Genomic DNA, 288,358 nt, shown 5'->3' with positions numbered 1-288,358 from the left:
TACTGTAACGTGTTGCAAGATCTGTCTGCCTGGCATGCAAAACAAAACTTTCACTGTATCTTGGTACGAAACGAGCTATAGATTACTTTTATTTGTCACATGTACATTGAAACATCGAAACGTACAGTGAAATATGTCGTTTGTGTCAGCAGCCAGCTCAGCCCGAGGATGAGCCGGGGCAAGTGTTGACGTGTTATTGGCACCACCCTAGTATGTCCATACTTACTGACCCTGACCCTAACTCACAGAACACAGAACATAGAACATAGACTGCTCACCCTCTGAATGGTCAGCCAACTGGCTAGGCTTATTACTCAGCACCAGGTCCAGTACAGCCTCTCCTCTCATTGGTCCGGTACAGCCTCTCCTCTCATTGGTCCAGTACAGCCTCTCCTCTCATTGGTCCAGTACAGCCTCTCCTCTCATTGGTCCAGTACAGCCTCTCCTCTCATTGGTCCAATACAGTCTCTACTCTCATTGGTCCGTTCACATATGGATTTAAGAAACCTTCCTAGATATACTTAACAAATTCAGCCCCATCTAAACCCCTTGCACTAAGAAGGTCCCAGTTTATATTAGGGAAGCTGAAATCTTTCATGACAACAACCCTATTATTTTTACACATTTCCTTAATCTGATTACATAACTGTTCCTCAATGTCGGGGTGGCTATTAGGAGGCCTGTAGTATAATCCCATCAGTGTGATTGCACCCTGAGTTCGACCAGATGAATTGTACGTGTTTGGAATACGGGAGGAAATGGGAGCACCCAGAGGAAACACACAGAGCCATGAGGAAAATCTACAAGCTCCTCACAGACAGCAGTGGGAATTGAACCCAAGTCTCTCAGGCTGTAAAGCATTGCGCTAACTGCTCTGCTACCGTTACGTCCTATTATCATTATTGATGATTTTCTCAAAGTAATCAGCCGATGGGGATCCTAATTCTGAGTAAATAGTGAAGGTGATACTATTCAGTTATTAATGAGTTTCATATCGAGAGCTGCATATCTTGTAGATTTAATTGTTACTGAGATTTCCTAACTTTGCACCTCAATATGTAAACCTGTTCTTGAGATATTGTGTATCAATTTATTAATCCTGTTATCGAGACTTAGGCTATAAGGTATATCCTAGAATACAGAGTAAAAGATCTCAGAATCAGGATCAGAATTAGGTTTGTTTTCAGTGACGTAAAGTTGTGAATTTGTGGCATCCGTACTGAATCAGAATCAGGTTTATCATTGCTGACATAGCGGTATGTCGTGAATACATTGTTTTGCAGAGGCAATACAAAAATGCTATAAACTACAACAAGAATAAATAAACAAACAAGAAAGATCAGAACACGGCGATAGTGACCATGGGTTCATGGAGGGTTCAGAAATCTGATGGCAAAGGTGAAGAAGCTCTTTGTAAAACCTCTTTGAGGGGATGATAGTATCGAATTTTGGTCAATGAGGAGCATTTTGATGAAGAGCCAATGAAATGGCATCTTCTATCATTATTTTCATTTTCATTTGAAATTAATATCTTCATTTGGTGAATGAAGTTATCCATACTGGTTCAGCAACCTGATGGCTGTAGGTTAAAAACTGTTTCTGTTACACTCCACTGTTTCAAACTGAATCTTCGTAAACTTCTAAGAAAGTAAAGGCATTATTGTTCCTTTTTTGTGATGACACTTACGTGCTGGTTCCAAGACAGATCCTCTAGACTCTTTCCACCTCCAGTCCCCAGATGAGGTCTAGCTTCTTCTTCCTATAATCAATAACCATTTTTTTTCCTGTTTATGTTGAGTTTACATACCTTTCAACTAGATTTTCAATCTCCTTCCTATATGCTGATTCATCACCTCCTTTGATTTGGTCAACAGCAGTGGTGTTATCAGTAAACTTAAATATGGCATTGGAGCATAAGATAAAGCGAGTAGAATGGGGGGGGCTAAGCACATAGCTTTGTGGTGCACCTGTGCTGACGGTGAGTGTGGAGGAGATATTGTTGACAATCTGTACTAATTGGGGTCTACCAGTGAGGAAATTGAGGATCCAGTTGCAGAGGGATGCATCAAGGCCTAGACCTTGGAGCTGAGTGATGAGTTTCGAGGATATGAGCTATAGTCAATGAAGAGCATCCTGTCTAGGTGTCCAGAGCTGAGTGAAGAGAAAATGAAATGATATATCGCATTGACCTTTTGTCCTAGTAATCAAATTGGAGCAGATCTAGGTTATTCCTCAGCCAGGAGTTGATATGCTCCATGAGTAACCTCTCAAATCACAGTGGATACAAGTGCTACTGGACAATAGTCATTGATGCAGGTTATCATGTTCCTCATGGGCACATTGATGCCAGTGGGCAAGTGGGCACCTCCAACGGCTGGAGCAAGAGGTTGAAGATGTCCATAAATTAGCGTGGAGGATTGTTCTAGGTTGCAGCAGGACAGTGACGGGATGCAGAGCTTGATGAGAAGCAGCACATGGAGTTCAATCTAGAAAAATGTTGAGTGATTCATTTTAAAAGGTCAATTTTAAAGGCAGAATACAGGGCTAATGGCAGGATTCTTGACAGTGCCAAGGAACAGAGGGATCTTGGGCTCCATGTCCATAGGTCCCCCAATGTTGCCACACGTTGAAAATGTTGTTAAGAAGGCATATGGTGTGTTAGCCTTCATTATGCAGGGAACTGAGTTCAAAAGCTGTGAGGTAATGTTTCCGCTCTGTAATGTTTAGACTACATTTGGAATACTGTGTGCAGTTCTGGCTGCCTCATTATAGGAAGGGAATGGAAGCTTTAGAGAGAGTGCAGAGGAGATTTACCAGGATGCTACTTGGACAAGAGAATATGTCTCATGAAGATAGTTTTACTGAGCTCAGGCTTTTCCCTTTGGAGTGAAGGAGGATGAGGGGTGACTTGATTGAAGTATTCATATAAAATGCTGGAGGAACTCAGTAGACCAGAGAGTATCTAAGGAAAGAAATAAACAGTTGATGTTACTAATGAAGGGTCTCGGTCTGAAACGTCGACAGTTTCCATTGACGCTGCCTGGACTGCTGAGTTCCTCCAGCAGTTTGTGTGTGTTGAGACAGTTGATGTTTCTGGCCAAGACCCTTCATCAGGACAGGTGCGTTTATGACTGATAGAGGTCTGTAAGATGATAAGTGGCGTACATCAAGTGGACAGCCAGACACTATTCCCCAATGTGGAAATAGCCAATACAAGGAGGTATAATTTTAATAATTTGAAGGTGATTGTAGGAAAATATATCAGAGGTAAGTTCCTTACACAGAGAGTGCTGCGTGTGTGCTATGCCCTGCCGGGGTGGTGACAGAGGCAGAAACTGAAGGGGCACTTAAGAAACATCATAGATCGGCACATGGATGACAGAAAAATGGAGGTCTGAGTAGGAAGGAAGGGTTAGGTTGATCTTAGGGTAGGTTTAAAGGGCAGTACAATATTAAGGGCCAAAGGCCCTGTACTCTGCTGTAATATTCCATATTTTTTGGTGACGTACCAAATCAGTGAGATCTAAGAGTGAAATGTCTTCACCAAGAGGGTGATGATCCTGTAGGAATCCCTCCCACAGAAGGAGGAGGACGGCAAGTCATTGAATATATTTGAGAAGGGAATAAACAGATTCCTAGTCATTTAGGGTAAAAAGGCATGGAAGAAAAGAGCAGCAATATTGAGATAATTCGCCCATAAACATATTAAATGGCAGAGCAGCCTCGAAGAGCAAAATAGCCTACTCCTGCTCCAATGTTTTGCTCTCTCTGTGTTGCTATCTCCACGCTCTGGTGTTTGGGGATTGTAAGCTCCATTTACGGAGATTTCCTTACTGCTTAGAGCCATAATTGGGCTCTCCCTTGTAGTATGTCCCAGATATTGGAGCTTCTCATAATGAAATCCAGCTGCTAAGATTTTCTCATTTGGCACTGCATTGATTGAGGGATTCCCTTACAGTGTCCCTCATTTATTAGGAAATCCCTTCTGATAGAGTCCAAGTGTTGGGAATTGTGTGCTACAGTTGTTTGAAAATCCTCCTTGTGCAGTGAATTTATTCGTACTGCACTTGAGCTACTGCAAATCACCTCACTGAATACTGAAGTCGTAGAGTTGTAGAGTTATTGATAACTCCCCCAGAGCAATTGATAGCATGGACCAGATGGCTGAAGAGCCTGTTTCTGTGCTGTCTGACTTTATGACTCTACCACCTGAAAGAGAAGTACTATAGCAAACACGAGGAAATCTGCAGATGCTGGAAATTCAAGCAACACACACAAAATGCTGGTGGAACGCAGCAGGCCAGGCAGCATCTATAAGGAGAAGCACTGTCGACATTTCGGGCCGAGTCCCTGCGTCAGGACTAACTGAAAGGAAAGATAGTAAGAGATTTGAAAGTAGAAGGGGGAGGACAAAACATCGACAGTGCTTCTCCTTATAGATGCTGCCTGGCCTGCTGTGTTCCACCAGCATTTTGTGTGTGTTGTCAGAGAAGTACAATAGTCAGGATTCCATTAACTGATTGGATTCTCTTTCACATTGTGCAAGAAGCTTTGTATAACTCCTTCATACAGTCATCGTGTATTCTTTTTAGAGAGTGCCAGTGTTAACTGGAGAGCGGTTAAAAATATAGTGCTGTACCATGGGTTTGTGTTATGGAGTTGTATATTTAAAGGAGAATCTGTAATTTAGATGGTATGAGATTGATTATTTAATTGTGTTGTTGCTCAATAAACTTTCAGAAGGCTCAAGACAGGATATTTATTGAGGAAGTCCAGTGACGACTTGATTTCCAGTAAGCTTGGATGAATGTATCTGGTTATAATGATGTACTGTAATATTTTGATAATTGATTGAGTCGTTTGAGAGCTGTGTGACACTGCATTATTACAGATTGTTTATTAATGATACATTCAGTCTGGGAAATTATGATTTTTGATCTTTGCCAGGGTTCTGTTCATCGTAGTTCATGACCTTGCATGGGTGATCTAAACAGAACCATTTATGGAATTTGCAGATGACGTGAGCATTTGTGTAAAACTGAGACGGCTGCAAGTTTGTTTTAGGAAATTGGCAGGCATTAGTTATTGCAAAGCATTGCATGGTGCTTATGAGTCCAGACAACACCAGAGATGCCCAGTCTATCTATAGACATCCAAATGGAAAGTGGCCGGTCACTAAATGTGGTCTGGGAAGCACAAAACACAAGTGTGACATAGGCAACAACACGTTAGATTAAGCAATACATTTTAATGGTTTGATATAGAAGCATTATACTACTAAAGCATACAGAAATGTTTGAAGGTGACAGGTCAAATTGATAAGCCACGAAAGTCATATATGATTCTTGGCTTTATAGCATAGAGATATGAGGACAGTTTTATGGCTCTAGGCCTGTACTCATTTGAGATTAGAGGAATGGGGCGGGGGATATCATTGGAACCTATTTAATATTGAAAGGCCTAAACTGAGTGCATGTGAAGAGGATTTTATTTATATTGTGGGGGAATCTAGGAAAGAAGGCACAGTCTCAAAATACCAGGACATCCCTTTAGAACAGAGGTGAACAGAGGGAACTTGATGACGGTGAGGACAATATGAGTGAGGTTATGTTCTGGAGCAAACAGACCTTCTAGGTGAAGTAAGGGTTCACCTGTGAGTCTGTCAGGGCCATCCACTCTATCTGGTGCTCCCGCTGGGGCCTACTCTACATCAGTAAGACTCGAAATAGATTGGAGGACTGCTTTGTCCAGCACCTTCGCTCCATCCACAACAAGCAGGATCTCCCTGTGGCCAACCATTTGAACTCTAATTCCCATTCCCAATCTGACATGGCCTCCTCTACTGCTAAGATGAAGCCACTCTCAAGTTGCAGGAGCAACAACTCATATTCCGTCTAGGTAGCCTCCAACCTGACCATCAATTTCTCTAACTTCTGGTAATTTCTCTCACCTTCTCTCTTCTTCCATTCCCCATTCTGACTCCTATTTTACCCCTTCTCCTTCCCTGCCTGTCACCTCCCTTCAGTTTTTCCCATGGTCTACTCTCCTCTCCTATCAGATTCCTTCTTCTTCAGCCCTTTACCTTTTCCACATACTGCATTCCACAGCTTCTCCCTTCATGCCCCATACCTCACCCATCCATCTTGTCCCTCACCTGGCTTCACCTATCACCTTCTAGCCTGTACTCCTTCTCCACACCCCTCCTTCGTGTTCTGTCTTCTTCCTCCTTTCTTCCCAGTCCTGATGATGGGTCTCGGCCCAAAGCTTCAACTCTTTATTCCTTTTTATAAATGCTGCCTTCCTTGTTGAGTTCTCCAGCATTTTTGTGTGTGTTACTCTGGACGATAAACAGCCTCCTAGGAATATAATAGAATTGAGGTCTGTTTTATCAGAGGAGATAATCAATGCTATTTTAAACAGGTTGGTTAAATTAGCAGACACAAAAGAATCCGTTAAGTGCTCTAAACCAATATAACCAGCTGTTATTCCACTTTGCTATCCCAAGTTATTCTTGAAACCCAGTAGCATCATATTGATTCTACAACATGTTTTTTTGCCCACTGGCGTTGGGAAAGAGGCCAGAGAGTCCCAGCAGTGGTGGCCCAGTGCCGCACTCTGAGCGAGGGGCATTGTCCATGATCTGCACATTCGGAGGGTGAGAGCAGAGGTCTCCCCGAGGCTTTCGGCATGCTGTTCCCCAGTATTCATACCCGACATATGCACTACAGCAAAATCAGGAGCACAGCAACTTCTGCTCACAGATTGGCCCGACTCAGCAAAAAAAAAAGACAAATTAGTTATGTATTTGTGAAAATGCAGCACTTTCATGTACGGTCGGAAAGAAAAGATCTCATCAATCCAATTCTGATTTTTGTCTGGTTTCAAATGTCATTGTGTTCTTTTCTTAGTTTCGCTTCATTGCACTCAAGGGGTATTAAAAGAGAGAGGCTGCCAACACATTTTAAAGGTTACCTTTCTAATGTCCAGCTGACTGGTGTGGTATACCTACCAATCAGGGGGGTTCCAAAAGGCAGGAACCTCACCACAAAGTTTCCTGGTGAAAACCCCTGATCCATTCACCACCTTCTTTACATCCTAGCACGAGCACTGCGAGCTTGCAGTTTAGACTCTGGGAACGGAATTACTTTGCAGGACATTGAAACACAGTTGTTTAAAGAAGTGGTTTTGAACTGAGGGTTGTGCTGTGCCAGCAGAAACGGTATTGCTTATGTAATGAGCTTGTTTACTACCTGGTGTTGAGTGGATTTTTGATTATTGTGTCAAATGGATAGAGCAAGCAGAAATCTCTGTCGCTGACTAGTAGCAAACACAAGCAATGCTAAAGAGCATACTTTTCACTCAGTACAGTAACAGTGGCTGCCCTTTAATACCACGTGCTGCCTCAGGGACTCAGGTACACCGAGGTCCCTCTGTTCCTCAGTACTGCCTAGAGCTCTCCTGTCCCACTCCAATATGACATCCCAACATGCACTGCTTCACAGATCCAGATCCAGATTTAGCAATTTTTTTATCTCATATACATTGAAGCAGACATCATTTGCGTTAACAATCAGCACGCCCAAGGATGGGCTGGGGGACCCCCACAAGAGTTATCACACATGACAGTACCAACATACAGGCCCAGAATTCTCACCACAAGCCCCATCACAACGCACAGCACAGAACAACGTCATCAGCAGCAGCAACAACAGAACAAATCAAGACAACAACAGCAAAATGAGCCCCTTTCCCACTCTCCAACCCCCTCACACACACAGGCCTCCAGTCCCAGGACCAGCCTCTTCTGAGCCTTCTGTCCTTGGCCCGAGGCTCTCAAACTCACAGATATTGGGCACCAGTCTCCTTATATCCCAATGGCATTCCATCTGCCATTCTTTTGCCCAGCTGAAAAGTATCTTTCTGAATCCACACAATATCCTTCTCACCATTAGCAACTCCTTCAACTTTTGTGTTGCAAGTGAACTTAGTAATCATACCTCCTAAATTATCCTCTAAATTGTTAACATACAGTGTCACACAAAATGCTGGAGGAACTCAGCAGGCCAGGCAGCACCCATGGAAAAGAGTAAACAGGCGATGTTTCAGGCCGAGACCCTTCATCAGGACTGGTTTATTCTTTTCCGTAGATGCTGCCTGGCCTGCTGAGTCCCTTCAGTATTTTGTGTGTGTTTCTTTGGATTTCCACCCTCTTCAGATTGTCTCTTGTTTGTGGTATAATGATCCCTGTGGTACAAAATTAGTCCTATACTTCCTATCTCAGATCCAGCAACTCAGGTTCAATCCTATCCATGGGCAGTTTATACATTTTCCCTGTAACTGTGTGGGTGTTCCTCTGGAGCTCCCAATTCTTCCCACATCCCAATAATGTGCAGGTTTATTGGGTAGAGGAATCTGTGGGGAGTTAAGGACAAGCTTTGTGCAAACAGACGTTTGATGGTCAGGACAGGACAAATAAGCCCAAAGGCCTACTTCCTTATTTAGATATATTTCACATTTCTTGTTATAATTTATTGCATATTTTATCTACTGCACTGTACTGCTACCACAAAACAAACATTTCATGACAGCAAACTTGATTCTCATTCAGATTCTGATTGGGATCCACGTTACCAGGTTTGATCGGTGTGGCCATGGACTTGTTTTGGGGTGACTTTGAGGTTTATGTTGCATGTGTTCCAGGATTCTGGTTACTTTGCAGATCTGCTGGTTTTGAGTGGTTTGATCGATGGGGACTGGGGTGTTTCAGCCAAGAATAGTCCTGTGGCCTGCACTAGCTAGCGGAGCAGTGGTAAACTGAACAAAGCTGAACGTTACTGGCTTGATGTCTGTGTCTTCTTCACTCACTTTTGCCATTTGCACAATTTTCTTTTGTTTGTGTGTTGGGTGGTCGATGTTTTCTTGAACGGATTCCCTGATGTTTCTCTGTTTCGTGGCTGCCTGTGGGAGGACAAACCTCAGTGTTGTATTCTGTACTCATACTTTGATAATAAATGTACTTTGAACTTTGATTTCCTGCCATATTTCTATGACATTAGTTCCCTCTGTCCATCTGATAATCTCTTCCCATGGCAAAGATCAAAGTTTGAGAGTCAGGTACCAGGCATGTGAACAACACGTCTGCTCATGTCAACATGGGCCTGTTTGAGGACTCGCAGCTGGAAATATAGACGGAGGAGAGATTGACACACTTATCCTGTCAAAGGATTTGGAGGATTTTGTGTAGCGGGACAATCATCCTTAAATGAGAATGACCTGTGAAGAAATAACACAGCTTCTGATAGTTGTAAATTTTATGATAGTTTCTGGCAAAACAGCTCCCAAGTTGTTATCATCTACTGGTGTTCCATTTGACAATAGTGCTTTGTAATATGACATCTTCAGCAGGATGAGAGCATGGGCCTTTGATCATTTCAAAGTCTTCCACGAAAACTGCTGATCTTAAATCCCTGCTTTTATCCTTGTAATTACTTTGAAGTGGAGATTGGTGGATAAACATTATGATATTCTGCTTTTATGTAAAGTACAAATGACAATATCACTTATAAACATGTATTACACCTGTGTGACATGAAACAGAGCTCACCCAATAGCCACTGAAAGCAGAGGACAGCCAAATCAAAAGAACGCGAGTGGTTCCAGGGAGGAGGTACATTACCATGTGTGCCAGATGTAGAAGGGTGTGAGGGAAGAGACGTGAGTGCAGTTACTGTTACAAGGAGAAGGTGCTCAAAAAGCTGAAAGACCTAAAGGTACATAAGCCACCTGGACCAGAGGAACTGCACCCTAAGGTTCTGAAAGAGGTAGCGGTAGAGATTCTGGAGGCATTAGAAATGATTGCTCAAAAATCATTGGACTCTGGCATGGTGCCAGAGGACTTGAAAACTGCAAACATCACTCCACTCTTTAAGAAAGAGGAAAAGCAGCAGGAAGGAAATTATAGACCGGTTATCCTGACCTCAGTGGTTGGAAAGATGTTGGAGTCAATTGTTAAGGATGAGGTTATGGTGTACTTGGTGACATGGGACAAGATAGGACAAAGCTAGGCATGATTTCCTTAAGGGAAAATGTTGCCTGATGAACCTGTTGGAATTCTTTGAGGAGGTTACATGTAGGATAAATAAACAAGTTGTTGTAGATGTTGTATATTTGGACTTTGAGAAGGCCTTTGATAATGTGCCACACATGAGGCTGCTAAACAAGTTAAGGCAGCAAGTGGGAATAAAAAGGATCCTTTTCTGGTTGGCTGTCAGTGACTAGTGGCTTTCCACAGGGGTCGGTGTTGGGATCACTTCTTTTTATGTTGTATATCAATGATTTAGACGATGGAATAGATGGCTTTGTTGCCAAGTTTGCAGGTGATATGAAGATTGGTGGAGAGGCAGATAGTGTTGAGGAAACAGATAGGCTGCAGAAGGACTTAAGACAGATTAGGAGAATGGCAAATTAGGAGAGTGGCAAATGAAATACAATGTTGGAAAATGTATGGTCATACACTTTGGTAGTAGAAATATATGTACAGACTTTTTGAAATGGGGAGAAAATCCAAAAACCTGCGATGCAAGGGGACTTGGGAGTTCTTGTGGTTGATGGTTGAGTGGTAATAACTGCTCTGACCCTGATGGTGTGAGTCCTGAGGCTCTTGTAGCACCTTCCTCACAGCAGTGAGAAGCTGGGAAACCAGGGTTGTTCCTGGTATAGAGGACGGAGACAATGTAAATCGGTAAATTGGTTTATTATTGTTACGCAAACTGAGATGCAGTGAAAAACTTGTTTTGCATCCTGTCCGCACACATCATTTCATTACAAAACCGCCTTGAGGTAGTACAGGACAAGAGAATGTGTGTGTGTGTGTGTGTGTGTGTGTGTGTGTGTGTGTGTGTGTGTGTGTGTGTGTGTGTGTGTGTGTGTGTGTGTGTGTGTGTGTGTGTGTGTGTGTGTGTGTGTGTGTGTGTGTGTGTGTGTGTGTGTGTGTGTGTAGGGCTCTAGGCACGGAGAGAACGTTGCATCATCTCTGGCTGTTGAGTACCTAAAGGAATAAGCCATCAACTCAAGGGTCTGGAGAGAGTTCTGGGCAGCCCTCCTGTAGTTACAGAGGGCCAAGGGAAGTAAGTTAATTATTCTGGAGGCGTCCAAAGTAACAGAAGGAGATGGATCACAGCAACTGAATTCTAGAGAATACTGGTCCCACCTTCCACCACCAAACCACCCCCCCCCCACATCTTTTTTATTCTGGGGTTTCCCCCTTCCCTTCCAGTTGTGAAGAAGGGCCTTGGCCCAAAATGCCGACTGTTTGCTCGTTTCCACAGATGCTGCCTAACCTGCTGAGTTCCTCCAGCATTTTGTGTGTACCACTCTGGGGATGGTTGGAGAGAGGGGAACTATGCAGAGGGTCACAGAGAGCACTGTTCAGGGGGGCTGTATGAGGAAACTGCACACAGGAATCGAGGAGTTACTCTATAATGGACACAGAGAGCACTGTGCAGAGGGGTCTGTACAGTAAAAAAGCAGATATCCTTCTCTTTACAATACAGGGGGGACTGTACTGGGGTATAGAAACATAGAAAGCCTACAGCACAATACAGGCCCTTCGGCCCACAAAGCTGTGCCGAACATGTACTTACTTTAGAAATTACCTAGGGGTACCCATAGCCCTCTATTTTTCTAAGCTCCATGTACCTATCCAGAAGTCTCTTAAAAGACCCTATCGTATCCTCCTCCACCATCGTCGCTGGCAGCCCATTCCACGCACTCACCACTCCCTGCGTAAAAAACTTACCCCTGACATCTCCTCTGTACCTGCTTCTAAGCACCTTAAAACTGTGCCTTCTCGTGCTAGCCATTTCAGCCCTGGGAAAAAGCCTCTGACTATCCACAAGGTCAATGCCTCTCATCATCTTATACACCTCTATCAGGTCACCTCTCATCCTCCGTCACTCGAAGGAGAAAAGGCCAAGTTCACTCATCCTGTTCTCATAAGGCATGCTCCCCAATCCAGGCAACATCCTTGTAAATCTCCTCTGCATCCTCTCTATAGTTTCCACATCCTTCCTGTAGTGAGGCGACCAGAACTGAGCACAGGATTCCAAGTCGGGTCTGACCAGGGTCCTATATAGCTGTAGCATGTTCTCTCAGTTCTTAAACTCAATCCATGGTTGATGAAGGCCAATGTATGCCTTCTTAACCAGAGTCAAGTTGTGCAGCCGCTTTGAGTGTCCTATGGACTCAGACCCCAAGATTCCTCTGATCCTCCACACTGCCAAGAGTCTTACCATTAATCCTATATTCTGCCATCATATTTGACCTACCAAAATGAACCACCTCACACTTATCTGGGTTGAACTCCATCTGCCACTTCTCAGCCCAGTTTTGCATCCTATCAATGTCCTGCTGTAACCTCTGACTCCACACTGTCCACAACACCCCCAACTTTTGTGTCATCAGCAAATTTACTAACCCATCCCTCCACTTCCTCATCCAGGTCATTTATAAAAATCACGAAGAGTTAAGCTCCCAGAACAGATCCCTGAGGCACAGCACCAGTGACCGACCTCCATGCAGAATATGACCCGAGTACAACCACTCTTTGCCGTCTGTGGGCAAGGCAATTCTGGATCCACAAAGCAATGTCCCCTTGGATCCCATGCCTCCTTACTTTCTCAGTAAGCCTTGCATGGGGTATACGGGGTCTGGATAGTGAGATACAGAAGGGACTGTACAGAGGGGTATGGAAGGGACCATGCAGAGGGGTCTGTAAAGGCGAGCAGAAAATACAAGCTTGTGCAAAATTCATAAAGTATATCAACTACACATATAAACCAGTCAGCAGTCACCTGCAGGAGCCCTCACTGACTGTGGATGTTCACAGATGTTGGGGCAATTGCTGGCTGCAGATGTTTACTGCTGGTGGGGCAATTGCTGGCTGCAGGTGTTTACAGCTGTTGGGGCACTTGCTGACCACAGATGTTCACAGATGTTGGGGCATTTGCTGACCACAGATATTCACAGAGGTCAGAGAAGCGGTTGCTCCACACTCTCTGTTCTTCTATTGCTTCCCAATCACTCATGGCTTTTTCCCTCTGCCAGTTCAAGCCTAGTCTCCACCTTTGAAGTACTCTGTGGATTCAATTTGTAATCACTTACGCTAAACTACTCCTTAAATCGAGCTGAAAAAAAATACTGGCTTCTGACAAGAAACAGATCACATCAAAATAATAACAGTCTAAGATTTAAACTCTGAGGCACACTGTCTGATCCTTTCATCTTTCAGCAAAATTGATATTGCTCTCCGTAGAATACTCAGCGTATGATGTCACCGGTTAAACTCGGCCATCTTACTCCATCTGTTTGGATACTGAGGCCTCTGCTGAGTGGCTCAATTTTAACAGCTGGGTTCATTCAATGGGTCTGAATAATGATCATTTAACTGTGGAGGATTTCACAACCCAATCCGTGCCTCACCTGTGGTTTCAACTTGTACATTTTCCAGCAGCCGTCACAACAGGGTCTCTTAGCATTGGGCAGCTGGGAACACAGGAACAAAGAATGTCAGGAGAACCAGGGCCTCAGGAGCTAAAGCTGACATTACGGGCAGCTTATCCATCTCTGTACGTTTCACGTCAATCCCTCAACCAACAAAATTTCGAACGATGCTGCAGACAGTCTGTGGATTAAAACAAAGCACAGAACACTAACAAAACACTCACAGGTCAAACAACATCTGTGGGAAGAGAAACTAAGTTTTAGTTTCCACTTTGCATTTCTCTTCCCACGGATGCAGTCCAACCTGCAGAGTACTTCCAGCATTTTCTATTTAAAAATCTATCCAACCTTGTTTTAAATATACTTATTGAGGGAACCTCCACTGCTTCATTGGGCAAAGAATTCCACAGATTCACCACCTTCTCGGAAAAGCAGTTCCTCCTCATTTCGATCCTAAATCTACTCCCCCGAATCTTAAGGCTATGTCCCTGAATTCTATTTCTTTGGCAGAATCTTTTCTGATGGAGGAGGCACTGGGAAGAGGCCTGTGATTTGGCTTCAAACACTGAAAAGCTGAGAAAGTGGGCAGACTTGTTCAGCACAGAGAGAACAGTTCTAGTCCAGGGAGACAAAATGACAAGCAACTAACTTCTTGTGCTCAATGCTCTACTTTTGCTGGGAGCTTGCAAGACAGCAGAATGAACTCTGCATGCTCTCCTGTTGACAGAGTTTGGATATCACGATGGCTGCGTGGTCTAAGGCGCCAGACTTAAGGAGTGAAATCTCTTTGCAGAACTGCAGAAGATTTCGTCTCCAGGCAGAGGCATGAGCTTGAGTCCAATGTCTGACATGTATTTGGGGCAGCACAATAGTGTAGTGGTTAATGTAAGACTATTACAATGCCAGTGACACAGGTTCACTTCCACTGGTGGCAGCAAGGAGCTTGTACATTCTCCCCTTGACTCCGTGAACTGCCTCCAGTTTCCTCCCGCATTCCCTAAATGTCATATGCAGACAGAATCCACACTGCAATTCCATTAAAAAAAAACAGTGCTTGTTGGAACACTGTTCCTGAACAAACCATCCTGACAGGTAATTCACCAGAGACATCTCAGGGTGATGTAAGTTCTGCTGCTTCCTACCTCTGTAGTTTCAGACTCTTATATGACGTGGAATTTGTTGATTTGCATGCAAAAATATTAAGAAGTTGCTATTACAGATAAATAATGCAGAGAAAGGAATAATGAGGCAGTGTTCATGGATTCAGATAACAGAGGGGAGGAGAAGACCCAGTATGAGAAACGAATTGTGCCTGTTACTGTCTCACATCCCACTGTCGTTTTACTGCGACGGCCGATTGTCAGTTATACCGGTGGTTTTGAGCAGGTTGGAAAATTTGTGGATATTGCTCAGAAATAACCCTCTCACTCAATTATTAGTTGAAGTCAAAACTTCAAGACACAACATTTTCATTTAGTGGATCAGAATACACATGAAAACAAAGCTTAAGGTGGCGAGTTTCCTTGGGTATTTCAGGAAATCAAGGCCATTGATGTGTTCTGGACAGGATCTAGAACAGTACTGATGTGAGCCCGTCTTCAAAAAGAAGATGTAATAAGTTGAAGAATACCATTTCTAGAACTGTTACTGTTTGGGATTTTGTGACAACTCAGTTCTTTCATGGTGATTATTACAGATTTTTTTTTCTGACCGTTGAGCTAAATTTAAATTCTCCAGCTGCCATGGTGGGATTTGGACTCCTGAGTCCAGCTTTCTGGAGTCCTGGTCACTACATCGTCCCCTGGCTCCAGGACCCTGTCCAAGGGGATTGATTCTGGCACTTGCCTCCTTGCTTTTAGCAATTAATAATTTGCAGAAGTATTGAAGATGGCACAAATTCTGCTCACTGAGGGTAATTTAACAATGCTAACTTGACTAGCTAATTAATGGAATGGTTCATGGGTGAGAGATTTCAGCTCTAAATTTAGAATGGAGAAGCTGGAGCTGATGTTTCTGAAGCAAAGGGATCGATGAAGATCCTGACTGGTTTCGGCAGTAGAAGGAGAAGGAATCTGTTCTCACTATGGGCATTTCCTCTGGATGCTCCAGTTTGGATGCAGCAGATACAGGGAATTTAAATACTAAGCTGTGATGCATGCTACCTTTATGTATAATGGCTCGGTACGGCAACTGCTCTGCCCATGACTGCAAGAAACTGCAGGGAGTTGCAGACACAGCTCAGCACATCGTGGAAACCAGCCACTCCTCCGTGGACTCTGCCTACACTTCTCGCTGCCTCAGAAGAGACCCCCCACCCATCACAGACATGCTATCCCCTCTCCTCTACCATTGGGTAGGAGATGCAAAAGCCCAAAAGCACGTCCCACCAGGCTGAAGGACAGCTTCTATCTCACTGTTACATTGAGTGGTTCCCTTGTGCAAGAAAATGGACTCAACCTCACAATCTACATGGTTATGATCTTCCACCTTTTTGCCCACGTATACTGCACTTCCTTTGTAGCTGTTGCAATATGTTCTGCATTAGACCATAAGATAAGAATCAGCCCATTGAGGCTGCTCCACCATTCGATCATGGTGATTTATCTTTCCACTCAATCCCAGTCTTCTGCATTACTAATTAAGAACCTAACAACCATCTCTTTAAAAGTACCCAAACTTGCTCTCCACAGCCGCCTGTGGCAGTGAATTCAGCAGACTCACCACCCTCTGGCGAAAGAAATTCCTCCTCATTTTGAAACATTTTCTGAGGCTGTGCGCTCTGAACCTAGACTGTCCCACTAATAGAAACACAAGGAATGTAAGAGTTATCATATGCGGAAAGTTTGGTGGGCCTGCATCTGTACCTGCTGGAGTTTAGAAGATAGATAAAGTGGACGTGGAGAGGATGCTCTTTTGCTATTTCTGCTCTTTTGTCTTTTGTTCTTATTATTGTCAGTAAGAGTCCATTTCCCAGGGCAGAAAGAGTCTCTTATGTTGTGGAAGCAGGGGAGGAGTTTAAAAGAAATGTGTGGAGTAGGATTTTTACACAGAGTGGCGAGGACATAGAATGGGTTGTCAGGGTAAATTGCTAAATTGGCAAGTTGGTTTATTATTGTCACATTTACTGAGAAACAGTGACAAACTTTGTTTTGCATTCTATCCATACAGATCATTTCATTACTATAAGACCACAAGACATAGGAGCAGAATAAGGCCTTTTGGCCCATCGAGTCTGCTTCACCATTCCATCATGGCAGACTTGTTATCCTTTCAATCTCATTCTGCTACCTTCCCTCCTTACTAATGCCCTTTGATGCACTTACTAATCAAGAACCTATCAAACTCCACTTTAAATATACTCAAAGACTTGTCCTACACAACCGTCGGTGGCAATGAATTCAACAGATTCACCACCCTCTGGCTAAAGAATTTCCTTCTCATCCCCATTCTAAATAGACATGACTCTATTCTGAGGCTGTGCCATCTTGTCCTAGACTCGCCCACTATAGGAAACCTCCTCTCTACATCCACTCTATCTAGGCCTTTCAATATTCAATAGGTTTCAATGAGTTCCCCCCCCCCCCCACCATTCTTACTAAACTCCAGTGAGTACAGTCCAAAAGCCATCAAATGATCCTATACATTAACACTTTCATTCCTGTAATCATTCTCCTCTGAACCCTCTCCAATGCAGCACATCTTTTCTTCGATAAGGGGCCCAAAACAGCTTACAATACTCCAAGTGTGGTCTGACCATTGCCTTATAAAGCCTCAGCATCACATCCTTGCTTTCGTATTCCAGTCCTCTCAAAGTTAATGCTAACATTGCATTTGCCTTCCTCACCTCCAACCTGCAAATTAACCCTTAGGGAATCCTGCACGAGGGCTCCCAAATCACTTTGTACATCTGAATTTTGAATTTTCTCCCAATTTAGAAAACAGTCTGTACTTTAATTGCTTTTACCAAAGTGCATAACCATACATTTCCCAGCACTATATTCCATCTGCTGTTTCTTCACCTATTCTCCCAATCTGTCTAAGTCCTTCTGCAGACCCCCTGTTTCCTCTGTGCTACCTGCCCTTCTACCTAACTCTGTATCATCTGCAGATGTGGCCACAAAGCCATCAGTTCTGTTATCCAAGTCATTGACATATACAGTAATGTGAAAATAAGCCAGATCTAATACTGACTGTCACGGAACAACACGGGTCACTGACAGCCAACCAGAAAAGGCCTCCTTTATTCCCACTCATTACCTACTGCCAATCAGCTAATCCTCTATCCACGCTAGTATCTTTCCTGTAATACCATGGGCTTTTAACATTTTAAGCAGCCTCATGTACAGCACCTTGTCAAAGGTATTCTGAAAATGTAAGGAAGCAACGTTCACCTGCTCTCCTTTGTCAATCCACCTGTTGTTTGCTCAAAGAATTCCAACAGATCTGTCAGGCAAGATTTCCCCTGAAGAAAACCATGCTGATTTTGGCCTGTTTTATCATACACCTCCAAGTATCCTGAAATCTCATCCTTACTAATGCACTCAAACATCTTCCCAACCACTGACAGCAGGCTAACTGGCCTATAATTTCTTATTACAGGTCACTGAGGTGTACAATGATGAACAATAACAGATTAATAGTGGTAAAAGCTGATACGATAGAGGCATTTAAGTAGCTGTGAGACAGACAGATAAATGTGCAGGGAGTGGAGGGATATGAATTATGTATCAGTAGAAGAGATTTAGTCTAATTCAGCAGTATGTTTGGTGCAGACATTATGGGCCGAAGGGCTTTTACCTGAGCTCTACTGTTTTATGGCCTATGATAAAGTACTTGAGTAAACTGGCAGGCATCACAGTTTAACAGTCTCCAGGTTTTGACTGAAGTCTTTATTCAGCACTAGGCCAATGATGGGGTCACCTTTCACTGCCATTGGGAACTTGCAGGATGCTGACACAGTAATAATTTGGGAAGAAGTGACATTCCCAGATTGGATGGTGTGGCTCCTGATGGGGGCAGCATCCCTGAGCACCTGTTACCCTTGACCTTCTGGGTCATGGGTCAGGAGTGATGGGAGCAGGCCAGTTGAGTAAGACCAGAGCTAGCCACCAACAGCACATACCGCATCCTCCGTGGGGAGACCTGTAACCCATAACAACCTTGGCCAAAACATTAACTGAAGAACTGAATTCCAGAGGTGAGATACAGCAACATGGACCTCTGGTGTCAATGGAGGTTTAGGAGAAGTTGCTGGGGGAGTGACCAACAAGAGAAGGTTGAACCACTTACCTTTGCATTGCCATCAATTAGCCTCCATTATCAACATCCTGGGGGTCACCACTAACTCGAAATGTAATGGGACTGGAAGATGTTGTTTACCTGATAGCGAATAGCTACCTTCCAACTCCCTGAGCCTTTTCATCATCTCCAGGGCAACTGAGGGGTGAGGGGGAACACTCTCCATTTCTTTAGATGAGTGCAGCCACATCAACTCAAAAACATGTTTGTCTCATTGCCCCCATCCACGGCTGACCTGCCCCTATCCAGGACTGATCTTTCTCTCGTAACCAGATCTCAGAATATAAATCATAGCACAGCACAGTACAGGCCCTTTGGTCCACAGTGCCGTGCCGAACTTATGACGTACCCTAAGATCAATCTAATCCTTCATTCCTATGTAGCCCTTAATTACTCTATCATCCACGTGCCTATCTAAAAGTGTCCCTAACGTATCTGCCTCTACCACAACCCCTGCCAATGTGTTCCGCACACCCTCCACTCTCTGTGTAAAAAACCTATCTTTGAAATCCCCCCTATAATTTCCTTCAATCACCTTAAAATTAAGCCTCCTCATTTTAGCCACTTCCACCCCAGCTGTCCACTTGATCTATGCCTCTTATCACCTTGTACAACTCTATAAAGTCTCCTCTCCTCCTCCTTTGCTCCAAAGGTTAAAGCCCTAGCTCACTCAACCTATCTATAAGACATCTTCTTTCCAACTCCTTTACCTTCTCCTTTGCTTCTTCAACCACTTCCATCCTCTCCCCATTCCCTCCCCCATCCCTGTTCTGTCCCCAGTGATCCTCTCCCCAGCTTCATGTCCCATACACAGTTTTAAGCAAGGGCAAGATCTTTGTATGCATCGGTGTGCGTGACGGCAGTCCAGGGTTCATCTCCAACTCTCGTAGTGTTGCCGCTGAGTTCTGAGGCCCCTACGCTGTGCATCCTGCCCACGTGGAAACGCTGGGGAAGTCACCCTGCAAAAGTGCTGGCTAAATTCAGCTCAGTTGTTGAAGGTGACCAGTGCCCATTAACTGACAGGCCACTGCCCGTCGCCTCATTGTCCGTGCAGCCAATGAGAATTTTCACTGTAGAGGGATACACAAACACAAACACAAGAAGGATATTTTAACTTGGCTGAGGAGAAATCGTTAAGTGCAGCACACATACATACTGCAACATCACCAAATCCATTAAGCCATCAGTGACCCTCGGGAGAATTGGCTGACGTCAGTATGTTCGCACTCCCTTCACCTAACGTCACAGAGGAGCCAATATAAGAACCTCAGACCAAGGCTTGCACAAAGTTTCTCAAAATCAGCCAGTAACCAGGTCACAGCACAGGCTGTTGGCACGGCTTGGGAAAATTCGGTTTGATAACCCTCTTGTGTAGTGTTAAAGTTGCTACTGCACTGAAAGCTGGCTCGTGCAATGTAGTACAGCATTACATTTCATAAACCCAGCGTGACCTTCTAATTGCCTGATTATCTGAAAGTGTGGGTCAGCAATAACATGTTTTCTCCAACCTCTTGCCAATTCCTGCTGACTCTGGTGTTACAGTCCCTCAGAACTCACTCTCAGAATCAGAATCAGGTTTATTATCACCGGCATGTGTCGTGAAATTTGACAACTTAGCAACAGCAGTTCAATGCAATACATAATCTAGAAAAAATAATAAGTAAATCAATTACAGTAAGTGTATATATACGAGGGGTGATTGATAAGTTTGTGGCCTAAGGTAGAAGGAGATGGGTTATTAACTTCAAACTTTCTGCATAATCACTCAGAGAGTTGACCTGCATGTGCATGTAACGAGAGCTGTAAAACTCACCTCCTGAATCATTGAGTGTGTGCCTTCAGGCTTCTTTACCTCCTTCCTGACAGTAACAGTGAGAAGAGGGCATGTCCGGGATGATGGGGGTCCTTAATAAAGGACGTTGTCTTTCTGAGGCACCGCTCCTTGAAGATGTCTTGGATACTATGGAGGCTAGTTCCCAAAATGGAGCTGACTAGTTTTACAACTTTCTGTAGCTTCTTTTGATCCTGTGCAGTAGCCCACCCTCCCACACCAAAGAGTGATGCAGCCCGTCAGAATGCTCACAACGGTAGATCTATAGAAGTTTTCGAGTGTTGTAGATGACAAACCAAATCTCTTCAAACTCCTAATGAAATATAGCTGCTGTCCTGCCTTCTTTATAGCTGCATCAATATGTTGGGACCAGGCTAGATCCTCAGAGATCTTGACATTCAGGAACTTGAAACTGCTCACTCTCTCCACTTCTGATCCCTCTATGAGGATTGGTATGTGTTCCCTCTTCTTACCCTTCTGGAAGTTCACAATCAGCTCTTTCTTCTTACTGATGGTGATTGCAAAGTTGTTGCCAAGACAACACTCAACTAGCTGGTATATCTCGCTCCTGTAGAACCTCTCATCTCCACCTGAAGTTCCACCAACTAGGGTACCACTCTCATATTCACCACCAATCTGGGCACCAGCACATTTTGGCCCAATTCTACCACCAGTATAACTGTCAGCATTCCCTGGCTACACAGAAAATATAAAATACTCCAAATATTGTTGTGTTACTAACTAATTTTACTGGATGTGTTCACCTAAAGAGTAAATAAACACTCCAGGCCAATGGGAGATTTGAAATGTTTGGGAAAGGATTTTCAGAGGGCAAGGCTGGACTCTGAGCGGGAAAAAACTGAAGTTCAGCACAGACACAAAACGCCCAGCACATGGTGGAGCAGAGACACACCCAGCGCCTACTGAGGTAGCGGTAACGTCAGTGTACGTACGCCTCTGTTTCATGATCAGCTTCGCTGCCAGAAGGTGATCTAATAGTCAAGCTGGAGTGTGCCCGCACGTGTGTGGCACCCTGGCAGCACTGGGCATAGCCGACCATCTGTAACCCTGTGGACTTCAGTGCCAGTGCGGACCGTGGCATGGAGGCTGTGCTGGGTGCAAGTCAGCCGGGTATTGCCAGCTTGCCTGTTAAAACCGTTTATTTATTTATTTGGAGATACAGTGCAGAATAGAACCCTCCATCCCCAAGAGTCACACCACCCAGCAGCCCCAGACAACCTCACATTAAGCCTGAGCTAATCATCGAACACTGACGAACCTACCCAGTACATCTGGACCCTGGGAGGAGATCATAGGATCTGAAAAGCCCCACGCATTCCAGGGGGAGGACGTGCAGAGCCTCATTGCAGAGGACGTGGGGATTGAACTCTGAACTCTGACAGCCTGAACTGCAATAGCATCACTCTAACCGCTAAGCTATCGTGGCGCCCGTTAGAGGCTATTGGGCTTCTTCCAGAATCAGAATCAAATTTATTGTCAGTGATAAATGGTCATTGAATTTGTTTTCAACAGCAGTACAGCGTAATAAATAAAATACCCTTATAAATTACAATATTTGATATATGTATACATACTGTATAGACTCAGGGGCCTCATTATTCTGTAGACCTTGGAACCCGGTCTGGTTCTCTGCTGCTGTACTCCATTCACTCCAAGGGTTCACCGTGTTGTGCGTTCAGAGATCAGTGCCCCACCACCTAGTGTTGGGGGGTGGGGCACTGCAAAGGGTCGAAAGAAAGTCAGCGTCCATAATTAAGGACCTCCATCATCCTGGACGTGCCCTCTTCTCACTGTTACCATCAGGGAGGAGGCACAGGAGCCTGAAGACACGCACTCAACTATTCAGGAACATCTCCTTCCCCTCTGCCATCCAGTTTCTGAATGGACATTGAACCCTTGAACTACTGAATTTTAACTATTTAACATCTATGTACTCACAGTAATTCTCATTCTTTCCCTCTTTATCGTGTATTGCATTGTGCTGCTGTTGTAAAGTCAACACATTTCACAGCACATGCCGGTGATATTAAACCTGATTCTGATTCGGCACGCTGGTGTTTTAACCAGTTACTGTCACCTCGTCTGCTCATTCTCCTCTGATCGCTCTCAGTAGCAAGATGTTTTCACCCACAGAAATGCTGCTCACTGGGTGTTCTGTTTTTGCTTATTACACCATTCTGTTGTCCGTGAAAATCCCAGGAGATCAGCAGCTTCTGAGATGCTAAAACCACCCCGTCTGGCACCAGCAATCATTCCACAATTACAATCACCTAGATCACATTTATTCCCCATTCTGATATTTGGTCTGAATAATAACTGAACCTCCTTTCCACACCTGCATGCTTTTATGCATTAAGCTGCTGCCACATGATTGGCTGGTTAGATATTTGCATTAATGAGCAGGTGTGCAGGTGTACCTAATAAAGTGGCCACTGAGTGTCTACTTACACTGCTTAATTAGATATATAGAATAAATAATTTATACCTACAAATGCATACATATATCATTAAATAAGTAGTGTTCATGGGTTTATGGAAAGTTCAGAAATCCGAAAGCGAGGGGAAAGAAGTTCCCCGACAGTGGTAATGGTAAGGGAGCGTTGCTGGACAGTGAGAGGCCTTTATAATGGATGCCCCTTTCTGAGGCATCACCTTTTGAAGATGGCCATGATGGTGCCCATGATGGAGCTGGCTGAGTTTACAACTTTCTGCAACTTTTTAAAATCCTGTGCCCTATGGCCTCTCCATACCCAGACGGTGACACAACCAGCTAGAATGTCTCCACAGTATATCGGTAGAAATCTGCTAGTTTTTGATGACATACAAAATGTCCTCTGCTTCCTTATGAAATGCAGTCACTAGCATGCCTTCGTAATTCCACACTGTGCACCCGATGCCACATTCACATGGTTTAGTATCCCCCCCACCGGGTCCTGGGTCGGCTGACCAGTTTCCTTCAGGGTCGGGAGGCTGCATCTGCCAAAGGAAGGCAGTGCTTCTTATCTTGGCTTCTACCCCTTCCTTTCCAGTCCTGTGAAGGGTCTTGGTTCAAAAAGTCAACTGTTTATTCCCCTCCATGGATGCTGCCTGACCTGCTGAGCTCCTCCAGTACTTTGTGTCTTGCTCAAGATCTTGATCATCTGCAGAAACACGTGTTCACGGTCAGCTGAGGGTCGGAGAGAGCAACTCATGCCCTCTCAGCAACCCCCCACAGAGAGATCCACTGGCGCTGAGTGAACTGAACGTTGAAACAAAGGGAATCCAAAAAGCAGCAAAAGGCAAAGGTGTTTTACAGAGGAAAAGAAAGATGCTCCAGCTTGTACCTGACAGAGAGAATGATCTCCAGCCCGACTTCTTACAAAAACTTAGTGCTTGCTTTCCCAGGTTGTCCACGTAGAGTGGCCCATGTAGGATCCCATGGGATGTCTCATGTGTGATTTCCCACATGTCCTCTCAGACTGGAGGGCAGGCTGCTCCCATCCCTGAGTTCTAATCAGACAACTCTAGGAAGCTACTGGAGCCCAATTTTACAGAGACAAGGCAAGGCTTTCTTCTCTCCACCTCACATAACAGACAAATCAGGTTCATGTATTGCCAGGATACAATATGTACATTTTATACAAGAGAAAAAGCAGTTCTGACACATGTAATCCAAACTTGCTACCTGTTCGTTAATATGTTGGAGGACCCAGCCCACACACGGACCCAGCTGCTCTGTGAACATGCTGAATTTAACTACATCACTCTCATCTGTGTGGTGGGCACACCTCCCCATGCAGTTCTGAGTCTGCACTAACTCCTGCAGTTACCTCTGGGCATTGAGTAGATATCCCCTCATCGGGAGCACGCAGGAGTCCACTGTAACGATGAGAAAAGTGCAAAACCTTCCCAAATACCCACGCACCTGCTCTGTCGATCCCCACCAGTCACACCTGATACAGACGTCGGGAGTCTCACATCAGTTCCCTGAGAACTCACAGAATCACAGCGTAAGGAAGTCAACCTCAATCCCTAAGATCTTCCTAAGAACGTGGAAGGGAATCGTTAGGTATTGGTGTCCAGATAGCCTGGAGTTTGACCGGGGCAGGGTATCGGGAAACTCCTGTTTGAAATTTATAATGTTACGAAGGACAATTATAGGGTAAACACTTGAATCTTTTTCCCAGTGTAGCATTATCAAATACCAGAGGCTATGCTTTTAAAGTGAGAGGGACTAAGATCAAAGGGGGTGTACAGAGAGTGGTGGGTGCCTGAACCTCACTACCAGGGGGGGTGATAGAAGCAAACTTGAGAAAGGTGTTTAATAAGCTGAATGTGCAGAGAACGAGGGGATGTGGATCATGTGACTAGTTTTTGGTGTGTGGGAGGGGTCAGTGGCCCTATAGGAGGAACAGGAGCTGTGCAGTTGTTGTGGGGTGAGGGGGGAGAGGGGTACGCTTGAGGCTGCAGCTGAGAAGCACGGTTGAAGGTCTGAGAGGAGAAGGAAGAGTGATTGGTAAATGGTGGGCGGTGATGAGGAAAGGTGAAGGTTTCATTGGCAATCTTAGGGGATTTCGGGGCTGGAGGGAGCAGAGTGGTCTCGGGGTTTAGGTTTATAGGTGGTTAAAGAGTTGATGCTTCAGAAGGGAACATGGGAATCAGGAATATTTGAGAGCTGTGTTGGGTCAGAGGGTCTGGGGTTGGAGGAATGATGCCATCATAGGAACAAGAAGGAAGAACACAGCTCTTCACTGATGAACTAGGAAGAGTTAGTTCTCTCAGGCTGGCTCGACTCAGAAAGTTTTAATCCACATCCCTGTGATGCCGATTGCATGAACGATTACATCATTGCACATGGGTACCAGGGACGTAAGGGTGAGGGACGCACAATAAGCGGAAGTGAACACAATCAGGAAGAGTTACTATTCATAAGATAAACTTACATGGTTGACTTCAGAGAATTTTTTATTTAATTGTGAAAAAATACAAAGAATGATGGCTTTTTCCCCAGAGTAAGTTGTAAATACAGGGATGTCCTTCAAGGTCCAATGTGATCACAGCCTTTTACCTATTACTGACCAAAGCCTTAAGAACAGTAGTTAATACTGTGGAGAATGACATCAGGAGAATGTATATTGGCTGGAGAAATGGATAGATTTTTTTTTATCTTTTAGAATTGTGAAGGGGTTTGTTATAATTGGCAACGGTCCAGAGGAGGTTCACGAGAATGATCCCTGAAATTGAAGGGTTCACATATGAAGAGTGTTTGATGGCTCTGGCCCTGTACTCGCTGGAGTTAGAAAAATGAGGGGGATCTCATTGAAAATTACTGAATATTGAAAGGCCTCATGGATGTGAAGAGGATGTTTCCAATAGTGGAGGAGTCTGGGTCCAGATGAACAGTCTCAGAATACAAGAACATCCCTTTAGAACAAAGATGAGGAGAAACTTCTTTGACCAGAAGGTGGTGAACCTGTGGAATTCATTGCCATATGGCTGTGAAGGCCAATTGTGTATATTTAAAGTGCAGGTTAACAGTTCTTGATTAGTAGAGGTGTCGAAGATTTCTGGGAGAAGGCAGGAGAATGGGGTTCAGAGGGATAATAAGTCAGACATGACTGAATTGCACAGTAGACTCAATGGGCCGAATGGCCTAATTCTGCTCCTATGTCTTATAATGCCATATAAACCAAACAAAAGAACTTTAAAAGGCCTGCAGAAACACAGAGCTGTGAGCCTTTCTAAAGATAAAGATTGCAGGACTAATTAAATAAATGCAGAGAGTTCTTCGTCTAAATCCTTTAGAAACAATTCACATTAAACCTTTATTGATCACTGGTTAGATAAAATAATTATTTCAGATGTGGGAACATACACTAGGAACAATCTCAAAGCCTCAGAAGGGTGCAAGGTGTGAGCTCATAGAAGGCCATCAGCTATCTGGAGAAGCTGGTATGGTCCATGGAGACAGAGAAGGTTGAGAAGTGGTTTTGACGCAGAAGCTAGGTTAATCAATTGTGGTCTTTAGAAAGGGGAAGTCAGGTGAAAGCTCACCAGTCCTCATCGAAGGGTCTGCAGTGGAAGGTCTGAGCAACCTCGGGTATTTTGCTGTCAACATCTCAGAGAACCTATCCTTGGCCCAGAACATAGAGGTAACCATGAAAAGGCACACTAGTGCCCCTATTTACTTATAAACTCAAGGATATTTGGCATGCCATGGAAGAAGATGATAAACCCCTACAAATGTATAGTGGAAAGTATTCTGACTGGTTGTGTCATCTCCTGGTATGGAAGCTCCAATGTGCAAGAAGCACAAGAGGCCACAGACAGTGGTGGACTTAGTCAGCCCCATCATGGGTACAACTCTCCCACCATCAAGGACATCTGCAAGAAGACAACATCCATTGTCAAGGCCCTTTTCTCATCAGACAGGAGGTACAGGAACCTGAAGACTAACAGCTCAAAGTTCAACAGCAGCTTCTTCCCCACTGCCATGGGGTTCCTGATCCAACCCAGCAATCTTACTTTCACTTCGGACTATAGTCCCGTCAGCTTGCTTTAATGTTGCTGTATTTGCTTTTTGTTTCTTTTATTGCATAAGTCATGCATAATTTATGTTCACTTAAGTTTATGTTAACTTCAATTTGTCACGTTTGCAAAGTGCAGTGTGCTGATGCAGCAAAAACCGAATTTTCATGGCATTTATACTCTGGGTATGTGTGCCCATGACAATAACCTTCAACTTGGATAACCAGGACCAGGTTTAAAGTGACTAGCAATAGAAGTGAGATGAGAGCTGGTTAAGTCATCGAGATTTGGGAATGCACTGTCTGAACGGGCTCTGCAGAATTCAATAACTTTCATAGGAATTGTAGAGAAATATCAACATTTCGGGCTGTTCGGAAAGGAATGATCACACTGTCTTTTCATAGAGCCCGCACAAACCTGATGGGCCAAATGGCCTCTTTCTGACCACTAGCAATATTGTGATATAATCGGAATTTTTCTTATTCCTTTCCTCGTGATTGTAGACACCAGTCTCGAGGCCGAGATTTATGAGCGTCCCTGATTGCTCCTAAGCTGAGGAGTGATTTAGAGCCAATACGATGTAACAGCGATTAATTCTTCAGTTTATCTTCACAGTTTGAGATGTTGTTTCCTCAACAGTGGAGAGGCCAAGTACAGATTGGAAGCACTCCTCACTCAGCACCCCAGTGCCTCCTGTTCTCCATCCCCTTTCCTGCTGCTCCCCCCCTCCGTGTCTCTGTACACCTTCCAACCTAACCAGCAAAACTGAACTGCTCTTCCTCCCTCCCCCAATCTGCTGAGTCTTTCCAACACTTCCTGTTTATGTTATAATTAATATTTGAGCATCTTGTTGCATAAGTTTAAATGGCAGATTGCTGATGGCAAAATTGCAACATTAGTAGTTTTACTGCCAACTGTGCTGCTCTGAGCTCAGCTGCTGCAGCTCCCTCCCCCTCTCCCCTTTGCATCGCTGTACCAGTTCTGTGTATTTTCCTTCTGCTTTTGAAGGTGAGAGGTTGTAGTGCTGAGGAATGGAAATGTTCCATTTTTGGACAGTGTCTGCATCAGCAACTCCTGCTCAGGTATTAGGCAGGCTAAGCTGCAGACTTAGTCAACATTAGTAATTAGCCCCTAACAGAGCACCTCAGTCCCAACCTCAAAACAGCATCGCAGGCTGCGTCCCTCCAACAATTCTCCCTTTCATGCAGCTCCCTTCTGATCGTCCTCCGAGCGAGATTTCCAGCTTGTAGATGAACTTCTGTGCATTTTCAAAAGAGGCCCTCACAGGCTCCAGAGGTTTTCGCTCATGTTTCTGAAGGAAAAGGCATAAAGGGAGCTGTACGGGTAGAATGTTTAAAATGAAGGAAGGCTTTTGTGGAGTAAAGACACCCCAGCAAAATCTGGAGCTTCTTTAAACTCAGTAGGTCAGGCAGCATCTATGGAGGGGAATAAACAGTTGATGGTTTGGGTCATTAAATTCCTTCTTCTTCAGCCCTTTACCTTTTCCACCCCCAAACCCCAGCTTCTCAGATCTTCTCCCCCCCCCCATCCACCCACCTACCCCTCACCTGGTTTTACCTCTCACCTGCTAGCCCATACTTCTTCTGCAAACCCTCCCCCCACCCCACCGCCACCACCTCGTTAGTCTAGCTTCTTCCCTCTTCCCAGTCTTGATGATGAAGGGTTTCAGTCCAAGGCGATCACTGTCCATGGTTACTGCCTGGCCTGCTGAGTTCCTCCAGCATTTTGTGTGTGTTGCTCTGGGTTTCCAGCATCTGCAGAATCTCTTGCGTTTCTGTCTCTGTTGCTCTCTGTTCTGCATTCACATTCACAAAGAACTTCCTGGAGAGCCCAGACAGCACAGACTTATCACAGTAAACAGACAAGGAAGTTCCATTTAAACCCAGAGTTCAGACCTTTTCAGTCTCTGCTCCATTCTTTGTACAATGACTGTCCTCAAACACCAGAGGAGGCCTTGCTTCAACGTTCGAAGTACGCTTATTATCGAAGTATGTGTACATTCTACAACCTTGAGATTCACCTCCTCACAGGCAGGCACGAAACAAAGAAACCCTAAAGAACCCATTAAAAAAAAACGTCAAACTCCCAAATCAAACAGGTCATGCAAACAATAAACATAAGCGAATAGTGTCCTGAACTGAATTACACAAAGAGAGTGCCAGAGTTCAGCATAATTCAGCATTGAGCCAAGTCGTGGAGCAGAGAGCTGAACCGGCCCATCCCTGACATCCTGACCTTATCAATCTGGCCCAGTGCCTAAACCGACGTCCAAATATTGGGTTCAACTCCCCGATACACTTTAGAGCCGGGACCCCACTGCCTGGAATCAGCCTGTACCCGGCCTTGCCGGTGTACAATGTTTTCACACGCAGCTTGATAAGTGGAGAGATATGTGGTGTGATATCTGGTATCTGTGGGGAACTGGTCACATGAAGCCAGGTTTGCACTGCCCTGTGAGAACCCAGAGCTTGCTGAGTCTGGTTCCAAGCCGGTGGCAGCCACGGGTCATCTCGGAATGGGCCCACTTCCAGTTGTGAAATGGATTAAAAGAAACCTGCTTTCATTTTGCGGAGTATCCTTACACAGAGCAGACACAGGAGACATTCATCTGAGTGGGCCAGGATCTGAGCCAACTGCGAAGGAGTACGGGTTCTGGGAAAACTTTAAAAAGCAACAAAGAGCCGCTAAGCCAGCGACAAGGAAAAGCAGGATAGTTTATGAAAGTAAACCAAGCATAAAATATAAAAACTGGTTTTTTTTAAATTATGTAAAGCAGAGAAGGGTGCCTACAGTGAAAATGAGAAGGCAGAATTAATGCTCAGTAATGTGGACATGGTCGAGACCTTGAACAACTATTTTGTGTTGGCCTTCACGGTGGAGGACATGTCTTAAAGCCAGAGAGAGATGTTACGGATGCGATGGGAGATGAGGAACTCAATACAATCACCATCTCTAAATAGGTGGTGATGTGCAAAGTACTGGGCTGAAGGGTGGCAGGTCCCCTGGTCCTGATTGGATGCTTCCCAGAGTGCTAAAAGAAATGGTGCAAGTTATAGTAGTAGACAGCTTATCAAAATTCTCTGGGCTCTGGGCAGATCGGAAGGCAGTATGGATTCACCCCGGTGTTTAAAAAATGATGTAGACAAAAAATGGGTAACGATAGGCAAATTAGCTTAACATCTGTAGCTGGGAAAATGCTCGAGGCTATCATTTCATTTATTTATTTAGGAATAGACGCTTCCTGCCATAGAACCATAGAACACTACAGCACAGTACAGGCCCTTCAGCCCTCCATGTTGTGCTGACCCATATAATCCTTAAAAAAGTACTAAACCCACACTACCCCATAACCCTCTATTTTTCTTTCATCCATGTGCCTGTCCAAGAGGCTCTTAAATACCCCTAATGTTCTAGCCTCCACCACCATTTCTGGCAAGTCACTCCAGGCACTCACAACCCTCTGTGTAAAAAAAAAACTTACCCCTGATGTCTCCCCTAAACTTCCCTCCCTTAATTTTGTACATATGTCCTCTGGTGTTTGCTATTGGTACCCTGGGAAACAGGCTATCCACCCTACCTATGCCTCTCAATCTTGTAGACCTCTATCACGTCCCCTCTCATTCTTCTACGCTCCAAAGAGAAAAGTCCCAGCTCAGCTAACCTTGCTTTATATGACTTGTTCTCCAAACCAGGCAACATCCTGATAAATCTCCTCTGCACCCTCTCCATAACTTCCACATCCTCCCTATAATGAGATGACCAGAATTGTACACAATACTCTAAGTGCGGCCTCACCAGAGATTTGTAGAGTTGCAACATGGCAACCCTAATGCCCTTCAAGCTGTACTGCCCCGCAACCCACAACAGCCCCGGTTTAAATAAACCTAATCTAATTGCAATGACCAATTAACCTACCTGCCATGTCTTTGGACCATGGGAGGAAACCCAGAGGATCCAGAGAACGCCCACGCATGCAAAGAGGTTCCTTAGAGACCATGCCAGGATTGAACTCTGAACTCCGATGTCCCAAGCTGTAATGGCATCGAACTAACAGCTTTGCTACTGTGGTGCCCATTAAGGAAAAATAGCAAGGCAGCTGGACAGAAGTGATTCCATCAGGCAGACAGAGCGTGGATTCTGATGGACATGTTTGTCCAACCTAGTAGAGTTCTTTGTGGATATAATGAGCATAGTGGATAGACAGAGAGGAACAGGTAAATGTTGTGTTCTTGGATTTCCAGAGCACGTTCAATGAGGTAGCATATAAAAGACTTAACGACAATGATAGATGAATTTGGGGGTAACATATTAACATGGATAGAGGATTGGTTTATCAATAGAAGACAGAGAGTTGGGATAATTGGGAATTTCTCAGGTTGGCAGTCAATGGTGTGCTGAGCCCATAAATATGATCACGGTGTACATTAACGATTTGGAAGAGGGGACTGAAATGTAGCTTATCTAAGTTTGCTGTTGACACAAAATTGAGTGGAAAATAAATTGTGCAGAGGATGGAGAGAGTCTGCAAGAAGACATAGATAGGTTAGATGAGTGGGCAAGGATCCAGCAATGTTGGTGAATTTGATTTCATCCACTCACTGGAGTTCAGGAGAATGGGAGGGCATCTTACAGAATTACGGTATATAAAATTATGTAAGGAATTGATAAGGTAGAGGTAAAATAAGTGCTTCCACCAAGTGAGAGAGCCAGAACTAGGCCACGTAGCCTCAAGATTCAGAGGAATAGATCTAGGATTGTGATGAGGAGAAAATGCTTTTCCCGGAGAGTAATGAATCTGTGGAATTCTTGCCTAGAAGCTATCTCATTAAATACATTCTTGTCTCAGAGGCCGGTGAGCAAGCTGCCTGTGGAAATGGTGAATGCAGGTTTTCGGTTTCAACACTTAAGAGAAGTTTGAGCAAGAACTCAGGTGGGATGGGAAGAGCTATGGTCCAGGTGCCAGTTGATAGTTCTGGGCAGAATATTAGTTTGGCGTGGACTAGATAGATTGGAGGGCCTGTTCCTGTGCTGCACTTCGCTGTGACTATGACACAGTTAGATAAGAATTTTTGCATTGAGGGATATGTGAAAAGGCAGGGACTCTAGGTGGAGCAAGACACACAAAATGCTGGAGGAACTCAGCAGGCCAGGCAGCATCAGTGGTATCTTGGGATACCTACTGTAGGTGGAGCTGGGTTCACAGCCAATCAGCCATGGTCTTATTGAAAGGTGGAGCAGGCTCAATGGGCCAGATGGCCGACTCTTGCTTCTATTTCTTATGTCTTATGAGTAATAGTTCACTGAAATATCTCTCTGTTGGAGTAGAAAGAGATGTAAAGGGAAAGATTAAAAAAAACAAAAGTACTCCAGGATCACAGCCTTCTTTCTAAAGTCCACGGCCAATGTCTTCAACTTAAATAGGGACACTTATTGTATAAAGGGGTGAAGGTGGAGTGGTCTAAGGTGGACCAGGAAAATAAGCTGAGAACAGTGATCGAGATTCAAACGATTGTCCATAATGGTCAGCAGGAATTTGTCCCAATTAGAAGGAGGGATTCCAAGAGAAAGAGACACAATATGGGATTAACAAAGGAGTTCAGAGGGAATGGTAAATTGTAGAGCAAAGTGGCAAGGGCTGGTGGTAGTCCAGAAGGGTGGCAAATGTTCAGAGAAAAAAAGGACCTAGCAGTGGAAGACTAAAAAGCTTGCAAGAAGGCAGAAAATGAACTTTGGGAGAAAACTTGTGAGTAATAGCAAAATGACAGTGTAAGTTTCCGTGGGTTACAGAAAGGAAGAAAAGGGAGTATGGAAGGCGAGAGGCAGGTGAATATCTAACAAGAAACTTAGTTAAACTTGGCCGGATAGTTAAATCAACTTTTTGCTTCAGTCTTCACTATGTTGGGCGCTACCAATACCCCTCGGATAACAGATGGACTAATTTCAAATAACATGGACGAACTTGTAACCGTCCCAACCACAAGGACAGAATATGAGAGAAACCAGGACCCAATGGCCTATGCGCAAGGGGTTTAAAGGATTTGGCTGCAGAGACGGTGGATCCACAGGTTGCCATTTTTGAAAACTCTCTAAATTGTGGTAGTCAACCTGACCCTCCTTGTACAAGATGGGAGGAGGACGAAGGCTGCTGTATTGGCCAGTTAGATGGCAAAATGCTAGCGTCAATAGTGAAAGAGGAAATAATTGATCAGTTGTTTAAACTGAATTTGTAAAACTCGATATGGTGTCATGACTGGTAAACTTTGTTTGCTCTAGGTATTCGAGGGGGTACGGGGGAGAGCTGATAAGAGTGCAGCGTATAGATGTAGTTATCGAGACAGTCGGCCTGCTTCCTGGTTAGATTTACAAAAGGCAATGGGATTGAAGTCAGATGTATGAAACTGGGAAGGGATTGTGGATCTGTAGACATATGCAAACCCCTGTTGTTCTAAATCATCTGTGTTTACAGATCGTGGATTAAGGGAGTTGTGGTGAAGTAACAGCAAAGGTGCCACTAAAGAGGCTTGTGCATAAATTAATGAGGACACTGTGATTCCACAGCAGAATGTAGACAGACTGAGTGGCTGAGTGAAATACGGGAGTTTAATGTGGGAGAGTGTGAGGTCATCTGCCTCAATAAGAGGAGTCAAAGGTCAGGCAATTATCCAAATGGAGAGGAGCTAGAGAAGAGTGAAGTTCTGAAGAGCTTCTGTGTTCTAATGCAGGAATCACAAAAACACATGAGGTAGTTACAATGAGAAGCTAAATGGCTGACATGTCTGTATTACAAAGGGGCTGTAGCTTGGTCACAGAATGGACAGGATGTCGGTGAGGCCGCAGTGGGAATGCTGTACACAGTTCTGGCCCCCTAGCTATAGTAAGATATTGTATTACATTGGAGACAATCCAAAGGTGATTCAGCAGGATAATTCCTGGGTTGAGAAGATTGCCTTGTCAAAAGAAGTTGAACAGTTTGGTTTGATATTCTCTACTCTTTAGAAGAATGAGAATGACCTGAGGGAGCTTGACAAGGTAGATGTTGGAATCTTTCCCTTGGTGGGAGTCTCCTGAACAAGGGGCCAGTCATTTAAAACTGTCCATTGCCTGGCCCGCTGAGTTCCTCCGGCGTTGTGTGTGTGTGTTCCAGAGACATACAGTGTGGGTTGGGGTTGGGAAGTTGTGGGAGTACCATGTTGGTGCTGGGTGTGTAGCAGCACTTACGGGCTGACCCCGCCATACCCTCACGCTGTACGGTTGTTGATGCAAGCAACGCATTTCACTGTATGTTTCGATGCTTCGATGTACATGTGATGAATAAAGCATATCTGATCTTTACGTATTTGAATTTTGTAACCAAATGTGATATATGGTGTTGCACCATCATGGAGGAGGTGACTGGTTGGTCTTAAACCGGGAGGGTCGGTGGTTCGCAGTCATCAGTTTCATATCAGAGTCCTGGCTCTGGGCTTCTTTGACACACACACAGAGTGCAGGACTTCTGTGCTGTTAAGGATTTTGAGATGAAACCGATGAGACATTTTATTGCTCAGCTGCTTGTCCACAGTGACTGTAGGGTGTACCACCTACAAGATGGGCAATTGGTACGACTCTCCTAAACCTTTGACCTTGAACAATGCTTCAGGTACAGAGGAACAGAGCTCAGGAACACACATCAGGATCAGAACCAGAATCAGGTTTATTATCACCGGCATGTGACGTGAAATTTGATAACTTAGCAGCAGCAGTTCAATGCAATACGTAATCTAGCAGAGAGAGAAAAAAAAATAATAAACAAAAACAAATAAATAAATCGGTTACAGTATACATCTATTGAATAGATTAAAAATCGTGCAAAAAACAGAAATACTATATATATATATATATATATATATAAATTGAGGTAGTGTCCAAGGGTTCAATGTCCATTTAGGAATCGATTGGCAGAGGGGAAGAAGCTGTTTCTGAATTGCTGAGTGTGTGCCTTCAGACTTCTGTACGTCGTACCTGATGGTAACAGTGAGACAAGGGCATACCCTGGGCGCTAGAGGTCCTTAATAATGAATGCAGCCTTTCTGAGACGCCGCTCCTTGAAGATGTCCTGGGTACTTTGTAAGTGAGTACCCAGGACGGAGGCAATTAAATTTACAACCTCTGCGGCTTCTTCCGGTCCTGTGCAGTAGCAACCCCCCCTCCCCCCCATACCAGATAGTGATGCAGCCTGTCAGAGTGATGCAGCCTGTCAGAGTGATCTCCGCGGTACATCAATAGAAGTTTTTAAGTGTATTTGTTGACATACTAAATCTCTTCAAATTCCTAATGAAGTATGTTCACTGTTTTGTCTTCTTTATAACTACATCGATATGTTGGGACCAGGTTAGATCCTCAGAGATCTTGACATCCAGGAACTTGAAACTGCTCACTCTCTCCACTTCTGATCCCTCTGTGAGCATTGGTATGTGTTCCTTCATCTTACCCTTCCGGAAGTCCACAATCAGCTCTTTCGTCTTACTGACGTTGAGTGCCAGATTATTGTTGTTTGGGAATGATGTTCCTAAATGCTGAGCTATAGTCAATGAACAGCATCCTGACGTAGGTGTTTGTGTTGTCCAGATGGTTTCAGGTTATGTGAAGAGCCATTGAGATTGTGTCTGCCGTTGACCTATTTTGGTGATAGGCAAATTGCAGTGGGTCCAGGTTCTTGTTGAGGCAGGAGTTCATTCTAGTCATGACTAACTTCGCAAAGCATTTCATCACAGTCAATGTGAGTGCTACCAAGCGATAGTTGTTAAGGCAGCTCACTTGAAAGGGAACCTTCAGCTTTTCCAGCAAGTCACCCCTCATCCTGATTTGGGAATATAACAATGGTTCTTCATCGTCACTGGCTCTAAATGCAGGAGCTACCTTCCCAACTGCACTGTGGGGGGTGGGGGGGGGGGTAGATTTCCTCAAGAAAGAATACAACAGTTGAAAAAAATGGTTCATCACCACTTCTTAAGAACAAGTAAGGATGGCCAATACCTGCTTGCTCTGCCATTGGCACTTACGTTGTGTTGATTTATAGTGCAGAGAAAATTTATAAGGGTGTTACTGAGACTTGAGAATTTGAGTTATGGGGAAATATTGAATAGGTTAGGACTTTATTCCCTAGAACATAGAAGATAGGGGGAGATTTGCTAGACATATACAAAATTATGAGGGCTATAGATGGGGTAAATGCAACCAGGGTTTGTCCACTGAGGTTGGATAAAACTACAACTAGAGATCACGGGTTAAGGATGAAAGGTGACATGTTTGAGGGGACCATGAAGTGAGCTTCTTCACTCAGAGGGTGATGAGAGTGTGCAATGAGCTGCCACCATAAGTGGTGGATGCCAGTGTGATTTCAACATTTAAGAGCAATTTGGTTAGGTACATGGATGGGAGGGATATGGAGGGTATAGGTCAATAGGACTAGGCAGATTAATGGTTCGGTACAGACTAGATGGGTCAAAGGGCCTGTTTCTGTATTGTAGTGTTCTCCGTCTATCACTCTATGATTATTATATGCTGGCATTGGAGAGGGTCCAGAGAAGGTTCACAAAGATGATTCCAGGTATGAAAGGGTTATCACATGAAGAACGTTTGATGGCTCTGGGTCTGTACTCCAGAAGGATGAGAGGGGATCTCATTGAAAGCTTTCGAATGCTGAAAGACTTCGACAGAGTAGATATGGAATGAATGTTTCCCATGGTGGGAAAGTCTAGGACAGGAGGGCACAGCCTCAAAATAGAGGGGCGTCCACTCAAAACAGAGATTCAGAGAAATTTCTTTAGCCAAAGGGTGGAGAATTTGTGGAATTTGCTGCCACATGCATCTCTGGAGGCCAGGTCATTGGGCGTATTTGAGGCAGAGATTGATAGACTCTTGGTTGGACATGGCATCAAAGGTTACGGGGGGAAGGCCGGGAACTGGGATTGAGGTGGAGAAAAAAAAGGATTAGCCATGATTGAATGGCAGAGCAGACTCGATGGGTCAAATGGCCTAAATCTGCTTCTATGTCTTATGGTCTTACGGTCTTATATTTTTAAAAGTTCCCCCTGAACTTTGGATCTGTGTGATAAATACTTTTTGGATGAGGACAATTGCTTTGCCCTAAATCTGAGGAGAAAATAGGCCCAGAGAACAGTCTTGAGCAAGCTGGGCTGTGTCTGGCCAGTCCTGACCCTGTCACGGAGTCAGCAATAGCATGGACTAGTGCTGTGAGTGTTCATATGGACAAAACAACAGGCACACACACTAGAAATTAAAGAGAAAATAGCCATACAGGCTTGAGTCGCTGGAAATGAGCAGCTAATGTCACCAGCTGATAAAACACAAAATGTGAAGCTATTGACTGAGGTCTTTGCTAATAGTAAAACTATTTCAGAAATTATAATGACTGATGTCTAAAAATGCCTTAACAAGTATCTCCACATTTCATACACCAGTCTTTTCCCTAACACTTCCCTCTTCTCCTCATTGACATAATCTCCTCTACTAACTCTCCAAAAGAACTTTTTTCCCTTAGCTGGAGAAATGGTCATTGTCCGAGTGTTAACTGTTTGTGGAGGGGTCAGTCCTGCAGCCAAAACCCACCACAGCTGAATGAGCCAGGTACAAGCTCACGGCTAGTTACCCAGGGGATGCTGAGTTCAGGAGCCTCCCTGGAGGTTGCCTCAGGCTATGTGTTGTGCCCTTGTGGGTCAACAGCATCAATTACTAAAGGTGATGCTCTGGGCAGAGAACAAGGGGCCCCCTGTGTGAAGGCTGAGCTCAGCGACCGATCCCAGGAGCTGACACGGCAGCAGCGTGGTGCGCACAACATGTCCCTCATCTCCCACGGGGATCCAGCTTTCTATTTTAAAACAAAAACTCAAACGTCATCAGTCATTAGCTGCTCTCGTGACGGCTTTTTCAGTCGCTCTGTTCCGGAAGATCTGACAAATGTACCGTGAGGCAGTGATGTCACCTCACCGCTCACGTTTTCCTCACGCCTGCCGCTGCATCCAGCTGTACAGTGAGATGGACCGAGGGGCCATTTTTTTCACCGGCCTCTCGAGACTCGTACGTCAGCAGGCCGAGAGCGTTCAGGTGCCACCGTTGTCACAAGACACGTTAGAGCAGATTGCTGGGCTGTGATCTGTGTCCTTCCCAGGATGTGGAAGCTGAAACCATTTCTAACAATCACCGGCTTCAGTACCGCACGCCTGTCCAGAGATTCCAATCTCCCATTAAGGTGCTGTGGGTTGGTGACCACAACCATCCCTTTAGAACAGAGAACATAGAAGATCACAGCACAGTACAGGCCCTTCAGCCCACAATGCTGTGCCACCATTTAAACCTACTCTAGAATCAATCTAACCCTTCCCTCTTACATAGCCCTTTATTTTTCTGTCATGTGTGAACCTATCAAAGAGTTTCTTAAATGTTCCTGATGTATCTGTCGGTACCACCACGCAGACAGAGAGTTCCATGAGCCACCACTCTCCCTGTGAAAAAAAACTTACCTCTGACATTCCCCCTATGCTTTATCTAAAATTTATTCCCCTTTCAAATTAAAAACCTGATTCTGATTCTGATGTGTTGGACGGGGATTATAAGGTGACCTGCCCAACTTTCTGAACCCAAAACAGTTGTTAACTCCAGAAAAGATTGACTTTTAGTTGTATAATGCTGAAAGTAAAACCATCATGTAGTTGAATTCCCAGGTAATATTTTCTGAGTTAAACAATTTCCTTCATCGTTTGGTAAATGAGTCCTGTGGCCCATGCGATGGTCCCTGCCGCTGTGCTATGGAGGCTCATTTGAACTGGCAGCACTGGAGGTGTGGAGATGCCAGAGTAGTTCCAGTCCTCATTGCTTTGCTTTCCGGGTCACTGACATGGCCATCCCAGGTCAGCCACGGTCAAAACTGGACAAAGTGACGAGGCAGGGATCTACAACAGTCAACACTCCTACTCCGACCGCATTTCCTCGCCTGACAACAGAACAGGTTTATGCCCCCCCCCCCAAAATTGTTCAATTGTATTTGTTTTTAAAATACATCGAAAATCCAGAACCGATAACTGACATATGCTAGTGATATTAAACCTGATTCTGTTGGAAAAATAACTCCCTGCAGTTTACTTAAAAAAAACAGGAATCTGATCTGAAATCTTAATTGTCTTTCTAACACAGATGTTAGACCATAAGACGTAGGAACAGAATTAGGCCATTGGGGTTTTCTGCTTTTGATGCTGTGCTTCGACAAGCCATCACTTGGATGGTTTAAGTAAATATTTCCCTCTGCTGCCGGTGGAAGGTACCGGAGTCTTGGGTCCCATGCTGCAAGGTTTGATCACCCAGAGGCTTGTGACTCGTGGCTATAGACTCACTTTTGGCTGCGGTTTGAAGTTTAATGTCCTCAGTGTTAAACGCACTTCGTTATGGAGGAAGTACTGACGCTTTTAAAGAATATAAAAGTGGATAAGTCTCCGGATCCTGACAGGATATTCCCTAGGACCTTGAGGGAACTTAGTGTAGAAATAGCAAGGACTATTCTTAGAGATGGTATATATAATTATCTGGATAGTCAGGATCTGATTAGGAACAGTCAACATGGATTTGTGCATGGAAGGTCATGTTTGACAAGTCTTATTGAATTTTTTGAAGAGGTTATGAGGAAAGTTGACGGGGGTAAAGCAGTGGATGTTGTCTATATGGACTTCAGTAAGGCCTTTAACAAGGTTCCACATGGAAGGTTAGTTAGGAAGGTTCAATCATTAGGTATTAATATTGAAGTAGTAAAATGGATTCAACAGTGACTAAATGGGAGATGCCAGAGAGTAGTGTTGGATAACTGTTTGTCAGGTTGGAGTCCAGTGACTAGTGGTGTGCCTCAGGGATCTGTACTAGGTCCAATGTTGTTTTTCATATACATTAATGATCTGGATGATGGGGTGGTAAATTGGATTAGTAAGTATGCAGATGATACTAAGATAGGTGGCGTTGTGGATAATGAAGTAGGTTTTCAAAGCTTGCAGAGAGATTCAGGCCAGTTAGAAGAGTGGGCTGAAAGATGGCAGATGGAGTTTAATGCTTATAAGTGTGAGGTGCTACATTTTGGTAGGAATAATCAAAATAGGATATACATGGTAAATGATAGGGCATTGAGGAATGCAGTAGAACAGAGCAATCTAGGAATAATGGTGCATAGTTCATGTGGATAGGGTGGTGAAGAAAGCTTTTGGTATGCTGGCCTTTATAAATCAGAGCATTGAGTATAGGAGTTGGGATGTAATGTTAAAATTGTACAAGGCATTGGTAAGGCCGAATTTGGAGCATTGTGTACAGTTCTGGTCACCGAATTATAGGAAAGATGTCAACAAAATGGAGAGAGTACAGAGAAGATATACTAGAATGTTACCTGGGTTTCAGCAACCAAGTTACAGGGAAAGGCTGAACAAGTTAGGTCTTTATTCTTTGGAGCGTAGAAGGTTGAGGGGGGAACTTGATAGAGATATTTAAAATTATGGAGGGGATAGATAGAGTTGATGTGGATAGGCTTTTTCCATTGAGAGTAGAGGAGATTCAAACAAGAGGACGTGAGTTGAGAGCTAGGGGGTAAAAGTTTAGGGGTAACACGAGGGGGAACTTCTTTATTCAGAGAGTGGTAGCTGTGTGGAACGAGCTTCCAGTAGAAGTGGTAGAGGTAGGTTCGGTATTGTCATTTAAAGTAAAATTGAATAGGTATATGGACAGGAAAGGAATGGAGGGTTATGGGCTGAGTGCAGGTCAGTGGGACTAGGTGAGAGTAAGCGTTCGGCATGGACTAGAAGGGCCGAGATGGCCTGTTTCCATGCTGTAATTGTTATATGGTTATTTACGCAATTTGATTGCGTTCTGCAGCCATCAACACAGCAGTGAACTGACTGACTCAGTGGCTGTGACCGTGGGCATCAGCTCCAGGCCGGGCTTTGTTCATGCCGGTAGCTCGTGGTTGTGGATTCACATTTGGCCACTCTACGGTTTGATGCTTAATATTTTGTGTGTTACTTGTTCGCTTTTTGCTGTTTGTGTGATCTGTTCTCTTTTTTTCTGCACGTCCGGTGGTCTGACGTGGGTGCTTTTTAAAGCAGATTCTATGGTGCAAGGTGGCGGATCTCAAGGATGTGTACGGTATACTGTACATACTTTGATAATAAATATACTTCCAACTCTGCACTTTGAACCTTTTGGACTTCCAAACCGTGTTTGGAGGAGGTTGTGCCAACAGGACAGGACCACCACTACTCTGGGAGGGCAGTGCATTCTCTGTTGAGGTGACAGAGGGGAGACTCGAGTGAGCAGAAACTCCTTTGAGATGACATGGGGCGAAGAGAGGCGAGGGGAATCATATAAATGCTGCAGGCGGTGGATACTGTAGATGTGAGGGTTTTGTTTAATCTAGTCTGTGAAGCTTGGCTACATCTGGCTACTGGCAAAATGGAGGGGAAGAGAAACAAATACAACTCATGCCTCTCAACTCTTCACTCCCCACCCACCCTCCATTTTTCACACTCCTCACATCCCTCTGTCCATCACACCTGCTGCACCCTTCCCCTCCACACACACCCTCTCCAGCCCTCACCTCCACCCCTCACACCCCTCCACCTCCCATTCCTCAGACCCCTCTATCTCTCAACCCATCCCTCCACCCCTCACACCCCTCCACCTCCCATTCCTCAGACCCCTCTATCTCTCAACCCATCCCTCCACCCCTCACACCCCTCCACCTCCCATTCCTCAGACCCCTCTATCTCTCAACCCATCCCTCCACCCCTCCATTTCTACATCCCTCACCCCCATCGCCCACACCCTCCACCTCTCCTTCCCTCAGATCCCTCTATCTCTCCAGCCCACCCCTCCACCCTCACACCTTACACCCCTCTATTTCTCCGCCCTTGTACCTCTCCATACCTCACACCCTCCACCACACTGGCCCTCACCTCCACCCTTTACACTCTTCTACCCCTCACCTTCCTCCACCTCTACTCTCCTCATACCCCTCCACTGTTGACTGTTGCCCTGGCATTAAGTGATCACAGGAGGCGTGAGAGTGGGGAAGAGGACGAGAGGTTGAAATGATGGGTGCACGATAACTACCTGTGAGCTGCTGACAGCAGCCATGGGAGGGAGGAACCCAGGGGAACAACTACTCCAGGGTTTAACAATGGACAGAAGAGGAAATCAGGAATACACTGTTATTTGTTAGTACACCAACTGCGCCATAAGCATTTTCTACATAGCATTTTACTGAACATTTTTGAAGCTTTCCTTAATGAACTACATGTTTGTGGTGCCCGTGTGTGTGTGTGTGTGTGTGTGTGTGTGTGTGTGTGTGTGTGTGTGTGTGTGTGTGTGTGTGTGTGTGTGTGTGTGTGTGTGTGTGTCTGTCTGTCTGGCTGTGTCCATAAACCTATGTGCATCTGCAAGATGACCTGTGTGTCTGAATGTGTTGGCATCAGAGTGGGCCCTCCCACCAGCTCCAACTCCAGCCCCCTATCTCCCCCAACCTGGAACTCCAGCCGTATAGGCTGTCCACGACCTGACAGCTCTGTGGTGGCCCACAGTACCCGCCGCAGATGCAAGGCCGACTCCACCCTCACAAAGCTTTGCACCCGGGCACACAGAAACTCGCCATGGGGTCCGATCAAAGGCTCCTGTGCAGAACTGCTTTGATCCACCCATTCGGGCAGCTGTAGCATTTCAAGGCCTTAGAGCTTCTCCTGGGCACCTTTACTAACCCTGTCAACCAGCCATTCAGAACTGGCTTTCCTTTACTGTCACAGATGTACCAAGATACAGCGGAACACTTTTGTTAGCATGCCATCCAGGTAGATCATGCCGTACCTAATTACACCAAGGTAGCAGAATGCAGAATAGAGTGTCGCAGGTACTGAGAAAGTGCAGTGCAGGCAGACTAAGGCCCACAACGAGGTAGATTGGGAGCTCAAGAGTTAAGATTATGTCTAGCAAGGATAGTGCACAGATAGTTTGCAGTTAGCCTGGCAAGAAAGGCTTTTGAAGAGAATTGCCCCCCTTTGCACAGCAGGAGACCGGAGACAACTGACATAACAAGACAAGGACAGAAGCAAAGGATTCTGGGGTGGCACTTTCTATTGGTCAGTTACTTTACTCATTCTGAACTGGTATTGGCCTTTAACTTGGATGTTCTATTGGCTATTAGTGTGTCTGTTAATTGTTCACGCAAGTAAGGAATTTGAACAACCACAGGATTGCTGCTTGGTTAACATCGGTATGCAAACGGTAAATTTCTGTATAAAAATGTTAAACATTTAGAACAGTTTGGTGACGGGGGCGGGCTGTCCTCCTGGAGCACAAGTAAATGGAGTGTATTTGAGGAGTGGGTGTGAGTTTTCAGAATCCGGTTAGTCAGTGACAGTATAGAATATGAGCGATCTGCTGAGGGATCTGGTAACAGTGGGGTAGAAGCTGGTGGGTTGTACTCTCGGGAGATGGAGAAGGGAGAGAATAACCGGCATGAGGGGGTCCTCGATTATGTTGCCCCTCCGGTGTTGGTGGTCTCAGGCAAACACTTCTACTGGTGTAGCGCAGTTGTCCTCAGCTGCCAGACGGACGATACACACAGCCTAACAGTGGGACCACAACCAGAATGCACCCTGGCTTACTTTTCTCAATAGACAAGGGGACCCAGGAGCTGACTGGTATGCTGCAGTCAGAACCGGCTTTGTCAGCAAGGATCAAGGAGTGCATCGGTTAAAGCCCATTATCTGTGACCTCTGCATGCACACATCGCTGTGGAAGATTGGTGAGAACTGAGAGCTCAGCATTGTGTTGACTGTTTTCACAGAAGGACCAGCATCCTGGTACAATGACAGATGTTCATACTTCACGGGTCTGTAGGCAACGCTGCCCAGTTGTGCGTCACTACAAATACGTCAGCAACCTTGTCAGGTGCCAAGGAATGCTCTAAGCAGGATGGTGTCCGCCCCCCCACTGCACGTCAGGAGCCTGGGGCAGAGCTGACCAGTATTATTCCTGCCCTCCACGGGGCTGCATCCACCCTCAGCACACTGCGTGCGGGTGTGGCTGTCAGCCGCACTTCGCCTGAAGTGCAATGCATTCCAATCGCTTGTTTCAAGTGAGACGCAGGGACTGAGATACCCCACTCCAGGGGAGCAGGCGATCTAAAGCGCTGACACAGAATTTTGACCTGAAATTTCAGATCTGAAAAATTCAGATTTAATCTGTAGCTTCCATTAACAACCAACTTGACCTAAGGGGGTAATTGTCACCACACATTCCAGTGGCAGCATGGCACATCCACAGAACAGCACAGAACTAAACAAGCCTGTTTCCTCTGATGCAGCCATACCCACACAGATTACCCCCGAACTCCAGGGCAGGCCTCCAGTATCCCATCTCCACTCTCTAGGCTACATCCATCGGGCTTCGACTTCCAGATTTCTGACCGAGCTTCAGGTGTCAGTCTTTGGTATCGACCCCCGGTGATAGGACCCCAAACTCGCCGGCTAACCGGCCCTCTTGTCTCCACATGTCACCCCACCCCCCCCCCCAGGATGACCTTTGCCTTCACGTACACATCGCTGGTCTTTGAACACAAATCAGAGGCCTGGACTCCGGATGTCCTTTGTGCTCATGTCCAAATCGCTGGCCTTCAAGCGAGGAACAGAGGCCTGACCTCTAACTATTCCACAACACTATCCATAAACCCTAACCTGACCCCTCTCTGTTTCCAAAACCATCCCTACAAACTTAAAAAAGCAACTAAATCTGAGCCACGATCCCAACAGAGATGGCAGCTCAGCGCCATCTTGACCACTGCCCATCTGTTCCTGTCACAGACCCAGTCAGAATATTGCCACACCACACAGTACTCTGGCCTGATGGGTCATGTTCAACATGTTCTTTCGGTGCCCAGATTGAAAGTCCATGATGAATCAATGGTACCACTGGACATTAATCAGCTTGAAGGTCTGATGGTCATTGTACAGAACAAGGCTGGGATTTGAACAGATCGGTGAAGCTGGTGTACAGGGGAAGGCAGAGTGAAAATGTAGCTGGGGATGGCCGAGATCTTGGCTGGGAGGTAGATGAAACTGAAGTAACGTGGATGGAGATCATTGGGAATGAGCAGCTTGACAAAGACCATTGATTTGCCCTCTCTGAGAGAGTGTGAGTGAGCAAACAAGAAATACTTCTAAGGAAGATTCCTTGCCAAGAGACCGTCAAGGTCCAAGATGCAAAGAACAGAGAACAGATACCTGAAAATTGAAATGGCTGAGACATTAACGGAATAGTTGCTCATAGTTTGCTGTCGAAATGTACCAGAAAATAAGAGCCTTAAGAATGAAGAAATTAAAATAATTAATATCAGTAAAGAGGATGCGCATGAAAATTAAATAGTTTAATATTTTATATATTTTGTTCAAGAAATACTGGAAATTTAAGAGTCCAGTGTGAGGAAGTAAAAGAGCTGATTATTAGTATGGAAGTGCGACTGCAGAAGTTAATGAGCTGGGAACTGACAGATCCCGAGGAACTGATGAGTCATTGAGTTTGAAGGCTGGGGAGGTTGTGGATATTACAATGCCTTTAAAAAGTATTCGCTCCCTTGAAAGTTTTCATGTTTTATCGTTTTACAACATTGAATCACAGTGGATTTAATTTGGCTGGTTTTGACACCGATCAACAGAAAAGGACTCTTTCGTGTCAAAGTGAAAACAAATCTGTACAAAGTGATCTAAATTCATTACAAATAGAAAATGCGAAGTATTCACCACCTTTAATCTGACACACCAAATCATCACTGATGCAGCCAAACAGTTTTAGAAGTCACATGTTTAGTTAAATGGAAATCTGTTTTTGGAGACCTGTGTGCAGTCAAGGTGTTTCAATTGATTGTAGCAAAATTACACCTGTGTCTGGAAGGTCCAACTGCTGGGGAGTCAGTATCCTGGCAAAAACTGCACCATGAAGACAAACGAACACTCCAAGCAACTCCACAAAAGGGTTATTGAAAAGCACAAGTCAGGAAATGGATACAAGACAACTTCCAAGTCACTGACTATCCCTTGGAATACAGTTAAGTCAATCATCAAGAAATGGAAAGAATATGGCACAGCAGTAAATCTACCTAGAGCAGGCCGTCCTCAAAAACTGAGTGACTGTGCAAGAAGGGGACTAGTGAGGGAGGCCAGCAAGAGACCTGTGACAACTCTGGAGGAGTTACAAGCTTCAAAGGCTGAGATGGGAGAGACTGTGCATACAACAACTGTTGCCCGGGTGCTTCACCTGTCACAGCTTTATGGGAGAGTGGCAAAGAGAAAGCCACTGTTGAAAAAGGTTCACATGAAGTCTTGGCTAGAGTTTGCCAGAAGGCACGTGGGAGACTCTGAAGTCAGCTGGAAGAAGGGTCTATGGTCTGATGAAACCAAAATTGAGCTTTTTGGCCATCAGTTTAAATGCTGTCTGGCGTAAGCCAAACATCACACATCATCAAAAACACACCATCCCTACCATGAAGCATGATGGTGGCTGCAGCATACTGTGGGGATATTTCGCTGCAGCAGGCCCTGGAAGGCTTGTGAAGGTAGAGGGTAAAATGAAAGCAGCAAAATACAGGGAAATCCTGGAGGAAAACCTGATGCAGTCTGCAAGAGAACTGTGACTTGGGAGAAGATTTGTTTTCCAGCAAAACAATGACCCCAAGAATAAAGTCAAAGCTACACAGGAATGGCTTAAAAACAACGAAGTTAATGTCCTGGAGTGGCCAAGTCAGAGCCCAGACCTCAATCTAATGTTATGGTCGGGTCCAAAGTCCGCATTCCGGTTCTTGATCCGGTCCGCAGACTCCGGAGTCCAGGTCCTTCGACCACCCCTTGTTTCGCCTTGTACTCAAATAGTCACACCTGAGGATCATCTTGGCTTGGTTGGGCTCAAGGAGGCACACCTGATGCCTATCGGTTGGCTGTGAATATAAGGGGCTCTGGGAGTGAGTATAGTTGGGGGGTTGTCCTGGTTTGGAGTACCACCATTAACCATGAGTGAGTTATGGACTGGGCTGCTCTGTAGCCCGCCTGAGTCTTCTGGCTGCAGTGAGTCTTGAAGTCACCCTGGACCCAGCTCCCTTCCTATCCCTTGCCTCCCTCGGGTAAGCCAGGCCGAACTGCCGTTGCCCGGCAGGGGACTCTGCCCCTTCCGATCCCTCGCCTCTGTCAGGTAAGCCAGGCCAGATTGCTGTTGTCCGGTGGAGGGCTCTGCCCCTTCCTATCCCTCGCCTCTGATGAGTTGTGCCTTGTGACCTGCCCAGGCCCCTGTGTCCTACCTGGGAGGTCTAGGTCCTGCCCAGGAGTTCTGTGTCCCACCCAGGGGGCCATCCTCCCAGCATTCCTAGTCTCGAGACCCCAGCCTCAAGACCACCTTGGACCCCAAGACCATCTCTGAACGCCATGATCTCCATGAATGCCACGGTCTCTACACCTTGTCCTATCCTTTAGCTTTCCAGTCCTGCCCCAAGTACTTCAGTGTCTGCGTCCTGCATTTGGGTCCAGTCTCATGTCCCCTTATGACATCTAATTGAGAATTTGTGGCTGGACTTGAAAAAGGCTGTTCATTCATGATCCCCATGCAATCCAACAGAACTTGAGCAGTTTCATAAAGAAGAATGGGGAACCATTGCAGTGTCCAGATGTGCAAAGCTGATAGAGACCTTTCCACACAGACTCAAGGCTGTAATTGCTACCAAAGGTGCATCTACTAAATACTGACTTGAAGAGGATCAGTAATTATGCAAACAATTATTTTTTGTTTAATATTTGTAATAAATTTAGACCAATTTGCAGAAATTTGTGTTCACTTTGACACAGACGTCTTTTCTGCTGATCAGTGTCAAAAGAGCCAAATTAAATTCACTGTGATTCAATGTTGTAAAACAATAAAACATGAAAGTTTTCAAGGGGGTGGAAATACTTTTTATAAGCACTGTATCTTCCAAAATTGCACAGATTCTGCAGTGGTGCCCACGTATTGCAGGTGGGGTGGGGAATGAACAAAATGGCCTCCACTCTTTGAGAAAGGAAGGAGAGGGGAAACGGGAAAGTAAACTCAACATCAGTGGCTGTTGAGAATCTGGAATCTGTTACAGAGGCACGCACAAGAGACTGGAGGATCTCAGTAGGTCAGGCAGGGACAGCAAAGGAAGTCATGGACTGACCTGTCGGAGTCGGAATGGGAATGGAGAGTGAGATTAAAGTAGGTGGCCACCAGGAAATCCTCCCTGTTGCAGTCGGAGCTAAGGTACTCAATAAAGCAGTCCCCAAATGATTGTTTGGTAAGATAATAGTAATATAGAATTATTAAGCCTACGAAATGACACTAATACAGCACTGAAAGAGGCCCTTCAGACCACTGAGTCTGTACTGAAAATAAACAAATATCGACATTAAACCTATACTAATCCACTTCCCACCAACATCCCACTTTACTAAAGGAATTGTGTATGGAAGTTGATGTCTAATCGAGCAACTGAGAGGGAACCAGTAAGCAAGGTGTATTTAGATTTTCACAAGGCTTTCCATACTGTGAACACACTTGTGAAGTTGGTGAACAAGATTTGGGCTCAGGGAGTTGGAGGGGTGGGGGTGGACAGCATGGACACAGTTAGAACATGGTTCTAACATTTCAAATTGGTTGGAATAGGGAAAGCAAAGACATACAGTACTGTACAAAAATGTTAATTACTGTAAAGCTTTCAAAAATAATGAAAAGTTCCTAAATATTAAAAAAATACTATAAAGAACAGTGCACAGTGGAAAAACTAAATCAAATCAATATTTGGTGTGATCACCCTTTGCCTTTAAAACTGCATCAATTCTCTTGTACGTTGTCAAACAGTTTTATCAGAAAATCGGCTGGTAGGTTGGGGAACTTGCCAAGGTTCTTGTGCAGACTTTGGCTGTCTCGCTTGCTTCTGTCTCTCTAGGTAATCCCAGACTGCCTCGGTGATGTTGAGATCGGGTCTAGGTCGTACCATCTGAAACCAGGGTGCACAGCACTGTAGGGGAGCACTCCTCAAGGGGAGTTGAATGGTGAAGGAGAGGAGAGGCCCCAGAGTGAGAGAACTGGGCCCAGAGGAATCAGGGTAAGGTACTGATACGGACTGAGAACTAGTTGTGGGGCAGAAAACATACAGTGGGAGTAAATGGGAGCCTCTCGGGCTGATCGGCTGTGATTAGTAGGAGGACCCAGGGATCAGTGCTCGAGTCTAGTTTGGGTTGGCTGAAGAGACTGATGTAACATCTCTCACTTTGCTGATGTTGTGGAATCTATATCATGATGAGAAGATACAGGGGCTTCAAGGGGCTATTGACTACATGGGCAAAAGGAATATAGTGTGGAAAATCTGAGGTTGGGAAAGAAAAACAATTTTTGAATGAGATAACATTGGGAAAAGTTCCAAGATACCTGGATGTCGTCGCATAAAAGATACTGAAAGTTAACAGGCCATTGTCTAGAGCGCATGAATCACAGACAGGCGGATGTGATGTTTCAGTTAGCACTATGGTTGGCATGGATATGATGAGCAAAGGACTTGCCCTTGTGCTGTACTGTTCGGTGTTCCACATTCTATATCTTCTTGCTGTGCCATAATTGTTCTTGTTATACCAAATCTTCATTTTTAGTTTCTATCTGTTTTAAAATTATACTTTATCTGCACATTATTTAAAGTATTTAGTAAGGGGCTTCCCCAGTAAATTTCCTGCTCCTTTGCTGAGAGACAGCTGACAGCTGCAAAAAGTGTCAGGTTGTGATGGGAAGGCAGGCAGGAAGGAAAGTTGCAAGTGTGGGTTTTATTGGAAGAGATTTAAATGTGAGTAAAGGTGTTACCACAATGATATTGAATGCTGATAGAACCACACTTGTTCACAATTCTGGACGTTAGCTAAAAATGTGTACAGTTGCTATGGAAACAGGTCCCAGGGACATCATATAAGACTGAGTAGATTAGACTATTAAGCGTGACATCTGGGAGATGGAGGGATCTCGGCTAAGTTTTGTCATCAGAGCCACTTATGACCTCCTACCAACATCTCAAAACCTGAAGCAGTGGTGGGGAGAAGACCCCACTTGCTCTCTTTGTCAAGCACCTGGATCACTAAGTCACATTTTAACAGGATGCACCATGAGCCTCAGCCAGGGGCGGTATACTTGGTGGCATAACCAAGTTCTCAGACAGCTGACATCAATCTTGGAACAGAGGCAAACCACCGTAAACGCTCTCCCACAAACATCAGCAGGAAATGTCCACATTACATGATTTGTACCAGCAGGCCAACCTCCAGAGCACCAAGTAACATCAAAGGATATAAGCATTCTGCATGTTGCTCAGGATTGGAAAATGGACGTGGACTTGGAGAAAAAGCTTGTGTTTCCCCCAGACATTGCGGCTACAACACTCTGGCCAGACATAGTCCTGTGGTCCACAACAGCTAGGCTGGCATATGTTGTGGAATTGACAGTACCATGGGAAGATGGTGTTGAACAAGCTTATGAGAGGAAAAAGACCAAGTACTCTGAACTGGCAACTGAAGCTGCTCAGAACGGCTGGAAGACCAAGATTTTCCCTGTAGAAGTGGGATGCAGGGGATTCGTTGCTACGTCTACGACCAGTCTATTGAAGAAGGTGAGGGTGAGGGGTGTCTCCCTCCAACAAGCAATCAAGTCCTTGTCAAATGCAGCAGAGGAAAGCAGCAATTGGATTTGGATTAAAAGGAAAGACAATAACTGGGCTGCAAGATGAAGACAGGAGGGTACGGAACTGAGGGAGGTATATCTGGGATGCCAGGTAGCACTGTTGAGCCCTCTGGAGACGTCGTGGGCTTATCAACGAAACGTCAAAGAAGGAGGGTGCTCACCTGATGACCCCAATGACGTAGCTACCCTCCTCGTCACCACTCCAACATCGAGAGTGCCGACTTTATCATTGGGATTGAAACATCAAGCCCTAGTAGCTCTACTTCAGAGTTCAGAAGAATGAATGGTGATCTTATTGAAACATACACAATTCTTCATGTACTAGATACCCATGGATACTTCCACTGATTGAGAAGTCAAGAATGATGGGATTACCATCACAAAATAATTGAACGTAGAACAGTGCAGCACAGTACAGGCCCTTCAGTCAACAATATTGTACTACATGTGGTCACTCTACAGGACTACGTGTGGTCACTCTACAGGACTACGTGCGGTCACTCTACAGACTACGTGCGGTCACTCTACAGACTACGTGCGGTCACACTACAGGACTACGTGCGGTCACACTACAGGACTACGTGTGGTCACTCTACAGGACTACGTGTGGTCACTCTACAGACTACGTGCGGTCACTCTACAGGACTACGTGCGGTCACTCTACAGACTACGTGCGGTCACACTACAGACTACGTGCGGTCACTCTACAGGACTACGTGCGGTCACTCTACAGACTACGTGCGGTCACACTACAGACTACGTGCGGTCACACTACAGGACTACGTGCGGTCACACTACAGGACTACGTGTGGTCACTCTACAGGACTACGTGCGGTCACACTACAGGACTACGTGCGGTCACACTACAGACTACGTGCGGTCACTCTACAGACTACGTGCGGTCACACTACAGGACTACGTGCGGTCACACTACAGACTACGTGCGGTCACACTACAGACTAAGTGCGGTCACACTACAGGACTACGTGCGGTCACACTACAGGACTACGTGCGGTCACACTACAGACTACGTGCGGTCACACTACAGGACTACGTGCGGTCACTCTACAGGACTACGTGCGGTCACACTACAGGACTACGTGCGGTCACTCTACAGACTACGTGCGGTCACACTACAGGACTACGTGCGGTCACACTACAGGACTACGTGCGGTCACGCTACAGGACTACGTGCGGTCACTCTACAGGACTACGTGCGGTCACGCTACAGGACTACGTGCGGTCACTCTACAGGACTACGTGCGGTCACACTACAGGACTACGTGCGGTCACTCTACAGGACTGCGTGCGGTCACACTACAGGACTGCGTGCGGTCACACTACAGGACTGCGTGCGGTCACTCTACAGGACTGCGTGCGGTCACACTACAGGACTACGTGCGGTCACTCTACAGGACTACGTGCGGTCACACTACAGGACTACGTGCGGTCACTCTACAGGACTACGTGCGGTCACTCTACAGGATTACGTGCGGTCACTCTACAGGACTACGTGCGGTCACACTACAGGACTACGTGCGGTCACTCTACAGGACTACGTGCGGTCACACTACAGGACTGCGTGCGGTCACACTACAGGACTACGTGCGGTCACTCTACAGGACTACGTGCGGTCACTCTACAGACTACGTGCGGTCACACTACAGGATTACGTGCGGTCACTCTACAGGACTACGTGCGGTCACACTACAGGACTGCGTGAGGTCACACTACGGACTACGTGCGGTCACACTACAGGACTACGTGCGGTCACTCTACAGGACTACGTGCGGTCACACTACAGGACTACGTGCGGTCACACTACAGGACTACGTGCGGTCACTCTACAGGACTACGTGCGGTCACACTACAGGACTACGTGCGGTCACACTACAGACTACGTGCAGTCACTCTACAGGACTACGTGCGGTCACACTACAGGACTACGTGTGGTCACTCTACAGACTACGTGCGGTCACTCTACAGGACTACGTGCGGTCACACTACAGGACTACGTGCGGTCACACTACAGGACTACGTGTGGTCACTCTACAGACTACGTGCAGTCACTCTACAGGACTACGTGCGGTCACACTACAGGACTACGTGCGGTCACTCTACAGGACTACGTGCGGTCACACTACAGGACTACGTGCGGTCACACTACAGGACTACGTGTGGTCACTCTACAGGACTACGTGCGGTCACACTACAGGACTACGTGCGGTCACTCTACAGACTACGTGCGGTCACACTACAGGACTACGTGCGGTCACACTACAGACTACGTGCGGTCACTCTACAGGACTACGTGCGGTCACTCTACAGGACTACGTGCGGTCACACTACAGACTACGTGCGGTCACACTACAGACTACGTGTGGTCACTCTACAGGACTACGTGTGGTCACTCTACAGACTACGTGCGGTCACACTACAGGACTACGTGCGGTCACACTACAGGACTACGTGTGGTCACTCTACAGGACTACGTGCGGTCACACTACAGGACTACGTGCGGTCACTCTACAGGACTACGTGCGGTCACACTACAGACTACGTGCGGTCACTCTACAGGACTACGTGCGGTCACTCTACAGGACTACGTGTGGTCACACTACAGGACTACGTGCGGTCACACTACAGGACTACGTGCGGTCACACTACAGACTACGTGTGGTCACTCTACAGGACTACGTGTGGTCACTCTATAGGACTACGTGCGGTCACACTACAGGACTTCGTGCGGTCACACTACAGGACTACATGCGGTCACACTACAGGACTACGTGCGGTCACTCTACAGGACTACGTGTGGTCACTCTACAGGACTACGTGTGGTCACTCTACAGACTACGTGCGGTCACACTACAGACTACGTGCGGTCACACTACAGGATTACGTGCGGTCACACTACAGGACTACGTGCGGTCACTCTACAGGACTACGTGCGGTCACACTACAGACTACGTGCGGTCACTCTACAGGACTACGTGTGGTCACACTACAGGACTACGTGCGGTCACTCTACAGACTACGTGCGGTCACACTACAGGACTACGTGTGGTCACTCTACAGGACTACGTGTGGTCACTCTACAGACTACGTGTGGTCACACTACAGGACTACGTGCGGTCACACTACAGGACTACGTGCGGTCACACTACAGACTACGTGTGGTCACTCTACAGACTACGTGCCGTCACTCTACAGGACTACGTGCGGTCACACTACAGGACTACGTGCGGTCACACTACAGGACTACGTGCGGTCACTCTACAGACTACGTGCGGTCACACTACAGGACTACGTGTGGTCACACTACAGGACTACGTGCGGTCACTCTACAGACTACGTGCGGTCACTCTACAGGACTACGTGCGGTCACTCTACAGACTACGTGCGGTCACTCTACAGGACTACGTGCGGTCACTCTACAGACTACGTGCGGTCACTCTACAGGACTACGTGCGGTCACTCTACAGGACTACGTGCGGTCACTCTACAGACAACGTGCGGTCACACTACAGACTACGTGCGGTCACACTACAGACTACGTGCGGTCACTCTACAGGACTACGTGCGGTCACTCTACAGGACTACGTGCGGTCACACTACAGACTACGTGTGGTCACTCTACAGGACTACGTGTGGTCACTCTACAGACTACGTGTGGTCACACTACAGGACTACGTGCGGTCACTCTACAGGACTACGTGCGGTCACACTACAGACTACGTGTGGTCACTCTACAGGACTACGTGTGGTCACTCTACAGACTACGTGTGGTCACACTACAGGACTACGTGTGGTCACTCTACAGACTACGTGTGGTCACTCTACAGGACTACGTGCGGTCACTCTACAGGATTACGTGCGGTCACACTACAGGACTACGTGCGGTCACTCTACAGGACTACGTGCGGTCACTCTACAGGATTACGTGCGGTCACACTACAGGACTACGTGTGGTCACTCTACAGGACTACGTGCGGTCACTCTACAGGATTACGTGCGGTCACACTACAGGACTACGTGCGGTCACTCTACAGGACTACGTGCGGTCACACTACAGGACTATGTGCGGTCACACTACAGGACTATGTGCGGTCACACTACAGACTACGTGCGGTCACACTACAGACTACGTGCGGTCACACTACAGACTACGTGTGGTCACTCTACAGGACTACGTGTGGTCACTCTACAGACTACGTGCGGTCACACTACAGGACTATGTGCGGTCACACTACAGGACTATGTGCGGTCACACTACAGACTACGTGCGGTCACACTACAGGACTACGTGCGGTCACACTACAGACTACGTGCGGTCACACTACAGACTACGTGCGGTCACACTACAGGACTACGTGCGGTCACACTACAGACTACGTGCGGTCACACTACAGACTACGTGCGGTCACACTACAGGACTACGTGCGGTCACACTACAGACTACGTGCGGTCACACTACAGGACTACGTGCGGTCACACTACAGACTACGTGCGGTCACTCTACAGACTACGTGCGGTCACACTACAGACTACGTGCGGTCACACTACAGGACTACGTGCGGTCACACTACAGGACTACGTGCGGTCACTCTACAGGACTACGTGCGGTCACTCTACAGGACTACGTGCGGTCACACTACAGGACTACGTGCGGTCACACTACAGACTACGTGCGGTCACTCTACAGACTACGTGCGGTCACACTACAGACTACGTGCGGTCACTCTACAGACTACGTGTGGTCACACTACAGGACTACGTGCGGTCACTCTACAGACTACGTGCGGTCACACTGCAGACTACGTGCGGTCACACTACAGACTACGTGCGGTCACACTACAGGACTACGTGCGGTCACTCTACAGGACTACGTGCGGTCACACTACAGACTACGTGCGGTCACTCTACAGGACTACGTGCGGTCACACTACAGACTACGTGCGGTCACTCTACAGACTACGTGCGGTCACTCTACAGACTACGTGCGGTCACTCTACAGGACTACGTGCGGTCACACTACAGACTACGTGCGGTCACTCTACAGGACTACGTGCGGTCACACTACAGACTACGTGCGGTCACACTACAGGACTACGTGCGGTCACTCTACAGGACTACGTGCGGTCACACTACAGGACTACGTGCGGTCACACTACAGACTACGTGCGGTCACACTACAGGACTACGTGCGGTCACTCTACAGACTACGTGCGGTCACACTACAGACTACGTGCGGTCACTCTACAGACTACGTGCGGTCACACTACAGGACTACGTGCGATCACTCTACAGACTACGTGCGGTCACACTACAGACTACGTGCGGTCACACTACAGACTACGTGCGGTCACACTACAGGACTACGTGCGGTCACTCTACAGGACTACGTGCGGTCACACTACAGACTACGTGCGGTCACTCTACAGGACTACGTGCGGTCACACTACAGACTACGTGCGGTCACTCTACAGACTACGTGCGGTCACTCTACAGACTACGTGCGGTCACTCTACAGGACTACGTGCGGTCACACTACAGACTACGTGCGGTCACTCTACAGGACTACGTGCGGTCACACTACAGACTACGTGCGGTCACACTACAGGACTACGTGCGGTCACTCTACAGGACTACGTGCGGTCACACTACAGACTACGTGCGGTCACTCTACAGACTACGTGCGGTCACTCTACAGACTACGTGCGGTCACTCTACAGGACTACGTGCGGTCACACTACAGACTACGTGCGGTCACTCTACAGGACTACGTGCGGTCACACTACAGACTACGTGCGGTCACACTACAGGACTACGTGCGGTCACTCTACAGGACTACGTGCGGTCACTCTACAGGACTACGTGCGGTCACTCTACAGACTACGTGCGGTCACACTACAGGACTACGTGCGGTCACTCTACAGGACTACGTGCGGTCACACTACAGGACTATGTGCGGTCACTCTACAGGATTACGTGCGGTCACTCTACAGACTACGTGCGGTCACACTACAGACTACGTGCGGTCACACTACAGACTACGTGCGGTCACACTACAGGACTACGTGCGGTCACACTACAGGACTACGTGCGGTCACTCTACAGGACTACGTGTGGTCACTCTACAGACTACGTGCGGTCACACTACAGACTACGTGCGGTCACACTACAGACTACGTGCGGTCACTCTACAGACTACGTGCGGTCACACTACAGACTACGTGCGGTCACACTACAGACTACGTGTGGTCACTCTACAGACTACGTGCGGTCACTCTACAGGACTATGTGCGGTCACTCTACAGGATTACGTGCGGTCACACTACAGACTACGTGCGGTCACACTACAGGACTACGTGCGGTCACACTACAGGACTACGTGCGGTCACTCTACAGACTACGTGTGGTCACACTACAGGACTACGTGCGGTCACTCTACAGACTACGTGCGGTCACACTACAGACTACGTGTGGTCACACTACAGGACTACGTGCGGTCACTCTACAGGACTACGTGCGGTCACTCTACAGACTACGTGTGGTCACACTACAGGACTACGTGCGGTCACTCTACAGACTACGTGCGGTCACACTACAGACTACGTGTGGTCACTCTACAGACTACGTGCGGTCACTCTACAGGACTACGTGCGGTCACACTACAGACTACGTGCGGTCACACTACAGGACTACGTGCGGTCACACTACAGGACTACGTGCGGTCACACTACAGGACTACGTGCGGTCACACTACAGACTACGTGCGGTCACACTACAGACTACGTGCGGTCACACTACAGACTACGTGCGGTCACACTACAGGACTACGTGCGGTCACACTACAGACTACGTGTGGTCACTCTACAGGACTACGTGCGGTCACACTACAGGACTACGTGCGGTCACACTACAGACTACGTGTGGTCACTCTACAGACTACGTGCGGTCACACTACAGACTACGTGCGGTCACACTACAGACTACGTGCGGTCACTCTACAGGACTACGTGCGGTCACACTACAGACTACGTGCGGTCACACTACAGGACTACGTGCGGTCACACTACAGGACTACGTGCGGTCACACTACAGACTACGTGTGGTCACACTACAGACTACGTGCGGTCACACTACAGACTACGTGCGGTCACACTACAGGACTACGTGCGGTCACACTACAGACTACGTGCGGTCACTCTACAGACTACGTGCGGTCACACTACAGACTACGTGCGGTCACACTACAGACTACGTGTGGTCACACTACAGGACTACGTGCGGTCACTCTACAGACTACGTGCGGTCACACTACAGGACTACGTGCGGTCACACTACAGGACTACGTGCGGTCACACTACAGGACTACGTGCGGTCACACTACAGGACTACGTGCGGTCACTCTACAGACTACGTGCGGTCACTCTACAGGACTACGTGCGGTCACACTACAGGACTACGTGCGGTCACACTACAGACTACGTGCGGTCACTCTACAGACTACGTGCGGTCACACTACAGACTACGTGCGGTCACACTACAGACTACGTGCGGTCACACTTCAGGACTGCGTGCGGTCACTCTACAGGACTACGTGCGGTCACACTACAGGACTACGTGTGGTCACACTACAGGACTACGTGCGGTCACTCTACAGACTACGTGCGGTCACTCTACAGACTACGTGCAGTCACGCTACAGGACTAAGTGCGGTCACACTACAGACTACGTGTGGTCACACTACAGGACTACGTGCAGTCACACTACAGACTACGTGTGGAGGTCACACTACAGGACTACCAGTCGGAGGTGATGAGGGGAAAGAAGGGGTAGGGAAGGAACCAGAATGGACAATGGCAAAAGAGAGGAGGAGACTTGATGTTCACGGCAACAGTTTTAGAGGCTACACAGAGGGAATATGACTTGTTGCTCCTCCAGCCAGAGAATGGCTTCATTGTAATAGTGGACAGCCTGAGGGAGACACCATCATGTGATAGTGGTCATAAGATTAGGGGATATGGCAGTAACCTGAAGAAAGCAGATGGCTAGTCTGGGACTTGATTTTGGACTGACATTATTTCTTAGCATCTCTGATAGATTTATGGAGGTCCTGTGATGATCAGGGTCGCCTCATTTGAATGCTACAGACCTAGACCAGTCCATCCATGGTACCGCTGGTGTGGGCTTCGAATGCATGTCTCCGGGCCACTGCAGCCTGCCTCTGGACTGGGTGACCAGCCTACCTGCTCGTTGTGGAATGCAGGTGTTATTTGGCCTTGTCAGTGTGAGACTGAGTTTGGGAGGAGGGATCCGGCTGCAGGAGGTGCAAGAAGCTGTGTGGCAAGGTTGTGGTGTCCCTGGGGGAGTGGTTCTCAGCCCTCGGAGCCAGCAGGAGCATCTAGTGTTGTTGTTGCCAGCAGTCAAAGGCCTGTGTCAGCTCTTTAATTTTATTTCTATATAATTAATGTGATTTCATTACATGGTGATTTCTGGGGAAAAAATTACCTTTATTAAAGTTTTGAACCAGTCAGATGCAATAAGGTAAATAAAGACATAGGAAACTAAGTGAGAAGATCTTTCCTTTTTTACTTTGCTTCCCTCTTTCATGGGTGTCTGTGGGAAGATGAATTTCAGGGGTGTATACTGCATACATACCTCAATAATAAATGTACTTCGAATCTTTGAACTTTGAACTTTGGGAGAAGAGGATGAAGCGACTGCACCTTCGCGGGGCCACGCTCCGATTCTGCGTCAAGGCATGCGAGGAGAGTGCGAGCTTTACAGAGGGCGCCATAAGTTCCATGTTTAGGGGGAGACGGTTACACATTTTATTCTGATATCGCCAGGGGGGACAGGATGCAGCATTCAACATACAGTACCTGTCCTGCAGAAATTCCACTGGATGTGCAGCAGATCAGAGCGTCACACCCTGGACTGCCCACTCTCCACCCTTCACTAACGCATTCCCCTCCCTCACTTCCTGCTGTGGAAGCCTTGACTCGAGTTTAGCTTTATACCCTCGGGGATTTCCAGCCTTCTGCTGAAGTTATGAGGGATGTGATGTTTGATGTGTGCAGGCAGTGGAAGCTGGGTGACTGTCAGATGGTGAGCAGATTCCAGTTAGACAACAACGTTCGAATCTCTTCAGGATGAGGCACAAAGGTTCAATTTATTGTCCAAGTGTGCATGTACAATACAACCCTGATATCCGTCTTCTCCAGACAGCAGAGAAATACAGAGCGACCATGGGAGTTGTGGAAATAAAAGATATCAGACCACCCCCCCCATGAAAAATAAAGTGAAACAAAACTCGCAAACCCCAAAATCCCCCACCCCCTCCCACGCAGAAAAAAAACAGCGACAATAACACCAGATACCCCCTCCCTGCAGAAAAAATAGCAACAATAACAATCTCCGACCCCCTCACTCACTGAAAAGAAGAGGGACAGTAGCATCAATACCTCCAGCCTCCCTCCCCCACACACAAAATTAACAGATCACCCACCTGCCAATCGGCCACAAGAATAAAAACACTGAGGGAGACCACTAGTAATCACATTAAACTCAGAGCATCGGAAACATCTTTCCATCAGCATTCAAGAAGAGCTGAAACAGTGTGGTTCTTTGCCATGAGCCGTGCTACAAATGAAACGATGTCATGAACCGTGCCAAAAATGAAACTATGCTGACCTATGTCGATGACCATGTTAAAAATAAAACCTTTGCCATGAACTGTGCCAAAAAAAATGGAATGTATTAGCAGGACATAGTGAGACACTTCAGCTATTCTGAAGTGGAGAGTCAGTTGTTGGGAGAGAGAGGAGCATAGTTATGGCGGATCACCCTCCAGGTTTCTCCACGAGTCAGCTTGTTCTCGGTCCTTTTCACTCCCCACACCCCCCTCCTCCCCCAGTCTCTGAGTTTCTGATCTTCTCCGTGAGGCAGCAGGGTTCTAGATCATTCCACCAAGTTCCACACTGCATGTCACCAGGCTCTAACAGTTTCTGTGACACAAATAAGACCAAAAAGAACAAGCAGAAGGCATAGAAAAAGGGAAATAATAGAAGAGATTGGCTATCTGGGAGATTTCATCCGAGGAATCATAGCTCGCTGGCGCCTTCTTCACAGGAAGTCCTTTGTATTTACTTCTGATATAGAAACATAGAAAACTACAGCACAGTACAGGCCCTTCGGCCCACAATGTTGTGCCGACCATGTAACCTACTCTAGAGACTGCCTAGAATTTCCCTAATGCATAGCTCTCTATTTTTCTAAGCTCCGTGTACCTATCTAAGACTCTCTTAAAAGACCCAATTGTATTCACCTCTACCACCTTCGCTGGCAGTGCATTCCATGCACCCACCACTCTCTGTGTGAAAAACTTACATCTGACATCTCCCTTGTACCTACTTCCAAGCACCTTACAACAATGCCCCCTCTTGCTAGCCATTTCAGCCCTGGGGAAAAGCCTCTGGCTATCTACACAATCACTGCCCCTCATCACCTTATACACCTCTATCAGGGCACCTCTCATCCTCCATCACTCCAAGGAGAAAAGGCCGAGTTCACTCAACCTATTCTCATAAGGCATATTCCCCAATCCAGGCAACATCCTTGTGAATCTTTTTGTAATTTTGTTCTGCCCCTATTTGGGAGGGGGAGTGCTGTCATTTTGGGTGGAAACACATCTGCTTTTGGTGATTTGCTTTCCCTCCCTCTCTACGTCATTGTTCCTGACAATAACCAGGCAATGACTTCCCTTAAATAAAACCTTTTATAACCGGCTCAAGGTTGCTGCTACGAGGTAATCAACAGAGTTGAAGATAAATGCACATCTAACAGAGAACGCATTTGTGCTTGGTACTGGTGATTATTTATACAGTGGCCTCACAAAATGTAATGATTCACTCATGAAGAATGGGAAATCGTACCAAAGCAACAAGTACTTTAGTTCACTTCACCTGTGTCAGTTCCACAAGTGATAGCTTCCCTCACTCCCACCACGCTCTTTAAAACTTTTGAAACACTCATCAGCTTCATTTTTTAAAAATTAATTGATTCTGTTCCCTCCACCTGCTATTGAAGGAGACTCCACTTCCTAATAGCTTCTCAGACACAGGTTGCTCTCAGCAGCTCCCTCTGTTCACTTGGTTGTGGATAAATTAGTGTTAACATCACTTGTTTTCACCCCGTCCTTTTCTGGCAGTAGATCTGTGTGGAGGGTGCACTGACGTAGGGGCTGGCTGATTTTGGCCCTCTGCCTATCTTTGACGTGCAAGATGAGTCAATGAGAAATAGAGGATTGTTGAGGACTACTAGCCTGACAGTTAACCTGCTCGTAACCTGGGGTGATACCCAATCACCCAACAATGATTATATCCGACTAAAAACCATTAAGCAAACTACGTGTGCTGGAAATCAAAAACAGAAACAGTAATACCATAAGGCCATAAGACATAGGAGCAGAATTAGGCCATTCAGCCCATCAAATCTGCACTGCCACTTCATCACGGTTGATCTATTATCTCTCTCAACCCCATTCTCCTGCCTTCTCCTCTTAACCTTTGACACCCTTACTAATCAAGAATCTATCAATCTCTGCTTGAAATATACCCAATGACTTGGCCTCCACAGCCGCCTGTGACATTGAATTCCACAGATTCGCCACCCTGGAAATGCTCAAAATACTCAGCAGGTCAGGCAGCAACTGTGGGAAGGGAAGCAAAGTTAATGCTTTCAACCCGAAACATTGATTCTGGTTCTTTTCCATCGGATTCCTGCAGGTTAAGTGTCACAACTCAGAGTATTGACTCCACTTTCTGACCACAGACACCTACAGACTGGGGGAGGGGGGGTCAACACGGAAATGTTTTGCTTTGGCATCATTTTGGATGAGATGCCTACTCAGTAACAGAAGGACTAGCTGGATGCAGTTGCTGTGACAGGTGTAAACAAGGAGAGGTGTGCAGGACTTGATCAGTTTCACCATCAGCCTCAAAATACTTGCCCACAATGGATGTAAGTGCTACTGGGCAATTGATATTGAGGCAGTTTACCATGGAAACTGGTAAACTGGTTAGGCATGAGTATAGCTGAAGCCTGCTCGGAACAGGTGGATATCTCAGACTGCCAAAGTGAGGTGTTAAAGATCTCAGTGAACACTGCAGCCAGTTGATTAACTCAGGGTTTTAATACTCGGCCAAGGGTTCACCCTCCGGAAGGGTACTCTCTCAGAGAATGAAATCACAGGGTCGTTGGGGACTGTGGGAGTTTGCAAACTTACCTTCCTGTTTTGATAATCAAAGCGAGCGTAAAAGACACTGAGCTCATCTGGGAGTGAAACATTGTTGTCATCTATGTATGTCCCTTGGTTCCAGTTTGTAGGAGGTGATAGCATTCAAGCCTCGCCACAGCTGTTGATCATCTTTCAGTGTTTCGAGTTTGATCTGGAATTACCAGTTAGCATGTGAGAAGGCTTCCGGAGGTTGTGCCTGGACCTTTTGTATTTTACTTGGTTGCCAGACCTGAACACCACTTATCTGACACTCAGTGGATTGCAGATCACTTGGTTCATCCAGGACTTCAGGTTTGGGAAGATTCTGAATGACTTTGTGGGGATACACTCATCTACGACCATGGATCCTCTTATGAGTTCTTGAACACACCCATTCCACCAATTTGAAGCAGTTCTATGTCTAAACATCACTTTATTCTGTATTCTGTTAGTAGTTTACCTTGACTACCTGAATGCACTGTTGCAATGATTTAATCTATATGAAATTCATTGAAGATGAGTGTTTACTCCATACTTTGGAACGTGTGACAATAATGAACCGATTTGCCAATGAATGCTCTCTGGAGAAGGCAGAGGTGACTGATTTTCAATGGGAAGAGTTAATGCCCTAACTGAAAAAAACCTTCAATAAAGGCCAGGGCCATGGAGTAAAAGCTTCTGGAGTGCAGACCAAGATGGTCTGTCATCACACGGAAAGCACGCTACAGACCCAAGTAAGTGCCGTGAGGTTTCAGTGACCATCTGAGCAGAAGGCCAAAGCATATGTGTTCTTTCACCTTTTCTCAGTAGACTAAAGGATGTGGTGGGCTCCCGGTCTGTAGGACGATGAGGTGGTGATGAGACAAGTCTGGGCACTGGTCATTACGCTCAGACGTTGTGAAGAAAATGCAGGCAAAGGCATTATGAAGATTGTTGCCACTGTCTAGATTGTGCCTATGGGATGTAATGTAGCAGCCCCACTCCACAGGTTGCTGAGAGATGATACAACACTGGAAAGTCTTGGGGGAATAAGCTGGTCATTTTTTTCTTTTCCAACTTCTTGGACAATAAGAATCAATCAGGCGAGTGTTGAACTGGGGCACCTTGAAGGCGCACCAGATTAAAATATGTGAAGAAGACAATCTATGCCTTGAACCATGCCAAGAATGAAATCATGCCAATCTATGTCATGAACCATGTCAAGACTGAAATTGTGCCCATCTCTGCCATGAACTGTGCCAAGAATGAAGGACGCAGTGAAACATGGATAGGCATTAGCAGAGGAAGCCAGCACACACTTGCACAGAGTTGTTGTCACAGCATTTCTTATATAACCAAATGACGTCACAGCTTTTTGTGTCTGAGAGGCAGAGAGAAAGCACTGAGGGTCAAAACCCTTCAATAGCAGAGCACAAACATCCTGCACTCTCTATGGAAAGCAATGTGCATCTGAAAGAGGAGGCTTGTGTTATACTGAAGCTGTATTAATCACGGCAGAGTTACTCTCAAACCCAGATACCGAGGGATTAGGCCGGATAAACAGCTGTAAAAGTTTCCAGAAGGAAATAACGTTCAAATAGCAAAAGACTGATTTTTTTTGTGCGTTTAAGTTCTGATGTGTGCAGCCTGGTGGTGCCAACTGATGAACAGATGCTGTAGTGTTACGTAGTCTCAACAATTAGGCTTTTCTTTACCTCCTAGGCCAACATTGGCATCTTCCTGGTAAGAAAAATTTCTCAAGGTGTTGGGCACAAATACAGTGAGAACTTCTGCTTGCCGCTGCCATCCCAGTTATTCTGAAGTGGGGAGTTGGTGGGAGGGAGAGGTCGTAAGATCAGGAGTTCAATTCCTGCCACTGTCTGTAAGGAGTTTGTACGTTCTCCTAGAGACTACAAGCGTATCCTCCAGGTGTAGTCCGGTTTCCTCCCACGTTTAAAACAAGAGGCTGTGCGGTTGGCATCAGTGAGTTTTGGGCATGTTATACTGGCATCATAAGCATGGCAACTATTGTGGCCCGTCTCCAGCACATCCTCGGAATGCAATCAATGCATTTCACCGTATGTTTCAGTGTTTCAATGTACTTGTGACATCTCTTTAAGGCTCCCTCTGTCCCTGCCTCATCTCGCACTCCAGTGACAGAGGCCGCACGGCTGAGTAAGGGAGTGACTGTGTCTCTACACTGCCTCCTTGTGAGACAAAGTGCTAGGTCATGGATCCGAAGGCAAAGTAAAGTCGTTGTTCTTCAGCTGCCATCGTGAAGGTTGTGAGGCAGTGAGGAAAGAAACGGAGATTTATTACTGAGTCAGAAAAGTCAGGCACATTTCAGAAGGTGCCAGTCTGATGTCTCAGCGGCCCATGGTCGTGTGTGGGAGAGGTCCACATTTGGAAGGAGCCTTTGAAGAAACCCTACAAGTTTCTAGGGGTACAACCCTACAGAGGAGCATGCCATCAGTACACACTGCAGCCAGGATGGTGGTGATTAGGGACATTGGATCAAATAGATTGCCTTGTCAAGGAAAACATTATGAAATGGTGGTCCATAGATCCAGATTTCAAAGACATGGGGTGATAGTGCAGCGATACAAAGACTTGTTTTGGATAACTACTCCTTTACTAGAGTACTGTGAGAGTTCTGAACAGCAGTCCTCAGGAAGGTGCGACTGGCCTTGAAGGCAGCGTAGGGATTTGTCAGAATGATACCTGGACTTCAGAGACAATCTGCAAACTAGTATGGTGCTTGCTCGGATTTAAAAGAGGGGAGTTGATAGATGTACAAGATGTTTGGAGCTCTGAAAGGGACAGTGGAGGGAAATTATATCTATAAGTTAGGGGTATCAGAGACTGGCCCCTTCCTAAGACCTCCAACTTTGGGCTGACCCGGGACCCTTTGGACCTACAGGCTACTAAGCCAAACTGCAAATGGGCAGCCCCTATATCACGTGCATCCATGTTCTTCAGAATTCCCCAGAGCTCCCCAATATCCACAAGTGTTCTCCCAATGTTCCACTAGTGTTTCCCCAGTCCTCCCCAGTGATCTCACAATGTCCCCCAGTGTTAGCACAATGTTGTCCAAAGCTCCCTCAATGTTCCCCAGTGTCCACCCAATGTTTCTCCGTGTTCTTCCAATCTTTCTCAGTGTTCCAGCAGTGTTTCCCAATGTTGTCCAATGTCCCCCAGTTACCCCAATATTACTGAGTGTTTCCCCAGTGTTCCCTAATGTTCCCCCAGTGTTCCCTCAATGTTCCCCCAATATTCCCCCAATGTACCTCCAGAGTTATTCAGTGTTACCCCAAAGTTCCTCTGCATTCCTCCAATGTTTCACCAATGCCCCTCCAATGTTCCTCAGTATTACCCCAATGTTCCTCAGTGTTACTCCAATGTTCCTCATTGTTACCCCAATGTTCCTCCAATGTCCCTCAGTGTTACTCCAATATTCCCCAGTGTTTCCCCAATGTTCCCAAGTTTTTCCCCAATGTTCCCCAAACGTTTCACCAGTATCCTGAGTTTCCTGACTATTCCCCAGTGTTCCCTATTATTCCCCCAATTTTGCCCGGTGCACTCACAGTGTTTCCTCCAAATGCTTCCCAGTGTTCCCACAATGTTCCCTCAATGTTCCTCCAGTATTCCTCAGTGTTGCAACCACACTCTCAGTGCTAGACTGGTACAACCGCACTGTCAGTGTAGGATGGGTACAGCCACACTCACGGTGTAGGATGGACTCAACAGCACTGTCACAGTAGGACTTGTACAACCACACTCTCAGTGCTAGACTGGTACAACCGCACTGTCAGTGTAGGATGGGTACAGCCACACTCACGGTGTAGGATGGACTCAACAACACTGTCACAGTAGGACTTGTACAACCACACTGCCAGTGTTGAACTGCTACCACCGCACCACCAGTGTTGGACTGGTACATCCACACTTTCACTGTAGGACTGGAACAACCATACCGTCAATTCAGGATGGGTAAAACCACATTGACAGTGTAGGACAGGGACAACCACACCTTCATGTTGGAGGGATACAACTGCACTGTCAGAATTGGTCTGGTACAATCATACTGTCAGTATTAGACTGTTTTACCCACCCTCTCAGTGTAGGACGGGTACAGCCACACTGACTGCTTTGAACTGTTACAACCGCGCTGTCAATGTTGGACTGCTACAACCGCATTGTCAGTGTAGGTCAGGTAAAATCGCTCTTTCAGTGTAGGGCAGGTACAACCACACTGCCGGTATACGATGCATACAACCGCAATGCCAGTGTATGATGGGTACAATTACACCATCAGTGTTGGACTGAAACAAGCACACCGTCAGTGTATGACCACAACTTCACTGTTTGTGTATGACTGCTACACCAACACCCTCAGTGTAGAACTGGTATAATGGTACCATCTGTGCTGGACTGGTACAACTGCACTATCTGTGGACGATCAGTACAGTGTATGACAGGTACAACCACACAGTCAGTGCAGGTCAGTTACAAGCACACAGTCATTTTAGAATGTTTACAATCACACAGTCAGTGTAGGACTGGCACAGCCACACCACCAGTATATGACGGGTTCAACCACACCATCAGTGTATGACGGGTACAACCACACCATCAGTGTATGATGGGCACAACCACACCATCAGTGTAGGACTGGCACAGCCACACCATCCTGTTGCAATCGCATTGCTTCCTCAGCACTACCTACCGCTCCACCTATTTTCGTATCATCCACAAACTTTGCCACAAATCCATCAATTCCGTTATCTGAAAACACGAGGAAATCTGCAGATGCTGGAAATTCAAGCATTCAATTCATTTGCTTGAAATTCCATTATCTGAATCACTGACAAACAATGTGAAAAGTAGCGGTCCCAATACTAACCCCTAGGAAACACCACTTGTCACTGACAGCCAACCAGAAAAGATCCTTTTTATTCCCACTTGCTGCCTCCTGCCTGCCAGCCATTCCATTATCCATGCCAGTATCTTTCCTGTAATGTCATAGGATTTTATCCTGTCCAGCAGCCTCATGTGTGGCACCTTATCAAACACCTGAAAATCCAAGTAAATGGCATCCACTGCCTCTCCTTTGTCCACCCTGCTTGAAGAAGTCTAACAGATTTACCGGGCAAGATTTCCTTTGAACATAAACCACGCTGACTTTGACTTATTTTATCATTAGTCTCAGAGTATCTCAAACCTCATCCGTAATAATAGACTCCAACACTTCCCCAACCACTGAGGTCAGGCTAACTGGCCTATCATTTCCTCTGAACCCTGAACTCAGAGCTGATGTTCGGGCACCAGGCAGAAGACTCTCTGTGCTGCCCTGAATGGGGCATCCACCATCGGACAAGCTCGAGCCGAAACAGGGACCTCTTTCAGGAGACAGTCCCACTGGGAATTCCAGTCCAAGCCTGCGTCACCCTCGGCCTCCTGGATAAAGGCGGCTTTGTACCATCAGTGAGCTGGGTGAGGGAGGGTGAAGCAGGACAAATTCAGCAAGTACAGCCTCCCAGCCACAAGCTCAAAAAGAACAAACATTTGGTCTCTGGCCAGAAATGTCACTTCAGTTTTGCAAATTTGCTAGTTGTATGAATCAAGTGTCAAAACATAGCAATCACTTTTGTCAACAGGGAGAAATTAAGCTACAAAATGCAAGCATCGCTGTTTTATTTCCTTGCTCTGATGAGTAGAGAAAGGGCATGTCTGGGTGTCCGTGCGGAAAGTTGTCAGATTCCTTTTCTCTTACCGGGGGGAGGCTCCCAGTGTCAGAGAAACTCGCCGCCCCCCAGCAGAGTTTCCAAGCCAAGCAACGACAGCCATCCATGTGTCCTCCCTCTTTGTCTTTCATCTCGGAGGACTGAACGGGTGTCGTGGGCAACGGGCAAAATGGTGGTGAAGGCGGGGATGTGGTAGAGGAAGGGATAGAGGAGAGTGAACGAAGGAATGGAGGAGGAGAATGGGGTGAAAGGGAGAATGGTGGAGGAGAGTGACACGGAGGAGAGTGGAGGAGAGTGACACGGAGGAGAGTGCTGCAGAAGGAGTGGAGGGGGATAAAAAAGGTTCAGTGTTTAAAGGGTATGGATTCATTGGGCTGAGTGGCGGGAGATGTAGTTGGGCACTGCATAACTCCATGGCCTTTTGATGGTATTTCACATTGCTAAGAACGGATTGAGAAAGTTTAGTTCCAAAGGACGATTAGCTAATCTGGGGATAGCTTCTTTGGACTTAGAGGCACTTAGCTGAAGTATATTGAACTGTGTGGGGACAAGTTAGTGTGAGGTAGGAAGGAGTTACTTCCCTGAGCAAAGAGGCCAAGAAGCAGGGGAGATGGGCTTAAAGTAATTGTTGGAAGGATTAGAGGAGAGGTGAGGGGAAAGGGCAGGGGACGCCTTGTGCTCACACTGATAACTGTCCATTTATTTTATTGTTGTGATATGTACTAAGATTGAATTGACTTACATCGTTAATATATATGAGGAGTACAATGAAAAGATTTGTTTTGTGTGTTATCAATACAGATCACGTTAAAAGATGATTAGATCGAGGTAGCACAAAGGAAAAAACTGTAACAGAATGCAGGATGAAATGCGACAGTTCAAACGCAGCTTGAGCAGACAGTCAGGTGCAAGGCCATAATGAGCTAGAATAAGAGATCGAGAGTTCACCATTAGCATGTACGAGGTCTGTTCAACAGTTCCAACAGCAGGACAGAAGCTGCCCTTGAACGCTTTAAACTTTTGTACCTTCTGCCTAATGGAACTCGAGAAGAGAGAATGACTGTGGTGGGAGCGGCCTCTGATTACACTGCCTGCTTTCCTGAGAGAGCGGGAAGTAGCTGGATGTGGTAATGAGCTGTTGGTGGAAGGAGGGACAGGGCTGGGCAGCTCTAGTGCCGGTGCAATGGACCGTCTCTGGTAAATTTTCTGTGGTGTGATGACGCTCAGTAAATGTGGCAAGAGAACTTCCCTGTAGGTTGAAATGCAGCTTATTCATTGCCCAGGGCTTCAGTGCATCGTCATTGCTTTTCCTGGTACAAATAAATGAGCCGTACTTGTACTGCAGAGAAATGCACTTACATTGGCAGATGAGGCTAACTATGCCAACTTAGTGACAGGAAAGTGTTGTGGCCAATGTTTATCCTCAGCTAATACTACCACAACAATGTAGTACATGCACATTCATACTAACACAGCAGGGGTGGGTTCTCCGTTTCTTCCTCTCCATCTCCCTCTCCCTCCCCCCTCCCCCTACCGCCCCACCTCACCCTCTCATCTTCACCCTCTCTCATCCTCTCTTCCCCTCACCCTCTCACCCTTTGTCTCTCCCACTCACCCTATCCCTCCACTTTCTCTCCCCTCTCTCTTTCTTCCCCCACCCCCCCCCCCCCCCCGCCACTTTCTCAAACAGCAGCAAAGAGTTTGTAATCTCCTACAGGGACAGTTAAACAATTTAAGCAGACCTGCAAACTCAAAGCCAATATATCCGGGACATCATCAGCTGCCTCTGAACACCTCGGACGTGGGCAGCAGATCACGGAAGGTGTTGACTTTAGTTCCCATTTGCTTCTCCAGAATGTTTTCTTTGACAACACTAACTGTGTAGCCTCAATTTCCAGATACAGATTTTGCAGAAAGTTTATCTTTGGGCAAACCATCTGCCAATAAGTTTGCAGATAACACCAAAATAGGTCGTGTCATAGACAGTGAAGTACATTACTAAAGATCACAGGCATCTTGATCAGCAGAGTAAGTAGGCCGAGGGCTGGCAAATGGCATTTGATTCAGTTAGTACGAGGTGTCGGATACTGCCTGCGTGGAACTTACGTGGTTTCCTCCCACATCCCAAAGGTGTGAACTTGGAGGGTTAACTGGCCATTGTAAATGTGAGTGGTTCGGTTCAAAGTAAGTTTGTTATCAAAGTTCACAAATATCATCATATACAACCCCGAGATTCACAGTAAGCACAAGAAACAGAATAAAATCAGTGAAAGACTGCACCCAACAGGATGAACAATGAACTGCGCAAATACAAAACAAAAGAGAAAATTAAGAAATAAATATCGAGACATGAGATGAAGAGTCTATTGATTGTTCAACAATGGGCAAGTGAAGTTACCCCCTCTGGTTCAAGAGTCTGATGACTGAGGAATAATAATTGTTCCTGAACCTGGTGGTACTGGTTCTGAGGCCCCTGTACCTTCTGAAGCCACAGCAGGAAAAGAGCATGGCTTGGATTGGGGGGGGGGGACAAATTCCAGTGGCCAATTAACCTACTAACTTAATACCCTCATGATTGGCAAGTAAACCGGCGTGGTGAAAGGGAGAATGTGCAATCTCCACATTGACAGCGTCCAAGGTCAGGATCGAACCTGGATCTCTGGCGCTATGAGGCAGTGGCTCTACTCGAAGGGAATATAGGATGGATGTTGAATTAATGTAAGTGCATGTTCCAGGAAAGAGCTTCTAGTGCTTTATCTGTCTGACTGGGACACTACTATAGAACTGAGCCTGACAGCCCATTTTGGATGAGTTCTATATTTCTATATCTGCAAAGCCCTGGAATGCAACACCTCCTTCCTCACAACCAGGCTTAAACTTTCAAAGGAGCACAAAAAAAATAAATGGACTCAGGTACTGAATTGTGAAGTATTTACAAGGAAACCAGGACCAGAGACAATCCAAGCAAATTCACACCTGCATAAATTGGATGAAGATTCTGTTTTACGGGTTTCCTCCTCAGCAAGGGATAGTGTTTATTCTAGAGGGGTGGGTGGTGCAAGTCAAGAGTTTTACTGCCGTCGTCATGCAGAAGTCGCTGCACATTGAGGAGGTGACTGGATTTGAAAGACGCTGATGTGTCAATTTCTGAAGGAGGAAGGAAGACTGAGGCTTCCAGTGGCTCGAAGTAAAACAACAGGATAGGTTGCTTGAGTAATCTTGAGCATCGTCTGTACAACTATATTCTCATTGACAGATCAGATTTGGAGTGTCCATGGCCAATTAATTCAAATGACTTCTGAAGTGGGGAATGATGAAGTATTGGGTCTTGACCTTCAAAAGACATTTGACAAGGCGGCACACAAACTTATTGGTAAAATTCAAAGCTGTAGTAAGTCAATTTAACTCCTGACAGTGTATACAAAGGTACAAAGGAGGTCAGGAAGCAATAGGGACAGTTTTTCAACTTTGCAGCATTGTGTTTGCTGGAAGCAACCTGCAGAGGTGAGTTAAAAAAGAGGGACAGGATGCCACTGCAGGTTCAGATTCAGTGATTCATGATTTGTACATCAAACCATAGAGTGAAATGCATCATTCATGTTAACAGCCAGCACAACCTAAAGACGTGGCACCAACACAGCATGCTCACAAAGTTCAGCAGAACAACACAGAAAAAATGACAAAACAAGAGTTAAACAAGCTGCTTTCCTCCCTCCCAACCCTTGACATCTTCTTTACCTTTGGTTCATGTGGTGGAGCAGGAACGTCCTGAGCAGGTCTCACGTTGGTCTTTGTGTGGTCTACCTCACACAAACTGACCGTGTTTGGAAATTTCGTACAAGTTTGACAGACTGACCAAGCCCAAGCCAAGCATAGCAAAGAATTAGGCAAGGCTGAGCGAAGAGTAGATTTAGTTCAAATTATCTAATTTGGCTGAGCAAGATGGCTTAAGCAAAAAAGTTGCTCAAGGTTCTCTTAAAATATTTTTAATTGAACTATTCACATTCTTTATTGCATAGCTGATGTTCAATTAAACTTTGTTTTTGCTTGGATTTTCTGTCAGTACAAAAATATCTTTTAGAGACGTCTTTCACAGTCATTCAGAACAGAAAGCACCAGTATTATCCCTAGCCAGTATTAATCCAGATATATAAGGAGGCCTAGGCTTGAACCAGGCACATCAGAAGCAGCTGCAACTTTGAGAAAATACTGGAGATGCTCAGCATCTATGGATGGCTGACATTTCAAGGCTGAGACCCTTCACCAGAAGCTGCCATTGGTTGAGGAGGGTGCAGCAGACCAGGCCTGGCAAGGAGGTAGTCAGACTGGAGCTCAAATCCATGCTTGAGCTGAGTTTGGTGACCACAGTCAGGGAAGCCATTGGTGCACAGAAGAGTGGATAAGTGGAATAAAAAATGTAACGGAAAACATTCCTGATCACAGCTCCTGCCTGGATGTAGGATTAGAGTACAGGAGAAAGGATATGTTGCCACAGCTGTATGGTTAAAATCAAAATAAATGTATTATCAATGTACATATACATCACCACATACTACCTGCAGATCCATTTCCTTGCAGGCACTTACAGGAAAATAAATTTATACAATAGAATTTATGAAAAACTATACAACCGATGTGCAAGAGAGGACAAATTGTGCAAATCAAAGATAAAAATGAACAAACAATCAAATAAAAAATAGTACTGAGAAGCTGAGTTGTCGAATCCTCGAAAATGAGTCGTTAGGTTGTGCAATTGTTTCAGAGTTGAGGTATGTGAAGTTATCCATAGCAGTTCAGGAGCCTAATGGTTGTATGGTAATAACTGTTCCTGAACCCGGTGGTGTGGGATCTAAGGCCCCTGTACCTCCTACCCAATGGTAGTAGCAAGAAGGCAGTATGGCCTGAGTGCTGGGGGTCCTTGATGATGGTTTCTAATGCTAGATGATAGATGATAATTGCCCTGATGATGGATACAGAGATCCCATCTGGAGGTCTGTGTGCAGATTTGATCTTCTATCTGAGAAAGGATGTTGCTGTGAGGAATAGAAGGAAAATCCACCAGATTGGCTCCTGGTACAGTAGATCTGACATTTGGAAGGGGGTGGTGTTGTGCTAGGTCTGTAATCACTGAGGTACCACAGTGAGAGGGGATCTCATAGAAAGCTGTAAAATTCTAAGGGGGCAAGACAGAGTGAGTATAGAGGGGTGTTCCCCGTGGCTAGGAAGTCCAGAACCATGAGTCAGGGTCTCAGGAAATGAGGCATGCCATTTAGAACTGAGATTAGGAGACATCTCACTTTATTCTACCTACTGTTATGTTTTATGTTGTTCTAACTCAATGTAGTGTGTAATGATTCAATCTTACCTACTTACTGCCCATTACGCCACTGGCATTTAGGGCAACACTGAAGGTCCCCCATCGTTGTCTGTCCTTGGCAATCTTTTCTATTGTGCCCCAGGTGCGGTTCAGGGTCCTCATTTCTGCCTCTACGGTACGGAGCAAGTTGACTTAGCTCCTCGTGTTTTCTCCACACTTCAGGAGTCCAGTGAAGTGCTGTCTTGATGATAGAGTTGGCCTCTCTTCTCATCACGTGCCCAATCCATTTCCTCATGGTGACTGCGGCCATGTCTTCTTGATGACATTGAAGGAGTATGGTGTCTGTCATAAGCCAGCATTCTGACCCATACAAGAGTGGGGACAGAACACAGCTCTGGTATAGCGTCACCTTGGTGTTGACGCTGTACTTGGTGGATTCCCATATGTTTCTCATTGTTCTGAAGATGTTTCTAGCTTTGTTGAGTCTGCACTGGGTGTCGTCCTTGGGCCCACCATCCTGCCAAATAATGCTGCCCAGGTCAGTGGATCTGCTGGTGCTGGGTAAGTTGACACTGTATGCCTTGAAGGAAGGAGGAGACTCTACTTTAAGGATCATGGTCTTGGTCTTTCTCTGGCTGACTCTGTCCAGCCTGTCCAATAAAGATTTACAGGCTCTGAGTTTCCTCTTGCTTGTGTTGGTAGGTGTGCGATAGTGTGGCAAGGCCATCCACAAAGTCAAGGTCTTCCAAGGTAGAAGACCTTGTGTTTTGTTCTTTCCCTCATACCCCAGTCAATCGTCAGGTTAAACAATATCACCAACATCACACACAGCCTGGTCTGACTCCTGCCTTGACTTCAAAGCTCAAGTTGCTGTCCCCAGTTGTGCAGGTGAAGTTGGCATAGAAACTCTAGATAAGCAGGACAGTTTTGAAAGGGATCCCATGTGATCTGAGAATTCACCAGGGGATCTCCCTATGAATGCTATCAAAAGCCTTTTCAAAGTCCACAAATCTCACAGGCAGTTGTCTCTGCCGCTCTGTGAGCTGTTCTGCGATGTTATGCAGTGTGAAGATCTGGTCAACGCAGCCTTGTTTCTTCCTTAAGCCAGCTTTCTCCTTCCTCAAGCACACACCGACAGCATTTGCTGGGCATTGACAAAAGTGTGACGCCTCATCACTTAGCGCTCCTTTCTTGGGATTGCTAACAATGGCTCCTTTTGTTCAGTCCTTAGGCACTTGTCCCCTTTCCAGATTATAGTGAACAGTGGTTGCAGGATGGCAGCTGCAACGTTTGCAGCAATCGAGCATTCAAATTGTCATGTCCTGCAGCTTTGGTTTAATCACAGCAACACTCTCTTTTTTGGGTGGATCCGTGTTGATGTTGAGGTCCTCTTCTGCCTCTTGTATGTCAGATTCTTCCTCCGGTGAAGATCTATTCAGTTCTCGCTCTTCCTCAGTTGTCAATTCAAGACTGTTCTTGTCTCTCATTGGATCTGGCCTGGTACTTTACATATACCAATTTTGGAATCTTGTATATATTTCTCTGGTCATTTTGATTGGCTGCTTCTTCATATATGATATGCATAATGATTTGATCTGTATGAACTATACTAAAGACAAGCTTTTCACTGTATCATTCAGATTATTTATCAAATGCACTTCAAAACATACAGTCAAATGTATTGTTTGCCTGAGGACCAACACAACCTGGGGATGTACTGGGGGCAGCCTGCAAAAGCTGCTACACATTCTGGCAGCAACATAGCATGCTCACAAAGCTCAGCAGAGTAATACAGAGCACAGCAAGCAACAACAAAAAAACTTCTCTCCCTATCGTCCTCCCGTCAACACACACGCAAAGAAAGTTCAACCCACACTCAAAGAAAGTCCTCCAACTCCTGGGGCAAGGATCCAGTCTCCAAGCTTGGACATCAGGCTTTAACTTCCAGACTTGTGATCGATTTTTGTTATTGACCCCTGGACTAGCTGATGATGGAATGCTGAGAAATTTTTATATTCAAGAAGAAACATTGAATATAGAACATAGAATGTAGAAACTCTTTGGCCCACAATGTTGTGCCGACCTTTTAATCTACTCTCTGAGATCAGCCTCATACATAGCCGTCCATTCTTCTATTATCCAAGTACCTATCTAAGAGTTTCTTAAATGTCCCTGATGTATCTGCCTCTACCACCACCCCTGTCAATGTGTTCCACACACTCACCACTCTCTGATATCCCCCTATCATTTCCTCAAGTCACCTTAGGATTATGTCTCGTCTTTTTCCCTTAATTGGTTGGAGGATACCTGTCTCGTTGAGCCAGGCTGCTGTGTGGGGTAAAATGCCATGCTGAGTTTTAGCCCAACTCGACCATGAATTCGGCGGGGACCCGTGAAGATGACCTCTCGTACCAGGACCACACAGGAGGAGACTCTTGGCTGTGGTGTTGGTGCTGGCTCGTGGAAATCAATCTATTCAGCACTGTCCCCCATTCTGTCCCCACTGCTCTGCTAATTGTTTCCTCTCTACTGCCTGTTCACCACCACCGCAGTGAGCGAGCACTGGCCCAGCAGGCAGAGAACTCCAAATCACTGCGGGCAAAGCATCCGAAAGGGAAGGAAGCAGGGGCAATGAATGGGGTTGAAACCAATAGTGAGGGGAAATGATAAAGCCTGGCCAGGATTGTGGTCAATAGATCAGCTCGACTGGATGGGACCATTTTAAGGAAGGAAGTCCAGAGTTGTGGTGAGCAAAGTGATCCACAGTGGTTCAGGAGCCTAAAGGGTATACAGCAATAACTGTTTCTGAACCTGGTTATGTGGGACCTATGGCTCCTGTACCTCCTTCCCAATGGTAGCAGCAAAAAGTGCAGATAAATCAGAAGTTGCTAATGGTGAGAAGGCTAGACTCAGAGTGCAGAAAGATTTTGATCAGTTGGCGGATACAATTCCATCCTGGTAAGTGTGCATTTCTTCACCAAAGGCATTACAAGAGATGGAGAAATGAAAGGTTTATGGAGTTAGATCACAGATCAGTCTTAATTTCAGTGAGTGACAGAACAGACTCAAAGAGAACTCTTCGCATTTCAAAGTTCAGGGAGTGGCATTAACCCATAACCCATTTGCACAATGTTGCTAGGGCTCCTTGCTGCACCAAATTTCTAATTTGTATCTTGAAGCCAGCAAGTACTACACCATCTCCTTCTCAAGCTCTTCCTTCTCAGGAGCACAAAGTAGTCATCTCCTTTGCTCCCTGTTATCCCACAGAGGCTTTAAGGGTCTGTACTCATCATCAGTTACTGGTTTAGTTGATTATTCTGTTATTTTCCATGTGCTTTTAAAACTTCGCTTCCTTGCACTTTTCTAAATCATGCCTTTCTCCTGTCAGCAGCAATCAAAGACAATTGGAGTACCTGTACAACATCTTGCAATTTGACTAACCCAACAACAGAGTGATGTGTTGTGCACAGAGGGCTTGTAACTTTTTACTTTTCTTTAATCATTGGGTGATTTATTTTATGGGAATATTGACTTAAAGTACTTGGGTTATTTAAGGAGCTTTTAAAATGATTTAGGATCTATGAATAGTAATTTACTGCTTTTCCCCTCCACAGTCTAGTGCAGTGCTTGAAGTTATGTAGCCTCTAGGATATCGAGTACGAGTCAGCTCTCTTGCTTGAGTCAGATGTTTGGGGTTCAGAACCAATCTAGTAATTTCAGCAGAAACCTCTAGTCTGACTCTCGCTCGCTGCCTTCTGAGGGTGCTGGTGTTTAGATAAGCTTTTCAACTGCTAGGTTGTTAGAGACACTGCAGAGGGGCAGAGGGGTTTCCTCACTAAATCAGACTATCTGATCAGCATCGCATTCCTCTTTGTAAGAGATTGCTGTGCAGAGACCAGCAGCATCTTGCGAGAATGTTGCCCAGAAAGTCCTTCAGTGGCTGTAAAGCAATTTGGTGAAATGAAATGAAAGGTGCCACAGAAACATGGGACTTCATACAACTTTGTGAAGCTATTTCCACACCCCGTACAAACAGATCAACTGGAAAACACAAGTATCAGTGCTAGTGAAGCCAAATGCACAAACTGGGTCCTGTGCTGCCAGTATATTGGACTTAATAAACATTTGGGAAATCCAGGACCTTAAGGCTCATGCAAAACGCACAAAATGCTGGAGGGACTCAGCAGGCCAGGCAGCGTCTATGGAGAAGAGTGCAGTCAACGTTTCGGGCCGAGACCCTTGCTTGAATAGTGCTTGGAAATCCAGCATCGCAGATTTTCTCTTGTTTGTAACCTTAAGACTCATCTCTGTTCCTCTTCTGATAGTGTAGATGTCGGGTTCTTTTCCTTTGTGTGATAGTTCCAGGGTATCTGGTAAGTACAGAGGTACATTGAACAACTTGTTGTGCTCGTACTGATCATTCATTACACAGTGCCACGAGGCAGTACAAGCTAAAACAATAATAGAATGTAGAATAAAGAGTAACAGCTACAGAGAAAGTGCAGTGCAGGCAGACAACAAGGTGGAAGGCTATTACAAAGTAGATTATAAGGACAAGATTCCACCTTTTTGTATTAAGGGATAATTTAATAGTCTTACAGTATAATACCGAGTAGAAGCTGTCCATGAAACTTGTGGTATGTTCTTTCAAGCATTTCTATCTTCTGCCTGATGAGAGGAAGGTGAAGAGAGAACGTCCATGGTGGGAGGGGTCTTGCTTTACTGAGACAGCAAGAAGTGTAGACAGAGCCCATGGAGGGGAGACTGTTTTCCATGATGTACTGAGCTGTATCCACAACTCTCTGCAGTTTCTTGCAGTCACATGCAGAACTGTTGCCATTCCAATCCGTGACGCATCCAGGTCGGATGTTCTCTAAGCTGCAGCGAAGGTAAAAGGAAGTGTGCCAAATTCCTTTAACCTCACGAGGAAGTATGCTGATGTGCTCTGCTGACCATGGGGACGACATGGTAGGAGCAGTACAGGGTATTGATGATATTCACTCCCAGATACTTGAATCTCTCTGTCTTCTGGACCTCAGCACATTTGATGTGAACAGGACCGTTGCACCCCACTTCTGGAAGTCAACTCTTGTGCTTTGCCAATAATGAGAGAAAGGTGATTGTCTTGACACCATGTCACTAAACTATCTCCTTCTTGTACTCCAGCTCATTGTTATTTGAGATACGGCCCACCACAGTGTCATCATCTGCAAGCTTGTGAATGGAGTTTAAGTTGAATCTGGCCACGCATTCATCAGTGCATACAGAGTAGAGTGATGGGTGGAGGACTCAGCTTTGTGGGGCACCAATGTTGAGGATAACTGCAGTGGAGGTATTGCCGCCTATCCGTAATGATTGTGATCAGTTGGTCAGGACATCAAGGATTCAGCTGCAAAGAGAGTCTAGGAGTTTGGGGATAAGCTTGCTTGGAATTGTATTAAAAGCAGATCTGCAGTAAAAAGTCAATAATCTAATGTGTAGTAGGAGACCTTATGGTCCAGAAGCTCCGGAGAAAAGTGGATGGTGTTTGCTATAGACTGTTCCAGCAGCAGATGGACTGCAGTAGGTCAAGGTTATGTGGGAGGCTGGAGCTAATATGTACGACCAACCTCTCAAAGCACTTCATGATGGCGGATGTCAGAACCACTTTGGGTATCAGGATGATAGTGGTCTTCTTGATGCAGGTGGGAATCTCAGATTGAAGCAGGGAGAGGTTGAACGTGTTTGCAAATACCTCCACTAACTGATCTGTGCAAGATCTAAGGACACAGCCAGGGTCTGAAGTTTTTCATGAGTTCACTCTCCAGAAGACTACTTTAGTCGGCAACGATGACCGTGGATTCAGGTGAGGCGGGTAGTGACACTCCAATCCCCTTCAGTTCCAAACATGCACAGAATGGGTTAAGCGAGTTTTTGTCCAGTGATGTGGATCGACTTCGTTTTATAGCCTTTTACAGCAAATAAGACCTGCTATAATTGATGGCTAGTTTGGGACTCAGTTCTGGACTGGTATTGTCTCCTGGCATCTTAGCTTTATGGAGGTTGTATGTCTTGTTAAGTAGATGTGGATGGAAGTCCATTCCATCAGTGTTCAGTCCTCTGATGGCTAATTCTTACTGTAGTCAGTTCCAGCAGATTTCAGATTGCAGGGTCTTCTATAACTATAACTCTGTTTCCCTTTCCAAATGCTTCCTGGCTTGTTTCAGATTTACAGCATCTGCAGGTTTATTTATTTCCATTAAAGTTCTGTGTTACTACACAGTACTGTGCATGTATACTCTATATAGCTAGGGTGCCTAAGATTTGCACAGTCCTGCATTTATCAACATGGAGTGGAGAGCAAGTTTGTAAATCTGGCGGGAGCTAAGGATGTTGGGAATGGCAAGGGTGGAGCACCATGGGAGGGGTGTAGGACAGGTGGCACAGAAGGTGTGCCAGGGGCAGAGTGGGGGTGGATGTGACTGGTGCAGGTACAGACACACCCAGCCCTGAGACGCTAGGCAAGGTCATTTGATTCCAAACAATTGTGTTTATTAAATCATTACAGAATGTTTCTCTGGTGCTTCCCACTCCCTCTCCTCTCCCTTCTCCTTTTCCCAACCATGATTCCCGTCTCCTGGCCCCCTTACCAATCTCAGTCCACAATAGAGACCCATTTCAGAATCAGGTTTCTCATCACTCACATATGTCATGAAATTTGTTTATTATGGCAACTGTACAGTGCAATGCATAAAACTACCACAGTACCGTACAAAAGTCTTCAGCACCCTAGCAATATATAGTGTATGTTGCAAAGACTTTGGCACAGTACTGTGGATCTGTAGGTTTTATGGTCTGTTGTAGCATATTCCGCAAGTGACCGTGACTGTGGGGATCACACCTCTGTGGGTGATCAGTTCCACCAGGACATTTTTAAATATTTATTTAGAGATACAGCATGGTAACAAGCTCTTCCAGCCCAAATACACCCTTGTGACCAACTAACCCACAAACTTGTACGTCTTTGGACTGTGGGAGGAAACCGGAGCACCCAGTGGAAACCATGGGGTCACGGGGAGAACGCACAAACCCCTTACAAGCAGCGGTAGTACAGTGGCCACCCCTGGCCTTCCATTACTATCACACGGGGTGACCAGTTCCATTAATGACAAGTTCCAGATGACTATGATGGGCACTCCTTGTCCCCACCTCTGGTAGATTGTGTTGGCCGGTGAATCACCCAGCAACTCCCCGTGGCTCTCTGAAACACACTGCTCCGCCACTCAGAAAGGCAAACATGTCCCTCCTGTACTGTGGTGTTTGAACTCTTCCCAAGTAACCTCTCTGCTCAAAGGCTGCCGTCCCACGTCTCTTAATAACCTTCTCATTATGACCCAGAGAAGAGACTGTGTAGCCCATTGAGTCAATCCCGCTCCCAGGCAGCCAATCCCACTGCTGCTCCCTATTTTTTTGTATCGCCTCACTCTCCCCTGAAAACTCATACATGCTCTCCCTGCCCTTTGTTTCTTCTGTCAACACCAGCAGCAACTCACAGTTATCAGTGAACCTACCGAACTGTAAGAGAGGGAGATGAGCACATTGCTGCAGCTATTTTACAGTCACTGGGAATTAAAGGAACAGATATGGTCAAATCACAAGAAATTGTAAGATCAAAAGGGCTATGGTAGTGGAGGATTTTAAATTTCCTAGTGTTGACTGGGATTGCCTTAGTGCAAGAGGTCTGAGAGGGAGAGAGGAACTCAGCAGGCCAGGCAGCGTCTATGGACAAAAGTACAGTCGACTCAGTCTTGTCGAAGGGTTTCGGCCCGAAACGTCAACTGTACTATTTTTCCATGGATGCTGCCAGCCCTGCTGAGTTCCTCCGGCACATGTTGTTCAGATTCCCAGCATCTGCAGATTTTCTCTTGTTTGTGCTTAGAAGGGGCAAAATTTGTTAAGTGCATCCAAGATAGTTTTCTGACACAGCATGTCTAAGGGTATAGCAGGATTTACAGTAGATCAGTTGGAAAGTTGAGATGACACCTTTTGAGAAGTCGAGTACTAGTAGGGCATGCACAGTAAATGGTAGGGCACTTAGGAATGTTCATGAACAGAGAAACTTTGGGGTTCAAGTCCAGGGTTCACTTAAGGAAGGAACACAGGTCTACAGAGGGGTGAAGAAGACATATGACGTGCTTGCCTTATGGGCCATGGCTTAGAATATAGAATTGACACGTTATGCTACAACTTTGCAAAATACTAGGTATACTCCGCTTTGTGTGCATTTCCGGCTGTGCTGGGAAGAGTGCAGATGAGATACACTAAAAATCTGCCTAGCTTGGAGGACTTTATTTATATGCAGAGATTGTGTAGGCTGGGCTTGTTTTCCTGAGAGAAAAGGAGACTGAGCAGTGACCCTGATTATTATAGAGTTTGATAAAATCAGAATCTTTTCCCATGGTATGGGTACCCAGAACTAGAGAGCACAGGTTTAAGGTGAAAGGAGACGTGAGGGTAAGTTTGTTGCCAAAAGGAAATGGTGGAATTAGATACAATTACTACAATTAAGAAGCATTTAGATAGAGTCATAGAGACGACAGCACAGAAATAGGCTCTTCGGCCCATTTAGTCCATGCTGAATTTTTTTTTATCTAGTCCCATTAACCCATGCCTGGACCATAGACCTCCTACCCATGTACTTATCCAAACTTCTCTTAAATGTTGAAATTAAATCTGCATCCACCACTCCTACTGGCTCATTCCACATTCACACCACACTCTGAGTGAAGTTCCCCCTCAGATTCCTCTTAAATATTTCACCTTTCACCCTTAACCTATAAACTCTAGTTCTAGTCTCACCTAAACTCAGTGAAAAAAAGCCTGCACCAAGAAATCTGCAGATGCTGGAAATTCAAACAACACACACAAAATGCTGGTGGAACACAGCAGGCCAGGCAGCATCTATAGGGAGAAGCGCTGTCGACGTTTCGGGCCGAGACCCTTCGTCAGGACTAACTGAAAGGAAAGATAGTAAGGGATTTGAAAGTAGGAGGGGGAGGGGGAAATGTGAAATGATAGGAGAAGACCGGAGGGGGTGGGGTGAAGCTGAGAGCTGGAAAGGTGATTGGCGAAAGTGATACAGAGCTGGAGAAGGGAAAGGATCACCATTTTGTGATTTTATGTATGTACTTCCTCAAAGACAGAGATTAAAGATTAGCTCTATTTGTCACATGCACATGGAAATATACCGTGAAATGCATGGTTTGCATCAAATCAGATCAGTGAAGGTTGAGCTGGGCAGCCCACAGGTGTTGCTATGCTTCTGCTGTCAACATTCATGACCACAACTTACTAACTCTAACCCTAACAGTATGTCTTTGGACTGTGGGAGGAAACCGGAGCACCCAGAGGAAACCCACACAGTCACGGGGAGAATGTACAAATTCCTTGCAGGAATTCAGTCCCGATTGGTGATCACAGGCACTGTAAAGCTATGCACCAACTGCTACACTACCTTGCCACCCGAGGCATAGAAACACTACTGCAAAAGTGGTCTAACCTTGGATGACAGGAGAAGTTAAAGATATCATTAATTCTAAATAAAAGGTTTGCAATATTACCAGATAAAGCCCACTCTCTCTCTCTCTCTCTCTCTCTCTCTCTCTCTCTCTGTGGTTCTCACATAGAAACATAGAAAATAGGTGCAGGGGTAGGCCATTCGGCCCTTCGAGCCTGCACCGTCATTCAGTATGATCATGGCTGATCATCCAACTCAGAACCCTGTACCTGCTTTCTCTCCATACCCCCGATCCCTTTAGCCACAAGGGCTCACTTGGCTTCCTGTTCCCATTTTAAATCTTGTGTTCTTGTTCGGAGTCTGTTGGACGTTTATCATGGGTCGTTTTACATCGCTCGGTGTTCTACACACAATTACTCTGGAGCTGAGCCTTCCCCCATTAATCACCACTAAATATCTTCTAATTCCGTACGTTCAAGCAAATAATCTTTTATAATTTTATTCCAAAGCTATTATATATTCAGGGCAGTTGTATCCAAGAATGTTACATTGAAGAGACGCAGTTAATTATCGTCTTGCTTTGTCAAACTTTGTTAAGTAGTTGTTCTGTTTACTGATGTTTGGGGATTTTGGCTCCAGGGTTGATGGGGAGTGATAAAACCCTTCTGGACACCTGCTGGTTGGATAGATGATCTGAGGCATTGTCTGGTATCTGAACAGTTCGAAGGGAACAACCATTGGCTCCCATCTACTGTTTATGAGTACTGTTCTCCAGTGTTAATTAGGTATAAAGAAATTGACATATTCCTAGATGGGGGGGGGGGGGGGGCCTTGGTCAGCATGGATGAGAGGGGCTGAAGGATCTGTTTCCTTGCTGTGTGACTCCTGTTACTTTGCACTGCTTATTTTAACTGAACTATTTATTAGAAATATATGTACTTAATGTAACTCAGTGTTTTTACTCTATTGATCATGGTACTGCTGCCGTAAAGTTAGCAAATTTCACAATGTGTGCCGGTGATTCTGATCCTGCTTATGATTCTGTTACCTGTGTCTCTTCCCACAGATGCTGCCTGGCCTGCTGAGCGTTTCCAGCAGTTTAGATTTTTATTTCAGATTTCCAGCACCTGCAGCTGTTGGTGCTGAGGCTGGTGACGTGCACACTGACACACTTGGGGCTTGTCGCTGCCACTTCACTGATTGTCTCCTCTGTGTCTCCAACAGATTCCTCCTTGTCTTCAGCTGTCTGGTTCTGTCGGTGTTTTCCACCATCCCTGCTCATCAGGACATGGCCAGCTCCGGGCTCTTTATTCTGGTAAGGCACAGGATTGAAAGAGAAATGGACGGGTGGGTTAGATAGATGGTGGAGTAGGCTAAAGGTTTGGCTGAAGGGCCTTACTGTGTTCTACTGTTCTACGTTCTAGGTCATATATGTCAAACTCAAGGCCCGCGAGCCAAATCCGGCCCACGGTGGAATTATCTTTGGCCCGCGAGATAATATCTAATTACTATTAAAGTTGGCCCCAGTAATCGAAGCGCCTATGGCGTATGATATGGCTAATGCTGAGTTTATTCAGGTACCAGGTTTTCAGGGTTTTTAGTGTTTATTCGGCAGTCTTCTTCATAAGAAACGGAATTTGTAAAGTGAAACACTTTGTAGTTATAGCAGAGACTGAGACACATGAGAGCAGGCTGAAAAAACGGAGGCAACGAAAGCTGCGTTCGCACGCGTCCGACTGATCCGGCCCGCATGAAGCTGCATTTTGCTCAATCCGGCCCGTGACTTAAAATGAGTTTGACACCCCTGAATCTAGGTGATAAGTATGCAAGCTGAATGGTTATACACATAGTTATTAATTTGATCTGGTTAGCCTTTTAACATATTAGAACTGATCTGGCAGTGAAGGAAGAGTGAAAGTTCCTCCACTGTCAAATCGGTTCCAATATGGACTGGAGGGTACAGGAGCTGCCAATCTGTGATTGCACGTCTGCCCTCACCCCATCCTCCCGCCACCCTACCAGGGATAGGGTTCCTCTTGTCCTCGCCAACCACCCCACCAGTCTCTGCGCCCAGCCACCTCCAATGGGATCCCAGCACCAAACATACTATTCCCTCCCACCCCACCACTTTCTGCTTTCCACAGGGATTGCTCTCTACACGACTCCCTTGTCCATTTGTCCCTCCCCACTGATCTCCCTCCTGGCACTTATCCTTGCAAGGGCTACACCTGCCCCTACAACTCCTCCCTCACTACCATTCAAGGTCCCAAACAGTCCTTCCAGGTGAGGCAACCTCACCTGTGAGTCTGTTGGGATCATATACTGTGTCCGGTGCTCCTGGTGTGGCCTCCTGTGTATCGGTGAGAGCCGACGTGGATTGGGAGACCACCAGAAGTGGGATCACCCAGTGGTCACCCATTTTAATTCCACTTCCCTTTCCCATTCCCATATGTCAATCCATGGCCTCCTCCACTGTTGAGATGAGGCCACACTCAGGTTGGAGGAACAGCACCTTATATTCCATCTGGGTAGCATCCAACCTGATGGCACGAACATCAGTTTCTCGAACTTCCGATAATGGTCCCCCCCACCCGCCCTCTCCTTCACCAATCCCCAATAAACCTGAGAAGCTAAATCTGGGAGATTTTACCCATATCTGAGCAAGGAAACAGCATAAGACTTGAGCAGAATTAAGCCGGTGTGCTCTGCCATTCTATCATGGCTGATTTATTATCCCTCTCGGCCCCGTTCTCCTGCCTTCTCACCATCACCTTTGACATCGTTACTTATCAAGAACCTATCAACCTCCGCTTTAAATATACCCGATGAATAGGCCTCCACAGCCACCTGTGACAACATCGCCCAGAGACTCACACCCTCTGACTAAAGAAATTCTCCTCATCTCTTTTCTAAAGGGACATAATTCTACTCTGAGGCCCCCCCCCATTTTAAGAAATATCCTCTCCATGTCCACTCTATCTAGGCCTATTCAACAGGTTTAATTCCACCCTTTATATCCACGCCAACCAGGGGAAGCCTTCCTGTATTAATCCCATATCCTGCATTTGGTCCATAGGAGTTCCGTATCTGGGCAGTTCAAGTTCTCATCTGAATATTTCTTAAAAGCTACCAGCAACTCTACTTCCACCACTCTTACAGGCAGTGCATTCACCAATCATTTTGTGAAAAAATATCCCCATCAGATCACCTCTAAATGTCTTACTCTTTACTCTTATTCTACATCCTCTAGTTGTATTCGTGTCTGATAACAGGAAATGTTTCCTGTACTCACTCCACTCTGTGCCCCTAATATTTTTATTACCTCAGCAATGCCCCTCTTCATCTGTTCTGTCCAGGGGGAGCAGACCCAGCCCCTCCAGTCTTTCTGCATAGCCGAACGGCTGCATCCTGCTGATTTCATCTGCACCCTCTCCAGTGCCCAAAGCTGAGAGCAGAACTGTACACTGTGAGGTCTGACCAAGGATTTGTAAAGTTGGAGCATAACCTGTCCGCTCTTGTCTTTTATGCCCAGTTAATGAAGGCCAGCAATCCATCTGCCTTCTAACAGTATTCCACCTTCAAGAATCTTTGGATTTTACATATCAAGATCCCTCTGCTCCTCAATACCTTGTAGGACCCAAACAGTCAACGAATATGTCCAAGCCTCCCAAACTGTACTGTCTTACATATATCAGGGTTAAACTCCACCTGCCATTGCTCAGTCCATTTCACCTGGTAAGTGAAAACAATGTTCCACACTGTCAACAATCTTCATGTAACCTGCTCCTGCGTCCACACCCAAATGATTCACTTACATCACAGCCAGTGAGGGGCCCAGCACCAAGCTTCATGGGACAGCACTAGCCACAGGCATCCACTCACAACTCTCCACCATCAGCCCCTGTTGGATCCAAGTTGCCAATTTGCCCTGTATCCCCTGCACCTTTGGACCAGCCCCTCACGTGGAACCATCCATCCAGGGCATTCACTCTTCCCATTGTTGCCAAGAGGGAGGAGGTACAAGAGCCCAAAGGCATGGAGCAGCTTCTTCCCCTCCGCCATCAGATCTCTGAACAGACCGTTCACTGCCCCACTTCCTGCTTTCTTTTTGCAATACTTATTTATTTTCTGCATCTATTTCTTCTTGAAACTTGCAGTAATATTGTTTATGCAGGGCACTGTACTACTGCCGCAAAACAACAAACTTCACCACACGTGTCAGTGATGATTAACCTGACTCTGATTACTGAGCCCCACGTAAAACGGAGTAAACGGTTTGTTTCTCTGCACAGCAGCAGCTGCCCTGGGGGGTATGATCTTTTATACCTCTTGCCCTACAAAGAGGGAGCAGGCTGCACTGACAGCGAGAAAGACAGACACCTGGGCGGGCAGAGGGTTCCTCGTGTCTGCTCCATTCTGTGGAGTGAGGTGGGACAGCAGACCTGGCCCCTCGCACATTCACTGCGCAGCTGCTGTAAGGATGCTGAGAGCGCTGGCCACGGGTGAAGGCAGCCTCAGACATGGGAGCTAGGGGTTCACTGGCACTCGCTGTGGGCTCGCTGCCTAGGAGTGACGAAGCAGTAACCAACACTCTCCCACTGCAGTAGAGTACAAAATCTGACCACAAGTCAACACCTTGCTTCATTCAACAGACACAAAATGCAGGTAAACTCAGCGGGTCAGGCAGCCTCTGTGGAGGGGAATAAACAGTCCTTATTTCAGCCTGGTGTAGATTCAGGGTGGGTTGGCAGACCAAGGTTGGATGGATAAACTGGTGAGGGCCTGGGACAAATAGGATGCCACAGGGATCAAGGCCAAGAGCCAGTTGTTCACAATCTGTGTAAATGAGTTGGATAAGGGGATCAAGTGTAATATATCCAAGTCTGCTGCCATGTGAACCTGGGAGGGAGACTTAGATAGAGAGAGGCTTTGAGGGGACACAGACATATGGAATCTAATGTGGAAAAGTGTGGGGCATTATATAAATGTGGAGGAAATTTAAATGGTGAAAATTGAAAGGCCTTCGTGCCCAAAGAGGATCTCTGTACCCAAATCACTGACAGTTAGTCTGCAGTTTCAGCAATCAACTGGGATGGTAAATGCTCTGTTACTTTCATTGCAAGGGGATCTGATAAGAGTGAAGGTGTCTCACCAAAACTGTGTAGGTTTGCAAACAGGATACTGTGCACAGGTCAGTTCTCCCTACTTGAGATACAGGAAACGCAACAAAGATGTACCAGGTTTACCAGCCAAAACATTTCACTCTGCATGATAATGAGGGACATCTGAGAGAATTAGAAACAGGAGTTGAAGAGCTGTACTCCAGACATGCCTGGACGTTTCCTCTGCGATGTCCCAGTACTAAGCCACTGGTCTGCCCAGCAACATGAGAAATGTCTCAGATATACCCAGTCCAGTAATTCCATTAGTAACTCCCCAATCAGCCTACTATCAATCAACAATAAATTGAAGCCTTCAGATGGTACTTAGTCACCAATAACCTGCTCACTAATATCTAGTTTGGGTTTCATCAACCCCACTCGGCTTGTAGCCTCATCACAGCCTTGATCCAAATAGATTACATTAACATTATTTGTAACATGTACATTGAAACATCAAAACATACAACAAAATGTGTTGTTTGTATCAAACCAAATCTGCAAGGATTGTGCTGCGGGCAGCTCAGCCGTGTTGCCTCGCTTCCGGCACCAACGTAGTATTCCCACAACTTACTAACACTAACCGCATGCCTTTGGAACAAGGGAGGAAACTGGAGCACCTGGAGGAAACCAGCGTAGTCGTGGGGAGAAGGTAGAAACTCCTTACAGACAGCAGCGAGAATCGAACCCCGATCAGATGCGTGGTCGTGGGGAGAAGGTAGAAACTCCTTACAGACAGCAGTGAGAATCGAACCCCGATCAGATGCGTGGTCGTGGGGAGAAGGTACATACTCCTTACAGACAGCAGCGAGAATCGAACCCCGATCAGATGCGTAGTCGTGGGGAGAAGGTAGAAACTCCTTTCAGACAGCAGTGAGAATCGAACCCCGATCAGATGTGTGGTCGTGGGGAGAAGGTACATACTCCTTACAGACAGCAGTGAGAATCGAACCCCAATCAGATGCATGGTCTTGGGGAGAAGGTACATACTCCTTACGGACAGCAGTGAGAATCGAACCCCGATCAGATGTGTGGTCGTGGGGAGAAGGTACATACTCCTTACAGACAGCAGTGAGAATCGAACCCCGATCAGATGTGTGGTCGTGGGGAGAAGGTACATACTCCTTACAGACAGCAGTGAGAATCGAACCCCGATCAGTGACACTGTAAAGCAATTTCACTCACCACTATGCTACCAATTCACACTGAGCAGTGAGCTGGATTCCAGAGTAGGGGCTGAGAGTAACTGAGAATGGAAAGCTCGAGTCTATGGCTCACCTCCATCTCCTCAAGGGCAATTACAGAAGAACAATAAATGCCCACATTGCCAGTGATGGCCTTGTCCCATTAAACGGACATATTGTGAGGTTGAACAGGTGGGCTTCAATGTGATGAGACTTTACGTAGTGCTGGGTGGGGCAAAACAGTGAACTCAGATGAAAGAGGGCAGGAGAGGTGGAGTGGTGGAAGAGGACCTCTCAGTCCTCCTCGCCCATGAGTATTGAGGCACAGAGAATAAAGCTGTAGGTTTGTTCAAGAAAGGCAATAGGGTCACGGGGAACAAGGCAAATCGGCTGGAAAATAAACGAGGCCGAACTGCAGAACAGGGATTGAAAGTCACAGCAGAGGACGCAAGGAAACAGGAAAAGGTGGGTGCTAAACCTCGCTGGTTCAGGGTGACAGCCAATGGTCACAGGAAAAAGACAGAGGAAATGCTGGGGTTGGACAATCAGCAGATCTTTTACACTCCAGGCACTGTGTGATCATCAGTCTCTGCCTTCGTCCCTGTTATACCATAGATGTAGGTTCTGATACCAGGTCATTGCCTGAAATTTCAGCCCTGTCTCTCTCCAGTCTGCTGGGTAACTCCGGCACTCCTGCTTTCACATTAAATGCCCTTCTCCACCATTTCACATTTGCACAGTTTAACCTCTCTGCCTGATTCCAGTTTTATGAAGCTCACTGCTTAAGGTCAGTCTTTGCCAGTGCTGGATAAGTGGAACCTTTCCGCTGATGCGGAACAGGTTGTGAGGTTGGGAATGGAGTCAGTGGGGGTGTGGGGGAGCAGGGAAGGGTTGCTGACGTCCTGGCTCGTGGAAACTTCGGGCAGTGGAAGTTCCACCCTTTGTTTTAAAACGTAATCATATTCCAAACTGAAACAATCATCTTGAGGTGAATCAAAAGTAACAATATGAATTATATTCATTTTATTTTTGTTTTGAGAAATGGCACGGTAACAGGACCATCCAGCCCAATGAGTCTGCACCTCTCAATTACACCCACGTGACCAATTAATCTACTGACCCTAACATCTGTGGAATGCAGGGAGAAGGTGGGAGATGGGTGCTGTGAGGGAAAATGGATCAGCCATGATGAATTGACGGAACAGATTCGATGGGCCAAATGGCCTATATCTAATGGAAACCAGAGTGGAGAAAACCCATGTGGTCATGGGGAAGAACACACAAATTCTTTACAGAAAACAGTGGGAATTGAAACCGGGCCGTTGGCACTATATGCAGTAGCGATGAGTTAACAGCTACACTACCTTGCCGCCCCCAAGTCAGATCAGTGGGGGAGCAGGTAGTGTTGCAGGTTCAATCCTGAACTCCAATGCTGTCCATGTGGAGTTTGCATGCTCTTCCTCTGACAATTTTGGTTTCCTCCTGGTGCACTGGTTTCCACCCACATCCCAAAACCATGATGGGCAGCTAATTGCCCCTTTGCATTTTACCTCTACTATTGATCGGTGGCAAATGTTTAATTGGCAAATGTGTAGATTAAAAAATGAGTTGCCAGCAAATGGGAGTAAGGAGGAAAATGGGGCAATAGGATTGCATCCCTGGGCCAAACGGCCTCCTTCTGTGTCTTAATAAGTGAGTAAGCACAGTTTGATTAGGGATCTCATGTAGTGTTTCGGCCGAAAACATTAACTGTTTTGCATACTGCCTGACCAGCTGAGTTCCTCCAGCATCTTTAGTGTTGCTCATGGAGGAGGATTTGATCAGTCCAGTCCTGAGACTCACTCTAACCAAGGACTGGGAACTAACTGTAACTGTGACAAATTACTGACGTGGTGGAGCAAAGAGGCAGTTTGTGATTCAGGTGGAAATCAGAGAGGACGTTAATTTCATGGATGGGATTAAGTAATTGATTTAAGACTCTCATGGGAGTTTATGAAAGAGTTCAAAGATCAAGATAATTTTATTATCAAAGTACAGATATGTCAACATTGACAACCCTGAGATTCATTTTCTTATGGGCATACTCAATAAATGCATAATAAAATATAGAACAGACAGAACAAATACTGTGAAAAGGTCCTTGACTGTAACAGCAGACTGTTTCAATACAGAAGACAGACCAGCATTTAGCAAAGAAAAATATAGTTTAAATGGTGGACTATAGCTTTAATATAAATTCAGGTAAGAAGGAAAGTTTGAGACCAAGTACAGATGGAGTTGTTGATTTGTCTTCAGGGTAGTTTTTCTGCATCATTCTCAAGTGTGGGGAAAGAGGGAGCTGACTTGTATCGATCTGGGACCAACGTCCAGGCAAACTGGATAACGAGAGCTGCACGCATAGTTGTAGGGAAAGGACGACAGGAAGTTAAGAAAGTGAGGGAAGTGGTAATTAGTTTGTTAGAAACCAGGCATGAGAGGTAAAGATGAACTGCAGTACAGATAAAAGATAAAGATTAGCTTTCTTTGTCACATGTACAGTGCCTGGAAGTTTTCATGTTTTATTGTTTTACAACATTGAATCACAGTGGATTTAATTTGGCTTTTTTGACACTGATCAACGGAAAAGGACTCTTTCCTGTCAAAGTGAAAACAGATCTCTACAAAGTGATCTAAACTAATCACAAATATAAAACACAAAATACTTGATTGCATAAGTATTCACTCCTTTCAAGTCAATGTTTATCTTTGGCAGCAATTACAGCCTTGGGTCTGTGTGGATCAGACTCTATCAGCTTTGCACATTTAGATTTTACAATTTTTTCCCATTCTCCTTTACAAAACTATAGATTGCATGGTGATCGTGAGTGAACAGCCCTTTTCAAGTCCAGCCACAAATTCTCAATTGGATTGAATGTTGGACTCTGACTTGTTGTCTTTAACTTTGTCATTAACTTTGTTCTTTTTAAGCATCTGTGTCTGGTTTTAGCTTTATGCTTGGGGTCATTGTCTTGCTGGAAAACAAATCGCATTTCTCTTTCAGACTGCATCAGGTTTTCCTCCAAGATTTCCCTGTATTTTGCTGCTTTCATTTTACCCTCTACCTTCACAAGCCTTCCAGGGCCTGCTGCAGCGAAATATCCCCACAGCATGATGCAGCCACCATCATGCTTCATGGTAGGGATGGTGTGTTTTTGATGATGTGCAGTGTTTGGCTTACACCAAACATAGAGTTTAGTTTTATGGCCAAAAAAGCTCAATTTTGGTTTCGTCAGACCATAGACCCTTCTTCCAGCTGACTTCAGAGTCTCCCACGTGCCTTCTGGCAAACTCTAGCCAAGACTTCATGTGAACCTTTTTCAACAGTGGCTTTCTCTTTGCCACTCTCCCATAAAGCTGCAACTGGTGAAGCACCCAGGCAACAGTTGTTGTACGCCCAGTCTCTCCCATCTCAGCCACTGAAATTTGTAACTCCTCCAGAGTTGTCATAGTGGCCTCCCTCACTAGTTCGCTCCTTGCAGTCACTCAGTGTTTGAGGACGGCCTGCTGTAGGCAAATTTACAGCTGTGCCATATTCTTTCCATTTCTTGATGATTGACTTAACTGTTCTCCAAGGGATATTCAGTGACTTGGAAATTTTCTTGTATCCATCTCCTGACTTGTGCTTTTCAATAACCTTTTTGTGGAGTTGCTTGGAGTGTCCTTTTGAATTCATGATGTAGTTTTTCCAGGATACTGACTCACCAGCAGTTGGACCTTCCAGATACTGGTGTAATTTTGCTACAATCAATTGAAACACCTTGACTGCACACAGGTCTCCAAAAACAGATTTCCATTTAGCTAATTTTGAGACTTCTTAAACCAATTGGCTGCATCAGTGATGATTTGGTGTGTCATATTAAAGGGGGGGGTGAATACTTAAGCAATCAATTATTTTGTTTTTTATATTTGTGATTAGTTTAGATCACTTTATGGAGATATGTTTTCACATTGACAGGAAAGAGTCTTTTTCTGCTGATTAGTGTCAAAAAAGCCAAATTAAATCCACTGTGATTCAATGTTGTAAAAGAATAAAACATGAAAACTTCCAAGGGGGGTGAATACTTTTTCTAGGCACTATACATTGAAATATACAGTGAAATGCATCACTTGTGTGAAACCCCTTTTCTCACTGGGCGTTTCTAGAGATGCGGCTCGTTGGCCCCTCACTAACGGCCGTCGGACTCAGCGGTGAGAAAACCACCTTTCCCAGACTCCGTACATCCACTTGGGTCCAACCATGACCGGGAAATTGGGATTTCTCACCCACCCGTACCTCATCTGTGTGAATACTGGCCGCGTGCAATTGCCCGTCGGCAAGAAATAACAGGCCCTCCTCTGCGTACAATCATAAAGAAAATATATTTACAAATGTCAGCTTTGTCAAGCAGTTAGTAGGAAATGGAAAAGAAAAAAATACAAAAATGCCCATTATAGTTAACCCAGTCCAAATCTGCACATAAGCTGGAGCTCATCTTGAAGTTGTCTTTACCTCAAGCTCTGGACCCTCAGTCTGCGTGAAAACACACACCACCTTCCGAATGTCACTCAGAATGCACCTAGAACCAACTGGCTCCCCCATGGGAGTATTGGTCCTATCTCCTTCTCACCAAACACCTTGTGCAACAGGGACAATATCCTCAGCTGTTTTCCCTCTTGTCTTCTCCCAGCTCCTGCCAAAAAGACCTTGGCCCTCACAAAAACCTCTCCATCCAGTGTCGTCTAGAACCTTCTCCCAATTCTGCCGTCCTGATTGGCTGACGCAACATTCCTAACATAGCTCCTTATCTTTAGCTCAACCCAAAAATGCTAAAGCCGAACAGACTTCTCTTACAGAACTGCTAAAATGAAATACCAGCGGCATTGCAGTAAAAATCTGAACCAGGGCATTACGTGCGTCAAATTAAATAGGCGAGAATTGCGCTGAGCAGCGAGCAATCCCACGTTTCCAGTGCCAACGTAGCACGCCCACAATCTGCTAAGCCCAACCTGTGTGTCTTTGGAACCCATGTGGTCACGGGTGAAAGTATAAACTCCTTACAGACAGCAGCGGGAATCGAACCCCATTCTTATATCTGCTTCTGCAGAGCAACTGCGCTGTGTACAAGTGAAACGGTACAACGACAAACAGGGTAAATAAGGAACAAGTGGACAAAGGTTAAAATTAAAAGCCCCTTATCTGACTGTGAAAAGCATCCATAACAAGGTAGGTGAATCTGTGACAGACTTGGTAGTTACCTGGTCTGACTCGGCAGCTATTACAGTAACAGGGCTACAGGGTGGTTCAGGGTGAGAAGTGACTGTCTGGGGTACCTGCTGTTTTGGAACGATAGGGAAAGTGAAGGAAAGGGTAATCGGATGTAAACATATGAAAATAGATAAGTAACATCAGCCACTTAAAAATATTTAATAAATCTGTTGAATGTGCATTTTACTGGGAACTCAAGATGTTAGTAAAAGGTTGGCACAACATTGAGGGCCGAAGAGCCTGTGCTATGCAGTAGAGTTCTGTGTTTGGTGTTCTATTACAGAAGAAGATCTCACTCAATCACTAAACTATAAAGTTAAAGAACAAAGGAAACAGCTTACAAGAACAGTTGTACCATGGAGAAATGATTTTAGAAATCAGAAAAAAAAACTAAAAAAATAATAAATGAGTAAATTGAAAGAGAATAAACAAGAAAGAAATATAACTTTAATGTGGCCATTGTGACATCTACAAAGAGTACTGTTGCAAGAAAGCAGCATCCATCCTCACGAATCCCCACCACCCAGGCTTTGCTCTCTTCTCACTACTGCCAGCAGGACAGAGGCTTAGGTCCCACACCACAAGGTTCAGGAACAGTTATTGATTGCCCCTCAACCATCAGGTCCCCGAACCAGAGTGGATAGCTTCATTCACCCCTGCACTGAATTGATTCCACAACTATGGGCTCACTTTCAAGGACAGGACTCTACCACTCAAGTTCTTAATATTTACTATTTATTATTATTATTACTTTTTGTACTTTTTCATAGTTGTACAATTTGTTGTCCTTTGCACATTGGCTGTTTGTCTGTCTTTGTTTTTTGTTGATTCTATTGTGTTTCTTTGTATTTACTGAATCTCAGGGCAGTATATGCTGACATATACGTACTTTGGTAATGTCTAAGCCAGCAAATGTGGAAGCAAAGCAATGAGCAATGACTCTGCAAAGGGATATTAATAGGTTAATGACAGAGCAGGAAGATGGATAGACAGGCATGATGTGGGAAACTGTGAGTCTGGCGCTCACACAGAAAGGGCAGAAGACCAGAATGTTATTTCAAGCCTGTTATTTACAAGAAGCACAAAGTGCTATTATGCAGGCACAACAAAGAACCAAGAAGGCCAATAGAAGGTTTGTGATAAAGGGAACGGAGTCAATTGTTAGGAGACGCACCCAAATGCGCCAGCTTCCGGGGTTTAGATGTTCTAACTCTCCAGAGTATGGGTAGCTGGCATGGCCCCCTTAAGGGTTCAGAGCTGTCCCGCAAATTGGCAATTATGTTTTGGCACCAAGAATTCAGTATTTAAGGAGTACCTGCTGGGAGGTTCAGTACTCAATTGTAAGCTCAACCAGAGATATTGCCTAGCGTTTTGTTTGTGCTCATTTCTCGTTCCAGTATTGCACCGTATCTTGATCCTTGCCTCAGATATTTCAGCACTTGGCTCCTAACCATCCCTGTCAAAGTCTCTCGTCACAGTCTATAGTGAGGAGCTGTACAAGTCATTGATGAGATCAGACAAGGAGCAGCTTCTCCCAGCCTCCTTATTTCAAACAGGACATACTTGCCTTGAGGTTCTTCAGTGAAGTTATATTGGATTGATTGTTGAGAGGAAGGGATTGTCCCATGAGAGCTCGTCCAAGGTCCAAGATCCTTATTTGTCATCATCATTGAGTCCTGAGGTGGATGCCAATGATCAAAGCCTGAAGGTTGATTGGAAGTTTGGAAGTCTGTAGAAGTCCACTGTGAAAGCTGTGGCCCAATGTTTGCAAAGCCATGAGTCTGCTGGAGGCCAAAGACGGCCTGCCCTGCGGTTGGAGGACTGTGTACGTGTGTGGGTGGATAGATAGGAAGAGGAATGGGACTTGTTTTTCCGTTGTTGGTTTGTTCCTTGCTGTGTTCTGCCAAGCATTGTGAGCATGCTATGTTAGCACCAGAATGTGTGGCCACATTTAGGTTGTGTTGGTTGGTAACGCAAACAGTGCATTTCACAAAAAAATGAATTAATCTGAATTTGAATTTGAATCTGAGTCTGAATCTCAGTAACAGCAGGATGGCCCTGTACTTGCTGGGGTTTAGATAAACAAAAGCTGGTGTTACTGGTCACCAGACCTAACCAGTTCCCCTCCACCACCATTCTCCTCCTCCTAGCGGAATTTGTCTTTACTCTCAATAATTTCTCCTTTGGCTCCTCTCACTTCCTTCAAACAGTTGTAACCCCCTGGGTCGCCTCAGGCTCACTCAGCTCGTTCACGTCTGGGGGAGCAGCCTTCAGCCCCGCCAAACTGGGTAATCAGCTGGTGTGGATGCTGTGTGATGTCAACTAAGCACATCTAGCTTCATCTCCTCTCCTTGGGGTACCTCCTGGCCTTGGACCCCCGCTTGGGGTCCATTCCTCGCCCAGTTTACAGCATCGCGTCCTCTCTCTCTCAACCCCTCGCGCCGACTCCCCCAAAATGCCCGCCAACAATGGCTTACAGACTCAGAAGAAAGAACAACATTAATCCCAATTGGTTTACAAAGGAATACAATTCTCTTTATCAGTAAATTTTAACCCAAACAAGCTTCCAGCACTCTCTTGCGCAAAGAAGCATTCCTACTTTTAACAAAACAAAGAAGCCATTTTGATTACATACACAGTAACAAAGAAAAAGGAGAAACCCCCCTTTACACAGTCTATGTTCCAAGCCTACACTGGTGACTGCCCTGCACTTCTCCTACGCTTCATCAACCACTGCATTGGTGTTGCTTCCTGCACCCATGCTGAACTTGTCGACTTCATCCACTTTGCCTCCAACTTCCACCCTGTCCTCAAGTTCACCTGGTCCATTTCTGACACCTCCCTGCCCTTTCTCAATCTCTCTGTCTCTATCCCCGGTGAAAGCTTATCTACCTATGTTGATTACAAACTCATGGACTCTCACAGCTACCTGGACTATACCTTGTTCCACCCTGCTACTTGTAAAAACGCCATCCCCTTCTCTCAATTCCTCTGTCTCCGCCTCATCTACTCTCAGGATGAGGCTTTTCATTCTAGAATGGAGGAATTGTCCTCCTTTTTCAAAGAAGGGAGCTTTCCTTCCTCCGCTATCGATGCTGTCCTCAATCACATCTCTTCCATTTCACGCACATCTACTCCTACCCCATCCTCCCACCACCCTACCAGGGATAGGATTCCTCTTGTCCTCACCTACCACCCACCCCCCACCAGCCTCCGCATCCAGCACATAATTCTCTGAAACTTCTGCCACCTCCAATGGAATCCCATCACAAAGCACATCTTTCTCTGCCCCCCCCCCCCCCCACTTTTAGTTTTCTGCACAGATTGCTCCCTACACGACAACCTTGCCCATTCCTCCCCACTGATCTCCCTCCTGGCACTTACACTTGCAAGCGGAACAAGTGCTACACCAGTTCCTGCCCCTCCTCCCTCACTCCATCCACGGCCCTAAACCATCCTTCCAGCTGAGGTGACACTTCACCTGCGGGTCTGTTGGGGTCATTTACTGTGTTCGGTGCTCCTGGTGTGGCCTCCTGTATATCTGTGAGACCCAATGTTGATTGGGAGACCGCTTCGCTGAGCATCTACATTCCGTCCACCAGATAAAGTGGGATTTCCCAGTAGCCACCCATTTTAATTTCACTTCCCATTCCCATACGTCCATCCATGGATATATGCGGCCACTCTTAGGTTGGAGGAACAACACCTTATATTCCTTTCAAGTAGCCTCCAAACTGATGGCATGAGCATTGATTTCTCAAATTTCCAGCAATACCCCCCCAATCTACCCCCCCACCTCCCCCACTTCTCCATTTCCCATCCCTTTTTCCCTCTCTCACCTCATCTTCTTGCCTGCCCATCGCCTCCCTCTGGTGCTCCTCCCCCCTCTTTTCTTTCTTCCATGGCCTTCACCAATCAACTTCCCAGCTCTTTACTTCACCCCTCCCTCTCCAGGTTTCACCTATCACCTGATGGTTCTCTCTCCCCTTCCCCACCTTTTAAATCTGCTCTTCAGCCGTTTTTCTTCAGTCCCGCCAAAGGGTGTCAGCCCGAAACATCGACTATAACTCTTTTCCATAGACGCTGCCTGGCCTACTGAGTTCCTCCAGCATTTTGTGTGTGTTGCTAATGTTACTGGGTTATGAGAGGACACCCAACAGGATTTCCACAGCTGGCCAATCTAGGAGTTATGTTTTCAGCCTTCCAAAAGGAGTTGGCTAGAGAGAGGAGAGGGAATTTAAGGTGGATCTTTCGAATTGTCTGATCCTGAGACCTGTACAGACAGAACCTGTGATACATTCAAGGCTGATGTACATGGATTGTTTTGACTGCAGGAGGATATGGATGTAGAAACTAAACAGTGACGTGGCCAAAACATTGCTCAGCCAATGTTCTGAACAGCCAGTTGGAGGGACAGCTTGGGCAGCTCCTGCTGTACTCTCATTTTGTCATATTCTGAGCTAGATTTAATCACCAGTCTAAGAGAGCATGAATACCTCTCTCAGGACAGTCATGACCACTTTCATCTTAAAATTATCTTTAAAAGAAGAACTGCAAAACAGCTGAACCTACACTCATTGGCCACTTTATTAGGTATAACCGCTTATTAATGCAAATATATAATAATCCAATCGTGTGGCAGCATCTCAATGCATAAAAGCATGCAAACATGGTCAAGAGGTTCAGTTGTTTAGACCAAGCATCAGAATGGGGAAGAAATGACTTTGACTGTGGAATGATTGCTGGTGCTAGAGGGGTTGGTTTGAAAATCTCAGAAACTGCTCATCTCCTGGGATTTTCATGCACAAAACAAGTCTCTAAAGTTTACAGAGAGTGGTACCCAGTGAGAGGGTGAGATGTTTTGTTAATGAGGAGAATTACCAGACTGGTTTAAACTGACATTAAGTTGACAGTAACTTAAATAACCATACAGTTCAACAGTGCTGTGCAGAAGAGCTTCTCTGAATGTCGAGCTTTGAAGTACAGAAGCTGAGCTACAGCAGCAGAAGACCACCGACATACACTCAGTGGCTACCTCTTTAGATACAAGAGGTACCTCTTAAAGTGATAACAGAGTGACAATGAGTCAGATTAATTGGCCGTTGTGGATGATGCAGATAAATTGCATAGAAATATAGTGGATAAATAGGAGGTGAACATGTGTACAATCTGACTCTGAGTCAGTTTACACTCCCCATTTGCTAAAAGGTTAGATGGATAATGAGTGTATGAGAGAGAATAAGCTACAGGGAAATAAGTAGAGGAATAGGATTGGTGGCTGAACGGTCTTACACGGTCAGTAAATCTAAACAGAGCTAAAATAGAGGACACAGACATTTGTTAGTTTGTTCATTCACTGAGTTTAGAGGATGCAGTGGAGACAGCATTGGAAATTACTCTCGAGGTGCCTGCAGTAGATAGTCCAGATAGCTCACGATACACAAGGACAGGGATTTCTGTTGCCTGATAAACATGAGCAACATGCTTGGTCTGAGATCTTGATCTTCAAAAGTCCTTTATCTCAATCAACCAAAGTTAGTGCTGACTTGTTGAAACAGAGGTGGAACGGTGCAATAATAATACGGTTGTTGTGATGGGTGATTTTAACTTTCCTAATGTTGACTGGCATCTCCTTAGAGCAAGGGATTTAGATGGGGTGGAGTTTGTTTGGTTTCCTGACACAATACGTAGATAAGCTAACTAGAGGAGAGGCTTACTTGATCTGCTTTTTGGAAATGAACCTTGTTCAGGTGTCGGATCTTTGGGCGGGAGAGCATTTTGGAAGTAGTGATCACAGCTTTCTCTCCTTTGCGTAGTGCTGGAAAGGGTTAAGAGCAGAAAATTTGGGAAAACGTTTAATTGGGGTGGGGGAAATATGATGCTATTAGGCAGGAACTTGGAAGCATAAATTGGGAGGAGATGTTCTCAGGGAAATGCTCAGCACAGATGTGACAAATGTTCAGGGAACGTTTGCATGGCATTCTGCATAGGTGTGTTCCATTGAGTCAGGGAAAGGGTGGTATGTTAAAAGAACCATGGTGTACAAAGAAAGTTGAAAATCTAGTTAAAAAGAAAAGGAAAGCTTATGAAAGGTTCAAGAAACTGGGTACTGTTAGAGCTGTAGAAAATTACAAGGGCGCCAGGAAGCAGCTTAGGAATGTGAAGAGCAAGAGGATGAGCCATGCGAGAATAGCGCCAATCAGGTGCCCATGGAGCTGGAGAGGTACTTAATGAATACTTTGCTTCAGTATTCAGTGAAAAGGACCTTGGCAATTGCTGGATGACTTACAGTGAACTGAAAGGATGTGCTGGAGCTTTTGAAAGGTATTAAGTTAGATAAGTCACTGGAACCGAACAAAATATACCCCAGCCTACTGTGGGAAGTGAGGGAGGAGATTGCTGAGCCTCTAGCAATGATCTTTGCATCATCAATAGAGGCAGGCAAAGTACCAAAGGATTGGAAGGCTGTAAACCTTGTTCCCTTGTTCAAGAAAGGTAGTAAATGTAACCCAGGAAAGTATAGACCAGTGAGTCTTACTTCAATGTTGGGCAAGTTGTTGTAGATCCTGAGTGGCAGGATTTATGAACATTTGGAGAGACATAATCTGATTAGGGATAGTCAGCATGGCTTTGTAAAGGGCAGGTCATGCCTCACGAACCTGATTGAATTTTTCTAGGATATAACAAAACACATTGATAAAGGTAGAGCAGTGGATGTCGTGTATATAGAGTTCAGTAAGGTTCCTCATGTGAGGCTCATTCAGAAAATAATGAGGCATGGGATCCAAAGAGACATTGCTTTGTGGATCCAGAATTGGCTTGCCCACAGAAGGCAGAGGGTGGCTGTAGATGGTTCGTATTCTGCATGGAGGACGGTGACCAGTGGTGTTCCGCAGGGATCTGTTCTGAGACCCCTCCTCTTTGTGATTTTTATAAGTGACCTGGATGAGGAAGTAGAAGGTGGGGGGGGGGGGATTTAGTAAGGTTGCTGATGACACAAAAGGTTCGGGGTGTTGTGGATAGTATGGAGGGTTGTCAAAGGTTACAGCGGGACATTAATAGGATGCAGAACTGAGTTGAGAAGTAGCAAATGGAGTTCAACCCAGATAAGTGTGAGGTGGTTCATTTTGGTAGGTCAAATTTGAAGATAGAATATAATATTAATGGTAAGACTCTTGGTAGTGTGGAGGATCAGCGAGATCTTCAGATCCATGTCCATCAGATACTCAAAACAGCTGCACAGGTTGACAGTGTTGCTAAGAAGGCGCATGGTGTGTTGGCATTCATCAACCACGGGATTTGGTTCAAGAGCTGTGAGGTAATGCTACAGCTATATAAGACCATGGTCAGACTCTATTTGGAGCACAGTGTTCATTTCTGGTCTCCTCACTACAGGAAGGATGCAGATACTATAGAGAGGGTGCAGAGGAGATTTACAAGGATGTTGCCTGGATTGGGGAGCGTACCTTATAAGAATAGGTTGAGTGAACTTGGCCTTTTCTCCTTGGAGTGACGGAGGATGAGAGGTGACCTGATAGAGGTGTAGAAAATGATGAGAGGCATTGATCATGTGGACGGTCAGAGGCTTTTTCCCAGGGCTGAAATGCCTAACATGAAGGGGCATAGTTTTAAGGTGCTTGGAAGGAGGTACAGAGGAGATGTCAGGGGTAAGTTTTTCACACAGAGAGTGGTGGGTTTGTGGAATGCACTGCCGGTGATAGTGGTGGAGGCGGATATGATGGGGTCTTTTAAGAGACCCTTAGGTACATGGAGCTTAAAAAAACAGAGGGCTATGTGTTAGGGAAATTCCAGGCAGCTTACATGGTTGGCACAACATTAAGGGCCAAAGGGCGTGTAATGTGCTGGAGATTTTTCTACGTTTCTAGGTGAGTTTCTTATTGATAGGTGTCTTCACTAACAGAGATTGGGATAGTGTTCAGTGTTATCCAGAGTTTCGCTGTGAGACATTGTCAGAGAGCAGCAAGGGCAGTGGGCAGGTTGATCTTATAAACATTGAAGGTAAGGTCCATCTTCTTGGTTGCTTTGCTGAATCAGTTGAGAATGTTCTGGAGCGGTGGCAATGCAAGTGTCATATGCATACTGCAGCTGGGCGACCCAGCTCAGCACGGCTTTGGTTCTGGGTATTTAGTGGTAAAACAGCCTCCCTTTGCTGAAGTAACTCACCAGCCATGTTCTACCCAATGATCTTTCCAAGGAGATCCACATAACTTGAAGCATGGACTTGGACAGTGACTCCAGCTGACCAGAGGTGCTTTGCCACCATCTCGCTTCAGGTCTGTGATCTCAGCGAGCACCACTGGAGACCTCGTTTCCCATCGTGGTCCTGCTTGCCTTTCCATGCTTCTTTGCCAAACAGGATACTATTTGGTCCATTCAGCCATTGCTGGCTCCCCTCGAAGCAGGCAGCATCCTTGCCTCATCTCTTGACATTCTCATCATAATCCCTAACCTCCACCAAATTCTACATCCCACCTACAAACTGGCGGCAATTTACAGTGACCAATTAACCTAGCAACCTGCCTATGGGAGGAAGCCAGAGAGGGCACCTAGGGGAACCCCGCGCTCTTACGGGAAGAACCGGCAAACAACCGGCCAGAGGTTGAATTTGAACCGGTATCTCTGGTCTTTTGGGGAGCATCTCCACGATCTCCGTCACTAAGTCGCCATTCACCACTCCTTCTAACAATGCAGGTGATTAAAATCCAGGCTTCCCAGTTACCACCGATCGGGGGTTCCCTCTTTGCCAGGCTGGCATGGGGCATTGGTTTCCACAGTGTGCCAGCCTACTGCTTTTGAAGCTTGTAGAGTCAGCACCCAATCTCCCATTTTATTCTCTTCACCTTTTCCTCAGATTTTTACCGCTTTTTGGGACAATTTACACAGGCCGGAGATCAGAATTGAACCCGGGTCTCCGGAGATGCGAGGCAGCAGCTCTGCTAACCAGAGTCAGCAGATTCGCCGGGTACACGGAGGACCAAGTGCGGGATGTGCTGATGCCGCATTTATCCACAGTGGGTTGCGATCCTGTTTACAGTGACGAATACTCACACCATTCCTGCTGCCGGCTCTGTCAGTCCTACTTGGGGCGGAAGGGGGGGGGGGGTTCTTGTGAGTAAACAAGGGATAAAAATAAGCGCAGGACTCGACTGAGAGACCAGGTCAGCAAGCTAAGCCGTCAACGCCACGCCGATGAGCAGGCAGCCAGGACAGGTCTACCGTCCGTAGCCTCCGCTGGTGACAAGCCCTTCCCTTCGTGAGGTGGGGAGGAAGGGAAGTGGGGGGGGGGGGGGGGGGCAGCGGTCGCGATTGCTGGAGACACAGGAGGCTGCAAATGTTGGAACCGGGGGCATATAAGGACGAGCTGCTGGAGGGATTCAGTAAGTCAGGCAGCATCTGTGGACTGGACTGGACCGACAGCCAGTCCATTCTCCCTCCACACATGCTGATCGACGGTCTCAGAGCTAAGCAGCGATCTCCCACCCCCAAGTGCAAAGAGTCCTGTTTGCTTAAGCAAGGAATGTCGGCAGATCACACTTGCCCCTCCTCGTTTGCTTGGCGGTAGATTCTCAAATACTTCAGTCCCAAAGCTGGTTTCAGAAGGACAGAGGGTGAATCTGATAGTGCCTGGGCAACTTAAATCTCACACCGGCTGAGGTTCCTTTGTTCATCTGGGTTAAGTGGTAGCAATTATTGCTCGCCGCTGGGGAAGAGAAAAGAGGTATTCCTGTTAATATCATCGCCTCACTACTCATTAAGGAACTCTGCAGTGTGGCGCAACTGAGTGCTGGGACTGGGGGTACTGAGCCAGAGGCCTGTGTGGGGGGGGGTGACAGAAGCAGTCCTGAGCAAAGAATGGGGGGGGGGGGACACACGCATGAACACATGAACCCATGTACAGACGCACTGGTGGCAAGTAGCGGGCAACCTAGTGCCAGCCGATCGGAAACAGTCCTCGGCTGGATTCCAGCGTGCTCTTTTACAGAGGGCTGCACTTTGCGATTACCTCCACTGGCCACTGGCCACTGGAGAGGGCTGGGGCCTATCTATGGGAGGGCAGAACCGAATCGATTTGGAGTCTGAGTCGTTCATTACCCATTAAGGATTAATTTGACCGATGGGGACGAGGCAGAGGGAACGAATCCCTTCGGTCTCGCCAAGCCATCAAAGAGTAAATCACCCACAGGAAATCCTTCACCAATGACAAAAGCACAAGTTGCACATTAAGCAAACCCGCGCTTGATGAATCGATTAATGGCCAGAGCTGCTTAACAAAATGTGAAGGGAGTTGAAAAAATAATTCAGCGTTGTCGGTATAACTCAGCATCAAGTGGAAGGTGAAGGTCAGGTTGGAGGGGAGATACCGCAAGGCGATGTGAAATCCTCCGTTAGCAGATGTTCACACCATTAGCCGAGTCAATGCTGCTTTGTAAATCATTGGGCTCGCTTCTCCTCTCTGCACTGCAGTCATTGACACCCACCTCAATAGGTGAGCAAGTGCTTTGCTCTTGAACTCTCGGACCCTTACTTCAAGCAGGGCCCTGTTCCCTACGGCTCACCGTCCCCCACCCCATCAGCTGTCCACGCCACCGGCTTCTCTCTCAGATCGGCTTTGACACTGACCAGACTGCGGTCGCCAAATAGGTCAGCGACCACAGTCCGGTCGGTGTCAAAGCCGACTCTTTGGGTCATGGGTGCCATTTGAGTGTGATGAATCTTCGAAAAATGCAGGACGTTCGCAATCAGTAACACAACAGATGTAATAATAGAATGAGGTTTGTCCGAAGATTCATCACACTCAAATGGCACCCACGACCCAAAGAGTTGGGTGGAGGGAGAGAGATAACTCTATCTGCCATTCAGTGGGGAAGGCGGTGGGACTTCCCAGTGCCCCAGAAAGCCTCATGAACAGTCTCGGCCCGAAACGGCAACTCATTTCCATAGATGCTGCCTGACCTGCTGAGTTCCTCCAGCATTTTGTGTGTATCGCTTTGGATTTCCAGCAATTGCAAATTTTAGCAACACGCACAAAATGCTGGTGGAACGCAGCAGGCCAGGCAGCATCTATAGGAAGAAGTACAGTCGATATTTCAGGCCGAGACCCTTCGTCAGGACTAACTGAAAGGAAAGATAGTAAGAGATTTGAAAGTAGGAGGGGGAGGGGAAAATGTGAAATGATAGGAGAAGACCGGAGGGGGTGGGGTGAAGCTGAGAGCCAGACAGGTGATTGGCAAAACGGATACAGAGCTGGAGAAGGGAAAGGATCATGGGACAGGAGGCCTAGGGAGAAAGAAAGGGGGAGCACCAGAGGGAGATGGAGAACAGGCAGAGTGATGGGCAGAGAGAGAAAGAAAAAAGGGGGAAAACTAAATATATCAGGCATGGGATAAGAAGGGGAGGAGGGGCATTAACGGAAGTTAGAGAAGTCAATGTTCATGCCATCAGGTTGCAGGCTACCCAGCCGGTATATAAGGTGTTGTTCCTCCAACCTGAGTGTGGCTTCATCTCGACAGTAGAGCAGGCCATGGATAGACATATCAGAATGGGAATGGGACATGGAATTAAAATGTGTAGCCACTGGGAGATCCTGCGTTCTCTGGCAGACAGAGCGTAGGTGTTCAGCGAAACAGTCTCCCAGTCTGCGTTGTGTCTCACCAATATATAAAAGGCCACACCGGGAGCACCAGACACAGTATACCACACCAGCCAACTCACAGGTGAAGTGTCGCCTCACCTGGAAGGACTGTCTGGGGCCCTGAATGGTGGTGAGGGAGGAAGTGTAAGGGTAGATAAAGCACTTGTTCCGCTAATTGCAAATTTTCTCGTGTTTGTGACCTTATCGTTCAAGTTCAAGTTTATTGGCATTTCAACCTTATACTTGTATACCGCCAAATGAAACAACGTTCCTCCGGACCAAGGTGCAGAACACAATACTTATAACTCATACACAACACATAAAGTATTATCATTTTGACTGTCTACCTGCACGGCACTCCCTCGGTAACTCCAGTGCTTTATTCTGCATTCTGTTATTGGTTTCCCTTGTCCTACCTCAATGCACTGATATGATGAGATGATCTGTACAGGTGGCATGCTGAACCGAAGTTTTAACGCACTCTCCCTCAGTACATGTGACGGTAATAAACCGGCCCAATCGCCGTTTCGCCAATGAATCTCGAGGACGTTCTTCTGGCCAATGAACGACTGTGTTAATTGGAGTGACAGCCCCTCTGGCCTGGGGTAGACAGAACCTTCAATCATCTCTGCAGCAGGGGATCACGGGAACGCGGACATGGCGAGCAGGAGTCGGCCATTGGAGCCTCTGCCTCTGCTCTGACGCTCAATAAAATCACGTATCCAAATCAGTACATATCCCTGCTTTATCCTCTTCTCCCGTACTCCTTCAACCACTCAGGACAACATCCAACTCATTGTTCAATACGTTCAATGATCTGGGGTCAACCCATTCCTGTTGTAGAGAATTCCAAAGCGTTACCACCCTCTGAGAGAAGAGATTATAGAGTCATAGAGCACTACAGCACCGACGTGTGTCCTTCAGCCCATCTAGTCCATACCGAACTATTCCGACTAGCCCCATCTGTCTGCATCTGTATGCTTATGTACCTTGTCCATTTAGTGTGTTCATGAACGTCTTTTGCCACATGATGAAACACCCAAGACAATGACTTTGTCTAAGAACTGTACTACTTTATTAATCATTACTAGTTCAAGAAATTTATCAGTGTCAGAGAACAGCACAGAAACGTGCCGTTCGGCCCATCTCGTCCAAGCCAAACCATTAATCTGCCTAGTCCCATTGATCTGCGCCTGGACCACAGCCCTCTATATACCCACCCCCTCCACCACCATTCACGTTGTTATCCAAACTTCTCTTAAATGTTGAAAATGAACATTTTGTCCCACACCACCAGGTTCAGGAACAGTTCTTACTGTCAGGCTCCTGACCGCTTCACTCAGCTCAACTCTGAACTGATTCCACAACCTATAGACTCATTTCCAAGGACTCTACAACTCATGTTCTCAGCATTATTTAGTTTTTTTTGCACAATTTGTCTTCTTCCGATTGTTTGTCAATGTTTATGTGTATAGATTTCATAAATCCTATTGTATCTCCTTACTTTCCTGTAAATGTCTGCAAGAAAATCAATCCCAAGGTAGTAAATGGTAACCTCTGCGTACTTTAATAATAAGTTTATTTTGGCTTTTTGAAATTCTACGTCTGCCTCTGAGCTGCCTAGTGCTGCGGTGGAATGGGCAGTTCATGAATAGGTCGCGGGTAGATCAAGGGTAGGTCACGGGCAGATCACAGGTAGGTCGCGGGTAGATCACGGGCAGATCACGAGTAGGTCGCGGGCAGATCACGGGTAGGTCGCGTGTAGATCACGGGTAGATCACGGGCAGTTCATGAGTAGGTCGCGGGTAGATCAAGGGTAGGTCACGGGCAGATCACGGGTAGGTCGCGGGAGGATCACGGGCAGATCACGAGTAGGTCGCGGGTAGATCACGGGTAGGTCGCGGGTAGATCATGGGCAGTTCATGAGTAGGTCGCGGGCAGATCACGGGTAGGTCGCGGGTAGATCACGGGTAGGTCACGGGTAGATCACGGGTAGGTCGCGGGTAGATCACGGGTAGATCATGGGCAGTTCACGAGTAGGTCGCGGGTAGATCACGGGCAGTTCACGAGTAGGTCGCGGGTAGATCATGGGTAGGTGGCGGGTAGATCATGGGCAGTTCGCGGGTAGATCACGGGCAGTTCACGAGTAGATCACGGGTAGATCACTGGTAGATCACGGGTAGATCATGGGCAGTTCACGAGTAGGTCGCGGGTAGATCATGGGTAGGTGGCGGGTAGATCATGGGCAGTTCGCGGGTAGATCACGGGCAGTTCACGAGTAGATCACTGGTAGATCACGGGTAGATCATGGGCAGTTCACGAGTAGGTCGCGGGTAGATCATGGGCAGTTCGCGGGTAGATCACGGGCAGTTCACGAGTAGATCACGGGTAGATCACTGGTAGATCACGGGCAGTTCACGAGTAGATCACAGGTAGATCACTGGTGGATCACGGGTAGATCATGGGCAGTTCACGAGTAGGTCGCGGGTAGATCACGGGCAGGTTGCGGGTAGATCACAGGTAGGTCGCGGGTAGATCACGGGTAGATCACGAGTAGGTCGCAGGTAGATCATGGGCAGTTCACGAGTAGGTCACGGGTAGATCACGGGAAGTTCATGGGTAGATCACGGGGAGTTCAGGGGTAGATCACGGGTAGGTCGCAGGTAGATCACGGGTAGATCATGGGCAGTTCACGAGTAGGTCGCGGGTAGATCACGGGTAGGTGGCGGGTAGATCACGGGCAGTTCACGGGTAGATCACGGGCAGTTCACGAGTAGGTCACGGGCAGATCACAGGTAGGTCATGGGTAGATCACTGGTAGATCACGGGTAGATCATGGGCAGTTCATGAGTAGGTCGCGGGTAGGTCGCGTGTAGATCACGGGTAGATCACGGGCAGTTCATGAGTAGGTCGCGGGTAGATCAAGGGTAGGTCACGGGCAGATCACGGGTAGGTCGCGGGCAGATCACGAGTAGGTCGCGGGCAGATCACGGGTAGGTCGCGGGTAGATCACGGGCAGTTCACGGGTAGATCACGGGCAGTTCACGAGTAGGTCACGGGCAGATCACGGGTAGGTCATGGGTAGATCACTGGTAGATCACGGGTAGATCATGGGCAGTTCACGAGTAGGTTGCGGGCAGATCACGGGTAGGTCGCGGGTAGATCACGGGCAGTTCACGGGTAGATCACGGGCAGTTCACAAGTAGGTCGCGGGTAGATCACGGGTAGGTTGCGGGTAGATCATGGGCAGTTCACGAGTAGGTCGCGGGCAGATCACGGGTAGGTCGCGTGTAGATCACGGGTAGATCACGGGCAGTTCATGAGTAGGTCGCGGGTAGATCAAGGGTAGGTCACGGGCAGATCACGGGTAGGTCGCGGATAGATCACGGGCAGATCACGAGTAGGTCGCGGGTAGATCACGGGTAGGTCGCGGGTAGATCACGGGTAGGTCGCGGGTAGATCACGGGTAGATCATGAGCAGTTCACGAGTAGGTCGCGGGTAGATCATGGGTAGGTGGCGGGTAGATCATGGGCAGTTCGCGGGTAGATCACGGGCAGTTCACGAGTAGATCATGGGTAGATCACTGGTAGATCACGGGTAGATCATGGGCAGTTCACGAGTAGGTCGCGGGTAGATCACGGGCAGGTTGCGGGTAGATCACGGGTAGGTGCCGGGTAGATCACGGGTAGATCACGAGTAGGTCGCAGGTAGATCATGGGCAGTTCACGAGTAGGTCACGGGTAGATCACGGGCAGTTCATGGGTAGATCACGGGGAGGTCAGGGGTAGATCACGGGTAGGTCGCAGGTAGATCACGGGCAGATCACGGGTAGGTCGCAGGTAGATCACGGGTAGATCATGGGCAGTTCACGAGTAGGTCGCGGGTAGATCACGGGTAGGTGGCGGGTAGATCACGGGCAGTTCACGGGTAGATCACGGGCAGTTCACGAGTAGGTCACGGGCAGATCACGGGTAGGTCATGGGTAGATCACTGGTAGATCACGGGTAGATCATGGGCAGTTCACGAGTAGGTCGCGGGTAGATCACGGGTAGGTTGCGGGTAGATCACGGGCAGTTCACGGGTAGATCACGGGTAGATCATGGGCAGTTCACGAGTAGGTCGCGGGTAGATCATGGGTAGGTGGCGGGTAGATCATGGGCAGTTCGCGGGTAGATCACGGGCAGTTCACGAGTAGATCACGGGTAGATCACTGGTAGATTACGGGTAGATCATGGGCAGTTCACGAGTAGGTCGCGGGTAGATCACGGGCAGGTTGCGGGTAGATCACGGGTAGGTCGCGGGTAGATCACGGGTAGATCACGAGTAGGTCGCAGGTAGATCATGGGCAGTTCACGAGTAGGTCACGGGTAGATCACGGGCAGTTCATGGGTAGATCACGGGGAGGTCAGGGGTAGATCACAGGTAGGTCGCAGGTAGATCACGGGCAGATCACGGGTAGGTCGCAGGTAGATCACGGGTAGATCATGGGCAGTTCACGAGTAGGTCGCGGGTAGATCACGGGTAGGTGGCAGGTAGATCACGGGCAGTTCACGGGTAGATCACGGGCAGTTCACGAGTAGGTCACGGGCAGATCACGGGTAGGTCATGGGTAGATCACTGGTAGATCACGGGTAGATCATGGGCAGTTCACGAGTAGGTCGCGGGTAGATCACGGGTAGGTTGCGGGTAGATCACGGGCAGTTCACGGGTAGATCACGGGTAGATCATGGGCAGTTCACGAGTAGGTCGCGGGCAGATCACGGGTAGGTCGCGGGTAGATCACGGGTAGATCATGGGCAGTTCACGGGTAGGTCGCGGGTAGATCACGGGTAGGTCGCGGGTAGGTCGCGGGTAGATCACGGGCAGTTCACAGGTAGGTCGCGGGTAGATCATGGTCAGATCACGGGTAGGTCGCGGGTAGGTCACGGGTAGGTCACGGGTAGGCCGCAGGTAGATCATAGGCAGTTCACGGGTAGATCACGGGCAGATCACGGGTAGACCTGGAGCATAAGCAGTACCGATGGAGTAGAGGTATTGCGAGTTGTAGAAGCTGCCTCGTGGAGTGCAGGCCGAGCATCCAGAGGCGGCGCGATGAATGGGGTGTGGACCCTGCTGGGTCGGAGCGGAGACAAACCTCGCCCCGAGGCTGACAGCTTGTTTTGTCCCGTTCTGCAGGAATTCGTCATGATCGTTGTGTTTGGGTTGGAATATGTCATCCGAATCTGGGCAGCCGGCTGCTGCTGCCGCTACCGTGGACTACAGGGGAGACTCCGGTTCGCCCGCAAGCCCTTCTGCGTGATCGGTAAGGACATTCCAGTGTGCTCGATAAACCCGTCTAGGAAGGAGATAGAGGAACGCTTTTCTCTGGTTGCTTATTTTGTCCCTATGATAAAATAAATTGTTTCACCCGGAAAGCAGAGGAAATGGAAGGAAGAACCCCAGTGTCTAAGCAGATGTGACTTCTTCACTGGGTTGGGCATTGAATTGCTGCCCACTGCGAGCAGGCGCTGTTACACGCACCCTCGTCATTACCTGTGCACAGTGGGCACGTCTGATTGGTTGTCCCAGAGCTGTAGACAGAATATGAAGGTCCCGTCGGCAAGAGGGGCTGAGGGATGGGTGTGAAGGAATTTCCAACATGATCTAACATGACCTTCTCTTAAACCATAAGCTGTTCAGATTGAAATGAGACAGGGAAGTTATGGTAGGGTACAGGAACCGTGGTGTACAGAGGCTGTAATATATCTAGTCAAGAACGTTTACAAAAGGTTCAGAGAGCTAGGTAATGTTAGAGATCTAGAAGATTATAAAAGGCTAGCAGGAAACAGCTTAAGAAATAAATTAGGAGAGCCAGAAGGGGTCATGAGAAGGCCTTGGCCAGCAGGATTAAGGAAAACCCCAAGTCATTCTACAAGTATGTAAAGAGCAAGAGGATAAGACGTGAAAGAATAGGACCAATCAAGGGTGACAGTGGGAAAGTGTGTATGGAACTGAAGGAAACAGCGGAGGTACTTAATGAATACTTTACTCCAGTATACACTATGGAAAAGGATCTTAGTGATTGTAGGGATGACTTGCAGCAGACTGAACAGCTTGAGCATGTAGATATTAAGGAAGACAATGTGCTGGAGCTTTTGGAAAGTATCAAGTTGGATAAATCACTGGGACCGGATGAGATGCATCCTAGCCCACTGTGGGAGGTGAGGGAGGAGATTGCTGAGCCTCTGGCAATGATCTTTGCATCATCAATGGGGACGGGAGAGGTTCTGGAGGATTGGAGGGTTGCGGATGTTGTTCCTTTATTCAAGAAAGGGAGTAGAGATAGCCCAGGAAATTATACACCAGTGAGTCTTACCTCAGTGGTTGGTAAGTTGATGGAGAAGATCCTGAAAGGCAGGATTTATGAACATTTGGAAAGGAAAAATATGATAAGGAATAGTCAGCATGGCTTTGTCAAGGGAAGGTTGTGCCTTACGAGCCTGATTGAATTTTTTGAGGATGTGACTAAACACATTGATGAAGGAAGAACAGTAGATGTAGTGTATATGGATTTCAGCAAGGCATTTGATAAGGTTCCCCATGCAAGGCTTATTGAGAAAGTAAAGATGCATGGGATCCAAGGGGACATTGCTTTGTGGATTCAGAACTGGCTTGCCCACAGAAGGCAAAGAGTGGTTGTAGACAGGTCATATTCTGCATGGAGGTCAGTCACCAGTGGAGTGCCTCAGGGATCTGTTCTGGAACCCTTGCTCTTCGTGATTTTTATAAATGACCTGGATGAGGAAGTGGAGGGATGGGTTAGAAAGTTTGCTGATGGCACAAAGGTTGGAGGTGTTGTGGATAGTGTGGAGGGCTGTCAGAGGTTACAGCGGGACATTGACAGGATGCAAATCTGGGTTGAGAAGTGGCAGATGGAGTTCAACGCAGATAAGTGTGAAGTGGTTCATTTTGGTAGGTCAAATATGATGGTAGAATATAGTATTAATGGTAAAACTCGTGGCAGTGTGGAGGATCAGAGGGATCTTGGGGTCCGAGTCCATAGCAGCTGTGCAGGTTGACTCTGTGGTTAAGAAATTGTATGGTGTACTGGCCTTCATCAATCGTGGAAATGAATTTGGGAGCCAAGAGGTAATGTTGCAGCTATATAGGACCCTGGTCAGACCCCACTTGGAGTACTGTGCTCAGTTCTGGTCGTCTCACTACAAGAAAGATGTGGAAGCCATAGAAAGGGTGCAGAGGAGATTTACAAGGATGTTGCCTGGATTGGGGAGCATGCCTTATGAGAATAGGTTGAGTGAACTCGGCCTTTTCTACTTGGAGTGACGGAGTTTGAGAGGTGACCTGATGGAGGTGTATAAGATGATGAGAGGCATTGATCGTGTGGATAGTCAGAGGCTTTGTCCCAGGGCTGAAATGGCTGGCACAAGCGGGCACAGGTTTAAAGTGCTTGGGAGTAGCTACAGAGGAGATGTTCGGGGTAAGTTTTTTTATGCAGAGAGTGGTGAATGCATGGAATGGGCTGCCAGCGACAGTGGTGGAGGCGGATATGATAGGGTCTTTTAAGAGACTTTTAGATAGGTACATAGAGCTTAGAAAAATAGAGGGCTATGGGTAAGCCTTGTAATTTCTAGGGTAGGGACATGTTCGGCACAGCATTGTGGGCCAAAGGGCCTGTATTGTGCTGTAGGGTTTCTATGTTTAAATCAAATCATCTTCCCAGCCTGAAAAAGATCAGTTTGTCTTACTCTATGCGCTAACCATTCTTTAATCCATGTTAACACACATCCCCAATACCACGAGCTTCTGTCGTGTTCACCAGGTTTTCATGTTGCACCTTATCGAATGCCTTCTGGAAGTCTAAATACACCGCTACACCTACCGACTGCCCTCTATCGACTTTAGTTGTTTCACCCACAAAGAACTGCAGCAAATACTACTTACCCTTGACAGAAATACATTGACTAATTTGGCGAAATACTCTCGGAGCAATCTCAGGAAATTCATTTAGCACACGGCTTTTTAGGCAAGCGCTGGGAACGCCATCTCTGTGCCCAGCCGCGGAGTCAAATGCGATGTGCCGGAGCAATAGATGTGAACATTCCACCACCCAGTTTAAAAAGTTTAAAAGTAACAAGTGAAGTCCACATATAGGGGAATCCCGACAAGCTTCCGATTCAACTTCCCGGGGGGACTGACTGCCCGCATCCATCTTTCAGCGAGTTAACGAAATGCACGCAACAACAGAATAGCCACATCTATATAGTTTTCATTACACGGAAATTATATCTGGTAACTTGTTTGGAGGGTTTGGCTATGCTTAACCTGGGTGTGCTTGTTGAGTTGTGTACAGAATTCTATTCCGAAATTGCGATCGTGAAGCACTATGAGAACCGTGTAAGTTCACCAGGGACATGTCTCCTGCACGTTTAAACTCACTGGGGTCCACTTTCCACCAGGTGAGCAGACCCTGAACACCCTGGTAAGCTCTGCACTGGCCAGAACACGAATAACGTTTTTCTAGACCCAGTACTTGAAGCGTCCATTTTCACTGAAGGGCTGGATCCGTGACGGGTCAGGCTGCAGATCGAAAACGACATTTGCTCTTAAGAAGCCAAACCTTGGCGTGGAATCAACAGTTGGTTACTAATCAGTAACCACCCTCTGAGTAAAGTTACCCCTCAGACTGCCTTTAAATATTTAACCTCTCACCCCTAACCTATGACCTGTAGTTCTAGTCCCACCCAACCTCAGTGGAAACAGCCTGCTTGCATCCACCACATCAATACCACTCTTAATTTGTACACCTCCACCACATTGCCCGTCAATCTCCCACGTTCGTATCCAATTCAAGCTCTCCACTGCACGGGTATTTTGGTCGGTGCTCGTTCTTGGTGTCAGGGTGCCCCTTGTAGACCAGGTTGCTTTTTTTTTATCATAATGAGAGCGCGGCCGCAGCTATGGATTCCTTATCCTGCGTTGGACAAGAGGGCCGACCGAATTCAGTGCCGCAGGAAGCACGGGAGGAGGCTGGAGCGGGATAAAGAGTGTGGCTGAGTGCAGCAACAGCGGAAGTTCCAGCAGATGTGAAGGTGACGGCTGCAAGGGACAATAAATTGACAGAGAGGCGGGGAGAGGGAGACTGAGACCGAGAAAGCCCTCGCATCATGCTTCCCAGGAGCAATGGAATCCCCCCTCCACCTACTGGAATGGGCTCTCTATCTCCGTGCCCTGACCTACCGTGTGAGAACAGGCCTTTCGTCCCACCATGTATGTGCCCTCTCTGATGCCCGTCCAAACTATGCCTCCATTTTCTGCCCGATCCCGTGACTGTAGTGAGAATTAGCTCTGCGTTGCACAGTGAGTCACTCTGTGGGGCGGACAACCTGTTCCTTGCGTGGCCCTGGCGGGATTCATGTCAGGCAGGACCTTTCTCCTCACTTACCAGGGTCTTTATCTCTCTTTCATTGAATTTGAAAGATCTCGCTCGTTGCTGGGTCTATTGCAGCCATACTCTATGCTGCGTAAGGTTTTCTGCAGTGGAGAGTATGCCTTGAAGGGCTATCTTGCAGTGAGTTCACGTTAGGAACCATCTGTGTTTTCTACCAAAGTGTCTGCTAGGGTGTAAGCTGCCTTCATGCCGTTTCTGTGTCCTCTTGTCAAATTTCGCTATTAGTTTTGCTCACTCCCTCAAATGGAGAGCAGGTAAATAGGCGAATCTAGTTTCCTGCTTTAGTTGCAAGGCCCCAAATCTTCACTGCATTGACGTCCCGTTTCCTGGTGCCCATTACTTCTGAGATGACGTTCGCTTCTGGAGGCACTTAAAAGGGAACGCTCCACGCAGAATAACCTTGGATCAATCATTCTCAAAAGCCAATCAACAGTGGCAGTTCCCAAGCAATTCTTCAAAGCTATGCTTTATTTTTAAAAACGTTTCCACATTGAGTAGTTACTTTTTGTCATTAACTCAAACAAGTAAAGATTTAGTTTTGAACACTTCTGACATTGCCAATTAACTCTCCCATATCCTGGGTTACAATCTTAAATTGAGAAGATCACTCAACAACCAGCTACTGTTGTAACAATGCTGATTTCCCGAGTTCTTGTCCTGCCATTTTTAACGGCCGCGACATGCTGTGTTCCTGGGGGCTATTTGCAGAATTTGCTGCTCTAGCTCTCCGTGGTGGTTCTCTGCAGAGATCTGAAATTAGATCATTTATGTAAACACTCCGATAATTACCCGACATCAGTTCAAAACAAATTACGATTTCTGCTGATCAGTTCATCAGTGAATTGTGCCATTAATAGCCATTCAAATCCCACAGAAGGAGGCTGACTCTCACTAATTACCTCACTGAGAAAGAAAACAGGAACTTATTCCACATAGTCTAAATACCTATCTTTTCATCGGCAGTTTTAACTTTTCAGTGGGTACCTACATTTTTTGCAATCATGTAACTCGTGGTTTTCATGTAACTCTTCCGAAATTTTCCTGATTCACAATTTACCACTGCAGTGGGCCTGATGACAAACAGCCACGAGTTGGACTGAGATATCCCTCAATATCAGCAAGACAGAAGTGCCCATCAGTTACTTTAGGAAGGTTGTAGTGTGTGTGTGTGTGTGGGGGGGGGGGGGGGGGTTGTTACATATGCTTCTGTTTATGTCAATGTGCTGAGGTTGAGGATTGAGAAGTATGATAAAGTAGACTCTTGACTTCACAATTTACCTTATCGTCTACAGATAAAATGCAGTGCATTGTCTAATAAGGTGCAATGCCATAACAAGGTAAAGTGTGAAGTCAAGAATGTATCTTACCATACTCGGAAACCATTCAGTAGTCTAGTAACACTGGGATAGAAGCTGTCCTTGAGCCTGATCTTGCATGCTTTCAAGGTGCTGTATCTCCTGCCCAATGAGAGGGGGGAGAAGGTGGGGTGGGGGTGGGGGTTCTTTGATTATTTTGGCTACTTTACCAAGGCAGCAGGAAGTATAGACAGAGTCCATGGAAGGGAGGCTAGTTTCCCTGTTTTGCTAAGCTTTGCTTACAACTTTCTGCAGTTTCTTGCATTCACAGGCAGAGCTGTGTTGCACCTTATTGCCTATCTGCACTGCCCTTTATCTGTAGCTGCTACCCTTTATTTTGTGTTTTCTTATTGTTTTATCTTGTATTACCTCAATGGACTGTGTAATGAATTGATTCAAAAGAACAGTATGCAAGACAAGCTTTTCATAGCGCTAGATTTCATACAAAAATAATGATAAACCAAACCAAATTAAACCAAACCACTACCTTCTTTTAGTAGTGTTGGTATCCTTGGAAATACTATAGTGTTTCATTTCAACTAATTACCTTATTCTCAATAATTTCCCATCAATAGCAAATGCCTTGGCTACCACGTTTGCAATTCTTTCCATATAGAAGTGCTCACTGTTTCCTCACTCCTCAGCCTCTCAATGAGGGATCATTTCCTATGGTAATTGGGGTGGTCTATGAACTAGGAATATCTGTGGTCATCCCTGGGACCTTCAGAAGATGGACCCAACCAACATAGTAGGTGCTCATGAGATGAAGTAACCACGGCTCAAGTTCCAGCAACTCATTTACAGATTTGCATCCAATGTGCCACCAACATGTTCCTTTCATCTTCAGTGTGGCTAACATCCAGCAACTGTTGGCTTTATTAATTTGGCACGAGACATAGTTCCTTGTACTGTTGAAGATATACCCTCACACCCTCTTGTTCTGGACTGCATGCAGTTCCCTCTGCGTCCAATTTAGGTGATCATTTCTAAAATCTTTTCATGATTCATGGAGTGCGAATGCAAGATATTAATCCAAAATGTAGACATTTCCCTTGCCCCAACAATGCTGTTCAACCAGCTCTGTTCCTCCAACAAATTATCTGTTGTTACGTTATTGAGCCTTGATATCAGCTTTGTTATAAACAATCCCTTTCAGTTTTGTCAAGTGTAATTGTCAATTTCTGAAACTAATGTGACGCAGAAAAATAACTAATATTAATCTAGTTGTTTAAGAAATAGCTTTTGAATTGATTGAAGACTTGTAGACTGTGAAGCAAAGTTCAAGATATTTAGAGGGGTTTAATCACAATAAACCTTTCTATAAAATTAGTTGTTTCTCACCTTTTAAACTGGTCTGCTGGTTGTTGTCTTGTTTCTTTCTGGGATAGGTCATCCTCTTTCCTAACTCCTGATTCGGTATGCCCTGCTAACATGAACTCTCCTCACCAATAGAGTTCTCACAAAACACCATCTGCCCTGACAGTGCATATGTTGACCATTTAATATTCCCAACTTCAGTACAAGTCAGGATATCACTGAAATGAGAAGAGACACAAAACAGTTTTAACTGGCAACCAAAGTAACTGAAGACATATTCCTACACAAATACACATATTTGTATCCTACACAATATACATGTTGGCATCGTACACAAATACGCACATATCTACAGGGGGAAGCAAGGTCTCAGCTGTGATCACACAAGAGCATAAGACATTGAAGGACGTGGAAATCATTTATCCCATTGCATCTGCTCTGCATTTTTCTTCACTAACCCTATGTCCCCCAACACCTGGCCACCCAAAGACCGCTGTCTTGATTATACTGACAAGGTCTCATATCCCTTTTGAGTAGAAAGTTCCAAAGAGTCTTTAAACTCTTGGCAAAGACACTTCTACATACCTCTGTCCCAAGTGAGAGCCTCTTTATTTTGTGACGGTGGCCCACGGCTCCCCCATCAGGAGAAACATCACCTGGGTCCAAGTCCAAAAAAAATCCACATCTTTCAATGAGATCACCTTCCATTCTCCTAAATTCTAGACAACAAAGGTCCAGTCTCCTTAATCTCCACTCATGACAATTCTCATCCATGTGAATCTTCCCAGCACTCCTTGATTGTAAGTTTTCAAGGCAACATAGTCTCGTCAGAGAGACTGCTCATTGCTTTTCTGTTTTGCTGGTGGTCTTAATCTTCAAACATCTCAGCCAGCATGCTGGAGCAACTGCATATCATCCTCTCTAGCATTAACAGATACTTCCTGTGATTTGGTGACCAGAATTGTAGGCAGTGGTCCTCTCTGTACTGCCCCAGCCTGCAATTCCCTGTAAGCATGAACCCCACTCCTTAACTGGCACAATAGTAGTCTGAGATCAGTATAGTAACCAGAGGTGCCAAGGTGCATGCTGGCTGTATTGGCATTAATATACTTCACATATAAGATCTGAACTCTTGAAATTGCCATTTTCAAGAAACTATGTACCTGTACACCAGGTCTCTCTGTTCTACTATGTCCTGGTCTATAAGGTATGAGTTCAAATCCCACCAAGGGAACTTGGAAATGTAAACTTAGATAATTGAATAAATTAGGAGTTTCAATGTCTCAGCATCAGTAACCCAGGTCCATCTTTTCCCACACTGTCTGTGTGGAGTTTGCATAATCTGTGAATGTACGGTTTTCCTCTGGATGCTCCAGTGCCTTCATACATCCCAAACCCATATGGGTCACTGGGTCATTGGGACACTCCTTGTAAGCTGGTGAGTGGTGGAATATGAAAGGAGCTGATGGGAAAGTTAAAAGGAGAATAGCATAAGTGGGTGGTTGATCATTAGTACAATTTCAATAGCTCTGAGCTGTGTAACTCTCATTCTATTTCTCTCTCTTAGTTTATTAACTTTGCACCTGCTGTTCACGAGGTATGTTTCTGACACATTTTTGGAGCTGTCATTGACAGTGCCTTTTCTGCTTCAGACTTGCGATTCTACCTTTCTCCAAAATATTTACTCTTTCCACTAGAAAATGGTCCTGGGACACTGCAGTTGGAGCTCATCTTTCTTTTTAAATAAACTTTCCAAGATCTCCTTCCCCTGAGCATCCTGCTGGCCAATGATGGTATCTCTCTGCATAATTAAGAAATCTAAAAACCATTGCATTAGACTATCCCCTCCAACCCATCCCCACTACACCCCCATGTCCATATTAGATGTTTTGCTAATTACACTGATCAGATGTCTGGCTGTCCAGGGATACTTCTCCCAGAGTAGCTGGTACTTTCGACCTATTGGATTGGATCAGTTTCTGTTGATCAATGTCATAGGGTTCCCACCTTACTAGCTGTTCCACACCTTGAGCTGCACTTAAGATCAGGGCCAAACTGTTAGGATGCTTCTCGCCCTTCCTCATATCTCCAAGTACCCCCAGTCTAGACTCTACTTAATGACTTTGAGCTGCACCATTCCAAAGGGAAGATTCTGCTGAGTGTGTGCTTGCTTGGGACTCTCCTTTGTCCACAAGCCATCTGCAATCCAGACACATAAACTAATCCTACCAAACTTAGTCACTATTATGTATATATGTAAGAGAAGATGTGCTGGCATTGACAAGTGTCCAAAGAGGTTCATGGGAATGTTCCTGGGAGTGAAAGGGTTAATGTAGGAGGTTAATGTTTAATAGCTCAGGGCCTGTACTCAATGGAGTTTAGAAGAATGAGGGGAGATCTTATGGAAGGCCTAGACAGAGTAGACATTGAGAAGATTTTTCCAGTAGTGGGGCAGACTAGGAGTAGAGTTGCAGCATCAGAATACAAGAACGTTCCTTTAGAATAGAGATGAGGGGGAATTTCTTTAGCCACATGGTGATGAATCTGTGTAATTCATTGCCACAGAAGGCTGTGTAGCCTAGTCATTAGGAGCTTGATATGTTCTTGATTAGTTACGGGGAGAAGGCAGGATAATGAGGTTGAGAGAAAAAACATATCAGCCATGGTGAAACGGTGGGGCAGTCTCAATGGGCCAAATGGCCTAATTCTGCTCCAATGTCTTATGGTCTTATATCTGCTCTTTACTGAAATTTTTGCAGAGGACAACATTCTGACATACTGCTGCCTTGAGTTACCTGAACTCCTGACACTGGGAGCAGATCCTGCTCCTCCCCCACCTTACCCTCCGTCTGGTTACCCGTTGCCACATTCTTGACTTTTACACAATTGCTGAACTGTCTCTGGTGACTGTGAACTTAAGTACAGAAGATGTAGCGAGAGTTGGTGCTTCAACCCTTCGGGTCTGGTCTACCATTCACTGAGGTCACAGCCCACCTTTAACCTTGCTGCCACTTTCCAGCCCTGTACGTGACTCCAGGCCTGAGATGGGTAACACTGAAATGGCCCAGCAAACACCTTGGTTCAAAGACAAATGGGATGGACAATAATGCCACCAGATCCTAATAATAAATAAGTCTTTTTTTAAAATGGAAGATTTTTTCAAAAAATATTCTAAACATCTTCAACAAGACGGCATCTATTATTAAGGACCCCATCACCCAGGAAATACTCTTTACTTATTGCTACATCAGGGAGGAGGTCAGGAGCCTGAAGCCACTCAACATATTAGGAACAGCTTTTCCCACTCCACCATCAGATTTCTGAATCAGTAATGAACAATCCTATGAACACTATCTCAATATTGTTGTTCTCTTTTTGCACCACGTACATATATATACACATGTGTAACCCTCTCACTGGCATTCATATACAAACCTGGCTAATTATCTAACTCTGCTAACAGCCACGTGACTCAGCGCTGAGAAGGCCACCTTTCACAAACAATATACACCTAGAGTCGGTATGATTTGGGGTTCAACCAAACAGGAAAGTTGGGAAGTTCCAATTAAGGAACATTGATTGTTATGAATGCTGTGTAAATACTCCTCCATGTAAAGTTATCACTCGTCAGAAAATTAACAGATTGTACTCCGACATAAAATTATAAATAAATGTATTTGCCAAATTTACAGTTACAGAAAAAATAAAATAAAATAAAAGGGCCCTTTACTGTTAAACTAGTCTGATGCGCACATGAACATTGGAGCTCATTTCTGGACTAGTCGGAGGTATCGCTTTCCTCATGCACTGAACCCACATTCTGAACTAGCCACAGTCTGAACCTCCCTCAAAGACCATCTCGAATGAACTGGCTCTCTCAGGAGTAGAACAGAGTGATCTAGGAATAATGGTGCATAGTTCCCTGAAGGTGGAATCTCATGTAGATAGGGTGGTAAAGAAAGCTTTTGGTATGCTGGCCTTTATAAATCAGAGCATTGAGTATAGGAGTTGGGATGTAATGTTAAAATTGTACAAGGCATTGGTGAGGCCGAATTTGGAGTATTGTGTACAGTTCTGGTCACGGAATTATAGGAAAGATGTCAACAAAATAGAGAGAGTACAGAGGAGATTTACTAGAATGTTACTTGGGTTTCAGCACCTAAGTTACAGGGAAAGGCTGAACAAGTTAGGTCTTTATTCTTTGGAGCGTAGAAGGTTGAGGGGGCACTTAATAGAGGTATTTAAAAAAATAAGGGGGATAGATCGAGTTGATGTGGATAGGCTTTTTCCATTGAGAGTAGGGGAGATTCAAACACGAGGACATGAGTTGAGAGTTAGGGGCAAAAGTTTAAGAGTAACACTAGGGGGAATTTCTTTACTCTGAGAGTGGTAGCTGTGTGGAATGAGATTCCAGTAGAAGTGGTAGAGGCAGGTTCGGTATTGTCATTTAAGGTAAAATTGGACAGGTATATGGACAGGAAAGGAATGGAGGGTTGTGGGCTGAGTGCAGGCCGGTGGGACTAGGTGAGTGTAAGCATCGGCACGGACTAGAAGGGCCGAGATGGCCTGTTTCCATGCTGTAATTGTTATGTGGTTATATTGGCACTTCTTCCTTGGAGCCATTCATCTCAGAAAGCACTTTTACTCCTTCGAACAGCATTCTGCGGCATATGTATTTCTTATTGTAATTGATGGTATTTTATGTATTGCACCATACTGCTACAGCAAAACAACAGATTTCACAACGTGAGCCAGTGATTCTGATTCTCCTCTCTCTTACATCCTGAACTGAGCTGCTCTGGTCACTTCTCACTGCTCCCTGATAGGCGCTGAGCTTTGCAATGCTCTCCTGCTATTGGATAGCCTGGTTGACTGGAAATGTCCAGGTTGACCATGGAAGTGTGTCTCCGGGCCGATGGAGGGTGGAGCCATTGGAATATGGAATCCTTTCACATTTTACAAGTCAAGCTGATGGTATTGTAATGAATGAATGTGGACATCTCACTGCTCACCTGATATCTCCCCTTGTGGGGCTAAGCAGCTGTTTGTCTACAGAGGGGGCCTCCATTCAGCACCTTCACCTCTGCTTCCATGCCCCCACCCACCTCCTTCTTCTTTGCTCTCAAATTACAAATGTCTTCATCTTGTGTTGATTGCAGTCTAGATTGGTGCAGGTGTGGGGACTGTGAGGATGTGGTAGGGCCAGAAATGTGAGGAAAAGGCAGGTCTCCTCAAATGGTGAGGAGGCGGGAGTGTGAGGCCTGAATAAAACTAAGAAGAGGATGATGTCGAGGAGCCAGTTCATTGTTTAGGGCAAATTCTCCCTGCTCCCTGAATGAGGGCTTGTGGATAGTATTGGACCAACTTGGCCAGTGCAGGAGTATTGCAAGCCATCGTCCTTTGGAGGGAGAAGAGACAAGACTTGACATTTCCACGCACTGCATGATGCTCTGTAGAAGTCGTTTGTCTGTAAGAGTAGATTTAGCTCTGATAAATTCTCTAAGGCTGCAGAGTCATATATCTGACTAGACAGCTGTGATGACCTGGGCAAAGTCCCTAAACACAGACAGTGAAAACCAGTTTCCCCTCTCTGGACTCTGTCCGCCCTTCCTGCTGCCTCGGGGGAGCAGCCAGCGTCATCAAACAACCCCCTCACCCCAGTCATTTTCTCTCCTCTGCCTTCCCAAGTTCAAAGTAAATTTATTATTGAAGTACATATATGTCACCAAACACAACCCTGAGATTTGTTTGCTTGTGGGCACACTTAATAAATCCAGGAACTAAAATAGAGTCAATGAAAGGCTGCACTCAACAGAACAAACAACCAGTCTGCAAAAGACAGCAAACTGCAAAAAAAAGGAAATAATAAATAGATAAATAAGCAATAAATGTTGAGAACATGAGATGAAGAGTCCTCGAAAGTGAGTCCATAGGCTGTAGGAACAGTTCAGTGAAGAGGCAAGTGAAATTGAGTGAAGTTAGTCCTTTTGGTTCAAGAGCCTGATGTTTGGGGTTAATCATTGTTCCTGAACCTGGTGATGTGAGTCCTGAGGCTCCTGTACCTTCTTTCAGCAAGAACAGTGCATGGCCTAGGTGGCAGAGGTCCCTGTTTGTGGATACTTCTTTCCTGCGACAACGAGGCGTATAGATGTGCTCAGTGGTGGAGATGGCTTTACCAGTAATGGACGAGGCCATATCCACAACTATTTGTAGCAATTTCTGTTCAAGGGCACTGGTGTTTCTATACCAGGTTGTGGATGCCACCACACATCTATAGAAGTTTGTCAAAGTTTTAGATGTCATGCCGAATCTTCACAAACTTCTAGGGAAGTAGAGACGCTGCCGTGCTTTCTTTGTAATTCCACTTATGTATTGGGCCCAGGACAGGTTCTCTGAAATGATAACACTGAGGAATTTTAAGTATCTTTTGGAATTTATCTTTCAAAAGATGGAAGATACAAAAGCTTAAGAACACGTGCAACTCGGCCCAAGGTCAACTTCTACCCTGCTGTTATAAGACTCCAGAAAAAAAACTCTTACATGGCAAAGATGAAGTCTATCTCAGTGAAGCTTGCCACAGTCCTTGCACTTCACTTGTCTGCCTGCACTGCACTTTCTCTCTACCTGTTATGCTATTTCCTACCTTCTGCTTCATTTTCATCTTTTACTTAATGCATGGAATGATCTGTCTCGACGACAAGCAAAAGCTTTTCACTGTGTCTCGGTACATATGACAACAATAGCCTAATTTATCAACTACACTGTCCGCTTAGCTGCTGATGCGGACTTGGAGGTCCACATTGTTGTAAACGTGACCTTGAGCTAGCTGGTTCTCCAGTCATGTCTACAAGCCATCGGGAGATCTGGCCGATATTCCAACTCAGTGCTGTGTTTCCACCTTGCAGACTTCATTGTGTTCGTGGCCTCCGTGGCCGTGATAGCTGCCGGGACCAAGGGCAACATCTTCGCCACTTCAGCACTTCGCAGCATGCGCTTCCTACAGATTCTCCGCATGGTCCGGATGGATCGCAGGGGAGGGACCTGGAAGCTGTTGGGGTCCGTGGTGTACGCTCACAGTAAGGTCAGTGCGGGCTCTGTGCCCTCTAATAACCGTCTCCGTTCCTCATGTTTCCGTGCCAGCTTCCTTCCCTTCGCTCTCCTTCACTGTGCCCATCCTGCACTGCCTCACTCAACTTCCCACTCATTCTGTTTCGTGTTTGAACTTCTGGACAACTAGCTAGTGATGACACACAGCGCAGATGGAAGTGACCGTGGCCTTACTGACTGCCCGGTTTTCTGCCTCCCAAATGACCAGGGGCAATTGGCCCTCTACCATTGCTAAAGAAGGGAGTAACTGATACCCATGGTGGGAAATTATAGGAAAAAGTTCTGAGGGATGATGTTTACTCAAGCAACAGGCAATCAGCATGGATTTGTTTAGGAGTGTTTGTGAGTATTTTGAGGTGACAAGGAACGTCTTTGAGGGAAGATTGTTTTATGTGGAACAGGGGAGATGGCCAAGATCAACACTCTGTTCCTGCTCCTCTGGGGGCAGTTCCAGAGGATAGAGCAATTCCCCCTCTTGCCCCTCCCCCCCCAGTCAGCTGGTATCTTCACCCATGCTAAATGAAGCCCAGCCAAGCCCAATCGGCTCCACGGTGCTCCATTGACCCACAAACCCACGAAAATCCCTGTGACACACCAACCCACAGAGAAACTGAATAACCATCAACTCATTGACCCAACCACCCATCAAATGTACCCCCTATTATTTTCCTTAAAGTTTATAATAATTAACCCTGAAGCAGGGTTTCAGCCAGAAATGGCAACTGTTTATTCATTTCCGTAGATACTGCATACCCTGCTGAGTTCCTACAGCATTTTGTGTGCATTCCTCTGGCTTTCCAGCACTCACAGAATCTCTTGTGTTAATAATAATTAACATTGTGAGAGATGTAAATGAGCTGCCAGATCTGTATCCATGACACGTCAAATCAAAGTCACCTGCCTCGCAGTGAGGGCAGAGAACTCCAAGCCCCCATGGTGAGTGCTGCCTCTACATTTCCCTCGGTTCTGTTTAAGAACTGTCAAGCTGGAAGTTACGGCCTCTGCGTGCAGAGTTTGGAAATCGACTCGAAAGCATCCTTCGACATAGTGAGAGTAACGGTTCCAAGTGCAGTGTATGTGTGAGCTCAGGATGGTTATCCAAAGGCTTTTGTCAACTGCTCAGTTTCCAATATAAACATCCCCCTGTGAGGGACAGCCGGATGGCAAGTAGAAGAAATACATGCCCCTCGCAGTTGGTGACTGTGAAACACTCGCTGCCCCAGTGAAATCAGCCATGGTAGAAAGTAGCACCTAGAACCTAGAGTAGTACAGCACAGTACTGCTCATGATGTTTTACCGACCTATGTAAACCCACTCCATCTTCAGTCTAACCCTTCCCTCCTACTCAATTCATGAACCTCCATTTTCCTTACATCTCTGTGCCCATCAGAGAGTCGTCCAGATATTCCGATCGCAAAGAGTAGCTTTATTTGTCACATGTACTCCGAAACATCAAAACATACTGTGCATAGTCCCAGGATTGTGCTGGGGGCAGCCCGCAAGTGTCACCACACTTCCCGGTGCCAACGTAGCCCACAACCCACCAACCCTAACTCTAACCGGTACGTCTTCGGACTGTGGGAGGAAACCGCAGCACCCGGAGGAAACTCATGCAATCATGGGGAGAACGTACAAACTCCTTACAGACAATGGTGGTTTGTACTCTACCCACCAACCCAGCAGTGTGTTCTAGGCATCCACCACTCTGTCTGCGAAAACTTAGCCCTGACATCTCCTCTAACTTTTCCTCCATTCACTTTAAACGGATATTCTCCAGTGTTGGCCACTGCTGTCCGAGGAAAAAGATACTGGCTGTCCGCACTAATAACTATGCTTCTCATTATCTTATACACCCCTATCAAGTTGCCTGATATCCTCTCACTCCAAAGAGAAAAGCCCAACCTCGTGCGACATTGCCTCACAAGAACTTGGTGGCTTTCCCAGTATGGATAGCTCAGTCACTCATACAGTGATGTTCACCCCAACCAGTGTACAGGCACCTTGAAATATCTATTTGTTTGAAATGATTTATTAAAATTTGAAGCATTAGACTAAGATGTTGAGTTATTCTGTTGCAGGAGCTGATCACAGCCTGGTACATTGGATTCTTAATCCTCATTTTCTCCTCGTTCCTTGTCTACCTGGCTGAGAAGGAGGATAATACAGAATTTTCGACATACGCAGACTCCCTCTGGTGGGGAACAGTAAGTCCAGACTCAGTACTGTTCGTGTAATTTGCTCTTCAAGTGCCCTGTGTTTGCTAGTGATGTGAGAACAAACTAATGAGCTGGGAGCTTGCTCTTTGCTCCCAGCGTGCGGGTAGGTTAACAACAGGATGTGAACAGCCTTTACCGGCAAAGGTTCAGGGCTGGGTGTGCTGAGGTGAAGTGTACACCTGACCTGATCTCAGAGAGGTAGTGACGAGGCAGACTGTGTTCTGTCAAAGCCAAAGAGAATGTGTGTGTGTGTGTGTGTGAGAGAGAGAGAGTGTGTGTGTGTGTGTGTGTGTGTGTGTGTGTGTGTGAGAGAGAGAGAGAGAGAGACAGGGTAAACACTGTTTTACGCACTAATTACCAGCTATTTATTAGTTGTGTTTGCCAACCAAAGGTGTCAGATTAACATGTCCCTCTGGAAATCTGTGGCTAAAATGTGTTGTTGCGTGACATGCCTCCAATAGGCTGAGTGAACTGAGGTTTTAACAGCCCCATATGCTAAGATGACATGTGGGTTAATTATAGTTGTTTCAGATGTTTCGATAAAGCTTGCTCTCCTGATTTGATGTCGTGTTAATAGGCAGATGCATTACCCGAGCAATTTTCACTTGTTATTTGTGTGACAGTTTACAAAAATTGCTGGAAATACTCAGTAAGTCAGGCAGCGGGTATGGTGAGAGAATCAGAGTCAACATCTCAGATGAGCAAGACAAGAGGGAAGTGAATCTGGAGCTTCGCTGAGCACCTTTGCTCCATCTACTCTAGACCCCTGGATCTCCCAGTGCTAGCTATTTAAATTCCCACATCGACACCAGATTGATTCCTGGGATGGCAGGACTTTCATATGAAGAAAGACTGGATCGACTAGGCTTATACTCACTGGAATTTAGAAAATTGAGGGGGGATCTTATTGAAACATATAAAATTCTAAAGGGATTGGACAGGCTAGATGCAGGAAGATTGTTTCCGATGTTGGGGAAGTCCAGAACGAGGGGTCACAGTTTAAGGATAATGGGGAAGCCTTTTAGGACCAAGATGAGGAAAAACTTCTTCACACAGAGAGTGGTGAATCTGTGGAATTCTCTGCCCCAGGAAACAGTTGAGGCCGGTTCATTGGCTATATTTAAGAGAAAGTTAGATATGGCCCTTGTGGCTAAAGGGATCAGGGGGTATCGAGAGAAAGCAGGTACAGGGTTCTGAGTTGGATGATCAGCCATGATCATACTGAATGGCAGTGCAGGCTTGAAGGGCCGAATGGCCTACTCCTGCACCTATTTTCTATGTTTCTATGACACATCTATCCTCGGTGTCCAGCTATGCCAGGTCAGAGCTAAATGCAGATTAGAGGAACTGCATCTTAACCTCCAGCGGTCTCAAACCCGGCAGCATGAACACTGAATTCTGAAACTTAGAGCGACCACTCCCCCACCTGTCCCTTTTGTCTCTCATCTTAATCCACTTGGCCCCCATCACCACATCTCTTTCTTTTTCCCCTGCATCTCCATCTGTCCATTCCACTCCTTCCATTGGTTCCTTTCAGCATATCCCTCCCTCTATTCCATGTTCCACCTTCCTCTCCAATCCAATTCCATCATCTTCAGCCCTTTGTTATTCCCCTCCCAGCCTCTGTAGCTATTTCCAATCTCCCTCCTCATTTGCCTATCACACACATCCCTCACATAGTTCTACCTATCACCACCTATCTCTTGCTCCACCCCTTTCTATACTGGTTATCACTCCTCGTGAAGGGTCTCAACAAGAAACGTCCCCTCACAACTCACTGAGTTGCTCCAGCACCTTGCAAGCTATTTCAGACAATATGAGAAGAGGGAAAGGTCAGTGATCCAGGAGTCCTTGCTTTATAACCTGTGGTGGGACATCTCAGCCTGCCAGATCCATAGGCTGATCAGGTGGACGGTAGGGAAACAGATCTGGAACTTGTGCAAGATGCTATGTGTAGTGTGATTAATCAACATAGAGCCCAAGTTATCTGGACAATGATGTGTGCTGTTTGGGCAATTTGAAACTGAACATGGCTTCCCACTATGATTCATTCCAAGCAGTGGAACAATGTGGACTAGCTTTACCCTGTATTGGTGAGCAGGAGATGGAAAAGGTTACCTGGCTAAAATAGTGGATTATTAGCCAATGTGTCTTAGCATTGCCCCACCCCAATTCCATGGAAAGAAAGACAACCGTTCAAAGGTATTCTGGTAAAATTGGCTGACATTTCAGGTAGGGATGACCCCTTGGCTCTGATTGGAGGAGGCATTCATCCCCAGTAAAGAGCTGCTTCTACACACTGACTGGCATAACTGCTGTGCAGCCAATAGGTTCCATTTACAAGGATATTGGCACCACTTTGCTCTCTCTGTTAGTACGTCAACCTGCTGGCATGTCCTATTATCAATATGCTATTTTTAAAATCCATATTACCACCATCTAGGTGCCTTTAGAAAACCTGATAGCCACTGAATCTTATACCCACAATGCCCCTGGCCTCATCCTATTAAAGACATTCCCTTTGTCCTATCCATCCCATCTCCTCTGCAACTGAAAAGTAATTGTTTTCACTCTTTCCAACTTCTGATGAAGGGTCTTTGACCTGAAACATTAATTCTGATCCTCTCTTCACAGTCACTGTCTGACCTGCTGAGTCTTAGTTCATATTTCAGAGCTACAAGCTGACTTCAATTGAAGAGCAAAAAAAACTGCAGGAACTGGAAATATGCAGTAACAAAAGAAAATGCTGGGAAAACTCAACAGGTCAGAGTTAAGGTCGGGCACCCTTTGTCGCAAATTGATAAAACAAATGTTTTAAGTTGCTGAAGAGAGAGGGGTGGAGAGAAGAGCAGTTGAGTCAGTGATATGATGGAGACCTCGTTGCTAAGATGACCAAGTAACAGCTGAGCTGCCAAAGAGGCAGGACTTCTCTGCAGGAGTGACGTAACAGAGAGAGACAAAGGAACAACAGTGCTGGAACCAGGAGAGATTGAGCTCAGGAACCATTGGAAATCTGAAAGCTAGAATACTCAGCATTTGTAGAGAGAAGATTTGACCGATGAACAACCTTACGTTATAACTAACTCAGAGTTCAGATTTCTTATTCAGGTTTCTTTATCGCAGGGTAACATACAATGAAATGTGTTGTTTGCATTAACAACCAGCACGCTAAAGGATATGCTTTGGGCAGCCTGCAAGTGTCACTATATATTCTGGCACCAACATAACATGACTACAATACTTGTCAGAACAACTTAAAACACAACAGAACAGGACCTACCAAGCAAAAAGCTACCACAGCGAAACCAGCCCCGTTCCTACCTCCCTATGCACATGCACAGTTCTCTTACCCCAGGACAGGCTGTCTTCAGCCTCCAACCTCCAGAGGGCTCATGGATTTGCAGACACTGGGCCCCAACTTCCTCAGCAGACTCACAGTGGTTTACAGATTCAGGGCTCAGGGCATCAGGCCTCAACTTCTGGTCCTCCAATTGGCCTTTGGGCTTTGATCCAGACCTCCAATTGACCTCCGGACCTCTTATCAACCTTCGGGCTTTGATCCGGAACTCTGATTGCTCTTCAGATTGCATCAACAAGTTCAGTCACAACAGGACAGGCTGGTTATCTGAAACTGTTGAATTCTGTATTGGGTCCCAAGGACTTCAAAGTCTCCAACTGGGAGGTGAGGTTCACTGACCCCAGGAAAGTACCAGGTTCTGCCACTGAGAACCAAGATAGCGCTGGGGAAACAATAACACAAGATGAGGAATTTGAGTGTTTTGAGTGGGCTTCTCTCTTATTTGCTCCAATTCGCCATCATTCCCTCCTGGGTAAAATCGTTGAGTGGCCGAGTGGGCAGACAGTTTAAAGCAGCAAGACTAGGTAGGGAGGTAAGGTGAAAGGGAAAGGTGCTGTTGGTGAAATGGGGAATGCAAACAGTAATGCAAAACAGGGAGGGTGAGCACAGAGGTTCACCAGCAACTAGACTCACACAAGGGAAAAGTTGGCACTTCCCAAAATAAGGTCACCCGTAACAAAGGTGGCACAAACAGAGGGAATTTGATTTAAGAACCATATAGATATGAAGCTGCAAGGATACCAAGTAGAAACCCTCCAGGAATAATATTTTGGGAAGACAGGCTAAATGGGACATTTAAGGATGGGAAGGGACAGGGCAGGTGGTGGTTAGCTCTAACCCTACAGGTTAGCATCAGTGGAGGAATGAGAAGGGATCTTGGCTCAGAAGAGGTATGTGAGTAATAAGCAAAGGGAGTATTTGAATAAATATTTCATAATTCATATAGTTCTTTGAGACTCCCTGGAAGGTGAGCCCATGTTATCAAACCAAGGAACCACTCAATACTCTTATAAAGGGTGAGTAACAGTTATTCTTGAGCCTGGTGTAACGTGCTTTCAGGCTTTTGTATCTTCTGCCTGATGGGAGAGGGAGAAGAGAGAATGTCTAAGTCAGGTAGGTCTTTGATTATGTTGGCTCCTTTATAGAGATAGCAAGAAGTATAGACAAAGTCTATGGAGGAGAGACTGATGTGACATACTGAGTGGTATCTCTGCAGTATCTTGTGGTTACAGGAAGAGCCGTTGCCATTCCATGAAGTTCCATAGGTTCAGGACACTCGTGGGTAAGTGTCCTCCTTCTGATTCCCACCTTGCATTCTCCCTCAGCTGATCAGTCACTGCGTCTCCATGTTGAACAATAGCTAGAGAATGCAAGTGTAGTTAAGTCACAGAAAGAACTCTGTGGACTTCTTCAGTATCCATAACCAGTGATGCTCAGTAGCATCACTTTCCCAGGACTGTCTCGTCAACACCCCTCCGATATGGCATCTGTGCGGTCTTTGATAAAGTCCTGTGATGAAAACCTCAGTGGGTTTAGTTTCCTCTCTGTACCAGGCCATACTTGGACATGGTCCGAAAATCAGAAAAAAAACTGCAGATGCTGGAAATCTGAAACAACAAAAGAGAAACAGAAGTAATATTACAGAACTTTGAAGGAGTTTGGATCGAGTTTCTCCATCCTGAAATGTTAAATCTGTTTCTCACTCTATAGATGCTGCCTGACCTACTGAGTGTTTCCACTACTCTGATTCCATTCCATATTATTTTCGAACAAGTCCATTACAGACCAGTGGATATTAATATTTATCTGAACAATTCTCCAAACTTCCTTAGCCCATTTCTCCTCATGTGTGATTGAGCTAAGTGTGATTGACAATATGAGGTTGATCCGGGAAGATAATTCAACATTATCTCTTTCCAACTTGACAGGTTACACTAACGACAATTGGTTATGGTGACAAAACGCCAAAGACGTGGCTGGGCCGGATGCTGGCAGCGGGATTTGCGCTGTTAGGAGTCTCATTCTTCGCTCTCCCAGCTGTAAGTATTGACCCACCACTATAAAAAGCTTCCACCAAATGGAAGGCCGTTAGTTAAAATAAATTGGATATTATCTTTCTGCTGTTAAATCATTTTGCTTTCTTAGTTTCATGGGTTTTGTTGAGTTTGAACTTTTCACTGCAGAGTTATCTCAAACCTCCCAAATCCCATGTAGAACCTGCGATCTCAGGAAGTTGGGCTTTTCTTGATGATATTGGGAATTGGATAAGCGAGGGGAGTGACAATCATTCCGCAGGAAGTGACCACTTGGCCTGATTTCACTTGACCAAACCAAGCAGTCTCCCTCCTCTACATCCCTTTTGAAAGTTAGGACTGAGTCTGCCTTTGCCCCGCCCTTGGTGGACGGGACTGCACGTCCTTGTTCAGCACCGGCAGGAATCCTGCTGGAGAGGGGACTCAGCACAGTCAAGTGACTTTGAGGGGTCAGATGTACCACTGGAGCCACTGCAACCCCAGCCCTGCTCTGCCTGACCTCGTAGTTCAAAGGTCCATTGGCTCACAACCTCATGTCCATTCCTAATCCCAGACCCAAGGGTACAGGTCATAACAAACATAACTTGAGACTCCTTTTTTTTCCTTCCAAGCAGTTGTAGTTAGGATTCTAATGCAGTGCGGTGCCATACTAGTGACGCAGCTCTCAGGTGAGGAAGGGGGGCACACCTGCACTTGGTGTCAGCCATGCAGAGGAAGATCAATCAGTGGAAATTGAAAACTGCTCAGATGTCAGCTGAGTTTGTTTCCTCTATCTGCAAGGCCCATGATTAATTACACCACCGTCACTTTCAGTTTGATGCTTGAGTTGGAAAGGGTGGATGCTATCTGTGGTGAAGCCATTTCCATGAAAAGTTAGTGACCTCAAATAAGCAATCAAGGTCAGATAGACAGAGCATTATTCAGTGTGTTTGACAGCAGCCTTTTCCCACTGCGTTACCGACGGTACTGACATTGTTCGATGTGGACCACGGCCGGGTCCGCGTCTCCCACCGCGTCACCGAAGGTACTGACATTGTTCGATGTGGACCACGGTCGGGTCCGTGTCTCCCACCGCGTCACCGACGGTACTGACATTGTTCGATGCGGACCACGGCCGGGTCCGCGTCTCCCACCGCGTCACCGACGGTACTGACATTGTTCGATGTGGACCACGGCCGGGTCCGCGTCACCGACGGTACTGACATTGTTCGATGTGGACCACGGCCGGGTCCGCGTCTCCCACCGCGTCACCGACGGTACTGACATTGTTCGATGCGGACCACGGCCGGGTCCGCGTTTCCCACCGCGTCACCGACGGTACTGACATTGTTCGATGTGGACCATGGTTGGGTCTCCGATTCGTGATTCATGGAGATTTGTTGCCCACAGGGAATTCTGGGTTCGGGGTTTGCCCTGAAAGTTCAAGAACAACATCGACAAAAGCACTTTGAGAAAAGGAGAACTCCTGCGGCCAACCTCATTCAGGTGAGTGCAGAACTGGGCATTCGCTTGGCAACGCCCGATGCCGTGACACAGTCATAACAGGCCAGTGAGGTGCTCAAGCAGTAGCTTCAGGCTGTGAAACCAGGCTCAGAGCTAGGAAGTGGGTAGGAGTGGTCACTTCAGGACTGGTTGCTACTGCAGTGGAGAGGCCACAAGCAGAGATTATTGCAGGATTATAGGAAGAAGCCAAAGGCTCGAGTACCTTACAGCGGGACAATTCTGAAAGGAGATGGGAGGATTGCAGTGGGAGTCATCCATACTGAGTGTGAGAAGACTAGTTGTAGCAGAAACGTAGCAAGCTCTCCTTTATGGATATAAATATTGCTGATGACTTTGTTTATTGAGGGTTTTTATCAATGGTCCACTTCAAATGAGTAGCTTGAAGATCACAATGTGTTAATCACAGATTATCGTAGAACATCAAGGAAAACGGTTTGGCAGGGTTGTCGCTGAACTGCTCCCACTGCTGAATAAGATCTGGCTGACCTCATGGTCACCAGCACATGTCCAAGCTCTCTGAGATCAGGAGTGAGATCTTGGGCAGTGTCCGCTGTACCGTATCCGATTGATCAGTGAGACGGCACCTTTCCAGACAAACTCAGGATGACTTGACGATGAATTCAAACCATTTCCTTTTCCATTACCGGCTTGCTGCAGACAAGCCCCAGATAACCTGAGGGCTGTGTGCTTAGACCTCTGCTCAAATACAAATGCCTGGCCAAATGCCGAGTAATCGCATTGTCAGGCTCACCACTGACCCGACGTTGGTGGATCTCATCACCAATAACAATGAGATGGGCTACAGAGAGGAGGCAGAGGAGTTTGAGGTCTGATGCCAGGCAAGTAGCCTCTTTCTCCATCAACAAGGCAAAGGAGATGATTACCAGCTTCAGAAGAACTGACATAACTGACCCTCTTCTTTACAATGGCGGTACAGCAGCAGTAGCAGCAAGCGAGTCCACATTTCGCACAACCTGTCACGGCCTCTACTTTCTGCGGAGGCTGAGGACAGCTGGACTATGCACAACAATACTCACGTCCCTCTACACATGCGCAGTGCAGAGCATCCTATCGGACAGTAAGGCTCTACAAGTGGTCAAAACTGCACCAGCCGACCTGCCATCAAAGGCATGTAGAAAGGTGCCAGAAGAGGGCTGGTAACGTCATGAAGCATCTCACCCACCCTGCTGAAGGACTTCTTGTCCCTGCCCCATCAGGGAAGAGGCACCCACTCCAGCACCACCAGACTCAAACACAGGTACTCTCCCCAAGCAGTAAGTCTGAGCAACACCACCACCCGCTATCCCACCTCTCCACAACCCCCACCACTACCACTTTATCATTTCCTGACTGAGTCACTCCTGTGCCTCCCTTTATGGATATGTAGTATAATGGACCTATGAGGGGTGATTGATAAGTTCATGGCCTAAGGTAGAAGGAGTCAATTCTAGAAAACCTAGCACATTTTTTTTTTTCAACATAGTCCCCTCCTACATTTACACACTTAGTCCAGCGGTCGTGGAGCATACGGATCTTGGACCTCCAGGAAGTGTCCACAGATGGGTGATTGATAAGCTTGTGGCCTAAGGTAGGAGATGAGTTATACAGCTCTCGTTACATGCACATGCAGGACAACTCTTTGAGTGATTATGCAGAAAGTTTGAAGTTAATAACTCATCTCCTTCTACCTTAGGCCACGAACCTATCAATCACCCCGATGAGTTATTAACTTCAAACTTGCTGCATAATCACTGAAAGAGTTTACCTGCATGTGCATGTAACGAGAGCTGTATAACTCATCTCCTACTACCTTAGGCCACTAGCTTATCAATCACCCATCTGTGGACACTTCCTGGAGGTCCAAGATCCGTATGCACCATGACCGCTGGGCTGTAAATGTAGGAGGGGACTATGTTGAAAAATAAATGTGCTAGGTTTTCTAAAATTGACTCCTTCTACCTTAGGCCACAAACTTATCAATCACCCCTAGTATGTATATACACTATCTTATGTACTTACATTTATTGTGTTCTTTACCTTATTGGATTGTTCTGTGCCCCTTTGGATTTGGAGTAACAATTATTCCATTTTCCCTTACACTTCCGTACTGGAACAATCTTGAATCTTGAACAACCTGCAGCAGGAGGGATGAACCCTACTGTGCAGTGAATCGATTGGGCCTCCCGACCGTACTGCGCGGTGAATCGATTGGGCCTCCCGATCGTACTGCGCAGTGAATCGATTGGGCCTCCCGACGGTACTGTGCGGTGAATCGATTGGGCCTCCCGACCGTACTGTGCAGTGAATCGATTGGGCCTCCCGATCGTACTGTGCAGTGAATCGATTGGGCCTCCCGACCGTACTGTGCAGTGAATCGATTGGGCCTCCCGACCGTACTGCGCAGTGAATCGATTGGGCCTCCCAACGGTACTGCGCGGTGAATCGATTGGGCCTCCCGACCGTACTGCGCGGTGAATCGATTGGGCCTCCCGACGGTACTGTGCAGTGAATCGATTGGGCCTTCCGACGGTACTGTGCAGTGAATCGATTGGGCCTCCCGACGGTACTGCGCAGTGAATCGATTGGGCCTCCCAATTGTACTGCACGGTGAATCGATTGGGCCTCCCGACCGTACTGTGCGGTGAATCGATTGGGCCTCCCGACGGTACTGTGCAGTGAATCGATTGGGCCTCCCAACCGTACTGTGCGGTGAATCGATTGGGCCTCCCGACGGTACTGTGCGGTGAATCGATTGGGCCTCCCGACCGTAGTGTGCGGTGAATCGATTGGGCCTCCCGACCGTACTGCGCGGTGAATCGATTGGGCCTCCCGACCGTACTGTGCAGTGAATCGATTGGGCCTCCCGACCGTACTGCACGGTGAATCGATTGGGCCTCCCGACCGTACTGTGCGGTGAATCGATTGGGCCTCCCGACGGTACTGTGCAGTGAATCGATTGGGCCTCCCGACCGTACTGCACGGTGAATCGATTGGGCCTCCCGACCGTACTGTGCGGTGTATCAATTGGGCCTCCCGACGGTACTGTGCGGTGAATCGATTGGGCCTCCCGACCGTACTGTGCAGTGAATCAATTGGGCCTCCTGTGCATGGGGGGGGCTCTTTCTTTTCGCGTGGGCTTTCAAGTGTGCATGTGCTTTTGTCTCGGTTCATCGGGTCTCGATTGGTCTGCAGTCACACATAAGAGAGTCCAGGTACTGGTGGCTGTGTGAACCAAGTAGGTTCCTTCTGAAATCTGGTAGTAAATTGAATTTTATTTTAAATTCCAGATTTATTTAATTACTTACTTAAGCCCATCACCCCGACTGCTGCGCGGTCCTGGGCCAGTCTTCCAAGTTTTCCCAGGTGTCGCCCATCTCCTTGGTGTATCCGTCCTCTCCCAGGGGTGAGGTCTTCAGAGCTTCTGTTGCCGTTTCTGGAGCTCTGGGATTTTTACGGGATGGGGTTGCGAGCCCCATGCCCAACCTCCTCCTTTCTAGGCTTGGGACTGTCCAAGGAAGAGTTAAGTATATTTAATCACATGAATTTAAATTTCCCAGCTGCCATAGCTGCTCACTTCTCCATTTCAGTAGCCCAGAACTCTGGTTGCTAGGCCCTGACCATTAGTCCATTTGTGCTTTCACATTAAAGTTTCTAAATAAATCTAAGCTTCTGTGCTCAGATTACAGCAAGTATAAAGATATAGCACTTCTGGGGATGCAGCTTATCCGAAAGGGCACAAAATAGAGCATTTAAAAGCCTGTAGAACTAGACCATGCCTGCCCAGAGATTGGCGACTGGTCACAGGACAAAGCTGAGGAGGAATCTCTTCCCTGAGGTATAGAGAATCTTTGCTTTTCTCTACCCAAGAGAGCAGAGCAGGTTTAAAGCTGAAGACAGATATTGAATATGGGAAGGTCCAGGGGCTCTGGGAATCAGACGGGGGTGGGGGGGGGTGTAGAAGGCCGAAGGTCCTATAAATATTGTACTGAATGGTGGAATACTCCTGCTTCTATTTCTTATGTTCTTAAAATAGAAAAAAAATACAGAGGAGATGGAGAAAAATCACGAACAGAATCACCATCTCTTTGAATCTTCTTCATTATTTGATTGGCATTTCAGCAGCTCAACCCCATTAATCTTCGCTCCGCTCCTCACAAAACAATATTCATACCTGTCTTAAGTATTGTACTTGCTCCAGAATCCGCCAGCATTTCAGGGTGAGCAGCAGACTTCTGCCTCTTCGTGCCCGGGGCTTATGAAGTACAATGCCCCATGTCATTTAAAGCTGGTTGCCTGATTCAGTTGTAACCAGATATAATGTCCTGCTTCAAATCCTTGTCCCAACACCACATAAGCCTCATCTTTCGTTCATCATAGTTTCACTGGTAGGCTTGGAATCTACACTGCAGTAAGGTACCCAGTTTTGGTGTTTGGCGTGTGATTGGAGGGGTAACTGCCCCACAGGGAGGATTTTAACGTCAGCCAGGAAAGCAGCTGGAATGAACCATCACTAGTTCATTCCAGTCCGAGTTGTCTAGTCTGTGTCACACATATCACACAGTGAAGTTCACTTCCATCCAACTTTATATCATGCCAGAGGTTTGGGCATTGACTGAGAGTCAGGGGTTCGAATCCCACTATAGCAGCTTGCGCATTTAATTATGATTTGTCATAAAATCAATGTGGAACTTTAAACTAAAATCTGCTCTCAGTAGCGGTAATTGTTAACTAGCAGATTAACCACCTGGTTGAGTGTTGCCCTCCAGCAAAGCCATCCTAACCCATCTGTACACGTGACTCTAGAGCCACCAACATGGTGGGCCGCCTTCTTTCTCCATGGTCAGTTGCACCTGACTGATGCCGATGTGCACTGTGGATGACACCACATCCTGGAAATTGTTGTTATTCATTTCCGCACCTTGTGGCACGTCAGGTGGCAACCTTGCCCTTTCTTTAGCAATTTTTGTCTGTTTTATTACGAGGCCGAGTTGCTAGCTCGACGCTCAACCCAGCACGGATGGAAAGCGTCCAAGGAATGGCCAGATTCGAACCCAGGACCACTCGCCTCAAAGTCCGGTGCAGATGCCACTATGCCACCAGCTGGCACATCCTGTGAATAAGTAAAGCAAAAACTAATAGAGTAGCTGGCAGTACCGTGCCACTGGAACCATGTCCCCTCACCACTTTCTCAAACTGCAAGACCTACAACAGTCCATAGTGCTCAAACCAAGTCCTAATTTACAAACCCCATTTCCAGAAAAGTTGAGATATTTTCCAAATTGCAGTAAAAACAAAAATTTGTGATATGTTAATTCACATGAACCCTTATTTAACTGTCAGAAGTACAAAGAAAAGATTTTCAATAGTTTTACTGACCAACTTAATTGTATTTTGTAAATATACACAAATTTAGAATTTGATGGCTGCAACACACTCAACAAAAGTTGGGACAGAATTAAAATAAGATTGAAAAGTGCACAGAATATTCAAGTAACACCGGTTTGGAAGACTCCACATTAAGCAGGCTAATTGGTAGCAGGCGAGGTATCATGACTGGGTATAAAAGTAGCGTCCATCAAAGGCTCAGTCTTTGCAAGCAAGGATAGGTCGTGGCTCACCCCTTTGTGCCAAAATTCATGAGAATTGTTAGTCAGTTCAAAAGGAACATTTCCCAACGCAAGATTGCAGAGAATTTAGGTCTTTCAACATCTACAGTACATAATATTGTGAAACGATTCAGAGAATTCAGAGACATCTCAGTGCGTAAAGGGCAAGGTCGGAAACCACTGTTGAATGCGCGTGATCTTCGAGCCCTCAGGCGGCACTGCCTAAGAAACCGTCATGCTACTGTGACAATTATAGCCACCTGGGCTCAGGAGTACTTCAGAAAACCATTGTCACTTAACACAGTCCGACGCTGCATCCAGAAATGCAACTTGAAACTGTATTACGCAAGGAGGAAGCCATACATCAACTCTATGTGGAAACGTCGGCGAGTTCTCTGGGCCCGATCTCATCTCAGATGGACCGAAAGACTGTAGAACCGTGTGCTGTGGTCAGATGAGTCCACATTTCAGCTAGTTTTCGGAAAAAACAGGGTTCGAGTTCTCCGTGCCAAAGATGAAAATGACTATCCTGATCGTTATTAGCGAAAGGTGCAAAAGCACTGTTCACAGTTGGCACCACATTGTGTCAGTGAGGTTCCATGCTGAAGAGTATGGGACCAGGCCCTGGTTCACTGTTGGCACCACATTGTGTCAGTGAGGTTCCATGCTGCAGCGTATGGGACCAGGCCCTGGTTCACTGTTGGCACCACGTTGTGTCAGTGAGGTTCCATGCTGAAGAGTATGGGACCAGGCCCTGGTTCACTGTCGGCACCACGTTGTGTCAGTGAGGTTCCATGCTGAAGAGTATGGGACCAGGCCCTGGTTCACTGTCGGCACCACGTTGTGTCAGTGAGGTTCCATGCTGAAGCATATGGGACCAGGCCCTGGTTCACTGTCGGCACCACATTGTGTCAGTGAGGTTCCATGCTGAAGCATATGGGACCAGGCCCTGGTTCACTGTTGGCACCACGTTGTGTCAGTGAGGTTCCATGCTGAAGCCTATGGGACCAGGCCCTGGTTCACTGTTGGCACCACGTTGTGTCAGTGAGGTTCCATGCTGAAGCCTATGGGACCAGGCCCTGGTTCACTGTTGGCACCACATTGTGACAGTGAGGTTCCATGCTGAAGCCTATGGGACCAGGCCCTGGTTCACTGTCGGCACCACATTGTGACAGTGAGGTTCCATGCTGAAGCGTACGGGACCAGGCCCTGGTTCACTGTCGGCACCACATTGTGTCAGTGAGGTTCCATGCTGAAGCGTACGGGACCAGGCCCTGGTTCACTGTCGGCACCACATTGTGTCAGTGAGGTTCCATGCTGAAGCGTACGGGACCAGGCCCTGGTTCACTGTCGGCACCACATTGTGTCAGTGAGGTTCCATGCTGAAGCGTACGGGACCAGGCCCTGGTTCACTGTCGGCACCACATTGTGTCAGTGAGGTTCCATGCTGAAGCGTATGGGACCAGGCCCTGGTTCACTGTTGGCACCACATTGTGTCAGTGAGGTTCCATGCTGAAGCGTACGGGACCAGGCCCTGGTTCACTGTCGGCACCACATTGTGTCAGTGAGGTTCCATGCTGAAGAGTATGGGACCAGGCCCTGGTTCACTGTTGGCACCACATTGTGTCAGTGAGGTTCCATGCTGCAGCGTATGGGACCAGGCCCTGGTTCACTGTCGGCACCACATTGTGTCAGTGAGGTTCCATGCTGAAGTGTACGGGACCAGGCCCTGGTTCACTGTTGGCACCACGTTGTGTCAGTGAGGTTCCATGCTGCAGCGTATGGGACCAGGCCCTGGTTCACTGTCGGCACCACGTTGTGTCAGTGAGGTTCCATGCTGCAGCGTATGGGACCAGGCCCTACTGCATTGTGATGAGGTGAGTATTTGCATTGCTTGTGTTAACAAGGTGTCTACTGTCAGGGGTCCACTTCCCATCGCCCCCAGAAGCCAACAGAGCCCAGGAGAAGGCAGGACTGCATGCATGGTCTCTCTGTGTGAGACGTGAATCGGATGCTGAATCAGATGACGAGCTGGACTGGAAGAATGAATTAAAACTTTCTGCTGGCCTGGTTGCTGGTGAGGACACAGCTGGGCAAGAGTGTAAATCCCACAGGCAGTGCAGCAGGTGACCAGCACTGGACGATCACCGGCAGTGTCACTGTCTCAACAAGTGAAGTAAGGTTATAATGAGAAACCATTTAACTCAAAGGAACATAATGCCCTCGGACCACCTTCAGTGTGGCTGCTTCAACTTTAATGCCGAGGTTTCCACAGGAGCTACAGGTTAATGAACGTTAGTAGGCAGTATGCAGGGATTGTACTTACCGGTCACATCTCACACCCAAATTACTCATTTCAACAGACGGACCCCCTTTTCGCTGCCTACCGTTTCTGGGCTGCTTCTTGGTTTGCTTTTCCCGGTCCTGTCTTGTTCAATGGTCTGACTGGTCAGTGTGTGTCTTTTTGTTTTTATTTATCCAGGCTGCTTGGCGTCTCTACTCTACAGATGTGAGTCGGCCTTACCTGACTGCCACCTGGTATTACTATGACAGTATTCTACCTTCGTTCAGGCATGTACCCACACACCACTGAAGTAACAATTCTTTACTCTGACCTGCCTTTCAGTCCCCAGCTGATGTCGGCTCCCTCCCAGTCTAATTCGCACTGCTAACAATGAAGAGAAAGCACTGATTTAATTGGTCTGTCAGGCAGATGTATGTCACACTCTCGTAGACTTGCTCCCTAATATTCACTCGGGGAGAAATTCCAGCAATTCAACTTGAGTTGATGTGTGAGCTTTCAAGTCGAGCCTTAAAAAGACAGCTCGTGATTTTTGCTCTACACTGGGGGAGGAAAATGAGCCTCAGATTTCCACCCCTCCAGCCTGCTGGAGGGCATCATTGAGACCAAGGGGAGTGGATTCGATTTGACTGTGCTTCCTCCGGTGGTCGGATAGGCTTATTCTCTCAGTTTGTCTGGAGGATGGAGGCAGACAGCTGTGAGTAGAAGCCGCTTGAGAGTGAAGAGGGTAGGGAAGTGGGGAAAGGATGCTCACACTCCCTGCCCCTCCTTCACCATTCCTCTTCCCTCGTTGCTCCCTGGTTCACTGCTGACGTGACATAAGTGTCAGTCACAACTCGATCCCGTGCCCAAGTGACCAGGGATCTACCCACCTTTCCGATCATGGATGACAACACAGCTTGCAAACTTTTAAACCAGAATAAACAAACTTCACCGAGATTAGAAGTTTCCCCTGATGGCAGACCAATAATAAAGTTTCCTTTCTCTTTGTTGTGCATTTTGCTGCTGCATTCCTGCCATACTTACTAGTAATTGAAGGCCTATGCGTACTCCCTGCCTGTGATCACACTAGAGGTAGCAGTAGCTTACGCCACAGCGTTAGACCCCTTACCCTGCGCTGCTCTGTGCGGAACCAACTTTCTGTCTGTAGATTTTCCATGAAGCACCCATGACTACTCAGGTATGATGGACTTACAAGATTTTAAATAAGGTTACACAGACTGACAGTAAACTATCAAGTTGTTTTGATTCAGTGTGATTTCCATATGCACACATTGCTCACCCATATCTGGTCCATTCTCTACACTAGATAAAGTTGTTCAGGTCTTCCACCACGATTAAACACAGAGTGGCACTCAAAACACATTAGTGCAAAGGAAGCCTAGTGTTCTCCTCTGGGTCCCAAAGATGAAGAAGCACCCGAAAACTGTTTCCCACGTGAGATACTTTACCTGTCTCAGCGTGTGTTCCTGGTGGAAGACAATAATCCCAGATTAACTCATTTTCCCAAACCACTTCCCCTTTCTAACTGAGCCTTGGTCCTAAATCAGCTCTGTTAGACCTATTTTGTGAAAAATTAGTCAAAGCATTGCTGTCCTGCATGTTTTACCCTGACCAGAGGAGACACTTACAACGGTATCTCAAACCCCACTAAAGATGCCACCACACCTCAAAACACAGAGTCCAGTAACCTATACCAAACCTTAATTTATTGTCATTTGCTTTAATTATGATACTGATTATGATAAGTTTTCAATAAATTAAAAGCAAGCTTCAGCCAACTTTGAAGAAAATCAAGACAGATTTCGTTTTGATCTCATTAGCTAATAAAACTTCCAATTTTCTTTGAAATAATATTCCCAAGTTAAAGCAGGTGGGACATTAATTAATTAACATGATAATTAATTTTATAGTTCAGGAGCAGGAAATCATCTAGGACCCTAACTGTGACCCAACATGCTCAAACCATTAGTTTCAAAGTTTGTTTTTCCGGTTGCTGACATTGAGCAAATTAATTACCTTCCATAACAATCTAATCACCTTCCAATCATTTTAAGAGCCTAATCTTACGTAAATGCAGCAAGTCAGACCTATGTTTCAGATATTCCCATGATGAATTCTGCCCTATACAGAAACTCTCGAAGCTTCTCTAGAAGTATCCATGTGCAAAGTTCCTTGTCCTTTTATCAATTTGTTGAACTTAAATTGATTGTTCAACATGACTCTCAACAACTTTATTGTTGAACAATATAACCTAGACTGTAACTAACTGCCAGTTCCTGCTCCACACTGCCTGACCAAAGAACATCCTAAAATTTAACTGCTAGTTTTCCATAAAGAATGGCCATTTGGCCAATTCAGGAAGACTTACTGTGCCATCTTCAGCAAGGATAAGGAGGAGATACCATGACCCAATCAAGTCAGCATCTCTGTGTCCATTCCAAGCAGGGACTTCCTGGGCAATGCCAACAGGAGCAAGCCCCATGAAACTGACGCCCATCAGTTGAGTTAAACGAGAATGCAGTCCCACAACCAAGTCGAGAACATTAAGCCCACAGAAGAGTGCCTATGGAATATGCCCCAAACTTTATTAACAGGCAGTGAGATCCATCCCCTGATTACCTGGTCCTTTTGCACCAAAATAAATTACTTAAAGTAAAAAGTGTGCTTCCAACAGAGCCACACTTCCACCAAAGATGCATAGTTAATCCTGTTGACACATCCAGACCCAATTACCTCATTGAAACCAGTGCCTGCCCTCACTGGGTAGCAGGAGGCATCCGTGGCATTCCTCAAGGAAGGGAGGGCACCCCTCTGGATTGTCAAATGCTTCTATCAGGCAGCTGCTTATGGAGCAGCTGGGGGGCTGAAATCTCGGTGGAGATGAAGGGCAGAGACTCTCGGTAAGCCATTAGAATCCCCCATGACTGTGAGCGGCATTCAAGCATCCCTTCCTCCCAGCTTATGATGGGCATTGAACCACGTCACCTCGGCTAGCTGTGTGACATGGGCACACTTAAGGGCAGGCAAGAGATGTGGACGGTCAAACAGAAGGTGAAGCTTCCTGCCCCAGCTCTCACCCTTTCCCCAGGCTTCCCAAGGTGTGCTGCAAAAGGCGGCTATTTGAAGCCATTTCATAACGCTTACAACAAAGATTAGTTCAGAGTTCTGCTAGCATAGAGTCATAGCTACAGGCCCTTCTGCCCAACCATTCCATGCTAAGCTCTGTCTACTCTGCTGGTCCAAATGTACTGCATTTGACCCATATCCCTCTAAGACCCACCCCTCCATATACCCATCCACGTGCTTCATAAAAGATACTGTTGTGTCTGCTTCAGTCACTTCCTCTGGAAGCTTGTTGCATACACCCAGCACCCTCTGTGTGAAAAGAATTGCCCTCAGGTTCATTCTAAATCTTGCCCCCATCACCCTAAATCTCTGCTCGATGATGTTAGACTCCCCTACCCTGGGGAAAAGACTGTTACTGTGCCTCTCATCGCTTCAAACATGTCTATAAGGTTGCCCCGCACTCTCCTGTTGGTGCTTGATGCCAGATCCTGTGACCCAGTAGGGAGATGCTACAGGGATGATCCCAGCTTTCTGGGCTGGCCTGTCTGTCAAAACAACGACGTTAAATATACCAGGTGTAATACCGATACCTCTCATTCTCAGATTATTACTTGTCTTCCTGCACTTCTCAATCTCTGATTTCACAAACAAATACTTCAATCTGCCAGACCCTTTACGTAAGAACAGTTAATTCAGACTGCCCAGGCTTTTAGTTACCATCGATCTGATGTTACCTCTAACTTAGCTCTACATCCAATCACCTACATAAATAGACTTTACAGTGCAGTTTCAAATTACCCACACAAACAGACTTTACTGTGCAGTTTCAAGCCTCATTCACCAACAGGAGAAGTATAATAAGACTGTCTCTTTCTAAATTCAGGAGGCTCCTAAATATCCATACTTACATCCCAGTTCATAACACTTAGACTGTAAGATATAGGAGCAGAATTAGGCCATTTGGCCCATTGAGTCTTCTCTGCCACTTCATCATGGCTGACCCATTTTCCCCCTCAGCCCCAATCTCCTGCCGTCTCCCCATCTCCCTTCATGCCCTGACTAATCAAGAATCTATCAATCTCTGCCTTAAATATACATACAGACTTGACCTCCACAGTCGCCTGTGGCAGCATCTGTAGCTGAGAAACACTCAAACCCGAGCTTCAGAGTCCCTGGTCTCAGATAACTGATCTCAGAGCCGTATGAAGATCAGAGCCACAGGGGTTCTCCTGACCACAATGTGCTATAATGTGCATTGTGCTCCCCTTGTCAAGTTCAATTTCACTGAAGTCAGTGGAAGAAAATTCTAGGTACAGCGCACAGCTCTACAACCCAGTTCCACGGTATGCTGCCACAGACCAGTCCTGATGTCACTGAGCTAAGGATCTTTCACTTATTGAAGATGTAACTAGCAATTGCCCCGAACTAAGGACCTTATCCTGATGTTGCATTTTTCTGTATTATTTGGAATAACTGGAAAGAAATCATTTTGAGTCGTCATGTGGTTTAAATGGAAAATATTGTTCAAAGCCATCAATGCAATGGAGCTGATTCTGCAATGCTGCTTTAGAAACCCAGTAGAGCTACACTGGAGGCTTGCCGCACCTGCTCTACCTGCATAGCTCCCTCCCAGCAGTTACCTGACTCCCAGTTATGCAGCTCTTTTATTTGCTCAGTCTGACTTAACGATTCTCCCAACCCCTGCCTTTGCTGCATATGATGCTCTTTTCTTTAACAAAAAATCTAACTTTCCCTTTTCCAACCTATTCCGACTCTCATCCTGTTCCCCGGTCCCCCTCCCTTCCCGTTTGCTTTGCCTTCTCTCTAAGACCCCTCTAGTATAGCTTCTGAGTCCTGTTGATGATGTAGCTGGCTGTCACCTTTAGCCATCTGGACATTAATTTCAATTGCTAATGGGACTGTGCATTGGCCACGATCCCTTTCCATGCCCTGATGTTAAACAGAGCTGTCCAGTTATCTCATAGAACTTCATTAGTTTGAGGTTGCATTGGCAGAAAGTTTGAGGAAAGGACAGTGGTGAGATGGAGTGATGAGGGTGAATGACTTTCAGATGCCTGTCAGGGATAACAGAGAGGATGCAATCTGCTTTAGAGCTTAGTTCTTGAGGGAGAATCGGTGTAGGTGTAATATTTCAAGGCTGGTCAAAGGACATTTCTACTCGTTCACTTTCTGATATTATCTTTGTCAGCTGAAATGACCAATTTCTTTCTCTCTTGCTGATGAAATATCTTGGCCCGCAAAAGTTAGAGTACAAGTTTTACTGAAATAAAAAAACAGGAAATGCAAGAAATCTCAACCTATCAGGAAACTGTTGAGGAGACCAAAATGGTCTGGGAGCAGCAAAGTTGGGGAGACTGATGAGGGGAGGGAAATTCTCAGATAGGAGGAATTCAAGTGTCAGTAAAGGAGGCATTAAGGTTGTGGCATGTGAGTGATTTACTAAGAAGGGTGCATGATATCACATCAGGAACCTTAACCAAGCCCAAGAATGTAGCAAAAGCTTCTGATTTACAAAGTTAAGGACCAAAGTAAATTCATGTTGGCCTTACGTCCAGTTGGCTCCAATTATTAGTTTAGATGATACTTGGATTGTGTTGCCAGGGTGGGTGTAATTAAAAATAATTCCACCAGAAGCTTTGGCATCAATCATCGACTTCAGTGTCCCGTTCCATGTCTCCTACTGGCTTTCTCCCCATCTACCTTTCTCTTTCTCCCCATCCACCTTTCTTTTTCTCTCCATCCATCTCTTTCTCTCCATCCGCTTCTCTTCCATCTGCTTTTCTCATTCTCGCCACCGTGTTGCTGTGCTCATTTTACTGCATGTTTGGAAGTTAATTTATGGTTCATTGGCTTTTTCCCTTGTTTTTGAAGACAATGCTCTTCTGGAAAAACGGGGAAGATACCATTAGTCAACTCAGATCACTTCACAGAGGTCAAGTAGTATTTGTCCCTTACCTGTCACCTCTAATTCACCAAATGCTTTGCAAAGAAACAAACAGCCACCGCTCACTCTGAATGCTAATACAGATGTGCTTACACAAACCACAAGATTTGCAAAACTAACAATTCAGTTCTAATGGTTGTTTATTATGAATAGATTAAAGTGACAGTATCTTCTTGCTGGTTTCTGCAAACCTTGGGTATGAGTAGCTTCATAATTAGACCTGGAACTGCTGAATTCAAATGCTGCCATCCACAGTGTTGGGCTGTTCTAAGGACTGCCTAGCATTACAAGCATTTGCTGGTGGTTCAGATGCCAATGGATTACAGGGGTGCTGTCTTCTACCTTTCCATTCATCGGCTTGCCTCTTCATGGTCCCCTCTCCTCCCTAACCCCCAACTGGCTGCCACCTTACAAAGTGGAAAATTGGTCAAGTCCAGGTCTGTTGGCCAAAATCTAGGCTGAATCCAAGCAGGCTGATTACTGTTGAGTCCTTTCACTACACAGTCCGCAGCAAAGCCTTGGAAGGGGCTGGCGCTGATTTACTGATGCCCATTTTGGGCTTTGCTCCTGACTTCGTCACAGCCTTGTGTCAAATGAGCTGAATTCTAGAGGTGAGAGTAGAGTGACTGTGCTTGATCTCAAATCAAGGCAGCACTTGATTGAATGCGGTCGTCACCTGACAAAACAGGTCAAAGGACATCAAGGGAGAAGTACTCCAAGGCCTGGTGTCATAAGCAGTATAGCAGAATAAGGCTGTGGTAGTGGGAGAATGGTCATCCCATTTCTATTGTGGTGCCTCCTCGGAGCACAGTCAAAGCCCCAACCACCTTTAGCTCCCTCATTAGTGATCTCCTTCCACCCTGAGGTGAGATACTTGCTGATGATGTTGCAAGAGTTAATTCCATTGGCAGCACTTCAGCAAATGAACCATCCAATCCAGCCTGCATCAGGGCCAAGGCAACGCTAACATCATGTAATTAAGCAAGGTTGTGAACAGCCACCTGTTCTTGCCATTCAATGGTTTGTGCTGTGTGACTACGACACCAAGTCCCAGGGAACCACATATTTGCATGCATGGGGGCAAAGTGATTCTCTCTTTAAGTGGCCATCATCTTCCACACTTTTCTTATTTGCCCAAAGCCTAGAGACCCCACCACCCTTCAAGTTCCTCACCATCCTGACTTGGAAACACACCAGCAGTCCCCCATGGTGACTGGAGCCGAATCCCAGCAGCACCTTCACCAGAAGGACTGAAGTGACTCAAAAAGATGGCGTACTCCCACCACCTCACGGGCAATTAGGGAATCTCAATTAATGCTGGCCTTGTCTGCAGCGCCCTCATCCCAAAAATGAATGGAGGTCATCCCCATCCTTGTCTGGACGGGTCAACCACCTCGTTTCAGGATCTGTTCCCTCTGCTGCTCTAGAAGTGGCTGCAGAAGATGGCTTAACCATCTCTGTGCCTTCTCGTTGGCCAATTCTGCCAGGTTAGAGGATAATGTCTGGAAGCTGCCACAAGAAATCCAGCTTGACCCGAAGTTCCAAATCAGGATGGCATTAGACTGCGGCTGGAGTCTTTCCTTTAGGTGGAGGATATGGTTACACTGGGTTTGTTTTGGGGAGAGGCTGAGGGGGATCTGACTGCGTAGATGGTAGGAAACTTTTCCCCTTAACAGTGGCATCTATAGCCAAAGGACACCGTTTTCCTGTCTCAATGACTCCGGGTGGCCAGGACCTTTCAGAAGGTTCGAGCTTTCACCTCGGGACATTAACAACAACGGCACAGGGTGTGACAGCTAGCTGAAATGCTGCGCCCACAGCTGAGAGCTTGTCCTCCTCGTTGATATCAGAGACGTTCCCACACTGCAGCAGTTCCTGCTCAGCCCCGTGTAGTAATGCCAGCAGGGAAATTCCACAAATAAATCCTGAGCAGTTTCTACCCAGATACAAATGCAAACCAAGCAAAGAAATGCACGATATTGTCCCTTTAAGTGGGTCAGAATGTTTGGCACTGGAAAAAGAATGATCATTTTCATTTGTTGAAACCAAACTCTAGAGAACTGGCACTTATGCTTGAGTCACTCAGCCGATGGCGCAATGGCGGACTTAAAAATTCAGACAGCAAAAAACCGCAAGAAGAATCCCCACAGATACATGCATTTCATTCAAGTCAAAGATTAATTGTGCCCCCCTGTAATTTGGGAGAGAGGTAGGTGACAAATGTATTTACCTCTAACTAAACCTGTGCCTATGTACATGCATATATTTCTCTCTGGGTTTGATAGTTTCCTTTACTCAAGTGTAACACAACTGGCAGCTCATGGGATGAGAGTCTGTATGTCCTGCTTTTATTGGCCTGTAGTGAGTGGAATCGAAAGATCCGTGGTTTCTTGGTAATCTCAGTAGATTGGCCGCACACTGAGCAACTTTTATCAGAACCCTGCTTCTTGCAAAGGTCTGATACTGGCTCTTAGGTTGAGGTCACCCTCACTTCGGTCAAAGGAAGTTTTCCTCACCAGCCAAAATTGGTGCCCCATGGCTGGCAGTTTTAGAAAGGACTCTGACTGGGATTAAAGCCTTAAATTGAAATATTATTGGGTGGGGATTAGATGACATTTCTCCCTCTCCCTCACATGGACAGGAGTTGATGAGTGAAGTGGGGGATGATGGGGGATAATTTTGGACGAAATAGTCACTCATCTCAGGAGCTGTACTGTAGTATTTATTCTCTTTCATTATTAATCCTCATTTCTCTTTCCATCTTTCATCCATTAACATCAGTGAGAAAATTAAGTCGGAAGGCAGGTTTGTGCTCACCGAGATGGAATAGTTATCTCAATCCCACTCAAAAACATGCAGCTTTGCTTAAAATAACTGTGTTGTTTTTTAAACTTCAATGTTAGAGCTTTTTGCTGACATGCAGTATGTGATGTTATAATCTCTCATTCCTGGTAACTGCAGTTTTACCTACTAAGATATACCACTATCATGAACTTGATGGATTTGTTTAAGGCATTTTTCATGTTGGTCTATTCCCTCCACAAAAATGTTCTCATTTACGTAATTAAACTTTAAGGTATTTGAATGTTCTGGTCACGTCATTCTCTGGGGAGGTGGGTTATTTGTGAAGTTTGTGGATAACTTATATGACAGTTCTAGTACAAAAAAAAAACTTGTTATGTTCTTTAAGAGCAATAGACAATGGACAATAGACAATAGACAGTAGGTGCAGGAGTAGGCCATTCGGACCTTCTAGCCAGCACCGCCATTCACTGTGATCATGGCTGATCATACACAATCAGTACCCCATTCCTGCCCTCTCCCCATATCCCTTGACCCCACTATCTATGAGCTCTATCTAACTCTCTCTTGAATGCATCCAGAGACTTGGACTCCACTGCCTTCTGGGGCAGAGCATTCCACATATCCACCACTCTCTGGGTGAAAAAGTTTTTCCGCATCTCTGTTCTAAATGGCCTACCCCTTATTCTTAAACTGTGGCCTCTAGTTCTGGACTCACCCATCAATGGGAACATGCTTCCTGCCTCTAGCGTGTCCAATCCCTTAATAATCTTATATGTTTCAATCAGATCCCCTCTCATCCTTCTAAATTCCACTGTATACAAGCCCAGTCACTCCAATCTTTCAACATATGACAGTCCCGCCATTCCGGGAATTAACCTTGTGAACCTACACTGCACTCCCTCAATAGCAAGAATGTCCTTCCTCAAATTTGGAGACCAAAACTGCACACAGTACTCCAGGTGGGGTCACACCAGGGCCCTGTACAGCTGCAGAAGGACCTCTTTACTCCTATACTCAAATCCTCTTGTTATAAAGGCCAGCATGCCATTAGCTTTCTTCACTGCCTGCTGTACCTGCATGCTTGCTTTCATTGACTGATGTACAAGAACACCTAGATCTCGTTGTACTTCCCGTTTTCCTAACTTGACTCCATTTAGATAGTAATCTACCTTCCTAATCCAATAGACTGCCTGTCTATTGTCTATTGTCTATTGCATAGTTTTGGCAGGAATTTGGCCACAAGTGTATTGGAATTGAGAAATGTTGCAGAAAGGACTCTAGCAGAGAGGGGATTGTTATCACAGACTAAGCCGTACTCAATTTAAATTCCTCATTCTGACAATGATGATCGAGCTTGTTTAACCAGTAGTATTAGTGGGAGAGGACAAAGCGACATATTCTGTCTGAACATGGAGATCAGCACTTTAACCCTTAGCTTCAGTGTCCCCTGTCTTAAGTTCAATTTTGATTTTACCAGGAAATTTACTCAGTGGAGTTGTTAACTCTTCCTCCCAAAAGTGAATTAGTGACTTTACTCACCACATATTGAATTGCCTGTGCTCATCTCTGTAACATGCACCACCAATTAATGTCATCTTGTTCTTTGCATTTAGGCAGCTGGGAGTTGTAGATGACTTGGGAGTGTTTGCATGCAAAGGTATTTTCTGTTGAACAAACAACAGATTAGTCAGTGTCAACAGCTGCTGTACTGGCCCTCAAATCATTCTGACGGAAATTATATTTTTGACATTTTTAATGGACAACATCTAGAAACAATGGATTGGTGGGGTTTCCATGTGAGAGCTAGCACAGAGGAATGATAAACAGAGGTTTAGAGGCTTGGGAGGAAGGCGCAGCTTCAGCAGAAAGAACAATAACAAGCATTCCATATCACTGAAACCTTCATCTGCTCTATTAGTCAATCTTCAAAGGAAAGAGCGCCGTGATAGTGTAGTGGTTAGCATGGAGCTATTACAGCTGGGAGCGTCGGAGATGGGAGTTCAGTTCCAGTGTCCTCTGTAAGCAAGTTTGGACACTGCTTCCCACGTGGACGCAGGTTTCCTCTGGTTGCTCTGGTTTCCTCCCACAGTCCAAAGATGCACCGGTTGGTAGGTTACTTGGTCATTGTAAATCGTCCAGTGATTAGGCTAGAGTTACAATTAGGCAGGTTGCTGTGTAGCACAGCTCAGTGGGTTGGAATGGTCTGTTCCACACTGTATCTCTAAATAAAATAAAATAAAATAAATAAAAATAATTCAAGAAAAGTCATTAGCGAATTCCTTAAGGTCAGACTGACTCAATTTGTATCATTCAGAGTGCCCAAAACCAAAAGTTACACAATTTTCTTCAAGACTCCATCTTTGAACAAAAGATGTTCAAATGATTACAGACACAGACTATATTTACAAAGAGATAAGGATGAAAAATATGGCTTACCATTTATAGAGAGACAAGAAAGCAGATCATATACACAACTGGGTTAAAAATAGAAAATACTGGAGAACATGATCTTTGGGTAAAAGTTTAGGGATATCACAAGGGGGAACTTCTTTATTCAGAGAGTGGTAGCTGTGTGGAACGAGCTTCCAGTAGAGGTGGTAGAGACAGGATTGATGTTGTCATTTAAAAAAAATTGGATAGGTATATGGACAGGAAAGGAATGGAGGGTTATGGGCTGAGTGCAGGTAGGCAGGACTAGGTGAGAGTAAGCGTTCGGCATGGACTAGAAGGGCCAAGATAGCCTGTTTCCGTGCTGTAATTGTTATATGCTTGAACATCTTTATCTACAGCCATATCTAGCAATATATAGAACAAGATGATGTAATTATCACTGTAATATGCCAGGTTTTATTTCTTAATATTTGAGCTAGGACATGGTCATGTTTCTTAAAAATAACAGGTTGATTCCTGATTGCCAGAACTAATCTGACAAAGTTATGTTGACCCACACTTCTTCCTAACCATGGGGTGAATGAGAGTTCCAGAGATAGAGCCCACTCAACAGCTTCCATATTGGCAATAAACAGTGATAAATATTTGGTTACGTCCTTTTGCATTAGTGGCACCATTCACTCTCTTATATATATGTCTCTGCAGTGAGGCTGGTGACGGGCCAGGTATTCATAGATGTACTGCAGAGTGAGTAAGGGCCTGGGCCAATATGAACACAAAGTGTATTTAAACAGAGGCCAGTCTCATTAGATCAAACAATCAACAATGATCCTACTTTAGTAAATCAGACAGTGATTACAGACACAGACTATATTTACAAAGAGATAAGGATGAGAAATATGGCTTACCATTTATAGAGAGACAAGAAAGCAGATCATATACACAACTGGGTTAAAAATAGAAAATACTGGAGATATTCTGCAGATCAGGTGGTGCTTGTGGGGACAGAGAAATTTTCTGTTAAATGACTTTTCATCATTTAAAAGTAGAAGCAACAAAGGCTTGAGATGGAGGAAGCAAATGGCAAGGTTTGTCATAGGGTCTGTCATAGAGTCTGTCATAGGGTCCGTGATAGGGTCTGTCATAGGGTCTGTGATAGAGTCTGCGATAGGGTCTTAGGGTCCGCGATAGGGTCTGTCATAGGGTCTGTGATAGGGTCTGCGATAGGGTCTGTCATAGGGTCTGTCATAGGGTCTGCGATAGGGTCTGTGATAGGGTCTGTCAAAGGGTCTGTGATAGGGTCTGCGATAGGGTCTGTCATAGGGTCTGCGATAGGGTTTGTGATAGGGTTCGCGATAGGGTCTGTCATAGGGTCTGTACATAGGGTCTGTCATAGGGTCTGTCATAGGGTCTGTCATAGCGTCTGTCATAGGGTCTGTGATAGGGTCTGTCATAGGGTCTGTGATAGGATCTGTCATAGGGTCCGCGATAGGGTCTGCAATAGGGTCTGTGATACGGTCCGCGATAGGGTCCGCGATAGGGTCTGTGAAAGGGTCAGTCATAGGTTCTGTCATAGGGTCTGTACATAGGGTCTGTCATAGGGTCTGTGATAGGGTCTGTCATAAGGTCTGTCATAGGGTCTGTGATAGGGTCTGTCATAGGGTCCACGATAGGGTCTGCGATAGGGTCCGCGATTGGGTCCTCGATAGGGTCCGTCATAGGGGCTGACATAGGGTCTGTCATAGGGACTGTGATAGGGTTTGTCATAGGGTCTGTGATAGGGTCTGTGATAAGGTCTGTCATAGGGTCCGTGATAGGGTCTGTCATAGGGTCCACGATAGGGTCTGCGATAGGGTCCGCCATAGGGTCTCTCATAGGTTCTGTGATAGGGTCTGTCATAGGGTCCGCAGTAGGGTCCACAATACGGTCTGTGATAGGGTCTGTCATAGGGTCCGTGATAGGGTCCGCGATAGGGTCCGCGATAGGGTCAGTGATAGGGTCTGCGATAGGGTCTGTGATAGGTCCGCGATAGGGTCGGCGATAGGGTCTGTGATAGGGTCTGTGATAGGGTCCGCGATAGTGTCTGTGATAGGGTCTGCGATAGGGTGTGTGATAGGGTCTGTCATAGGGTCCGCGATAGGGTCCGCGATAGGGTCTGTGATAGGGTCTGCGATAGGGGCTGTCATAGGGTCTGTGATAGGGTCTGTGATACGTTCCGTGACAGGGTCCGCCATAGGGTCTGTTATAGGGTCTGTGATAGGATCCGCGATAGGGTCTGCGATAGGGTCTGTGATAGGGTCAGTCATAGGGTCCGTCATAGAATCTGTCATAGGGTCTGTGATACGTTCCGTGACAGGGTCCGCCATAGGGTCTGCGATAGGGTCTGTGATAGGGTCTGTGATAGGGACTGTGATAGGGTTCGCGATAGGGTCTGCGATAGGGTCTATCATAGGGTCTGTCAAAGGGTCCGCGATAGGGTCTGTCTTAGCGTCTGTGATAGGGTCTGTCATAGGATCTGTCATAGGGTCCGCGATAGGGTCTGTCATAGGGTCCGCGATAGGGTTCGTGGTAGGGTCTGTGTTAGGGTCCACGATAGGGTCTGTCATAGGGTCTGTCATAGGGTCTGTCATATGGTCTGTCATAGGGTCTGTCATAGGGTCTGTCATAGTTTCTGTCATAGGGTCTGTGATAGGGTCTGTCATAGGGTCTGTGATAGGCTCTGTGATAGGGTCTGTCATAGGGTCTGCATTAGGGTCTGTCATAGGGTCCACAATTGGATCCACGATAGGGTCTGTCATAGGGTCTGTCATAGGGTCTGTCATAGCGTCTGTGGTAGGGTCTGTGATGGGGTCTGTGATAGGGTCTGTCATACGGTCTGTCATAGGGACTGTCATAGGTCTGTCATAGGGTCTGTGATAGGGACTGTGATAGGATCCGTGATAGGGTCCGTGATAGGGTCCGCGATAGTGTCTGCGATAGGGTCTGTCATAGGGTCTGTGATCGTGTCTGTCATAGGGTCTGTCTTAGGGTCTGTCATAAGGTCCGCAATAGGGTCTGTCATAGGGTCCGCGATAGGATCTGTCATACGGTCTGTAATAGCGTCTGTCATAGGGTCTGCGATAGGGTCAGTCATAGGTTCTGTCATAATGTCCGCGATAGGGTCTGTGATAGGGTCTGTCATAGGGTCCACGATTGGGTCCGCGATTGGGTCTGTCATAGGGTCTGTGATAGGGTCTGTCATAGGGTCTGTGATAGGGTCTTTCATAGGGTCTGTCATAAGGTCTGTCATAGGGTCTGTCATAGGGTCCACAATAGGGTCTGCGATAGGGTCCGCGATAGGGTCTGCGATAGGGTCTGTCATAGGGTCCACGATTGGGTCCGCGATTGGGTCTGTCATAGGGTCTGTCATAGGGTCTGTGATAGGGTCTGTCATAGGGTCTGTGATAGGGTCTGTGATGGGGTCTGTCATAGGGTCTGTCATAGGGTCCGTGATAGGGTCTGTGATAGGTCTGTCATAGGGTCTGTGATAGGGTCCGTGATAGGATCCGTGATAGGGTCCGTGATAGGGTCCCAGATAGTGTCTGCGATAGGGTCTGTCATAGGGTCTGTGATTGTGTCTGTCATAGGGTCTGTGATAGAGTCCGTGATAGGGTCTGTCATAGGGTCTGTGATAGGGTCCGCGATAGGTTCCGCGATAGCGGTCTGCCATAGGGTCTGTCATAGGGTCTGTCATAGGGTCTGTCATAGAGTCTGTCATAGGGTCTGTCATAGGGTCGGTCATAAGGTCCGCAATAGGGTGTGTCATAGGGTCTGTGATAGGGTCTGTCATAGGGCCCGCGATAGGGTCTGTCATAGGGTCCACGATTGGGTCCGCGATTGGGTCTGTCAGAGGGTCTGTCATATGGTCTGTGATAGGGTCTGTCATAGGGTCTGTGATAGGGTCTGTGATGGGGTCTGTCATAGGGTCTGCGATAGGGTCTGTGATAGGGTCTCTCATAGGGTCCTTGATAGGGTCTGTGATAGGTCTATCATAGGGTCTGTGATAGGGTCCGTGATAGGATCCGTGAAAGGGTCTGCGATAGGTTCTGTCGTAGGGTCCGCAATAGGGACTATCATAGGGTCCCCGATAGGGTCTGCGATAGGGTCTGTGATACGGTCCGCGATAGGGTCCGCGATAGGGTCTGTGATAGGGTCAGTCATAGGTTCTGTCATAGGGTCCGTACATAGGGTCTGTACATAGGGTGTGTCATAGGGTCCGCGATAGGGTCTGTCATAGGGTCTGTGATAGGATCTGTCATAGGGTCCGCGATAGGGTCTGCAATAGGGTCTGTGATAGGGTCCGCGATAGGGTCTGTGATAGGGTCAGTCATAGGTTCTGTCATAGGGTCTGTACATAGGGTCTGTCATAGGGTCTGTCATAGGGTCTGTGATAGGGTCTGTCATAAGGTCTGTCATAGGGTCTGCGATAGGGTCCGCGATTGGGTCCTCGATAGGGTCCGTCATAGGGGCTGTCATAGGGTCTGTGATAGGATTTGTCATAGGTTCTGTGATAGGGTCTGTGATAAGGTCTGTCATAGGGTCTGTCATAAGGTCTGTCATAGGGTCCGTGATAGGGTCTGTCATAGGGTCGCGATAGGTTCTGCGATAGGGTCCGCCATAGGGTCTGTCATAGGTTTTGTGATAGGGTCTGTCATAGGGTCTGTCATAGGGTCTGTGATAGGGTCTGTGATGGGGTCTGTTATAGGGTCTGTCATAGGGTCCGTGATAGGGTCTGTGATAGGTCTGTCATAGGGTCTGTGATAGGGTCCGTGATAGGATCCGTGATAGGGTCCATGATAGGGTCCCAGATAGTGTCTGCGATAGGGTCTGTCATAGGATCTGTCATAGGGTCCGCGATAGGGTCTGTCATAGGGTCCGCAATAGGGTCCGTGGTAGGGTCTGTGTTAGGGTCTGTCATAGTTTCTGTCATAGGGTCTGTCATAGGGTCTGTCATATGTTCTGTCATAGGGTCTGTCATATGGTCTGTCATAGGGTCTGTCATAGGGTCTGTCATAGGACCTGTCATAGGGTCCGCGATAGGGTCTGTCATAGGGTCCGCGATAGGGTCCGTGGTAGGGTCTGTGTTAGGGTCCACGATAGTATCTGTGATAGGGTCTGTCATAATTTCTGTCATAGTTTCTGTCATAGGGTCTGTCATAGGGTCTGTCATATGGTCTGTCATAGGGTCTGTGATAGGATCTGTCATAGGGTCTGTCATAGGGTCTGTGATAGGGTCTGTCATAGGGTCTGTGATAGGGTCTGTGATACGTTCTGCGATAGGGTCTGCCATAGGGTCTGTGATAGGGTCCACGATAGGTTCTGTGATAGGGTCAGTCATAGGGTCTGTCATAGGATCTGTCATAGGGTCCGCGATAGGGTCTGTCATAGGGTCCGCGATAGGGTCCGTGGTAGGGTCTGTGTTAGGGTCTGTCATAGTTTCTGTCATAGGGTCTGTCATAGGGTCTGTCATATGTTCTGTCATAGGGTCTGTCATATGGTCTGTCATAGGGTCTGTGATAGGGTCTGTCATAGGGTCTGTCATAGGGTCTGTGATAGGGTCTGTCATAGGGTCCGCATTAGGGTCTGTCATAGGGTCCATGATTGGATCCGCGATAGGGTCTGTCATAGGGTCCGCGATAGGTTCTGCGATAGGGTCCGCCATATGGTCTGTCATAGGTTCTGTGATAGGGTCTGTGATTGTGTCTGTCATAGGGTCTGTGATAGAGTCCGTGATAGGGTCTGTCATAGGGTCTGTGATAGGGTCCGCAATGGGGTCTGTGATAGGGTTCGTCATAGGGTCCACGATAGGGTCCGCGATAGGTTCCGCGATAGCGGTCTGCCATAGGGTCTGTCATAGGGTCTGTGATAGGGTCTGTCATAGAGTCTGTCATAGGGTCTGTCTTAGGGTCTGTCATAGGGTCTGTCATAGGGTCCGCGATAGGGTCCACGATGGGTTCTGTCATACGGTCGGTCATAAGGTCCGCAATAGGGTCTGTCATAGGGTCTGTGATAGGGTCTGTCATAAGGCCCGCGATAGGGTCTGTCATAGGGCCAACGATTGGGTCTGTCATAGGGTCTGTCATATGGTCTGTGATAGGGTCTGTCATAGGGTCTGTGATATGGTCTGTGATGGGGTTTGTCATAGGGTCTGCGATAGGGTCCGTGATAGGGTCTGTCATAGGGTCTGTTATAGGGTCTGTCGTAGGGTCTGTGATAGGGTCTGTCATAGGGTCTGTCATAGGGTCTGCGATAGGGTCAGTCATAGGGTCCGTCATAGGTTCTGTCATAATATCCGCGATAGGGTCTGCGATAGGGTCTGTCATAGGGTCCGAGATAGGGTCTGTCATAGGGTCCCCGATAGGGTCTGCGATAGGGTCTGTGATAGGGTCCGTCATAGGGTCCACGATAGGGTCCGCGATAGGTTCCGCGATAGCGGTCTGCCATAGGGTCTGTCATAGGGTCTATGATAGGGTCTGTCATAGAGTCTGTCATAGGGTCTGTCTTAGGTTCTGTCATAGGGTCTGTCATAGGGTCCGCAATAGGGTCTGTCATAGGGTCCGCGATAGGGTCCACGATGGGTTCTGTCATAGGGTCGGTCATAAGGTCCGCAATAGGGTCTGTCATAGGGTCTATCATAGGGTCTGTCATAGGGCCCGCGATAGGGTCTGTCATAGGGTCCACGATTGGGTCCGCGATTGGGTCTGTCATAGGGTCTGTCATATGGTCTGTGATAGGGTCTGTCATAGGGTCTGTGATAGGGTCTGTGATGGGGTCTGTTATAGGGTCTGTCATAGGGTCTGTGATAGGGTCTGTGATAGGGTCTGTCATAAGGTCTGTCATAGGGTCTGTGATAGGGTCTTTCATAGGGTCCACAATAGGGTCTGCGATAGGGTCCGCGATAGGGTCTGCGATAGGGTCTGTCATAGGGTCCGCGATAGGGTCCGTGGTAGGGTCTGTGTTAGGGTCTGCGAAAGTGTCTGTGATAGGGTCTGTCATAGTTTCTGTCATAGGTTCTGTCAAAGGGTCTGTCATACGGTCTGTCATAGAGTCTGTGATAGGGTCTGTCATAGGGTCGATGATAGGGTCTGTCATAGGCTCTGTGATAGGGTCTGTGATAGGGTCTGTGATAGGGACTGTGATAGGGTCTGCGATAGGGTCTGCGATTGGGTCTATCATAGGGTCTGTCAAAGGGTCCGCGATATAGTCTGTCATAGGGTCTGTCTTAGGGTCTGTCGTAGGATCTGTCATAGGGTCCGCGATAGGGTCCGTGGTAGGGTCTGCGATAGGGTCTGTCATAGGGTCCACGATTGGGTCCGCGATTGGGTCTGTCATAGGGTCTGTGATAGGGTCTGTCATAGGGTCTGTGATAGGGTCTGTGATGGGGTCTGTCATAGGGTCTGTCATAGGGTCCGTGATAGGGTCTGTGATAGGTCTGTCATAGGGTCTGTGATAGGGTCCGTGATAGGATCCGTGAAAGGGTCCGTGATAGGGTCCCAGATAGTGTCTGCGATAGGGTCTGTCATAGGGTCTGTGATTGTGTCTGTCATAGGGTCTGTGATAGAGTCCGTGATAGGGTCTGTCATAGGGTCTGTGATAGGGTCCGCAATAGGGTCTGTGATAGGGTCCGTCATAGGGTCCACGATAGGGTCCGCGATAGGTTCCGCGATAGCGGTCTGCCATAGGGTCTGTCATAGGGTCTGTCATAGGGTCTGTCATAGAGTCTGTCATAGGGTATGTCTTAGGGTCTGTCATAGGGTCCGCAATAGGGTCTGTCATAGGGTCCGTGACAGGGTCCACGATGGGTTCTGTCATAGGGTCGGTCATAAGGTCCGCAATAGGGTCTGTCATAGGGTCTGTGATAGGGTCAGTCATAGGGCCCGCGATAGGGTCTGTCATAGGGTCTGTCATATGTTCTGTGATAGGGTCTGTCATAGGGTCTGTGATAGGGTCTGTGATGGGGTCTGTCATAGGGTCTGTCATAGGGTCTGCGATAGGGTCTGCGATAGGGTCAGTCATAGGTTCTGTCATAATGTCCGCGATAGGGTCTGTGATAGGGTCTGTCATAGGGTCCACGATTGGGTCCGCGATTGGGTCTGTCATAGGGTCTGTCATAGGGTCTGTGATAGGGTCTGTCATAGGGTCTGTGATAGGGTCTGTCATAAGGTCTGTCATAGGGTCTGTGATAGGGTCTTTCATAGGGTCCACAATAGGGTCTGCGATAGGGTCCGCGATAGGGTCTGCGATAGGGTCTGTCATAGGGTCCGCGATAGGGTCCGTGGTAGGGTCTGTGTTAGGGTCTGCGAAAGTGTCTGTGATAGGGTCTGTCATAGTTTCTGTCATAGGTTCTGTCATAGGGTCTGTCATATGGTCTGTCATAGAGTCTGTGATAGGGTCTGTCATAGGGTCGATGATAGGGTCTGTCATAGGCTCTGTGATAGGGTCAGTGATAGGGTCTGTGATAGGGACTGTGATAGGGTCTGCGATAGGGTCTGCGATTGGGTCTATCATAGGGTCTGTCAAAGGGTCCGCGATATAGTCTGTCATAGGGTCTGTCTTAGGGTCTGTCGTAGGATCTGTCATAGGGTCCACGATAGGGTCCGTGGTAGGGTCTGCGATAGGGTCTGTCATAGGGTCCACGATTGGGTCCGCGATTGGGTCTGTCATAGGGTCTGTGATAGGGTCTGTCATAGGGTCTGTCATAGAGTCTGTCATAGGGTATGTCTTAGGGTCTGTCATAGGGTCCGCAATAGGGTCTGTCATAGGGTCCGCGACAGGGTCCACGATGGGTTCTGTCATAGGGTCGGTCATAAGGTCCGCAATAGGGTCTGTCATAGGGTCTGTGATAGGGTCAGTCATAGGGCCCGCGATAGGGTCTGTCATAGGGTCTGTCATATGTTCTGTGATAGGGTCTGTCATAGGGTCTGTGATAGGGTCTGTGATGGGGTCTGTCATAGGAGGTCTGTCATAGGGTCTGCGATAGGGTCTGCGATAGGGTCAGTCATAGGTTCTGTCATAATGTCCGCGATAGGGTCTGTGATAGGGTCTGTCATAGGGTCCACGATTGGGTCCGCGATTGGGTCTGTCATAGGGTCTGTCATAGGGTCTGTGATAGGGTCTGTCATAGGGTCTGTGATAGGGTCTGTCATAGGGTCTGTCATAAGGTCTGTCATAGGGTCTGTGATAGGGTCGATGATAGGGTCTGTCATAGGCTCTGTGATAGGGTCTGTGATAGGGTCTGTGATAGGGACTGTGATAGGGTCTGCGATAGGGTCTGCGATTGGGTCTATCATAGGGTCTGTCAAAGGGTCCGCGATATAGTCTGTCATAGGGTCTGTCTTAGGGTCTGTCGTAGGATCTGTCATAGGGTCCGCGATAGGGTCCGTGGTAGGGTCTGCGATAGGGTCTGTCATAGGGTCCACGATTGGGTCCGCGATTGGGTCTGTCATAGGGTCTGTGATAGGGTCTGTCATAGGGTCTGTGATAGGGTCTGTGATGGGGTCTGTCATAGGGTCTGTCATAGGGTCCGTGATAGGGTCTGTGATAGGTCTGTCATAGGGTCTGTGATAGGGTCCGTGATAGGATCCGTGAAAGGGTCCGTGATAGGGTCCCAGATAGTGTCTGCGATAGGGTCTGTCATAGGGTCTGTGATTGTGTCTGTCATAGGGTCTGTGATAGGGTCTGTCATAGGGTCTGTGATAGGGTCCGCAATAGGGTCTGTGATAGGGTCCGTCATAGGGTCCACGATAGGGTCCGCGATAGGTTCCGCGATAGCGGTCTGCCATAGGGTCTGTCATAGGGTCTGTCATAGGGTCTGTCATAGAGTCTGTCATAGGGTATGTCTTAGGGTCTGTCATAGGGTCCGCAATAGGGTCTGTCATAGGGTCCGTGACAGGGTCCACGATGGGTTCTGTCATAGGGTCGGTCATAAGGTCCGCAATAGGGTCTGTCATAGGGTCTGTGATAGGGTCAATCATAGGGCCCGCGATAGGGTCTGTCATAGGGTCTGTCATATGTTCTGTGATAGGGTCTGTCATAGGGTCTGTGATAGGGTCTGTGATGGGGTCTGTCATAGGGTCTGTCATAGGGTCTGCGATAGGGTCTGCGATAGGGTCAGTCATAGGTTCTGTCATAATGTCCCCGATAGGGTCTGTGATAGGGTCTGTCATAGGGTCCACGATTGGGTCCGCGATTGGGTCTGTCATAGGGTCTGTCATAGGGTCTGTGATAGGGTCTGTCATAGGGTCTGTGATAGGGTCTGTCATAAGGTCTGTCATAGGGTCTGTGATAGGGTCTTTCATAGGGTCCACAATAGGGTCTGCGATAGGGTCCGCGATAGGGTCTGCGATAGGGTCTGTCATAGGGTCCGCGATAGGGTCCGTGGTAGGGTCTGTGTTAGGGTCTGCGAAAGTGTCTGTGATAGGGTCTGTCATAGTTTCTGTCATAGGTTCTGTCATAGGGTCTGTCATATGGTCTGTCATAGAGTCTGTGATAGGGTCTGTCATAGGGTCGATGATAGGGTCTGTCATAGGCTCTGTGATAGGGTCTGTGATAGGGTCTGTGATAGGGACTGTGATAGGGTCTGCGATAGGGTCTGCGATTGGGTCTATCATAGGGTCTGTCAAAGGGTCCGCGATATAGTCTGTCATAGGTTCTGTCTTAGGGTCTGTCGTAGGATCTGTCATAGGGTCCACGATAGGGTCCGTGGTAGGGTCTGCGATAGGGTCTGTCATAGGGTCCACGATTGGGTCCGCGATTGGGTCTGTCATAGGGTCTGTGATAGGGTCTGTCATAGGGTCTGTCATAGAGTCTGTCATAGGGTATGTCTTAGGGTCTGTCATAGGGTCCGCAATAGGGTCTGTCATAGGGTCCGCGACAGGGTCCACGATGGGTTCTGTCATAGGGTCGGTCATAAGGTCCGCAATAGGGTCTGTCATAGGGTCTGTGATAGGGTCAGTCATAGGGCCCGCGATAGGGTCTGTCATAGGGTCTGTCATATGTTCTGTGATAGGGTCTGTCATAGGGTCTGTGATAGGGTCTGTGATGGGGTCTGTCATAGGAGGTCTGTCATAGGGTCTGCGATAGGGTCTGCGATAGGGTCAGTCATAGGTTCTGTCATAATGTCCGCGATAGGGTCTGTGATAGGGTCTGTCATAGGGTCCACGATTGGGTCCGCGATTGGGTCTGTCATAGGGTCTGTCATAGGGTCTGTGATAGGGTCTGTCATAGGGTCTGTGATAGGGTCTGTCATAGGGTCTGTGATAGGGTCTGTGATAGGGTCTGTCATAAGGTCTGTCATAGGGTCTGTGATAGGGTCTTTCATAGGGTCCACAATAGGGTCTGCGATAGGGTCCGCGATAGGGTCTGCGATAGGGTCTGTCATAGGGTCCGCGATAGGGTCCGTGGTAGGGTCTGTGTTAGGGTCTGCGAAAGTGTCTGTGATAGGGTCTGTCATAGTTTCTGTCATAGGTTCTGTCATAGGGTCTGTCATATGGTCTGTCATAGAGTCTGTGATAGGGTCTGTCATAGGGTCGATGATAGGGTCTGTCATAGGCTCTGTGATAGGGTCTGTGATAGGGTCTGTGATAGGGACTGTGATAGGGTCTGTCATAGGGTCCTTGATAGGGTCTGTGATAGGGTCTGTCATAGGGTCTGTGATAGGGTCCGTGATAGGATCCGTGAAAGGGTCTGCGATAGGTTCTGTCATAGGGTCCGCAATAGGGACTGTCCTAGGGTCCGCGATAGGTTCTGTCATAGGGTCCGCGATAGGGTCCGTGGTAGGGTCTGTGTTAGGGTCCGCGAAAGTGTCTGTGATAGGGTCTGTCATAGTTTCTGTCATAGGTTCTGTCATAGGGTCTGTCATATGGTCTGTCATAGGGTCTGTGATAGTGTCTGTCATAGGGTCGATGATAGGGTCTGTCATAGGCTCTGTGATAGGGTCTGTGATACGTTCTGCCTTAGGGTCCGCCCTAGGGTCTGTGATAGGGTCTGTGATAGGGACTGTGATAGGGTCTGCGATAGGGTCTGCGATTGGGTCTACCATAGGGTCTGTCATAGGGTCCGCGATAGGGTCCACATTAGGGTCTGTGATAGGGTCTGTGATAGGGACTGTGATAGGGTTCGCGATAGGGTCTGTCATAGGATCTGTCATAGGGTCCGCGATAGGGTCTGTCATAGGGTCCGTGATAGGGTCCGTGGTAGGGTCTGTGTTATGGTCTGTCATAGTTTCTGTCATAGTGTCTGTCATAGGGTCTGTCATATGTTCTGTCATAGGGTCTGTCATAGGGTCTGTCATAGGGTCTGTCATAGGGTCTGTCATAGGGTCCGCATTAGGGTCTGTCATAGGGTCCATGATTGGATCCGCGATAGGGTCAGTCATAGGGTCCGCGATAGGTTCTGCGATAGGGTCCGCCATATGGTCTGTCATAGGTTCTGTGATAGGGTCTGTGATTGTGTCTGTCATAGGGTCTGTGATAGGGTTCGTCATAGGGTCCACGATAGGGTCCGCGATAGGTTCCGCGATAGCGGTCTGCCATAGGGTCTGTCATAGGGTCTGTGATAGGGTCTGTCATAGAGTCTGTCATAGGGTCTGTCTTAGGGTCTGTCATAGGGTCTGTCATAGGGTCCGCGATAGGGTCTGTCATAGGGTCTGTGATAGTTTCTGTCATAGGGTCTGTCATAATGTCCGCGATAGGGTCTGTGATAGGGTCTGTCATAGGGTCCACGATTGGGTCCGCGATTGGGTCTGTCATAGGGTCTGTCATAGGGTCTGTGATAGGGTCTGTCATAGGGTCTGTGATATGGTCTGTGATAGGGTCCGCGATAGGGTCTGCGATAGGGTCTGTCATAGGGTCCACGATTGGGTCCGCGATTGGGTCTGTCATAGGGTCTGTCATAGGGTCTGTCATAGGGTCTGTGATGGGGTCTGTCATAGGGTCTGTCATAGGGTCCGTGATAGGGTCTGTGATAGGTCTGTCATAGGGTCCGCAATAGGGACTGTCCTAGGGTCCGCGATAGGTTCTGTCATAGGGTCCGCGATAGGGTCCGTGGTAGGGTCTGTGTTAGGGTCCGCGAAAGTGTCTGTGATAGGGTCTGTCATAGTTTCTGTCATAGGTTCTGTCATAGGGTCTGTCATATGGTCTGTCATAGGGTCTGTGATAGTGTCTGTCATAGGGTCGATGATAGGGTCTGTCATAGGCTCTGTGATAGGGTCTGTGATACGTTCTGCGATAGGGTCCGCCCTAGGGTCTGTGATAGGGTCTGTGATAGGGACTGTGATAGGGTCTGCGATAGGGTCTGCGATTGGGTCTACCATAGGGTCTGTCAAAGGGTCCGCGATATAGTCTGTCATAGGGTCTGTCTTAGGGTCTGTCATAGGATCTGTCATAGGGTCCGCGATAGGGTCCGTGGTAGGATCTGTGTTAGGGTCCGCGATAGTGTCTGTGATAGGGTCTGTCATAATTTCTGTCATAGTTTCTGTCATAGGGTCTGTCATAGGGTCTGTCATATGGTCTGTCATAGGGTCTGTGATAGGATCTGTCATAGGGTCTGTCATAGGGTCTGTGATAGGGTCTGTCATAGGGTCTGTGATAGGGTCTGTGATACGTTCTGCGATAGGGTCCGTCATAGAATCTGTCATAGGGTCTGTGATAGGGTCTGTGATAGGGTCTGTCATAGGGTCCGCGATAGGGTCCACATTAGGGTCTGTGATAGGGTCTGTGATAGGGACTGTGATAGGGTTCGCGATAGGGTCTGTCATAGGATCTGTCATAGGGTCCGCGATAGGGTCTGTCATAGGGTCCGTGATAGGGTCCATGGTAGGGTCTGTGTTATGGTCTGTCATAGTTTCTGTCATAGTGTCTGTCATAGGGTCTGTCATATGTTCTGTCATAGGGTCTGTCATAGGGTCTGTCATAGGGTCTGTCATAGGGTCTGTCATAGGGTCCGCATTAGGGTCTGTCATAGGGTCCATGATTGGATCCGCGATAGGGTCAGTCATAGGGTCCGCGATAGGTTCTGCGATAGGGTCCGCCATATGGTCTGTCATAGGTTCTGTGATAGGGTCTGTGATTGTGTCTGTCATAGGGTCTGTGATAGGGTTCGTCATAGGGTCCACGATAGGGTCCGCGATAGGTTCCGCGATAGCGGTCTGCCATAGGGTCTGTCATAGGGTCTGTGATAGGGTCTGTCATAGAGTCTGTCATAGGGTCTGTCTTAGGGTCTGTCATAGGGTCTGTCATAGGGTCCGCGATAGGGTCTGTCATAGGGTCTGTGATAGTTTCTGTCATAGGGTCTGTCATAATGTCCGCGATAGGGTCTGTGATAGGGTCTGTCATAGGGTCCACGATTGGGTCCGCGATTGGGTCTGTCATAGGGTCTGTCATAGGGTCTGTGATAGGGTCTGTCATAGGGTCTGTGATATGGTCTGTGATAGGGTCCGCGATAGGGTCTGCGATAGGGTCTGTCATAGGGTCCACGATTGGGTCCGCGATTGGGTCTGTCATAGGGTCTGTCATAGGGTCTGTCATAGGGTCTGTGATGGGGTCTGTCATAGGGTCTGTCATAGGGTCCGTGATAGGGTCTGTGATAGGTCTGTCATAGGGTCTGTGATAGGGTCCGTGATAGGATCCGTGATAGGGTCCGTGATAGGGTCCCAGATAGTGTCTGCGATAGGGTCTGTCATAGGGTCTGTGATTGTGTCTGTCATAGGGTCTGTGATAGAGTCCGTGATAGGGTCTATCATAGGGTCGGTGATAGGGTCCGCAATAGGGTCTGTGATAGGGTCCGTCATAGGGTCCACGATAGGGTCCGCGATAGGTTCCGCGATAGCGGTCTGCCATAGGGTCTGTCATAGGGTCTGTCATAGGGTCTGTCATAGAGTCTGTCATAGGGTCTGTCTTAGGGTCTGTCGTAGGGTCTGTGATAGGGTCTGTCACAGGGTCTGTCATAGAGTCTGCGATAGGGTCAGTCATAGGGTCCGTCATAAAGTCTGTCATAATGTCCGCGATAGGGTTTGTGATATGGTCTGTCATCGGGTCCGCGATTGGGTCCGCGATTGGGTCTGTCATAGGGTCTGTCATATGGTCTGTGATAGGGTCTGTCATAAGGTCTGTGATAGGGTCTGTGATGGGGTCTGTTATAGGGTCTGTCATAGGGTCCGTGATAGGGTCTGTGATAGGTCTGTCATAGGGTCTGTGATAGGGTCCGTGATAGGATCCGTGATAGGGTCCATGATAGGGTCCCAGATAGTGTCTGCGATAGGGTCTGTCATAGGGTCTGTGATTGTGTCTGTCATAGGGTCTGTGATAGAGTCCGTGATAGGTTCTGTCATAGGGTCTGTGATAGGGTCCGCAATAGGGTCTGTGATAGGGTCTGTCATATGGTCTGTGATAGGGTCTGTCATAGGGTCTGTGATAGGGTCTGTGATGGGGTCTGTCATAGGGTCCTTGATAGGGTCTGTCATAGGGTCTGTCATAGGGTCTGTCATATGGTCTGTCATAGGGTCTGTGATAGGATCTGTCATAGGGTCTGTCATAGGGTCTGTGATAGGGTCTGTGATACGTTCTGCGATAGGGTCTGTCATAGGGTCCGTGGTAGGGTCTGTGTTAGGGTCTGTCATATGTTCTGTCATAGGGTCTGTCATATGGTCTGTCATAGGGTCAGTGATAGGGTCTGTCATAGGGTCCGCATTAGGGTCTGTCATAGGGTCCATGATTGGATCCGCGATAGGGTCTGTCATAGGGTCCGCGATAGGTTCTGCGATAGGGTCCGCCATATGGTCTGTCATAGGTTCTGCGATAGGGTCCGCCCTAGGGTCTGTGATAGGGTCTGTGATAGGGACTGTGATAGGGTCTGCGATAGGGTCTGCGATTGGGTCTACCATAGGGTCTGTCATAGGGTCCGCGATAGGGTCCACATTAGGGTCTGTGATAGGGTCTGTGATAGGGACTGTGATAGGGTTCGCGATAGGGTCTGTCATAGGATCTGTCATAGGGTCCGCGATAGGGTCTGTCATAGGGTCCGTGATAGGGTCCGTGGTAGGGTCTGTGTTATGGTCTGTCATAGTTTCTGTCATAGTGTCTGTCATAGGGTCTGTCATATGTTCTGTCATAGGGTCTGTCATAGGGTCTGTCATAGGGTCTGTCATAGGGTCTGTCATAGGGTCCGCATTAGGGTCTGTCATAGGGTCCATGATTGGATCCGCGATAGGGTCAGTCATAGGGTCCGCGATAGGTTCTGCGATAGGGTCCGCCATATGGTCTGTCATAGGTTCTGTGATAGGGTCTGTGATTGTGTCTGTCATAGGGTCTGTGATAGGGTTCGTCATAGGGTCCACGATAGGGTCCGCGATAGGTTCCGCGATAGCGGTCTGCCATAGGGTCTGTCATAGGGTCTGTGATAGGGTCTGTCATAGAGTCTGTCATAGGGTCTGTCTTAGGGTCTGTCATAGGGTCTGTCATAGGGTCCGCGATAGGGTCTGTCATAGGGTCTGTGATAGTTTCTGTCATAGGGTCTGTCATAATGTCCGCGATAGGGTCTGTGATAGGGTCTGTCATAGGGTCCACGATTGGGTCCGCGATTGGGTCTGTCATAGGGTCTGTCATAGGGTCTGTGATAGGGTCTGTCATAGGGTCTGTGATATGGTCTGTGATAGGGTCCGCGATAGGGTCTGCGATAGGGTCTGTCATAGGGTCCACGATTGGGTCCGCGATTGGGTCTGTCATAGGGTCTGTCATAGGGTCTGTCATAGGGTCTGTGATGGGGTCTGTCATAGGGTCTGTCATAGGGTCCGTGATAGGGTCTGTGATAGGTCTGTCATAGGGTCCGCAATAGGGACTGTCCTAGGGTCCGCGATAGGTTCTGTCATAGGGTCCGCGATAGGGTCCGTGGTAGGGTCTGTGTTAGGGTCCGCGAAAGTGTCTGTGATAGGGTCTGTCATAGTTTCTGTCATAGGTTCTGTCATAGGGTCTGTCATATGGTCTGTCATAGGGTCTGTGATAGTGTCTGTCATAGGGTCGATGATAGGGTCTGTCATAGGCTCTGTGATAGGGTCTGTGATACGTTCTGCGATAGGGTCCGCCCTAGGGTCTGTGATAGGGTCTGTGATAGGGACTGTGATAGGGTCTGCGATAGGGTCTGCGATTGGGTCTACCATAGGGTCTGTCAAAGGGTCCGCGATATAGTCTGTCATAGGGTCTGTCTTAGGGTCTGTCATAGGATCTGTCATAGGGTCCGCGATAGGGTCCACATTAGGGTCTGTGATAGGGTCTGTGATAGGGACTGTGATAGGGTTCGCGATAGGGTCTGTCATAGGATCTGTCATAGGGTCCGCGATAGGGTCTGTCATAGGGTCCGTGATAGGGTCCGTGGTAGGGTCTGTGTTATGGTCTGTCATAGTTTCTGTCATAGTGTCTGTCATAGGGTCTGTCATATGTTCTGTCATAGGGTCTGTCATAGGGTCTGTCATAGGGTCTGTCATAGGGTCTGTCATAGGGTCCGCATTAGGGTCTGTCATAGGGTCCATGATTGGATCCGCGATAGGGTCAGTCATAGGGTCCGCGATAGGTTCTGCGATAGGGTCCGCCATATGGTCTGTCATAGGTTCTGTGATAGGGTCTGTGATTGTGTCTGTCATAGGGTCTGTGATAGGGTTCGTCATAGGGTCCACGATAGGGTCCGCGATAGGTTCCGCGATAGCGGTCTGCCATAGGGTCTGTCATAGGGTCTGTGATAGGGTCTGTCATAGAGTCTGTCATAGGGTCTGTCTTAGGGTCTGTCATAGGGTCTGTCATAGGGTCCGCGATAGGGTCTGTCATAGGGTCTGTGATAGTTTCTGTCATAGGGTCTGTCATAATGTCCGCGATAGGGTCTGTGATAGGGTCTGTCATAGGGTCCACGATTGGGTCCGCGATTGGGTCTGTCATAGGGTCTGTCATAGGGTCTGTGATAGGGTCTGTCATAGGGTCTGTGATATGGTCTGTGATAGGGTCCGCGATAGGGTCTGCGATAGGGTCTGTCATAGGGTCCACGATTGGGTCCGCGATTGGGTCTGTCATAGGGTCTGTCATAGGGTCTGTCATAGGGTCTGTGATGGGGTCTGTCATAGGGTCTGTCATAGGGTCCGTGATAGGGTCTGTGATAGGTCTGTCATAGGGTCCGCAATAGGGACTGTCCTAGGGTCCGCGATAGGTTCTGTCATAGGGTCCGCGATAGGGTCCGTGGTAGGGTCTGTGTTAGGGTCCGCGAAAGTGTCTGTGATAGGGTCTGTCATAGTTTCTGTCATAGGTTCTGTCATAGGGTCTGTCATATGGTCTGTCATAGGGTCTGTGATAGTGTCTGTCATAGGGTCGATGATAGGGTCTGTCATAGGCTCTGTGATAGGGTCTGTGATACGTTCTGCGATAGGGTCCGCCCTAGGGTCTGTGATAGGGTCTGTGATAGGGACTGTGATAGGGTCTGCGATAGGGTCTGCGATTGGGTCTACCATAGGGTCTGTCAAAGGGTCCGCGATATAGTCTGTCATAGGGTCTGTCTTAGGGTCTGTCATAGGATCTGTCATAGGGTCCGCGATAGGGTCCGTGGTAGGATCTGTGTTAGGGTCCGCGATAGTGTCTGTGATAGGGTCTGTCATAATTTCTGTCATAGTTTCTGTCATAGGGTCTGTCATAGGGTCTGTCATATGGTCTGTCATAGGGTCTGTGATAGGATCTGTCATAGGGTCTGTCATAGGGTCTGTGATAGGGTCTGTCATAGGGTCTGTGATAGGGTCTGTGATACGTTCTGCGATAGGGTCCGTCATAGAATCTGTCATAGGGTCTGCGATAGGGTCTGTGATAGGGTCTGTCATAGGGTCCGCGATAGGGTCCACATTAGGGTCTGTGATAGGGTCTGTGATAGGGACTGTGATAGGGTTCGCGATAGGGTCTGTCATAGGATCTGTCATAGGGTCCGCGATAGGGTCTGTCATAGGGTCCGTGATAGGGTCCGTGGTAGGGTCTGTGTTATGGTCTGTCATAGTTTCTGTCATAGTGTCTGTCATAGGGTCTGTCATATGTTCTGTCATAGGGTCTGTCATAGGGTCTGTCATAGGGTCTGTCATAGGGTCTGTCATAGGGTCCGCATTAGGGTCTGTCATAGGGTCCATGATTGGATCCGCGATAGGGTCAGTCATAGGGTCCGCGATAGGTTCTGCGATAGGGTCCGCCATATGGTCTGTCATAGGTTCTGTGATAGGGTCTGTGATTGTGTCTGTCATAGGGTCTGTGATAGGGTTCGTCATAGGGTCCACGATAGGGTCCGCGATAGGTTCCGCGATAGCGGTCTGCCATAGGGTCTGTCATAGGGTCTGTGATAGGGTCTGTCATAGAGTCTGTCATAGGGTCTGTCTTAGGGTCTGTCATAGGGTCTGTCATAGGGTCCGCGATAGGGTCTGTCATAGGGTCTGTGATAGTTTCTGTCATAGGGTCTGTCATAATGTCCGCGATAGGGTCTGTGATAGGGTCTGTCATAGGGTCCACGATTGGGTCCGCGATTGGGTCTGTCATAGGGTCTGTCATAGGGTCTGTGATAGGGTCTGTCATAGGGTCTGTGATATGGTCTGTGATAGGGTCCGCGATAGGGTCTGCGATAGGGTCTGTCATAGGGTCCACGATTGGGTCCGCGATTGGGTCTGTCATAGGGTCTGTCATAGGGTCTGTCATAGGGTCTGTGATGGGGTCTGTCATAGGGTCTGTCATAGGGTCCGTGATAGGGTCTGTGATAGGTCTGTCATAGGGTCTGTGATAGGGTCCGTGATAGGATCCGTGATAGGGTCCGTGATAGGGTCCCAGATAGTGTCTGCGATAGGGTCTGTCATAGGGTCTGTGATTGTGTCTGTCATAGGGTCTGTGATAGAGTCCGTGATAGGGTCTATCATAGGGTCGGTGATAGGGTCCGCAATAGGGTCTGTGATAGGGTCCGTCATAGGGTCCACGATAGGGTCCGCGATAGGTTCCGCGATAGCGGTCTGCCATAGGGTCTGTCATAGGGTCTGTCATAGGGTCTGTCATAGAGTCTGTCATAGGGTCTGTCTTAGGGTCTGTCGTAGGGTCTGTGATAGGGTCTGTCACAGGGTCTGTCATAGAGTCTGCGATAGGGTCAGTCATAGGGTCCGTCATAAAGTCTGTCATAATGTCCGCGATAGGGTTTGTGATATGGTCTGTCATCGGGTCCGCGATTGGGTCCGCGATTGGGTCTGTCATAGGGTCTGTCATATGGTCTGTGATAGGGTCTGTCATAAGGTCTGTGATAGGGTCTGTGATGGGGTCTGTTATAGGGTCTGTCATAGGGTCCGTGATAGGGTCTGTGATAGGTCTGTCATAGGGTCTGTGATAGGGTCCGTGATAGGATCCGTGATAGGGTCCATGATAGGGTCCCAGATAGTGTCTGCGATAGGGTCTGTCATAGGGTCTGTGATTGTGTCTGTCATAGGGTCTGTGATAGAGTCCGTGATAGGTTCTGTCATAGGGTCTGTGATAGGGTCCGCAATAGGGTCTGTGATAGGGTCTGTCATATGGTCTGTGATAGGGTCTGTCATAGGGTCTGTCATAGGGTCCACGATTGGGTCCGCGATTGGGTCTGTCATAGGGTCTGTCATAGGGTCTGTGATAGGGTCTGTCATAGGGTCTGTGATATGGTCTGTGATAGGGTCCGCGATAGGGTCTGCGATAGGGTCTGTCATAGGGTCCACGATTGGGTCCGCGATTGGGTCTGTCATAGGGTCTGTCATAGGGTCTGTCATAGGGTCTGTGATGGGGTCTGTCATAGGGTCTGTCATAGGGTCCGTGATAGGGTCTGTGATAGGTCTGTCATAGGGTCTGTGATAGGGTCCGTGATAGGATCCGTGATAGGGTCCGTGATAGGGTCCCAGATAGTGTCTGCGATAGGGTCTGTCATAGGGTCTGTGATTGTGTCTGTCATAGGGTCTGTGATAGAGTCCGTGATAGGGTCTATCATAGGGTCTGTGATAGGGTCCGCAATAGGGTCTGTGATAGGGTCCGTCATAGGGTCCACGATAGGGTCCGCGATAGGTTCCGCGATAGCGGTCTGCCATAGGGTCTGTCATAGGGTCTGTCATAGGGTCTGTCATAGAGTCTGTCATAGGGTCTGTCTTAGGGTCTGTCGTAGGGTCTGTGATAGGGTCTGTCACAGGGTCTGTCATAGAGTCTGCGATAGGGTCAGTCATAGGGTCCGTCATAAAGTCTGTCATAATGTCCGCGATAGGGTTTGTGATATGGTCTGTCATCGGGTCCGCGATTGGGTCCGCGATTGGGTCTGTCATAGGGTCTGTCATATGGTCTGTGATGGGGTCTGTTATAGGGTCTGTCATAGGGTCCGTGATAGGGTCTGTGATAGGTCTGTCATAGGGTCTGTGATAGGGTCCGTGATAGGATCCGTGATAGGGTCCATGATAGGGTCCCAGATAGTGTCTGCGATAGGGTCTGTCATAGGGTCTGTGATTGTGTCTGTCATAGGGTCTGTGATAGAGTCCGTGATAGGTTCTGTCATAGGGTCTGTGATAGGGTCCGCAATAGGGTCTGTGATAGGGTCTGTCATATGGTCTGTGATAGGGTCTGTCATAGGGTCTGTGATAGGGTCTGTGATGGGGTCTGTCATAGGGTCCTTGATAGGGTCTGTCATAGGGTCTGTCATAGGGTCTGTCATATGGTCTGTCATAGGGTCTGTGATAGGATCTGTCATAGGGTCTGTCATAGGGTCTGTGATAGGGTCTGTGATACGTTCTGCGATAGGGTCTGTCATAGGGTCCGTGGTAGGGTCTGTGTTAGGGTCTGTCATATGTTCTGTCATAGGGTCTGTCATATGGTCTGTCATAGGGTCAGTGATAGGGTCTGTCATAGGGTCTGTCATAGGGTCTGTGATAGGGTCTGTCATAGGGTCCGCATTAGGGTCTGTCATAGGGTCCATGATTGGATCCGCGATAGGGTCTGTCATAGGGTCCGCGATAGGTTCTGCGATAGGGTCCGCCATATGGTCTGTCATAGGTTCTGTGATAGGGTCTGTGATTGAGTCTGTCATAGGGTCTGTGATAGAGTCCGTGATAGGGTCTGTCATAGGGTCTGTGATAGGGTCCGCAATGGGGTCTGTGATAGGGTTCGTCATAGGGTCCACGATAGGGTCCGCGATAAGTTCCGCGATAGCGGTCTGCCATAGGGTCTGTCATAGGGTCTGTGATAGGGTCTGTCATAGAGTCTGTCATAGGGTCTGTCTTAGGGTCTGTCATAGGGTCTGTCATAGGGTCCGCGATAGGGTCCACGATGGGTTCTGTCATAGGGTCGGTCATAAGGTCCGCAATAGGGTCTGTCATAGGGTCTGTGATAGGGTCTGTCATAGAGTCTGTCATAGGGTCTGCGATAGGGTCAGTCATAGGTTCTGTCATAATGTCCGCGATAGGGTCTGTGATAGGGTCTGTCATAGGGTCCACGATTGGGTCCGCGATTGGGTCTGTCATAGGGTCTGTCATAGGGTCTGTGATAGGGTCTGTCATAGGGTCTGTGATAGGGTCTGTGATAGGGTCTGTCATAAGGTCTGTCATAGGGTCTGTGATAGGGTCTTTCATAGGGTCCACAATAGGGTCTGCGATAGGGTCCGCGATAGGGACTGCGATAGGGTCTGTCATAGGGTCCACGATTGGGTCCGCGATTGGGTCTGTCATAGGGTCTGTCATAGGGTCTGTGATAGGGTCTGTCATAGGGTCTGTGATAGGGTCTGTGATGGGGTCTGCCATAGGGTCTGTCATAGGGTCTGTCATAGGGTCTGTCATAGAGTCTGTCATAGGGTCTGTCTTAGGGTCTGTCATAGGGTCCGCAATAGGGTCTGTCATAGGATCCGCGACAGGGTCCACGATGGGTTCTGTCATAGGGTCGGTCATAAGGTCCGCAATAGGGTCTGTCATAGGGTCTGTGATAGGCTCTGTCATAGGGCCCGCGATAGGGTCTGTCATAGGGTCTGTCATAGGGTCTGTCATAGGGTCCATGATTGGATCCGCGATAGGGTCTGTCATAGGGTCTGTCATAGGGTCTGTGATAGGGTCTGTCATAGGGTCTGTGATAGGGTCTGTGATGGGGTCTGTGATAGGGTCTGTCATAGGTCTGTGATAGGGTCTTTGATAGGATCCGTGATAGGGTCCGTGATAAGGTCCGCGATAGTTTCTGCGATAGGGTCTGTCATAGGGTCTGTGATCGTGTCTGTCATAGGGTCTGTGATAGGGTTTGTGATAGGGTCTGTCATAGAGTCTGTCATAGGGTCTGTCTTAGGGTCTGTCATAAGGTCCGCAATAGGGTCTTTCATAGGGTCCGCAATAGGTTCTTTCATAGGTTCCATTATAGGGTCTGTGATAGGGTCCACATTAGGTCTGCAATATGGTCCGCGATAGGGTCGGGGATAGGGTCTGTGATAGGGTCTGTCATAGGTTCTGTGATAGGGTCTGTCATAGGGTCCGCGGTAGGTTCCGCAATACGTTCTGTGATAGGGTCTGTCATAGGGTCCGTGATAGGGTCTGCAATAGTGTCCGCAACAGGGTCTGTCATAGGTTCCGCGATAGCGACTGTGATAGGGTCTGTCATAGGGTCTGCGATAGGTTCTGCGATAGGGTCTGTCATAGGGTCTGCGATAGGGTCTGTCATAGGAACTGCGATAGGGTCTGTCATTGGGTCCGCAATTGGGTCTGTCATAGGGCCCGCGATAGGGTCTGTCATAGGGTCCACGATTGGGTCCGCGATTGGGTCTGTCATAGGGTCTGTCAAAGGGTCCGCGATATAGTCTGTCATAGGGTCTGTCTTAGGGTCTGTCATAGGATCTGTCATAGGGTCCGCGATAGGGTCCGTGGTAGGATCTGTGTTAGGGTCCGCGATAGTGTCTGTGATAGGGTCTGTCATAATTTCTGTCATAGTTTCTGTCATAGGGTCTGTCATATGTTCTGTCATAGGGTCTGTCATATGGTCTGTCATAGGGTCTGTGATAGGGTCTGTCATAGGGTCTGTCATAGGGTCTGTCATAGAGTCTGTCATAGGGTCTGTCTTAGGGTCTGTCATAGGGTCCGCAATAGGGTCTGTCATAGGGTCCGCGATAGGTTCTGCGATAGGGTCCGCCATATGGTCTGTCATAGGTTCTGTGATAGGGTCTGTGATTGTGTCTGTCATAGGGTCTGTGATAGAGTCCGTGATAGGGTCTGTCATAGGGTCTGTGATAGGGTCCGCAATGGGGTCTGTGATAGGGTTCGTCATAGGGTCCACGATAGGGTCCGCGATAGGTTCCGCGATAGCGGTCTGCCATAGGGTCTGTCATAGGGTCTGTGATAGGGTCTGTCATAGAGTCTGTCATAGGGTCTGTCTTAGGGTCTGTCATAGGGTCTGTCATAGGGTCCGCGATAGGGTCCACGATGGGTTCTGTCATAGCGTCGGTCATAAGGTCCGCAATAGGGTCTGTCATAGGGTCTGTCATAGGGTCTGCGATAGGGTCAGTCATAGGTTCTGTCATAATGTCCGCGATAGGGTCTGTGATAGGGTCTGTCATAGGGTCCACGATTGGGTCCGCGATTGGGTCTGTCATAGGGTCTGTCATAGGGTCTGTGATAGGGTCTGTCATAGGGTCTGTGATAGGGTCTGTGATAGGGTCTGTCATAAGGTCTGTCATAGGGTCTGTGATAGGGTCTTTCATAGGGTCCACAATAGGGTCTGCGATAGGGTCCGCGATAGGGTCTGCGATAGGGTCTGTCATAGGGTCCGCGATAGGGTCCGTGGTAGGGTCTGTGTTAGGGTCTGCGAAAGTGTCTGTGATAGGGTCTGTCATAGTTTCTGTCATAGGTTCTGTCATAGGGTCTGTCATATGGTCTGTCATAGAGTCTGTGATAGGGTCTGTCATAGGGTCGATGATAGGGTCTGTCATAGGCTCTGTGATAGGGTCTGTGATAGGGTCTGTGATAGGGACTGTGATAGGGTCTGCGATAGGGTCTGCGATTGGGTCTATCATAGGGTCTGTCAAAGGGTCCGCGATATAGTCTGTCATAGGGTCTGTCTTAGGGTCTGTCGTAGGATCTGTCATAGGGTCCGCGATAGGGTCCGTGGTAGGGTCTGCGATAGGGTCTGTCATAGGGTCCACGATTGGGTCCGCGATTGGGTCTGTCATAGGGTCTGTGATAGGGTCTGTCATAGGGTCTGTGATAGGGTCTGTGATGGGGTCTGTCATAGGGTCTGTCATAGGGTCCGTGATAGGGTCTGTGATAGGTCTGTCATAGGGTCTGTGATAGGGTCCGTGATAGGATCCGTGAAAGGGTCCGTGATAGGGTCCCAGATAGTGTCTGCGATAGGGTCTGTCATAGGGTCTGTGATTGTGTCTGTCATAGGGTCTGTGATAGAGTCCGTGATAGGGTCTGTCATAGGGTCTGTGATAGGGTCCGCAATAGGGTCTGTGATAGGGTCCGTCATAGGGTCCACGATAGGGTCCGCGATAGGTTCCGCGATAGGTTCCGCGATAGCGGTCTGCCATAGGGTCTGTCATAGGGTCTGTCATAGGGTCTGTCATAGAGTCTGTCATAGGGTATGTCTTAGGGTCTGTCATAGGGTCCGCAATAGGGTCTGTCATAGGGTCCGCGACAGGGTCCACGATGGGTTCTGTCATAGGGTCGGTCATAAGGTCCGCAATAGGGTCTGTCATAGGGTCTGTGATAGGGTCAGTCATAGGGCCCGCGATAGGGTCTGTCATAGGGTCTGTCATATGTTCTGTGATAGGGTCTGTCATAGGGTCTGTGATAGGGTCTGTGATGGGGTCTGTCATAGGGTCTGTCATAGGGTCTGCGATAGGGTCTGCGATAGGGTCAGTCATAGGTTCTGTCATAATGTCCGCGATAGGGTCTGTGATAGGGTCTGTCATAGGGTCCACGATTGGGTCCGCGATTGGGTCTGTCATAGGGTCTGTCATAGGGTCTGTGATAAGGTCTGTCATAGGGTCTGTGATAGGGTCTGTGATAGGGTCTGTCATAAGGTCTGTCATAGGGTCTGTGATAGGGTCTTTCATAGGGTCCACAATAGGGTCTGCGATAGGGTCCGCGATAGGGTCTGCGATAGGGTCTGTCATAGGGTCCGCGATAGGGTCCGTGGTAGGGTCTGTGTTAGGGTCTGCGAAAGTGTCTGTGATAGGGTCTGTCATAGTTTCTGTCATAGGTTCTGTCATAGGGTCTGTCATATGGTCTGTCATAGAGTCTGTGATAGGGTCTGTCATAGGGTCGATGATAGGGTCTGTCATAGGCTCTGTGATAGGGTCTGTGATAGGGTCTGTGATAGGGACTGTGATAGGGTCTGCGATAGGGTCTGCGATTGGGTCTATCATAGGGTCTGTCATAGGGTCTGTCGTAGGATCTGTCATAGGGTCCGCGATAGGGTCCGTGGTAGGGTCTGCGATAGGGTCTGTCATAGGGTCCACGATTGGGTCCGCGATTGGGTCTGTCATAGGGTCTGTGATAGGGTCTGTCATAGGGTCTGTCATAGAGTCTGTCATAGGGTATGTCTTAGGGTCTGTCATAGGGTCCGCAATAGGGTCTGTCATAGGGTCCGCGACAGGGTCCACGATGGGTTCTGTCATAGGGTCGGTCATAAGGTCCGCAATAGGGTCTGTCATAGGGTCTGTGATAGGGTCAGTCATAGGGCCCGCGATAGGGTCTGTCATAGGGTCTGTCATATGTTCTGTGATAGGGTCTGTCATAGGGTCTGTGATAGGGTCTGTGATGGGGTCTGTCATAGGGTCTGTCATAGGGTCTGTCATAGGGTCTGCGAAAGGGTCAGTCATAGGTTCTGTCATAATGTCCGCGATAGGGTCTGTCATAGGGTCCACGATTGGGTCCGCGATTGGGTCTGTCATAGGGTCTGTCATAGGGTCTGTGATAGGGTCTGTCATAGGGTCTGTGATAGGGTCTGTGATAGGGTCTGTCATAAGGTCTGTCATAGGGTCTGTGATAGGGTCTTTCATAGGGTCCACAAAAGGGTCTGCGATAGGGTCCGCGATAGGGTCTGCGATAGGGTCTGTCATAGGGTCCGCGATAGGGTCCGTGGTAGGGTCTGTGTTAGGGTCTGCGAAAGTGTCTGTGATAGGGTCTGTCATAGTTTCTGTCATAGGTTCTGTCATAGGGTCTGTCATATGGTCTGTCATAGAGTCTGTGATAGGGTCTGTCATAGGGTCGATGATAGGGTCTGTCATAGGCTCTGTGATAGGGTCTGTGATAGGGTCTGTGATAGGGACTGTGATAGGGTCTGCGATAGGGTCTGCGATTGGGTCTATCATAGGGTCTGTCAAAGGGTCCGCGATATAGTCTGTCATAGGGTCTGTCGTAGGATCTGTCATAGGGTCCGCGATAGGGTCCGTGGTAGGGTCTGCGATAGGGTCTGTCATAGGGTCCACGATTGGGTCCGCGATTGGGTCTGTCATAGGGTCTGTGATAGGGTCTGTCATAGGGTCTGTGATAGGGTCTGTGATGGGGTCTGTCATAGGGTCTGTCATAGGGTCCGTGATAGGGTCTGTGATAGGTCTGTCATAGGGTCTGTGATAGTGTCCGTGATAGGATCCGTGAAAGGGTCCGTGATAGGGTCCCAGATAGTGTCTGCGATAGGGTCTGTCATAGGGTCTGTGATTGTGTCTGTCATAGGGTCTGTGATAGAGTCCGTGATAGGGTCTGTCATAGGGTCTGTGATAGGGTCCGCAATAGGGTCTGTGATAGGGTCCGTCATAGGGTCCACGATAGGGTCCGCGATAGGTTCCGCGATAGCGGTCTGCCATAGGGTCTGTCATAGGGTCTGTCATAGGGTCTGTCATAGAGTCTGTCATAGGGTATGTCTTAGGGTCTGTCATAGGGTCCGCAATAGGGTCTGTCATAGGGTCCGCGACAGGGTCCACAATGGGTTCTGTCATAGGGTCGGTCATAAGGTCCGCAATAGGGTCTGTCATAGGGTCTGTGATAGGGTCTGTCATAGGGCCCGCGATAGGGTCTGTCATAGGGTCTGTCATATGTTCTGTGATAGGGTCTGTCATAGGGTCTGTGATAGGGTCTGTGATGGGGTCTGTCATAGGGTCTGTCATAGGGTCTGCGATAGGGTCTGTGATAGGGTCTCTCATAGGGTCCTTGATAGGGTCTGTGATAGGTCTGTCATAGGGTCTGTGATAGGGTCCGTGATAGGATCCGTGAAAGGGTCTGCGATAGGTTCTGTCATAGGGTCCGCAATAGGGACTGTCCTAGGGTCCGCGATAGTGTCTGTCATAGGGTCTGTTATAGGGTCTGTCGTAGGGTCTGTGATAGGGTCTGTCACAGGGTCTGTCATAGGGTCTGCGATAGGGTCTGTCATAGGGTCCGTCATAGGTTCTCTCATAATGTCCGCGATAGGGTCTGCGATAGGGTCTGTCATAGGGTCCGAGATAGGGTCTGGCATAGGGTCCCCGATAGGGTCTGCGATAGGGTCTGTGATACGGTCCGCGATAGGGTCCGCGATAGGGTCTGTGATAGGGTCAGTCATAGGTTCTGTCATAGGGTCTGTACATAGGGTCTGTACATAGGGTCTGTCATAGCGTCTGTCATAGGGTCTGTGATAGGGTCTGTCATAGGGTCTGTGATAGGATCTGTCATAGGGTCCGCGATAGGTTCTGCAATAGGGTCTGTGATAGGGTCCGCGATAGGGTCTGTGATAGGGTCAGTCATAGGTTCTGTCATAGGGTCTGTACATGGGGTCTGTCATAGGGTCTGTCATAGGGTCTGTGATAGGGTCTGTCATAAGGTCTGTCATAGGGTCTGTGATAGGGTCTGTCATAGGGTCCACAATAGGGTCTGCGATAGGGTCCGCGATTGGGTCCTCGATAGGGTCCGTCATAGGGGCTGTCATAGGGTCTGTGATAGGATTTGTCATAGGTTCTGTGATAGGGTCTGTGATAAGGTCTGTCATAGGGTCTGTCATAAAGTCTGTCATAGGGTCCGTGATAGGGTCTGTCATAGGGTCGCGATAGGTTCTGCGATAGGGTCCGCCATAGGGTCTGTCATAGGTTTTGTGATAGGGTCTGTCATAGGGTCTGTCATAGGGTCTGTGATAGGGTCTGTGATGGGGTCTGTTATAGGGTCTGTCATAGGGTCCGTGATAGGATCTGTGATAGGTCTGTCATAGGGTCTGTGATAGGGTCCGTGATAGGATCCGTGATAGGGTCCATGATAGGGTCCCAGATAGTGTCTGCGATAGGGTCTGTCATAGGGTCTGTGATTGTGTCTGTCATAGGGTCTGTGATAGAGTCCGTGATAGGTTCTGTCATAGGGTCTGTGATAGGGTCCGCAATACGGTCTGTGATAGGGTCTGTCATATGGTCTGTGATAGGGTCTGTCATAGGGTCTGTGATAGGGTCTGTGATGGGGTCTGTCATAGGGTCCTTGATAGGGTCTGTGATAGGGTCTGTCATAGGGTCTGTGATAGGGTCCGTGATAGGATCCGTGAAAGGGTCTGCGATAGGTTCTGTCATAGGGTCCGCAATAGGGACTGTCCTAGGGTCCGCGATAGGTTCTGTCATAGGGTCCGCGATAGGGTCCGTGGTAGGGTCTGTGTTAGGGTCTGCGAAAGTGTCTGTGATAGGGTCTGTCATAGTTTCTGTCATAGGTTCTGTCATAGGGTCTGTCATATGGTCTGTCATAGAGTCTGTGATAGGGTCTGTCATAGGGTCGATGATAGGGTCTGTCATAGGCTCTGTGATAGGGTCTGTGATAGGGTCTGTGATAGGGACTGTGATAGGGTCTGCGATAGGGTCTGCGATTGGGTCTATCATAGGGTCTGTCAAAGGGTCCGCGATATAGTCTGTCATAGGGTCTGTCTTAGGGTCTGTCGTAGGATCTGTCATATGGTCCGCGATAGGGTCCGTGGTAGGATTTGTGTTAGGGTCCGCGATAGTGTCTGTGATAGGGTCTGTCATAATTTCTGTCATAGTTTCTGTCATAGGGTCTGTCATATGGTCTGTCATAGGGTCTGTGATAGGATCTGTCATAGGGTCTGTCATAGGGTCTGTGATAGGGTCTGTCATAGGAACTGCGATAGGTTCTGTCATTGGGTCCGCGATTGGGTCTGTCATAGGGTCTGTCATAGGGTCTGTGATGGGGTCTGTCATAGGGTCTGTCATAGGGTCCGTGATAGGGTCTGTGATAGGTCTGTCATAGGGTCTGTGATAGGGTCCGTGATAGGATCCGTGATAGGGTCCGTGATAGGGTCCCAGATAGTGTCTGCGATAGGGTCTGTCATAGGGTCTGTGATAGAGTCCGTGATAGGGTCTGTCGTAGGGTCTGTGATAGGGTCAGTCATAGGGTCCGTCATAGGTTCTGTCATAATGTCCGCGATAGGGTTTGTGATAGGATCTGTCATCGGGTCCGCGATAGGGTCCATGATAGGGTCCGCGATAGGGTCTGCGATACGGTCTGTCATAGGGTCCGAGATAGGGTCTGTCATAGGGTCCCCGATAGGGTCTGTGATACGGTCCGCGATAGGGTCCGCGATAGGGTCTGTGATAGGGTCATAGGTTCTGTCATAGGGTCTGTACATAGGGTCTGTCATAGGGTCTGTCATAGGGTCTGTGATAGGGTCTGTCATAAGGTCTGTCATAGGGTCTGTGATAGGGTCTGTCATAGGGTCCACAATAGGGTCTGCGATAGGGTCCGCGATTGGGTCCTCGATAGGGTCCGTCATAGGGGCTGTCATAGGGTCTGTGATAGGATTTGTCATAGGTTCTGTGATAGGGTCTGTGATAAGGTCTGTCATAGGGTCTGTCATAAAGTCTGTCATAGGGTCCGTGATAGGGTCTGTCATAGGGTCGCGATAGGTTCTGCGATAGGGTCCGCCATAGGGTCTGTCATAGGTTTTGTGATAGGGTCTGTCATAGGGTCTGTCATAGGGTCTGTGATAGGGTCTGTGATGGGGTCTGTTATAGGGTCTGTCATAGGGTCCGTGATAGGGTCTGTGATAGGTCTGTCATAGGGTCTGTGATAGGGTCCGTGATAGGATCCGTGATAGGGTCCATGATAGGGTCCCAGATAGTGTCTGCGATAGGGTCTGTCATAGGGTCTGTGATTGTGTCTGTCATAGGGTCTGTGATAGAGTCCGTGATAGGTTCTGTCATAGGGTCTGTGATAGGGTCCGCAATACGGTCTGTGATAGGGTCTGTCATATGGTCTGTGATAGGGTCTGTCATAGGGTCTGTGATAGGGTCTGTGATGGGGTCTGTCATAGGGTCCTTGATAGGGTCTGTGATAGGGTCTGTCATAGGGTCTGTGATAGGGTCCGTGATAGGATCCGTGAAAGGGTCTGCGATAGGTTCTGTCATAGGGTCCGCAATAGGGACTGTCCTAGGGTCCGCGATAGGTTCTGTCATAGGGTCCGCGATAGGGTCCGTGGTAGGGTCTGTGTTAGGGTCCGCGAAAGTGTCTGTGATAGGGTCTGTCATAGTTTCTGTCATAGGTTCTGTCATAGGGTCTGTCATATGGTCGATGATAGGGTCTGTCATAGGCTCTGTGATAGGGTCTGTGATAGGGTCTGTGATAGGGACTGTGATAGGGTCTATCATAGGGTCTGTCAAAGGGTCCGCGATATAGTCTGTCATAGGGTCTGTCTTAGGGTCTGTCATAGGATCTGTCATAGGGTCCGCGATAGGGTCCGTGGTAGGATCTGTGTTAGGGTCCGCGATAGTGTCTGTGATAGGGTCTGTCATAATTTCTGTCATAGTTTCTGTCATAGGGTCTGTCATAGGCTCTGTCATATGGTCTGTCATAGGGTCTGTGATAGGATCTGTCATAGGGTCTGTCATAGGGTCTGTGATAGGGTCTGTCATAGGAACTGCGATAATTTCTGTCATTGGGTCCGCGATTGGGTCTGTCATAGGGTCTGTCATAGGGTCCGTGATAGGATCCGTGATAGGGTCCGTGATAGGGTCCCAGATAGTGTCTGCGATAGGGTCTGTCATAGGGTCTGTGATTGTGTCTGTCATAGGGTCTGTGATAGAGTCCGTGATAGGGTCTGTCGTAGGGTCTGTGATAGGGTCAGTCATAGGGTCCGTCATAGGTTCTGTCATAATGTCCGCGATAGGGTTTGTGATAGGATCTGTCATCGGGTCCGCGATAGGGTCCATGATAGGGTCCGCGATAGGGTCCGCGATACGGTCTGTCATAGGGTCCGAGATAGGGTCTGTCATAGGGTCCCCGATAGGGTCTGTGATACGGTCCGCGATAGGGTCCGCGATAGGGTCTGTGATAGGGTCATAGGTTCTGTCATAGGGTCTGTACATAGGGTCTGTCATAGGGTCTGTCATAGGGTCTGTGATAGGGTCTGTCATAAGGTCTGTCATAGGGTCTGTGATAGGGTCTGTCATAGGGTCCACAATAGGGTCTGCGATAGGATCCGCGATTGGGTCCTCGATAGGGTCTGTCATAGGGGCTGTCATAGGGTCTGTGATAGGATTTGTCATAGGTTCTGTGATAGGGTCTGTGATAAGGTCTGTCATAGGGTCTGTCATAGGGTCTGTGATAGGGTCTGTGATGGGGTCTGTTATAGGGTCTGTCATAGGGTCCGTGATAGGGTCTGTGATAGGTCTGTCATAGGGTCTGTGATAGGGTCCGTGATAGGATCCGTGATAGCGTCCATGATAGGGTCCCAGATAGTGTCTGCGATAGGGTCTGTCATAGGGTCTGTGATTGTGTCTGTCATAGGGTCTGTGATAGAGTCCGTGATAGGGTCTGTGATAGGATCTGTCATAGGGTCCGCGATAGGTTCTGCAATAGGGTCTGTGATAGGGTCCGCGATAGGGTCTGTGATAGGGTCAGTCATAGGTTCTGTCATAGGGTCTGTACATGGGGTCTGTCATAGGGTCTGTCATAGGGTCTGTGATAGGGTCTGTCATAAGGTCTGTCATAGGGTCTGTGATAGGGTCTGTCATAGGGTCCACAATAGGGTCTGCGATAGGGTCCGCGATTGGGTCCTCGATAGGGTCCGTCATAGGGGCTGTCATAGGGTCTGTGATAGGATTTGTCATAGGTTCTGTGATAGGGTCTGTGATAAGGTCTGTCATAGGGTCTGTCATAAAGTCTGTCATAGGGTCCGTGATAGGGTCTGTCATAGGGTCGCGATAGGTTCTGCGATAGGGTCCGCCATAGGGTCTGTCATAGGTTTTGTGATAGGGTCTGTCATAGGGTCTGTCATAGGGTCTGTGATAGGGTCTGTGATGGGGTCTGTTATAGGGTCTGTCATAGGGTCCGTGATAGGATCTGTGATAGGTCTGTCATAGGGTCTGTGATAGGGTCCGTGATAGGATCCGTGATAGGGTCCATGATAGGGTCCCAGATAGTGTCTGCGATAGGGTCTGTCATAGGGTCTGTGATTGTGTCTGTCATAGGGTCTGTGATAGAGTCCGTGATAGGTTCTGTCATAGGGTCTGTGATAGGGTCCGCAATACGGTCTGTGATAGGGTCTGTCATATGGTCTGTGATAGGGTCTGTCATAGGGTCTGTGATAGGGTCTGTGATGGGGTCTGTCATAGGGTCCTTGATAGGGTCTGTGATAGGGTCTGTCATAGGGTCTGTGATAGGGTCCGTGATAGGATCCGTGAAAGGGTCTGCGATAGGTTCTGTCATAGGGTCCGCAATAGGGACTGTCCTAGGGTCCGCGATAGGTTCTGTCATAGGGTCCGCGATAGGGTCCGTGGTAGGGTCTGTGTTAGGGTCTGCGAAAGTGTCTGTGATAGGGTCTGTCATAGTTTCTGTCATAGGTTCTGTCATAGGGTCTGTCATATGGTCTGTCATAGAGTCTGTGATAGGGTCTGTCATAGGGTCGATGATAGGGTCTGTCATAGGCTCTGTGATAGGGTCTGTGATAGGGTCTGTGATAGGGACTGTGATAGGGTCTGCGATAGGGTCTGCGATTGGGTCTATCATAGGGTCTGTCAAAGGGTCCGCGATATAGTCTGTCATAGGGTCTGTCTTAGGGTCTGTCGTAGGATCTGTCATATGGTCCGCGATAGGGTCCGTGGTAGGATTTGTGTTAGGGTCCGCGATAGTGTCTGTGATAGGGTCTGTCATAATTTCTGTCATAGTTTCTGTCATAGGGTCTGTCATATGGTCTGTCATAGGGTCTGTGATAGGATCTGTCATAGGGTCTGTCATAGGGTCTGTGATAGGGTCTGTCATAGGAACTGCGATAGGTTCTGTCATTGGGTCCGCGATTGGGTCTGTCATAGGGTCTGTCATAGGGTCTGTGATGGGGTCTGTCATAGGGTCTGTCATAGGGTCCGTGATAGGGTCTGTGATAGGTCTGTCATAGGGTCTGTGATAGGGTCCGTGATAGGATCCGTGATAGGGTCCGTGATAGGGTCCCAGATAGTGTCTGCGATAGGGTCTGTCATAGGGTCTGTGATAGAGTCCGTGATAGGGTCTGTCGTAGGGTCTGTGATAGGGTCAGTCATAGGGTCCGTCATAGGTTCTGTCATAATGTCCGCGATAGGGTTTGTGATAGGATCTGTCATCGGGTCCGCGATAGGGTCCATGATAGGGTCCGCGATAGGGTCTGCGATACGGTCTGTCATAGGGTCCGAGATAGGGTCTGTCATAGGGTCCCCGATAGGGTCTGTGATACGGTCCGCGATAGGGTCCGCGATAGGGTCTGTGATAGGGTCATAGGTTCTGTCATAGGGTCTGTACATAGGGTCTGTCATAGGGTCTGTCATAGGGTCTGTGATAGGGTCTGTCATAAGGTCTGTCATAGGGTCTGTGATAGGGTCTGTCATAGGGTCCACAATAGGGTCTGCGATAGGGTCCGCGATTGGGTCCTCGATAGGGTCCGTCATAGGGGCTGTCATAGGGTCTGTGATAGGATTTGTCATAGGTTCTGTGATAGGGTCTGTGATAAGGTCTGTCATAGGGTCTGTCATAAAGTCTGTCATAGGGTCCGTGATAGGGTCTGTCATAGGGTCGCGATAGGTTCTGCGATAGGGTCCGCCATAGGGTCTGTCATAGGTTTTGTGATAGGGTCTGTCATAGGGTCTGTCATAGGGTCTGTGATAGGGTCTGTGATGGGGTCTGTTATAGGGTCTGTCATAGGGTCCGTGATAGGGTCTGTGATAGGTCTGTCATAGGGTCTGTGATAGGGTCCGTGATAGGATCCGTGATAGGGTCCATGATAGGGTCCCAGATAGTGTCTGCGATAGGGTCTGTCATAGGGTCTGTGATTGTGTCTGTCATAGGGTCTGTGATAGAGTCCGTGATAGGTTCTGTCATAGGGTCTGTGATAGGGTCCGCAATACGGTCTGTGATAGGGTCTGTCATATGGTCTGTGATAGGGTCTGTCATAGGGTCTGTGATAGGGTCTGTGATGGGGTCTGTCATAGGGTCCTTGATAGGGTCTGTGATAGGGTCTGTCATAGGGTCTGTGATAGGGTCCGTGATAGGATCCGTGAAAGGGTCTGCGATAGGTTCTGTCATAGGGTCCGCAATAGGGACTGTCCTAGGGTCCGCGATAGGTTCTGTCATAGGGTCCGCGATAGGGTCCGTGGTAGGGTCTGTGTTAGGGTCCGCGAAAGTGTCTGTGATAGGGTCTGTCATAGTTTCTGTCATAGGTTCTGTCATAGGGTCTGTCATATGGTCGATGATAGGGTCTGTCATAGGCTCTGTGATAGGGTCTGTGATAGGGTCTGTGATAGGGACTGTGATAGGGTCTATCATAGGGTCTGTCAAAGGGTCCGCGATATAGTCTGTCATAGGGTCTGTCTTAGGGTCTGTCATAGGATCTGTCATAGGGTCCGCGATAGGGTCCGTGGTAGGATCTGTGTTAGGGTCCGCGATAGTGTCTGTGATAGGGTCTGTCATAATTTCTGTCATAGTTTCTGTCATAGGGTCTGTCATAGGCTCTGTCATATGGTCTGTCATAGGGTCTGTGATAGGATCTGTCATAGGGTCTGTCATAGGGTCTGTGATAGGGTCTGTCATAGGAACTGCGATAATTTCTGTCATTGGGTCCGCGATTGGGTCTGTCATAGGGTCTGTCATAGGGTCCGTGATAGGATCCGTGATAGGGTCCGTGATAGGGTCCCAGATAGTGTCTGCGATAGGGTCTGTCATAGGGTCTGTGATTGTGTCTGTCATAGGGTCTGTGATAGAGTCCGTGATAGGGTCTGTCGTAGGGTCTGTGATAGGGTCAGTCATAGGGTCCGTCATAGGTTCTGTCATAATGTCCGCGATAGGGTTTGTGATAGGATCTGTCATCGGGTCCGCGATAGGGTCCATGATAGGGTCCGCGATAGGGTCCGCGATACGGTCTGTCATAGGGTCCGAGATAGGGTCTGTCATAGGGTCCCCGATAGGGTCTGTGATACGGTCCGCGATAGGGTCCGCGATAGGGTCTGTGATAGGGTCATAGGTTCTGTCATAGGGTCTGTACATAGGGTCTGTCATAGGGTCTGTCATAGGGTCTGTGATAGGGTCTGTCATAAGGTCTGTCATAGGGTCTGTGATAGGGTCTGTCATAGGGTCCACAATAGGGTCTGCGATAGGATCCGCGATTGGGTCCTCGATAGGGTCTGTCATAGGGGCTGTCATAGGGTCTGTGATAGGATTTGTCATAGGTTCTGTGATAGGGTCTGTGATAAGGTCTGTCATAGGGTCTGTCATAGGGTCTGTGATAGGGTCTGTGATGGGGTCTGTTATAGGGTCTGTCATAGGGTCCGTGATAGGGTCTGTGATAGGTCTGTCATAGGGTCTGTGATAGGGTCCGTGATAGGATCCGTGATAGCGTCCATGATAGGGTCCCAGATAGTGTCTGCGATAGGGTCTGTCATAGGGTCTGTGATTGTGTCTGTCATAGGGTCTGTGATAGAGTCCGTGATAGGGTCTGTCATAGGGTCTGTGATAGGGTCCGCAATAGGGTCTGTGATAGGGTCTGTCATATGGTCTGTGATAGGGTCTGTCATAGGGTCTGTGATAGGGTCTGTGATGGGGTCTGTCATAGGGTCCTTGATAGGGTTTGTGATAGGTCTGTCATAGGGTCTGTGATAGGGTCTGTCATAGGGTCCACAATAGGGTCTGCGATAGGGTCCGCGATTGGGTCCTCGATAGGGTCCGTCATAGGGGCTGTCATAGGGTCTGTGATAGGATTTGTCATAGGTTCTGTGATAGGGTCTGTGATAATGTCTGTCATAGGGTCTGTCATAGGGTCTGTGATAGGGTCTGTGATGGGGTCTGTTATAGGGTCTGTCATAGGGTCCGTGATAGGGTCTGTGATAGGTCTGTCATAGGGTCTGTGATAGGGTCCGTGATAGGATCCGTGATAGGGTCCATGATAGGGTCCCAGATAGTGTCTGCGATAGGGTCTGTCATAGGGTCTGTGATTGTGTCTGTCATAGGGTCTGTGATAGGGTCTGTGATAGGGTCTGTCATAGGGTCTGTGATAGGGTCTGTGATAGGGTCTGTGATGGGGTCTGTCATAGGGTCCTTGATAGGGTCTGTGATAGGTCTGTCATAGGGTCTGTGATAGGGACTGTCCTAGGGTCCGCGATAGGTTCTGTCAAAGGGTCCGCGATACGGTTCGTGGTAGGGTCTGTGTTAGGGTCCGCGAAAGTGTCTGTGATAAGGTCTGTCATAGTTTCTGTCATAGGGTCTGTCATAGGGTCTGTCATATGGTCTGTCATAGGGTCTGTGATAGTGTCTGTCATAGGGTCGATGATAGGGTCTGTCATAGGCTCTGTGATAGGGTCTGTGATACGTTCTGCGATAGGGTCCACCCTAGGGTCTGTGATAGGGTCTGTGATAGGGACTGTGATAGGGTCTGCGATAGGGTCTGCGATTGGGTCTATCATAGGGTCTGTCAAAGGGTCCGCGATATAGTCTGTCATAGGGTCTGTCTTAGGGTCTGTCATAGGATCTGTCATAGGGTCCGCGATAGGGTCCGTGGTAGGGTCTGTGTTAGGGTCCGCGATAGTGTCTGTGATAGGGTCTGTGATAGGATCTGTCATAGTTTCTGTCATAGGGTCTGTCATATGGTCTGTCATAGGGTCTGTGATAGGATCTGTCATAGGGTCTGTCATAGGGTCTGTGATAGGGTCTGTCATAGGGTCTGTGATAGGGTCCACGTTAGGGTCTGTGATAGGGTCTGTGATAGGGACTGTGATAGGGTTCGCGATAGGGTCTGTCATAGGATCTGTCATAGGGTCTGCGATAGGGTCTGTGATAGGGTCTGTCATAGGGTCCGCGATAGGGTCCACGTTAGGGTCTGTGATAGGGTCTGTGATAGGGACTGTGATAGGGTTCACGATAGGGTCTGTCATAGGATCTGTCATAGGGTCCGCGATAGGGTCTGTCATAGGGTCCGCGATAGGGTCCGTGGTAGGGTCTGTGTTAGGGTCTGTCATAGTTTCTGTCATAGGCTCTGTCATATGGTCTGTCATAGGGTCTGTGATAGGGTCTGTCATAGGATCTGTCATAGGGTCCGCGATAGGGTCTGTCATAGGGTCCGCGATAGGGTCCGTGGTAGGGTCTGTGTTATGGTCCGCGATAGTGTCTGTGATAGGGTCTGTCATAATTTCTGTCATAGTTTCTGTCATAGGGTCTGTCATAGGGTCTGTCATATGGTCTGTCATAGGGTCTGTGATAGGATCTGTCATAGGGTCTTTCATAGGGTCTGTGATAGGGTCTGTCATAGGGTCTGTGATAGGGTCTGTGATACGTTCTGCGATAGGGTCCGCCATAGGGTCTGTGATAGGGTCCACGATAGGTTCTGTGATAGGGTCAGTCATAGGGTCCTTCATAGAATCTGTCATAGGGTCTGCGATAGTGTCTGTTATAGGGACTGTAATAGGGTTCGCGATAGGGTCTGTCATAGGATCTGTCATAGGGTCCGCGATAGGGTCTGTCATGGGGTCCGCGATAGGGTCCGTGGTAGGGTCTGTGTTAGGGTCTGTCATAGTTTCTGTCATAGGGTCTGTCATAGGGTCTGACATATGTTCTGTCATAGGGTCTGTCATATGGTCTGTCATAGGGTCTGTGATAGGGTCTGTCATAGGGTCTGTCATAGGGTCTGTGATAGGGTCCGCGATAGGTTCCGCGATAGGGTCTGTGGTAGGGTCCGTGATAGGGTCTGTGATAGGGTCTGTGATAGGGTCTGTCATAGGGTCTGTCATAGGGTCTGTGATAGGGTCCGCGATAGGGTCCGCGATAGGGTCTGTGGTAGGGTCTGTGATAGGGTCCGTGATAGGGTCCGTGATAGGGTCCGCCATAGGGTCTGTGATAGGGTCCGCAATATGGTCTGCGATAGGGGCTGTCATAGGGTCTGTCATAGGGTCCGCGATTGAGTCCGTCATAGGGACTGTCATAGTGTCCACGATGGGGTCTGTCATAGTGTCCGCGATAGGGTCGGTGATAGGGTCTGTGATAGGTTCTGTGATAGGGTCTGCGATAGGGTCTGTGATAGGGTCCGCGATAGGGTCCACAATACGGTCTGTGATAGGGTCTGTCATAGGGTCCGTGATAGGGACTGTCATAGGGTCTGTCATTGGGTCCGAGATAGGGTCTGTCATAGGGTCTACGATAGGGTCTGTCATAGGGTCCGCGATTGAGTCCGTCATAGGGTCTGTCATAGTGTCCACGATAGGGTCTGTCATAGGGTCTGTCATAGTGTTCGCGACAGGGTCTGTGATAGGGTCTGCGATAGGGTCTGTGATAGGGTCCGCAATAGGGTCCACGGTAGGGTCCACAATACGGTCTGTGATAGGGTCTGTGATAGGGTCCGTGATAGGGTCTGTCATAGGGTCCGAGATAGGGTCTGTGATAGGGTCCGCGATAGGGTCCACAATACGGTCTGTGATAGGGTCTGTCATAGGGTCCGTGATAGGGACTGTCATAGGGTCTGTCATAGGGTCCGAGATAGGGTCTGTCATAGGGTCTACGATAGGGTCTGTCATAGGGTCCGCGATTGAGTCCGTCATAGGGTCTGTCATAGTGTTCGCGATAGGGTCTGTGATAGGGTCTGCGATAGGGTCTGTGATAGGGTCCGCAATAGGGTCCACGGTAGGGTCCACAATATGGTCTGTGATAGGGTCTGCGATAGGGTCTGTCATAGGGTCCGTGATTGAGTCCGTCACAGGGTCTGTGATAGGGTCTGTCATAGGGTCTGTCATCGTTTCTGTCATAGGGTCTGTCATAGGGTCTGTCATATGGTCTGTCATAGGGTCTGTCATAGGGTCTGTCATAGTTTCTGTCATAGGGTCTGTCATAGGGTCTGTGATAGGGTCTGTCATAGGGTCTGTGATAGGCTCTGTGATAGGTTCTGTCATAGGTCCGCGATTGGGTCTGTCATAGGGTCCGCATTACGGTCTGTCATAGGGTCCACGATTGGATCTGCGATAGGGTCTGTCATAGGGTCTGTCATAGGGTCTGTCATAGGGTCTGTGATAGGGTCTGCGATAGGGTCTGTGATAGGGGCTGTCATAGGGTCTGTGATAGGGTCTGTGATACGTTCTGTGATAGGGTCCGCGATAGGTTCTTTCATAGGTTCTGTCATAGTGTTCGCGATAGGGTCCGCGATAGGGTCTGTGATAGGGTCCGTGATAGGGTCTGTCATAGGGTCTGTGATAGGGTCCACGATAGGGACTGTCATAGGGTCTGTGATAGGGTCCGCGATAGGGTCTGCGATAGGGTCTGTCATAGGGTCTGTCATTTGGTCCGCGATTGAGTCCGTCTCAGGGTCTGTCATAGTGTCCGCGATAGGGTCTGTGATAGGGTCTGTGATAGGCTCTGTGATAGGTTCTGTCATAGGTCCGCGATTGGGTCTGTCATAGTGTCCACAATAGGGTCTGTGATAGGCTCTGTGATAGGTTCTGTCATAGGGTCCATGATTGGATCCGCGATAGGGTCTGTCATAGGGTCCGCAATAGGGGCTTTCATAGTGTCTGTCATAGTGTCTGTGATAGGGGCTGCGATAGGGTCTGCAATAGGGTCTGTCATAGGGTCTGTCATTGGGTCCGCGATTGAGTCCGTCACAGGGTCTGTCATAGTGTCCGCGATAGGGTCTGTGATAGGGTCTGTGATAGGCTCTGTGATAGGTTCTGTCATAGGTCCGCGATTGGGTCTGTCATAGTGTCCATGATAGGGTCTGTCATAGGGTCTGTGATAGGCTCTGTGATAGGTTCTGTCATAGGTCCGCGATTGGGTCTGTCATAGGGTCCGCATTACAGTCTGTCATAGGGTCCACGATTGGATCCGCGATAGGGTCTGTCATAGGGTCTGTCATAGGGTCTGTTATAGGGTCTGTCATAGGGTCTGTGATAGGGTCTGTGATGGGGTCTGTGATAGGGTCTGTCATAGGGTCTGTCATAGGGTCTGTCATAGGGTCTGTGATAGGGTCTGCGATAGGGTCTGCGATAGGGTCTGCGATAGGGGCTGTCATAGGGTCTGTGATAGGGTCTGTGATAGGGTCCGCAATAGGGTCCACGGTAGGGTCCACAATACTGTCTGTCATAGGGTCCGTGATAGGGTCCGTGATAGGGTCCGTGATAGGGTCCGTGATAGGGTCTGTGATAGGGTCCGTGATAGGGACTGTCATAGGGTCTGTGATAGGGTCCGCGATAGGGTCTGCGATAGGGTCTGTCATAGGGTCTGTCATTTGGTCCGCGATTGAGTCCGTCTCAGGGTCTGTCATAGTGTCCGCGATAGGGTCTGTGATAGGCTCTGTGATAGGTTCTGTCATAGGTTCGCGATTGGGTCTGTCATAGTGTCCACAATAGGGTCTGTGATAGGCTCTGTGATAGGTTCTGTCATAGGGTCCACGATTGGATCCGCGATAGGGTCTGTCATAGGGTCCGCAATAGGGTCTTTCATAGTGTCTGTCATAGGGTCTGTGATAGGGGCTGCGATAGGGTCTGCGATAGGGTCTGTCATAGGGTCTGTCATTGGGTCCGCGATTGAGTCCGTCACAGGGTCTGTCATAGTGTCCGCGATAGGGTCTGTGATAGGCTCTGTGATAGGTTCTGTCATAGGTCCGCGATTGGGTCTGTCATAGGGTCCGCAATAGGGTCTTTCATAGTGTCTGTCATAGTGTCTGTCATAGGGTCTGTGATAGGGGCTGCGATAGGGTCTGTGATAGGGTCTGTGATAGGGGCTGCGATAGGGTCTGCGATAGGGTCCACGATTGGATCCGCGATAGGGTCTGCGATAGGGTCCGCAATAGGGTCTTTCATAGTGTCCGTCATAGTGTCTGTCATAGGGTCTGTGATAGGGGCTGCGATAGGGTCTGCGATAGGGTCTGTGATAGGGTGGGGTCAAAGCGACACTGCATGGCATGGTGGTGCTGCATATTGAGAATGATATGTCTGAAGGACATGTGACCAGGAGGAGACTACCAAATTCTGAACTTGTCAAAAAGAGGAGTAAAAATGGACTGAATACTGAAAATGTGAGATATGAGACTCGAATAGGACTAGCTGCTGATCGGAGATTATTGAAGTAAATGGAGAAGATCAGATTCTGTTCCTGGAGTTTACCTGGAGGTTCAATAGAAAAGTATAGGAGGCCAAAGATGGAGCAAGCAGATTGAGTGTGGACTGGGGAATTTAAGTGACATCTAAGCTTTGGATCTCAGCAGAGCACGTTGATTTCTTCGTGAAGGACTCAGTCAACCCATGTCTGATTTCCCCAACCACACCGCTTTCTCTTCTCCTTGTTTAATTCCCCTAAAAACCAGGAAAAATAGGGAGGATTGTTCTGTATACATTATTTATGTACAATATGCGTAAAAACTAAAAAAAACGATATTGGTAGACAATGTAGAGGGGAGTTTTCATTCAATATTCATCTTTAAAAAGACATTTATCCATTCGATCATGGTAGAGTGACTTCCAGTATAACTTTGCAGGTACAGGCCACATTCTTCCAATGTTGGGTATGGACGTGATCTCCTATTACTGGGTATGGGAATGATCTTCCACTGTTGGGTATTGTCAGGAGCGGGGGCAGGAATGGACCCACGTGCAGGACGCAGGCACTGAAGTACTAGGGGTAGGACGGGAGGGAAATGCCATGGCATGCAGGGGGTAATGCTGGGGTTCAGGCAGACAGAGAGTCTTACTCGGGCAGGCAGAGCAGGATTCCAGAGTTCCGGCGAGGCAGAAGGATCCCAGAGTTCGGGCAGAAGGCGGGGTCTTGAGGTACATGGCTTGGCAGGAGGAGAGCCCCACCTGGGCAGGCCGCATATGTCCCGGGTAGGGCCGCCTCCCAGGTGGAAACACAGAGGCCTGGGCAAGACGTGGACTCATAGGCGGGGTGCGAGGCACAACCCATCGAAAGCGGGGGGGGGGGGGGGGGGGGGGAGGGCAGCGGCAGTCCGGCCGGAACTGCCCAATGGAGGCAAAGGGGTAGAACGGGGAATAGGTCCAGGGTGACCAGCACGACAGCCGTGATCCCCAGGTAAATCGGGAGAGGCAGGCAGACAGCGCGACAGCGCGAGCAAGGCAAAATGGGCGGAGAGCGGGACCAGCGCATGCGAGAAAAAGCAGGGAAACAAGACCAACCTGGACAGAACAAATACAGAGCAGGTCAGAACCCGGGCAGGGTAAACAGGATGCGGAGGAGCAGGTCAGAACCCGGGCAGGGTAAACAGGATGCGGAGCAGGTCAGAACCCGGGCAGGGTAAACAGGATGCGGAGGAGCAGGTCAGAACCCGGGCAGGGTAAACAGGATGCGGAGGAGCAGGTCAGAACCCGGGCAGGGTAAACAGGATGCGGAGGAGCAGGTCAGAACCCGGGCAGGGTAAACAGGATGCGGAGCAGGTCAGAACCCGGGCAGGGTAAACAGGATGCGGAGCAGGTCAGAACCCGGGCAGGGTAAACAGGATGCGGAGGAGCAGGTCAGAACCCGGGCAGGGTAAACAGGATGCGGAGGAGCAGGTCAGAACCCGGGCAGGGTAAACAGGATGCGGAGGAGCAGGTCAGAACCCGGGCAGGGTAAACAGGATGCGGAGCAGGTCAGAACCCGGGCAGGGTAAACAGGATGCGGAGGAGCAGGTCAGAACCCGGGCAGGGTAAACAGGATGCGGAGCAGGTCAGAACCCGGGCAGGGTAAACAGGATGCGGAGCAGGTCAGAACCCGGGCAGGGTAAACAGGATGCGGAGGAGCAGGTCAGAACCCGGGCAGGGTAAACAGGATGCGGAGCAGGTCAGAACCCGGGCAGGGTAAACAGGATGCGGAGCAGGTCAGAACCCGGGCAGGGTAAACAGGATGCGGAGGAGCAGGTCAGAACCCGGGCAGGGTAAACAGGATGCGGAGGAGCAGGTCAGAACCCGGGCAGGGTAAACAGGATGCGGAGGAGCAGGTCAGAACCCGGGCAGGGTAAACAGGATGTGGAGGAGCAGGTCAGAACCCGGGCAGGGTAAACAGGATGCGGAGCATGTCAGAACCCGGACAGGGTAAACAGGATGCGGAGCAGGTCAGAACCCGGGCAGGGTAAACAGGATGTGGAGGAGCAGGTCAGAACCCGGGCAGGGTAAACAGGATGCGGAGGAGCAGGTCAGAACCCGGGCAGGGTAAACAGGATGCGGAGCAGATCAGAACCCAGGCAGGGTAAACAGGATACGGAGGAGCAGGTCAGAACCCGGGCAGGGTAAACAGGATGCGGAGCAGGTCAGAACCCAGGCAGGGTAAACAGGATACGGAGGAGCAGGTCAGAACCCGGGCAGGGTAAACAGGATGCGGAGCAGGTCGGAACCCGGGCAGGGTAAACAGGATACGGAGGAGCAGGTCAGAACCCGGGCAGGGTAAACAGGATGCAGAGCAGGTCAGAACCCGGACAGGGTAAACAGGATGCAGAGCAGGTCAGAACCCGGGCAGGGTAAACAGGATGCGGAGCAGGTCAGAACCCGGGCAGGGTAAACACGATACGGAGGAGCAGGTCAGAACCCGGGCAGGGTAAACACGATACGGAGGAGCAGGTCAGAACCCGGGCAGGGTAAACACGATACGGAGGAGCAGGTCAGAACCCGGACAGGGTAAACAGGATGCGGAGCAGGTCGGAACCCGGGCAGGGTAAACAGGATGCGGAGCAGGTCAGAACCCGCGCAGGGTAAACAGGATGTGGAGGAGCAGGTCAGAACCCGGGCAGGGTAAACAGGATGCGGAGCAGGTCAGAACCCGGGCAGGGTAAACAGGATGTGGAGGAGCAGGTCAGAACCCGGGCAGGGTAAACAGGATGCGGAGCAGGTCAGAACCCGGGCAGGGTAAACAGGATGCAGAGCAGGTCAGAACCCGGGCAGGGTAAACAGGATGCGGAGGAGCAGGTCAGAACCCGGGCAGGGTAAACACGATGTGGAGCAGGTCAGAACCCGGGCAGGGTAAACAGGATGCGGAGGAGCAGGTCAGAACCCGGGCAGGGTAAACAGGATGCGGAGCAGGTCAGAACCCGGACAGGGTAAACAGGATGCGGAGCAGGTCAGAACCCGGACAGGGTAAACAGGATGCAGAGCAGGTCAGAACCCGGACAGGGTAAACAGGATGCGGAGGAGCAGGTCAGAACCCGGACAGGGTAAACAGGATGCGGAGCAGATCAGAACCCGGGCAGGGTAAACAGGATACGGAGCAGGTCGGAACCCGGGCAGGGTAAACAGGATGCGGAGGAGCAGGTCGGAACCCGGGCAGGGTAAACAGGATGCAGAGCAGGTCAGAACCCGGGCAGGGTAAACAGGATTCGGAGCAGGTCAGAACCCGGGCAGGGTAAACAGGATGCGGAGCAGGTCAGAACCCGGGCAGGGTAAACAGGATGCGGAGGAGCAGGTCAGAACCCGGACAGGGTAAACAGGATGCGGAGCAGATCAGAACCCGGGCAGGGTAAACAGGATACGGAGCAGGTCGGAACCCGGGCAGGGTAAACAGGATGCGGAGGAGCAGGTCGGAACCCGGGCAGGGTAAACAGGATGCAGAGCAGGTCAGAACCCGGACAGGGTAAACAGGATGCGGAGCAGATCAGAACCCGGGCAGGGTAAACAGGATGCGGAGCAGATCAGAACCTGGGCAGGGTAAACAGGATGCGGAGGAGCAGGTCAGAACCCGGGCAGGGTAAACAGGATACGGAGCAGATCAGAACCCGGGCAGGGTAAACAGGATGCGGAGCAGATCAGAACCCGGACAGGGTAAACAGGATGCGGAGCAGATCAGAACCCGGGCAGGGTAAACAGGATGCGGAGCAGATCAGAACCCGGACAGGGTAAACAGGATGTGGAGGAGCAGGTCAGAACCCGGGCAGGGTAAACAGGATGCGGAGCAGATCAGAACCCGGGCAGGGTAAACAGGATGCGGAGCAGATCAGAACCCGGGCAGGGTAAACAGGATGTGGAGGAGCAGGTCAGAACCCGGGCAGGGTAAACAGGATGCGGAGGAGCAGGTCAGAACCCGGACAGGGTAAACAGGATGTGGAGGAGCAGGTCAGAACCCGGGCAGGGTAAACAGGATACGGAGGAGCAGGTCAGAACCCGGACAGGGTAAACAGGATGTGGAGGAGCAGGTCAGAACCCGGGCAGGGTAAACAGGATACGGAGCAGATCAGAACCCGGGCAGGGTAAACAGGATGCGGAGGAGCAGGTCAGAACCCGGGCAGGGTAAACAGGATGCGGAGGAGCAGATCAGAACCCGGGCAGGGTAAACAGGATGCGGAGCAGGTCAGAACCCGGGCAGGGTAAACAGGATGCGGAGGAGCAGGTCAGAACCCGGACAGGGTAAACAGGATGTGGAGGAGCAGGTCAGAACCCGGGCAGGGTAAACAGGATACGGAGCAGATCAGAACCCGGGCAGGGTAAACAGGATGCGGAGGAGCAGGTCAGAACCCGGGCAGGGTAAACAGGATGCGGAGGAGCAGATCAGAACCCGGGCAGGGTAAACAGGATACGGAGCAGATCAGAACCCGGGCAGGGTAAACAGGATGCGGAGGAGCAGGTCAGAACCCGGGCAGGGTAAACAGGATGCGGAGGAGCAGATCAGAACCCGGGCAGGGTAAACAGGATGCGGAGCAGGTCAGAACCCGGGCAGGGTAAACAGGATACGGAGCATGTCAGAACCCGGACAGGGTAAACAGGATGCGGAGCAGGTCAGAACCCGGGCAGGGTAAACAGGATGCGGAGCAGGTCAGAACCCGGGCAGGGTAAACAGGATGCGGAGCAGGTCAGAACCCGGACAGGGTAAACAGGATGCGGAGGAGCAGGTCAGAACCCGGGCAGGGTAAACAGGATGCGGAGCAGGTCAGAACCCGGGCAGGGTAAACAGGATGCGGAGGAGCAGGTCAGAACCCGGGCAGGGTAAACAGGATGCGGAGCAGGTCAGAACCCGGGCAGGGTAAACAGGATGCGGAGCAGGTCAGAACCCGGGCAGGGTAAACAGGATGCGGAGGAGCAGGTCAGAACCCGGGCAGGGTAAACAGGATGCGGAGCAGATCAGAACCCGGGCAGGGTAAACAGGATACGGAGGAGCAGGTCAGAACCCGGGCAGGGTAAACAGGATGCGGAGCAGGTCAGAACACGGACAGGGTAAACAGGATGCGGAGCAGGTCAGAACACGGACAGGGTAAACAGGATGCGGAGCAGATCAGAACCCGCGCAGGGTAAACAGGATACGGAGGAGTAGGTCAGAACACGGACAGGGTAAACAGGATGCGGAGCAGGTCAGAACCCGGGCAGGGTAAACAGGATGCGGAGCAGGTCAGAACCCGGACAGGGTAAACAGGATGCGGAGCAGGTCAGAACCCGGGCAGGGTAAACAGGATGCGGAGCAGATCAGAACCCGGGCAGGGTAAACAGGATACGGAGGAGCAGGTCAGATCCCAGACAGGGTAAACAGGATGCAGAGCAGGTCAGAACCCGGGCAGGGTAAACAGGATGCGGAGCAGGTCAGAACCCGGCCAGGGTAAACAGGATACGGAGGAGCAGGTCAGAACCCGGGCAGGGTAAACAGGATACGGAGGAGCAGGTCAGAACCCGGGCAGGGTAAACAGGATGCGGAGCAGATCAGAACCCGGGCAGGGTAAACAGGATGCGGAGGAGCAGGTCAGAACCCGGGCAGGGTAAACAGGATGCGGAGGAGCAGGTCGGAACCCGGGCAGGGTAAACAGGATGCGGAGCAGGTCAGAACCCGGGCAGGGTAAACAGGATGCGGAGCAGGTCGGAACCCGGGCAGGGTAAACAGGATGCGGAGCAGGTCGGAACCCGGGCAGGGTAAACAGGATGCGGAGGAGCAGGTCAGAACCCGGGCAGGGTAAACAGGATGCGGAGGAGCAGGTCAGAACCCGGGCAGGGTAAACAGGATGCGGAGGAGCAGGTCAGAACCCGGGCAGGGTAAACAGGATGCGGAGGAGCAGGTCAGAACCCGGCCAGGGTAAACAGGATGCAGAGCAGGTCAGAACCCGGGCAGGGTAAACAGGATGCGGAGGAGCAGATCAGAACCCGGCCAGGGTAAACAGGATGCAGAGCAGGTCAGAACCCGGGCAGGGTAAACAGGATGCGGAGGAGCAGGTCAGAACCCGGGCAGGGTAAACAGGATGCGGAGCAGATCAGAACCCGGGCAGGGTAAACAGGATACGGAGCAGGTCAGAACCCGGGCCGGGTAAACAGGATGCGGAGCAGGTCAGAACCCGGGCAGGGTAAACAGGATGCGGAGCAGGTCAGAACCCGGGCAGGGTAAACAGGATGCGGAGCAGGTCAGAACCCGGGCAGGGTAAACAGGATGCGGAGCAGGTCGGAACCCGGACAGGGTAAACAGGATACGGAGCAGGTCAGAACCCGGGCCGGGTAAACAGGAAGCGGAGCAGGTCAGAACCCGGCCAGGGTAAACAGGATGCGGAGCAGGTCAGAACCCGGGCAGGGTAAACAGGATGCGGAGCAGGTCGGAACCCAGGCAGGGTAAACAGGATGCGGAGCAGATCAGAACCCGGCCAGGGTAAACAGGATGCAGAGCAGGTCAGAACCCGGGCAGGGTAAACAGGATGCGGAGGAGCAGGTCAGAACCCGGGCCGGGTAAACAGGATACGGAGCAGGTCAGAACCCAGGCAGGATAAACAGGATACGGAGCAGGTCAGAACCCGGGCCGGGTAAACAGGATACGGAGCAGGTCAGAACCCGGGCCGGGTAAACAGGATGCGGAGCAGGTCAGAACCCGGCCAGGGTAAACAGGATGCGGAGCAGGTCGGAACCCGGGCAGGGTAAACAGGATGCGGAGCAGGTCGGAACCCGGGCAGGGTAAACAGGATGCGGAGGAGCAGGTCAGAACCCGGGCAGGGTAAACAGGATGCGGAGGAGCAGGTCAGAACCCGGGCAGGGTAAACAGGATGCGGAGGAGCAGGTCAGAACCCGGGCAGGGTAAACAGGATGCGGAGGAGCAGGTCGGAACCTGGGCAGAGTAAACAGGATGCGGAGCAGGTCAGAACCCGGGCAGGGTAAACAGGATGCGGAGGAGCAGGTCAGAACCCGGGCAGGGTAAACAGGATGCGGAGGAGCAGGTCAGAACCCGGGCCGGGTAAACAGGATGCGGAGCAGGTCAGAACCCGGGCAGGGTAAACAGGATGCGGAGGAGCAGGTCAGAACCCGGGCCGGGTAAACAGGATGCGGAGCAGGTCAGAACCCGGGCAGGGTAAACAGGATGTGGAGGAGCAGGTCAGAACCTGGGCAGGGTAAACGGGATGCGGAGGAGCAGGTCAGAACCCGGGCAGGGTAAACAGGATACGGAGCAGGTCAGAACCCGGGCAGGGTAAACAGGATGCGGAGCAGATCAGAACCCGGGCAGGGTAAACAGGATACGGAGGAGCAGGTCAGATCCCAGACAGGGTAAACAGGATGCAGAGCAGGTCAGAACCCGGGCAGGGTAAACAGGATGCGGAGCAGGTCAGAACCCGGCCAGGGTAAACAGGATACGGAGGAGCAGGTCAGAACCCGGGCAGGGTAAACAGGATACGGAGGAGCAGGTCAGAACCCGGGCAGGGTAAACAGGATGCGGAGCAGATCAGAACCCGGGCAGGGTAAACAGGATGCGGAGGAGCAGGTCAGAACCCGGGCAGGGTAAACAGGATGCGGAGGAGCAGGTCGGAACCCGGGCAGGGTAAACAGGATGCGGAGCAGGTCAGAACCCGGGCAGGGTAAACAGGATGCGGATCAGGTCGGAACCCGGGCAGGGTAAACAGGATGCGGAGCAGGTCGGAACCCGGGCAGGGTAAACAGGATGCGGAGGAGCAGGTCAGAACCCGGGCAGGGTAAACAGGATGCGGAGGAGCAGGTCAGAACCCGGGCAGGGTAAACAGGATGCGGAGGAGCAGGTCAGAACCCGGGCAGGGTAAACAGGATGCGGAGGAGCAGGTCAGAACCTGGGCAGAGTAAACAGGATGCGGAGCAGGTCAGAACCCGGGCAGGGTAAACAGGATGCGGAGGAGCAGGTCAGAACCCGGCCAGGGTAAACAGGATGCAGAGCAGGTCAGAACCCGGGCAGGGTAAACAGGATGCGGAGGAGCAGATCAGAACCCGGCCAGGGTAAACAGGATGCAGAGCAGGTCAGAACCCGGGCAGGGTAAACAGGATGCGGAGGAGCAGGTCAGAACCCGGGCAGGGTAAACAGGATGCGGAGCAGATCAGAACCCGGGCAGGGTAAACAGGATACGGAGCAGGTCAGAACCCGGGCAGGGTAAACAGGATGCGGAGCAGGTCAGAACCCGGGCAGGGTAAACAGGATGCGGAGCAGGTCAGAACCCGGGCAGGGTAAACAGGATGCGGAGCAGGTCGGAACCCGGACAGGGTAAACAGGATACGGAGCAGGTCAGAACCCGGGCCGGGTAAACAGGAAGCGGAGCAGGTCAGAACCCGGCCAGGGTAAACAGGATGCGGAGCAGGTCAGAACCCGGGCAGGGTAAACAGGATGCGGAGCAGGTCGGAACCCAGGCAGGGTAAACAGGATGCGGAGCAGATCAGAACCCGGCCAGGGTAAACAGGATGCAGAGCAGGTCAGAACCCGGGCAGGGTAAACAGGATGCGGAGGAGCAGGTCAGAACCCGGGCAGGGTAAACAGGATGCGGAGCAGATCAGAACCCAGGCAGGATAAACAGGATACGGAGCAGGTCAGAACCCGGGCCGGGTAAACAGGATACGGAGCAGGTCAGAACCCGGGCCGGGTAAACAGGATGCGGAGCAGGTCAGAACCCGGCCAGGGTAAACAGGATGCGGAGCAGGTCGGAACCCGGGCAGGGTAAACAGGATGCGGAGCAGGTCGGAACCCGGGCAGGGTAAACAGGATGCGGAGGAGCAGGTCAGAACCCGGGCAGGGTAAACAGGATGCGGAGGAGCAGGTCAGAACCCGGGCAGGGTAAACAGGATGCGGAGGAGCAGGTCAGAACCCGGGCAGGGTAAACAGGATGCGGAGGAGCAGGTCAGAACCTGGGCAGAGTAAACAGGATGCGGAGCAGGTCAGAACCCGGGCAGGGTAAACAGGATGCGGAGGAGCAGGTCAGAACCCGGGCAGGGTAAACAGGATGCGGAGCAGGTCAGAACCCGGGCAGGGTAAACAGGATGCGGAGCAGGTCAGAACCCGGGCAGGGTAAACAGGATGCGGAGCAGGTCAGAACCCGGGCAGGGTAAACAGGATGCGGAGGAGCAGGTCAGAACCCGGGCCGGGTAAACAGGATGCGGAGCAGGTCAGAACCCGGGCAGGGTAAACAGGATGTGGAGGAGCAGGTCAGAACCTGGGCAGGGTAAACGGGATGCGGAGGAGCAGGTCAGAACCCGGGCAGGGTAAACAGGATACGGAGCAGGTCAGAACCCGGGCAGGGTAAACAGGATGCGGAGGAGCAGGTCAGAACCCGGGCAGGGTAAACAGGATGCGGAGGAGCAGGTCAGAACCCGGGCAGGGTAAACAGGATGCGGAGGAGCAGGTCAGAACCCGGGCAGGGTAAACAGGATGCGGAGGAGCAGGTCAGAACCCGGGCCGGGTAAACAGGATGCGGAGCAGGTCAGAACCCGGGCCGGGTAAACAGGATGCGGAGCAGGTCAGAACCCGGGCAGGGTAAACAGGATGTGGAGGAGCAGGTCAGAACCTGGGCAGGGTAAACGGGATGCGGAGGAGCAGGTCAGAACCCGGGCAGGGTAAACAGGATACGGAGCAGATCAGAACCCGGGCAGGGTAAACAGGATGCGGAGGAGCAGGTCAGAACCCGGGCCGGGTAAACAGGATGCGGAGCAGGTCAGAACCCGGGCAGGGTAAACAGGATGTGGAGGAGCAGGTCAGAACCTGGGCAGGGTAAACGGGATGCGGAGGAGCAGGTCAGAACCCGGGCAGGGTAAACAGGATACGGAGCAGGTCAGAACCCGGGCAGGGTAAACAGGATGCGGAGGAGCAGGTCAGAACCCGGCCAGGGTAAACAGGATGCAGAGCAGGTCAGAACCCGGGCAGGGTAAACAGGATGCGGAGGAGCAGGTCAGAACCCGGGCCGGGTAAACAGGATGCGGAGGAGCAGGTCAGAACCCGGACAGGGTAAACAGGATGCAGAGGAGCAGGTCAGAACCTGGCAGGGTAAACAGGATGCGGAGGAGCAGGTCAGAACCCGGGCAGGGTAAACAGGATGCAGAGCAGGTCAGAACCCGGACAGGGTAAACAGGATGCGGAGCAGGTCAGAACCCAGGCAGGGTAAACAGGATGCAGAGCAGGTCAGAACCTGGGCAGGGTAAACAGGATGCGGAGCAGGTCGGAACCCGGGCAGGGTAAACAGGATGCGGAGCAGGTCAGAACCCAGGCAGGGTAAACAGGATGCAGAGCAGGTCAGAACCCGGACAGGGTAAACAGGATGCGGAGCAGGTCGGAACCCGGGCAGGGTAAACAGGATGCAGAGCAGGTCAGAACCCAGGCAGGGTAAACAGGATGCGGAGCAGATCAGAACCCGGGCAGGGTAAACAGGATGCGGAGCAGGTCAGAACCCAGGCAGGGTAAACAGGATGCAGAGCAGGTCAGAACCCGGACAGGGTAAACAGGATGCGGAGCAGGTCGGAACCCGGGCAGGGTAAACAGGATGCAGAGCAGGTCAGAACCCAGGCAGGGTAAACAGGATGCGGAGCAGATCAGAACCCGGGCAGGGTAAACAGGATGCGGAGCAGGTCAGAACCCGGACAGGGTAAACAGGATGCGGAGCAGGTCAGAACCCGGGCAGGGTAAACAGGATGCGGAGGAGCAGGTCAGAACCCGGACAGGGTAAACAGGATGCAGAGCATGTCAGAACCCGGACAGGGTAAACAGGATGCAGAGCATGTCAGAACCCGGACAGGGTAAACAGGATGCGGAGCAGGTCAGAACCCGGGCAGGGTAAACAGGATGCGGAGCAGGTCAGAACCCGGACAGGGTAAACAGGATGCAGAGCATGTCAGAACCCGGACAGGGTAAACAGGATGCAGAGCATGTCAGAACCCGGACAGGGTAAACAGGATGCGGAGCAGGTCAGAACCCGGGCAGGGTAAACAGGATGCGGAGCAGGTCAGAACCCGGTCAAGGTAAACAGGATGCGGAGCAGGTCAGAACCCGGACAGGGTAAACAGGATGCGGAGCAGAGTACGGAGCCGGCAGAGAGCAAGAGACAGAGCAGGATACGGAACAAAACGACCACCCGCCTGGTCCCAGTCCCAAGGTGCCTTATAAACACCTGCAGCTGAATTGGCCACAAGTGTGCCTACTTAAATCAGGAGGATCCTAACTGGCTCAAGGGTGACGGGAGGGACAGCTGCAAGACCCGGAGTCCGCGGACCGGATCAAGACCCGGAACGCGGGCTCCAGACCGGACCGGACCCCGACAGGTATGGACATGTTCTCCTATTACTGGGTAAGGGAATGATCTTCCACTGTTGGGTGTTCACCATGACCGTCCATTGTCTGCTATGAACTACATCTTTAGAGTTTTGACTTGCATCATGTTCCATCTATTGGGGATGAATGATGTTGCTCCATTGCTGGGTGTGGAGCATGTCCACCACCTTTGGGTATGGGAATGTTCTCCTACTATTGGGGATGAACCATGTTCCTCCATTGTTGGGGGTGAAAAGATGTTCTTCCATTACTAAAACGGACCATGTCTTTCCACGATTGGGATGGACCTTGTTTTTCACTGCTGGTAATGGACCATTTTCCTCTCCTATTGGGATTGAACAGTATTCCTTTCCAGTTCTGCATGGACCATGCTCCTCCACCACTGGGAATGGAGAATGTACTATCAGGGATGAAATGTGTTCCTCGACTGTTGAGAATAGGACTACATCCTTTATTTATTGGGTACAGACCTTTCTCCTGTACTATCTGCTATGTCACATATCCCTCCACAGTTCTCCACAAGTTTGTTGTGGAGGTTGCAGGTGTGGGTGATACTCTGGAAGGATCATGCCAATTTTCTGGTGTAAATACTGTACAGAACAGAGCTACAGTGCATTATGTTGACTGAATTGCTTACTTTCCATTTGATCGTTGTCTCCCTGTGTGAGCGGAACATGGCCTCTGGCAGTCTATTAATCCTAATGTGAGCTGTGCAATATGGAGCCCTTCCACATAGTTGTGGGATTTTCCCAGTTTGTTGCCCTAGCTTCAGGGGGCATCTACCAGCCTGTGGGAAATACTGTACGTCTGCAGGCTTCATGTTGCCAGCTGCTTTGCTACAGTCACGGCAGGACCTGGGGAAAGTTCAGAAGATAGTGAGTTAGAAGGGGAAGTCTTGCTTTAATTGCAAACCAGTTCATAACTTCTCTGGCATTTGACATTTGGAAATAATGTTTTGAACGTCATGTTGTCCTCAAACTCAGTGAGACATGAACAGTCTCTGGAAAGACTGTGTCATGGAGCAGACTGCACAGTGGATAGGATTCAGACCTGAGTTGGGACGTGACCTCCAAGTAATGAGCAACTCCTGTCACACCCTTGTGTATCTTCCGAATCAGCGGTCAGAGTTCTGTCTGTAGTTAGTGAAGGGAGTGCAGCCAAAGATTCCCTTCCCCGAGTCAGAAGATTAAATCGAAAACTTATTGAAGGGGCTCGGCCCTCTAATTAAGGTTGAGAGCTGAGTACAATACTGAAGACCCGTTACACTGTCCGAGCCACTGTTTCAAGTGTAGTGTTAAGCGGATGGTCTCTCTGCCTATGTAGATTCAGGTGATAGATGTTTCAGGGTTGTCAGAAGGTGTGTAAGGAACTCACTCAGTATCCAGCATACATTTCTGCTTCAGCCAAGACCAGCCAGGCAGCCGTGCTCTTTGTAAGTCCTGCTGGGGCCACTCTGGCTGCCAAGTACATAAATCACCCACTTCAGTTCATTGGCTTCCAACTTCTTTGAAGTTGATAATGACAGATACATGAAACATCTTTTCTCCGGTTGGGAGTCTGCTTGAGTGTAGAAAAGGAATGAGGTTAGAATTTCTCATCAGCGGTCAGCCATCCGCATTCACTTGTGTCCTTTGATAAACAGTGAGCTTACCTGGAGCTATATGCACTCCCACAACAGGTTCCTATTTCCCCTTGCCTGACCTTGGACATTGGATCTACCATTCCCTGCCAAAGCCCTTCCCAACAAAACTCAAAAAACACCAATCCGTCACAGACCAAACCATCATGGGACCAGCAGCCTATGCGAGGGCCACCAGGTAACACGCATTTTAAACCAATGTTTTTGGCCTAGCTGAGGCTTTTAGTGGTGGACTGTGTGAAACAGTGCTCCTCTCCCTGCCCCCTTTTCCACCCCATTAACGTGCAGTGGAAAATGTCCAAATCCAGCACACATTTTTACTGGTTCCCCGACTCCGTACCTTTCCCACAATGTGGTAAAGGTTGTGATACTTCAGCCTGGAACGCTTGACGCAAGAGGTGCTCTTTCTGTAGGAGGTAGCTTCTCAGATCCCAGTACTTCCGCAGGCTCGTTGGGCCAAGCCCGGTGCAGTACTCACTTTCAGCAGCAGGGGGTAGAGTCTCTCCACGTCTCCCTGGTCTGGCCCCCACTGTGAATCATTATGTCTGTAACCCCAGTGCGACGATTTGTATAACAATCAGCTTCATTGCAGCTCACTTCTGCTTACCTAATAACGAAATAAGCTGGCATTGAAACTAATTACTAACTGGTAACTCTGGTGTACAATTAACCCATGACTTGTGGATAAAAGGAATCTTCGACCAGCAGGTCTATATATTTTGGACAATAACACAGCAACTGCTTTATTTATTTAATCCCCTAATATGTGCAATAACGCTATACTTTTATCTTCTTCTTGACTCCTAGTAAGCTCTTTAGTAGTAAAAAGAATTTCTTCCGGATTCAGAGCACTCGGAAACTGAGGTATCGAGAACTGGGATGGGTCACGTGAACTTTGGAATGCCAGCTACCCGAATCTGCATGAACCCTTCTGCCTCAGTGCCGGGCTCCCTTGCATCAGCTCGCATTGGAGACTAGCCTGCTCTCCATTAGGTGGACCCCCTAGATGCTTGATACAAAATGATGATTTATGCCTGGTTCCTGCATGGGTAATGGGGTTTCTCTACCTGATAACCAAACCGCTAACTGATTCACCCTCCTTTAATCCCGCACTAACCAGCTCCAGGTTTCTAAGGTCCCTCCTGTTTCTGTTTCTTACTCTGCTGCCTCTACATGGGAGATGGGGATGGCTCTTTTTTTTAATGACGAGGCTTTGGTTGTCAGGTGGTGCCGAAGGGCTGGAGAGTGAGAAATGTTCAAAATAAGCCCATGCCGGTTCATTTAACCTCTGTGATAAGAGCATTTTAGGATCAGCTTCTTCCCCTCTGCCATCAGATTTCTGGCATGATCACTCCCTCACTAGTCTTCCATTGCAATACTTATTGTAAGTTGTAGCAACGTGAACTTTATTGCTACCGTTGATGCTGTGCACATGGACTCCCAGGCAGCTTTTGATAAGGTACCGCATGAGCGGCTTCTTAGCCAAATGTTGAAGCTCAAGGCATAGATAGCACAGGTGTGAAACGGGCTCAGTATTTTTCCCAGACTGGAGGAATGTGAATATTGATGTCCCCTCTCCCCGGAGAAACATTAGGTGGTGCATTCTCAAAGTTCAAAGTACATTTATTATCAAGGTCTGTGTGCGATATACAGCCCTGAGATTCGTCTTCCCGCTGTCGGCCAGGAAGCAAAGAAAGCCCTGGAACCCGTTAAAAGAAAATAATTCAAACCATTTCCCCCCCCCCCCCACACACACACACACACACACACACATGCGCGTGTGTGTGTGAAAAAAAAATACAAATTGAACCAAAGGGAAAACACAGAATGTAAAACACAAAAACAGAAGAGTCCAGGCATACTGAACTCAGTGTGTGTCGCCCACCATCCCTCGGCCTCCCCGATCAAAATCGCAACAAAGAAGATGGAGCGACCAGGAACCAGAAACACATCGTAACGTGAACTACGGAGTCCAGTCCACAAACTGCATTGATTAAACTTTGCCCCAGACCAGGACTCCAGCACAGTCGAGCATCAAGCCAAAGGGAGAGGGAATATTTGAATGGAGGGATTTTCCTCCAGAAGCACTGAGAGAGAGAGAGGGGGGGGAGACCATCACTCACAGACACCTTCCTCCGGCAGCAGCGGACAAGAGGCTGGTAGATGGCGCTGAAACCTGCTCACGTTCCGCTCACTCCTTGATTTCAATCGTTTAATCGGCGAGATTAGTGAGAAGTGGGGCCTATGGTGGGCCTGTGCCCCATCTCCAGGCGCGAAACCTCATGGGACCCTCTCAGAAACAGCAAAGCGCCAGATCAGCCTGAAAGCACACCACCAGAATGTAGATCCCAGGCTCCAACGGTAGCAAAACCACACTGGGAACAAAAGGAAGATGTAAAGGTTTCGTGACCCGTCTGGAGAATGGCTGCCGTGGTCGCGTTCTTCGCTGGCGCCATCTTCTTCGAGTGGCGTGGAGGGAAATAGTCAATATTTCAGGCCGAAAGTGAGAAGAAGTGATACTGCGTAAAGAATACTTTCAGCAGCAGAGCGGCCTGGAGGTGTGGACAGTGAAAGTGGCAGGGCAGATTGAGAAAGCAGTTAATCAGGCATAAAAAAAACTCTTATCAATAGAGACAGGAATCTAAAATTAGTCGTTAAACTTTGTAACGCAGGCTGAGCAGGGATGATGGGTTTACTCCTCTGCTGACTCTCTGGGATTCCCTGCAGTTTAATCCCAGCTCTCTGTGTGTATGAGATGTGAAGACCAGCTCTAGTGTAATGCCTGTCTGATGTCACCAGCATGATCTAGGCAGTTTGTCAGATTGACACAAGGCCAGCTCCTGATTTAATTAATGCTCCTTGTGATCTTTTTAATTTTTCCCTAACACCCCCAACATCACAACATTTCCTAACTTTCTCTCATCCCTCTCTGATCAGATGTCTTTTTCTGTCCCAAACCCCCTTCACCTGTCTCCAGGTCCTTGGCCTGGTGCGGTACCAATCTCCTCACCATGCGTCCCTATGGTCCTACCAGATCCCCTTCCCACCTGTCTGCTATCCTCCATCCCAGCAATAGAACTTGGCAAAGTGACGCCAGGGCCCCCACTCAACAGTGAAAAGGCACTCTAAGAACTTTCTAGCCGGTAGACTGTCCTGATGCATTTGCTGATGTAATGAAGTTCCTTTTTTTAATGAAGCACCACTGGTGGTGTGAGGACACAAGTAAATCCATCCGTCTCCTGGAATCACAGGCCACAGCTGGAGCTCTTAGACCTGAGCTTAAACATTTGTGCCCAACCCACTTCTGCCAGTGAGCCAACAACAGAGTTGAAGTTTAACCTGCTGTGACATTCACTGTAAATAACTTACTTGGGAATGTAGCCAGAGGGAACGCCGCCTCCTGGGAATGGTGACGATGGGCAACTAGCCCAAATCAAAGTGGATTGGGGTGATGGCGGGAGAACAAGGAAGCCTAGGATGGGCCGAATGTACTCCTAGCACCTTTTCCGTGGTGACGTACAGTGGTATAAGGTGTGATAATGAACTTCAGGATGGGTGGCTGAAAGTTTGAATAAAGCAGTGGGTTTTAGAGAGCCTCTCAAACAAGGTAGAGCAGTTTTGGGAAGAACTTTCAGAAGCTTGCCAGCTGCCTGGGGTGAGAGGTGAAAGTCAGGGTGGATGCCAGACTGGAAGTGGAGGTGTGCAGGGAGCCCTGAAGTGGCTTGATGCCTGATGAGGATACCGAGGTAGGGAGTGGCTGAGGGAATGGAGAGCACGTGAGCTGGGTGAGAAGCTTTAAAAGTAATGTCTTGCTTAACTGGGCAAATGTAAGTCAGTGAGCACAGGGTTTGGAGGGAGGGAGAAACAGAATAGGGGTAGGTAGCTCACTGAGGCAGGGACGAGGCTCTTAATGAGTTGAGGAAAGGATGAAAGCAGTGCCTGGAGGTGGAGGTGGATGTAGGGGATCATTTTGGGTTGATCCAAATGGTCAAATACAGTGTTACAACATGGTCGAGAACAGCTGTCCACATCCTGTGTGTCTCCCTCCTTTCTTGATGCTGTTCTCCAGGATCCATCTCATGGCCCTCAGCCTCAGAGACTCCTCGCTCCTCTTCTCCAGCTGGACAACCTGCGTGGCACACGTGGGCAGGCGCTGGCCAGGATCCCTGCGATCTGTCCCACTGGAGCCTGAGGAAATTCGCGACTCTTGTGTTTGTGTTCCTCTGGTGTGGCCGGGGAGATCGTGGGGGTGAAAGTCCAGAAAAGCAGGTGGAAGCCTCAGCCTCCCAGAATCCATGTCCAGCTGAGCAAGTTTGAGGGGCAGAGCCTCTCAGGATAAAGGAGTCACACAAGCTGCCTGAGAACCTGACGTCGATCGTGACAAAGTTCATCCCCTGATCCATCACCGTGGTATCCTTTCCTCTTCATTGAAGGGTCCGTGTTCTGAGGAGGAATTCCCGTGGTCCTGCGTCACCCAGGGGAAGCTGGCGCTGCTGGCTAATCACAGAGTCAGAGGGGTCAATGTTCCTCAGTGAAGCCCAAAAGGGGAAATATTTATTTTCGTGAGCACACTGCCCGGGAGAATCCTCCGAAGCAGCACTTTCTGAAGAATGACGATCAGCAGCAGCTTCTCGGGGAGATCAGGTGCCAGGGAAACTGAGGGTCAAGTTTCTCTGGGCAGAGTAGCCCGGGAGGAAGGTCTTCCTGCAGAATGTCACATCCCTTAGTCGTGAGGTATTTGGGCAACCAGAGCCCCTGATCCTCATTAAATAAGGTCTCAGAAAGCTTCCTGATGAAGGGTCTCCACTGACGGTCATGACTATGTGCAAAGCTGCAAGCCCCTGACCCACCCTGAGTGGACAGTCCATTTCCAGTAATAAGACCATAAGACATCGGAGCAGAATTAGGCCATTCAGCCCATCGAGTCTGCTCTGCCATTCCATCATGGCTGATCCCGGATCCCACTCAACCCCATACGCCTGCCTTCTCCCCATGTCCATTGATGCCCTGAACGATCAGGAAACGATCAACTTCCGCCTTAAATATACTCACAGACTTGGCCTCCACCACAGTCTGTGGCAGAGCATTCCACAGATTCACCACTTTCTGATTAAAAGATTCCTCCTTACCTCTGTTCTAAAGGGTGGCCTCTTTCTAGTTCTGGATATCCCCACCACAGGAAACATCCTCTCCACATCCACCCTATCTAGTCCTTTCAACATTCGGTAGGTTTCAATGAGATTCCCCCCCCCCCCCCCCCCACACACATTCTTCTAAATTCCAGTAAGAACAGGCCCAAAGCTGCAACCTTCTCTGGAGATGTGCTACTTGTTTCACTCCTGAAGTGAGTATAACTCTTCAACTAACTTGTGGTCCAGTCTACTGAGGCCGATTCAGAGTGGAGCCGTCTGTCCAGTTTAAGTTGGTGCCATTGAAACGCATCGAATAGTGATCTCACTTGCCGTTCCCCTGACCATGGGTCAACGTCAGATGTGCGAATGTGAATCATGTACAGACATGATTGGTCCAGTTTTGATCAGGTGCTGCTTCAACCTCCCGCATGACCTCCTCGGGGTCAGATTGAAATTAGATCATTACAGCAACATGTTTTATACAATCCAGTATCCTGGTTACAGAGGACAGGATAAGGAAGGTGGTAGGATGCAGGAAAACCGTGATGTATTTAAATGATACAACAAGGATTAAGTTCTCCTCATCTCCTTGTTGTAGCTCTTAGCAACTGCAAATGAATCTCTTGGAGAATAATTTTTCCTAAATTATCAATGGCTTATTTAATTCAGCAGGTTTTCCCTCATAAACACCTGTGTGGAGCTCGCCGCATTACAAATGGTGCCCACTACACTGTGGCAGAGCTTGTGATACCAACCCTGCCACGGGCACACACAACTTGCAGATGAAACGGCAGGTTGCACACTGTGGTCGGCTAGAATTGTGTACAGTGTTAATTAGCAACTTCATAAATATTCACAGAACTTGCCTTCTCTTGTGACCTTTGCCACTCGTCCCACTGAGTTACATTTCACATTCTGCTAGGCTGCTCACCAAGCGGGTCTACAGCTTCAGTTCCCCAGCCGCTCACCCCCAACGTCTGTCCTGACTCAGCCAAGCTCTGCCTCACCCACTTACCACCAGCAACGCAACTTTAACCTTAAACTTCTCATCAGCTCTGCGGAGTTAAAATGAGTCTGTCCCTTTTCCAACTCCAGCCATTCCCTCCTTCCCACCAATAACATTTCAGGGACTTTCTCCACCCCCCCCCCCACCTCATGATGTCACCTGCCATACCCATTGGCTCTCCAATCAGCCAATGAGAACCAACTCTACCTGGCTGCAAATTGTTCTGTGACTCTGAACGTTTAATGCAGCAGGAGATTAACTATTTATTTCTTAATTTCATTAAGACAGTCATCAAGTCAGAGCACTACAGCACAAAAGCTGTCCCTTCCACCCATCTAATTGATGCTAACTTCCGTTAATGCCCCTCCTCCCCTTCTTACCCCATCCCTGACATATTTAGTTGTTTGCCTGTTCTCCATCTCCCTCTGGTGTTCCCCCCCCCCCTTTCTTTCTCCCGAGGCCTCCCGTCCCATGATCCTTTCCCTTCTCCAGCTCTGTATCACTTTCACCAATCACCTTTCCAGCTCTTAGCTTCACCCCACCCCCTCCGGTCTTCTCCTATCATTTCACATTTCACCCTCACCCCACTACTTTCAAATCTCTTACTATCCTTCCTTTCGGTTAGTCCTGACGAAGGGTCTCGGCCTGAAACGTCGACAGCGCTTCTCCCTATAGATGCTGCCTGGCCTGCTGTGTTCCACCAGCGTTTTGTGTGTGTTGTTGTTAATTGATGCTGACCCAGTCTTCTGCCTAGAACCATCTACCTGCACCTAGACCATGTCCCTCCAAACTCCTGTACCTATCTAAACTTCTGCTCCTATGTCTTATGGTCAAACTTCTCTTAAATTGTCCCTTTACAAAACAAGCAACCTATAGTCTCACCATAATTTGTAGGAGATGTCAATCATGTTGTTTATTGTGCTTTTGTTATTTTTATTGTGTTCTTTATGCTGTATTGGATCTGGAGTAACAGTCATTTTCTTCTCCTTTACACTCGTGTACTGAAGAATGACAATAAACAATCTTGTATGGTGAATCTTGAATAGAGTCAGAATTCCCAAAGTATCCTTGAGGGGGCAGTGTTGAGCCACCTTCTGCCATGGACACAGTGTTGGTTTGGAAAGTTCCAGCAATAGATTAAGGAAGGGTGTTGATAGTGTGTTAAGTCTTGGAGGAGCACCAGGAACAGTGCTGTTCCCAAGACGCAGCTGCCAATATTTGCATTAGGTATTAGAAGTTCCATGTTTGAGAGGTATTGTCAAAATAACCTTCTACCACCCTCTCAAGGATACTTTGTAATGAGATTAAACTTTGAATTTACCAACAGTTTGTAGGCTAATTAAGAAAAAATAGTTATTTTGTATCTGTGCTGCATTGCTCTATTTCTCTACAGCTCTATCTCATGTGACTTTAATCATTCGATGTGACAGGACACTGGTGTCCAAGTGGCAGTTCATCTCCCAGATGGTTCACACAGCAGCCGCTGGGCTGGTGGTGGAGAAAAAGGGTGCGTAGGGTGGTAGATGTGCTGCCAGTCACCAAGGTTTCCCAGGGAAACGTATTTGCAGTCAATGAGCCAAACTTCTCAGTCACAATCTCAAGGGGAGTAGGACAGAGGAACTCAGCCTGGAGTTAGTGGCATATTTTCTATTAACTTCTCCCCTTCCCTTTACAACCAGTTGTTCTGATTTTTATTGCCAGTCCTTTCATCTAAGCTATTGGTAAACAGAGCTGCACACTACACTGCAAGCTCGGTATTGCTAACATTTTGTACAACTTACCAACCCTTGTACCCAGTGCAATGGCCACAGTAGGCGAGCGTGCCGTGTAGCTTCCTCACCACCTTCTCCACTGGTGATCCCATTTTCAAACGTCTGTGTACTCGTAATCAAGGTTTCGCTGTTTAACGGTTCTCCACTGGGTCCTGTATTTCATTCCCATTCCCAGGTTTAACTTCCAAAAATGCATCACCTGACAACTGTCCAAGGTAAATTCCATTTGCCGTTCCCTTAAAAACATAGAAATATAGAAACCCTACAGCACAATACTGGTCCTTCGGCCCACAAAGCTGTGCCGAACATATACTTACTTTAGAAATTTCCTAGGGTTACCCACAACTCTCTATTTTTCTAAGCTCCATGTACCTGTCCATGAGTCTCTTAAAAGACCCTATCGTATCCGCCTCCACCACCGTCGCCAGCAGCCCATTCCACACACTCACCACTCTCTGCATAAAAAACTTACGTAGAACATAGAACAATACAGCACAGTACAGGCCATTCGGCCCACAATGTTGTGCCGACCCTTAAACCCTGCCTCCCATACAATCCCCCACCTTAAATTCCTCCATATACCTGTCTAGTAGTCTCTTAAATTTCACTAGTGTATCTGCCTCCACCACTGACTCAGGCAGTGCATTCCATGCACCAACCACTCTCTGAGTGAAAAACCTTCCTCTAATATCCCCCTTGAACTTACCCTTACCCTCTTACCCCAAAGCCATGTCCTCTTGTATTGAGCAGTGGTGCCCTGGGGAAGAGGTACTGGCTGTCCACTCTATCTATTCCTCTTAATATCTTGTATACCTCTATCATGTCTCCTCTCATCCTCCTTCTCTCCAGAGAGTAATGCCCTAGCTCCCTTAATCTCTGATCATAATGCATACTCTCTAAACCAGGCAGCATCCTGGTAAATCTCCTCTGTACCCTTTCCAATGCTTCCACATCCTTCCTATACTGAGGTGACCAGAACTGGACACAGTACTCCAAGTGTGGCCTAACTAGAGTTTTATAGAGCTGCATCATTACCCCGGGTCTCTTAAACTCTATCCCTTGACTTATGAAAGCTAACACTTCATAAGCTTTCTTAACTACCCTATCTACCTGTGAGGCAACTTTCAGGGATCTGGGGACATGTACCCCCAGATCCCCCTGCTCCTCCACACTACCAAGTATCCTGCCATTTACTTTGTACTCTGCCTTGGAGTTTGTCTTTCCAAAGTGTACCACCTCAAACTTCTCCAGGTTGAACTCCATCTGCCACTTCTCAGCCCACTTTCATCTGCATGTATGTATGTACCCCTGACTTCTCCTTTCTACCTACTTCCAAGCACCTGAAAACAGTGTCCTCTCCTCTTAGCCATTTCAGCCCTGGGAAAAAGCCTCTGACTATCCACACGATCAATGCCCCTCATCATCTTGTACACCTCTACCAGGTCACTTCTCATCCTCCGTCGCTCCAAGGAGAAAAGGCTAGGTTCACTCAACCTATTCTCATAAGGCATGCTCCCCAATCCAGGCAACATCTTTGTAAATCTCCTCTGCACCCTTTCTATGGCTTCCACATCCTTCCTGTAGTAAGGTGACCAGAACTGAGCACAGTACTCCAAGTGGGATCTGACCAGGGTCCTATATAGCTGTAACGTTACCTCCTGGCTCCTAAACTCAATACCATGGTCGATGAAGGCCAATACACTGTATGCCTTCTTAACCACAGAGTCAACCTGCACAACAGCTTTGAGTGTCCTATGGACTAGGACCCCAAGATCCCTCTGATCCTTCACACTGCCAGGAGTCTTACCATTAATACTCTATTCTGCCATCATATTTGACCTACCAAAATGAACCACTTCACACTTATCTGGGTTGAACTCCATCTGCCACTTCTCATCCCAGTTTTGCATTCTATCAATGTCCCGCTGTAACATCTGACAGCCCTCCACACTATCCACAACACACCCAACCTTTGTGTCATCAGCAAATTTACTAACCCATCCTTCCACTTCCTTCTCCAGGTCATTTATAAAACTCATGAAGAGAAGGGGTCCCAAAACAGATCCCTGAGGCTCACCACTGGTCACCGACCTCCATGCAGAATATGACCTGTCTACAACCACTCATTGCCTTCTGTGGGCAAGCCAGTTCAGGATCCACAAAGCAAGGTCCCCCTGGATCCCATGCCTCTTTACTTTCTCAATAAGCCTTGCATGAGGTATCTTATCAAATGCCTTGCTGAAATCCATATACTACATCTACTGCTCTACCTTGAACAATGTGTTTAGTCACATCCTCAAAAAATTCAATCAGGCTCGTAAGGCACGACCTGCCTTTGACAAAGCCATGCTGACTATTCCTAATCATATTATACCTCTCCAAATGTTCATAAATCCTGCCTCAGGATCTTTTCCATCACCTTACCAACCACTGAAGTAAGACTCACTGGTCTATAATTTCCTGGGCTATCTCTACTCCCTTTCTTGAATAAGGGAACAACATCCGCAACCCTCCAAACCTCCAGAACCTCTCCTGTCCCCATTGATGATGCCAGGGGCTCAGTAATCTCCTCCCACTGTAGTTTGTGGTATATCTCGTCAAGTCCCAATGACTTATCCAACTTGATACTTTCCAGAAGTTCTTAATGTCTATATGCTCACGCTTTTCAGTCCACTGTAATCAACCCTACAATCACCAAGATCCTTTTCCATAGTGAATACTGAAGCAAAGTACTCATTAAGTACCTCCGCTACCTCCTCCGGTTCCATACACACTTTTCCACTGTCACACTTGATTGGCCCTGTTCTCTCATGTCTTATCCTCTTGCTCTTCACATACTTGTAGAATGCCTTGGGGTTTTCCTTAATCCTGCTCACCAAGGCCTTCTCATGGCCCCTTCTGGCTCTCCATTTTTCATTCTTAAGCTCCTTCCTGCTAGCCTTAGAATTTTCTAGATCGCTACCATTACCTAGTTTTGTGAACCTTTTGTAAGCTTTTGATTTCTTTTTGACTAGATTTTCTACAGCCTTTGTACACCATGGTTCCTGTACCCTACCATCCTTTCCCTGTCTCATTGGAATGTACCTATGCAGAACTCCACACAAATATCCCCTGAACATTCGTCACATTTCTGCCGTGCATTTCCCTGAGAACATCTGCACCCAATTTATGCTTCTAAGTTTCTGCCTAATAGCCTCATATTTCCCCTTACTCTAACTAAACATTTTCCTGACTTGTCTGCTCCTGTCCCTCTCCAATGGAGATAGAATTGTGATCACTGTCTCCAAAATGCTCTCCAACTGAGAGATCTGATACCTGACCAGGTTCATTTCCCAATACCAGATCAAGTACAGCCTCTCCTTTTGTAGGTTTATCTACATATTGTGTCAGGAAACCTTCATGAACACACCTAACAAACTCCACCCCATCTAAGCCTCTTGCTCTAGGGAGGTGCCAATCAAAATTAGGGAAATTAAAATCTCCCATCACAACAACCCTGTTATTATTACACCTTTCCAGAATCTGTCTCCCTATCTGCTCCTCGATGTCCCTGTTACTATTGGCTGGTCTATAAAAAACACCCTGTAGAGTTATTGACCCCCTTCCTGTTCCTAACTTCCACCCACAGAGACTCCATAGACAATCCTTCCATGTCTTGCTCCTTTTCTGCAGCCGTGACAGTATCTCTGATCACCAGTGCCACGCCCCCACCTCTTTTGCCTCCCTCCCTGTCCTTTCTGAAACATCTAAAGCCAGCACCCTAACTAGCCATTCCTGCCCCTGCACCATCCAAGTCTCTGTAATGGCCACAACATCATAGCTCCAAGTGCTGATCCACACTCTAAGCTCATCTGCTTTGTTCATGATCTCTTTCCCTTTTTCTTTTTCCCAGTTTATCAATATCTTGTCATCTTAGAGACAACCTTATTCACTGTCAACTACACCAACGGTTTTGGTGTCATCTGGAAACCTATTAATTATGCCACCTACATTCTCAATCAAATTGTTAATACATGGGACAATTAACAAGAGGACCCAGCACAACAGTGATTACAGATCTACAAACCTGAGAATAAACTTTCCACGACCTCCTACCACCAAGTCAATTCTATATGCAGTTTGCTAACTCACCCTGGGTCATTCCTACTAAGCCCAACCTTGTCAAAGGTTAATCTATGTGGATAACCTCTACTACCCTGCCCTCACCAATCTTCTTGGTCACTTTTTCAAAAAACTCAATGAAATTTGTGAATATAATTTTCCCCAGGCACAAATCCCTGCTAACTGTCTGTTATCAGTCCTTGACTTTTCTAAAGCAAATAAATCCTGTCCCTTAGAATCCCTTCCAATATCTTTTCCACCACTTGTAGAAGTTTCACTGGCCTGGAGTTTCCTGGTTTATCTCTGGCGCCCTTCTTAATTAAATACACAACATTAGCTATCTAGACATCTTCCGTTACCTCAGACTTGGCCAAGTAAGATATAAAAAATATCTGCCAAAGCCACAGCAGTTGCTCCTTTCGCTTTGCATAGCTTTCTAAGGCACATCAGGTCAGGATACAGGGATTTATCCATCTTCACGCTTTTCAGGAACTCCAACACCTCTTCCTTTGTGATCTTGATAGGCTCCAGGATATCACTGCTCCACTTGCTGCACTCATGAGCTTCCATGTCCTTGTTCAAGGTAAATACAGTATAGACAAGCAGTCATTTGAGACATCACCTATTTCCTGTCGTTTCATTGATGGATTACCACTCTGATCCTTAAGGGAGGGGGGGGGGGATCTACTCTCTTCCTAGCTGCCTGCTTGCCCCTAATAAACACAGCATTTTTACATATTCACCTTTCTCTCTCATGATCTTATTTTCCCCTTCTAATTTCATTGAGATGTATTCCTACAGCCCTCATACAGCTCAAAGGATGTGTTTGCTCCCAGCTGCCTGTACTTGATAAATGCCTCTTTCCTTTTCCTGACTAGATCTTTAATATCCTCATTACCCAAGGCTCCTTAATCCTGCCAGTCTTGCCTTACACTAGTCCAACTCCCTTTCTCACATTTGATAACTATCCATTATAAACTATCTACCTGCCATCAGCCTCCGATGATAAAGCCCTGGTCAATGCTTATTCATGGGCCTTCCCTGCTTTTGTGTGAATAATGGAAATCCAAGCCTTGCAATACACTTGGGCACCTGCACCTAGATTCACAGAAGTGTTAAATTTTCTCTAAAAACAGTAATTATCTCAAAGCACGAGTTGTGTTCAATGCAACTGGCATGTGGTGGTGTCCACATAATGGACAGTTTGAACATATCAGTCTTTGGAAAATACACAGCTGCCTCTCCTCCACGCAGATACTATCATTAAATTGGTAAATCAGTTTACCATTGTTTATTATTCTATTATTAATTAGTTTGTTATTGTCACATGCTGTAAACCAATGCACAGTGAAAAACTTAGTTTTGCCAGCCGTCCATACAGATCATTTCATCTTATCAGTGTATTGTGGTAGTACAAGGGAAACCAATAGCAGAAAGCAAAATAAAGTGTTACACTTACGGAGAAAGTGCAGTACAGATAGACAATAATGGACAAGGACATAAAGAGTAGACTGTGAGGTCACTAGTCTGTTTTATCTTACCAGGGAGCAGTGTGGGCCATGGACAGGGAAGCAGGTGCCCAGGTTAGGGACAATTCCTAAAACTATTGCTTGACCAGATTTGGAGTGGATTTTGCGGTGACATTCTCTGCAAAAGGTTTGGGTTGTTGTGAAAGATTCTTCTGCCTGCTCCTGTTGTCGTATCAGTGGGCCTTAAGCGACAGGATTCTAGAGGCAGATCCAGGCATCTCTGCCTCAGAGCAGAGGCCTCCTGTTGGTAAGTCCTACCCACCGAGAGTCCCTGAGAACCAAGGGGCATAAAGTTACTGGGATCATCTTGCAAGGGTTCTGGGGCCTTTCGTTGAGATGAGCCCCAGCACGCATGCATGGCTGTCGAGTTGAAAGCCAGTCGCCCCCACCTCCCAGCTGCCAGACCCGGGATCTGCATGCTGCAGTGAAGGACGTCCTTCCTTACTTAGTGAAGATTTTCCCACACCTGTACACCTCAGGTCAGGTTGTGGACAGCTTAACAACAGCTCTAAACCTTGAAGAGTTCTTCATCTTACTCCGCTTGAGGTCACTGTGCCTCTCCATACAGCCCAGTGCTGGCCAGGACTACCTGGTGTTCTATCGTCCAGCAACCTCTCCCCCCGGCACAGGGGAAAACTTCGGATAACTCAGCCAGGAGGCAAAGCTGGGTGGCCTCTCTCACAATATCTTCAGCTGGAGCGCCTGGATCCGTTGTTCACCATTGCTCTGTCAAAGTTCAAAGGAAAATTTATAATCAAAATGCTGGACATACAGTACATGTTCCTATATACTACCTTGAGAATGAGTCCAGGCATTTACAGGAAAATAAAGGAAGACAATAGAATTCACGAAAAGACTGTACATAAACAAAGACTGACAAGCAACCAGTGTGCCAAAGAAAGCAAATTGTGCAGATTCAGAACAATAGAGACAACGTGAGTTCTCAGAATCTGTGAACATCAGTCTGTAGGTCGGCATCAGTTCAGAGTTGTGGTGAGTGAAGTTATCCACACCCGTTCGGGAGCATGATGGGCGGAGGGTAGTAGATGGTGGTCGTTATCCTGGTGGTGTGGGACCTCAGGCTCTTACATCTGTTGCCCAATAGTGGTAGCGAGAAGCAAGCTTATTGTCCACCACTTTGTGTGGGTTTTTTCTATTTCTGGGGATTGGTGTTCCCATGCCGATCTGTGATGCAAGCAGTCTGAGCACACTCCTCTATGATCTAGAGAAGTTTCCATGCCGATCTGTGATGCAAGCAGTCTGACCACACTCCTCTATGATCTAGAGAAGTTTCCATGCCGATCTGTGATGCAAGCAAGTCTGAACACACTCCTCTATGATCTAGAGAAGTTCCCATGCCGATCTGTGATGCAAGCAAGTCTGAACACACTCCTCTATGATCTAGAGAAGTTTCCATGCCGATCTGTGATGCAAGCAGTCTGAACACACTCCTCTATGATCTAGAGAAGTTCCCATGCCGATCTGTGATGCAAGCAGTCTGAACACACTCCTCTATGATCTAGAGAAGTTTCCATGCCGATCTGTGATGCAAGCAGTCTGAACACACTCCTCTATGATCTAGAGAAGTTTCCATGCCGATCTGTGATGCAAGCAGTCTGAGCACACTCCTCTATGATCTAGAGAAGATTGCCAAATCTACACACGAAAGGAGAGGTGCTGTTGCACCTTCTTTGTGGTGCACTTGTGTGCTGGACCTGTGACATGTTAACACAAAGAAATTTAAAGTTACTGACCCTCTCCATCTCCCTTCCCCTCATGAGGCCTTACTCAAGGACTTCCATCTTCTTCTTCCTGGAGTCAATCATCATCTCTTTGGTTTTGCCTCGAGGACAAACAGGAAGAAGCTGTTCCTTCCACTCAGATGATCAGAAAGCCAAATCCGCTGCCACTGCTCAGCTGCCCCCTCCTGTTGGCATGTCACTAATCCCTTCTGTACCAGTCACCAAGTCTGAGGCTGTTGGCATCTAATCATGCCTGTCTTGCACACAAATCCCCCCTCGGTGCTCCTTCCCATGGCTCTGACTGAGATTGTAGATGTGGGGGATGTCGTTGATGGCCCTGTGGGCTGGGATGACTCCATAGTCTTGATCGGCTGGTGCAGCCAGGACCCTGTTGGTGCAGTAGTGAGATGATTTCTCCCTGAGGGAGAAGGTCAGGACACAGCCCAGAGACACACTGACACTGCACCCCAGAAAGTCACCGATGGCCTCTGAGGACAGGCGTTGGGACAGAAAAGCTAGGAAGCACATACCACCATGCTGTGAGATCACTAATACGACAAGTTGGACTCTTAACTTTGCAACCTACAGTACCTCATTAAGATCTTGCACCCTTTTGTTAACCTTTGCCGCTGTTTACACTTTATTCTGCATCGTTGGTGTTTTACCTTGTTCTACCTCAATGCACTCTGAAGTGGTTTGATCTGTTGCAAGACAAGCTTTTCACTGTTCCTCAGCACATGCAACAGTAATAGCCAATTCCATTTCTAGTTCCACTCTAAAGTCCACCAGCCCATCTCCACTCAGTGGCCTCTGGCATCGGACATGGCACTGTGCCCGGGTCTGCAATGTCCGGGGTGAGCTGCCTGCCAGAGCTTCGCTGGGAAGGGCTGCAGGGATGAGCCAAGCTGTCCATCTCACACAGGCCAGACAGCACCCCAGCAGACCATTCGTGTGCTCACCGGTCTCTGTTTGTAGGTAGTCCATTGTAATCCTCACTCAGCTCCTTCAGGGCAAAACTGAACTGACTTTGCTGTCTGTGGAGTTGGCCATTAACTCTCTGTTTCTCCTGGGTCCACTGGGTCCCTGCGTGTGCGGTCCCATGTTAACTTCACCAGGCACCGTGCCAGGACTGAGAATGGCAGGCACAAGGACGTGAAACTTTCCTCAGAAGAACTGGGCGTATGTGGAAGACGGGGCTGCGGTGGGGGGGGGGGGGGGGTGGAACAGAAGCCTAGTTGACAATCCAAATGGTATCCGGCAGACTGCAGATAACGGTGACTGAAGGAGATTGGATATGGGAATGCTGCCATCCACAGGGATCTGACATTGGCTCAGTGCCAGGGAGCCCATTTGACTCTGCCACTGAACCAGTGCCTACAGTGGGGTCATTGCAGTCTGGAAACTGGCAGAGACTTGCAGGAGCTGTCAGACAGGATGTCAGTGCCTGTTTATGATATGACCAGTGTGTGTGCGCGTGTGTGTGTGTGTGAGTGTGTGTATGTGTATACGTGTGTCTGCCTCAGAGCTGCTATGGGGTGGGGGTGGGTTGTTCCTTGCTCACCGTTTCTCTGTGCAGTGGGGTGTCCACTCCCACGACTGCTGTCACCCGTCACAAGGTTGAATTAAGTGTTCTCTGCCCTTTCACAAAGTTCAGTCTGATGCTGGTCCACACCGTCACCGGTCAGACGAGCAAATGTGCGGACTCCTGACATTGAACTGTGTGGAACTTCGCAGGCTCGCTCCCTTACACTAGATCACAATCTGGCGTTAGAACGGTGTGGTTAGTGGTTCACATGGGCCCAATGAGCCAAAGGGTATGTTTCCACATCCCCATCGCGGTAAAGGCTTGAGGAAAAGCTGAGCATAGATTCTCCTGGGTGACTAAGACTTTATCTCCTGGTTTGTCTGCATCATTTAGCTTCTCTTACAGTGTGTGGTATGATCAAGGCTCCACATCCCGGTCCATGGAAAGACTCAGAAATGTGCCACAGTGTCACTCTCCGGGTGCTCCCGGTGTGGCCTTTTATATATTGGTGAGACCCGACGCAGACTGGGAGACCATTTCGCTGAACACCTACGCTCTGTCTGCCAGAGAAAGCAGGATCTCCCAGTGGCCACACATTTTAATTCCACGTCCCATTCCCATTCTGATATGTCTATCCATGGCCTCCTCTACTGTCAAAATGAATCCAAACTCAGGTTGGAAGAACAACACCTTATATACCGGCTGGGTAGCCTCCAGCCTGATGGCATGAACATTGACTTCTCTAATTTCCGTTAATGCCCCTCCTCCCCTTCTTAACCCATCCCTGACATATTTAGTTGTTTACCTGTTCTCCATCTCCCTCTGGTGTCCCCCCCCCTTTCTTTCTCCCAAGGCCTCCCGTCCCATGATCCTTTCCCTTCTCCAGCTCTGTATCACTTTCGCCAATCACCTTTCCAGCTCTTAGCTTCATCCCACCCCCTCCGGTCTTCTCCTATCATTTCACATTTCCCCCTCTCCCTCCTACTTTCAAATCTCTTACTATCTTTCCTTTCGGTTAGTCCTGACGAAGGGTCTCGGCCCGAAACGTCGACAGCGCCTCTCCCTATAGATGCTGCCTGGCCTGCTGTGTTCCACCAGCGTTTTGTGTGTGTTGTTGTTTGAATTTCCAGCATCTGCAGATTTCCTCGTGGTCGCTCTCCCTCCTGGTTTTCCTTTCGTGCTTACCCTCCAGGTTCCTGTACCTCTGATCGACTCAGTCTCTCTCTCTTCCTGCAGATAGCCGAGGCTCCTTGCCCTGGTTAGCATTTGTCTGAATGATCTTCTGCTCCGTGGCATCTGCATGCTTGATTCATTTTAAATCCCCAGCGATGTAACTTCCCTTTGACTGGCCCGTACTAGACTGGGCAGAGCCTGCTTCCTTCCGTCCTCCTCTTCGCCAAATACGAGAATTGGACTGATTGAGTAAATCTTAATGTTACAATTTATGCAAGGAAATAATCTGGGCTTCAGTGCATTTGGAGCAGTGCCTTGTGTAGCAAAGAGAAGCTCATGAGCAAATCATTTAATACCATCCTGGGAAATGAGGTACCAATCCCGGCTCACTGCAGCCCAGAGCGTATCCTATTTATACCACATGTCATAAATATCTGTGCACACTTTTTGTCATAGCATGTGTGGTTTAGAAATGTAGCTCAAGTTATCTTGTAATCTTTGAGACCAGTAGAAAGATAATGTCGCAGAGTTTTCCTCCTTGGAAAATGATTGGGCTTGGGATCTGAAAGGAACGTAAAGGTTCGAGGACTGTGAGGGTAACACAGAGGCACGCGGGTAATGGTGCTGCCTGGCAGCACAAGGGACCCAGGTTTGACCCCACCCTCTGGTGCTCTGTCTTCGAGGAGTTTGCACGCTCTCCCTGTGACCACGGAGTATCCTGAGGGAATGCATCATTTCCTGCCACATCCTAAGGACGTGCGTGTCAGGCGGTTAATTGCCCAGTGTAAGTTGTCCCCTAGTGTGAGGGAACTGGAGGGGAGTTGAAGGATATGTGAGAGAAAGAGAGTAAGATAGATAGGATTGCTCTATTTGATGGGCTGATTGGTCTCATTCTCCACTGAGAATGAGTAAATATTATTACCTCTGTGGTAAAGGTACCTACCAGTTAACAGTGAGGATACTGAAAGCTAAAAACATCACGATAAGTCTTCCATATACAGTATTAAATGCAAGGTTACAAATCATAAATAGCCAGATAGTATGGGATACTGATGATGAGGTGAGTGTCTTGCTCTCTGGGTAGACTCCTGGATCTTCGGGAAGGGGGTATCCATGTTCCAAAGATACTTTGGTTTCCATGTGTGGTATAAATCTATTTTAAGTATCTTTTTGACAGCATTGGCTTTATGTTGGGTAACAATACCAGATGATGCAGAGCTCTTCACACTTTCTCCTGCCTTGTTTCAGTGGCCAGAGGTTAGGATTCCGAGACAGAATGAAGATGAACAGTCCGAGGATTCAGAGTATAAGGAACAAGCAAACGTCTGCCCCCAGTATCCAGCGCTGTCCCAGTACGGAGAACGCGACGCAGGTCAGCCCCACCAAGGTGCAGAAGAGCTGGAGCTTCAACGACAGAACTCGCTTCCGAGCATCTCTCCGCCTGAAGCCCAGAGCCACGGTGGAAAGTAAGGAGCAAGGTTCCGCGATTCAGTGCCGAGCTCCGATCTCACTGACGTCGGTCCCTGCTGCTCCCTGCAAGGCCACTCGGGAGGGAGCTGGGTGCTGCCCAGAGGGCCCGAGTGGCCTGGCCCTGCTTTTACAGAGTGCATGACAGACCGAGCTGGGGAACGAGGAAGGGAAGGAACCCCATTTCTAGACCTCATGATTTCCAACAGTGCACTCTTCCCATTACACACCTCCCTATGGCACATACTTTCCATTACACACTCCTCACATTACATATGACTCCTATTACACATCACCCTCATTACACATAATTCCCATTACACACACCTCCCAATGTAACATATTACTCCCATCACTGCATACAACTCCAGTCCTACACAACTCACAATTTTACACACAGCTCTCAACATTATGCACAACACACACATTTTATCCTAAATTCCACTGCACACAAATCTCAGGTCTGAGGTTAACTCTGGACAATGCTTGTTTGTGGCATTTTGTTCCAAGAATTGAAAGGGCTGGGAATGCCAATACCTACTGAGAGTTCCTACATGATAAAGGACAGAGATGTCACATAAAGAGATGAAGGTCAGAGAAACTAGACGTGGCAGAAAATGCTGGAGGCCTCAACACGTCCAGAAGCACCGTGGGCAGAGAAACAGAATTATTTTCAGACCAAAGGCCTATCGTCAGAGAGTATGATAGGCAATCTTTGACCTGATGCATTAATTTTGCCCGCTCTTCACGGATGCTGTCTGACCTGCTGAATGTTTCCAGCATTTTCTGCTATTGTGAATCAGATCTCCACAAGGAGGGGCCAGGGCGGACATTATCTTCTTCCCAGTGCACTGCTGAAGTGCCTCTCGATCTTGGGCATCGTCGAGACGTGTAAACTTCAGACTGCTACACGCACGGCCACTTCACAACCACTAGCCAAGCCAGCTGATTGAGGTTCACGCAGTGAGGTCCCCAGTCAGATCGAAGCCTGCTTTAACTTATTCAACACTCAAGCACCACCAGCCTCTGCTGTTGGAGGTCAGTGAGAAGCCTGGCCAGCTCCAGGAGTCCAGAGGGCACCACTTCCCTAACTCTGAGGGAATCATGAGGTACCCTGTTGGTGCAGCATCAGACCTGACACCTGACAGGTATGAGGGTAAATGCAAGCAGGCTTTTTCCACTAAGGTTGGGTGAGACTAGAAGTCATGGGTTAAGGGTGAAAGGTGAAATATTTAGGGGAACATGAGGGGAAGCTCTTCACTCAGAGGGTACTAACAGTGTGGAACATGCTGCCAGCGGACGTGGTATGTGTGGTTTTGATTCCAGCATTAATGAGAAATTTGGATAGGTACGTGGATGGTTCAGATGCAGGTCGATGAGACAGAACGGAATAGCTGTTCAGCATGGACTAGAGGGGCTGAAGGGCCTGTTCCTGTGCTCCAGGGCTCTATGACCGTCAGAAGTCCTTTCCCAACAAGCCCTCAAACCGTTGCCCAAAGGTAGGAACGACAGCCATTCCCAAGTGTTGCCCACGAGCAGCTCTGTGCTGGGGGGTGGGAGGGTAGGGGGTCTTGCTTCACTGTGATATTTGCCCTGCCCCGGAAACAAGGGCTAGTTGAATCTAACAAGCCGATTGTTCGTTTTTGACTGCAGCTGAGAACCTGGGAGACGACAACTACGACGAGAAGGCCTTTCACTGTGACATCAGCATGGAAGATGCCAAGCCAATTGTGAAAACACTGATCCGGGCCGTCAGGTTAGTGCGGGAGAGGGGACGCGGCATGCAGGACGGGCTTATGCTTCCATAAAGATACGCTTATCACAGCCAAGGAGCAGTCTGATCGATGTCAGATGCTGCTTTAGCCTCATGAAATAGACTCTTAAAGTCATTCTACTTCAAAACAGGCCCTTCGGCCCACTGATTCTGTGCTGACAATCAACCATCTATTCACTCTATTCCCAATTTGTTCTCCTCCATCACCTCTGCCTCATTGTACCACTCTCCCACACACTAGGGGCAATCTGCCCTCCTTTCAGATGTGGTGGGGCAACCCTCACAGTTGGAGGGAGAGTGCGAAAACCCCACACAGACAACACCCCGGATCAGGATTGGTTCCAGGCCTCTGCAGCGGCCGGGCAGAGTCTGTACCACCGTGGCGCCCCAAATTGTCCAGGGTGGGGGAAAAGCCCCCAGAGCATTGTGTTGAGGGGAATGGTCTCCATGTCATGTGGAAGACTGCTGCTGTGGAATTAATGTCCAAGTGGAAGAAATAGAGGGGCAGCACGCTAGCGCAGTGGTTAGTACAACGCATTACAACGCAGGCAAGCTGGGTTCATTCCCGCCACCGTCTGTAAGGAGTTTGTACGTTCTCCCCGCTCCAGTTTCCTCCCACTGTCCAGGGTTGATAGATTAACTGATCATTGCAAATTGTCCTGCGATTAGGCCAGGGTTAAACCGGAGATGGCTGGGTGACGAGGCTCAGATGACTGGAAGGGCCCATTCCACACAGTTTCTCAATAAATTAATAAACAACTCCACTGCAACCAGCTGTAAGATCGCGATTTAGTCTCTGCTTGACTCTGTCTCTGTGACTGCATCAGGCAGAACGTTCCTCCCACATTCCAAAGACACATACTTAGGGTTGGTGTGTTTTAATATTCTGTCATCTCTGATACAGACCCACCCTCCCTGTGTCACACTGACCCTGAGTACAGACCCACCCTCTCTGTGTTACACTGACCTTGATACAGACCCTCCCTCCCTGTGTCACACTGACCCTGAGTACGGACCCACCCTCCCTGTGTCACACTGACCCTGAGTACAGACCCTCCCTCCCTGTGTTACACTGACCTTGAGTACAGACCCTCCCTCCCTGTGTCACACTGACCTTGAGTACAGACCCACCCTCCCTGTGTCACACTGACCTTGAGTACAGATCCACCCTCCCTGTGTCACACTGACCTTGAGTACGGACCCACCCTCCCTGTGTCACACTGACCTTGAGTACAGACCCACCCTCCCTGTGTCACACTGACCCTGAGTACAGACCCACCCTCCCTGTGTTACACTGACCCTGAGTACAGACCCATCCTCTCTGTGTTACACTGACCCTGATACAGACCCACCCTCCCTGTGTCACACTGACCCTGAGTACGGACCCACCCTCCCTGTGTCACACTGACCCTGAGTACAGACCCATCCTCTCTGTGTTACACTGACCCTGATACAGACCCACCCTCTCTGTGTTACACTGACCTTGAGTACAGACCCACCCTCCCTGTGTCACACTGACCTTGAGTACAGACCCACCCTCCCTGTGTCACACTGACCCTGAGTACAGACCCACCCTCCCTGTGTCACACTGACCCTGAGTACGGACCCACCCTCCCTGTGTCACACTGACCCTGAGTACGGACCCACCCTCCCTGTGTTACACTGACCCTGAGTATGGACCCACCCTCCCTGTATCACACTGACCCTGAGTACGGACCCACCCTCCCTGTGTTACACTGACCCTGAGTACGGACCCATCCTCTCTGTGTTACACTGACCCTGATACAGACCCACCCTCCCTGTGTTACACTGACCCTGATACAGACCCACCCTCCCTGTGTCACACTGACCCTGAGTACGGACCCACCCTCCCTGTGTGACACTGACCCTGAGTACAGACCCACCCTCCCTGTGTTACAGTGACCCTGAGTACAGACCCACCCTCCCTGTGTTACAGTGACCCTGATACAGACCCACCCTCCCTGTGTTACACTGACCCTGAGTACAGACCCACCCTCCCTGTGTTACAGTGACCCTGAGTACAGACCCACCCTCCCTGTGTCACACTGACCCTGATACAGACCCACCCTCCCTGTGTTACACTGACCCTAATACAGACCCATCCTCTCTGTGTTACACTGACCCTGAAACAGACCCACCCTCCCTGTGTTACACTGACCCTGATACAGACCCACCCTCCCTGTGTCACACTGACCCTGAGTACGGACCCACCCTCCCTGTGTTACACTGACCCTGAGTACAGACCCTCCCTCCCTGTGTCACACTGACCCTGATACAGACCCACCCTCCCTGTGTTACACTGACCCTAATACAGACCCATCCTCTCTGTGTCACACTGACCCTGAGTACAGACCCACCCTCCCTGTGTTACACTGACCCTGAGTACAGACCCACCCTCCCTGTGTCACACTGACCCTGAGTACAGACCCACCCTCCCTGTGTCACACTGACCCTGAGTACAGACCCTCCCTCCCTGTGTTACACTGACCCTGAGTACAGACCCACCCTCCCTGTGTCACACTGACCCTGAGTACAGACCCTCCCTCCCTGTGTCACACTGACCCTGAGTACAGACCCACCCTCTCTGTGTCACACTGACCCTGAGTACAGACCCTCCCTCCCTGTGTTACACTGACCCTGAGTACAGACCCTCCCTCCCTGTGTCACACTGACCCTGATACAGACCCACCCTCCCTGTGTTACACTGACCCTAATACAGACCCACCCTCCCTGTGTTACAGTGACCCTGATACAGACCCATCCTCTCTGTGTCACATTGACCCTGAGTACAGACCCATCCTCTCTGTGTTACACTGACCCTGATACAGACCCACCCTCCCTGTGTTACTCTGACCCTGATACAGACCCACCCTCCCTGTGTCACACTGACCCTGAGTACAGACCCTCCCTCCCTGTGTTACACTGACCCTGAGTACAGACCCACCCTCCCTGTGTTACACTGACCCTGAGTATGGACCCTCCCTCCCTGTGTCACACTGACCCTGAGTACAGACCCTCCCTCCCTGTGTCACACTGACCCTGAGTACAGACCCTCCCTCTCTGTGTCACACTGACCCTGAGTACAGACCCTCCCTCCCTGTGTCACACTGACCCTGAGTACAGACCCACCCTCCCTGTGTTACTCTGACCCTGATACAGACCCACCCTCCCTGTGTCACACTGACCCTGAGTACAGACCCTCCCTCCCTGTGTTACACTGACCCTGAGTACAGACCCACCCTCCCTGTGTTACACTGACCCTGAGTATGGACCCACCCTCCCTGTGTTACTCTGACCCTGATACAGACCCACCCTCCCTGTGTCACACTGACCCTGAGTACAGACCCTCCCTCCCTGTGTTACACTGACCCTGAGTATGGACCCACCCTCCCTGTGTTACACTGACCCTGAGTACGGACCCACCCTCCCTGTGTTACACTGACCCTGAGTATGGACCCTCCCTCCCTGTGTCACACTGACCCTGAGTACAGACCCTCCCTCCCTGTGTCACACTGACCCTGAGTACAGACCCTCCCTCTCTGTGTCACACTGACCCTGAGTACAGACCCTCCCTCCCTGTGTCACACTGACCCTGAGTACAGACCCACCCTCCCTGTGTTACACTGACCCTGAGTACAGACCCCCCTCCCTGTGTCACACTGACCCTGAGTACAGACCCTCCCTCCCTGTGTTACACTGACCCTGAGTACAGAGGTGTATCAGTCCTATGGTTGTTCCCTGAATTCTGGGACAATGTTGTCTTTGTAAAGACTTTGACTTTGGACTTCTCCCCTCTGTGTTTTTAATCCCAGTGGACAATACTCACCGTCTGAAGATCCTCTGTGGGAATAGGGTTAGAGGAGGAAGATGACAGTCCTGGACGGGTGGAGACAGAGGAAAAGCAAGGACTGAAATTCATGTTTAAATTTTGGTTTTCTTGTGAAGTTTGTGAACCTGATGCTCCATCCCTGTAACGGTCCTGCCTAGTTTTCCATTGCAGCTGTGTATACATGTAACCAGATAACAATTACAGCATGGATACAGGCCATCTCGGCCCTCCTAGGCCATGCCAAACGCTTACTCTCACCTAGTCCCACCGACCTGCACTCAGCCCATAACCCTCCATTCCTTTCCTGCCCATATACCTATTCAATTTTTTTTAAATCACAAAATCGAACCTGCCTCTACCACTTCTGCTGGAAGCTCATTCCACACAGCTACCACTCTCTGAGTAAAGAAGTGTTACCTCTAAACTATTGCCCCTTAACTCTCAACTCATGTCCTCTTGTTTGAATCTCCCCTACTCTCAATGGAAAAAGGCTATCCACGTCAACTCTATCTAACCCCCTCATAATTTTAAATACCTCTATCAAGTCCCCCCTCTACCTTCTACGCTCCAAAGAATAAAGACCTAACTTGTTCAACCTTTCTCTGTAACCTAGGTGCTGAAACCCAGGTAACTTTCTAGTAAATCTCCTCTGTACTCTCTCTAATTTGTTGACATCTTTCCTATAATTCAGTGACCAGAACTGTACACAATACTCCAAATTTGGCCTCACCAATGCCTTGTACAATTTTAACATTACATCCCAACTCCTATACTCAATGCTCTGATTTATAAAGGCCAACATACCAAAAGCTTTCTTCACATGAACTATGCACCATTATTCATAGATTATTCTGTTCTACTGCATTCTTCAATGCCCTACCATTTACCATGTATGTCCTATTTTAATTATTCCTACCAAAATGTAGCACCTCACACTTACCAGCATTAAGCTCCATCTGCCATCTTTCTGCCCACTCTTCTAACTGGCCTAAATCTCTCTGCAAGCTTTGAAAACCTACTTCATTATCCACAACACCACCTATCTTAGTATCATCTGCATACTTACTAATCCAATTTACCATCCCATCATCCAGATCATTAATATATTTGACAAACAACATTGGACCCAGTACAGATCCCTGAGGCACACCACTAGTCACTGGCCTCCAACCTGACAAGCAGTTATTCACCATTACTCTCTGGCATCTCCCATCCAGCCACTGTTGAATCCATTTTACTACTTCAATATTAATACCTAACAATTGAACCTTCCTAACTAACCTTCCATGCGGAACCTTGTCAAAGGCCTTACTGAAGTCCATATAGACAACATCCACTGCTTTACCCTCATCAACTTTCCTAGTAACCTCTTCAAAAAATTCAGTAAGATTTGTCAAACATGACCTTCCACGCACAAATCCATGTTGACTGCTCCTAATCAGACCCTGTCTATCCAGATAATTATATATACCATCTCTAAGAATACTTTCCATTAATTTACCCACAACTGATGTCAAACTTATGGGCTGATAATTGCTAGGTTTACTTCTTAGAACCCTTTTTAAACAATGGAACCACATGAGCAATACGCCAATCCTCCGGCACCATCCCCGTTTCTAATACACTTGTCCATAGAACACAGTACAAGCTCTTCAGCCCTCCATGTTGTGCCGAGCCATATAATCCTTAAAAAAAGTACTAAACCCACACTACCCCATAACCCTCCATTTTTCTTTCATCCATGTGCCTGTCCAAAAGGCTCTTAAATACCCCTAATGTCTTAACCTCCACCACCATCCCTGGGAAGTCATTCCAGGCACTCACAACCCTCTGTGTAAAAAACTTACCCCTGATGTCTCCCCTAAACTTCCCTCTCTTAATTTTGTTCATATGCCCTCTGGTGTTTGCTATTGGTGCCCTGGGAAACATGTACTGATTATCCACCCTATCTATGCCTCTCATAATCTTGTAGACCTCTATCAAGTCCCCTCTCATTCTTCTACACTCCAAACAGAAAAGTCCCAGCTCTGCTAATCTTGCTTCATATGACTTGTTCTCCAAGCCAGGCAATATCCTGGTAAATCTCCTCTGCACCCTCTCCATAGCTTCCACATCCTTCCTATAGTGAGGTGACCAGAATTGAACACAATTGCAGTTTGTTTAAGTATTTTATTTTGATACTGGGATGGAGCTGTCTCTGCATTGAAGTATTGTGTTCAGTTCTGGTCACCTTGTCATAGGAATGGTGTGGAAGCTTTAGAGAGGGTGCAGAAGAGATTTACCCGGATACCTCCTGGATGGGAAAGCAAGTCTTATAAGGATAGGTTGAGCGAGCTAGAGCTTTTCCACTTGGAAGATGACAGGTGACTCGATAGCAGTGTACACGATGGTAGGATAATGTGTGCAAGGGGGCATAATTTTAAGGTGACTGGAGGAGAGTTTGGGGGGGACATTAGAGGTACACAGAGGAGATAGGTGTGTGGAAAGTGCTGACGGGGTAGTGGCAGAGACAGGTAAGAAACAGTTAGATAGGCACATAGATGATAGAAATACTGAGAACTATATAGGAGAGGAGGGTCAGATTGATCTTAGAATAGGTTAAAAGGTCGGCACAACATGTCAGTCGAAGGGCCTGTGCTTGTGTGTAATGTCCTATGTTCTGTAGTCTATTGGCCAGCAGAGAGCTGACAAGTGAGCACTGAGCGAGGGGCCTCTTGGAACAAGAGTTGACAGATGAATGTTCATGTGAGGCCGGAATGTGTATTTGGGGATATTGTGTGGAATTAGGGAATATTCTCTCGTTTGTCCTCCGTGCTTGTGATTGGTTGCCTTGGAGCCAGCTTTGTGTAAGGAAACATTTGAATGTGCCTTGTCAGTCAAGGGAGGGGGAGTATTCTCGGTCCTGAACCCTCGAAAGCAGGACCAGAGGGGAAGGTCAGGCTGGGAAATGGATAGCTCAGTCCAGTGGTGAGATGTTTTGGGGCAATCGGTGGAGCTGGCAAGGGACAGAGAAGCAGTAGAGTGGACTCAGGTGAAGCGGAGTGGCAGGAGGGGTAATACCTGATGTCAGAGGAAAGTGAGACTACCACAGGTCACCAAAGGCGAGGTCACTGGAGGACTTGAAGTCGTGCATCAGACCTGGCTCACAGGGGCATTGAGTGAGAAGTGGGAGGCAAGCCAGGCTGTGGGAATCATTTCTTTGTATGTGACGGCAAAGGTGGGGATGGGGTGTAAAGGCTGGTGGAAATAACATTGTGGATTAGGTGTCAGTTCCTGACAGGAGAGAGAGTTTTGCGCCAATGTCTCCCTTCGTGTCTCTTCCAGCATATTGCCAAATGCTTCAGAGGCACTCGGTACATTTAGGAGGCACCTTGACAGATACCTGAATGGACAAGGCAGAGAAGGGTACCGTCACGGTGGGATTTGTAACAAAAGGGTGAGCATGGATGTGATGAGTTGAAGGGCTTGATTTTTGCGATGAACAACTCTATAACGTCATGCTTCACAACTCAACAAGTCCTTTTAGAGTATAGGAAGCACAGGCAACAAATCACACACAGGATAAACACCAAAGTGATTACAAGCCCATACCTACTTTGGAAATGTTGATCAAGGGAAACAAGGCGCAGGACATGGAGTATTGTTGGGATGTTGGTGGGAACTCCCTTTTTCTTGGAAACAATATTGGAGGGTGTGGCCTGATGGGGTGGAGGGGTAGTTGCTGTTTACATACACAGAGACACTGAACAGGTTTAACACTTCATCTGATAGAATCGGTGTATGTTGCTCTTGGAAGTAATGCAGAGCCTGGAGTCAGAGAGGATGCCAAAGTTCCACATTTCCTGGCTCTGCTCAGGAAGTCAGTGGAATCCAGGCCAAGTTCTCGGAGGAACTTGACGAAGACTCAATGATAGCTTCAAGTCTTGCTAACATTCAAATAGCAAGCTACTGGAAAAACTCAGTTTATCAGGCAGCACTTAAGGATGCAAATGGACAGTTTCATCTCATCTGAAATAGTAGAGGGGAGATAGCCAGTATAAAGAGGTGAAAAGGAGGACAAAAGTTAGCAAGCGATAGGTAGGTCCAAGAGTCTAACTCTCCACTGACTATCTCAGGACACGTATTAGCCACCGATGCTCACATGGCCCTTAGCTACACCCGCTTTTTTGTGGGGTGGTCCTTTTCCCAAGCGTTCTCTGACATCCCTCTCAAATTCCTTCGCTTCTACATCAATGACTGATTGGTGTTGTCTCCCACTCCCAATTGGAATGCAGCAATTCCATCAACTTTGCTTCTGACTTCCACCCTGCTCTCAAATCCACTTGGACCACTTCCAATACCTCGTTCCCATTCCTTGAACCTTCTGTCTCCATGTCAGGAGACAAGCTACCCACTAAACTTACCGAAGTTCATTCAGAGAGTTCTTTAGCTTGTAGGACTATAGATGAACAAGCCATTTCTAAATGTGTTTGTACCATTTAGTTATTGTTCATGACATATTGCTGTGGGAACATTGACTATTCTATTCCTAAAGTGTGAATCTGTGGAACTCATTGCCACAGACAGCTGTGGAGGCCAGGTCATATTTAAAGCGGAGGTTGATAAGTTCTTGATTAGTTAGGGCGTCAAAGGTTATGGGGTTGAGAGGGATAATAATCAGTTATGATCAAATGGTGGAGCAGACTTGACGAGCCAAATAGCCTAATCTGCTAACACGAGGAAATCTGCAGATGCTGGAAATTCAAACAACAACACACACAAAATGCTGGTAGAACACAGCAGGCCAGACAGCATCTATGGGGAGAAGCGCTGTTGATGTTTCGGGCTGAGACCCTTCGTCAGGACTAACCGAAAGGAAAGATAGTAAGAGATTTGAAAGTAGTGGTGGGGAGGGGGAAATGCAAACTGATAGGAGAAGACCGGAGGGGGTGGGATGAAACTAAGAGCTGGAAAGGTGATTGGTGAAAGTGATACAGAGCTGGAGAAGGGAAAGGATCATGGGACGGGCGGCCTCGAGAGGGAAAAAGGAGGGGGGGGGACACCAGAGGAAGACGGAGAACAGGCAAACAACTAAATATGTCAGGGATAGAAACATAGAAAATAGGTGCAGGAGTAGGCCATTCGGCCCTTCGAGCCTGCACCGCCATTCAGTATGATCATGGCTGATCATCCAACTCAGAACCCTGGACCTGCTTTCTCTCCATACCCCCTGATCCCTTTAGCCACAAGGGCCATATCTAACTTCCTCTTAAATATAGCCAATGAACTGGCCTCAACTGTTTCCTGTGGCAGAGAATTCCACAGATTCACCACTCTCTGTGTGAAGAAGTTTTTCCTCATCTCGGTCCTAAAAGGCTTCCCCTTTATCCTTAAACTGTGACCCCTCGTTCTGGACTTCCCCAACATCAGAAACAATCTTCCTGCATCTAGCTTGTCCAATCCCTTTAGAATTTTATACGTTTCAATAAGATCCCCCCTCAATCTTCTAAATTCCAGTGAGTATAAGCCTAGTCGATCCAGTCTTTCTTCATATGAAAGTCCTGCCATCCCAGGAATCAATCTGGTGAACCTTCTTTGTACTCCCTGTATGGCAAGAATGTCTTTCCTCAGATTAGGGGACCAAAACTGCACACAATATTCTAGGTGCGGTCTCACCAAGGCCTTGTACAACTGCAGTAGAACCTCCCTGCTCCTGTACTCAAATCCTTTTGCTATGAATGCCAACATACCATTTGCCTTTTTCACCGCCTGCTGTACCTGCATGCCCACCTTCAATGACTGGTGTACAGTGACACCCAGGTCTTGTTGCATCTCCCCTTTTCCTAATCGGCCACCGTTCAGATATTAATCTGTTTTCCTGTTCCTGCAACCAAAGTGGATAACCTCACATTTATCCACATTAAATTGCATCTGCCATGAATTTGCCCACTCACCTAACCTATCCAAGTCACCCTGCATCCTCTTAGCATCCTCCTCACAGCTAACACCACCGCCCAGCTTCATGTCATCCGCAAACTTGGAGATGCTGCATTTAATTCCCTCGTCTAAATCATTAATATATATTGTAAACAACTGGGGTCCCAGCACTGAGCCTTGCGGTACCCCACTAGTCACTGACTGCCATTCTGAAAAGGTCCCGTTTACTCCCACTCTTTGCTTCCTGTCTGCCAACCAATTCTCTATCCACATCAATACCATACCCCCAATACTGTGTGCTTTAAGTTTGCACACTAATCTCCTGTCACTTTGTCAAAAGCCTTTTGAAAATCTAAATATACCACATCCACTGACTCTCCCCTATCCACTCTACTAGTTACATCTTCAAAAAATTCTATAAGATTCGTCAGTCATGATTTTCCTTTCACAAATCCATGCTGACTTTGTCCGATGATTTCACCTCTTTCCAAATGTGCTGTTATCACATCTTTGATAACCGACTCTAGCATTTTCCCCACCACCGATGTCAGACTAACCAGTCTATAATTCCCCGGTTTCTCTCTCACTCCTTTTTTAAAAAGTGGGGTTACATTAGCCACCCTCCAATCCTCAGGAACTATTCCAGAATCTAAGGAGTTTTGAAAAATTATCACTAATACATCCACTATTTCTTGGGCTACTTCCTTAAGCACTCTGGGATGCAGACCATCTGGCCCTGGGGATTTATCTGCCTTTAATCCCTTCAATTTACCTAACACCACTTCCCTACTAATATGTATTTCCCTCATTTCCTCCATCTCACTAGACCCTCGATCCCTTACTATTTCCGGAAGATTATTCAGGTTGTTCCTCCAACCTGAGTTTGGATTCATTTTGACAATAGAGGAGTATAAGGTGTTGTCCTCTATTGTCAAAATGAATCCAAACTCAGGTTGGAGGAACAACATCTTATATACCGGCTGAGTAGCCTCCAACCTGATGGCATGAACATTGAATTCTCTAACTTCCGTTAATGCCCCTCCTCCCCTTCTTACCCCATCCCTGACATATTTAGTTGTTTGCCTGTTCTCCATCTCCCTCTGGTGTTCCCCCCCCCCCCTTTCTTTCTCCTGAGGCCTCCCGTCCCATGATCCTTTCCCTTCTCCAGCTCTGTATCACTTTCGCCAATCACCTTTCCAGCTCTTAGCTTCATCCCACCCCCTCCGGTCTTCTCCTATCATTTCACATTTCCCCCTCCCCCCACTACTTTCAAATCTCTTACTATCTTTCCTTTCGGTTAGTGCTGACGAAAGGTCTCGGCCCGAAACGTCGACAATGCTTCTCCTATAGATGCTGCCTGGCCTGCTGTGTTCCACCAGCATTTTGTGTGTGTTGTAGCCTAATCTGCTCCTATGTCTTAAGGTCTGCATTACAGCAGTGACCGACATTTCAGATGTATTTTGTTGCAGTGAGATGCTTTGACAGAGGCACATGTAATCACCTCTGTGTACAAACCAGCTCCATGCTTCCTAGAGGTATTGTCACAGGATGGTGGAACACTGAACAGAAGGGTGGATCTGCAGGGAGCCCAGAGCTGATTCCGCAGCCAGTGCAGGAGAAGGCACTCTCTGCTTTCATTCTACCTGCCAGCATTCAAACCAACAGGCTTTGACTGATGAACAATGGAGTGGGAAGGTCGTTGCATTCAGACATTGAAGCAACTCCACGTCCACACCGTATCCTTTCCCGGTCGCTGCCCGGGTCTGCAAGCTTGGCACAGGTTCCATTCCTCTGACAGCTTCAGGACCAATCACAGCCCAAGCCATCTCCAAATCTTGGTTCTTCACCTTTACCCTCTCTACTAATGTAGCCCTTCCTTTATTAGCTCAGGATGTGAATATTTTATTGTTCCCTAGACTGACCTCCCACCTCAACCCTCACATCCACTAAGTCTCTCCCTTCCCTTGGTCACTGTCTGACTGGTTGGGCAACTGACTGCCTCATAAATCTTATCTTGGTTTCCTTCCCTTTGTCTGTAGTCTCCCTCAAACCTGCAGCTTCTGAGATCTCTTTGAAGATATGAATCCAGAACCAGAATTAGGTTTAATATCATCGGTCAATGTTGTGAAATGTGTTATCTTTGCTGCAGCAGTATAATGCAATATAGAATAGCAGAAAAAATGTGAATTACAGCAGTATCTATACAGTATATTAAATAGTTAAATAGTTAGATCAAATAAGTAGTGCAAAAATAGAAATAAAAAGAGTGATGTAGTGTTCATGGTTCAGTGTCTATTCAGAAATTAAATGGCAGAGGGGAAGAAGCTGTTCATGAATCACTGAGTGTGTGTCTTCAGGCTTCTGTACCTCCTACCTGATGTAATAGTGAAAACAAGACATGACGTGGGTGATGGGGGTCCTTAATGACAGATGCCACCTTTCTGAGGCATCACTCCTTGAAGATGTCCTGGCTACTACGGAGGCTGGTGCCCATGATTGAGCTGACTAAGCTTAGAAGTCACTGCAGTTTATTTCAAGTCTGTGCAGTAGTCCGCCATACCAGACGGAGAGGCGGCCAGTTAATCTGTAGAAATTTGTGAGTGCCTTTGGTGACATACCAAATCTCTTTAAAGTCCTAATGAAATATAGTCACTGTCATACTTTCTTTCTAGCTGGAATGATATGTTGGGTCTAGGATAGATCCTCAGAAATACTGACACCCAGGAAGTTGAAGTTGCTCACTCTCTCCACTTCTGGTCCCTCTATGAGGATTGGTTTGTGTTCCCTCATCTTACCCTTCCTGAAGTCCACAATCTGCTCTTTGGTCTCACTGATACTGATTGCAAGGTTGTTTTGCGACACCACTCAACTAGCTGAACTCAACTCTTTCCTGTACATCCTCTCATCTCCATCTGAGTTTCTGACAATAGTTCTGTCATCAGCAAATTTATCACTGAGATACGACATAAAATTTGTTGTTTTGCAGCAATAGGACAAGACACTATATAATAAATACCATAAATTACAATAAGAACTGGCCCTAAACTCTGGGTCCTTCTCCCTAACTCTTGTCATCACTGTCTGTATCTCTTTCATCCTCTAAAATCTCCTTAAACACAGCTCCCTTAATCAAGCTTTGAGCCGTTAAATCTCATTTCTGCACGACTTCACCTGTGAATGTGCTGGGGTCATCTGTTGTGTCCGGTGCTCCTGATGCGACCCCTCTACACTGGTGAGACCCATCATAGATTGGGGGACCACGTCATCGTGCACCTCCGCTCCATCCACCAAAAGCTGAACCTCCCAGTGGCCCAACATTTCAGCCTGTGTGTTGCTTGGACTTCCACCATCTGCAGATTTGTTCTTGTTCGTGATTTTAATTCCAATTACCATTCCCGTTCCAATATTTCGGTCCGTGGCCACCTCTTATGCCACGATGAGGCCGCCCTCAGGGTGGAGAAGCAACCACCTGGGTAGCCTCCAACCTGATGGCATGAATATCGATTTCTCCTTTTGGTAAAAAAAAGTTTCCTTCCCCCTCACCTCTTCTTCTATTCCCCATTCTGGCCTCTTACCTCTTCTCACCTACTTATCACCTCCCCCAGGTCCCCTTCTCCTTTCCTTTCTCCTATAATCCACTCTCCTCTCCTATCAGACTCTATCCTCTCCAATCCTTTACCTTTCTTACCCACCTGGCATTACTCATCACCTTCCAGCTATCCTCCTTCCCCTCCCACCACCACTTCATTCTAGCGTCTTCCCCCTTCCTTTCCAGTCCCGAGGAAGGGTCTTGGCCAGAACGATGATCATTCGTTTCCGTAGATGCTGCCCGGCCTGCTGAGTTCCTCCAGCATGTTGTGTTTGTCGCTTCAGACTTTGCTGATTGAGCCCACGAATGATTGTGATCTTTTCCCGGAACCTCATCCTGATCCTGTTTCCTACACTCCTATGCTCCAGTTTTCTTGATAGCAGGACAATTGTTGGATGTATTGAGGTGGGTGGTAGAGAGGAGATTCTGTGGCATTCCAAGGGTAATGAAGATGGCACAAGGCAAAAATGGAGGAGAGGCAGGGAGATGGACTGGAGGGCAATTAACACCAAACACCGAGAGCCAGTGTTTGTGGTCCCACGTGGAAAAAGTTTAATGAGCAAGCAAGTTGTCGAGGTGGTTGAGGGTGGGATTCCTATCGATGGAAGTGATGGTTGCAGATCTCCCAAGTGTGCTGTCATTTGGTGGGGTTGTGAAGTGATGTTGTTAAAGCTGATATTGGCCTTCATGACTGAGATGTCCTGTTGTTGAGCTGCAAGTGGTGACATATTAAATCCAACCCTACAGCTGAGGTGGGACAGGGAAAGGGTACAGAAGTGATCCCCTCCCACCCGCCCCCAACTAGCATGGAAAATCCAGCAAGCATTGAATTCGGACATACTTACAGAGGACTGCATTGTTCCATCAGACATTCCCAGAGTAAGGTCGATCTGGGATACATCAGCAGTAGATGCAGAATGGACGGAATTTTATAGAGGAAAACTCCCATGACTTTGCCCCATCACACAACTCCAGAGAAAGACAGTGCAGTGTTTACAGAAAATGGCAATTGTCTCAGCTTCCAACAAATCCCCTCATCCTTTGTCATTATGCAACTTCGACAGACCTGTGCATGGTGACTTAGCAGCTTTGGATAATCGATTGCTTCTGCTTCAGGGGATTTCAGACAGACAGGCATTCTGACCACTCATAATAAGTGGATTTCATCCCGTCAATTAAACTTCACTGTTTCATTGCTGTAACTTTGAAACTGGAGAGATGTTAGCCGTCATTCCATAAAGCTGGCAGGGCACTAACCTTGGCACTTGAATATAGATTCCCATGGACTAGAAATCAGATAAAGAGAGCAGTAGGACACTTCCCAGCACGTAAGCCACAGGAACACCCAGCAAAATAAGGCTATTGTTTTGGGGGAAACTGAAGTGTACAGTTCTGGGCTCGGCTTCCAAGAAGAAAACCTCGTGTGACATCTGTTTGGTGTACCTGGTTGTTTTGGCCCTCGCGTTCTGTTTGCTTCAATCCCAAGCGCAGTTCTCCTGGGAAGATTACGGATTGTGTAAAGAGGTAAATAGAAGTAGGTAGAGTGTGATTTCATCAGATTTTCATCGAGAATTTAACTCACAACAAAAGTTGTTGCGAAGCTCACTGAAAACCTTCACAGAACACATCCAGAATATTTGCCACTCTAAGGCAAGCAAGGATTAATGAATGAGTGAATTGAAATAAAATATATTCTACTTAGATCCATGGTGAAGAGTTTTGACTGTCAGTCAGGTCCCGTTGAAGGTGAGGCCCGCACATGTGCTTGAAGTGTTGAACAACTTTCATGTCTTAGCAACCAGCATCAGTGAGACTCTGATCATCCGGACTGGAGACAGAGTGTGTGGCTGATGCACCATCAATAACTCACTCTGAGACGTAAGAAGCGAGATATCGGCTTTTATTGACTGGAAGAATGAACAACACTACATCCTGGAGAGTGAGGCCGGGCTCAGGCCTCAATCGCCTTTATACAGGGGTCAGTGGGCGGGGCCACAGGAGCAGTCAGCAGGGGTCTGTGGGAGGAGCCACAGGAGCTGTCAGCAGGGGTCTGTGGGAGGAGCCACAGGAGCTGTCAGCAGGGGTCTGTGGGAGGAGCCACAGGAGCTGTCAGCAGGGGTCTGTGGGAGGAGTCACAGGGGTCTGTGGGAGGAGTCACAGGAGCTGTCAGCAGGGGTCTGTGGGAGGAGCCACAGGAGCTGTCAGCAGGGGTCTGTGGGAGGAGCCACAGGAGCAGTCAGCAGGGGTCTGTGGGAGGAGCCACAGGAGCTGTCAGCAGGGGTCTGTGGGAGGAGCCACAGGAGCTGTCAGCAGGGGTCTGTGGGAGGGGCCACAGGAGCAGTCAGCAGGGGTCTGTGGGAGGAGCCACAGGAGCTGTCAGCAGGGGTCTGTGGGAGGAGCCACAGGAGCTGTCAGCAGGGGTCAGTGGGAGGAGCCACAGGAGCTGTCAGCAGGGGTCTGTGGGAGGAGCCACAGGAGCTGTCAGCAGGGGTCTGTGGGAGGAGCCACAGGAGCTGTCAGCAGGGGTCTGTGGGAGGAGCCACAGGAGCTGTCAGCAGGGGTCTGTGGGAGGAGCCACAGGAGCAGTCAGCAGGGGTCTGTGGGAGGAGCCACAGGAGCTGTCAGCAGGGGTCTGTGGGAGGAGCCACAGGAGCTGTCAGCAGGGGTCTGTGGGAGGGGCCACAGGAGCAGTCAGCAGGGGTCTGTGGGAGGAGCCACAGGAGCAGTCAGCAGGGGTCTGTGGGAGGAGCCACAGGAGCTGTCAGCAGGGGTCTGTGGGAGGAGCCACAGGAGCTGTCAGCAGGGGTCAGTGGGAGGGGCCACAGGAGCTGTCAGCAGGGGGTCTGTGGGAGGAGCCACAGGAGCTGTCAGCAGGGGTCTGTGGGAGGAGCCACAGGAGCTGTCAGCAGGGGTCTGTGGGAGGAGCCACAGGAGCTGTCAGCAGGGGTCAGTGGGAGGGGCCACAGGAGCTGTCAGCAGGGGGTCTGTGGGAGGAGCCACAGGAGCTGTCAGCAGGGGTCTGTGGGAGGAGCCACAGGAGCTGTCAGCAGGGGTCTGTGGGAGGAGCCACAGGAGCTGTCAGCAGGGGTCTGTGGGAGGAGCCACAGGAGCAGTCAGCAGGGGTCTGTGGGAGGAGCCACAGGAGCTGTCAGCAGGGGTCTGTGGGAGGAGCCACAGGAGCAGTCAGCGGGGGTCTGTGGGAGGAGCCACAGGAGCTGTCAGCGGGGGTCTGTGGGAGGAGCCACAGGAGCAGTCAGCGGGGGTCTGTGGGAGGAGCCACAGGAGCTGTCAGCGGGGGTCTGTGGGAGGAGCCACAGGAGCTGTCAGCGGGGGTCTGTGGGAGGAGCCACAGGAGCAGTCAGCGGGGGTCTGTGGGAGGAGCCACAGGAGCTGTCAGCGGGGGTCTGTGGGAGGAGCCACAGGAGCAGTCAGCGGGGGTCTGTGGGAGGAGCCACAGGAGCTGTCAGCGGGGGTCTGTGGGAGGAGCCACAGGAGCTGTCAGCAGGGGTCTGTGGGAGGAGCCACAGGAGCTGTCAGCAGGGGGTCTGTGGGAGGAGCCACAGGAGCTGTCAGCAGGGGTCTGTGGGAGGAGCCACAGGAGCTGTCAGCAGGGGGTCTGTGGGAGGAGCCACAGGAGCTGTCAGCAGGGGGTCTGTGGGAGGAGCCACAGGAGCTGTCAGCAGGGGTCTGTGGGAGGAGCCATAGGAGCTGTCAGCAGGGGTCTGTGGGAGGAGCCACAGGAGCTGTCAGCAGGGGTCTGTGGGAGGAGCCATAGGAGCTGTCAGCAGGGGTCTGTGGGAGGAGCCACAGGAGCTGTCAGCAGGGGTCTGTGGGCGGAGCCACAGGAGCAGTCAGCAGGGGGTCTGTGGGAGGAGCCACAGGAGCTGTCATCAGGGGTCTGTGGGAGGAGCCACAGGAGCTGTCATCAGGGGTCTGTGGGAGGAACCACAGGAGCAGTCAGCAGGGGTCTGTGGGAGGAGCCACAGGAGCAGTCAGCAGGGGGTCTGTGGGAGGAACCACAGGAGCAGTCAGCAGGGGTCTGTGGGAGGAGCCACAGGAGCAGTCCAGACAGGTATATGTAGTTCACCACAGTGGCTGAAGTCAGGGCTGGCGTCGGGAACGCCTGGGCTCAGGATTTGTGGCTGAAGCTGGGATTCAGCTTCTCTGGAATGTTTATTACATTGCTGTGTGCTCTGGGTAAAAGAGAGTGAAGTAAAGGTGTGTTTGGTATTAATGTCTAATAAAACAGAGGATGTAGAAGAGGACAGCACAGGAGCAGACCCTGTGTAGCTGGACTAATTAAGAACACTGAATTAAACTCATCCCTTCTCCCTACACATGGTCCATATCCTTTCATCCCCTGTACATTCATATGCCCATCAAAGTGCACCGTAATGTTTCTATCACATCTGCTTCGGCCACAACCCTGGCAGCATATTAACACTTTCACTGACCAGTCTGTTCAGCATCATACAATGTCAGCGTATGGCCGTGAGTGTGAGGTCAACCGCCCGTCTCATCGTGCTCGGGGACATTCAATAGTCTGATAACAGCTGTCCTCAAGCCCGGTGGTACATCCATTCTGGCTTTTGTACCTTCTGCCCGATGGGAGAGAGGGGAGAAGGGAGAATGTCCGGAGTGTCTGAGGTCTTTGAATAGAGGCAGTGAGACGTGTAAACCTCTGATAATCTGGCCCCTATGTGACTTTAGTGGGGCCAGAAAAGAGAGATTGTGGGGCACGCGTCTCTCACTCTCTTTGCAAAAAAAAAACTTGCCCCACATAGTCTAAAAACTCTTCACATCCGGCACTACTGAAGTGCCAAAGGTGCTGGGTTACTGCAGCTTGCTGGATCCCTGATGTTGAATGATGCTGAACAAGATTATTAACCTGTTCATTTCAAGTTGCTTCACACCCTCATTCAAGCTGCAAGTTGAGTTCTCCTTTCCCCAGTCATTGAGGAATAACTATTAAAGCTGATACTCTTTACTTCAAGCACTTTCAGCCTAAACTGGTTCTGCTTTACTTCTGCTTGACACACAAGTCTCACTACACTGAGTGGACCAGGAAGTGTTTTACAGACACCCTGAGGAGCTGGCTTTTCCTCACTATGGAACTCACTATGTAATGAGGACATTTCTGTTGGTTTCTGAGTTTGCATTGACAGGTTTAATGAACCAAGTCACTGCTGTTTTCATTCTGTTTCAGATGTTACAAAATAAAGCATTCTTGTTCATAGAAACATAGAAAACCTACAGCACAATACAGGCCCTTCAGCCCACAATGCTGTGCTGAACATGTACTTACTTTAGAAGTTACCTACAGTAACCCATAGCCCTCCATTTTTCTAAGCTCCATGTGCCTGTCCAGGAATCTCTTAAAAGACCCTATCGTATCCGCCTCCACCACTGTTGCCGGCAGCCCATTCCTCACACTCACCACTCTCTGCGTAAAAACCCTACCCCTGACATCTCCTCTGTAACTACTATGCCCTCTCGTGTTAGCTATTTAAGCCCTGGGAAAAAGCTTCTGACTATCCACACAATCAATGCCTCTCATTATCTTATACACCTCTCATTGTCCCCCTCTCCAAGGAGAAAAGGCCGGGCTCACTCAACCTATTCTCATAAGGCATGTTCCCCAATCCAGGCAACATCCTTGTAAATCTCCTCTGCACCCTTTCTATAGTTCCACATTCTTCCTGTAGTGAGGTGACCAGAACTGAACACAGTACTCCAAGTGGGGTGACCAGGGTCTGATGTAGCTGTAATATTACCTCTCGGGTCTTAAACTCAATCCCACAGTTGATGAAACCCAATGCACCATATGCCTTCTTAACCACAGAGTCAATCTACGCAGCAGTTTTGAGTGTCCTATGGACTTGGACCCCAAGATCCCTCTGATCCTCCACACTGCCAAGAGTCTTACCATTTATACTATATTCTGCTATCATATTTGAACTACCAAAATGAACCACCTCACACTTATCTGGGTTGAACTCCATCTGCCATTTCTCAGCCCAGTTTTGCATCCTATCGATGTCCCGCTGTAACCTCTAACAGCCCTCCATACTATCCACAACACCCCCAACCTTTGTGTCATCAGCAAATTTTCTAACCCATCCCTCCACTTCCTCATTCAGGTCATTTATAAAGATCACGAAGAGTAGGGGTCCCAGAACAGATCCCTGAGGCTCACCACTGGTCACTGACCTCCATGTAGAATATGACCCGTCTACAACCACTCTTTGCCATCTGTCGGCAAACCAGTTCTGGATCCACAAAGCAAGGTCCCCTTGGATCCCATGCCTCCTTACTTTCTCAATAAGCCTTGCATGGGGTACCTTATCAAATGCCTTGCTGAAATCCATATACACTACATCTACTGCTCTGCCTTCATCAATGTGTTTAGTCACATCCTCAAAAAAATCAATCAAGCTTTAAACCATGCTGACTATTCCTAATCATATTATGCCTCTCCAAATGTTCACAAATCCTGCCTCTCAGGATCTTCTCCATCAACTTACCAACCACTGAAGTAAGACTTACTGGTCTATAATTTCATGGGCTATCTCCTTTCTTAAATAAGGGAATAACATCTGCAACCCGCCAGTCCTCTGGAACCTCCCCGGTCCCCATTGATGATACAAAGATCATTGCCAGAGGCTCAGTAATCTCCTCCCTCGCCTCCCACAGTAACCTGTGGTATATCTCGTCCGGTCCCGGAGACTTATCCAACTTGATAATTTCCAAAAGCTTCAGCACATCCTCCTTTTTAATGTCTATATGCTCAATCTTTTCAATCCGCTGTAAGTCATCCCTACAATCGCCAAGATCCTTTTCCATAGTGAATATGGAAGTGAAGTATTATTTAAGTACCTCAGCTATCTCCTCTGTCCATACATACTTTTCTACTGTCACCCTTGATTGGTCCTATTCTCTTAAATCTTTTCCTCTTGCTCTTCACATACTTGTAGAATGCCTTGGGGTTTTCCTTAATCCTGCTCACCAAGGCCTTCTCATGGTCACCTCTGGCTCTCCTAATTTCATTCTTAAGCTCCTTCTTGCTGGCCTTATAATCTTCTAGATCTCTAGGTCTTTGATCCTTTCACAAGCTTTTCTTTTCTTCTTGACTAGATTTTCAACTGCCTTTGAAGCCCACAGTTCCTGAACTCTACCGTCCTTTCCCTGTCTCATTGGAACGTACTTATGCAGAACGCAAATATGCCCTGAACATTTGCCACATTTCTGCAGTACATTTCCCTGAGAACATCTGTTCCCAATTTATGCTTCTAAGTTCCTGCCTGATAGCTTCATATTTCCCCTTACTCCAATTAAATGCTTTCCTAAATTGTCTGTTCCTATCCCTCTCCAATGCTATGGTAAAAGAGATAGAATTGCATCACTGTCTCCAAAATGCTCTCCCACTGAGAGACCTGACACCTGAGCAGGTTCATTTCCCAATACCAGATCAAGTACAACCTCTCCTCTTGTAGGCTTATCTACATATTGTGTCAGGAAACCTTCCTGAACACACCTAACAAACTCTACCCCATCTAATCCCATCGCTCTAGGGAGATGCCAATCAATATTCGGGAAATTAAATCTCCCACCACGACAACCCTATTATAATTACACCTTTCCAGAATCTGTCTCTCTATCTGCTCCTCAATGTCTCTGTTACTATTAGGTGATCTATAAAACACCTAGTAGAGTCATTGACCCCTTTCTGTTTCTAACTTCCACCCACAGAGACTCAGTAGACAATTTCTCCATGGTGTCCACCTTTTCTGCTGCCATGACACTATCTCTGATCAACAGTGCCATGCCCCCACCTCTTTTGCCTCCCTCCCTGTCCTTTCTGAAACATCTAAAGCCTGGCACTTGAAGTAACCATTCCTGTCCCTGAGCCATCCAAGTCTCTGTAATGTCTACAACATCATAGTTCCAAGTATTGATCCATGCTCTAAGCTCATCCGCTTTGTTCATGATACACCTTGCATTAAAATAGACACATTTCAAACCATCAGTTGAGCGTGCCCCTTCTCTATCACCTGCCTTTCCTCCCTCTCACACTGTCTCCAAGCTTTCTCTATTTGTGAGCCAACCGCCTCTTCCTTTGTCTCTTCAGTTCAGTTCACACCCAAACTCTCTCCAATAGTCTTAGCAAACCTTCCTGCCAGGATATTGGTCCCCTTCGGATTCAAGTGCAACCCGTCCTTTTTGTACAGATCACGCCTGCCCCAGGAGAGATCCCAATGATCCAGAAATCTGAATCCCTGCCCACTGATGCAATCCCTCAGCCATGCATTTATCCTCCACCTCACTCTATTCCTATACTCACTGTCACGTGGCACAGGCAGTAATCCCGAGGTTACTACCTTTGAGGTCCTGCTTCTCAACTTCCTTCCTCACTCCCTGCAGTCTCTTTTCAGAACATCCTCCCTTTTCTTGCCTATGTCATTGGTACCAATATGCACCACGACCTCTGGCTGTTCACCTTCCCTCTTCAGGATATTGTGTTCAACCTGTATCATCTAATCAAGTCACTATCAGTGGCCTGTATTCAGTCCTAACCTTCACTACCCTCCACATGGAATTTGCACATTCTCCCTCTGACCATTAGGTTTCCTTGGGTGCTCCAGTTTCCCTCCCACATCCCAAAAGCACATAGGTTGGTAGGTTAATTGGAAGATTTTTAAAAATGGATTAGCTTTATTTCTCACGTGTACATCAAAACATACAGTGAAATACGTTGTTTGCATCAGATCCAATCAGCGTGGACTGTGCTGGGCAGCCCACAAGTGTCGCCACACTTCTGACACCAAACCAGCGTGCCCACTTACTAACCGTAAGTGCGGAACGAGCTGTAGCAGAAGTGGTGGACACGGGTTTGATTGCAAGAGTTAAGAGAAGTTTGGATAAGTACATGGAATGGCGAGGTGCGAAGGACTATGCTCCAGGTGCGAGTCGATGGGACTAGGCAGGCTAGCAGCTCGCCAACAACTAAATGGGCTGAAAGGCCAGTTTCTGCGCTGTAGCTCTCTATGACTCTGTGGCTGACATTGGGATACCTCTCCCTTTCCCTCTACCCTTCCAAACACAAAATGACCCCCACCTCCACCGCACACACACACACACACACACACACACACACACACACACACACACACACACACACACACACACACACACACACACACACACACACACACACACACACACACACACACACACACACACACACACCACCCCATCCCAAGGTCATCCATCTGCTACTTCCGAAGTATGACAGACAGTGACTGACTTTCCATTCCTACACCCCTGTCTCAATTGTCCACTGACAACATCTCAAATAGCCAATCCTGCATCAGTTCTGAGGAGGAGTGTTTAAACTGGAACGTTAAGTCTATTTCCCTCTCCACACATGCTGCCTGACCTGCTGAGTGTTTTGAGCATTTTCTACTGTTATTTTACTGGAGTGGTGCACTAGCTGAGGAGGTTAAAAGTACTTAAAAAATCTTCCATCACCTGGTTTTTGCTTCCACACACTGCTTCAATATGGCAGGTTCGTGTCTGGAAGTGAACTAGCTCTGAGAACTTTATCCTACAGCTCCTCACTCTGTAGTTTTTGTTTGATCTTGAGCAATGTGACACCACTACCCTTACACGTCGCCTTCATTGTCCCCTTACCTATCTCCTTCATTGTTTGCATGGTAGTGTAGTGGTTAGCACACCGGTTTACAGTACCATGAACCGGTGTTCAAATCCCACCACTGCCTGTAAGGAGTTTTACATTTCCTCCCACAGTCCAAAGACCTACTTGTTGGTAGGTTAATTGGTCAATGTAAATTGTCCCGTGATTGGGCTTGGGTTAAATCGGGGCTTGCTGGGCTGGATTGGCCTGTTCCGCGTTGTATCTCAATAAATAATTAAACACTTCACAATCCATAGCTTGTCTCAGAGTTTGCTGGGAGATTACTTGGTCAATGACTCTAATTGTGCAGCCCAGCTCTTCACTGCACTAGCTTGTCCTAGTTAATAGACAGCAGTTAGCCACCCCTCCTGCTGCAGTGTCAGACAAGGAATCCTGAAATGCAAGCCTCATTACCACAGCATTTTCATCAGTGTGTCCCAACGAAAATAAACATTGTGGATGTTCCTTCTAATGAAAACAAGTTTTGAAAGCAAACGATTAGGAATCCTGCCCAGTTTTAATTCCATTTTCAACAGGGTCAAAATCAACTTCTTTGATCATGGTCACTTTGTCAAAAGTTCCTATGTACACACTGGATATCTGCTTCCTATAGTAAACTGATGAGAACAGTTAAGGACATGCCCTTGTCAGTAAAATATTGGAGTGAATCGAAGATGTGGTCAGCTTGTAACTGTAAGCCTTTCCAGTGCGGTACGGGTCGGGGCAGTACAGTGCTGCAGCAGGTAGTATTGATGCATGGCTGATCCGACTATCCGGGTGCAATCCGGCCTCCAGTATTGGCAGTGAGGAGTTTGCACACTCTCCCTGTGTCCATATGGTTTCCTGCCACATCCCGAAGGCTAGGTTGGCCATTGAAAATGTTCCCTTGTGTCGATGGGTAAGAGGAGGATCTGGGGAAGATGACAGACGCTCATTGGAGAATGATAGGTCACAGAGAAATAAATGGGGAAATGAGATTGATGGGGTTGCTCTGAAAGCCAGCACAGACTCTACGGGCCAAATGGCCTCCTTCAATGTCATAAACATTCAATGTGATATGAGAAATCATGTTTTGACGGGATCTCCTTTGTCCACATTCTTTTACCCAAGTCTCAGGCGGGCTATGGGCCTGACCGACTTGAACCTGGCCATTTAGCTGGAAGTACATAAGTCACCCGGACCAGATGAACTGCACCCTAGAGTTCTGAAAGTGGTAGCGTTAGAGATTGTGGCAGCATTAGCAATGATCTTCCAAAACCATTGGACTCTGACAAGAGGACTGGAAAATTACAAATGTCACTCCACTCTTTAAGAAAAGAGGAAGGCAGCAGAAAGGAAATTATAGACCAGTTGGTCTGACCCCAGTGGTCGGGAAGAGTCAATTGTTAAGGACGAGGTGATGGAGTACTTGGTGACTCAGGACAAGATAGGTAGTTTCCTACCTGATGAACCTGTTGGAGGTTACAAGTTGGATAGATAAAGGGGATACAGTGAATGTTGTATATTAGGATTTCCAGAAGGCCTTTGACAAGATACCACACATGAGGCTGCTTACCAAGTTAAGAGCCCATGGTAATGCAGGAAAGTTACATGGTTAGAGCATTGACTGATTGGTAGGAGGCAGCAAGTTGGAATGAAAGGCTCCTTGTCTGGTTGGCTGCCAGTGACTAGCGGCATTCGACAGGGCTCAGTGTAGGGACCTGTGCTTTTTATGCTGTATGTAAATAGTTTAGATGATGGAATAGATGGCTTTATTGCCAAGTTTGCAGATGATACAAAGATTGGTGGAGGGACAGGTAGTGTTGAGGAAATAGATAGGATGCTGAAAGACTTAGACAGATTAGGAGAATGGGCAAGAAAGTGGCAAATGAAATATAATATTGGAAAATGCATGGTTATGCACTTTGGTAGTAGAAATAAATGTGTGGACTATTTTCTAAATGGGGAGATAATCCAAAATTCTGAGATGCAAAGGGACTTAGGAGTCCTTGTGCAAAACACCCTAAAGGTTAATTTGCAGGTTGAGTCAGTGGTGAAGAAGGCAAATGCAGTGTTTTCATTCATTTCAAGAGGTCTAGAATGCAAGAGCAGGGATGTGATGCTGAGGCTTTATAAGGCACTGGTGAGTATTGTGTACAATTTTGGGCTCCTCATCTTAGAACAGATGTGCTGGCTTTGGAGAGGGTCCATAGGAAGTTCACAAGGATGATTCCAGGAATGGAAGGGTTATCATACGAGGAATGTGATGGCTCTGGGACTGTACTCGCTGGAATTTAGAAGGATGAGGGGGGATCTGATTGAAATCTTTCGAATGTTGAAAGGCCTAGACAGAGTAGATGTGGAAAGGATGTTTCCCATGGTGGGGGAGTCTAGGACAAGAGGGCACAGCCTCAAGATAGAGGGGTGCCTTTCTTTAAAACAGGAATGCAGAGAAATTTCTTTAGTCAGGGGAGGGTGGTGAATTTGTGGAATTTGTTGCCACATGCAGCTGTGGAGGTCAAGTTTTTGGGTATATTTGAGGCAGAGATTGATAGGTTCTTGTTTGGACATGATATCAAGAGTTACGGGGAGAAGGCCAGGAAATAGGGCTGAGGAGCAGAAAAAAGAAGGTTCAGCTATGATTGAATGGCAGAGCAGTCTCAATGGGCCAAATAGCCTAATTCTGCTCCTATGTCTATATGGTCTTATGGTATACCAGAGTCAAAAGGTCACCATATTGCACATCACAATTCCGAAGGGAATTCAAGAAGAAATAGTGTTTCTTCTTAGGGTGCAGATTTAAAATCATTCATTAACTTGTAAAGCAGATTAAACAAACACAAGAGCTCTTAATGCAGACAATGGTATGTTTCACCACAAATATGTCAAATTATTTTAACAAGGAATTTAATCATTGCTTGGGACAGAGGAGCATGAACACGCATGGGGAGTGAACAGGAGTGTGACAGGTGGGGTGCAATGGACCAACGCATTCTAATCCACATGGCCTCTTTCTACGCATTCTGTCCGTGGACTGAACCACCACACTTCCTCTTCAACTGTGCATGTGCACCAGACAGCTTCCGTCCTGAACACGAGAAACATCCCTGAAACTGCGGGAAACATTCACCAAGTCAAGCAACATGGGTAGAAATGTTTAAGATTGAAGCCCCTTTATACAATGGAAACACTAACTCTTTTTCTCTTTGCCCAGGTTCTGCCTGACCCACCTAAGAACATACAACGTTTTCCGTTTTTGTTTCAGATTCCCTGAATTGAGTTATGGAGTCATAGAGTGCAGCAGAGCAGAAGCAGGCCCTTTGGCCCATCTCATCTGTGCTAAACTGTTATTCTGATTAGTCCCATCAATCCACCATAGCCCTCCATCCACGGACACTCAAACTACCCTTAAATGTTAAAATCAAACCCTCCTCCATCAGCTCATTTCACACTCTCACCACCCTCTGAGTGAAGAAGTTCCCCTTAAATATTTCACCTTTAACCTATAACTAGTTCTAGTCTCACCCAACCTCAGTGAAAAAGCCTTCTTGTATTTACCCTATCTATACCCCTCATAATTTTGGATACCTCTATCAAGTCACCGCTCACTCTTCTACACTCCAAGGAGTAAAATCCTAACCTATTCGACCTTTTCCTATAACTCAGGTCCTCAAGTCCCAGCAACATCCTGGTAAACTTTCTCTTTATTCTTTCAATCTTATTGATACCTTTCCTGTAGCAGGTGAGCAGAACTTCCCATAGTATTCCAAATCTGGGCTCACCAATATCTTTTACAACATCCCAACTCCGGTGTTCGAGACTCTCCTTACCACTCTATCCACCTGTGATGTCACTTTCAATGAATTCTGGATGTATATTCCCAGATCGGATTCAGTTTCCCACTACCATTCAGATCATTGATGTAGATGACAAGGAACAACAGACCCACCGCTAGTCATAGACCTCTAGTCAAAAATCTACTACCGCTCTCTGGCGTCTCCCGCTAAGCCTGTGTTGAATCTGATTTACTACTTTGTCCTGTGTGCCAAGCAGCTGAAACTTCTTGACCAGGCTGCCAAAGGCTTTACTGAAGTCTATGTAAACGAGGTCCGTTGTCGTTCCTGGTAACATCCTGAAAAAGTCTATATGATTGGTTAGAGATAACTGCTATGCACAAGGCCATGGTAGCTGTCTCTAATCAGGCCTTGTCTATCCAAGTACTTATACATCATGTCCCTTAGGATACCTTCCAATAATCTACCCATACCTAACGTCAGGCTCTCCAGCCTATAATTTCTCGGCATAGAGCCACTCTTGAACAATGGAACAACTGCATCTGCGGTTATTTGATTTAGAAACACCCTTATCCCTCTGACCTATGAATTACCAACATGGTAATGACAGCCCTACTAAAATATATTATCTTCATCTTAGTGAATGATTAACTCTGACTTGATCAAATAAATCACTATGGATTGTGAACATGCCTGTGGTTTGCAGTCAGTATAAAAAGTACGAAAACGCTTTCTCGTTCCTAGTTCTGATATTATATGTCCGTATTAATAGACTATAGAGCATTTTCCTGGTATTGCACTCTAGCCTCTGATAATACCAAAGATATCTGTCACACACTGTTAAACACTCCATTCAAACTTGCACATCCTCCCACAAACGCTCAATAATGGTGCATCAGTTATGTTGAGTGAGTTATTGTCAACAACTGAATAACTGGGAGATAGAACAGAGACAGAAAACAGATTGTCTCAGAATAAGTAAAGATAGTTCTTCTTGGCTCATAGCCTTGGCTACTCTGTTGGGATTATACATTAACTCACACTGCGCAGCAAGCGTTAATCCATCTGCTGTTGAGTTGCCCTAACGCCTTTTCCACACTTCTCCCCTAGGATTCTGAAGTTTCTGGTGGCAAAGAGGAAATTTAAAGAGACCTTGCGGCCGTACGATGTCAAAGATGTGATAGAGCAATACTCTGCAGGACACCTGGACATGTTGGGCCGGATCAAGAGCCTCCAGTCCAGGTCAGTCAAGCGTCGCTTTCTAAGTCAGCCTGTCGGGTCTCAGGGAGCTGGTTTATATGCTTCTTTTGGCACAGGGACTAGTCCCGGTTTGGTGGCAGTTTACACCTTTCATTTCCTTTCTACACCACTACAAGTGGTCCTACTGACAGTAATCTTCCACAGCTCCATGGACTCTGGCTACTGGAGTAACTTGCTTTTATACAGTACCTTTAATGTGAAAGAACTGGTCAAGAGCAGTTTTGGAAAATAAGGAGACTTGCTCATGAAGAGATTTAAATACAGGCATAAGAACTTGTACTCAAATAGCCTATTCCCTCAGGAATTCCTCAAAACACTGCTGTAAAAACAAAACAGCTTCTTTACACTATATGAATTTTTCTTTCTATTCACACTATTGTTGCTGATGTGATTTGTCCATCAGCAAGTTACATATTGATTAAAATTCCCCATCATTATGTTATAAGAACGTTATCAAATTTAATTGCCATATACATGTACATTAACGAAGATAATACAGGTATTACATGTTACAAGCACCACTAAGCCCCAGATTTATACCATGCCCTGTGCTACTCCCACTGTTTGGAGGCCTGCAGGAGACTGCTAATGTTTTCTGTGCCCTTCTTTCCTTTAACTTTGCACAGACCAATTTTATTTCTTGATTTGCTCATGGAAGATCACACTATTTACTTGCCTTCATTCTTTCTTTATTATCAGGAGAGCTCCCCCCACCCCCAACCTCCCTTTCCACCTCTCAAGGTTAATTTGCCTGGAATAGTTCTTTCCCAGACTTAGCAACATTTTAACCAGGTCTGTGTAATGGGGACTAATAGATCAGATCCATTTATTTTTAATCCCATCATTCTTCAACCTTGCTACAAATTCCTCATGCCAATATGATGAAGAGCTTTATACCAGTTTCTTTACTTTGGTTCTAATACTCCTGTGCTCTTTCCTATTCCTGTGTTCCACCCTATCTTGATATCATTACATAACTCTGGTTATCATTACACAATCCATTATCATTTCTTTGAATAATGCCCTAACCAGAACCCTCCCTCTCCCACCGATTTAATTTAAAGCATTATTGTGCCCCTGTTTATTTAATTCACAAGACATGTCCAAGACTGATTCAAACAAGCCATCCCCTCTTCGCGTCATTTTCAAGCCATTGCCATGTGCACTGACTCACGGTTGCAGCAGAATACTCCAAGCACAGAATCTGGAACCAGATCATGCAGGTCAGCGTCCATGAGGAGAGAGGGTAAGTCAGAGCCTGAGGTCAACGATCCTTCATCAGAATTGGAAAAGTGAGGAGGTAACCGCGTTCTAAGGCGGAAAGAACAGAGGGAACGTCTGTGATTGGTGCAGACTGGAGTTGTCAAGGTAGCAAAGAGACTGGAGTTGTCAAGGTAGCAAAGAGTTTAAAAAATGGGCAAAGACAGAAGAGGAAAACAGAAATTAAAATCAAAAGATCCATAGACTGGGGAATATAGGGAGTGGATTTCTGAAACAGTTTAGTTCCATTTTAAATCTTGAGCACTGCAAACTGCCTTGATGGAAGGTGACTAATTGAGTTTACCCTGGGCGTCACTGGAGCAGTGTAGGAGGCAAAGTTAGAGAGGTCGGTCTGGAATGACGAACTTAAAGTAACAAGAACACCCTTATCAACTGAATGGATGTGTTTACAAAGTGGTCTACAGACTAAAGGCACATTGACACAGACAAGCGGCCAATCCGGACATTGGAAGTTTTGACAGGAAGAGCCTTCAATTAGTTCCACTGCCCGAGGATGAAAGGCAGCAGCAGGTCAAATCAGCGAGGAGGAGCTTTGACCAGCAACCAGTCAGCATTTGGGATTGATTAGCAAGGACAAATTAAAGGAAGGCAGGGGCAACACGGCAGCCATCATCACAGTGGCGGTCTTCTGAGTGGACAGAGTCAGAGTGGTGATCTTGAAGTTCTCTTCAGCATTGAGAGGCTTCACTCAGAGAAAGCAAAGGGAAGAAAGGTTCATTTTTTTCATTCTCTTCTTTATATCTGCTGAGCTAGGATAGTAGAGATGCCAGGCAGGATAGTGGAATGCTCCTCTTGCAGGATGTGGGAAGGCAGGGAGACCTCCGGTGTCCCTGACCACTACAACTGCAGGAAGTGCTTCCAGCTGCAGTTTCTAACAAACCGTGTTAAGGAGTTGGAGCTGGAACTGGATGAACTCCGGATCATTTGAGAGGCTGAAGGGATGATCGATAGGACATATAGAGAGGTAGTTACAGCCAAGGTGCAGGACACAGGAAGTTGGGTGACAGTCAGGAAGGGGAAGGTTTAAAGAGCCAGTGCAGAGCACTCCTGTGGCCATGCTCCTCACTAACAGGCATATCACTTTGGATACTACCGGGGGTAGGGGATGGGATGACCTAACAGAGGAAAGTCACAGTGGCCGGGTCTCTGGCTCTGAGTCTGCCTTTGTGACTCAGAGGGGAAGGGGGAGAAGAAGGACACTGCAGTGATAGGGGATTCATTAGTTAGGGGAATGGACAGGAGGCTCTGTGGGCAAGAACGAGATTCCTGGATTGCCTCCTGTGTGCCACGGTCCGGATCGAGTCCTCAGCCTTCTTTAGTGGGAGGGTGAACAGCCAGAAGTCACGGTCCATGTAGGTACCAATGACATGGGTAGGACAAATGACGAGGTTCTGCACAGGGAGTTAGGTGCTAAGTTACAGGGCAGGACCCCCAGGGCTGTGATCTCAGGATTGCTACCCGTGCCATGTGCTAGTGAGGCCAGAGCTAGGAAGATTATAAAGTTTAATAAATGGCCAAGGAGTTGGTGTAGGAGCGAGGGCATAAGATTTTTGGATCATTGGGCTCTCTACCAGGGAAGGTGGGACCTGTGCAGAAGGGACAGTTTGCACCTGAACAGGAGAGGGATTAATAGCTTAGCAGGAATGTTTGTTAATGCTGCACAGTGGGGTTTAAACTAGAGTTGCAGGGGTTTAGGAGCCAGAGTCCCAGAAAAGTTAGTGGAGGCAAATGCTGGTAAGACCTCAGACAAAGTTAGGAATCAACAGGTTGAGCATGGTGCGAGCATGCTGCGACTAGTATCTTGAGCTGCATAAATTTCTATGCAAGAAGTATTGTAGAAAAGGTAGATGATAGTGCTGAAGATGGGGTAGCAGATTTACAAACAGAGGCAATGGTAGTGATGAGAGGTCGTTGATAGGACAAAATTGCAGTCAACAGGATGGGTTGCAAGGGAAAAGGTGGACAAAATCGAAAAGAGCAAATACAGGACTGAAGGTGTGTTTGAATGTAGATGAACTTGCTGCAGAGTTACAAATTGGCAGGTATGATGTTGTAGGCATCACTAAAACATGACTGAAAGAAGATTATAACTAGGAGCTTAATGTCCACGGATACACATTGTAATGAAAAGACAGGCAGGAAGGCAGAGGGGGTGATGTTGCTCTGTTGGTAAAAAATGAAATCAAATCATTAGAAAGAGGTGACATGGGGTTGAACGGTGTTGAATCATTGTGGATAGAGCTGAGGAACTACAAGGATAACAAAGACCCTGATGGAGGTTGTATACAGACCCCCATACTCCCCCCCCCCCCAAACAGTAGTAAGGATGTGGCCTACAGATTACAACGGGAGATAGAAAATGCATGACAAAAGTGCAATGTTTCAATAGTCATGGGGGAAAATCAGGTTGGTGCTGGATTTTCTAGAGTGCCTACGAGATGGTTTTTTAGTGGGTGAGCCCACTAGGGGATCAGCAGTTCTGGTTTGGGTGAACCAGAATGAATTAGAAACCTTAAGGTGAAGGAACCTTTGGGGGCCAGTGATCATAATATGATTGAATTCACCCTGAAATTTGAGGTGGAGAAGCTGAAGTCAGATGTATCAGAATTACAGTGTAGTGAAGAAAATTACAGGGCCATGAGAGGGGAGTTGGCCAGAATTTATTGCAAAAGAACACTGGCACAGTTGACAGTAGAGCAGCAATGGCTAGAATTTCTGGAAGTAGTTCAGAAGGCACAGGGTATATACATCCCAAAGAGAAAGAAGTCATCTAAAGGAAAGGTGACACAACCGTGGCAAACAAGGGGAGTCAAAGCCAACATGAAAGCCAAGGAGAGGGCATGTGATAGAGCAAAGATTAGTGGGAAGTGAGAGGATTGGGAAGCTTTTAAAAACTGGAGGATGAACTGAATAAGTATTTTGCCTGAGGCACTAGCAGTATGGTGGTATTTCCAGGTGTCAGGAGTCATGAAATGTGTGAAGTTACCATAACTAGAGAGAATGTTCTTGGGAAACTGAAAGTTGGAAAGTCACCTGGACCTCCAGGCTTCTAAAAGAAGTGGCTGAAGAGATCATGGAGGCATTAGTAATGATCATTCTAGAATCACTGGGTTCTAGAATGGTTCTAGAAGACCGGAAAACTGTAAATGTCACTCCACTCTTCAACAAGGGAGTGAGACAGAGGAAAGGAAACTGACCTCAGTGGTTGGGAAGATGTTGAAGTGGATTATTCAGGACAAAGTCTCAGGGTACTTGGAGGCACATGATAAAATAGGCCATAATCAGCATGGTTCCCTCAAGGGAGAATCTGGCCTGACAAATCTGTTGGAATTCTTTGAAGAAATAACAAGCGGGATAGACAAAGGAGAATCAGTTGATGTTGTGTACTTGGATTTTCAGAAGGCCTTTGACAAGGTGCCACACATGAGGCTGCTACGTGCCCATGATATTACAGGAAAGATTCTAGCATGGATAAAGAACTGTCTGATTGGCAGCAGGCAAAGGATGGGAATACAGTGAGTGTTTTCTGACCGGCTGCCGGTGACTAGTGCTGTTCCACAAGTGTCTGTGTTGGGACCGATTCTTTTTACGTTATATGTCACTGATTTGGATGATGGAATTGATGGCTTTGTTGCAAAGTTTGCGGATGAATTGAAGATAGGTGGAGGGGCAAGTTTTGAGGAAGTAGAGAGGCTACAGAAGGACTTAGACCGATTAGGAGAATGGGCAAAGAAATGGCAGATGGAATACAGTGTTGGGAAGTGTATGGTCATGCACTTTGGTAGAAGAAATAAAAGGGTTAACTATTTTCTAAGTGGAGCAAAAACACAAAACACAAAGGTGCAAAGGGACATTGGAGTCCTTGTGCAAGATTAATTTGGTTAATTTGCAGGTTGAGTCTGTGGTGAGGAAGGCAAATGCAATGTTAGCATTCATTTCAAGAGGACTAGGATAGAAAAGCAAGGATGTTATGTTGTGACATTATAAAGCACTGGTGAGGCCTCACTTGGAGTATCTTGAGCAGTTTTGGGCCCTTTATCTTTGAAAGGATGTGCTGAAAGTGGAGAGGGCTCAAAGGAGTTTCATGAAAATGATTCCAGGATTGAATGGTTTGTCATATGAAGAGTGTTTGATGGCTCTAGGACTGTATTCACTGGAATTCAGAAGAATGAGGGATGGCCTCATTGAAACCTTGATGATGTGAAGAGGATGTATCCTACGGTGGGGGAGTCTAAGACCAGAAGACCCAGCCTCGGAATAGAGGGGCGTCCTTTTAGAACGGAGATAAGAATGAAATTCTTTAGCCAGAGAGTAGTGAATCTGTGGGATTCTTTGCCACAGCAGCAGTGAATGCCAAGTCTTTATGTATATTTAAGGCAGAGGTTGATAGACTCTTGACTGGTCAGGGCATGGAGGGATACGGGGAGAAGGCAGGAGATTGGGGCTTAGAGGGAAATTAGATCAGCCATGATGAAATGGTGGAGCAGGCTCGATGGGCCAAATGGCCTAATTCTGCTCCTATATCTTATGGTCAAATGGATGTGATAGGCAGAAGGGCTTGTTTCGGTGCTGTGCAATTTGATGACTCGAATGGACTTTTCCAAACCTTGGATTGTCACTGGGCAGATACCTCACCATTACCTTGCCCGCAGCTTTCTGACCGCTCATGTCAATGGATAATTACAAATTTCGCATGTTGTAAGGAGTGATTTGGAATTGGAATTGCTTAGTTGTACTGAGCCACAGTGCAAAGGTTATCTTGCATACCATTCATACAGATCAAGTGCATCGCGGTAGAACAAGGCACAGTAAATCAGTAAGAGAATGCAGATAAAGTGTAACAGCTACAGAGAAATCACAGAGCAGGTGGACAATGAGGTCAAAATCGTAGCAAAGTAGGCCCTGAGGTTAGGAGTCCATCGTAACCTACTAGAGAACCACTCAATGGCCTTATAACAGTGGGATAGAAGCTATTCTTGACCTTGGGGGTAACTGCTTTCAGCCTTTTTATCTTCTGCCTGATGGGAGAAGAGAGAACGTCTGGAGCATGTGGAGTCTTTGATTACACTGGCTGCTTTACTGAGGCAGCGAGAAGTGTAGACAGAGTAGATGGAGGGGGTCTGGAGCCCGTCGGTGTGCATGCATGGTCAGAGCCTTCCTTCACTCTGACTTGATTTCTATTTTCGTGCCTTTGAAAGAGAAGTCAGGAGCACAGGCTTACTGTGATCACTTTTGTTCTTAGTCGGCTTCGATGCTTTGCCTCCACAGGGTTGACCAAATCATCGGGAAAGGTCAGGTGCCAACAGAGAAGAAATTGCGTGATAAAGGAGAGAAATCTGCACCAGAACTGGAGCCATTCGACGAGCTGAGCATGATGGGCCGTGTCGTAAAAGTGGAGAAGCAGGTAACTTATTGGAGGAGGATGAGACTGTATGTCTCCCCACTCCCCAGTACAGGGGTTGAACTGCTCCCCTGAGCAAGGACAGATCCTACCTTATGTCAAGCCAAAACATGTGTACTCCTTGTTTTAAACCTGGTTAATGGACATAAGGTGACATGCTTGAATGGAAAATTAATTCAGTTCCTGGGTACAAACCAGTATCGAGCAGGAGGGAGGGTTTTTTAGAGGGAGGGTTGAAAATTCACAGCTTAAGGAAGTGATGTACAATATTCCTCATCAGACCCCTGCACTGAGGGATAGACTGTTCCTGTGATGTTCTTAGTGTCATTTAGCTAAGTTCTCAATCTCCTTTTCCATTCAACGCATCAAGCAGTTCTTCCAAAATTATTCACCTTTCCCTCCCCCTGCATGGCTCCTTGACGGAGACAAATACACACGAACAAAATGTTCCCTCAGATTCCGAGTTATTTATCACCTGTGCGTCGAAATGTACAGTGAAATGTGTTAACAGCTGAAAGATGTGCTGGAGACAGCCCGAAAGTATTGCCACACGTTCTGGCGTCAACATAGCATACCCACAATGTCCCGCAAAACAAAACAAACAGCAACAGCAACAACAAAACAAGCTCCTTTCTTCACTGTTCCACTCACATACAGGCAGGACTCTAACCCCAGGCGACCCCCAGTCCCTGAGCGCCTGGCCTTGGACTCACAGACATCGGGCTGCTGGCCTCTGGACAAACTGGGCACTGACATAATGGGGCTGAAGCCTGTCAGACTGAGAACGCAGGAGAAGGAGTGGACATTCTGCCCCTAGCTCAGGTTCCAGCATTGGATAAGGTCATGGATGAACTTGCTTGTGTTGGGCTGTTGGTGCAAGCGACACTTTTCACCGTGTGTTTTGATGTGCGGGCGTGTAGCGGGAGCGAGATTTACAAGGGAGCGAGCAGGGCAGTTGGGGCATTCTGTGTGACACAGATCACTGGGAGCTGTTGGATTACACGTGCCAGGAACGAGATTGGGAACAGTTGGGACTTGCCACGTGCCACAGATTGCGGGGTAATTAGATCCTGGAAAGGGCCAACAAAAAAAAGTTACGTTTAGTCGGAGCGGCCATTGTATGAGTGGGCCAGTGTTAAAGTAGGAGCTGAGTCTTTGGTCCAGAGGGGAGAAGTGAAGGCTATAAGGAGATTTCTCAGGTAATTTCTTTTCTTCCTTTCTTTCTCATTTCCCAGTTAGAGCCGTGCATTCCAGGCAGGATAGTGGAATGCTTCTCTTTGTGGGATGTGGGAAGGCAGGGTGACCACCAGTGTCCCTGATGACCACACCTGCGAGAAGTGCATCTGGCTGCAGTTGCTTATGGACAGCGTTAAGGAATTGGGAGTAGGAGTTGGATCATTCGGAAGCCTGAAGGGTTGGTAGTGCAGGACACAGGTAACTGAGGGACATCAGGAAGGGGAAAGGGGATAGGTAGCCAGAGCAGGGTACCCCTGTGGTCATTCCACTCAATAATAGGTATGTCGCTTTGGGTACTGTTGGAGTTGGTCGGGGTGGAGGATGGCCAAGCCGTGGATAGCCACCGTGGTCAGGTCTCTGGCACCGACTCAGGTGCTGTGATTCAAAGCGGAAGGGGGGGGGGGGCGGAGAAGAGGTGAGCTATAACGATAGGGTTAGGGGAATAGACAGGAGGTTCTGCGGATGAAAACAAGGTTCCCGGACTTTCTGGGTGCCAGGATGAGGAACATCTCGGATCGAGTCTGAAGCATTCTCAAGTGGGAGGGTGAACAGCCAGAGATCTTGGTCCACATCAAAACCAGGGACATGGGTAGGAAGGATGAGAAGATCCTGCAAAGCGAATTCAGGGAGTTAGGTGCTAGACTGAAGGACAGGACCTCCAGTGTTGTAGTCTCAGGTTGTGCTAGTGAGGCCAGAAGCAGGAAGATCATACACTTTAACACTTGGCTAAGGAGGTAGGGCTTCAGATTTTTGGATCATTGGTCTCTCTTTCAGGAAAGGTGGGACCCTGTACAGAAAGGAGAGTTTGCAGCTGTACTGCAGGGTTTGCTGCATGGGGTGGGGTTAATCTAGAGTTCCAAGGGGACGGGAACCAGTGCACCAGATAATGGAGAGTTTGTAGGGAAAGATGCGTTAAGCCTACACACAAAGTCAGGAATCAAAAAGTTGAGCAAGATGGGACTGATGTTCTGAGTTACGTATATTTCAATACAAGCAGCATCGTAGAAAAGGCAGATAAGCTTAGGGCATGGATCAACATGTGGCATTGTGATATTGTAGCCATTAGTGAGACTTGCTTGCAGGAGGGACAGGACTGGCAGCTCAATGTTCTGAAGTTCCACTGATTTAGATGTGGTAACAAGGGGAGGAGTACAGAGGGAATATATCATGGCATTGCTCAGACAGGACAGACTGGAGAGCTCATCTACTGAGGCTGTATGGAACTGAGGAATAAGAAAGGGATGACCACCCAGTGGAATTTAGAGGAGCAAGTTTGTTGAGATATTTGCAAGAAACATAAGGTTGCGATAGTAGATGAATGAAACTTCCACATATTGACTGAGATTGCCATACAGTAAAAAAACGTTAGGTTTATCACCTGTGTTCAGGAAAGTTTCCTTAATCAATATATAGAAGTCCTAATTAGATAAATACTGGATCTCCTATTAGGGAATGAGACAGGGCAGGTGACAGAAGAGTGTGTAGTGGGAAACTTTTGCTCCAGTCATCATAATTCCATTAGTTTCAAGATAATTATGGAGATAGATTATTCTGGACCTCAGGGTGGGATTCTAAGTTGGAGAAGGACTAATTTTGATGGTATCAGAAAGGATGTGGCAAGTATGGATTACTGTAAATATTGCAGAGGTCCTATCATAGATATTTTAAAAATCTTGCAGGGTGATCTAGACCAGCTGGAAAAATTGGCTGAAAAATGGTAGATGCAATTTCATGCAGACAATTGTGAGGTGTTGCACTTTGAAACATAGAAACATAGAAAATAGGTGCAGGAGTAGGCCATTCGGCCCTTCGAGCCTGCACCGCCATTCAGTATGATCATGGCTGATCATACAACTCAGAACCCTGTACCTGCTTTCTCTCCATACCCCCTGATCCCTTTAGCCACAAGGGCCATATCTAACTTCCTCTTAAATATAGCCAATGAACCGGCCTCAACTGTTTCCTGTGGCAGAGAATTCCACAGATTCACCACTCTCTGTGTGAAGAAGTTTTTCCTCATCTCGGTCCTAAAAGGCTTCCCCTTTATCCTTAAACTGTGGCCCCTCGTTCTGGACTTCCCCAACATCGGAAGCAATCTTCCTGCATCTAGCCTGTCCAATCCCTTTAGAATTTTATATGTTTTAATAAAATCCCCCCTCAATCTTCTAAATTCCAGTGAGTATAAGCCTAGTCGATCCAGACTTTCTTCATATGAAAGTCCTGCCATCCCAGGAATCAATCTGGTGAACCTTCTCTGTACTCCCTCTATGGCAAGAATGTCTTTCCTCAGATTAGGGGACCAAAACTGCACACAATATTCTAGGTGCGGTCTCACCAAGGCCTTGTACAACTGCAGTAGAACCTCCCTGCTCCTGTACTCAAATCCTTTTGCTATGAATGCCAACATACCATTTGCCTTTTTCACCGCCTGCTGTACCTGCATGCCCACCTTCAATGACTGGTGTACAATGACACCCAGGTCTCGTTGCATCTCCCCTTTTCCTAATCGGCCACCGTTCAGATAATAATCTGTTTTCCTGTTCTTGCAACCAAAGTGGATAACCTCACATTTATCCACATTAAATTGCACCTGCCATGAATTTGCCCACTCACCTAACCTATCCAAGTCACCCTGCATCCTCTTAGCATCCTCCTCACAGCTAACACCGCCGCCCAGCTTCGTGTCATCCGCAAACTTGGAGATGCTGCATTTAATTCCCTCGTCTAAATCATTAATATATATTGTAAACAACTGGGGTCCCAGCACTGAGCCTTGCGGTACCCCACTAGTCACTGCCTGCCATTCTGAAAAGGTCCCGTTTACTCCCACTCTTTGCTTCCTGTCTGCCAACCAATTCTCTATCCACATCAATATCATACCCCCAATACCGTGTGCTTTAAGTTTGCACGCTAATCTCTTGTGTGGCACCTTGTCAAAAGCCTTTTGAAAATCTAAATATACCACATCCACTGGCTCTCCCCTATCCACTCTACTAGTTACATCTTCAAAAAATTCTATAAGATTTGTCAGACATGATTTTCCTTTCACAAATCCATGCTGACTTTGTCCGATGATTTCACCTCTTTCCAAATGTGCTGTTATCACATCTTTGATAACCGACTCTAGCATTTTCCCCACCACCGATGTCAGATTAACCGGTCTATAATTCCCCGGTTTCTCTCTCCCTCCTTTTTTAAAAAGTGGGGTTACATTAGCCACCCTCCAATACTCAGGAACTAATCCAGAATCTAAGGAGTTTTGAAAAATTATCACTAATGCATCCATTATTTCTTGGGCTACTTCCTTAAGCACTCTGGGATGCAGACCATCTGGCCCTGGGGATTTCTCTGCCTTTAATCCCTTCAACTTACCTAACACCACTTCCCTACTAACATGTATTTCCCTCAGTTCCTCCATCTCACTAGACCCTTGGTCCCTTACAATTTCCGGAAGATTATTTATGTCCTCCTTAGTGAAGACAGAACCAAAGTAGTTATTCAATTGGTCTGCCATGTCTTTGTTCCCTATGATCAATTCACCTGTTTGACTGTAAAGGACCTACATTTGTCTTGACCAATCTTTTTCTTTTCACGTATTTATAAAAGCTTTTACAGTCAGTTTTTATGTTCCCTGCCAGCTTTCTCTCATAATCTTTTTTCCCTTTCCTAATTAAGCCCTTTGTCCTCTTCTGCTGGTCTCTGAATTTCTCCCAGTCCTCAGGTGTGCCGCTTTTTTTTTTGCTAATTTATATGTTTCTTCTTTGGACTTGATACTATCCCTAATTTCCCTTGTCAGCCACGGGTGCACTACCTTCCCTGGTTTATTCTTTTGCCAAACTGGGATGAACAATTGTTGTAGTTCATCCATGCGATCTGTGGGAGGATAAACCAAGATGTGACTTACTCAGTGAACAGCAGGACACTGAGGAGTGTGGTGGAACAGAGAGATCTGAGAATACAAATCCATAATTCCTTGAACATGGTGTCTAAGGTCATAAAGAAAACTCTTGGCACATTGGCCTTCATAGATCTAAGTACTGAGTACAGGAGTTGGAATGTTATGTTGAAGTTGTTGAAGATGTTGGTGAGGAGTAATAGACAATAGACAATAGGTGCAGAAGTAGACCATTCGGCCCTTTGAGCCTGCACTGCCATTTTGAGATCATGGCTGATCAATTCCTATCAATACCTAGTTCCTGCCTTGTCCCCATATCTCTTGATTCCCCTATCCATAAGATACCTATCTAGCTCCTTCTTGAAAGCATCCAGAGAATTGGCCTCCACTACCTTCCGAGGCAGTGCATTCCAGACCCCTACAATTCTCTGGGAGAAGTTTTTCCTTAACTTTGTCCTAAATGACCTACTCCTTATTCTCAAACCATGCCCTCTGGTACTGGACTCTCCCAGCAACTGGATCATATTTCCTGCCTCTATCTTGTCCAATCCGGAGTATTATGTGTATCTCTGGTCACCTATCTACAGGAAAGTTATCAATAAGGTTGAAAGAGTGCAGAGAAAATTTACAGAGATATCGCCAGGACTTGAGGACCTGAGTTTTGGGAAAGATTTAACAGGTGATTTTATTCCCTAAGGTACCGGAGAATGAAGGGAGATTTAATAGAAATTTTCAAAATTATGTGAGTTATAGATAGGGTAAATGCAAGCCTGCTGTTTCCACTGAGGTTGGGTGAGAGTAGAACTAGAGGTTTTGAGTTGAGTGTGAAAGGGGAAATGTTTAAGGGGAAAATGAGGGGCATCTTCTTCACTCCGAGGATGATGAGAATGTGGAATGAGCTGCCAGTGGAATTGGTGGGTGAGGGTTAGATTTCAACATTTAAGGTAAATTTGGATATGTACATGAGTAGTAGGTTAAACACGAGGAAATCTGCAGATGCTGGAAATTCAAACAACAAAAATCTATAAGATCTCCTTATAGATGCTGCCTGGCCTGCTGTGTTCCACCAGCATTTTGTGTGAGTAGTAGATTGATGGGACTAGGTAGATTAATAGTCTGGCATTGACTGGATTAACCATAGGGCCTGTTTCTCTGCTGCAGTGCTCTACGATTTTATGACTCTATGAACTTCTACCTGAACGCCACTACATTAACGTCATATCTCCCGATTCTCATAATAGAAGACAGAACATAGAACAGTACTGCACAGGAACAAGCCCTTCAGCCCATGATCTATCCAAGCATGATGCCAAATTAAACTAAATTCCTTTCACCTGCTCATGGCCAATATCCTTCCAGTTTTCTGCATATTCATGTGCCTAACGGAAAGTCTTGTGAGTGCTCCAATCACAACTGCTTCCACTGCCAACCCTAGCAGCACATTTCAAGTACATACCTCTCCCTACAAAATAACTTGCACCACACAGCTCCTTTAAGCTTTCCCACACTCATCTTAAGGCTATGCCCTCCTGTATTTGACATTTCTACTCTGGGATAGAGAGATTCTGGTGTCTGCCCTATTGATGTTTCTCATTATTTTATAAACTTATTTTGGGTCTCTCCCATGTTCTAAAGAAAATAATCCATGTTTATCCAAACTCTCCTTACTGCTAATAGCCCCTTCCAACCAGCCAATATCCTGGTAAACCTCTTCTGAAACCTCTGCAATACCTCTACATCCTTCTCATAATGGGACGACCAGAACTTCACACAATATTCCAAGTGTGGCTAAACAAAGTTTCATCTAAGTCCAACATGACTTATCAACTTCTATACTCGATGAGCCTAGCAATGAAGGCAAGCACGTCATATGCCTTCATTATCACTCTAAAGAAGTGATAAAGCTCCAACTGCCACAATGGGCAGACTTTCCTGATTGCCTCCTGTTTTACTTCCCATTCCTATTCCCATTCCCATTCCCATTCCCATTCCGACATGACGGCCCATGGCTTCTTCCACTGCCACAATGCGGCCACTCTCATGTTGGAGGAAAAGCACCTCATATCTGCCTGGGTAGCTTCCTTCCTAATCATTGACTTCACTAACTTCCAGTAATTTCTCCCCCTCCTCCTTCTTTTTCTATTCCCCATTCTGGCTCCCCTCTTTCTCGTTCCATTCTCCTCACCTGCCCATCGTCTCTCTCTGGTGCCACTCCTCCTTCCCCCTCTCGCTTGGTCCGCTCTCCTCTCCTATCAGATTTCTCTTTCTTCATCCCTTTACCTCTTCCACCTATCACCTCTGAGCTTCTTACTTCATCCCACTGGTTCCACCTATCACCTGCCAACTGGTACTCCTTCCCCTTCCCCCACCTTCTTATTCTGGCTTCTTCCCTCTTCCTTTCCACCTTTCCAGTCCTGATAAAGGGTCTCAGCCCGAAACATTGACTGTTTATTCCTCTCTTGACCTGCTGAGTTCCTCCAGCATTTTGTGTGTGTTCCTCTGGATTTCCAGCATCTGCAGAATCTCGTGTGTTTACCTCTCTACTTGTATGCATTGCCACTTTCAGGGAGGTATTAACCTCGACCCCGAGATCTCTTTGTACATTGTATCCAAAAAGCTGTCAACGTGTCGAATACACTTAATGTCTGAGCTTCCACAGCCCTCTTGGGTAGAGAAGTCCAAAGTGTCATGGTGAAGAACTTCTGTTTCATCTCTCTGTAGAACGATCAGGCCCTTTTTCTGAGACTGTGAACCTTGGCTTTGGTTATACCAGCCAGGGGAAACATCTGCCCTTGTCCTCTCAGCTCTGTCAAGCTCCGCACGAGATAATGCTGCTTGGCATTGCTGCCTGCCCATCTCCAACGATGCAGCTTCGATCATCAGCCAGGGAGCACCGTTCATTGACGTTTCCCTCCCTTAGCCCTGGTGCACCTCCTGGTGTTGGAGCAGTGGCAGGGACCCCATGCAGTGTCCAGTCGGTCCCTCGATTTCTCTCCTCCCTCCCCAGCCACAGCCAAAAGCTGCCCTTTCCTGCCTCTTCAGCCAGCTCTCTGGCGGTCTTCCTGAGAATTGTTACGTGTCAAATCAGATCAAATTTCATTCATCTAAACTATGCAAAAGGCATAGAAATTTAATTGACAGCTAAGAGAGATTGAACTTGAACCCAAATGCAAGGGTTTCGTTGCAACTTTATAAAACTCTGGTCCGGCCACATCTGGAGTATTGTGTACAGTTCTGGTCACCCCACTCTAGGAAGGATGTTGAGGCTTTAGAGAGGATGCAGAAGAGGTTTACCAGGCTGCTGCCTGGTTTAGAGAGCACGTGCTAGCAAAACTTGGGTTGTTTTCTCTGGAGCGTCAGAGGCTGAGGGGAGATCTGACAGAGGTTTACAAGATTATGAGAAGCATAAATAGAGTGGACAGAGAGTATCTGTTTCCCAGGGTTGAAAAGTCTAATACCAGAGGGCATGCATTGAAGGTGAGAGGGGGGAAGTTCAAGGGGGATGTAAGGGGTAAGTTTTTTAACTCAGAGAGTGGTGGATGCTTGGAATGCACTGCCTGGTATGGTGGTAGAGGCAAATACATTGGAGGCTTTGAAGAGATGTTAGGATAGGCACATGGAAAATGGAGGAATATGGACATGGTGTAGGTGGGAGGGGTTAGCATTTGTGTGTTTTTGATTTTCTTTTTAGATGTTTCAGCATAACATTGTGGGCTGAACATCCTGTTCCAGGCTCTATGTGACTGGAAATTCCAGTCAGCCACGTGAGGGCAGTAGAGTGCCACATTGGTAGGAGACAAGCAATCCGCTGGCACTCTGGGCAGCCTGGTCATTGGAGCCCATTGGTGAGGAGGGGGCTGATCATTCCAGTACCTACTTGGGTCCAAGAAAGACGAGAATAGTGGTGGGTGATAGGGTGGGAACATGAATTTCATTTGGGGATGAAGTAGAGAGAAGGCAGATCAATTATTGGTGAAGAGAGAGAGTCTGAGATTACCTGGTTGTGGGATAAAGTGATCAGATTTGGGATCAAGCTCAGAAGGTGACAGGTGCAGGGATCAGTGGAAATAATGGCTGATTGCAATAGGAATGGTAGGAAGGGTTTGGTTCAGTGTATGGGAGTCAACTAAGGATGAAAGTAAATCATTTATTTCCTGGTCTAGGAAGACCAAGTTCTCCAAGGACTGTCCAACAATAGACAATGCCACAGTCCACCAGAAACCGTGATATGGGAGTCACCTCATCTCACACAGTTCGAAGAAAATGTTGTGGCCAAGTTTTCCGAGTGATGTGAAGCAATAATTACTAATTTGTTTCACTTCCATTTTCATTTGCATTGAGCTGAAAATCAGCATTGTGTAATTCAGCTTCTACACATTATGTTACTTGGAGCTGAGGGGAGACTGGCAGAGTTTATAAAATGACGAGGAGCGTAGATAGAATAGAGAGTTGGTATCTTTTTTCTCGGGGTCACGATGTCTAATAATAGAAGACAGGTGCTCTAAGGAATAAAGATCCAACATGGCCAACCTCTCCCTATAACCCAGGCAGCATCTTCACAGATCTCTTCCTTACCCTCTTGACCAAAACTATACACAATACTCCAAGAGTAGTCTCAACAACATTATGTGATAGCACACTGAAAACTTTGAAAGATCACTGTGTGTGTGCCAGGTGATAAAGGTAATTAGAGGATCTTCGACTACTGAAAGACCTTCCCAAACTGGAAAACAGAGACATTTCCAGTGCAGAGCTGCTGAATGGCACTGAAGGCTTTGAAACCATGATGAGCCATCAGACACCAGACTCCATCTCCAGTCTGCCAGGCCATTTGGTTATTTTAAATCATAACTCGATAGTTTTTGTTAACCAGTAAAGGAAAGGGAGAATTACCTATGCTTTTCAGTGAGTCACAGCACAGGCCCAGATTTGGTTTGGTCCTTCCCAAAGAAGGCCAGAAAACATTATTAAAATCATGCAAAATACACCTTTTTATTGATGCAGCTTTGAAAGCATCCTATCAGGAAACTTCACAGTTTGGAATAGAAACTTCTCTGCCCATGACCACAGAGAGTTGTGGACATACATCACAGAAATCAGCCTCCCCTCCATCGACTCTGTCTACATTTCTCATTGTCTCAGTAAACTAGCTAGCATAATCAAAGTCCCCAATCACCTCACATTCTCTCTTCTCCCCTTTCCCTTTGGGCAGGATGTATAAGAGCTTGAAAGTATGTACTACCAGGCTCAAGGACAGCTTTCTTCCTGCTGTTACAAGACTATTGAATGGTCTCCTAAGATGGACTCTTCACCTCACAGTCTACATCATTATGGTCTTTTACCTTATTGTCTACCTACATTGCAGTTTCTCTGTAGCTGTTACACTTTATTCTGCATTCTCATGTGATCTTTCCTTCTACTGCCTCAATGTGATGAAAAGATCTGCATAGGTGACGTGCAAACCAATGTTTTTACCTACCCTCAGTACATGTGGCAATAGTAAATAGTAATACTTTATCACACTACTGGCCATGTCCCAAACACACATGACCAGGTTCAGGAACAGTTTTTACCCTATAACCACCAGGTTCCTGAACTAGCATAGATAACTTCACTAACCTCAACTCTGAACAGATTCCACAGACTCGCTTTCGAGGACTCTACAACTCATGTTCTCAGCATTATATATTTATTTGCACAGTTTGTCCTCTTTTGTAGCTTGTCAGTCTTTATTTATGTATACTTTTTTTCAGAAATTCTGTTGTACGTTTTTTAACTTCCTGTGAATGCCTGCAAGAAAACAGACCTCAAAATATAGTATACGGTGAACATACGTACTTTGATAATGAATTTACTTTGACTTTAACATCTTCACATTCCTCAGGTAGTTCAAGTTTTGCCCGATTGTACTCTCACTCTGCCTTTGCTCTGTCTTTTCTCTCCATGTTCCAGGTGCAGTCCATCGAGCAAAAGCTGGACATGTTGTTGATGATCTACGGCCAAAATTTAAGCAAAAGCTCAGCCACAGCACTGACACTGGCTGCGATGAACATTCCTCTAATAGACCAGGACCTGACCTCTGACTACCATAGCCCGGTGGACACTACAGATATCTCCATGTCTACCCAGACATTGAACATATCAACCAATACGAATCTTGAAGAAAGTCACTAGAAGGTCTAGGTGACCAACACTCATCTATACTCCGCAGGCATTAATTACATGGATTCACACCAACAAATCTTAGGAGACACTTCTAAATGATTATCGTTATCTTTCATTTTAATTTAATATCTTTTCTGTATTAGTCATCAACTGTCGAAGAATATCCCAGCACTTTCAGGAATACTTAAACTTCAAGGAATACCTTGAGGACTATTACTAATCGAAATCTGAAAATGAATGGGGATGGAGGAGGAAATAGCATTCATTAGCAAAGCCAACCAACATCCACAAACAAGGCTTGTGAAAGAAACCCAACTGCAATAGTGCAACTCAATGTGAAAGAGACTACTCGGGCTGAAATAATGGATAGGATTTCCAGAGAGGGGGAATTTCCTATTTACTACTCTGAACATTCCAATGAAACTGTTTATTATGTTCCTTGTGTGACTGAGATCACTGGTAATGTGTGACTTTCCTCGCCAAAGCCATTATGTGAAAAGCCAGGAGCACACAACGTACCACAAGGTCAGTAGATGCAGGATTGCAGAGGATTGTGACTGTAGGGACTGACGATAGTCAAAACTCTGTTGGAAATTGACTCTCTCTCAGTGATGAATGATATGACATTGACTTCACCGGACAGCATTCAAGGAAATACATGTTCAATCAAAACAGGATGATGAAGAAAGGGCTAGGAAAATCCTTTTTTTAATCAGAGAATGTTCAGGAGCAATTCAATCCAATCCTGCTTGAGGGGAGACTTTAAGGTTTAAATATAATGGCTTGGATTTTCTACGGCTGTTTGCGTACCCTTGTCCTTGTCCTGCTAAAGATGGAAGGCCACTCTAGGAGCACCGATAAATGCAAAAACACAAAGTCACCACTCAGTCCTCCCGTGAAACCTCCCTGCGTTTCTCAGTGACTTCCAGAAATCCTCAGACAACTGCTGGAGATATGCAAAATGCAGCGCATGTCTAAATGAGTCCGATGTTTGACTTATTTTAAATGAGAAGGAAACTCTATTCAAGATCCCAGTGACTGTCTTTGGAAAATGAATTGTTTGCAAGCCAATATTACCAGTCCTCTCACTGCCTCGACTTGGGTATGATTCAGTTAACAGCTACAATATTACCCGTGTCTGAAGTCCTAGCTCATGAGATGAACAAGTTAAATATTTTAGCTGTGACCTGATGGATGGCCACGATCAAGCAATCTCTTGGGCAGTGCCAACCTTTGTACTTCAGATATATCCGAGGGGTTGTCCCACATGAGACCAACACTCACAATCTATCTGTTAATAATTTATTGTACATGAAGAGAAAGAGAGAGACTAGAAGCAGAAGAGTAAAAAGGAATCTTTCTTTCTATCCTTCTATCACTCAGATGCCTATAGTGTTGCTATGAGAAGGTCATTAATTTCTTCATCATATGCTTTGTGCAGCCAGCCACCAGATTAGATAAATTCAGATTGCACCTGGGAAGGTCATTCAATAAACTTAGAACAAAAGGCGAGTCTTAGGTCGTTAAATCACCAGCTTGTGAAAATAACATCAAATCCACCAACATTGATGAGGGAGAGACTGTCCTTGCCTGTCCTGGACTATATCTGAAGCCACGTGCTTGATTCCTGGCTGTTCGACAGCAGTAAATAAGCTGCTGGATCCAAGAAGCAGTTGGGCACGGGGCAATCAATGTTACCCTTGCCAGCCCCAATCAGAACACTAAACAAATGAAAAATAAATTGTATTTGCGAATTCACAAGAGCTCATAGACAAGAGTATTCTACTGTAACACAACAGTTGGATAATGTGGTCTTGAGTGAAAGTAATAGAAAGACAGCTGTGCCTTGAGCTCTGGTTGGAAAGTTGGAAAGGACGTTGCTGCATCTCTCAGAGACATCTCAGGTTGCTCCAGGCTTGCTTTCAGGTAAACTGACTGTCATGTGGACAAGTATGACAGCCATTTTGAACACAGCAAAAAACTTCACACAGCAATAAGGTGTTAGTCCATTTTGCCATGTGGTCGGCTGCAGCCCAGACACTGGGAGAACCTACTGCCCTTCAAACTGTGCCTTGGGACATGGACTGTCCGCCTACTCCACTGAGAAGGGCAGACCCCTGCCTCCATATTGCACTCCACCCTGTGGGCTGTCGGCCAAAAGGAAGCATAAACCTGCTGACCAAGTGTATCAAAGGAGGTCCGTTGTGCAGGATTCAGCATTCCAGAAGTCCATCACAGGCAGAGAAGGCAGCAGAACTTTGCTGCTCTGTCCTCAGGGTGATGGACCAGGCTTCCCGGTAGAACATGATGCCTGCTCGCAGCTTCAGACCGGCAGTGGCCACTTGCATAAAACTCAGCACAAGAAGCAAGTGGCCAGGATGAAGGTGGTTGCAGAACCCCATTACCATTGTACCAGAGCTTCAGGGAGGCGTACAGACTACAGCAGCACCAAACATACCTGTAAATGATATGCAGCCCTGGTGAAGACAGAACACAAACCAGCAAGTGAGGACAGTGTCAGTAGATAAAGCTGAGTGATCCCACGGGCAATGGAGTAGTTCAAAGCTCCTCTATCCATGAGTGATTGGTTGTGGACAATTAAACAATCATTAGCAGGAGGAGGCTCCATACAAATATCAATGAATGCCCAACCTGTGACTCTAGAGACAAGGGGGGAAGCATTGACTCCTCTTCTACATCTCAGACTCCTCTTAAGCTCTCCACCATCACCTGAAGGTAGTCCTTAAACTACATCTTTCATTGAATAAGAGCATTACAGCATAGTACTTGTCCATTTCCAACAATGCTGAGAAACAATTGAGTGCATGGAATAGGAAAAAAGCACAGGCAACATCAGGATGTCAGATCTCACCAACGCTGTTACCGTTTCTCAAAGCTGAGAGCTCCCAGGAATGTCCTGCCCCATTCTGTTACTGTACCATGACCCTATCACAGGGTAGTTATGGCCGAGGCGGAGACCATTGGTCGTTGAGATCGTGTCATTTTGCAGTGTAACAACCTGAACAAGCCCACTCTCCATCTACCTGCTCTCAGGCATCACTAACATAGCGAGGAGACGCAATGACCCACCCTCTCGTCAGTGAGCTGTTTCTCAGTGGTTGATTTAACTTCTGTCATGTCTGGATTTCAACAGAACCCTGATCCAGAGATGGACAAAAGGAGTGAGTGCTGTTGGGGAGGAGAGAGTAACTGCAGTGGACATCAGAACAGTAGTGTGGCACCAAAGATCCCCAGTAAACAAGGCATTGGGATCTGGGTGAAATGGCTGAACTCATAACGAACTCAAGGGAGCATTTGAGTGCTTCATGGAAGAGGGTTACCCCACCCTCAGGGCAGCACAGCAGGGGCTTTTCAGGGAAGTATCCTAGACCCAACCTGCTGCTTCATTCCTGAGCTTCATAAGGCCCACGGTGGTGATTTTCACCGTGTCCAATCTGCACCACTTGGAGAATGTTCTCGATGTTCCGGCCGGGGCAGTGATATGTGAGTTAATGCCTGCAACCCAAGTACTAAATGAGATCATCCCTAACAATGAGAAGTCTAACCACGCACTGCAGCGTTACCATCAGCCACACTTTGGAGTCACCATTGACCGGAATCTTAACCGGCACACTCACGCAAATACCGAGGCTGCAGCGTGAGCTCAGTGTCTTCGTATTCTGCTTCTTAGCTCGGTCTACGAGATGCAGACTGAGAGTGTGATGGAGTTATCCCCACATGCCAAATGAACATAGGTCTAACGTAGACATGGACAACCTCCCGGGTAAATGCATTGCACCCACTCACCAAGGCTTCTTCAGCAGCAACATCTGACACTGAGCCATTTAGAACCGAGAAGGACAACGCCATCACAACAAACTCTCTTCCGAGTCGGTACCTTTCATTGCAACTGGACTTGGGTTTCACCATTCCTTCATTGTAACTCGAGTTTAAACCCTGGAGCTCGTTAGCTGAGAGCAGCATGAAGTATCTGCATCTGAAGCAATTCAAGCAGGCTGCCCATTATTCCTTTCAGAAAGACAAATAAGAATGGTCCCAGCAGTAATGCCCACCTCCCAGAGGTGACTCACTTGGGAAGGAGCCGCCCTCACCCTTGCCTTCAACAGGCAAGTTGGTGAACTCTGGCATTTCCACAAATCCCCACTGCCTCCTTTATTCTCATTCAGGAGCTTCTCAAGGCCTCAACCTTTGCATTCCTCAATGCTTCTGATGTGGCTTAACACTGCTTGTTTCCCTCTGGTGACTCCCCAGTGGGGCACCATCATCGATTGTTGCTGGAATTTGGAGCAGCACACAATCTGCCGGAGGAACCCAGCGTCAGTGAAGGGTAGGGTGGGGAAGGAGCTGTCGACATTCCGGGTCCTGAGGCAGGGTTTCGAGATCCTCCAGCAGATTGTTTGTCGCGCCACCTCCCATTGGTAAAAATGTTAAAGTCGCTGTATCATTATTAGGTGCAGGGCCCCAGGCTTTTGATGCAGTGACAATGGAGGAACAGTGACGGGGAAACACGAAAAACATGACAGAAATTGGTAGCGACATGGAGTGGACAGGTTGGCCTGAGAAATATTGGAACTGCCAGCACTTTTTTCCATGGTTGAAGGAATATCCAGGTGCCGGCACAGAAATCCCAATCTTCCTGACAAGAGCTCGCCAGGTACTTCCCGCTCCAACACTGGCTGAGCATCAGCTTCCCGCAGCTCCCCAGCAGCCCGACCGGGAACTCGGCCCAAGGACACGAAGTTCCACAACTTTGTGCAACTGGGAGAAGCAGAGAGCTCAGCTTCCGGTTCTGAGTTAATTAACTTCAATCTTTCCAAGTATTTTGCAATGTTTTTATTAATTTTATTACTTATTTGAAATGTTTAAATTTTTTAAAAATATTTTGGAATCCATGAGACATGGAAAATACTTGTCAGTTCTGACAGCCTAAGGAGGAGGAGTTGGAATCCTGGGAGGGCAGGGCCCCGAGAAGGAGGCTGCATTCAACCCCTCCGCGTGATGCTGTTTACAGCCAGATGGCCCTGCCTTACCACCTGCACTGGAAGAGGCCTGATTCAGGGGACGCAGTGAGGAGCTGTTCAGTAGGAGAGTGGCAAGCGCAGGCAGCTCACGGCTAACATGACACTCTGAGTCACAGCATGCGCAACGACAATGCCCTGCTGGTACAGTCTCTATCTAGTGACTCGGCAACTCTCCCTGACTGACCAAGAAGGCAAACTGGACTCAGCTTCAGGTTTGTGGTGCTTGGCTACACTCGGCCCTGACCCGGGATGCCAGACTTCCTCCCTCATTCGCTGTCTGATGCGAAGGTGGACCAGAAAACGAGAGTGTGCCCTCAGCATGATGTCACCGATCAGGTGACAGATGTAACCATGGGTTACGTTCAGGACTATGTCACCACTTAGGATGTAGCGTCACTAGGGATCTCCACCATCATCAGTCGGACACCAGATGGGGATGCTGGTAGCCCTGATGAAGGGTCTCAGCCCAAAACATCAATTGTTCATCTTCCTCCGTAGATGCTGCCTGACCTGCTGAGTTCCTCCAGCATTTTGTGTGTGTTTAAACCATTACCATGCTGCCTGAGTTAACATTTCCTGCATCTGAAGTATTTTACCTTTGGACCAGACCTGATTTCTGGATGGTGCCAATCCATGAGCGATGTGATCAACGTGTTCTTCTCTGTGGTTACCCCTCCCGGATAGACATAATAACTCAGTGAGCAAACCTTTCCTGCCCCTCCCACAGTAAAGTGTCCAGAGTAGAAAACAAAAGGACGGTGCACTCCACCTGGGTAAGAAGCAATCTCAAATGTATTTGATTACAAGAAACATAACCCCCACTGGAAGAAATGGAAACTCACAGACATTGTTCTCTCAACAGGACTGCCTCAGCTATGACTTGGTACCATCCGGAAATCAGGTGTAACCAGTGATTACACACGTTACGTGGTTGGTTGTATTATATTGTTGCTGAGGGTACGTTCTTAATTCAATGATAGTGGTGATACTTGGATGTTGTGTTACCAACGGGGGCATCACGGTGATATTTGTGTGACACTGAGAGTGCTGGCATATTGACAGAGGTGTTACTGCTCTTCCAGACTCCATGATTCTGTAGAAAAGAGACCCGTTGCCTTATCATCAAGTGTATATTTAAAGTGGAGGTTGCCAGGTTCTTAATAATTAATGGTGTCAGAGGTTACAGAGAGAAGGCAGGAGAATGGGCTCGAGAGGGATAGTTAATCAGCCATGATGGAATGGTGGAGCAGACTTGATGGTCGAATAGCCTAAATCTGCTTCTATGTCATGATCATATCATATTGTTATTATCTTCCATCTCTGGGATGCTCTACTGAAGCTCCCTGATCTATCCATCCCCCCTGTAGTAAAGTGCCCAAAGGTCCTCTTCAACCAGTTTCTAGAACGTCAGCTACCAACCACTGACCATGACTTCTGACACAGGCCTCGCCAACCTCAAGGCATAACTTAGAACCTGCCCCGGTGCCCAAAGGGACGTGCGTTACCAATGAGGAATTGAGGTTTACAATTGCAATTTGAGAGTAAAAGCAAAGCGGAAATGCCCATAGAAGTTCAGTAAGTGACATCCACTCGTTGCTGGCAGCAAGGGGCGGTGGATAGCTTTTGGAGATAATTCCAGCCTCAGGTTGGGCTAACCTCGTCAGGCGTCAGGCACAGAGCTAAGAATCTCCCTGCAGTTTATTCAGGACTGACTCTTTGAATAATGTTTTTTTGTGAGATTGTTGCTTTAAAACAATAACTTGCAACAAATAATCACTGGCACAGTCTTATTACAGGTTGGTTGACAGATGGAGCTTCTGATGTGAAGGAGCTGTCCAGCTTTATCTAACTTGGCTTAGCAGAGCATCGGCTCCAATCTCTAACAAGGTCAGGCTCAAATCATCAATGCTGTTACAATCTGACTTTAAATATGTGACTAGTAATGTATTTCTTCATTGCTTTCCAATGTTCCCACTTGCTCTAGCGCTGATAGTTAAGGGCATGTCTGGCCAGACCCAATTGTTTGAAAGGCCTTTGCATTTTTTACCAGAGGAAGTGGTTGGCTTAGTGTTCTGATGGTCCTAACTGACCAGCTAACAGCGTTAGACTGTCTCCCTCACTGTTCTTCATCCTGGCTGTCATGTCTGATGACCTGTCGTTTACCAGATATCTGATAACTTCAATGCCGGGGTGCCAGAAACCGAGAGGGAGTGATTTCTGAGAGTAAAAGGGCCTGAAATCTCAGCAGTGAACCTTGCCCATCAGGTTAAGACCACGTGTCGCCTGCTGGGGCAGGCTGCCTTCGCTGATTACCATGCAGACATCTGGCGTAGTCTGGGACACCACTGGCCAGATGGGTTTGACAGCTTCATCTCACTATTCCCTTTCATCGGCACTGACAGGACAGACAAGCCTGAAACCAGCTGCAGTCAGCTGACAGTTAGAAAGGAAGGTGATCCGGGCTGAACACTGAGCATCTGCTTCCAACGTCCCTGAAGGCACAGGAACTGAAGACAAGCAGGGAAACCAGGCTTTCTGGCGTGGAACTTCTAGCTCATTTGTTTTTCAGATTTAGTATCCAACAATAGGCAGAATGCAGGTCCCCAAAATCGTACGGAATCCCCATATCAGCAGAGGAAATCTTTGGTGCCCCCTCACCACCCGATAGTTGGTCTTTCTGCATAAATTGTCAGTCGTTAAAACCTTTTACAGGTTAATGTTTCATTCCCTGCCTTCGCTGAATGGTTTTGTCCGCCTCCCTTAACCTGTACCATTTATAACATTTCTCAGTGTGTTCTCACCCCTCACTTTACTCTCCCACTGTCCTTTCGCCCTGGAACAGAGACAAATCACAAGGAGCCAAACCTTTCGACTGGCTCCACACTCGTGCAAGAGTCGACGAGAAGACGAAAGGTCTCAGCCCAAAATGTCAGCTGCTCCATAGATGCTGCCTGACCTGCTGAGTTCCGCCAGCATTTTACATGTATCGCATGAGAATATTAAAAACAGCTCACTACTGGTTGTGCAGAGAAGCATTTCCCTCATCTCAGGATAACACCTTACGTTGTGCGTCTTGTGGCTTTACTGATGCCCGGCTGCTGACCAACGGGGAAGGGGAGCTTGGTGCAGGACTCCCTGTAAGTTGATGAGTCTAGGATAAGAACACTGATAGAGGCATTTCATCACTGAATAAACCGGACTTATCTGATATAGTTTGATTACACAAAACTACAGGAAATTACATCCAGCCTGGATGGGCAATCAATAGCTTTAACAGTTAATTAACTTCCAGCAGTAGGTCAGTGATTAGGTTCAGTGTCTCACACTTTGCCATTCAATGTTCTTTCGTAGCTGTGACAGACGTGGCAGGCGAGTACTGGAGGCAAAACTTTGCAAAGGCACATTCGCGGGATATCCGGCCCCTCTCCTTGACTCCCACCTACATTGCCAAAAGCAACCGCATGGAATGTGACTACCTGGCTCAGTCTGTGTCCCACAGCAGCGTTCGCTGGTCGCTCATTCCGCCCCCATCCGGGGCACAGCTCCTGAGAATGACAAATGCTCCAGACTGCCAGGCTCTGGCACACCACCACCCCCTCCCCCCACACACATCCAGCCTTCCACTGTCACCCTGAAGGGGTAAAATTAAGATCAATTACTCACTGTTTATTGTTGACACTTTTATCACAATGATGTCACTGCATGCTTAACCAATCCCATCGCCCAGAAATAGCATTGGGCAGGACCCTAAAACCCATGAGAAATTTACCTTCAGCAACTTCTCAATTTCTTCTTTTTTTTAAAGCGTATTATTATATCATTATTGATTGCTGATTAATAACCATTAGTAAGCCAGGTATTGCCATGCATACCTCATTCATCCAGGTCTACCGAGCTTGGTTCTCTCAGAGGACCTTACGTTAAGCTGGGCTGGAACGTAGGGTGTGTGAGCCTGGTGTAGAATATCACCACACTAATCGTACATAGAATCTGCATGTCACCAAGGGGTTATGCATTTTGTCTCACAGACAGCATCTGCATGAGATGCATGCCTGCCACTGTGTGCTGTGAATACCTTTGGCACAGGACACATTGATCGTAACAGAATTAGGGAGAAGTTTGTCCAATCACCGTGTAGTTGTCAAGGAGTTTAATTATGAATAATGCAATGCCTTCTTGCAACCAGAGTTAATTACCCATATTATATGTAGTAGAAGGGCAATCTAATCAGCTTCTAACCAGTTTCATTTAATTACAAAATGAGTACCTCACTCTGATCAAAAACTTATTTATGGCAATAAACTTTTATGAAGAATATTTCTCAACTTGTTGTGGTTCATTGGTTGTTTGCTGTGTATTTTTATCGTGGGGGCATTTCAATACTGCTCGGTGGGCATTACAATCATAGATACACAGTATCATTATCTACGTGCACACACAGTTCAAGATTCAAGTTTTTCGAGAATCAGGTTTCAGTTATCATGCGTCCTTTTGAACTCTGCTGTTCGTGTTAGCAGCCAAGTGGGGGGCAGCTCGCAAGTGTTGCCACACAGTCCGAGCGCCAGAGTTTTCCAGGCACTGAGTTGCTGCCAGTTCCCAGAGCAAGTGCTCAGCCACCCACAGAATCGACAAGTTGCTAAGATGCTTTGAGACCACCGTAGACCCTGTGAAATATTGGTCCACAAAACCATGGAGGAAGCGAGCATTGCTTTTGCTTGAAATGCAATGGAAGTTGAGATCTCACCCATCAAAGCTCACAAGGGGTAAATTGGAGCAGGTCTCTATTTGACAGCTGGAGGAAAAGACTGATGATCCCAAGCAATGAATGATCTGTGATTAAGAACTGGGCTTGCCACAGTCTTCCCCTGCCTAACGATGTCATGTCATCCATTGTGCCTATCAGTAGATTGTCATATGAGAAGAGGACTTTTCTCTTTGGAGAGAGGGAAATTGAGAGGTGACTTGATAGAGGTACAAGATGATGAGGCATAGATCACGTAGATAGCCTGATATTTACTTCCAGGGCAGAAGTAGCTAATATGAAGGGACATGTAATTTTATGGTGTTTGGAGAAATGTTTAGAACGTCAGAGGAAAGTTTTTTACATAAAGAGTCATGGGTGTGTAGAGTGCCCTGCCAGGGGTGGTTTTCAAGGCAGATGTGTTGGAAACTTTTAAGAAACTATTAGATAGACGCATGGTTGGTAGAAAAAATGGAGGGTTATGTCAGACGGAAAGGTTAGATTGATCATAGAGTCGGTTAAAAAGTCAGCATAATATCATGAGTTGAAAGGCCTGTACATTTTATGTTCTGTGTACGGCCTTTAACGTCACTCTCGGTCATCTGGAGCTAAACCCTTGCATAATCTCACCCTCCAGCGGGTAACACTCTTGCCTGGATTACTCTTCTCCCCCATGATAGCTACACATCTTTGGGATGTGGGAGAATACCGGAGCCTCCAGGGCTGGGGAAACCCATGCGGGCACAGGAGCAGCCGGCTAACTCCGGTGTGGTGGGATCTATGGGGTTTGATTGGGGTTATGAAGAACAGAGGGAATTTGAGGAGGTGTTCAGTCAGGCTGTAAATCCAAGCAAAAACCTGCCATCTACAAGAACCATTGAAAGGAGCAGCTGCAGAGAATGAAAAACAAAAACCGAGGCCACGTCCAGCAGAATTCTGTTACTTGGTAAAAATTAACTGAGCTGATTATTGGAGAGATTGTTTCTGTTCCTCATATCTTTGTCTGTCAAGGCTGAGACCTTGTATCAGGCAGTGGAAGTCTGTGGGAGATACAGCCACTGTTAATCGTAGAATGTTGGCATGCATCCTTGCTGATTACATGCACGCTATCTCCTGTTTTCCTGCTTCTCCTTCCAATTCTCCAGCATCAATACTAAACCCAAAAATTCTCTTGCCCATGACCTGATAC

At 47.7% G+C, this 288,358-nt stretch overlaps 1 protein-coding gene and 1 long non-coding RNA gene across 2 annotated transcripts; one reads left to right on the top strand and one right to left on the bottom strand.

Annotated features, from left to right (window-relative positions):
• Positions 1-8,553: 8,553 nt before the first annotated feature.
• LOC140719616 (uncharacterized) lies at positions 8,554-60,827 on the bottom strand. Its single transcript, XR_012096961.1, has 3 exons — positions 60,489-60,827; positions 13,480-19,868; positions 8,554-9,273 (listed from the first exon to the last, which is right to left on the bottom strand). It is a non-coding gene; the product is annotated as an uncharacterized lncRNA (long non-coding RNA).
• A 45,336-nt stretch (positions 60,828-106,163) lies between these two features.
• Positions 106,164-286,745, top strand: LOC140719694 (potassium voltage-gated channel subfamily KQT member 4-like). The gene is made up of 15 exons (XM_073034493.1): positions 106,164-106,183; positions 107,449-107,473; positions 112,250-112,376; positions 126,100-126,275; positions 128,380-128,505; positions 133,804-133,914; positions 135,298-135,393; positions 143,500-143,588; positions 152,135-152,158; positions 210,913-210,969; positions 229,334-229,551; positions 231,206-231,308; positions 259,259-259,390; positions 265,958-266,093; positions 277,174-286,745. The coding sequence occupies exons 1-15, from the start codon at positions 106,164-106,166 to the stop codon at positions 277,393-277,395; spliced, it is 1,662 nt and encodes a 553-aa protein (XP_072890594.1). The 3' UTR covers positions 277,396-286,745.
• Positions 286,746-288,358: the final 1,613 nt, after the last annotated feature.

The sequence above is a fragment of the Hemitrygon akajei genome, chromosome 32 (assembly GCF_048418815.1).
Source record: "Hemitrygon akajei chromosome 32, sHemAka1.3, whole genome shotgun sequence".
NCBI lineage: Eukaryota > Metazoa > Chordata > Chondrichthyes > Myliobatiformes > Dasyatidae > Hemitrygon > Hemitrygon akajei.
The sequence above is the reverse complement of the archived record's forward strand: the minus strand, read 5'-3'. Positions and strand labels throughout refer to the sequence as shown.

Coding starts and splice junctions, on each gene's coding strand:
- LOC140719694 (XM_073034493.1), top strand. CDS start 106,164: ATGCAGGACGTTCGCAATCA. Junction 128,506..133,803: donor ACTCCCTCTGGTGGGGAACA/GTAAGTCCAGAC, acceptor CCAACTTGACAG/GTTACACTAACGACAATTGG. Junction 133,915..135,297: donor CATTCTTCGCTCTCCCAGCT/GTAAGTATTGAC, acceptor TGTTGCCCACAG/GGAATTCTGGGTTCGGGGTT.